The 274565-nt window shown below is 42.0% G+C and overlaps 1 protein-coding gene and 1 non-coding gene across 4 annotated transcripts; both read right to left on the reverse strand.

Annotated features, from left to right (window-relative positions):
• Positions 1–20663: 20663 nt before the first annotated feature.
• MPPED2 (metallophosphoesterase domain containing 2) lies at positions 20664–231579 on the reverse strand. 3 transcript variants are annotated; one of them, XM_027979587.2, is made up of 7 exons: positions 231262–231579; positions 225331–225579; positions 175961–176142; positions 124661–124886; positions 30525–30640; positions 26118–26231; positions 20664–22054 (listed from the first exon to the last, which is right to left on the reverse strand). In XM_027979587.2, the coding sequence occupies exons 2-7, from the start codon at positions 225456–225458 to the stop codon at positions 21936–21938; spliced, it is 885 nt and encodes a 294-aa protein (XP_027835388.1). In that variant the 5' UTR covers positions 225459–225579; positions 231262–231579; the 3' UTR covers positions 20664–21935. The 3 variants fall into 3 exon arrangements, with proteins under 3 accessions (XP_027835388.1, XP_011951532.1, XP_042089240.1); XM_012096142.5 differs by lacking the exon at positions 231262–231579 and adding an exon at positions 229717–229844; XM_042233306.1 differs by lacking the exon at positions 231262–231579 and adding an exon at positions 229379–229454.
• TRNAG-UCC (transfer RNA glycine (anticodon UCC)) lies at positions 22680–22753 on the reverse strand. Its single transcript has one exon. It is a non-coding gene; the product is annotated as a tRNA-Gly (tRNA).
• Positions 231580–274565: the final 42986 nt, after the last annotated feature.

Raw genomic sequence — 274565 nt, forward strand, 5'->3', positions numbered from 1 at the left:
CAACTTTCTCCTCCGTAAAATGGGATGATTATTAAATCTTTTATGTTTAATCACGTGTGTGTATATGCGTTGTGTGTGGATTTAATGAGACCATGCCGTTTGTCTTCAATATCTGGCATATGTTGTCTTCAGTATTACATATTAGTTCTCATTATTTTCCAAAGACACAGAATTCAAAGGAAAGAGGGGTAGGTGTCTGGAACAAGTGTCTTAATATGTTTGTGGAATCTAAAAGAACAAAGAAAAAAATTCAACTTGTCCAGTTATCCTGACATTTAACACAGATTGGGAGGGAGTAGTAAGAAAGGGTCCATGTACTTAGATCAACCTGGGTTCTCATCCTGGTTCTGCCAGTTACTGTGTAATCTGGAGCAGAATACTTAGCTCTCTCAGTTTCCTCATCTGCAAAGTACATGTAATAATAGCATATACATTACATCATATACATCAAAGGGGGCGATGTGAGAATTAAGGTAAACTTACGTGAAACAACTAGCACATAATAGACGCTTGAAATACATTAGTTCTCGTCTGTCTCCTTTTTGAATTTATAATTCCTCACTTGAGTTCAAATAACAAATTCAACAATATCGGGGTTGGGGGCCACTGGTCTTTACAGGATGGAACTTGATTCAAACCATTTTTTTGTTTTATTTGGTTTTGGGGGTCTTTTGCCAGAAGCCACCAAAAGAAGCCTCCCCTCTCTTGAAACATCAAGTGCATTTTTGTCATTATGGACTGTTCTCACTCACTGCTCTGTCCCTTTAAGGAAAAGACCCTGAACAAGCTGCTCACCCCATTAATACTAAAGGCTGTGAGTTTTTCAGTTCTACTGAACTCTGCATGACCCTCGCAGACAATAATTGCTTTAACATAGGGTTAGGCAACAGCAACAAACTTGTCTAAAAATAAGCCAGGGCTTAAAATACAACTTAACCTGGGAGATTTAAGTAGGTAAAGAAGATGGCTTCTCTCCGGAATTGCTTCTTGATTAATCACCCCATCTGAGGCCGTTGGAAAAATGACAGTTTTCAAACAGGGCTTTAAATGTCTCCGCTCTACTTTTCCACACTGGCAGGAAGCCAGTTCCTGTAAGCCATTGGTTCTTAAAGGGGACGGGTTCCCCTGGATTTTCCTAAACTGCAGCCCAGGAAGATGGTCAGATAGTAATGGCCAGGCAGATGGGAGGGGATTCTCATGCTCCTCTCTTTTAGGTTTGCCCAACTTCAAGATAAACTAACTCAAGGAGTGGCCATTGAGTCTTGGAAGAGAAAAGAAGCAATGTTGAGGGCTATTTTCAGCTTTGCTCTGGGCACAGGCTTCAGTATGTCTACTAACTTCTTTCCAGCCACACTATCTACCATCTTGCCATCTCTACTGGGTTCGTGGCACTTTGTTGACTTAGACCTATTCTGCTCTCTGTCCCTCCTGCTGGCCTCTGTCAACCCTAGGGTTCTTCCCAGGCTCCACCTCTCTGAACATCTATGCCATGAGCTGGGAACCTTTAATTTGAAGCCAGTCTGGGGATCATCACCCATCTATGGTTGTTTCTCTTTCTCAGGTTAATTATGAATCATCCGGGCTGGAGTCTTGATTCTCCGCCATACTTGTCAAGTACCCATAGCATCACTGAAAGATACCAGTGGCCAGTCTCCTCTCCTCTGTCCTTGCTAATAGACAAACTGATTCCTGCTCTCACCACACACTGGAGAGAGTCTGTGATTTTCAGGTGACTTTGGCTTTATCACCTAGGCCTAAAGCATATTTAGGCCTGATGGGATTTTAGACAGGATTTCCATCTTGGCCTTAGGGAAGAGATTTTTCTTACCCAAGAGAGATTTCTTCTTGACCTCAAGCCAAATAAGCTCTGTGCAAGGATGGGTTGGCTTAGTCAATGTCACTTTGTGTTCCCCATCCAAACCCTAGGGTTCTGCACAGGATTCTCTGTGAAACTCCAGCTTAGTTTCAAGAAGAGTGGCTCTATTCTGATCAGTCTCGTGTGCTGGATTTGGGCTCTTCCTAAGATTATTCTCTTTGTCTGCAACATTCATCGCAAGATATTTGCACAGCGTGCTCCTCCTCTTCCTCTGTGGCTATGAATTGCTCTCCACCACCACCCTCTATCAAATAGCAACATTACCTTCCCCAATTTCCTATTCTCTTATAGTATTTATACCATCTGACATACCACATAGTTATAACTTATGGTGATTAACGCTCCCATGAATTTTTGTTATATTTAGTACTTCAGTTCCTGCACCTAAAACACTGTGGACACATAGGAAGTGCTCAAGAAACATTTTTCCAATAAATGAATAAATTATACTTACAAAAAGAGTCTTGGAGTTCCTGGATATTATGTCTTATTTATCATGTCAGATTAATTTCACAATGGACTCATTTTCCTTTTACTCTATTTAAAAAATAGTTAATTTGACAATTTTGGCATGTAGTTCTGAGTTTTAGCACATGTGTAGATGTGTGTAACAATCACAGTCACAAAACAATTCCATATTCCCCCCAAACTCCGTCCCACCCCATGCTGCTCCTTTGGAGTCACATATTCAGTTCAGTTCAGTTCAGTTCAGTCGCACAGTTGTGTCTGACTCTTTGCGACCCCATGAATTGCAGCACGCCAGGCCTCCCTGTCCATCACCATCTCCCGGAGTTTACACAGATTCATGTCCATCAAGTCAGTGATGCCATCCAGCCATCTCATCCTCGGTCATCCCCTTCTCCTCCTGTCCTCAATCCCTCCCAGGAGCAGAGTCTTTTCCAGTGAGTCAACTCTTCGCATGAGGTGGCCAAAGTACTGGAGTTTCAGCTTTAGCATCATTCCTTCCAAAGAAATCCCAGGGCTGATCTCCTTCAGAATGGACTGGTTGGATCTCCTTGGAGTCATGTATCACCTCCACCCTATTCCCTGGGAACCACTGATTGCTATAGTTTTGCCTTTTTGAGAATATCACATAAATGGACTCATATGGAACATAGCCTTTTGAGACTGTCTTCTTTCACTCAGCATAGCGCCCTTGACATTCATCCATGTTGTCATGGGTTTTATTAGGGCTTCCCAGGTAGCGCTGGTGGTAAAGAACCTGCCTGCCAATGCAGGGGACTTGAGACACAGGTTCGATCCCTAGGTGGGGGAAGATCCCCTGGAGAAGGAAATGGCAGCCCACCAGTATTCTTGCCTGGAGAATCCCATGGAGAGAGGAGCCTGGCAGGCTAGAGCCCGTAGCATCGCAGAGACAGACACAGCTGAAGCAACTTCATGTCATACGTCATGTTATATGTTTTAATGGTTTGTCCTTTTATTGCCAAGTGGTATCCCATTGTATGAATGCACCACAGTTTGCTTATTCATTCACCCACTGAAGGACATCTGAATTATTTCCAGATTTTGGTGCTTGTGAAAAGAGATGCGATCAATACTTTTGTACAGGTTTTTTTGGTATGTGTGAATCTAAGTTGTCATTGCTCTAGGGTAAATACCCAAGAGTGAGATTGTTAGGTCATATGGTAAATGTATGCTTAATTTCATAAGAAACTACCAACCTGTTTTCCAGATGGTGCTACTATTTTATAATCCTATCAGTAATGCATGAGATTTCTAGTTGTTCTGCATCCTCATTAACATGTGATACTATCAGATTTTCATTTTGTGCATTTCTTTAAGTCTCTCTAATAGGTATATAGTGGTATCTCTGCAGTTTTAATTTACAAGTAGAGGTCATCTCCTTTTCCTAGTGGCTAACAACGTTGAACATCTATTCTTGTGCTTATTGACCATCTGTATGTCCTTTTCGGTAAAGTGTCTATTCAAATCCTTTACCCATTTTTAATTTGATTGAATCTTAAGATTCTAATATATTCTAGCCATAGACATAATGTGATTTGCAAATATTTTCTCCCAGTGGCTTGTCTTTCCATTTTTCAAATAGTGTCTTTGACAGAGCTGAAGCTTTTAATTTGAAGTCCAACTTACCAATTTTTTTATGAGCTGTGATTTTGGTGTCATCTCTAAGAACTTTTTGATTCCAAGTTGTGCGTATTTTTTCCCATGCTTTCTCCTGAAAACCTTTCAGACTGATGTTGTACCATTAGATCAATAACCTATTTCAAGTTAATTTTTGTATAAGATATGTGGGTTTAGGTCTAAGTTTATTTATTTTTGCATATTAAGTCCAATTGTCCTAACACCATTTGATGAAAAGAACTGCCTCTCTTCATTGAATTGCCTTTGCACTTAAAAAAAAAAAAATTGGTTGTACTCATGTGGGTCTATTTTGGGGCTTCCCAGGCGGTGCTAGTGGTAAAGAGCCAGCCTGCCAATGTAGGAGAGGTAAGAAACACAGGTTTGATTCCTGGTCTGAAAGATCCTCTGAAGTAGGGGCATGGCAACCCACTCCAGTATTCTTGCCTGGAGAATCCCATGGACAAAGGAGCCAGGCAGTCCATAGCGTCACACACAGTCAGACACTACTGAAGCAACTTAGCATACACGAATGGTAATTGTCAATATCAAACAGAATGAGTCTTTCAATTTTGTTTTGGAATAATTTTCTAACCTCTGTCATCCTGTGCTAAAAAAGAAGGAGAAAATAAAAAGAAGAAACTTTTACGGAGCACTGTCCATGTCATATGCACTGGAACATGGGAATTTAATTTTTAAAACAATATATTCCAGGTAGATATTATTTTCCCATTTATGAAGATAAGAGAACTGAACCTCGGAGAATTTTAATAACATGCCCAAGGCCACAGAATTAACAGAGTCAAAGCTAGGACTTAACCCATGTCAGACCAACCCTCAAGCTCATGCCCTTTCTTCAACATTCAGGTGTGGAATATGCCTGAGAAGACCTTGGATGCTCTGCTGGTTTGAATTTTTAATATATCATTTATGTTAAAAAGAAAAACCCCTGTGGTTTTCCAAAAGTTGTTCTGTTCTCATGGTTGATATGCAAGCGTATTCTTACTTACAGTCTGAACAGAAGGTTTAGTTTGGCCTCTCAAAAAACAGTGCCCAGTTAATAATCTAAGAGTAGATTGTCACACTGGCTACAGGAAGATAAATAATCAAGGATTATAAGTCTTTAATTTAATATAACTTATTCTCATTAATTAAATGCCAATTACCTGCTTGTCTTTCCTGGGAACTGGCCTTTGCAATTAATCTTTCCAGAAACGTTGTACACACATGCTCACAGAGGTATTAATATCACTCAAGATTTACAGGCACTGGACTCTTTGGCTTAAACCATCCTCAAACACTCTACACTGTAACCACAGATAATCGTCATAAATTTCCTGATCTTTGACCCAACTGGTTCTTAAATTTCCATTCCCTAACGGGCTTGAGAAGTTCGTATTTATCATACCGAGACGCTTACTTCTAAGGATCAACGCGTTCCAGCAAGGCTCTGAATTTCAGACCTCTGACCCATCCTCCTACTTGGGGCTTTGGTTAGTCACAACAGATGAGAATCCCTGGGGACTAAGAGAGTACTCTGTCCTCTGACTCTCCTCTGCAAAATCATTCAGTCATGGACACTATGACCTTACAAAGTACCTGGAGCAACCTGATACCAAGGAAGCTTTTTGAATGCCCCACCTGCACTGCGGAGGAGGCAATGGTACCCCACTCCAGTACTCTTGCCTGGAAAATCCCATGGACAGAGGAGCCTGGTAGGCTGCAGTCCATGGGGTCGCTAAGAGTCAGACATGGCTGAGCGACTTCACTTTCACTTTTCACTTTTATGCATTGGAGAAGGAAATGGCAACTCATTCCAGTGTACTTGCCTGGAGAATCCCAGGGACAGGGGAGCCTGGTGGGCAGCCGTCTATGGGGTTGCACAGAGTCGGACACGACTGAAGCGACTTAGCAGTAGCAGCAGCAGCACCTGCATTGATCCAAGCATTCAGTGGCAGCATACATCTGCTGCTGAAAATACTCCCACTTCAACCTTTAGCAGCTAGCTGTGTGTAGCTGCAATTTTTTATTAAATTCTTTATCTTCTAGACTGCTTATTCCTTATGCTTGTACATAACCATATATTTTATAGGTGCTATAAATTTGTCTTGCAAGTGGTTGGTGGTTTGCTTGGCAGACCTGACCTGGAATATGTGCCTTCTAATTCCGTATTTCAGCTCAACAAGACAAGAAAGTGGAAACCATATTTATTGAAGGAAATCCCAGGTTTACTTGCAAGATCAAATTCACACCTTTCTAACATCTGATCAACTTCTGTTACTTTAATATTTTGGTTTAAGGGCCCAGAATAGAATTATCTTCATTTCAATCATTAGCTAAATGGTCTTTTTTGTTTACTTATTCTTTAAAATTACATTTAGAGAGTGTAAAAAACTGCAAGGGAGATAAGTCATGAAACAAGAATTAACATGTATTAATTTGGAAGTTCTAATCAAACAATTTGATAATGGTAGTGCATGTATGTCAGGCACCATGCTAAACTCTTTACATCCTTTTTCTCACTGCTCTCAATAATCCTGTGAGATGAATACTATTAGCCCTTGCATTTTAATGATGAGGGAACTGAGGTCCTGAGATTAAATCATTTGATTAAAATCTTACAGGTAGATGGTAGAATCCTGTTCTGAACCAGACCTTACTCCAAATCCACTGTTCCAACCTTGAAACTAAAAATGTGAGCTATTCACCATCTCAGATTCATCTTTTCAACCACACACTTTGTGAGGTAGCTTAACTATGTAACTAAATCAGTCTACTGGGAGTCTTTAATGTGGGCAGGGCTAAATAGCTTACAAGAGATGTTTCATAGCTTATCTTGATCAACTAATTCCTTGAGAATGGACAATTAATTCCTCCAGTTTGTAGGAAACAAAGGAAACAGGGCTTGGGATTTCTTAATAAGTCATTGTCCTTGCAGATAAACATGGTAATACTGATTCCTACCGGGTTTCCCTGGTGGTTCAGACAGTAAAGCGTCTGTCCGCAATGCAGGAGACCTGGGTTTGATCCCTGGGTTGGGAAATTCCCCTGGAGAAGGAAATGGCAGCCCACTCCAGTATTCTTGCCTGCAAAATCCCATGGACGGCAGAGCCTCGTAGGCTACCGTTCATGGGGTTGCAAAGAGTCGGACACGACTGAGCGACTTCACTTTCACTGATTCCTACCAGTACCTCAAGGGCTATGAATTATTGCAGTTTTTTTAGTAGCAAATATAGGTTTGTTTCAACTCACTTATATACTTTCAAGCAATGTCCATGGTCAGGTTGATGAGTTAAGATGACAGGGCTGAAATTGTTGGGGCTCTTGAATAAGAATGAACATCTATCCTCATAAACACACGGCTCTGACTTAAACTCAACCTGTTGCACTCACTACCCAAAGTGGGCTGCTCTAGGTCCTGCATAACCTTGGCTACTAATCAAGACGGACACATGACCTGGGGCAGACACACTGACTAGGAAGAAGCTGATTAGATGATTTTTTTTTTTTTTCACTAAGCATCAGATAGAAAATTCGGAGAAGGCAATGGCAACCCACTCCAGTACTCTTGCCTGGAAAATCCCATGGACAGAGGAGACTGGTGGGCTGCAGTCCATGGGGTCGCTAAGAATCATATACGACTGAGCGAATTCACTTTCACGCACTGGAGAAGGAAATGGCAACCCACTCCAGTGTTCTTGCCTGGGGAATCCCAGGGATGGCGGAGCCTGGTGGGTTGCCATCTATGGGGTCTCACAGAGTCGGACACAACTGAAGCGACTTAGCAGCAGGAGCAGCAGCAGATAGGAGATTCATGAACAACTGCTACTGAGGTTCCTGGAAATTCTTGGTTCATTTCTTCTTTAGGCTTACTAGTTTCTTGCCATTTATTATGTCTGTATCCTATAAGAAACTCTTGAGTGCATCAGAGTGAATTTTGGTTCCTTGCAATCAAAATCTGAACAACAGAGATGTTTTAAACTGTCTTTAATATCAGAAACAACTCTTTGGAAGTATAAATGGGTAAAGATCCATCAGCTAAAAAGCATAAAATGGTATGCATCAGACTTGAAAGAGTTAACTTGCCCACAAAGAACTAAGGAGTTGACTTCCTTCTCTTCAGGGGGGCCCAGATTAATTTTGGTGGGTTGTAAATGGTGTTTTTATTCAGGAGGCATGGGACATATGTGGTAAATGTGAGGATTGTCATATGTCTTATAAAGAGCTAATTGTTTGTGAAAGATGCTCTCTCTGTGGCACACACAAATCTGATGTTCACTGGCTGCTGGCTCTTCTATAACAATTTCATTAAACCATCAACCCTTACACCAGAACAAAATGGGACAGAGCAGAGACTGTCTTCTTTGACCTTGGCAGAATCTGGAAACATTAAAAAAGGATCAAATACTCTTTTCTTTTTTTAATAAACAACTTTATGAAGACCTAATCACCCAGCATACTAAACTGAAGCACAGAACTTATGTCAACCATTTTCTCATTAACACTGTTGCTAATTTTTCATACTGTATCCAATTTTCTCCATGTCTCAGACTAACCACTTGCTCTAATTTATTAGCTTAAGAATTGCTGAATTTCATAGGTAAGAAAAAATTATATGTTTCTCCTTTCTTCAAGAATTAGACTCCCATCCTGGGGAACTAAAATTCTTCACTCAAGGAATCAGTTTTTTTCCATCCTTTAAATTGGTATTTTATCAAATCTCTGGCCTGTGGAATGTTGGCAAGCATTCCCCAGAGTAGAATGTAATGTACTGTTTCGTGTCTTTGTAAAAGTCATTTTGCATTTATCTTCAGAATTATTTTATCATTTTATGAGCAGTTTAACATATTTACTCATGTGTAAATGGACAATGGGCGAAGATTAGAGAGGCTTCATTTCCAGTGAAGACCTCAACAGAGTCTCAAACAAAAAATGGTTGCACTACCAGTTAGAGATTATAAATTGTGGATATCACATTATGACCATAATCTCTAACTTGCAGATATTGCTTTTAAACAGAACAGACAAAATTTCTACAAAAAATGAATATATATTAAACAGGTATGTATTTTTAAACAGATGTATCTATCTTGGTATCTATATCTACATACCTATCTATCTACAATATATCAGCCTGAAAAATGGAGTCATAGAACTCAGTACTGTACTGAATAAATATTTAGAGTCTTGAGTTTGTAATTTTTTCTGAATTACCTGGGAAATCCCATGGACAGAGGAGCCTGGTGGGCTACAGTCCATGGGGGAGCAATGAGTCAGATACGACTTAGCAACTAAACCACCACCAGAGAAAGTTGTAGAGAAGTTTTTTGGCTGACTTACCTGGAATAAAAGGGAGACACCCTAAAACTGTAGGAAAATTCAGAAATCCCCCAAAGCTTTCAAGTAGTCCTAGCCCACGAGAGAGATATTCTATTCCTCATTACTTGGGTATCCATTTCAACCTCACTTTGCAGACGTCAATGTTAATATTAGCCAGAGAAGTTCTAAATCCTTGAAGAAGAAAGAGTGCACTCATTGGCCTGTTTTAAGATGTATCATCCAAACAACAAAAGTTTAAAAGACTGAAAACTATAATTTCCTAGATTTAACATTAGCCAGACCGCTGCAGCTTACACACATGCACTCCTAACCACATGGTCCAAAGGTCAATTACTTCGTATTTATTTCTTTCTCCAATAAAACATGTTTGTGGCATCCGGTCCCATCACTTCATGGGAAATAGATGGGAAACAGTGGAAACAGTGTCAGACTTTATTTTTTTGGGCTCCAAAATCACTGCAGATGGTGACTGCAGCCATGAAATTAAAAGACGCTTACTCCTTGGAAGAAAAGTTACAACCAACCTAGATAGTATATTCAAAAGCAGAGACATTACTTTGCCGACTAAGGTCCGTCTAGTCAAGGCTATGGTTTTTCCTGTGGTCATGTATGGATGTGAGAGTTGGACTGTGAAGAAGGCTGAGCACTGAAGAATTGATGCTTTTGAACTGTGGTGTTGGAGAAGACTCTTGAGAGTCCCTTGGACTGCAAGGAGATCCAACCAGTCCATTCTGAAGGAGATCAACCCTGGGATTTCTTTGGAAGGAATGATGCTAAAGTTGAAGCTCCAGTACTTTGGCCACCTCATGCGAAGAGTTGACTCACTGAAAAAGACTCTGATGCTGGGAGGGATTGGGGGCAGGAGGAGAAGGGGACGACCGAGGATGAGATGGCTGGATGGCATCACGGACTCGATGGACGTGAGTCTGAGTGAACTCCGGGAGATGGTGATGGACAGGGAGGCCTGGCGTGCTGCGATTCATGCAGTCGCAAAGAGTTGGACACGACTGAGCGACTGAACTGAACTGTCATCAAACACTAATGAATGAATGTACTGGTACCTTTTCCTCTTTATAGACATCATGGCTAAAAAATAAAAGTGATGAAATAAGTCATGGTCTGCAAAAATCACAATAGAAAATGGTGACTGCGTGTTGCTGCTACTGCTACTGCTGCTAAGTCGCTTCAGTTGGGTCCAACTCTGTGCGACCCCATAGACGGCAGCCCACCAGGCTCCCCCGTCCCTGGGATTCTCCAGGCAAGAACACTGGAGTGGGTTGCCATTTCCTTCTCTAATGCATGAGAGTGAAAAGTGAAAGTGAAGTCACTCAGTCGTGTCAGACTCTTAGTGACCTCGTGGACTGCAGCCCACCAGGCTCCTCTGTCCATGGGATTTTCCAGGCGAAGAGTACTGGAGTGGGGTGCCATTGCGTGTGACAGTGTGTTGAAGAAAAGGGAATGGCACCACTGATTTGATGCAGGTCACTTGGAGAAAAACTCATTTGCTCATTTGCTCTGATGCAGGTTAGACCACTGTGGTTAAGGCTTCAGCTGGAGCCTCTCTTTGGCCCAATTCTACGCTCAATATTACGCTAAATATGGTGCCTGATGAAGAGTGGCCACATGAGATAATATTAGGGACCTGGTGCCTTGCTACAGAGGTACAGATTTGCATCTCTGCCCTCCATCTAACATCCCCCAAGTGCACGTTACTGGCCACTAACACCCAAAAAGTTATCTACTGGGTATGCCACTTCCAAACCTCCTTCCTCAAATGAGGTCTAAAACAGAATCTTTTTGACTTTAGGTAAGGAGTAGAAACATTTTCTAACAAACTGAAAGAACGATACAAAGATTCAACTAAAGAGTGACACTTACAATCTTACAAAACTTTCAGAGGAAAAGGAACTACATAAAAGGAAAAAAACTGCCAACAAAAGTCTCCCTGAAGAATGCCTCTTAGTAACAATTACTTGGGGGACTATGAAAGGAGAATGCCTCTACTGAATTGCTTTTAACATTGGTAGAAAGAGGTTGGTGATGAAGGGCTTCTTTAAATAGCTTTGAGAATGCTGAGTTTTAAAAACAGTAGGTGATGTCCTTAGCATCCCAGCCAAGCTATTCACTGCAAATACCACCAAACAACCACAGCACAACTGGTATGGATATAAATATTGATATCAATAAATCAGATACTGCTGAATCTACAAGTAGAGCTGGAAGAGCCTGCATCTTGTCACTTCACTGGGCCAACCTAGACGGCATATTGAAAAGCAGAGACGTTACTTTGCCAACAAAGATCCGTCTAGTCAAGGCTATGGTTGTTCCTGTGGTCATGTATGGATGTGAGAGTTGGACTGTGAAGAAAGCTGAGCGCCAAAGAATTGATACCTTTGAACTGTGGTGTTGGAGAAGACTCTTGAGAGTCCCTTGGATTGCAAGGAGATCCAACCAGTCCATTCTGAAGGAGATCAGCCCTGGGATTTCTTTGGAGGGAATGATGCTAAAGCTGAAGCTCCAATACTTTGGCCACCTCATGGGAAGAGTTGACTCATTGGAAAAGACTCTGATGCTGGGAGGGATTGGGGGCAGAAGGAGAAGGGGACGACTGAGGATGAGATGGCTGGATGGCATCACGGACTCGACGGATGTGAGTCTGAGTGAACTCCAGGAGTTGGTGATGGACAGGGAGGCCTGGAGTGCTGCGATTCATGCAGTCGCAAAGAGTTGGACACGACTGAGCGACTGAATGGCCTGAACTGAACTGACTGGAGATACATAATTTATTTCGTGGGAAGAATCTTCGTTAAAAGTAACATTCTCAATCCTGAACACATGTACATCCATGATGGATTCATGTTGATGTATGGCAAAACCAATACAATATTGTAAAGTTAAAAAAAAAAAAGTAACATTGTCACAAAACAGCCTTCCATGTTCCATTGTGTTGACTGTGTTGGAAAAACCCATCGTATGGACTGTGATGGCGGGGGCAGTAGAGAGGTCCAGCTCTCCCTGTCTCCTTACAAAAGCCAGCAGACTTCGTATGAATGCAACAACCAGATGTCCTAACATTAGAGAAGATAAATCTGTCAATTCAGTTTAAAGAAAGTGAGCAAAAGACATATACAAGTCACACCTATTAGTCTCAGAAATCCAAAAGTTGATTTGAGTTTTGGACCTAGACCTCTTGCTTTCTCTCCTTATTCTCCTTTCTTCACCCCTACTTCACCTTTTTATTGAATACATTTCTCAGCATAATTTCTGAACTCAAGCATATTGTATTGCTATTTCTGGATGCTGTACCCGGAGACTTCATTTTTCTTTGGGAAGATGATCTATTTAATACAAATGCAAGAGAAATACAATCCCAATTGTATTCTGACTTTTCCTAGAACATACAGCTTTTGCTTATAAGATGTGAAACCAACACATTGCTCCCATTACAATCAGTGGTCTTATGATTAGTTCCAGATTTTTTATTTTGGTTATTCATCCCTTTAGAAAACAATGTGAGGGAATTCTTATCCTTCTGTACACCTTATTTCAATTCCACTTGTATCCAGAATTATAGCCAGTCAAGGAAAAGGGTTAATTTGCTACATACATGATGTAGTATTGTTGATGTACAGTCTCTATCTTTCCCCTCCTTTAATACAGAAACATAGTGTGATGATTAGCACTATTGCTGTAAAATTGATTCCAACATTTTCTCAGGTGAAAGAAACCCTCCAAGTTATATTTTTCAACTTTTTGAGGTAAGAAGGTAAACGTGCTATTTCAAATCTTGCCACAAGTTATTAGCACTGCAGACAGGAGTACTGTGTTCAACATTCCAGGATCTCTGTACTCTAAGATACCAATCAGACAAAAGCTTTGCAATGTCTGAGTCAGTACCAAGTCAGATTTTGAGAATGCCATTCTCTGCCTTCTCTCAAAGAAACTTTAGCAGATAAAAATGATCTTTTGTTAAAAAAATTAATTAATCGATGTATAGTTGCATACATTACTAGGTTTCAGGTGTACAATACAGTGATTGGACATTTAAATACACTGAAGTCTAGTAAGCATCTCTCACCAAACAAAATTGTCATAGTATTATTGACTATATTCCTTATCTGCATATTACATCCCAATGACTTATATTGGAAGTTTGTACCTCTTAATCCGCTTTCTGTATTCCACCTAGCCCCTCACTCCTCTCCCCTCTGGCAACCGCCAATTTGCTCTCTGTAAGTCCGTTTCTGTAATGTCTACTCATTTGCTTTTTAGATTCCACATGTAAGTGAAATCACATAGCATTTGACTTTTTCTGACTTATTTCACTTAGCATAATAGCCCCTAGGCCCCTCTATATTGTTACAAATGGCAATATTTCATTCTTTATGGCTGAGTAATGTTCCACTGTGTGTATATGTGTATCGCATCTTTTTTATCCACTCATCTATCAATGGACATCTAGAGTACTCCCATATTTTGGCTATAGTAAATAATGCTTGCCATGAACATGGAGGTGTAGGTATACTTTCAGATTTTTCTTCAAGTAAATGCCAAGAGGTAGAATTGGTAGCTTGTATAGTGGTTCTATTTTTTACTCTTTTGAGGAACCTCCCTACTGTTTTACATAATGGCCAAACCAATTTATATTCCCACCAACAGTGTACAAGAGTTCTTATTTCTCCCCATCCTGCTCAACACTTGCTTCTTGTTGTCTGTTTGATGATAACCATTCTGATAGAGGCGAGGTGATATCTCACTGTGGTTTTGATTTGCCTTTCCCCAGTGATAAATGATGTTGAGCATCTTTTCATGTGTCTGTTGGCAATTTGTATGTCTTCTTTGGACAAATGTCTATTCAGATTTAATAAGAATTATCTTGATGTTCCTGTTTTTCTCCCATTTCTGCATCAATGATGTGCAAAACTCTGAAGGGTCAAGGGCCAGACTGTCTCCAGCCTGGGGAGCGAAGTTCAAGGACGTGGGACAAATTAAAAGAAGGAAGGGAAGTGTATTCATGCATGTCATACCCTTTCTCTTCCTGGTGAATATGAGTTCAAGAGAGGTCATGGGGGAACCTCATTACATGTTCAAATGTCCTTACACAGCATCAAAGGCCAAGTCCTAGTTTCCACCCCCCATAACCCAGCCCTAAATGGTCACACTCACAGGAATGCGAGCTCTTATATCTGAGAGTTAAAAACCACAATAGACCCCTGGATCAGCTCCCCAGGAAACACTGGTCAGGAGGATATCAGTGCAGTCCAGGCCAAAGTCACCTTTCAATACAAGTTCAGAGCAGCATAAAGAAACATGTGCTAGGGCAGTGTTTCTCCAGGGAGCTATTTCAGATTCCATATAAAAGTAACTTGTGGCCTTGGATAAATCATTCCTTTCACTTATGTGCTGAACGGGAGAAAACAAGTCAACAACTGATGCATGCAAAGGCACTTGGAGGTGATGGATGAAGACATTATGGTGCATTTTGTCAATGGCATGCCATTAGAGAAAACCATCTCATAGAGTAAATTAAGAAAACAAACCAGCTATGCGACACATTTGGAATTGCCACTGGTCAGACTGGTTTTTCTCCTCCAGGAATGAAGCTGCATGGGATTGACATTATCACTCAGACTCCCTTTCCTGGGGTAGCTGTCTGTGCTTGTCTGGAGCTTAAACCCCGGTGAGCACTTCCCCAGAATGATGGCCACTCATATAACTGGAGAAAACTGTGCATCACAGACTCTGATTTTTTTTTTTATTACTGTCTTGAACTATTATTTAAATCTCTTATTGCTGTTTAACTTCATGCGTCAATATCTTTTTTTCTTTTTTGGGACCAAAATTACTTTTCATGGCAAGAACTAGGTCTTACAAAAGAAGCTTTTTGGTATATCACTGGGCTTACGGTGTCCAGTAAATATTTATTGATCCGATGTGTGATTAACTTCTATCTTACTTGCAGACCTGGCTATTTTCTGCCAAACAATTTATTAAGAAAGCATGTCTTTGGCTCTAGATGCTGGGAATGCAGAGACAGATCTTGTCCCTGATTTCAGGAAGCTCACAGGCAGACAAGCAGTGATCAGAATGTCCTACAGGTTGAAGTGTGTGTGTGGGGTGAGGGGGTGGCTATGATGGTATCAAGGGTGGGGGTGTTCTGGGTAAGGATAAGGAAACTCAGAAAAGTTTCCAGGAAATATGAGGATTAAGTTGTTGCTACTGAAGCACTATTGCCAGTATGTGCAAGGGCATGTTGGTGAGCTCAAGCATGGAGCATTTGGGTTCCAAGTCATTTGCTATTTCTGGAGCTCCTACTGAAAAGCTCGGCCTTGGATTTCCAAGGTCATCCACTAAGGTCGGGGCAGAAACAGGCTGTGAAATCACAGCCCTTTCCCTTGGTAAGTGGGCTCTGAGAGCATTCAGATGCACCTCATGGTAACTGTGGCTTCATAAAAATCAAAGCTGATTGATGGGCACAGGCTCTCCGCTCTGTATGTTTAGTCTACTCGTGCTTTTAGTACCACTGTGGCCATGCTTCCTAATGGAAATGCATTTTTCTCTCTCACCATTACCCAGATATAGATGCTCTCGGATATGAAAGACCTTTTACCTCAAGATTTTTGTCTTGTAAGGCATCCCTAATTCAGGAAGGAAATAAGAAGGGGTCGAGAAGAACCTACCACAAATGTTTTGTCAGGTAGCTCAGAGAGGGGGAGAGAGAGACAGGAATTTAAAGAGCTTGATTTACGGGTGGCTGGGCTTTGCAGCTCCTTTAACCTGACTCAAGTCCAGCTCAAGGAATTCACTTTCTCATGTAAAGGGCTCTAACAGAGAAAAACAAGCTACATGTTTCTTTCTGCATTTGTAAGAAAGTATGATGGCTGGCAGAATAAAGTCTTCCATTTTAAAATAATAGCTCACTGGGCCCAGGATCCTATGATGTTATTATCAGCTCTGACAAGTCCACTGTCAGAGTTGGTAGGAAGCATTCCCATTACACAGGTGTGGAGCCTGAGGCTGAGGTGTCATTGGCTACCCAGATGGCCAATGACAGAGCTGGGATGTGGAAACAACCATGTCTGGTGCCAAAGTTGGGGGCTCTGACCCCTACCCAGTGTCTTCCAGACTGGATATGCGCATGCGTGTCAAAATGCATGATGGAGAGCAGTCCAAGTTCAGAGGGAGCAAAGGCAGAAACAGGCATGCATCTCTTCCAGTAGAAGGAACTGGCTGCCCATCGGAGAAAGTGTAGGTGGACAAGTTGAAGGGAAAAAAGTGAACACTCATGGGAACACTTGGGGGTCAGATTCTGAGACTTTTTCAAGTAATCTGGTTTAATAAGCCCCATAGAGGCAACTTGTTCTTGGCTACAAAATTACATTATGTCTGGCCAAACTCATCTCCCCATCTTCGATTATTCCTGAATGTCAAGTTGAGAGAGCTGTTTATGTTCAAAGTTAAGAGTCTGAATGTCAATGCAGGGCTATCTCTTTGAATCTGCTGTGTGAGCATGATGGTGCCACTGACTCTCTCTGAACTTCTCATGAGCTGCACAAGTGATTTTATATAGGCATCCAGAGAGGCTTCTCAGAGAGGCTTTTCAGTTATCATGCTTTTCTCTTCCATGGAAAGGAAGAACAGAAGTACATTGGTAGAGGTGACATTTTGCAAAGGAAAAGAAAATAGCTTTAAACTTCCGAGTCATACGTGCAGCAATCCTGCTTCTTCACTGCAGAGTAGGAGAAAAAACGTTTTGTGTTAAGAAGGTGACAGCCAGAAGTGGGCTTAGAGCCTTCTATGAAACCACTCATTCAGACTGTCCAGCCCAGGACCCCTCCCCACCTCGAATGACCTCCTGCCCCATGCCCAGCAGTATTTCTAAATGCCTCAGCTCAGAGCCGAATTCTCAAAATTCACTTAATCTCTGAATTCACTTTGGTTTAATAATTAAACAAAAAGTACCTTAAAATTTTTAGGCAATTGGGAATGGGAAGGCGTGAGAAGAGCATGAAAAGACACTGGAAAAGCAAAATACCATGTGGACGTTAACTCTATCAAAGCAGCACATTCTTGCTGGATGAGGGTTGGGGGAAGGGGGATTATTCTGGGCACAGCAAGTGTTTTATCTGCAATTGACAAGTCCCCAATCCTCCCAGCTTCTGTTTCTCCCTACTTAAGACCTGGGTCACAGTATTTATTTACTTAAGTGATGGAGATGAAGGCAGGCTTAACGCTGGCCACCTGTCAGAACAACAGTGACCTGCCTCTTAAGGGGATTTTGGCATCCCCCAGCATCTTTATAAGACAAAAGGAGCTGGGGAGAAAATGTAGAGAAAAAATTCACTAATTGAGCTTGAAAAAAGATGGTGAGATGAAATGTAAAGACCCAAAGGGCAAGAGAGGCTAAGATCCATGGGTGCCGTTTAATGCGACTTGAAAGAATACAGCCCCCTTCCTGCTCTGAGATTAGATGGGATTTTGCAAACTAAGATATCCAAACTGAAAAATCAGTCTCCCTGATCTGCCTCTAGCAAATGCCCTTGGCATTCTTCATGTTCTTTTTTTTAATTTATTTTTTAATTGGAGGAAAATTGCTTTGCAATGTTGTGATGGTTTCTGCCATACAACAATGCAAATCAGCCATAATTACACATATATCACCTCCCTTCCCTCCCCACACCCCAGCCCTGCAAATCATCAGAGTGCCTGCCTGGCCTCCCTGTGTTAAACAGCAACTTCTTACTGGCTATCTAGTTTACACATGGTGGTCTAGAATAATGGAAATAAAAACAAAGATAAACAAATGAGACTTAATGAAACCTAAAAGCTTTTGCACAGCAAAGGAAACAATAAACAAGATTAAAAGACAGCCCTCAGAATGGGAGGAAATAATTGCAAATGAAACAACTGACAAAAGATTACTCTCCAAAACATATAAGCAGCTCATACAGCTCAATGGGTAGAATACCTAAATGAACATTTCTCCAGAGAAGACATAGTCTTATAAAGAGGGATCATAAATGGTTTCCAATGACTGCAAACAGACACACTTTCTCAGAAAAAATGCTCTTGTAGGTGAGAAGTCGACGGCAGGTCCTGTCTGGAGAATCTTAAGGCAGCACAGGAGACGGTGTTTATCAAGCATGTGTTACCACTTACTAAGATGCCAGGCAGTGATCTCCACATCATGTAATGTAGACCAACAATGTACAATGATGTCATCATCATCACCATCACCCCCATTTTACAGGAAGGGTGAGTACCCAGCCAAAGTTTGAGGGAGAGCCAGGCGCTGGGGAGCCAGGCGCTGGCTCTAAGCTCTGTGCTCTTCTGCACCACACTGCGCTAGGCTTCAAGTGGGAAGGACGTGGTTCAACTGGCTGCGGTCATAAAGCCCTGTGCAGTGTGCTTCAGCAGGCCCCTAGGTGAGGGACAAGAGAGTACCCCCAGACCCATCAGTCTTCTATCAGCTCTTGGACGGCATTCTCCTTTCTGTCCTAGAGGTAGGGTGATGAAAAGGGTATTGACTAGAGAGTCAAACAGACCTTCCATTTCTCTAGGGAATGAATTTAAAGCTTCCATTTTCCTAGGGAAAGTGATTTAACTTTTGGAGTCTCAGTTTCCTATCTAAAAAGTGGGGCTTAGGTAACCTCTCCCAGGATTCTGAGACCCTGATGCTGGGGAAGAAATTGAAGGCAAAAGAAGGGGTGGGGGTGGCGGCAGAGGATGAGATGGTTGGCTACCCTCACCAACTCAATGGACATGAATTTGAGCAAACTCCAGGATATAGTGAAGGACAGGGAAGCCTGGCGTGCTACAGTCCATGAGGTTGCAAAGAGTCAGACACGAGTTGGTAACTGAATAACAACAACAAAAACAAAATAGGAAACCGACTCAGCAGAGTGCCTGGTTACAGAAGGATAGAAAGTGCATGATGTCGAAGCTATTTCCGATGTTTCCTTGTTATAAGGCCCAGCGGAGAAAACGTCTGGCCTTGGGACAGTCATCCTGGACCCCTGGAGGCAGTTCACACATATGGAATGGTGAACCTGGACCGGCTGAAGGAAGCTCTGTCTGAGCCAGTCCACCCCGTAGATTAACAGACTGGGCTGCTTCCTGCCCCCACACAATGGAAAGCAATTTTAGTAAGTGCTTAGCTTAATTAGTGTCCAGACGTGCTCTCAAGGGCTGGGCACGCACACTTGTCATCGCGATCATCCACCTGTCTCTGGAGAGCCTGCTTTTCCAGAAGTCTGGCTGGGCCTAACTCCCTACACTGTAACCAGCTGAAATTCCCATTTGGTCCATGCTCAGTTCAGCACCCGGGGAATGAGTCTGAAGTCACCACCTCTTCTGCTGATGCAGTAGGTCAAGGAAGTATGGTTTACCTCCATAGCACACCTCAGTTACTAAGGTCATGGACCACTTCTGGCTCTGGGTGGCCACCTAAGACTCTTCATGAGTATTAACAATATGACTCTGAGCCAGAATTCTGGCCTAAGACATTCTCTGTAATTTGCTGGTACTGAAATCAAAGAATTCCTTTTGTGGATTATACCAAAGGATGCCTCATGGGTAGGAAAGGAGGAAGATGTGTTAGAATGCTGCAATCCAACAGGCACTGGAATGCAGACGTACGGGGCATATTGCAGATTCAAGATCACGCTGCTTTTCTTTAATGGCTCTTCCAGAGAAAATTAAAAGAGCGTAACATGGTTTCCCCACCTGGCCCCTGCTGCCTCCTGACTGCTACAATACTCTAGTGGTGCGCCTGCTCAATCTCTAAGTCATGTCTGACTCTTTTGCAACTCCATGGACTATAGCCTGCCAGGCTCCTCTGTCCATGGAATTTCCCAGGCAAGAATACTGGAGTGGGTTGCCATTTCCTCTTCCAGGGATTCTAGTGGTGGACTTTATTTATTAAAAAAAAAAAGTGAGGGGGGGGGATGGTGACTGCTCCTGGGGACGAAAGGGATCATGAAGGGGTTACTCCGTTACCCACCGGTTTGTCTTCTCATTCCCACACACATGTCCACAACAGTCCCTCTTCTGCACAGTCCCTCTGTTCCTACAGACATTACAATCGCTAAAGATGAAATCCTCACCCTCTGAAATCTACAGCAAGATAGATGACAGCATGATGGAAAGAGTACACTGAGTGCCTGATCGATCTACCTGCCAGCCCGTGAATGGAAGGTAATAAAAATTTATTAAAAATTAGAAAAAAAAGTCACTTATTCTAATTCCTCTGAAAGGGAGTAGTACTAATGTGGCATATGAATAAATCCCTCTTGCCCCAGGACTAAACTACCATCCTCCCACCAGCCAACCCTCCAAACAGCACAGATTTAAAAATCTTGCAATTTTATTTGCATATAAAGGCCGCTAGATATAGAATATCACGATAAATTTAAAGAAACAACTGCTTTCCTAAATTTCATTAACAAGATAACATAAAATAGAATAAAGCTCAACAGCATTTACAATGGGGAAACAGAAATGACTATTAGCGACAATATTTTGTGCTAGCGAAGATTGCATCGACACACAGTGCAAAATGGGGGGGTGGGGAGGGAGAAGGACGTAAGAAGACAGTTCAGGGTATTTAAATATAAAGGACAACTAAGCCTCATTTTAGTTAGCTTCCATTGCATCCATTTAAATCTATACACGCCTGCGAGTGTACCTAGATTTAACTCAAGCTCTTTAAGACCTTGAGTTCCGAGAACATGCGTCAGCTCCTTCGGACTTCTGATGCTCCGCGATCAAGCACCCCTTTACAGTTGTACTGTCCTTGGCAATATTAAACTCCTAACTTAGTCATAATACACGAAAAATATTTATATATATAAACCCATATTGAAAAGGAGTCTGCACGCTCGTTTTTTTTTTAAACTGCATGAAATACCTGCTCTTGACAGATTCCATTTCCATATTTTTAAAGCTAAAATAATTTAAAAGAAACAAACAAACGATGAGACCTTGTATAACCACAATATGGATCTCACTAGCTAAGCCATCCTCTAAACAAGAGTTGTTTTTTTCCCTTGACACAGCTTGCTTTATAGTGAGAGTGTGAAGGGAAGTCTTTTCCACGCCTACTTTTGTTGCAAAGATTGCTCTAAATCTGGGCCACGTCTGCAAAAAAGAAGCATTCCCAAGAAAAACAACAACAACAACAAACATCATAAAAATAAAATACTTCAAACAATACTCTTAAACTGTTGTGCAAATCTGGGTAGTTTTTAAAACACTGCCTACCTGCTTTATTTTTTTCTTTTTTCCAGCTTAAAGCATATTAAAATAAGACTTTTGTCACCTTTTCAAAAGAAAGCTTGGCTGTCCTTTGGCGAACACTAACAATTTACAATGGCGTGGCCTTTGAGAAAACAGAAGTCATTTTACAAATGCACAATGCTCTTTTGATTCCAAATGGATGCCCCATTTTAAAAAAAAGAGGAAGAAGAAGCATAACCTCTAGCATCATTTGTGTTCCAGCAATTTACAAAAAGAACTCACAGGATCTGGAAATAAACAAGGAAGAGAATGTAAGTTTATAATTAGAAAAATGGCAGTTTTTTTAGACCTTCCCTCACATTCCAATTGGGTGTCTGGAGCTTCAGGAACCCTGTGGGTTTGGAAGGTCAAATATAATTGGAGGGTTGGTCGGTTGAAAGCTGACTGTACACGTTGAGGCATTGATGTACGTTGTGTAACCGTCGGTCATAATGCCGTAACCTGTGGAGAGAGAGTGTCACACTTACTGTGAAATATACAAATGATAGTGACTCAGTGCAGGACTATCAGATAAGGAAAACAAAAAAGTCTTTGCCAGTGGGCAGTGAGAGGAAATTCAGTGGAGCCCCCTCTGGATGTTACAGCTTTCAGAAGCTGCCTCCCGATTTTATTTTCTTTAAAGGGGGAATCCTCTATTTCAAAGAAAAGTGATTCCTTTTAATTTATTTCAACACTCGATTTGTAGAGGAGAGGCTGTGATTTCTTTACTAGTGAGAATAGAGAAAAAACATTTTTTCCCTCTTTTTTCAAATATGATTTTCATTTCAAAGCCCTGTATTAACTATTGAGTTTCAGGGAAGAAGATGAGCAACATAAACTCCTCAAGGGCAAACACATCCTTCACTCAACCCCAAATGGGCTTCAAGACAGGTGAGACTCACATAGGGTATTGCACTGGGAGTTGACAGACACGAATACCTAGCTTCCTTATTTATAAAATAAGCTCTAAACTGCCCCCAGTGAGAGTTAACAGTAAGTTATCTTTTCAAAATTAATTAATTTCTTTGGCTCCACTGGGTCTTAGTTGCAGCATACAGGATCTTTGGTTGTGGCATGTGGGATCTAGTTCCCTGACCAGGAATCAAACCTGGGCCCCCTGAATTGGAAGTGCTGGAATCCTAGCCACTAGACCATCAGGGAAATTCCAACACTAACTGATCTTACTGTCAACTATAAATTGGTGCTTGCCAAGGGCATTTGCCATCTGCCTCTGTGGAGACGGAATCCTGTGTTGCTGTAGCTGTTGACTTTCGACATGCCCTGAAGGCAGGTCAGGATGGAGAGTGAGGCACTCTGTGCTCCAGGGAAACTGGTGGAACAGGTCTTTAGATAGTGAAGGTATTTTCAGGAACTGATTTCATGACCCCAATCCTCTGTTGTTCAGTCGCTCAGTCGTGTCTGACTCTCTGTGAACCATGGACTGCAGCACTCCAGGCTTCCCTGCCCTTCACCATCTCTGGGAGTTTGCTCAAACTCATGTTCATCGAGTTGGTGATGCCATCCAACCATCTCATCCTCTGTCTTCCCCTTCTCCTCCCACCTTCAATCTTTCCCAGCATCAGGGTCTTTTCTAATGGGTCAGCTCTTCACATCAGGTGGCCAAAGTATTGGAGCTTTAGCATCAGTCCTTCCAATGAATATTCAGGACTGATTTCCTTTAGGATGGACTGGTTGGATCTCCTTGCAGTCCAAGGGACTCTCAAAAGAGTCTTCTCCAACAGCACAATTTCAAAGCATCAATTCTTCAGTGCTCAGCCTTCTTTATGGTCCATCTCTCACATCTGTACATGATTACTGGAAAACCCATAGCTTTGACTATATGGACCCCAACCCTTGCATCTCTTCATATCTAGAAAAGCACTAAATCCCTTCATGGTGACATCAGCTCCTCATGACTAGCAGAAAAGCTTTTATAAAGTAAATGCTTGATTGCACTGAATGCCCCCTTCAGGAAAATCTTACATATTGACATTCCGCTACTACCTCTTTGGAACAGTTTCTCAGTTATCTGAGGTGCTGTCTCCCAGGCTGCAGTTCTCATTTTGCCCCCAATAAAACTTAACTCAAAACTCTCACGTTGTGCATCTTTTTAGTCAACATTTTCTTACTTGAATTGTGTGACTTTGATGCTGAGTTCCATTTTATTCAAAAGAATCAGTAATAATCAAATATCTGGGGTCTTCCTGGGTAGCTCAGCAGTGAAGAATCTGCCTGCAATGCAGGAGACTTGGGTTCAACTTCTGGGTCAGGAATATCCCCTGGAGAAGGAAATGGTAACCCTCTCCAGTATTCTTGCCTGGAAAATCCTATGGACAAAGGAGGCTGGTGGGCTACCGCCCTTTGGGTCACAAAGAGTCAGACACAACTTAGGAACTAAACGAGAAACAATCAAATGTCCAAGTGGTCTGGAGAGATACCATATAGAACACTGCTTCCTACACTTCCTACACCACGGGACACTGGCTCAAGTGAAAACACTTCCCATAGGTGGTATACATCTCCCGTGACCTATGAGAAGAAAGCTAAGCAAGTTTCTCTGGGCCTTTGGTCCGTATATTCGTATCTCTTACAAATTTCAACATGTTGAAATTTTTAGCACGTTTGCAGATTCGCACATGTCCCTGGATACCTTATATTTTGTCTTACAGCCTCTGTAATTAAGTTTGTAATTCTATGTCGGTATCAGGTTCTTATGGCACAAAAGACTACATCTATGAAAAAAGAAATTTATCAGGACTTATACAAGTAACTGATAAGGCTTTTTTTCCCCCCTTCCATTTGCTAAAATTTCTCTAAATAAGCCTGTGGAGAGCTTAATGAGGGTCAATGGAAAAAATCTCTTAAGAAAAGAAAAGAAGCATTTAAAATGTGCACTGTTTCGTTCTGGGGTCATAAAGTCTTGTTATCTCTCTCCATCAGGAGGCTGGTATTTGCCCTCTCTTTGCCCTCTTTAGCTGTCTTAAACGAATAAAAGCGAGACAAGTTTATTTGAATATGATCTCCTTCCTTTTAAGCACGTTTATTATTTGGGGACTTCAGTGGAATTCCCCAATTGTCTGGCTACTTTAAAGCTAATTAATGATTTTTTTTAAAAAGGATAAAATGCAAACTTATAGGCGAGGATGCAGAAATTCACAACTGCTCCCCAGAAATGCTATTTAGACATGATCTTCCATCCTTCTACTCCCAGCCTGTATCAGGCCTTAGAGAAGTGCCCTCCTTTCCAAAGAGTGTGGCTCAAAGTCAGGGCAGGATGATATCCGCTCTCAGGGAGCTGGCCCCCTGCTCTCCATCCACACAGCTCGTGCCTGCACTCGGAGCAAGCTGGATTTTCTCTGGCCCCAGTAGGATGATTTTCAATATGCTGTTTATTACCCACCTAGCCAGGAAGCCACTGGATTGAGGACTTTGCAAAGCAAACTTTGGTTTTTTGCAGTGCCAGGCCTAAACTCCTCACCTGCGGGTTCATAAATAACTCAGAGTAATAGCCATAAGCAAGTGAATATGGAGGCTGCCCACATACACACACTCATTGCACACAAACATATGTAACCAGGAGATGATGGTGCAACCACAAAACCTAAGGTCTGTCTGTCCCAAGGCTCAGGGACCCCCGGTTTGAAAAAGTGACAAGAGGCAAAATCTAGGGCCTCCAGCGAGGCTTTCAGATTCTGTGAACTTGACTTCACAGCTTACCCTGAAAGGCAGAAAATAGCAACTTGACCAGTTCCCATCTAGGGGAGATTTAATTATGCTGTTTAACCTCAGGCCCAACTAAAAGCACTCATGATTTCTGAGAAGTCTGAAATGGTTTTCTGAGCTTAGTAAGGAAAAGCCTACCTACAAATGTGTAGGTTCCACCACTTCAGTTCTGTATCTTTCATTGCATTTGCAAAGTTATTAATATTTTTTGGAGAAAGTCTTGTCTTGGGTATATTCCATATGAATTATAATATTTATAGGTAGGAAGAGGCCAAGAACATTATTTAGTCTAAAATCCAGGCCATTTCTTCTAATGGTCTTAAAGAGAAAATCTGTCCTTCTATCAGTGCTGCTCTGGAATAGTGGTTATCAAACACTCTTCATCAGAGCCCTGAGATTCCAGAAGTCATCCGGGGTTAGCGATGGGTTTCCCAAAAGGTAGACCAGATTTGGTTTCTTCCTCTTTATGGAGGAGGGCATGGCAAGCCACTCCAGTGTTGCCTGAGAACCCCGATAGACAGAGGAGACTGGTGGGCTACAGTCTATGGAGTCGCAAAGAGTTGGACACGACTGAGTGACTGAGCACACACGTTCTGCTTAAAAGAGAGCAGTTCTCCACAAAATACTTCTCAGCTTTATATCCAAGTGTTTCTCATAACATTTCATCTCATTGAAAGCACTCCACAGGTAAAGAGTTTGGCAACCACCACTCCAGTTATTCCCGGTAACTAAGGTCTCTGTTGTGGAATGAGATCATGGATAATGACTCATAATGTTGTGAACCCCTTTCTTCTGGTCTTACCTTCATGGATTCCACCAAACACATGGAGTTTGGGCCGGACTCGCCTCTGGACTGTGTTTAAAAGCTCCACGCAGCCCACTCTCTGAAGCTCCTTTGGAACCCAGTCTCGAAAACCTAAGGGTAAAATGCAATCAATACTCTTAATTTTCTGTCTTCAGGTAAGGTTTCATTTAGACTTTCAGGAAGCCATAACTCACAGAAGGTTTATTACATTATCTGTAATCCTAGCCTCCCCATTAAAGCTTACAATGGCTTTTAAGGAACTTTTCACTCGTCACTTTGTCTTCTTTAGGATCTTGAAAAATTTTTTTTTTTTGGTTTCCATTTTTTTTCCTTCTGTTAATTAACATTTTTTTTTTCCCCTCCCTGTGAGGGATTTGATTTATTCAGCCATGGGCTTCAAATCTTCTTCATGGGCCCAATGACATTTATTCCCGGCAGTCCCATACTCTCTCTTTTTCTCTCAATTCAGTTGCTTTCTTTTTTAAATTATAGCTCTCTTAGAGCAGTCTACTTCCAAGATGTAGACTTTAAAGAAGAAGGGCTAGGAGGGACTTCCTATAAACTGGCCACAAGATAGCTTGTTCTCTTTATTTTAATTTTCATTTTTTATCTTTGGCAGCACAGTGTGGCGTGTGGAATCTTAAGAGTTCCCCAACCAGGGATTGAACCCATGCCCTCTTGCAGTGGAAGTACAGAGTCCTAACCACTGGACCGCCAGGGAAGTCCCTGTTCACTTTAAACACGTCAACCCTTAACCCTTGGTGGTTCCTGATGACCCAGGCTTGGGAATGCCAAGCTTTTCCTCTGGTCTCCTCTCTAGCAATGGGGCAACTGATAACCCAGGCTTGGGAATGCCAAGCTTTTCCTCTGGTCTCCTCTCTAGCAACGGGGCAACTGATGACCCAGGCTTAGGAATGCCGAGCTTTCCCTCTGGTCTCTCTAGCAACGGGGCAACCATGGCGACCCTGTGGTGGCGTGCAGTAAGCTGGGGCTGATGGACTGCCTTCACGGAAAAGCCACTTAGTTCTATGCCTAATGCAGAAAATCCATGAAAACTGACATCAATTATAGCAAAAGTCAGCTATCTGAATGATTATGGCCCAGAATGGAATCCAATCGCCTCAGCGGGGTGGGGTGTTACGAAAGCAGACAGGCCAAAAGGCTAAGTCATAATCAGTGGGAACACACACCATTGCTCCATTAGGTGATTTCTACCACTCAGAACTGATCAGGCAGAAAGGGAGAGGCCAGCTCACTCCACTTTGTTTGGCAAAACAGTAGAAATGGAGTTTTAACATCTCTATAAAGACATGCTGACTGGGGAATGGACAGAGAATATGGAAAAGCGTGGACTACAAGCAAGGGGCCCTATAAAAAATTCAATCAGAGATTTCAAAACTTTGCTAATTAGAGGAAAAACCTAAACCCACAGTGAGTGGCATATTCCCTCATGGATTTTTTTTTTTTTTTTTTTTTGAAGAGGGAAAACATCTCAAAAGTGTCTCCCTCGTATCATAATAATGAAGTCCCATGTGCCATGGTTCCTTTCTTAACAGGAAAAGATTCAAGGCCAATCCCCACATTCACCTCCTACCTCCTAGTCCAGAATGTTCACAAGAATTCCCAGTTAACTATACTGATTAATGTTCAGCTTTACCTAATGAAAACTTTGCCTGACTTTTTATTAATAGAGCTTCTCTGATAGCTCAGTTGATAAAGAATCTGCCTCCAATGCAGGAGACCCGGTTCAATTTCTGGGTTGGGAAGATCCCCCTGGAAGAGGGAAAGGCTACTCCCTCTAGTATTCTGGCCTGGGGAATTCCATGGACTGTATAGTCCATGGGGTCGCAAAGAGTCAGACACGACTGAGCAACTTTTACTTTCACTAACATTTTGGAACTCTCTGATGTAGATCTTACCCTGCTACATGCCCAGCCGCTCTCTAGGTTACCCCAACTTTACTACAAAGAGAGGGATGGCAGCCTCTTTATTAAGAGTTCCCGGATGGGGGTGGGATGAATTGGGAGGTTAGGATTAACATATATACACTACTGACACTATGTCTAAGATAGATAACTAAGGAGAACCTGCGGTATAGCACAGGAAATGCTACTCAGTGCTCTGTAAGGAAATCTTCCCCAAAAGAGATAGATGTATACGTGTAGCTAATTCACTTTGTTGCACAGAAGAAACCAATACAATATTGTAAAGCAACTATACGCCAATAAAATTAATTAAAAAAAAAAGAGTTCCTGGAATGTATGAATTCTTTGGAGGCCAGAATTCAGACTGACTGCCACTTGCTTTTGTACCAAAGCTAATGACTTTGTTAACAACAAATCAATTGTTCTGTTCAAAGTTATTTTCCAAATAATACTTCAGGCAGGTAAACATTTCTATGCTGAGGATGCCCAAGTCCCTGACAGTAAACAGCCTTAAGAGGATCAAGCCCAGACCTAACTAGGTAACTCAGGGAAAGGATGGAGTTGGCTAGGATTTGGTCTCTGCAGTGTCTCTCTACTGAACTCATGCTGAGCAGAATACTTAGCCAACAATTTAATGACTTAGTCTCCAATGATTGTAAAACAGGGAAATTAATTACTTATGACTTGATAAAGGTTACTGATAAGTATAACTGTGTAACGTATGGAGGAGGTGGGGGTAGGGTAGGGAAAAAGCACAGGGATGGAGATTCTGAAGCTTTGAAAAGTCGGGAAGTGCTGATCTTGTGCAAATCTGTATAAATTCCATGTCTGCAACAGAACTGGCTCCTTGTCTTGTTTTCCCTTCACTCCTCTTTATGAAAATGTGCCACCGTGGCTCATGCCCTGGTCCTCCCTTCCGCTGTTTCTTAGGGCAGGAAGGCAGCACTAAGTGGTGTGGGTGGGGAGGGGGTAACATCTATGAAGATTAAATTCACATTAGGGGATGTGCATTAGGTATCTTTCATTTTTCAGGTTGACAGAGGAGCGAAGTGACATGGACAGCAACCCCAAACAGGGAAAAAATGAGAAAAATCTTTTTGCATTGTTTTCCCCCTCTCTCCAAACCAAGAGGATCAAGAAAACTTTCCTAGCACTGAACATTTAACAATTTAAGACGACAGATTTCATGTTTCTGGTTTTGAATACAATTTTTTTTTTTTTAAAAGGAAACTCTCCTACTATAAAGGAAACATCTGGATTGTCTGAGAATACCTTCGTTTGACAAGGATGTGCCAGCATAATAGACACTCAGTAGGTGGGAGGATCAGGTTGGTGGTCCTGTTTGGAAAGGGGCTTCCCAGGTGGCTCAGCAGTAAAGAATCTGCCTGCCAAGCAGGAGATGTGGGTTCAATTTCTGGGCCAGGAAGATCCCCTGGAGAAGGAAATGGCAACCCACTCCAATATTCTTGCCTGAGGAATCCCAGGGGCAGAGGGGCCTGGTTGGCTATAGTCCATGGGGTGGAGAAAGAGTCAGACACAATTTAGCGACTAAACAACAACAACAACAACCTGTTTGAAAAATATTCTGTGGCTAAACCGAACCACTAACAAGCACATGAATCATTAGAAGATAATTATATAAACTGAATAATCATCTTCTGGCCCACAGTCTGGATAACTGAAGGTAGCTGTGGTGCACATTGGCAATCTAAAGCGGGATGCAGCTTCACTGTTATCTGTAAGATCCAGCATCTTTAAGTAAGGTTCAACACACTGTGCCGTGCCTAGTCGCTCAGTCATGTCCAACTCGTTGTGACCCCATGGACTGTAGCTCACCAGGCTCCTCTGTCCATGGGGATTCTCCAGGCAAGAATACTGCAGTGGGGTGCCATGCCCTCCTCCAGGAGATCCAGGCTCGAGCCCAGGTCTCCCGCATTACAGGCAATTTTTTTTTTTCCATCTGAGCCCTTACTTAACACTTCAGCTTAAAAAAAGAGAGAGAAAAAAGATTCTTTTCCTGTATAATTAGCTCAGTGTTAAACTTTTAAAGATCTCCTAGGTTCCACTATTACATGGAAAAGGAAAATGAGTTACTCTGAATGAAAGATTTCCATCATTTCATTACCATTCAAAAGCCCTGTGATTGGGAGGTCCCCACCCCACCCCTTCACTCCAAAGTGAATACAGTTCTTAAAATAAATGATCAAGCTCAAAGGACTGTGGTGCTTTATGCTCATTTGATTTTTTCCTGAGTTGACTAAATCAAAAAATTTAATTTCAAGAACACCTGTAAGCCCAGCAGAACTGCTGAGTTTAATTATCATACTGGGTTTCTTTAAAGACATTGACTTTTCTTTTTTCGATCACTTTTTTTTTTTTTTTTTTTTGAGGAAAATGATTATGTCCCTGAAGCATTAGTCATTATGCTTGGGAAAAAAAGGCATCACAGATAACGAAAGGACACCTTTGCTTCACTTACCTAGAGGAGGTCCGTGTGTCATGAGTATGTCAATGCCCTCGGGGATGAGGTTCCACTTGTCCAGCAGAGACTGACCTCTGGGCAGGTTAAAGCCCCATCCATTAAACCACGGGGTCCTTTGGGGGAGACAATGTACATGGTATCAGGCCAGCAGAGCCACATGTCCGCTCTATACTATTTCTCTCTCACACATTCATTCCCCTACGGTTTGCATTGCTCTCTTTCCTCTTTCTGATGGTTGGCCCTGGCAGCAGGATGCTTTTTTGTTGACTGCTTCAAAACCGGCGCATCTGAAAGCCAGTGTGGAGCCTATGAATGTTCAACTAGAAAGGGGCACAAGAGCCTTTCCAGTGGAGACTTTCCCAGCAGACCTCTATCAAAATCTTAACAATGCTTTGTCTTTCCCCAAATTTCAGTGCTTCCAAAAGATGCCCAACCCAGATCTGAAGCCTGTCCACTTTTGCTGCAGTGCTTAGGGCTAAGAAATTTCACCAATCTCCCTTCTTTCTCACCATCACTATGGAAGGGCTTCACCAGAAAGATTCTTACTGAAATTCTTGGAGAAACAGACAAGCGCTCTGAAGGCAGAAACCTGTGCACTTATGAGATGTTTTGAACATCTTAGACTGAGAATGCTGCAAAGAGCTGGGAGGTGGGGGTCTCTGAAAGGTGAGAAGGGACACAGGGAACAAAAACTCAATGTGGAATTTTCCCCCATCAGCAAAAGGAAGACTTCTGGGGACATACTTGGTCACTCTGGAATCCATTCTCCTGACACCAAATGCATGCATTCCACCTTCTCAGGGATGTCTGCTCTAGGAATGAGTTTCTGAGATTGATGCTCTACATTGAAATAATGGTGTCTTTGTCCATCCAATGAGGATTTTTAACTGGAGCTGAAAATGTCTCTATCATTTATAACAATGGGAGAATGATCATTTTTCTTCTATAAGTACTACAGGCTAAATCACATCAGCACCAAACAGTGCCCAGTGCTGTCTTGTTCCCAAATATCTAGATGTAACCATTATTTTTCAAAACTAATTCTCTTTTGTGCTGCAGGAAAATTCTAATTTACTAGGGTATACACATCAAAGACAAGTTGGTCAGTTTCCTGGCTAAGCCCAACTTTTCCCTTCAGCTTAAGCTGACCCGTCCATGCCCACTGAGAGAGGTAACCCTGTGTACAAGGGCACCTGGTTTGTCACAGCTAATACAATGGGGGCATGACTATTTAAAGCCAGTCATGGGTTAGACTAATCAGTGACTCTCAAGACTCTGCACTCAGAAACACTTAACCATCATTCTTTTGGGGGTGGGCGTGCATAGTCAAGGGGCTTCCCAGGTAGCGCTAGTGATAAAGAACCTGCCTGCCCAGGAGACATAAGAGTTATGGGTTCGATCCCTGGGTCCAGAAGATCCCCTGGAGGAGGGCATGGCAATCCACTCCAGTATTCTTGTCTGGAGAATCCCATGGACAGAGGAGCCTGGTGGGCTACAGTCCACAGAGTCACAAAGAGTTGGACATGACTGAAGTGACTCAACACACACACGTGCAAGGTCAAGGCCAGAGGTGAAAGGATGGCACCTGGCAGCCTGGTGAAGATCCACCTTATAGGTGAGAACCACACCTGAGGTGGCTGAGAGTACGTTTCAGAGATAACAGACTGTGTGGCCTCAGCTAGAAAAAGAGAAACCAAGGAAATATCTGACTTGGTTCCTAACCAAGGCCCTAAGCCATCCTCAGAAAACGTACTTGTAATAATGATAGCTATACAATAACAATCATCATTATTAAAGCTATTATTTAGTGAGTGTTCACTCCATGTCAAGGTACCACTCTAAGTACTTTATTTGTATTAACACATTCAAAGCTCACAGCATGCTCAGGAGATAGGTGCTCTTATTAAGCATATTTTACAGATGAGAAAACGGAGGTACACGGTGGTCAGGTAAACACAGGCAATGAACTAGACAAAAACCCAAGCAGTCTGATTCCAAAACCAAGCCTCTTAATCACCATGCAATTCTCCTTCTCATATACAATCTGGATTAACTTACTTCTTGCCGTGAGTAAGCCTCCCTCTGCATTCTTTCAAGTTTGAGTGTCTTATTGCTTGAAGTCAAATGAGCTCTGAACCAGAATAGTACATCAACTGCATGGTTCTGAAATCCAGCCATAAAATGCTGAAGTACACAGGGATGCTTTCTGCCTATGAAAGTCATCCTCAGGATTTTGTTGGAGCTGTCTAAAGAGAGGGCTTCCCTGGGTGGCTCGGTGGTAAAGGACCCACCGGCCAAGGCAGGAGACGGGGCTTCGATTCCTCGGTCGGGGAGATCCCTTGAAGAAGGAAATGTCTCCTACGTTGGGAGGCAGGTTCTTCCTTCTCATTTGTAAAAAGTGGATTGCCATTTTCTTCTCCAGTAACTCATTCTTGCCTTGGACAAGAATGGACAATTGTCCATGGACAATCCCATGGACAGAGGAGCCTGGCGAGCTACAGTCCATGGGGTCACAAAAAGTCAGACACGACTTACTGACTAAACAACAACCTAAAGACAAGTCGTGGTTTCATCTCTGGGATCCTAACTTGAGGAAGTATGGAAGCCTAGTATTGCCCGGGAGCTATTTCACACCGTGCAGACAGTTTGTGCTTGAAAAAAAACCACCACAAAGAATGGCAAGCCAAGAAGCGAGTGCCTTGATGATCTTGTTGGCACAGGAAACCACACTTTTCTTCCAAGTATATAAGGCACCAAAATCCTTTTCTTATTAGTCTGAGTTAGATCCTGTTTCTTGCAACTAAAATAGTTCTAATATATGCAGCTATTGTGTTTAGCATGGTGGTTTAGTCATTAGTGTGAATTGCTCAGTCGTGGCCAACTCTTTGTTGGACTGTAGTCCAGACCCCGTGGACTGTAGCCCTCCAGGCTCCTCTGTCCATGGGATCTCCCAGGCAAGAATACTGGAGTGGATTGCCATTTCCTTCTCCAGGGGATCTTCTTGACCCAAGATCGAACCCAGGTCTCCTGCACTGCAGGTGGATTCTTTACCGATTGGGCTATCAGAGAAGCCGTATAAATGACCAAAGTATCTGTGATTGGCAATCATTATCCACACACCAAGATATCCATGTCCTAATCCCTGGAGCCTATACATATATTACTTTTCATGACAAAGGGGGATTAAAAGTCTGCCAGCGGAGTTCAGGACCTAACCTTAAACTATGGAGATGATCCTGGATTACCTAGGTAGGTCAGTGAAAGCACAAGGTCCTTAAAAGTGAAGAAGGCAGGCAAATGAGATTAAAGTGATGCAGTGTAAGAAACAATCAACTGGCTGTGGCTGGCTTTGAAGAGGAAGGAAGGGGAACACAAACTAGGGAATGTGGCCAGTGTCAAGAAGCTGGAGAAGGTAAGGAGAGAAAACAAAGGCTCTCACAGAGACTCCAGAAAGGAATACAGCCCTGTTGACACCTGGATTCAGCCCAGTGTGACCGCTGTCAGATTTCTGACCAACAGATTCAGAGGTAATAAATATGTGTTGGCTTAGATAAGTGGATAAAGAAGACGCGGTATACATATACAATGAATACTACTCAGCCATGAAAAAAAGTAAATGTTTCACATTTGCAGTAACATGGATGGACTTGGAGGGTTTTATGCCACGTGAAATAAGTCAGACATAGAAAGACAAATACTGTATGATACCACTTAAATGTGGAATCTAACAAATATAACAAACTAGAGAATGGAACAACAAAAAGAAGCAGATTCACCAGATATAGAGAACAAGTTAGTGGTTACCAGAGGGAGGGGGAGGAAGGGGGTGCAATACCGAGGGAGGGGAGCAGGAGGTACAAACTGTTAGGTGCAAAATAAGCTACAAGGATGTATTGGACAATGTGGGGAATATGGCCAATATTTTATAATAACTATAAATGGAGTATAACCTTTAAAAATTGTGACTATATTGTATACCTGTAACAAATGATACTGTACAACTATACTGCAGTTTAAAATATATTAAAAATAAATATATGTTGTTTATGCTACTAAATTTGTGATGATCTGTTACAGCAGCAAAAGAAAACTAACAGAATATCAAACTGTCTGGTTATAAAATCTAGGGACTAAATAGGGACTTCCTTGGTGGTCCAGTGGCTAAGACTCTGTGCTCCCAATGCGGGAGGGGGGTTCGATCCCTGGTCAGGGAACTAGATTCCATTGGCTGCAACTAAGACCCAGCACAGCTAAATAAATAAATGAACAAATAAAATATACTTGAAAAAAATCCAGGGATTATAAGCGGCCTGAGACTTACCTGGTACACAGTGTACATCCAATCAACAGTCCTTCCACAACCACACTGTCTGTGACCCTTCCAGACCTCAATGAGCCAACCTTGCTCTCTCTCGACTTTTAGGACTACCCTGTCTTCAGGATCTTCAATGTTTTCATTAGAGTCTAAAACAGAGCTTTGCCAGTTTGGGATGCCCATCTTTCCCCTTTATTATACAATAATGACCCGCTTCCCAGATTTGTTTTAAAAGTAAAAAGAGAGAGAGAAAAAAGGCAAGTTCAGAAGCCAGTGAAGACTTAGTGCGCATTCTGGCATGAGAGAGAGGAAAATAAGCAAAAACATCTGTTTTCCTAGATTTTGAAAACAAGCTTCTGGGCTGATGGGTCCTGTCTGAATGGTGAATAAAGAAGGGTTTGAAAGAGTCCCAAGCACACCCAAGTCGTTGGTACAATGGGGGGCTCTGATTTCACTGCCGGAGTCTGTCCGAGGGCAGTCAGCCCCTGAACCCCCAGGGTATCCCAGCGGCTTCCAGAGTCAAAGGAATGGGACACTCTTTCCAGTTTTTCCTCATAGAATTTTCTCTTAGAAACCCCAGCCGTATTCCCCCAGGAAATGCTCAGTTTTACAAGGGCTCTGTAAAAGATTAAGACAGGCCCATGGTCTAGAGATACCTTAAATTTTATTTGGTTAATGTTAAGCCTATGACAAAATCCAGATGGTTCCAAGTTAAGGGTAAACTTTGAAAATGTTTGGCTTTTCTTTTGATTCAAATCTATATGTGCACAAGAGCAAGAGAGAGGTTAAGTTATATGAAAATGAACATTTATCAAGTCCCTGATATGCTTGCTTCCCTGATTGGCTCAGACAGTAAAGAATCTGTCTGCACTGTGGAAAACCCAGGTTCGATCCCTGGGTGGGGAAGATCCCCTTAAGAAGGGCATGGCAACCCACTCCAGTATTCTTGCCTGAAGAATCCCTGGGACAGAGAAGCCTGGCGGGCTACAGTCCATGGGGTCGCAGAAAGTTGGACACAACTGAATGAACATAAAGAAATATGCTTTCCGTAGGGGTCTGGTTTTACATGACTAGTATATTTATTAATAATTTCTTATAGCAGTCCTTGATACTGGTATCAACAATCCTTGATATCGAAAAAAATAACCCTTGATAATCCTTAGGTATTATCAGCTCTGTTTTTAGATAAAAAGCCTGATGATCAGTGATACCCAGTTATTTATTCATGTTCCCAGGGTTGGCAAGAGGCAGAACCAAGATTTTAACCCAGATCTGCTGGCTTCAAAGCCTGTGTTCTTTCTGTGCACAATGCAGAACTGAAACCTTGCAGCCCAGTTTTCATTTTGGCTTTCACATATATAAACAAGGCTGATCAATACAGTCTCTGAGGCTGTGCATTGCGTAACTGCAGAGGGCTCCATGGCACTGTGATGGAGGTGGCTCTTAGTGAAAATTCAGTGTGACTTCAACAATGCTGGATGCTTTCTGTTCTTCTGGATCCTCCAGATCAGGCCTTTTCCATAAGACAGTGACCAATAAGTGGGAAAAGCAGCCCAGTGATGAGCTCTAGAATTATCCCAGCATGGTACAATAAATGGGACATGTAGAAGTGGGAGACCTGTGTGCTCATTCGCATTCTGGAATCAGTTCACCAAGGCACAAGACCTTTAGATAGGAGAAAGGACCTCAGCGGGCCAGTTTCTTCATCTGAGCAAAGAATGAGAGGGTGGATGCCATTACCGGAGTTCAGGACTGCTTTTGGACTTCCCTGGTGGCTCAGATGGTAAAAGAATCTGCCTGCAATGCAGGAGACCTGGGTTCAATCCCTGGGTTGGGAAGATTCCCCCAGAGAAGGGCATGGCTACCCACTCCAGTATTGCTTTTAGGCTGCAGAAACGTTATGCAGAGGCCCCAGACCCAAAGCAGGTACAGGCAGGGGTGTTCTTGCTGGGGAGGAAGGGGCTCCAAACCTGCTCACTCCCTCAGCCCCCTCCTCCTTTCTGACCTACGCTTCTGAACACAGCTGGCAAAACCTGGCATTTGATGATCTTTCTGTGATCTAAAAACCACCAAATTCTATCACTCTCTGCAGCCTATCTATGCTCTGAGTAAATGCTGCAAATTGCTCTCAATGAATTACCTAAATTGCCTGTAAGGGACCAAGTCCAGTGTGGGAGAAATAGCCGCACAGAGTGGAGACTGACCGTGTCAGCATCAATGAATAATGTTTTACCCAGTTGAGTTTCAACCTGAAACACGAAACCCCAGGACTAAGCCCATCAGGGGTTCACTGGAAAATGTGTGCACAGCCAATCTCCAGTGGCCCACAATGAGTTTTGTTTTGTAGCAATGGGGAGGCAAGCGGGGGAAGAAGGAGGAGGAGGAGGGAAAAATCCACAGGAACAACGTCTACTGCCTTGGCCAAGGACTTAATAATTAGCTGTGACTAACAAATGCCACATGGGAACCGACTTGTAAGAAAATGTCCCACAAAGCACCCCACTGCCAAGGGCCAATCCGAGCCCGCGACTGCCCCTCCTAGACAGGGATCAGAAAATCCTGGAAGGAAGGGGAGGACTTCAGCTGCCTGAAGCCAGTGGACTGAAGACTCAGATGGATGGATGCTGGAGATGCTGTCAAGGCACCCTCCCCCTTGTTCTCAGAATTACAGGCACTTGGCCTCTCTGGGCTGAGAGTCCAGGGGCAGGTGCTATGGGAGTTCACAGAGGCAGAACTTGTTCCGAACAATGTCAATACAAAACAGGTTTGTTCTCTGGAAGCAGGCTAAGATGAAATCGCTGCAAAGGTCATGTGTGTTTGCCATACACAATCCTGTGGGGCGGGCGGAAGGGAGCTGCTGGAGCATAAATCCCAGGTTTGGACAGGTGAATGGCCCTTCACTCCCCCACCAACTTCAGTGGGGGATGGGCACACCCCAGCAAAGCAGGATTTGGAAACGAACAGTTAGTACTTGTTCAGTTCAGATGGGCTACTCAGGTTTACAGCCCTAGTGTTGGGCAGTGCCAACAATTCCTCAAGGGCCATGGGACTAGGGTAGGTGCATCAGCAAGTTTTAGGATTCTTAATGAGGACAGTTGCCTGGGTGCCCCCTGCAGAGATTAGGGCTGGAAGCATAGGTGGGATCTGCTGGGATTCTGCACGAAAGCTGTAAAGGGGAAAAGTGCAAGCTCAGGGAACACCCGGATTTAATTAAGAGCTGGAGGGTTGGCTGTGCCACTTAAAACTACAAGAACCTGGGGGTTTTGTAAAAGTTAGCCATTCTTGTTTTGAAGGCAGTAGGTACAATACACATTCAAGTCCCAGGTCTGTTCACTGGCTGGCTTCTCTGCCTCTTAGTTTCCTCAACTTTCAAAATGAAACAGAATATCTGCCTAAGTAGATAAAGTGAGACGATGTAATATATGTAAAACTTTTGGCAGAGAACTGCCAGAGAATATTAATGCGTAGCTTCTAATTTATATATGCTATATACCGACAGTGTGTGAGATGTATATATACACATGTGCACACACATAATTGCTCACGTTATTTTCTTCTCTCTAGAATCTCCCAAGCTACGGCTCATCAAACCCTAGACCCCCTGCACCAGACTCTGGAAAAGTCCCCAGTGCACAGGCAAGCATTACTAGATGGCTAGATAGTGCCTGATTTCCTCTGGCTGATTACTTATTAAAAGGCACTTCCTCAGCTCACTTCTGAGTGGAAGTTTTTCAGAAAGGCACTCCCTTGCTTGCTGGCTGGCTCAGTCTTGCAGAGACAATCCTGTGGAATGTGAGAGCACAGGGCAAAACGGTTAGTCAAGGCTGCTTAGCCGGCAAGTACAGGTGGCTAGATTTTGACAGGATTTTAAATTGGGGAAGTTCAAGGAAGGGGGTTGCTCTGGGTCCCTGGAATATTTATAATAAGGGGGCTCAGAGAGGTTCCGTGGAGGAACTGACACGCTACTAATTAAAGCCATCACTACCACCTGGCACCTCTGTGAAGCAAAACTCAGGAACCAGGAGCCAGTTTCCACATTGCCTTTCTTTTCTAAATGGTGGAGCTTCAGAATCGCAACCTCCTCCACACCGGGCACTCGCGGCTACCATCGGCCCCTCTGACTACACACCACATCAGGTCCGAGAGAAGCTAATTTAACCACCGCTGGTTAAAATCACACCGCACTTCACAGCGCCTTTCACATGCCATGAAGCTGTCATGATAATTCTTGATCTCTGGCTCACCTGACAGCTTAGCCCTCCCTTGACTGCAAAGCTTCCCGTCAGTTAGAAACAGCAGTTTCCCTGGCCCCAGATGTGTCATCCTGAATATCCAGATGAAAGGCAGACACCTGCCCCGCTCCCCTCCTTGCTTCCTTTTCTCTCCGCAGCTCTGGAGTTTGTTTAAGAAGCCAGCCCTCTCCCTCCCCAAGTCCCTCCACTTGGCAGCCTGGAAGTTACTCTCCCATGCAATTAAAAAGCTGTCTTGCATTAGCCCATGGAAGGTCGTGCAGCAAAGGGACGCAAGCGGTAACTGACATCGCTAGAAGAGAGCCGCAAAGCTGAATTTCGGGGGGAGACTGACACCCCTGCGCAGCTGCTTGGAAAGCCTGCCTTACCCAAACCACGGGCTCAGCTGCCTCCAAAGGGCAGGGCTGGCCTCTCTCACACCAGCTGTCTAATCCCATCACTTCACTATGGCCTGGTGGCTTCACCTTTCGTTATGAGGTCCTTGGGATGAAAAGAGATACTGTGTTGATAAAGGGCAGGCCTGGATGAATAACATGGTTGGTTGCCATGGACAGGACAGGAGCAAGTCACACCCAAGGCAGTCACCTGAGGCCCATGAGCTACAAGTAGAGGTTTTGTAATCCCAGGCAGCACACACCTCTGTCTTGACAAACAGGCTGACAGTGTCCTCTTTCTGTAAATAATAAGGAGCAAGTATCAGAACTAAGCCTTTGCTACCATGTTCCTCTCTTGATGGAAAGGACATGATGTAAGCAGAGTTTGCTTTAGGAGCCAAGGGGAAAAAAAAAAACCCACTCTGACCTGTTTTTGAACTTGGTGTGCCCTGAATTATTAAAAATAATGTTACAGCATCTGCCTGGCCCTCCGAAGCATACCTGCTTTTAATCTTCAAAACAAGTTCACAGCAGGAAGAGAAAGATTTTCAATCGGTTTCCTTCCCATTGGGCTGTGACGGAGACTGTTCCCATCCATCAAGGAAAGAATCTGACAGGGGAAAGGAAAGACCGTGGCAGGACTTCTGTCTTGGTGGGTAGGTGAGGCGGCCTTGGGGTTATGCCCTGATGCTTCCAGACATGGCTCTTGGTTTTGTTGACGAAGAAATCAGAGGACCAGGTACCAGGGAGCCTGACCAGGAGGGGCCTTGATCTGAGCACCCCCAATGTGACCTGTATTAATTGACATCTAATCCCCAGCAGGAAGAATTCCTCAAAGAGGGGCATCACGGCTGAGTTTGAAAGAAAAAGGAGGCTCAATGGATAGAGAGAAGTAGCAAAAAGAAAGGCAGGGTTCATTTTCTCCAGTTAAGTTTTATCGTAGTAAAATAAAAATATATAGCATAAAATTTAATATTCTAGCCATTTTTGAGTGTCTAATTCAGTGGCATTACGTACATCCACAATGTCGTACAACCATCACCACTGTCCATCTCCTGAGCTTTTTCACATCCCTGATAGCAGATGTGACCCACTGACAATAGCTTCCTGTCTCTCCTCTCCCCCAGCCCCTGACAGCCATCATTCTACTTTCTGTCTCCACAAATCTGACCACTTCAGGTGCCCCAGGTAAGTGGAATCTTACTGTATTTGTCCTTGTGGGTCTTGCTTATTTTGCTTAGCATCATATGCTCAAGATTCATCCAGGCTGAAGCATGTGTCAGAAATTCATTTCTTTTTAGGGCTGAAAAAATTCCACTGTATGGGTAGACAGCATTCTTTTTTTTTTTTTCCTAATCTAAGGTTTCTGAAAGTCCAGGATGTGCCAGGCACTAAGCTTGGCCATAAGGCATCAAGGATGACAACTCTGAGTTCCTTTCTGCAGTAAGTGCACAGACACTGGGCTAAAAGCTCAGAGGATGGGATCGGTATGGTCCTTCTGGGGTATTTAATCATTCAGCAGACATGACCTGGATGCCTATAGTGAGCCAGGTTCTGGCAAGGTCATTGCTGGGAATACAAAACTAAACACAGTTTCCAGGATAAACCCATGGCTCGCCATTTCATAAGTAAAGTTGCCCTGGACTAGAAGTCTTTAAATGCTGATCTTCTTTCCTAAGTAACCTAATTTCTGAAGAACAGGGGGGAACACCAAAATGATCTGAGGATGAATCCAGCAATTTCAAGGGCAGACTGGACAGGAGGGGACCTGGGGCAGAGCAAGCAGGACTTTGGGGAGAGGTGTCTCCTTCCACGTCCACCCCTTAGGAAGACTCCGGGGCTTATACCAGAAACACGAAACAGAACCACATCCTACTGGAGAACGAGCCTGGCAGGGCAGCGTGTGTCACACGCCTGGCTGGCTCTAAAGCACAGAACAAACAGGACAGGGGAGGAGGTGGGAAGACTGCCAGGTACTCAGCCAAGTGTGCAGACAGCACCTGCCCCCACCCCACTATCCTGCAGACATGTCACAGACACCTAGTGGGAAGGGAGTCTTTATCTAGCTTAGGTTTCCCCCAAAGAGTAAGAAAACGAGGAAAGGTGGCTTTGGGGTTAGCTGGATATGATTGTGTTACATAATGAACTCTTAAGAATTGATATTAACAGATAGGGATGGACTGATAAAATCTCTGCTCCCAAATAGAGGATAAAACAGTATTTTATTGTGTTTTGTTTAGAACATGTCTGTGTTGAGTGTGTTTTGTCACATATACATTTTGCTTTTGCTGGTTTCTTTTTATATAATTTTATATTTGAGGGCACCAGGGGGAGGACTGCATTGGTAAGAAAGCCTGACCCTAAGAAAGAGGCCCAAGGAGAGTAAATGATCAGAGGGCCAAAACCCATTAGGCAGCCACTTGTTAAACATAACAAGGAAGATTGGAAGTTCAATGACATCTTTGGCCTAGTTCATCACTGCATCCCTAGCACCTGGCACAGAGCAGAAACTTAAGTTATTTGTCAGCTGAACTGAGCTAAGAATGAGTGTTCATGAGGTGTTTGTAACATCATGAGAAAATGTGCAGTCCCTGATGGTCAGTGGAAAAGCCAATTTACAGATCAGGATGAATCCAAGGACATAAAAAAATGCTTAGAAAAAAGAAACAGATCAACTTGCTAAATGGTAATCTCAAAGGCTACAGATGAATCAAGAATGATTTTCCCCCCTTCTATTTGTCTATTATTCTTTACTTTTTCTATACTGAATATCATTAGGGGGGAAAATTTTTTTTATCCAGTGTGAAATGACTACAGGCTTCCTCGGTGGCTCAGCTGGTAAGGAATCTGCCTGCAATGTAGGAGATGCGGGTTCAATCCCTGGGTCAAAAAGATCCCCTGGAGAAGGAAATGGCAGCCCACTTCAGTATTCTTGCCTGGGAAATCCATGGACAGAGGAGCCTGGCGGGCTACAATCCATGGGGTCACAAAGTGTTGGATACAATTTAGTGACTAGACCTAAAACGTCCATATAGTCGAATGCAAGTTGAGCATGGATGGAAAGATTTGGAGGATCCGTAATCTACTTGGACTACAAAGCAGTTTCTTCCAGAGGGTGAAGAAACTGATGGATTTAGGGGACTTGTGCTCAGGAAGCTGGCACAGGGCTTGCTTTCTTTTTCTCCCTTCCTCATTGCCACTTGTAGGGATGGAAAGGTGTCTTGAGCAGCAGTCTTTTTAAATTACTCAAGTAATTTAATACATATTTACTGCTCCTTGGAAGAAAAGCTATGGCCAGTCTCCTTGGAAGAAAAGCTATGATCAACCTAGACAACATTTTAAAAAGCAGAGACATTACTTTGCTGACAAAAGTCCATCTATCAAAGCTATGGTTTTTCTAGTAGTTGTGTATGGATGTGAGAGTTGGACTATAAAGAAAGCTGAGCACCGAAGAACTGATGCTTTTGAACTATGGTGTTGAAGAAGACTCTTAAGAGTCCCTTGGACTGCAAGGAGATCCAACCAGCCAATCCTAAAGGAAATCAGTTGGAAGGACTGATGCTGAAACTAAAGCTCCAAAACTTTGGCCACCTGATGTGAAGAACTGCTTCACTGGAAAAGACCCTGGGAAAGATTGAAGGCAGGAGGAGAAGGGGACAATAGAGGATGAGATGGTCGGAGGGCATCACTAACTTAATGGACATGAGTTTGAGCAAACTCCAGGAACTGGTGATGGACAGGGAAGTCTGGTGTGCTGCAGTTCACGGGGTCGCAAAGAGTTGAACACGGCTGAGTGACTGAACTGAACTGAATTTAATACACATTTACTGAGCATCTGCTACATACCAGGTGCCAGTCTGCTGGGGGTGGTTCAACTTATAGAGGGATTTTAGTCTGACTGTAGGGCTTCCCTGGCAGCACTAGTGGTAAAGAACCCTCCTGCCAATGCAGGAGATGAGGATTCAGTCCTTGCCTGGATGGGGAAGATCCCCTGGAGGAGCGCATGGCAATCCACTTATCCCTGCCTGGAGAATCCCATGGACAGAGGAGCCTGGTGGGCTACAGTCCATAGGGTTGCAAAGAGTCAGACCCAACTGAAGCGACTTGAGCGTGCATTCACACATGTAGGTAACGTTACATATAACTGCATACACTCTACTCATTACAAATCATTCTCGCATTTATTAGTTCACAACAACCCCGAGTGGTGGGCCAGGTATTAATTTTAGAGAAAATGGTGTACAGAAACAGGAATTTTAGCAACTTGCCAAGGTCACCTATAGCTTGAGGTGGCAAGCACACAATTCTATAGTCCGAAGATTTGAAGTTTACTGTGTGATCTCGGAGTTCTCATCTCTACAGCAGAGATGACAGGACCAACCACGCAGGTTTGCTGTGAGCACTGACGCATCCTACATGTAATGCATTCAGCAGCGTGTCTGCCCTATATTAAGAATTCAATGTTGGCTCTTACCATTATTATGAAAGCTAATACCATTATAAATATTGATATCACCAACCCTTTGGTATTTGCTTCCTAATTTACCTTCTTTGTACCCCCACAAAGTGTATCTCTCTCTCCATTTCTCAGATTTAGACTATAGGTACCAAGGAAATAAGTAGATCTATTGTAAAGCGATGAGTGACCATCTGAGTCCAGGTGAACCAGCTTTAGATAACGAACGGCAAGGCACTGACTTGGTGTCTGAAGACCTGGGCCCTAGTCTGGGCTCCTCCAACTTACTTGCTACAAAACCTTGAGCAAGAAACCTATTGGATCTCCTGTTTCCATAACTGCAAGGGGGATAACGACTTTGATGAAACTTGCAAGCTTGTCACACAAATGCCTACATAAATGAGTTGCAACTACATAAAAAGTGCCTTCTGATGAAGTGCCTTGGAATTCCCATGTCACTGGCTGTCCGTGTTGCCTGCTCATGCTGTTTGAATGGCTCAGAGGAACCAGAGTAAGTGACAAGTAGGTCAGATGTAAGTTAAAGTGCTGGCCTCCATTTATCTACCATTTTGGCTCTAAATGACTGGTTTCAATCCAGACCGATTTAGTAAAGTGAGAAAACTGTGACCGCAAACTGGCAGGACACACAATCAGAGGAATGAGTGAGAAGCTTAAGCTGCCCCTTCAATGCAGAGGTTAAAGCGAGTAGACAGACCCGGTGTCTCTGTCACTGTGCGCCAGCCAACCATATATTATTAATTGGGCTCAGCAAGCATTATCCAGCACCTTCCACTGCAAGGCTCTGGCAAGGCCTCCAGGGATCTACATACAATGCAAGACCAACCCAACCTGCCATCTGGTTGGGATAACGAGATAGTCACAGGCAAGACTGTCCTCCCATCTCTGCCCATTAAAATTCTACTGAGCCCTTAAGGCTCAACTCGTATTTTCCCTAAGAAGCTTGCCCTGATCCCCTCGGCACTTTCTTTAATCGTCATTTGGGGAATTTCTCGCACTCTGCATTATCCCTTGCTTGTGTGTGTATGTGTGTGTGTTAACTTATTTCCTACTTCCAATAAGCAGGTGAATCCAATTTGTGCCATGAAGGTCTCTGTATTCCCCAATGGGTTGTCCTATTTATACTGGGAACCCCAAGATCTAGCACTGTACCTGGTATATGACAGATGTCAGGAAAATATTCATAATAATGAAAAAAGCAAAAGGAGTTTAGAATAAGGGCCCAAGGGAGTAATCCAAGTAATATGTGTGTCTGGAGGTTAGACTGGGGCAAGACAGATGAAGGTCTGGGTTTTTGAAAAACAAAGGCCATTTAAAAATACTGGGTTATAAATCTTACAGATCTGTGCTGCCAAATATGCTAGCTACTACGTGGCTACTAAACACTGGAAATGTGGGTCGTCTGAATCGAGCTGTACCCTCAATGTGAAACACGCTGCATTTTGGATTCTTCACATAAAAAAAGAATGGAGAAATATCATAATTTTTACATTGGTTACATGTTAAATGATAACATTTTGGATGTACTGGGCTAAATAAAATATATTATTTAAATGGATTTAATTTTTATTTACTTTCTAGTGAAGCTACCAGCAATTTTAAAATTACACATGTGGTTCATGCTATATTTATATTGGGCCATGCTATATTTGTACTGGACAGTGCTACCACAAGCCACACAAATGTTTACACTATGATTCAGTAATCCCTATTTACGGATTCTATCCTAATAAAATAACCTAAAAGCAAGTATACATGCTATGCACAAAGTTTTTCACTGCAGTGTTACTTGTAAGAGCAAAATATTGGAAGCAAGTATATTCAAAACTCCGTAAAAAAATAATAGTTAAGAAAACCAAACAATGGTGTATGAAAATATAACAGGTGAGATGGCCTTCTGAAGGAGCTCATAAGATTTCCTGGGATGAGCAATGACTGGGGAAAAATGGGAAGAAAAAAAAAGCAAGCTACTCTTTTGGTTGGAATGGTATGGATTTTTTACTTGAGTTCCCAAGCTTTCTTGGATTTTTTTTACCATAAGAAAACAGAAAGCAGATGAGCCTCTGGTCCTGGACAGGTATACACTGCTGGCTTAAAGAGGAACGGGGTGTCTAGAGTTAGACCCATGTCTGCACCACCTCCTGCTGCTCCCTCTCTGAGTTTGCCCGTCTGTAGAATGGAGACAATGATTGTATCTACCTCATCAGTACATGGCTAAGAAATTTAAATAAAATAATCCACTAAAGTTCTTCACAGGATGCCTTATCCACAATAAGCACTAAATGAAAAGCTGCTGCTGCTGCTAAGTCACTTCAGTCGTGTCCGACCCTGTGCGACCGCATAGATGGCAGCCCGCCAGGCTCCCCCATCCCTGGGATTCTCCAGGCAAGAACACTGGAGTGGGTTGTTGCCATTTCCTTCTCCAATGCATGAAAGTGAAAAGTGAAAGGGAAGTCGCTCAATCATGTCCGACTCGACTCTTCACGACCCATGGACTGCAGCCCACCAGGCTCCTCCATCCATGGGATTTTCCAGGCAAGAATACTGGAGTGGGGTGCCATCGCCTTCAGACACGACAGCAACTATACAACAAGTGCGGACTTGGCTATTTTTACTGTAAAGGTTATAGGAATAGTATGACCTAGTTGATCGGCATAGCAAAATAGAAGGATGGAGCCTGCATGCTCATAACACTATCCTGGCTGTGTTAGTTCACTTATTTTCAGTTTTTAGAATCTTTTATAGCTGTTGAATTTACTCAGCCAAGGTTTCACCTTCTTTTTTACTTTTAATGCCTTGAAGGATGATGAGATTGTAAATGTTCTATATAATGTGATAGTGAAATAACTTAAACAGAAAAGTATTTAGGTCTGCTGTCTCTCACTCAGCAGCATAACTCTTAAAAAAGCCAAGCTTACTCTCATTTCAAATTCCAGTTTTTCTCCCCAGTATATTATTCGTTCCGCTCCAATTTATTTAGAATACTAAACACTATTAATCTCCAGGTGACCTTCTATTAGTCAGAAACAAAACCAGGTCAATTGCTTTGTTGTTTCTCAAAGAATTGCTGAGGAAGTCAACAAATCTAGAAAAAGAAACATTTTATTTTTTTGATACTCAGTCCTGTTCTTTCTCTAATAAGAGACTAAGCAAGTTTGCCTGAAAACAGACTCTGTTTTATAAATAGAACATTGTTCAAGGTTTTCTAGAGGTGTCTGCTAAAAATAAAGAGGGCTACAATTTATTTCTTTATAGCTTTCAAAACAAAACACAAAAGCCTGAGCTTAACTAAATGTGTTATATTTCTATTTTGAAAAGGCATCTTTATGTTAGCCAGACCTGATTTCTGGAAATGAAATTCCCCAGAAATTAGATTTCCTATGTTTATACAAGGTGTGGCTATGTAAAGTAATGACACCAAAGTGATTTTTATTTTCAGACACCATGGTGTTTTGTTTTAAACACCTGCCCCAGAATGAACACAACTGAATGTTGTTCTTCCACCCTATAAAGTACTCACAATTCCTCTTTGAAAATCGCTCCCTTTGAGGGGTACAATGATGATTTCAAAATATGAATTCTAGGTTATCTGCTCATAAACCTACAGCATTACTCTGAAGCTGAACCCACTGGTCCCCGGATTGTGAAGGGACTCTGTTCCAAACTGTCTCTAGGTTGCCTGGCTGGAACTGAAGGGTCATGTTGTGGAAACAGGGCCACGTTCCCAGGGAAGACCCCAGCAGCCCAGCTAATTCATGACTGACAGACAATGACAAAGCTAATGCTAAGAGCTCCATCAACAATTAGAACAATGTGAACTTGGGGAAAAGCCCACTTTTCAGCTCTGGACGCTATAGGGACCCATTTCTCACAGCCTGGGGTGGGGATGGGGGCTCTCCCATTTCCAGTTCAGTGGTGACTCTGGGGCCAGGGGCAGAGACTGTGAGTTGGACAGAAGTGAACTGAGATTTCCTGATGTAACTTTCCAGGGCAGTATTTACTATACTAAGTCCAAGAGAGCTGATCCACTGAGAGCATTTGAGAGTGTTCTGGATCACAAAGGGCTCTAGAGATAAGCAAGTCTGAGAAATGCTACTTGCGTTTCCCCTCCACTTGGGGGCAATTGCATGAATGCTGCCATAGTAAAAGCTCTGAGAAAGCCAAGTGGAAGATAAATGTTTACCCTTATATCACTGAACATGTTCCAAACATGTTCCAAACAGGCCCCTGTGAATCTTGTCTCACTTTTCTTCTATGATGCCTATACATAATGTGTTAGTCACTCAGTCGTGCCCAACTCTTTGTGACCCCATGGACTGGGGCCTGCCAGGCTTCTCCATCCACGGAATTTTCCAGGCAAGAAAACTACAGTAGGTTGCCATTTCCTTCTCCAGGGATCTTCCTAACAGCTAACATTTATTTAAAGCTTATGATGTGGAAGGTACTGTTCTAAGCACTTCACATGCATGAGCTCACTTAATGCCCACACGTGCAGCCTTCTGAAGCAGATGCTAAGATTAACCTTATTTTATGGATGTGGAAACTGAGGCAGAGAGAGGTGACAGATTCCCAAAGGCACACAGAGACCCGTGTTTCATGACCATGCCTAGTCAACCCTAGAGACCAATCTCCTTGAAAGCCTTCTTTAGGAAACACTGTCCAAGGGGCAGCTCCAGGCTCCCTCAGATGACCCGTCAGCCCTTTCCTTCCTTACATTAGTTTCTCACTCACATGTCCCAGCTTTGGAGTTTTTAAAAAGCAGGATTTGGACATTTTCTAAGGGTTCCAAGTTTCCCTCTACAAGTTTGCAATGGAAACAAAGTTTAACAATCTTTATCCACAAAAGAGATCCAGGCTTCAGAGGAAATCAGGTTTACTTTATCCTGGTGTATTAGCCTCCCACTGCTGCTAAAACAAATTACCACAAACTTAAAACAACATGCGTTTATTATCTCACAGTACTGAAAGTCTGAAGTCCAAAATCATTCTCCTTTGACTCAAATAAAGCTATTGGCAGGGCTTGCAGCTTTTTCTGCAAGCGCTTAGGGAGAATCCATTTCTTGGCGTTTTCCTGCTTCTAAAGGCCACCACATTGTTTGGTTCCTAGCCCTGTATCACTCCGACCTCTGCTTCTGTGACCACATCTCTCCCTCTGACCTTCCTGTTTCTCTTTTGTGAGGACCCCTGTTATGACACTGAGCCCACCGAGATAATCCAGGATAATCTCCCCAGCTCATTGCCATTGGTATCATCGCAGCTACAAAATCAATTTTGCTATTGTAAGGTGACATTCACCAGTGTTGAAGATTAGGACGTGGACATCTTTGGGGGCCCCTTAATCTGCCTACAACACTGCACTGAACTGCTGGGGAGCTGCAGAGGAAAACGGGGACCTGGAGTTGCCAGGAGGGAGGAGATGGGGAGTCCTTCGGGGCCCTGAGTTCCTGCTGTAGGAGAAGGGGGAAGGGACAAGGTCATGGGGTCTTTCCCTTCCTCACTTATCCCATTCACCATCATTAGCTTGGCTATCAATGGTCCCTGAACAGCAGAGGGGAGATGAAAAAGGAAGGCAGAGCTGTGCATCCTTAAAGACGTTGGGATTTTTATTTTACTTTTTTACATTTTATCTTATTTTGTTTATTACTATTATTTTATTCTGGCTGTACTGGGTCTTCCGTGGGGCACACAGGCTTCTCCTGTTGGGGAGCTTGGGCTCTAGAGCACGTGGGCTCCGCAGCTGCAGCACGTGGACTTCTCTCATTGTGGCGTGTCGGCCCAGCTGCCCTGCAGCATGTGGGATCCCAGTTCCCCAAACAGGGATCGAACCCACATCTCCTGCATTGGAAGGTGGATTCATAACTGCTGGACCACCAGGGAGTCCCAACATCGAGATTTTTTAAATTGAAATCAGTATTTACATAATATGACAAGTACAGGCATATTTTTGGTTCTGCTGAAGCACAACACTTTAAAAATCTTCCTGGCTGTCAGAGTGCATAACACCATCTACCTTCAATGGTACTAGGGACAATTAAATAAATCAGTACCTATGCTGTGCCTGAACCAGTGCCTGGCACACAGAAACTCTCAGTGAAGTGTAACCATTCAATTTGGTGGTTGTTATTCCAGTACCAAAACAATTGCATAGTCACCTACCAGATGCTTTCAATACATGCCTCCTTGGAGCCTCACAGTCACCCTATGAGCCACGACACTCTTTTTTCTGTTTTATAGACAATCAGATGAGGCGAGGTCTACAGTGTTTAAATCACTCCACAGGGTCGCACATCTGACTGGCAGTCAGGACCCCAACTCTGCCTCCAGAGTCCACAGTTACAACATTTTCACTTCTCTCCAACTCTGTGGCTCCTATTCCTCTGGGGCCCACAGAGCATTTCACAACCACGACTTAAATCAGAGTGAACAGAGCTTCCAAGTGAGTTCCTAAGGGGCTCTTGTTTGAAGGCTTCCCGAGTACCTCCTTGTGGGGGCCAGTGTCTCAGAGAGTTAGGGAACCAGAACTGGTGTTCACACACACTTTCCCGAGGTCACTTCACTCTCTGATAATACACCATCCCCTGTGTGAAATGGCCCCAGCCTCTACTTGGCCAAACCCCTTCTTCTCAAAGTCTTTTAAAAAACAGTATAAAAGTGGTGCTGACTTTTTCAACATCTGGAAACTTTCAAGCATTAGAGTTTTGCTGTGCGTGTGTGCCAAGTTGCTTCAGTAGTGTCCGATTCTGTGCGACCTTTAAGGACTGCAGCACCCCCCGGCTCCTCTGTTCATGAAATTCTCCGGGCAAGAACACTGGAGTGGGTTGCCATGTCCTCCTCCAGGGGGTCTTCCCGAATCAGGGATTGAACCTGTGTCTTTAATGTCTCCTGCACTGGCAGGCGGGTTCTTTACCACTAGTACCATCTGGGAAGCCCAGAGTTTTGCTGACTGTCCCTAAAACAGAAAGCTTTGAGCCAGGAGCGGCAGTGTCAGCCAGTCACGGCAGCTCCACATGTGGACGAATACCCAGGATACACACACAGATGCTGGCTAAGCATACCACATGGCGAAAGAGAGAAAAATGTCTTTCCCCAAACCATCACAACCAGGAAGGACAGGACATTCTTGAGCCCAGGAGCTGTGACTCCCACTGGCCAGCAGAGCCTGCCTGCCCATCATTCCAATCTCTCCCCTACACTTGAGTTTCAGTTTTGTGCAAGAGATGTAACTTGGGGTTTGAATTTCCAGCTCTGCCTTTACAGAAACGGTCAAAGTCCCCGTGTTAAATGACGTGGGATCCAGAGGCAGCAGAGTGGGTATCTGGTCTCAAGCCAGCCTGTCAGTTGGCTTCCCTGGTGGCTCAGCAGGTGAAGAACCTGCCTGCTGATGCAGGAGATGTGGGGTCAATCCCTCGGTCAGGAACATCCCCTGGAGAAGGAAATGGCAACCCATTCTAGTATTCTTACCTGGAAAATCCCTTGGACAGAGGAGCCTGGTGGGCTACAGTCAATGGGGTCACAAAAGAGACAGACACGATTTAGTGACTAACAACAACAGCCTGTCTTAAACTTCAAGAAGCAGGACAGAGGAGCTCAGGAAAGCACTTTCAGTTCAGCACTGCAAAAAAAACCTCTCCAGGCAGGAACCAAGAGACCTGGGTCTTAAACCTGCCTCTGAATGATAAACAGTCGTGTCACCTGACGTCTGTGGCTAAACCCTTGTAAGCAGTTGTTCCTTCAACAGTGGGTAGAGGGTTGAGGTTCCACATGCTATGATTTGCACTATCTAACAATGTGATCTGCTAACCTGTGAGCACAGAGCCTGGTATATCAATCACCTAATTTTCTTTAGCGTCTGTCTCACTCTCTCAGCTGTCAGCTCTATGAAAGGAGGCACTGTTTGTTTGTTTTGATGCACTGGGTCTTCATTGACATGCACGGGCTTTTTCTTTTTTCTAGTTGCGGGATGTGGGCTTCTCTTGTTGTGGAGCATGGGTTTAGTTGCCCCACAGTATCTGGGATCTTAGTTCCCCAACCAGACATCAAACCTGTGGTCCCCCTCATTAGAAGGCAGACTCTTTATCACCAGACCACTAGGGAAGTCCTTAATCTTTGCTGTATTTCCAACAGTGCTCATCCCTTATAAGATACTTGAGAAATATTTATGGAATGCAAGAACAAAGGAACATGGTGTTGTGCAGCAGCGTGTCATGCACACTTAAGGGTGCATGAGAATATTGCAAGGCCCCTTTAAAATTCAGGAGGTCTGCAGTGGGCCTTGAGAGCGTGCATCTTCCAACAAGGTCCCAGGTGCTGCTGGTGATACAGATCTTGAGACCCTCTGGTGTCATGGTCAAGAGCTAGCTTCCGGGGCAGACTTTCTTCATTTTAATCCTGGCCATTTACTTCTTCCATCTCTCTGAACATCAGCTTCCTCACTTATGAAAATGCAGATCCCAACAAAAACCTACCTCACAAGATTCCTGTGTGTAGAATACTTCCAACAGGACCTGGTATTTCAAAAACCTTGTGTTTGCTATTATTACCAGGAGATTTTTCTCTCCTGCTTTGATGTTTTTAGCCTGTGTTTATATCAGTTGTTCCAACAACAAAAGGAGGATGTACAATTTGCAGAGCCTGGCTCTTACCTCAATAGTTATTCTGCATTGGACTGGGGACCAGTTTTCCCCCATGAAGATCTATATGGATTTGGACCTATGCTGAGTAATGGATAATTTCTCACTTAATACATCAATAGACCTTTAGACGTTTAAAGTGAGCACCTATATTTCCCAAATTAGGCCAACATCCAGTTACAGTGATAAGTCTTCTGCCTAAAGAGTGTGGCCACAAGGGTCCAATGGTCAAGGCCATGATGGATTCTGACGGATATCACCTTATTGAGACCACCTGGGCTGGCTGTGGGACGTGAAGAGAGCTTCCTCTATTGAAGCTGAAGGAAAACAGCAGTGAAACAAATTAAAACAACAATCAGATTTAAGCGGCTTCTATCAGGAAATTAACTTTAATGGATATTGTCATCACCAGGCCTACCTCAGAGTTGCTGGGCTCACCGTGTCATGATGCAATTAAAAAAAAAAAAAAAGGCCTAAATGCTGAGTTACCCATCCACAACTCAGGATGGATCTTGTCTTTACTATTTTATGTTTGCTTTAATATGCTCCTTTCCCTGTTTGTTCAAGCTTTTCTATGATTCTATTATACTGATTACACACCTTTGCAAATGACTGCACATCTTACCTGAGATGGAAGCTCAAATTAAGACCAAGAGATGGAATTTTTGTTTGCCACTTTCTCTTAAGTGAGACCTGAAAAACCCTTTTTTCTCCACCACAGTCCAACCCTAGAATCATGAGGGTGCTTGGAAGGGGCTGCTCTGTTTCCAACTAAGTCTTCTCTTTTTAGAAGAATAAGAACCTGCCCTGTGATCTGGGCTATGTGATCTGGGGCTCTTCTCCACGAAGACTCACTCACATTCTAGACTGAGTCCAGTCTCCAGCCTTCCTCCAGCCAGCAGGCCTCTGAACAGCCTTCCCTCTTTATTCAAAATACCTCTGGATTCGGCACTGGAATTTAGGCCTGGGGTTCAGCTGTCGTCTTCACTTGCTATTCAAGATCAAGAGATCAAGAGCAGAACAAGGGAGGCAGTTGGAGGGCATCTGACCTCATGGGAGAATTTCTGACTTAACAAAACGGGCCTCCGGGGTCAAGGAGCAGGAATGTGACGGAGCTGACAGGGCTGGCCACCCAGCCCATCCAACAGCAGTACAGGATGGGAGCAGGGGCTCGAGAGCCACACGACTGGGTGCGAGACTCGGTTCCCTATTCGTGAGCTGGGTGAACTCTGACACACCCCCCCTCACGCCTCAGTGTCTCCATCAGTAAAAGCAGAATGATAGTGCTTCTGCCTAAGGAATCTGAGTGCAAACATGTAAATCCCAAACTTCCCCTTCCCCTCGTCCTTCCTACCTGGCAACTGTAAGTTCATTTTCTAAGTCTGTGAGTCTGTTTCTGTTTTGTAAGTAAGTGCATTTGTATCATTTCAGAGTCCACATCTAAGGGATGTCATACACTGTGGACACGCACACACAGCTATATTTAAAATGGATAACTAACAAGGTTCTGCTGTATAGCACAAGGAATCGCGCTCAATGTTACAGGGCAGCCTGGACGGGTGAGGAGTTTGGGGGAGAATGGATACATGGACATGTATGGCTGAGTCCCTTTGATGTTCACCCTAAACTGTCACAACATTGTTAATAGGCTATATTTCAACACAAAATAAAGGTTTTTTTTAAAATAAATAAATAAACTCCTTGCCCTCATTAAGATCAATCCACTGGGATGACTCTCCCTTTTTTGTTCACGAGCATTTGTCATTCAATGTAGTCTCAAAGCAAAAAAAAAAAAAAAAAGTAAACTAGAATGCTGCCTGACACACATTGTGAGTTGTTCATTAAATGAATAAAATCTATTGAGCCCTGCTATATGTCGCAGATGGCCAAGAAATGGCTCTTATTCTTAAGGAGTTCATGGTCTCTTAAAGGAGACAGACTTGGGAAGAAGTAAGTGGTGCAAGGCAGAGGAACCAGAGATCATATTGCCAACATCTGCTGGATCATGGAAAAAGCAAGAGAGTTCCAGAAAAACATCTATTTCTGCTTTATTGACTATCCCAAAGCCTTTGACTGTGTGGATCACAATAAACTGTGGACAATTCTGAAAGAGATGGGAATACCAGACCACCTGACCTGCCTCTTGAGAAACCTATATGCAGTCCAGGAAGCAACAGTTAGAATTGGACATGGAACAACAGACTGGTTCCAAACAGGAAAAGGAGTATGTCAAGGCTGTGTATTGTCACCCTGCTTATTTAACTTCTATGCAGAGTACATCATGAGAAATGCTGGGCTGGATGAAGCACAAGCTGGAACCAAGATTGCCGGGAGAAATATCAATAACCTCAGATATGCAGATGACACCACCCTTACCGCAGAAAGTGAAGAGGAACTAAAGAGCCTCTTGATGAAAGTGAAAGAGGAGAGTGAAAAAGTTGGCCTAAAGCTCAACATTCAGAAAACTAAGATCATGGCATCCGGTCCCATTACTTCATGGGAAATAGATGAGGAAACGGTGGAAACAGTGTCAGACTTTATTTTTTTGGGCTCCAAAATCACTGCAGATGGTCACTGCAGCCATGAAATTAAAAGATGCTTACTCCTTGGAAGGAAAGTTATGACCAACCTAGATAGCATATTAAAAAGCAGAGACATTACTTTGCAAACAAAAGTCCGTCTAGTAAAAGCTATGGTTTTTCCAGTGGTCGTGTATGGATGTAAGACTTGGACTGTGAAGAAAGCTGAGGGCCAAAGAATTGATGCTTTTGAACTGTGGTGTTGGAGAAGACTCTTGAGAGTCCCTTGGACAACAAGGAGATCCAACCAGTCCATTCTAAAGGAGATCAGTCCTGGGTGTTCATCGGAAGGACTGATGCTAAAGCTGAAACTCCAGTACTTTGGCCACCTCATGTGAAGAGTTGACTCATTGGAAAAGACCCTGATGCTGGGAGGGATTGGGGGCAGGAGGAGAAGGGGACGACCAAGGATGAGATGGCTGGATGGCATCACCGACTCGACGGACATGAGACTGAGTGAACTCCGGGAGTTGGTGATGGACGGGGAGGCCTGGCATGCTGCGATTCATGGGGTCGTAAGAGTCTGACACGACTGAGCGACTGAACTGAACTGAACTGAAGTGATGCAAGTGTGTGTGGAGTGATGCACTCCAGCTGGAGGATAAATACAACTTCCTTTTATTAAGCACCTATTAGGTGCTTTCTACATCTGTCCTCTCTTTAATCCTTATAAGAGTTCTGCAAAAGGTAGGAATTCCAGTATCAAATTACTTATGAAGATGCGACTTAAGGAGAAGTTTAAGTCACTGATCTACTAGTTACAACCAAGTGGCTGAGCTAAGATTTGGATTCAGAGCTGCCTGACTTCAAAGTTCATGCTCTTTCTCCTGACAAGATAAAGGCGTGAGATGCTAGGAAATTATGTGCCACGTGCCCTGCATCCCGGGAGAACCAGGTGGAGCCAGAAGGTAGGAGACCGTTGTTGTTTTTTTTCAACCTATACATAACTGTATGACTCTGGAGCAATTACCATTTTCCCTTGTGCACCAGCTTCTCCAGGTGTTATAGTGCTCACCTGTGATCTACCTGCACTGCCAGGTAGAGTTAGTGTGAGATCAACAGCAGTAAGCAGGGCAGCCCTGAGAAGCATCTGGGATGCTAGAGAAAAGTCGGATGCTCCAGCTCTAAACCTCAGAGCACAACTGCCTTGGTGGTGTGCTCTATCACCCTGTCTTTCTTGAGCTGCTACTGTGCAGTCCTACCTCCTGACCCAGGCGGAAAGCTTCCTAAGGGCAGGCACAGCATCTTCCCCTTTTCTCGCAACCCTACAGTATTATGACTGCTTTTAGAGAGGGGCTTCCCAGGTGGCTCAGTGGGAAAGAAGCTGCCTGTCAATGCGGGAGATCGGTTTGATCCCTGGGTTGGGAAGATCCCCTGGAGAAGGGAATGGCTACCCATCAATATTCTCGCCTGGGAACTCCCATGGACATAGAAGCCTGGTGGGGTACAGTCTATGGAGTTGCAAGAGAGTCAGATGTGCCTTAGCGACTACACAAGACACAGAGAAGGAACACACTAACCAGTTGTTCAGTAACAGAATTCCAGTGAGGGAGAAAGATTTAAGTAAAAAATGACAAAACGTGTCCGAGAAATAACAGAAGGATAAGAAGTTAGGTAGAACAACTCAAGTGGCCTAAAACAAACTGGGCAAGGACTATTTCCTGATTCAGAAATATCCTGGGTTCAGATAAACTCAGGTTAGGCCCTTGTACTTCCAGATTCAGAGAAGAACAAACTCTCTAACCCTCTAAAGGCTTGCCAATCACTAATTATATGGCAATTATTCTATTTTGGGCTCTTGCTAATGAGATCTGGGAAGTGTATTAATTACCCAAAATTATGGAAATAATTTCAAACTTGACTCTAGGGCTAGTTTTACTCCACTTAGGAAGAGAAATATAAATGAATGTACACGGGGTTATTTTTTATTAAGAAATAGTCTGAATTTGTTGAAACTCTAAGCTCCTATTGTAGACTTCGGTTTACAATCCTGGTTAGCATCCTGATACGCTGATATCTGAAGTTTCAGTCACATTTGCAGGGTCACTATTATTAGTACATTCAATAGACTATAATTTCTAGAAGAAGGCTATCTCTTTCAACGGTGGTGTCCTAGAAATCCCAGTCACTGCTCAAGGAGAAGAGGTGAGTATGTGGGGCCTAGGACATAGTGGGTTTTCCCAGGAGGCTCACTGGTAAAGAATCTGCCTGCAGTGCAAGAGACGCAAGAGACGTGGGTTCTATGCTTGAGTTCGGAAGGTCCTCTGGAGGAGCGCATGGCAACTCACTCCAGTATTCTTGCCTGGGAATCCCACGGACAGAGGAGCCAGGCAGGCTACAGTCCATGGGGGTCACAAAGAATTGAACACGACTAAGCAACTGACACACTCACACATAGGACATAGTATAGCAGCAACAGGAGAGAAGAGGAAATGGTAAGCTTATTATTTAATGCATGCTTTTCCTTGTGAACTGCCTGCTATAGCCAAGTAAAAGGAATTCCCTCAGATAGCGTGTGTGTGCTCAGCCGCTTCGATTCATGTCCGACTGAAAGGAATATGCCTTTGTAATTCAGGACCAGTTTTTGTGATGTCATAAGGAGAGGAGTTTAGCATGGAAGGTAAGAGCAAAACTCTCAATCCCACTTATCAACTATTTAACTGCCTTAAGCAAGTTACTTAGCTTCTCTCCTCCTCAGTGTTCTCAGGTATAAATCAAGGTTTTAATTGTATCACCCCTCAGGGTTAATTGGAAGCAAGATACGTAAAGCCCTTGGCAGACTCTAAACCATGATCAGTAGACTCTGGTCTACTGGCCAAATCTCACATGGTGACTGTTTTTGTACACAGTTTCACATGCACACACCCATACCTATTGCTTATTGTCTGCGGTTGCTTCACGCTGCAGTGACAGATTTAAGGACACACAGCAGAGTACTTAGCAGCAGCAGCAGCAGAGTACTCTTGCCTGGAAAATCCCATGGATGGAGGAGCCTGGTGAGCTACAGTCCATGGGGTCGCACAGAGTCGGACACAACTGAAGGACTTCACTTTCACTTTTCACTTTCATGCATTGGAGAAGGCAATGGGCAACCCACTCCAGTGTTCTTGCCTGGAGAATCCCAGGGACGGGGGAGCCTGGTGGGCTGCCGTCTATGGGGTCGCACAGAGTCGGACACGACTGAAGTGACTTAGCAGCAGCAGCAGTAGCAGCAGAGCCCATATAGTCCACAAAGTCTAAGATATTTTATTATATAAGCCCTTAATTTTCCCTACCTTGTTCTAGATTCTAGAGCACTGGGTGAATAATGATTCAGAGAACAGAAGACCGGGTACCTGTTACAGCATTTCACAGATAAGAGACAAAAAACTTTCTGACTTAAGATAGTGAAGCCAGGAAGTGTCGGGCCCACACGAGGCCCCAACCATCTGCCTGCAAGCCCGCTGTCTTCCCATTACATTCTACTGACATGTTCATTAGAACATGATAAACCGTCAAGGCTGAGCCCTGCCATTGAGTTCTGTGTGAGGGACACCCACTTGTAAGCCCCGCCAGCTTGGAGTCATCACAAGGATGCATCCAGAGGATGCTAAGAGATCCCACAACAGCCCTGCTTTTCCAAAGTGGGTTCTGTGGAATGACAACAGGTCTTGGGTTAAAGCAAGGTACCATAGTCAAGCACATTTGTGAAAGGCTGAGTGAAACTAAAGAAGTTTCAGGACTTGGAACTGCAGGACTTAAGAGCCCTCATTGTATCAGCACACACTGGGGTGCTCCAAGAGGACACAGCAAGAAGCACTTCCCAAGTGAATCCCTCTTCTCCCTCTTCCTCCCATGAGTCAGCCAGCAGGACTGCTGGTTTTCAGCACATTCTCTGGGAAATACTGTTTTTTTTTATTTGGCCTCAGAGATATTGTTTCCCTGTTTCTAAGGAAGGACTCTACCTCCTCATACCCAGATGACATATTTTTTAATTAATTAAAAGAAATTAAAACCAAGAAATTAAAACCAAGGAAATGCCCTTTTAGTTACAGCTGAAGCATTTACTGACCAAATAGTTCCCAGGAGTTATTACTAGAAACACATGCTTTCCAATGCTGCTGAGAAAAGATTTAAGTAGCAGTTTATGCTCCTTCTAATCTTCCTAGACTTTCATAATTCTGGGTTGACCATGAGACAATCCAGATCATCTGTTCCATGTGGAAAATCAGAAATGGAACAAGTGAGAGATCGTATTTTTATATGACATTTGCCACAATCCCTCTCTATGAGACCAATCTCTTTGAGAAACATCTGTAATGTATGAAGTACTTACAATTGACTACAATCTTGCAGTAATAGCTTAATTATGCCTCCGAAAAAATATGCCCCCCTCCTTCCAGGAGCCTGGCAACAGATCTGTGATTCTGCGGTTCAATCTCATATTTCTCTCCCATTTTTGTCCTTTAATTTGTCCTTTAAGTCAATCCCAACTATGAAAGTGGGAAAAATTTCTAAAGCTTTTGTCCTCAAATGCTGTTCCAATGCTATGGCCTGCATTGTTTTTGTCCCCTTTCTTCTTTCGTCCCTTTTCATTTTTTTTGTATGTTTCCCCGTTCCTGAGCCCCAATGGGAACATGGCAGTCATCAGACAGTCGTCAGAACCCCATCCTCGAGCTAGGCTAGGCTGCCCTCCTATTCTCAGCACAGCACTCTGCAACACTCATCACGCTTAAATTGCTTCATTATTAGAGTCTAAGTCCCAAGAGGCAGACTCTATTTATCTCTGTATCATCACCATCTAGTCTAGTGCCTGGCACCTAGATGCTAAACAAGTATTTCTGCTGATCTCTGGCTCATTGGAATAAGTCATTGGAATAAGTCATTCCAAGATAGCAGGAAGGGAGCATTTCATATACATTCAAGGTTATCTAGTTTGAGTAGAAATATAACAATTGTCAAAGTTTATGGTTTTTCCAGTAGTCATGTTCGGATGTGAGAGTTGGACCATAAAGAAGGCTGAATGCCAAAGAATTTATGCTTTTGAATTGAACTGTGGTGCTTAAGAAGACTCTTGAGGGTCCCTCGGACAGCAAGGAGATCAAACCAGTCAATCCTAAAGGAAATCGACCCTGAATATTCATTGGAAGGATTGATGCTGAAGCTGAAGCTCCAGTATTTTGGCCCCCAGATATGAAAAGCTAACTCACTGGAAAAGACCCTGATGCTGGGAAAGATTGAAGGCAAAAGGAGAAGGAGGTGGCAGAGGATGAGATGGTTAGATAGCATCATCGACTCAATGGACATGAACCTGAGCAGACTTTGGGAGACAGTGAAGGACAGGGGAAGGACAGTGAAGGACAGCTGCAGGCCATGCGGTGACAAGAGTCAGATAGGACTTAAGAGACTGAACAGCAATGACAAGAGTTGTTGGGAAGCTGTGGAAGAAAGTGGGAAGAGTCTGAAGAGGAGACCAACCATCAAGCATGGCAGCTTAAGAAAATCCTGGCATTTTGGAAGAGGAGAAAAACAGAAGAGTCGCCTCTAGACAGAAACACTTCAGGGGTGTTTTAGAGAAAAAAAGGAACAGGGCCCAACTAATTAAGATGTATGATGTGGGAACTTATTCAAATGAAGTCATGGCTGTCTTCATAAGAGTCTGTGATAGGAAAAGAGCCTACAAAATCGACAGAGAAACACGGGCTAATGGCACGCTACGTCAGCATGGCTGGGAGAGGGGAAGGGACATCTGTGAATGCGACCAATTTCATGGTCTGATAAGGGAACCAGATATGAAAATATTTTATTTTTACTTATTTATTTTTCTTGCTGTGCCATATGGCTTGTAGGATGTTAATTCCCAGACCAGGAATGGATCTCAGGACCCCTGCAGTGGAAGCTCTGAGTCCTAACCACTGGACCACCGGGGAAAGTCCCTGAAAATATTTTAAAACAATGTGAAAAGTGTTGGCATCCATTCAGTACTTCACACATTCAGACACACAACAATGAGTGAAGTCACATTACTTCACTCATTCAGTCACTCTACACTCGTGCAGAGGCTGAAATGACCACTTCCACTGGGAGACTCTCAAAGTCACGTGCAAGGGGATAATTCAGCAGACTATCCATTGGGGCTTTTCTTTTTAAAAAAAGAATATTTTTGAAATAATATTACATTTTTTTAAAAAAATATTACATTAAACTTGGATTCCAATCTGCTTTGGATGCATCACAGGAGAAATTTCTCAGTTGCAGTATTAATATATCCCTTTGCTCACGGACACACAGACTCCTGAAACCAGTCCTCCACACCTGCTTTCCCATCCACTCTGCTGGGGATCTAGCAGGAAATAATATATTTTGAAAAAGTCATAAAACAGAAATGGCGTTTCTGATGAGAAGACAGTAAAAACAGTTAGCACTAGTGAGAGCTTCCTCTGGGTCAGGCACTAGGTAGAGTGCTTTACAAGCCAGAGCTTACGATTACGACTTTCCAGTATCCGTATTGTCTCTGCTTCCAGCCAAGATATCTGAGACTGAGCAACGTTAAATAACCCGTCCAAGGTCACGTGGCCTGTGTGGGAGTCAAGCCCTGGTCTGCCTGACTTCAGGGTCCGGGTCCTGTCTCAGTGAGCTCCTCTCACATTGTGGGAGGAGGGGAGGGCAGGAGGGAGAAGAGGCAGAAGGTGGGGAGGGAAAGAGAGAAGCTGGAGGAGAGACAGAATGAAAGGAGACAGGCAAGAGAGAGAGGGCAAGCATTTCCTGGAGATGGCAGCAGAGAGTGGAAGGGACCCAGACTTGTGGCCAGAGAGATGTGAGTTCCAATCTTGCCTCTACAGAATGGATTTAGGGAAGAGGTAATGGCTTCCCAGGTGATTCAGTGGGAAAGAATCCTCCTGCCAATTCAGGAGACTCAAGATACACGGGTTTGACCCCTGGGTGGTGAAGATCCCCCAAAGAAGGGAATGGCTACCCACTCCAATATTCTTGCCTGGAGAATCCCATGGTCAGAGGAAACTACCAGGCTACAGTTCATGGGGTAGCAAAGAATTGGATAGGAGTGAGCGTGCGTGCACATGCACACACACACACACACACACACACACACACACACACACACACACACACACAATGCTTTGCATGTAGTCAGGGGTAATAAACAGTAAGATCCCTTCTTGGGGGTCTTTTGTCTCAAGAGAATGATCAGTAACTAGCTGGATGGAATTCTGTCTGCTTGAAAACACTACGAATCACTGACGCTTCTCACCAGCAGGCAGCCTGTCTCACTATAATCAACAGGCAACTCTAGTCTTCAGCAGGAATGAGCCCTCCTTATGCTTCTCCCTTGCGCCCAGGTGCTCGGCTCTCAATCTACATTTGCTACGTGGATGAATGCAGACTACGAAGGGCCACGAGATGTTCTGGAAGAAGCACTTCTTTGAAAGCCAAATACACGTCTGCTTGTCTTCTTGCCATCTCTTGAGAGTTAAAGCAAAAACAATTATTTGTAAAGGAAATTGATTAAAGCTGTTGGTGGTTGTTGTTTAGCTAAGTCCTGTCTGACTATTTTGTTACCCAGTGGACTGTAGCCTTCCAGGCTCCTCTGTCCATGGGATTTCCCAGGCAAGAGTACTGGAGTGGGTTGCCATTTCCTTCTCCAGGGGATCTTCCCGACCCAGGGATGGAACATGCGTCTCTCGTATTGGCAGGTAGATTCTTTACCACTGAGTCACCAGAGAAGCCCTAAGGTTTTGGTAATGAGTTAAAAAAACAAGTAACCAGGCCAAATGGCTGGGAAAGCCAAAAAGAAACCAAACAGGGTGTAATCGTAGTGTGAGATGGAAATTCTGTCCTCGAAGCACAGAAAAGTAGAATGTACGAAATTGAGAGAGGCAACCGATGAGAGGCCTGATTTGCATTCCACCTGCATTCCAACCTAATGAAAATAAAGCCATGTGCTGGGGCAGGGCTGTCACTTTCAATTGCTCCAAATTGTTTTGCTTGTCTCACAAAGTGCTTCAAACATATCAAATGCACTTGCCTTTCTGAAGAAGTAGTCCATACCAAGACTGGAAATTAATAGTGGTTTCTGAATTACTCTCAAACACACAACACGCCATCTTTTTTTTTTTTTTAAGACGGAACACATTTTTCCAAGATGACCTAACTTCCACGATGGCTAAATCTGTTTAAAATAAACATTCCAGATAAACATTCCAAATAAACTCACCTCAGGGTTGACAGAAGAAATAAAATACACATTTACTGTGATCCTAAATAATGCTACAAGTTAAGATTTAGCAAGAATAAACAAAGTAACTCACTTTAAAAAAAAATATGTTGTAATCTTGCCCCATTCCACTTTCCCCTTTGTTTTGATTTTTTCCCACTTGTTTAATTTATCTTAGTTAAAAAATGCTTAAATTATTCGGTAATGCACCAAACCATTAAACAATCTCAGATGCACTCATGACAACATTATGTTCTTAAAACTTCATAACTGTGTATGACATTGAACCAGACCCTGGACCACCTTAATTAAATTTCAGCATGTACTCTGACTGATTTGTCAGGATCTCTGGGAGTTAGTTGATCATCCACATTGGAATGAAAGAACAGCAGTTTCTCGACGGCAACCATGTAATTTCTTTTTTTTTTTTCTTCTCTCTGGAAATTGTGAAATTAAGTTTAGGGGAGACAAAACAGTCCCTTTATAAAGCTTTTGTCTTTACTGTTCCCCTGACAATACCTAGTCTAGGTGTTCAGTCATTGCCTGAACGACCCAAAACAAAGAGAAAACATATAGAGCCAAAGCCAGGCTGGCCTCATTAAAATATCCAGCAGGGAAGTCAGCAGCCGAGGAAGTGCCCTGGGTGTGTAAGGCTGGCATATAGGAGTACCGCTCAATCCCTGCATACTGTGTGTTTGTCTGTGTGTGTGTGTCTGTGTGTTAGTCCCTCAGCTGTGTCCAACTCTTTGAGACCCCATGGAGCGTACCCTGCCAGGCTCCTCTGTCCATGGAATTCTCCAGGCAAGAATACTGGAGTGGGTAGCCATTCCCTTCTCCAGGGGATCATCCCAATACAGGGATCAAACCCAGGTCTCCTGCACTTCAGGCAGGTTCGTTACCACCTGAGCCACCAAGAAGGCCGTTACCATAGACAGGAAATAAGGCTCACAGGGCTGACATCACCTGTTAGAAGGTCTTTCACAAATACATGGGCCTAGATCCCACACTTTCTGACTCCTAGCCAAAAATCTTTCCATTCCACTACTGAACTAGGGATCAGGAGACCTGGGACCGGAGTTCCAGTCCAGTCTGCCACTGATTAATGGAAACTTTTTTTTATTGTGATAAAATGCACATAACATAAAATTTGCCATTTTAACCAGTTTTAAGAGAACAGTTTGGTGACATGAAGTACATTCGTATTGCTGTACAACCTTCACCACCTTCCACTTTCTGAACGTTTTTATCTTCCCAGCTAGAAGTCTGTACCCATCAATTAGCAGCTTCCCATGCCCCCTCCCTCATCCCCTGGCAATCACCATTCTACTTTTTGTTTCTATGAATTTGAGTACTGCTGCTGCTAAGTCACTTCAGTCGTGTCCGACTCTGTGTGACCCCGTAGACGGCAGCCCACCATGCTCCCCAGTCCCTGGGACGCTCCAGGCAAGAACACTGGAGTGGGCTGCCATTTCCCTCCCCAATGCATGAAAGTGAAAAGTGAAAGTGAAGTTGCTCAGTCGTGCCCGACTCTTAGTGACCCCATGGACTGCAGCCTACCAGGCTCCTCTGTCCATGGGATTATCCAGGCAAGAGTACTGGAGTGGGGTGCCATTGCCTTCTCTGTTGAGTACTCTAGGTACATCTAAATAGAATTACAGAATCTTAGTCCTTTTGTGTCTGGCTTATTCCACTGGCATTATCTTTCCAAGGTTTACCTATGCTGTGGCAGATGTCAGAATGTCCTTCCTTTTCAATGTCCTTCCATTTATGTATATACGTTGGGCTTCCCCTTGGCTCAGATGGTAAAGTGTCTGCCTGCAATGCAGGAGACCCAGGCTCGATCCCTGGGTCGGGAAGATCCCCTGGAGAAGGAAACGGCAACCCACTCCACTACTCTTGCCTGCAAAATTCCATGGATGGAGAAGCCTGGTGGGTTACAGTCCATGGAGTCTCGAAGAGTCTGGCACGACTGAGACTTCACTTTCACTTTCTGTTCATCCATTCATCTGTCGTTAGACATCCTCCTCCTTTTGGTTAGTGTGAACAATGCCGCTATGATCATGGATGTACAGATATCTGTTTGAATTCGTGTAACCTTTAATCCAGCAACCTCTCCCCTTCTTACAGTCAACATTATCATTCCTAAAAAGATGGTATAATGATACATACTTTCTTGAGTTCCCCATTTGCTACTAGTACAATCATGTCTCCATGGAACCATCCAGTATTTCACTAAACTGGTTTCGGAGAGCTGTTAACCCAGCCCAAATTTAGACTGCCACAGAATGAATAGCTTGGTAAAGTCAAAGGTGGGAAGTTCCTTCCTGGCCCTGGGAATGCCAACTGTGTACAGAAAAGTGAAGGTGCTAGAGGATACTGTAAGTTCCCTCCCCTACTCTCTGCTCCTAGCCTTTCACCCACGAGAAATCTATCCGGTGCAGACTCAATTCAGTTCACTTGACAACCGCTTACTGAGCATCCAGCAAGCACCAAGCTTGGTGCTAGGTATTCACTGGCTGGATCTCAGCATCAATTAAACTATTTTTGTTCGGAAGACAATGTAATGGAAATACATGTTTTTAAAAGTGCTAGCTGTCACAAGTTGTGACTTTAAAGGAATAAATTAACTCACTGCAAAGGAACGGAAAAACAGTCTAAGTGTGCAGAAGAAATAAACACACTTCTGTCTCCTTTGTCCCTCTTTGGGGCCTCCTGCAGCCTCCACACTTGGCCGGGTTGTTCCACTCCTCCTTGCAGGCAGGATTTAAAACATCTATGGAGCCTGCTGGGCAGAGCAGTTAAGAGAGTCCCGCGTACATTTCAATCTGGCTAATGGCTTCACAAGCCATTCCATCACTAAAGAAGTGCCTACCACCACAGGAGCATCCCTCCAAGTCGACCTCCCTCCACACTCCCCTGATGGAAAACAAGCAGCCCAATTTACTTGCCAAGACTGGCAGAGCTCTCCACCCCCGACCCTAGATACTAAGTTTTGGTCTAAAATGACTTTTTCTGTCCAAGTTACTGATTTCCTTGAAAACACCAAGTTATAATGAAAACGTGGACATTTGGCTCAAGCGCTCTTCTGTAACGGTTCTGCAAAGCAAAGCCACAACAAACTTTTGTGTTTTCTAGCAGGGAGGGAGGGACTGAGGCAGAGAAAAGCTATTGAAAGCAAAAGGTCATTTTATTTGATAGCATTTGAGAAACTTTAGATTTTGTACTCTGCATCCCGGGTTGCATCAACAATGGGTCATTCTAGTCAAGCAGGTTGAAATTGTTCAGGTGGGGTCTTCCTGCCCCAGAGCACTGGGCATGAAGTCTCATCTCTAAGTGACGGCCCAGTGGACCAGAAGCTACCCTCTTAGGCTGTTACCTGCCATGGAATCTCAAACAAGTTCGGAACTTCTGACAGTCTGATTTGATAAAAATCCCAAAGCCACAGTAGCCCATTATGTGGGCAAACTATTCATTTTACATTCACCTCCTTGTCGTGTTAGTGCAGAGGTCATCCAAAGAGGAGGCCTAATTAATCAAACTGTCAGAGGCAATGAGGAGGAGCATGTTAATAGGACTTGTATTTCACCCAGGAAAGCGGCGGCCTGACAGGGACCAGAAAATATGGCCTTGGTGTTGCTGTTTATTAGCAATGCTGAGATCAGTGGTAATAGGAGCCAAGCAGTGTGTGGTTGATAAAGTGCGAGGTGTCAAGCAGCAGCAGCAAGTCGAAATTAGACTGACAAGAGCCAGCACTCAGCGGATATTGATAGCTGATAAATAGGAAGCCTGGTGCAGAGGGGCATATCAAAGAGGGTGGCAGAGCAAAGAGGGGTCTGCAGTTAGGCAGGGGCCAGGGAGAAAAGGCAGAGTGTAGATTCTGTCTTTTGCTGACAGCTGAAAGGGCTGGCCTGAAAATGAGTCTTTTTTTTTTTTTTTTTTAATTGAAGTACAGTTGATTGACAATATTAGTTTCAGGTATATAGCACAGGTGATTCAGTATTTGCAGACTGTACTCTATTATATATTACTGCTAGACAATGGTTACAATTCCCTGTGTGATACAGTATATTCTTGTTGCTTGTCTATACATAGTAATTTGTCCCTCCCCATCTCGCTCTTGCCTTTGATAACCACAACTTCATTTTCTTTATCTATGAGTCTGTTTCCGTTTTGCATATACATTCACTTGTATTATTTTTTAGATTCCACATATAAGTGATACATATTATTTGCCTTTCTCTAATTTCACTAAGCATATTCTCTATGTCCATCCACATTGCTGCAAATGGTAGAATTTCATTCTTTTTTATGACTGAGTTGTATTCCCTCATATATATGAAGGAATATATATACACATACATATATACACATATATATCACATACACACACATAGGGCTTCCCTGGTCGCTCAGCCAGTAAAGAATCCACCTGCAGGGCAGGAGACCCTGGTTCAATTCCTGGGTCGGGAAGTTTCCCTAGAGAAGGGATAGGTTACCCACTCCAGTATCCATTCCATTCTTGGGCTTCCCTGGTGGCTCAGATTGTAAAGAATCTGCCTGCAATGCGGGAGGCCTGGGTCCAATCCCTGGGTTAGGAAGATCCCTTGGAGAAGGGCTTGACAACTCACTCCAGTATTCTTGCCTGGAGAGTCCCCATGGACAGAGGAACCTGTTGGGCTACAGTTCACGGGGTCGCAAAGAGTCGGACACAACTGAACAACTAAAAGCACATACACACACATACTCAAAATGAATCCTTATTTCATTCAATCAGTATTTATCCACAGACTGGTTGCACCAGTCCTGGGCTGGGTGCTGTGATGCCAAGATGCACAAGCTATTGCCTCTACCTGCCGGGCTTACTGTTTTGGAAAGCAGATTCCCTTAAGAAACTGATGAAAGCGACAGACCTTGGAAAGAGAAAATTCACATTTACATCAAAGACATGGAATTAACATACAATTGCAGGGGTTTTAAAGAACTGAAGTCCATTCAGGGGCATTTTTAGAGGGGAGTTCCATCTTAAGAGTTTCCTGTCTGCTGTCACCATCTACTACTGAAGGGTTATTTGAAAATATATTTATATTCAGACTTTTGGCTGCATTGGGTCTTCACTGCTGCGCTCAGGCTTTCTCTAGTTGCAGCGAGTGGGGCCTACTTTTTGGTTGAACGGTACGGGCTTCTTTCTGCAGTGGCTTCTCTCGTTGCAGACCATGGCTGTAGGGCAATCAGCCTTCAGGAGCTGCAACTTAGGGGCTCAGGGGTTGTGGCACACGGGCTGTGTTGCACCTCCCCAGCCCAGGGATCGAACCTCTGTCCCCTGCATTAGTAGGTGGATTTTAACCACTGGATCATCAGGAAAGTCCCCGAGGGGGTATTTTTTTCAGAGGCAAATGAGCATCATTCAGTGGGAAGAAGGAGACACACCACAGGGCACCATTTTCATAACAGGATTTCTATCAGAAAAAGACAATTATCTTCACACCATTCACACTGAACCCCATCTTATTTTCTGCAGCATCACCTCTGTTACTGAAGAATAGCCACAATGTTCAGAGGCATTAGCCAGCAAAGGAATCAACAGCTCCTGGAGCAAGTGGAACCTCTGAGACTTGAGGGCACAGCAGTTGCACTCGAGCAGTTTCATAAGCCTGGCACAGATGCCAGACCCCCATGGGGCAGCCCCATTCTTGACCTCCGGGCAGGGCTTGCTGCTGGTTTAGTCACTAAGTCGTATTCAAGCCTTTGCGACCCCACAGACTGTAGCCCACCAGGCTCCTCTGTCCATGGAATTTCCCAAGCAAGAACACAGGTGTGGGCTGCCATTTCCTTCTCCAGGGAATTTTCCTGACCCAGGGATCGAACCCACTTCTCCTGCTTGGCAGGCAGATTCTTTACCACTGAGCCACCTGAAGGCCTCCGATGGTTTCCTGGGCTCCAGATGATCACAATGTGCCCAAAAGGTTTACAGCTCTATCGCATTGATTCTTACAACAGCTTTCAGGGAAGCTACTTCTAGGTGTCCAATTTAATGTATGACTAGAACATGGATTAAATCATTTTAGACAACTTTCATCAATACGGAAGAAATGCAAAGGGTTAATTCTTGGTTTTCGCATGTATTTTCCTGATTTTTAACTTCCCTCTCTATGCTTCTTTGTCAGCACTTATCTAATTCAGCAATGGACAGAGACTTCCCTGATGGTCCAGTGGTTAAGAGTCTGTGCTCCCAGTGGAGCAGGCCTGGATTCGATCCCTGGTCAGGAGACTAAATCCCTGCATGCTGCAACTAAGACCCGGCACAGACAAAAAAAGAAAGAAAGAAGACTGAATGTATTTGTTTTAACTTATCTGTTTTCTTGCTTGTTCTTTAGTCTCCCATACTAGATTTTAAGGTCACCACAGTAGGTTCTTTGATCTATTTTATGCCTAATATATGTCCATTGCCAAACACAGAGCCTGGTAGGTGCTCAATAAATGTTTGCAAAATGAATGAATGGATGCGTATGTCCCTAAGCTCAACTGAAAATGAAATCAGAGTATCATGAGTCTTACATTTCTACTCTGCTTGAATATGAACTCATTCCCTTACTTCAAAATATTCATTGGACATCTAATATTGCCAGCCCTTATCAGAACCTAGGGATTCAGTTACCAAGAGAGACTTGACATGGCCTGTACAAAGCTTCACGGTATCACTCCTTGTCTAGAACAGAATAAATAATAAATATAATGATTGGCATATGGGGTCTCGGAGAGTCGGACAATTCTTGGTGACTGAACAACAAAAACAACTGGAAGTATATCAGTAATGTGGTGATGTGCTTAGTTGCTCAGTTGGGTCTGACTTTTTGTGACTGTATCCTGCCAGGCCCCTCTGTCAGGGGATTCTCCAGGCAAGAATACTGCAGTGGTTTGCCAATTCCTCCTCCAGGAAATCTTCCCAACCCAGGGATCGAACCCAGGTCTCCTGCATTGCAGGCAGATTTTTTTACCAGCTAAGCTACCAGGGAAGCCCATATTAGTAATAACAGGTGTTAAATTGTTCCTATATTTCAGATTACACAAAGTAATTTGCATATATTATCTCATGAGTGCTCATATCTATGGCATAAATGAAATGCTGTTGATGGTCCCATAATACAGATGAAGATCTGAGCTCTGAAAGGATGAAGTAAGTAGCCAATGGTCAGCAAGGGGCAAATGGGGAACCTGGGGTTTGACACCAGCAAGACCTGACTCCAAAGCCTGGATTCCTAGGATCAGCAAAACAGGGTCACCCCCAGGTACTTTTAAAACACCCAGGAAACAGACACAGAAAAATATTACCTCCATACGTGAATTTCCTCTCTTGTTCTACATCCAGGTTTTACAGCCAAGAGTTTAATGGCAATGTCTTAATGGGGTTTTTCAGTTTGCAAAGAACATCGACATAAAACTACACACTCTCCTCTCAGAGAAACTCTGCAGGAGGGGAGAGCATGCCTTTTTGACCAGAAGAGGTAACAGGCGCAGGGAAGGTCTGGCTCAGGGTCACACAGCTGGTAAGAGGCAGAGAAGAGGCTCTCTGGTCCCCAGTATTATTTTATTTTCTTCATGTAAAGGATTTGGAAACCATCCTTAGCTTCTAAATTGTGATCGCTGGAAAGCAATCTGGGTGGCAGGCACAGGATCAGGAGACAGGAGAGCAAGCAGCAGCTTGGTGTGATGCAGGAGCCACGTGAGCTCTTCATTCCAGCCTCACCACTGATGGGCTATGGGGTCTGAATGAACTCCTTCCCCTTTCTGGGCTCCGCTTCTTCCCAGCAAGACGAGGATGGGGACCCTGATGACAGGGACCTGTAGGCTGCTTTCCAGCTCTGACACATAGGAAGCCATACCTCACCCCTTGTTTCTTTCTCCTTTTTGGCTTCCCTTCTTCATCTTCAGCTGCTTTTGTAACACCTGGGAATTGCATGTGACAAAGGGTGGGGCCTCAGGACTAAGGACCTTGGCTGTCAGGTCTTAGAAACACAGTGGCCACTGCTGAGCTGTCCCTCGGGCAGAGTATAAGCAGGGGCTCAGGGAGGCAGTGGTCTTCGTCCCCAGGCAGCGGCTGTTATGATTCCTCATACCTCATGTCTCATATTAAAACTGAACTGAATTAGGGACTTTGCTACTAAGGAATCTACTTTAGGGTGAGAAATTTATAGTCTATTTAGATTCTTATCAGGGGACTTCCCCAGTGGTGCAGTGATTAAGATTCTACCTGTCAATGAAGAGGGTGCAGGTTTGATCCCTGGCTGGGGAACGAGGATTCCACATATCACTGGGTGCAGCCAAAAATAAATACATAAACAAACAAAAAATAGAACCTTATTAGAAACCTCCCACTACTCCATGGGCGATGTCATTTTAATGTTGTACGCTCAGAAGTGTCCGCATCTTTGTGACCCTGTGGACTGTAGCCTGCCAGGCTCCTCTGTCCATGGAATTTTTCAGCAAGAGTACTGGAGTGGGTTGCCATTTCCTCTCCAGTTTTAATGTTCAGTTCAGTTCAGTTCAGTCGCTCAGTCATGTCCGACTCTTTGCGACCCCATGAATCGCAGCACGTCAAGCCTCCCTGTCCATCACCAACTCCCAGAGTTCACTCAGACTCACGTCCATCCAGTCAGTGATGCCATCCAGCCACCTCATCCTCTGTCGTTCCCTTCTCCTCCTGCCCTCAATCCCTCCCAGCATCAGAGTTTTTTCAAATGAGTCAACTCTTCGCATGAGGTGGCCAAAGTACTGGACTTTCAGCTTTAGCATCAGTCCTTCCAATGAACACCCAGGGCTGATCTTCTTTAGGATGGACTGGTTGGATCTCCTTGCAGTCCAAGGGACTCTCAAGAGTCTTCTCCAACACCACACTTCAAAAGCATCAGTTCTTTGGTGCTCAGCTTTCTTCACAGTCCAGCTCCCACATCCATACATGACTACTGGAAAAACCATAGCCTTGACTAGACGGACCTTAGTCGGCAAAGTAATGTCTTTGCTTTTCAATATGCTGTCTAGGTTGGTCATAACTTTTCTTCCAAGGAATAAGTGTCTTTTAATTTCATGGCTACAGTCACCATCTGCAGTGATTTTGGAGCCCCCCAAAATATACTCTCTCACTGTTTCCACTGTTTCCCCATCTATTTCCCATGAAGTGACGGGACCAGATGCCATGATCTTAGTTTTCTGAATGTTGAGCTTTAAGCCAACTTTTTCACTCTCCTCTTTCACTTTCATCAAGAGGCTTTTAGTTCCTCTTCACTTTCTGCGGTAAGGGTGGTGTCATCTGCATATCTGAGGTTATTGATATTTCTCCCGGCAATCTTGATTCCAGCTTGTGCTTCTTCCAGCCCAGCGTTTCTCATGATGTACTCTGCATAGAAGTTAAAGAAGCAGGGTGACAATATACAGCCTTGACGTACTCCTTTTCCTATTAGGAACCAGTCTGTTGTTGCATGTCCGGTTCTAACTGTTGCTTCCTGGCCTGCACACAGGCTTCTCAAGAGGCAGGTCAGGTGGGCTGGTGTCCCGTCTCTCTCAGAAGCCTATCACCACAAACGTCGATTCAACTTTTACCGTTTTTATGTGTCCTCCTGTAATGTTACAGGAAGTTTCCCAAGAACACAGCTGGTTTGGCAGTGGGCTTCATTATCACAGAATTTAATGGATGGGGGTGGGATTTTGTTTTTTGTTTTTGTTTCTTCCAATTTCCCTGACTGACAGCCCACAGGGAGGGATCCAGTTGGGGACTCGGAGGCAGGAGGCCTGTGCCCCAGTTCCTGCTTTCCCTGTAACTCAGTGCAATCATGGGCAAGTCATTTAACCTTGATTTCTTAAATTGAGGATAGAATCACACCAATTAAGCCTGCCTCAAAGGAATGCAAAAGCAGAAGGGGGCCTCGAGCCAGTTCCCATTTTCTGTTCTTCTTGTTCTGCCCTTTCTGTACGTTCACGCTGCCTAAAATCACCACCACTGATCACTACAGCAGAAAAGCAGAGTCAAGAGTATTTCAGTTCTCTGCTTAAAATCCTTTACAAGCTTTTCATTATCTAAGAATAAACCTCAGATCCGTGAGCTCCCACATAGAATCCTCGCCTGCATCCACTTCTCTCTCTCACCTCAGTCTCCTTGATTCTTCTATCTTCTGTTCCAGGGATCCTTCCTCTCTAGCACTGCCAAGTGGCCGTGGCTGGGTCATCCTCCAAGATCTGGCTTAAACCCAACCCCTTCTTTGGGCCCGTAAACCTGCCCCGGCCCATCCTCAGCACGACCCCCTTCTTTCTCCTCTGCTCCTACAGCCCTCTGTGAGGAACTTCATTTAGGCAGTTTCTGCGGATTTGTAATTAATGGTGCTTCTGTGTTCCCTTCCTTTCACTTTATCAGTGTTTCTTTTGTGGTCCTCGCATCAGGATTACCTGGGGTGCTCCTTAGAAATGAAGGTTTCTGGGTCCCACTCAAACTCAACGAATCACACCTTTGGAGGCGGGTAGGTTTTGGGTTCGATGAAGTCTGAGAATCACTGGGCTAGTGCATGAGCTCTCAAGAGGCAGGCAAGACGCTCGATTCTCTGTGCGTCTCCAGAGCTCAGCACAGTACCTGGCACCTAGCACTCAATCAACATTTGTGAGTGAACAAATCACTTATGCCCTTAGGATATAGGCAAGTGCAGTTCTTGTCCTGAGGGTTTGTCATGAAGACGTTTTGCCTTGAGATGTCTCTAGAAACACATTCTGTTGAGCAGTGGGGCTATAAAAACCACTGTTAGGATGAAAGAGATCAGATAGACTGCCATGTTTCTTTGCTAACACTGTTCCACATGGCTCTGCAAAAATGACAGTGGGAGCTTAAAACAAAATCTGGGAGAGAAGGACTTTGGGCTGGGGGAGCTGCTGCAGATGGCAGCCTTGCAAAGGAGGCCCTCCTGGTTAAGGATGCCCAGCACGCACTGGCCGTTGTCCAAGTGTGACTCCCTGGTGGAGTCGGCACCAGGATGGATTGGCGTTCCCTGCAAGGATGCTCAATCAGTTCAGTTATGTGCTGTGGGCACTGAGAGGAAACAAACCCCTCTGAGCTTTTTTTTCTGCCCAGAAACAAATAAATTAAAAAATAGAAAACAAATTGATAGATGTTTATGCATGCTGCTAAGTCACTTCAGTCATGTCTGACTCTTTGTGACCCTGCCAGGCTCCTCTGTCCATGGGAATCTCCAGGCAAGAATACCGGAGTGGGTTGCCATGCTCTCCTCCCGGGGATCTTCCTGACCTGGGGATTAAACCGGCATCTCTTATGTCTCCTGCTTTGCCAGGCAGGTTCTGTACCACTAGTGCCACCTGGGAAGCCTCATAGATGTTTATATATATATTTATATTTCATATAAATAGAGGCAAGATAAATATAGAAGGGTAAAAACGATGTGCAGCCTAAATGTAGGCGCTTGTGAGGTTATGTTCTACTAAAGTAGAAGCAATTCCCTAGGACAATGTCTTCACTGAAAAGAGAATTTAGGGCTTCCTGGTGGCTCAGTGGTAAAGAGTCTACCTGCCAATGCAGGAGACGCGGGTTCAATTCCCTAATCTGGGAGAATCTTGCATGCCAAGGGGCAGCTAGGCCCATGGGCCACGGCTACTGAGCCTGTGCTCTAGAGCCCGCTGGCAGCAACTGCAGAAGCCCTCGTCCTCTAGGGCCTGTGCTCTGCAACAAGAGAAGCCACCGCAACGAGATTCGAGCCCACTGCAATAAAGGGTAGCCCCCGCTCACCACAATGAAAGAAAGCTTGTAAAGCAAAGAAGATCCAGCACAGTCAGAAACAAAATAAAGAAATTAAAAGTATACATATAAAAAAAGAACTACAAATGAAAAAAAGAGAGAGAGAGAGATTTAGGGTCCAAGCCCAAAGGGGTGCGCCGTCAGGTCCAGCTACAGGCTCCAGCGTAGAAAGCTCCATGCCTGGAAGGCATTCCAGGCCCAGACAGATACTGGGACCTGCAGAGGTGGAGGACCTGCTTCTATTACCCACTGTCCCTCGGCATCCTTTCATTTAGCCTTCCTGAAAACCCATCTCTTTGAATTGAGGCTTTGCAGGGGCCCTCGCAAAATGAAGATGGAGACCACTTTATTTTATTTTGAGACAATCAAATCTCTCTCCCATAGGGCAATTTCGAGACTGGCTGTTTTTGTAAATAGTGCACTGCAGCCCCACCAGTAACACCACGCCCTGCACACCTGCTTCCGGCTGTGTGGCGACGTACTCACTGAATTTGTTTTCCTCAGGCATTAGGAAAATAACTGAGTTTCCCTTCCCATGGGGAAAATTGAGTGCACCAAAATTTCTGGTCATTTTCTACAGTTTGCTCTGTGATTTCAAAATGGCACAGTTCATTGTACATGGATAAAACCAAGCAAAGGCAACGGTTTCTTCGCTCCTGAGCTTCGCCACTTGGCTCATAGGAGCAGATGCCCTCCTGCTACGTCTAACTTGATTACTCCCTTCAAAGGCTGCCAGGAGTCTCAGACCTGGTCTCTGTGAGGCTGGCTTTGCCCTCCCCAAGGAGGGACCAAGACAGCGTCTGAATGGCATTTGCGTGGAGCTGGTGTCCAAAAGGGAACTTCCGGTGCCTCGGGGCTGCTGTGGGACACAGAGGAGGTCAGGGAAGTGTCATTTCTTTCCCAAAGAGGTCATCCCAGATCTTGTCTCTGTGCCACACACCTTTGTTTCATGCATTCCTTTGAGCAAGCAACAACTTCTTCAAAAGACTCCTTTAAAAAAAGGAAGGGGCTCCTTTTCACCTTGGCAAGGAGACTATTGTTGCTCGAAAACGAAAGGAATCTGCACCTTCATCCCATGACATTGCTAGAGGAACCTTATTTACAGTAAGACAAAAACCCGGTCCATTCTTATAGCCTCATTAAATCTAAGCCTCATTTAACTAGTAGGACATTTTTACAATGGGTTTACTGGCGCACCGTGATAAATGGCTGTCTAACATTCTTCAACAATAGCCGGGTTTCAGCCATAACCACTATGTGTATAAACACAGCATCAGTTTAACAATGCACAGTGCTGAATAGCAGGAAGTGAAGGCAAAGATTTTCCCCAAGCGCTTTTTGTATGTGTTGGGGGCTTAAAAAAAAAAAAGAAAAAGAAAAAGTCACTAGAGGGAAATTTATAATTTTTTTTACAAGTTTAATGTTTCTGCTAAGGAGAGTAAAGATGACCTTTGAAATTCATGACCTAGTTTAAAAAAATTTTCCTGAAATTTGATAATTTGATCCCTGAAAGATAAAAAGAGTAGGCAATAGACTCAGAATGACCCTATTCTTCTTTTTCAAAAATTCTATATCTGAAAAATGAATAGAATGGCTTGTTGATATACACAGCTCACCCTTCTAGAAACTGAAGTCTCGCTTGCTTATTTGAGATTATGAGTTAGGTTGCTGGGCAAATTAAAACCACCACAATATTGTAAAGTAATTAGCCTCCAATTAAAATAAATAAATAATTTTTTTAATTAAAAAAAAGAGAAACTAGTGCCAAGCCAGATTCTAAAGCAATATTTAAAAAAATCAGAAAGTCTATAAACTCTGGATTTTTTTCTCTGAGATAGAGCATCTAATCACCACATTCATATTCAAGACTGTGAAGGCCTCCTCCAGATACCTGAGGGGGCCAAAAGGTGGAGAAGCAGAAGTTTTCCTAACCTAGGGGAGAAAAAACTCAAATACATTCGACACATTTAGAACCCAACCGGGTTTTCACTGGATTCTGATTTAATTTCACACCAAGTGCTATTGCATAACTGGACAGAGCAAAGCCTCTAGTATTTACACTGGAGACCAAGGTCTGACACTCTGTCTAAATGAAATTTCCCAGATGTCCCAAGCAGTTTTTACCTTGTTTCCACTCTAGCAGTTTGAAATGTCACTATCTATTGCTGGAGTGACAGGTGAGCAAAAGCCAAACCTGGCTTAGCCGGAGCTCAGAGCAAAGAGGCCTAGGAAGCAGCTTAAGATCCTCCGCCCCACTCCCCTCGCGGCCTCCATGAATGTTCTGTCCCACCAAGCAGCTCTGCCAAAGGGGACTCAGAGCTTTGACAGCAACCCTCTCTAAAGGCCAATTAATTAGGAGAGACTATGAACAAGTATTATTGAAAACAAAGGACATGATCTCTGTCTCTTTTCCTCTTTGTGCTTTAAGAACAAAAGGCTGCCCGTCCGAGTGAGTTTTGGCAATAACTCTAATTTTATTATGAGAATATACATTTAAAACAGAACACTCGTTTTCCATAAAACTAGGTCTCACAGTGTTACAAAAATGAAAACGCTAAGGGAATATCCTAAGATTACTCCATTGTCTTGTTTTCTCCCCCCTTCTTCTTTTTAATACCAAAAGGCAGCTTTCACAACCTACACCTTCCTCCCCATATGGGATGGGAGGTAATCGGAAGGCAGGGCTGTGTGCTTCATCAACAGTGTAAGTCAAGGAAGCATCGTTGTTCCCTCCAGGAAGTCGTCCCTCTGCAGATCAGCCTGGCTTAGCATGATGGGATATGGGAGACCCCCACTCACAAAGGTAAAGATCCTTCACCTGGACAGTCCTGCCCAGATCACAACAGTCTTTGGGCATAACCAGAACTCATTAACCTGTCAGCCATTCAGTCCTCTGAGACTGACTTTCTGATGCTCTAACCACGAAGCTCAATAACTCCGCATTAGAGTTTTCCCACTCTAATGCAGACAGGATGCTGACCTGGGTAATGTTTCATCCTGAACTCAAAGCCTCTGTGTCTTACTTTTGAAGTCGAACATAATGTCTAAAATTTGAAAACTCTCTCCAGGCATGACTTGAGTTGTCCTTTATAAATATTGTTTCTGCAGAGAAAACCTGTACTAGGATGAGTGATGGGGTGGGGGGGATCCTGTAGCAGTTCCTTTAGTTTTTGCTGTCATCCCCAATAATGAGGGGCAAATCAAGAATCTGGGGGAAAATTCACCTGGAAAGGAGACAACACTTAAGGAAAACACCGAATCTCCTTTGACTATCTGAGGAATTGATGTGCGCACTGAGACATAGACAAACATGGATTCGATCGAAGGAGAACATAGAGCTTTGCCTGATTAGTGACCCTTAGGTGAGGGGAACAGAGGGGCTGCAGTGCAAGGGGAAGGGGGACCAGCACGCAACCAGCAAAATCAATCCTGACCATACACAGCGTAACAGGTGGCCTGGCCACACCTTCATACTACGTGGGTGATCAAGCTGATAGCGGATGAATTCATTCATTCTCATTCTTAAGTCTCTCTCCTGTGTTAAGAACTGTTTAAAGGTGCTGGATGGTTACCTAAACATTAACGAATGTTGCAATCCAGAAATTCTGTCATCCTAAAAATCAAATGAAAAGAGGAATGAAAAGAAATGGCTAGCTTCCTATTTTTTAGCTCCCCTTTTCTCCATAGGGACAATGTATCTACACGGGGCCTTGACAATTGCTTAAACAGTGCCACAACAGCCTCATATTTAAGACTATTTACACCAGCACCGTCTTTCCAGGAAGGTTTGTTGTTTAGTCACTAAGTCGTGTTGGACACTGTTGCGACCCCATAGACTGTAGCCCATTCGGCTCCTCTTGTCCATGGGATTCTCCAGGCAAGAATACTGGAGTGAGTTGCCATTTACTTCTCTTCAAATACTCTGTGAGCACTAATTATTCAGGCAACCACACAACTAGCAGCATGAACAAAAACTGTTTAGACTGACAAACATATGGCAATAGGAGTTAACTCGCACTTGAAAAAACAGTGATCTATACTCCTGTTAAAAATTAATACTTCAAAAAAAATCAATACTTTAGTGAGAGGAATAAGTGGTAGGAAAAAATTCCTGGTGGGGTCAGACTTTCCAGTCTCTGCTTGGTAAATTTTATTCTCTTTAACGAGAAGGAGCTCCCTCAGAAGGTTCCAGTCTTTCTGGATACTTTCTGGATTTCATAGATACTTTCATCAGTATCTATGGAATAAACCACCATGTTCTGGGAAGACTCATCCAGCTCTGCTGCTTGGACCCATTCTGAAGAGATGTTGAGAACGGGAAAAGGGGGTGGGGGTGAAAGGAGAGAGAGGTTTTTTGCTCCGGTCTGGGACAGGGTTCTCATAGAGGCGGGATCCTTAACGACGACATAAATTGATAATGTGCTTGCATGCATGCTCAGTCGCTTCAGGTGTGTCCGACTCTTTGCAACCCATGGACTGTACCCCACCAGGCTCCTCTGTCCACGGATTTTCCAGGCAAGGGTGCAGGAGTAGGGTGACACGGCCTCCTCTAGGGGATCTTCCCAACCCAGGGAGCGAAGCTGTGTGTCTTATGTCTCCTGCATTGGCAGCTGGGCTCTTTGCCACCGTTGCCATCTGGGAAGTCCCAAACCCATACGACAAAGAAGTTTCTCACTCATATAGTGGTTTGACATTTTGACCTTCTAGGTTTTCAGAATGGTCCTTTCTTTTCCAATTGCTAAAAAGTGACATCCTGTTTAAGTTACCTGAGAAGCTTAAAATGACCCCTTGGCATTTGCAAATTGTTGATGTGTGCCCCAGATTTATAAAGTGATACCAAAAGGCTTCCCTGGCGCCGCAGATGGTAAAGAGTCTGCTTGCAGTGCAGGAGACCTGGGTTCGATCCGTGGGTTGGGAAGATCCCCTGGAAAAGGAAATGGCAACCTACTCTAGTATTCTGGCCTGGGAAACCCCATGGAGAGAGAGGCCTGGCAGGCCACAGTCCATAGGGTTGCAAAGAGTCAGACACAACTGAGCAACTAACCCATACAATGATACCAAAAGGTAAATAAAGGTCCATGAGAGAAAGCTAGCATTTACTCAGCGCCCATTAAATTCCAGCAATCTTTACATAGGTGGTTGCATTTAATCTGCAAATCAGTTATTTCATAACATTTACATTGAGGAGGCTCAGGGAGGTTAAGTGATCTGCTTAGGATCCCACAGTTAGTAAGTAACTGAGCCAGGGTTCAGATACAATTCTAAGTCTCTTTCCCATGAACCAGAGGCTTCAATAAACTGTTCAGTCTATGCTGTCCTCGCAAGTCATCTGGGTTTACTTGTGGACTGCCATAGTCCTATTTGGGTGTTCATTTATACATGAATCTCCCCAGAATCTAGGTTCTCAGGATGAATATATGATTTAAAGACACATGCACCCCAATGTCCATAGTTCATAGCAGCATTATTTATAATAGCCCAGATATGGAAGAGAAATAAATGCCCATCACCAGATAAATAGATAAAGAAGATGTGTGTACACACACACTATGGGATGCTGCTGCTGCCGCTGCTAAGTCGCTTCTGTCGTGTCCGACTCTGTGCGACCCCAGAGACAGTAGCCCACCAGGCTCCCCCGTCCCTGGGATTCTCCAGGCAAGAACACTGGAGTGGGTTGCCATTGCCTTCTCCAATGCATGAAAGTGAAAAGTCAAAGTGAAGTCGCTCAGTCGTGTCCGACTCAGCGACCTCATGGACTGCAGCCCACCAGGCTCCTCCGTCCATGGGATTTTCCAGGCAAGAGTACTGGAGTGGGGTGCCATTGCCTTCTCCGATGGGATACTACCCAGCCATAAAAAAAGAATGAAATTTTGCAACTTGAAACAACATGGATGGACTTGGAGGGAAAGACAAGTACTGTATGATATCACTTACATGTGGAATTTTAAAAATAAAACCATTCCAGGTTTGAAGCATGAGACAGAGGGCTTGGGGCTGGTGCACTGGGATGACCCAGAGGGATGGAATGGGGAGGGAGGTTGGGGAGGAGGGGTTCAGGATGAGGAACACATGTACGCCCATGGAGGATTCATGTCAATGTATGGCAAAACCACTACAATATTGTAATTAGCCTCCAGTTAAAAGAAGTAAATTTATATTAAAAAATAAATAAAAATAAAACTAGTGAATATAAAAAAACTAGTGAATATAACAAAAAAGTAACAGACTCACAAATATAGAGAACAAAAAAGTGGCTACTAGTGGGAAGAAAGATGAAGGGAGGGACAAGATAGAAGTGTGGGATTAAAAGCTACAAACGATTATGTATAAAATAAATAAGCCACAAGGATATAGTGGACAATTCAGGGAATATAGCCAATATTTTAAAATAACTCTAATTGGAGTATAACCCTTAAAAACTGTGAATCACTATGTTGCATACCTATAACTTATATAACACTGTACATCAACTGTACTTCAATTTAAAAGAAATGACACTAATGAACCAATCTGCATTCAGTTCCTCCTAGCCAAATGTCCAGGGCAAACTCTGATGAGGCAGCACCTAATATAATACATGTGAGGTGTTCCTGGAGCATAAGAAACAGAGCCTTTCCTGTAACACACCATTCATGTCACAGTGTCTCAGTGGGACAAGCCCTGCGATCGGGCTCTGGCTCCTCCAAAGCAGCACCTCCCATCTGCTTCTCAGTCTGTTTTCTCTGGTGCTAAATGAGCGATTAAGATTAGATGATCTCAGAGTTCCTTTCCAGTTCCATGCATGAGAAAATGTTATGCGGTTGAGAGAGAAAAAGTGAAAAAATAAAATGTGAGTGGAACCATAACATGCTGCTGCTGCTGCTGCTGCTAAGTCGCTTCAGTCGTGTTCGACTCTGTGCGACCCCATAGACAGCAGCCCACCTGGCTCCGCCATCCCTGGGATTCTCCAGGCAAGACCACTGGAGTGGGTCCATAACATATTAGGAACCATAAAATGTTAGTGATGGAAAGGAACTCAGAGATCAGTTAGAGATCAAGCAATATTTTCATTTTACAAGAAGAGAGTAAGGGCCAAAGGGACAGGTGACACCCAAAATTACCAGGACTAGAAAGTGAACCATGTATTTAATGTGGGTTCCCTGAGTCATAGCCGCAACCCTTCTGCTATGACACAGAGGAAGACAAGTGTGAAATGAAACATCTAACAGGAAGAGATTTTTTAAAAGTCAATAAAAGGCACAATTATCCATATCCCAATCAATCCAGAGCCCTGAGTTAACTGAACTTTAATTTATTTTGTCCTCTCTTCCTGGTGGCTCAGACGGTAAAGAATCTGCCTGTAATGCAGGAGATCCAGGTTTGATCCCTGGGCTGGGAAGATCCCCTGGAGGAGGAAATGGCAACCCACCCCAGTATTCTTGTCTGAGAAATCCCATGATCAGAAGAGCCTGGCGGGCTACAGTCCATGGGGTTGGAAAGAATTGGACAGGACTGAGCTACTAACACTCTCACAGGACAAAAATATATCCCAATCGGGAGTCGGTTCATAAGGAGAAGTTCGAGGAATAAATACACAGCCAACTCGAATAACTGTGTAAGTGCAAAGCCAGTTGTTCTCACATTTTCGGAGGCATAAAAATCACCCTGGGGGCTAAAGTGCAGATTTCCGTCCCACTGTCAAAGGTTCTGATTCAAGTCTAGGCAAGACCTAGCCACTGGATTAAGAAGAAACCAAGGTCAAGGCTGAGACCTGTATTCAGGAACCATGTGTTCTGAGCCTAGATGAGTGGGACCAATAAAATTCTGTTGATTATGGTCACCTGGAAACACTAGATGACCCTGACTTAAAATTCCTAGGGCAATTTCCAAAAGGTACTGAAATAAAAGAGCCTTTTTGCTTAATCCTGAGAAATCTAAACATACCCAACCACACTCAGATACGACTGAGTGACTGAGCTCACACACACATACAACCACTCTATCACAGATGCCTATTTATCAGGGAACTGTTACTTTCTGTGCCCAGTGTCAGCACTTTCATAAATAAACCCAATCACCTAATGTGGGACTTTTATGGGACAGGGGAATATCTGGTTTGAAACAGAGTCGCTATGACAACTCTAATTTGATAATAAGAAAATCCACAAACATCCCTGCAGAGAAAACAGAACCTAAACCATGGCTTTGGAAAGGCTGCATCTCTTGAGGTTTTTCTGCAATTGGAAACGTTCACATCTTCCTAAGAAAGGAGCCGTTGTAGCGCCGGGAGGTCACGTCATAAGACGAGGCCTTGACAAGAAGATCATAAAATATTCAGTAAAGCAGCTCAGATCCACAAAGTTTCACACAGAAGCTCTTTCTCCGGGTCATATTATTCCAAGATGTACTGCAAGCTAACAGTTACATGAAATGTGAAGTAATGTTCTCCTGCTCCCTCACCACCTCCATCCCCAAACACAAACCTGCCAGATGTGTGGCTGGTTAGGTTGGACTGAATATATACCGGTGTCAAATGTGTCTCTCTTTTTGGAAATCCTGAGCAGAACATGCACATTGTGACAATTAGTTTTGCCCAAGGGCGGAAACTGCTTTCAGAAGGCGACGGACACTCTCTACTTCCAGAAATGAAAGGACATGGTTTGAACCATATGGAGGCAAACAGCAGCAAGGAAGTCAGGCTGGGGTCTGTTTCACCTTGTAGTCCACATGGACACTTGGCTAGAGAGAGGACACCGCGGGCTTGGTCCTTATGGAGGCGCATAGGGCACCTTGTATCTGACACACACAAGACCAGGGGCACCCTAAAATGAAGGAGCACTGGACACATGAGAGTTTCACACTCTGTTTACAGCATTTCTGTTTAAATCTAGAGGCTCTAGAGGTATTCTTTGTGAAAGCTGGCTTTGCTTCTCTGCATTTATTATGCCATAGTTTTAACATTCTATTCTGTGCTTTTTTTTTTTTTTTAATACACCTCTGCTTCCCTTGGCCATAATATAAATGTGGAGTCCAATTCCCATTCCCATGCCCATTCCCAAATGGAGAAAACCTTTACTAATGAGAATCAGTTGTGTACAGATACCACATTTTTGGGGGGTAGGGAGCGTGGGACTTGGGCGTGCTAAAAAGAACCTGGAAATTGCTAGCAGCAATGTAAAACAGTGCAGCTACCATGGAAATGATATTTTTCCCCTCAAAAAAATTACACACAAAATTATCATAAAGAGTCCAGAAATTCCACTTCTGGCTATATACCCCAAAGGAATGAAAGCAGGGACTCAGAAATCTGTACACCCATGCTCTTAGCAACATGATCACTAGTCAATAGGTAGAAGCAACCTAAGTGTCCATCAATGGATGAATAAACAAAATGAGGTATAAACATAAAACAAAATATTATTCAGCCTTAACAAGGAAGGACATTCTGATACATGCTACAAGAGGATGAAACCTGAACACAGTATGTTAAGTGAAATACGGCAGACACAAGAGGACACATACTATTTGATTCCCACTTACATGTGGTACCTAGATAGTCAAGCTGATGGAGACAGAAAGTAGAACTCTGCCGGGGATGGGGGGAGGGAGAAATGGGAGTTAATTATTTAATGGCTATAGAGTTTCCATTTGAAATAATAAAAAAGTTCTGGAGGTGGTGGTGGTGATGGTTATGTAACAATATGAATGTACTTAATGCCACCAAACTGTACATTAAAATGGTTTAAATGGTAAATTATGTCATGTATACTAACATAATAATAATAAAAATACCCAAAATGCTCTGATAGGAAAAAACGTGATGTTGCACCCGTAATACCACTGAATGGGACTCAACACTTCATTTGAGCCACAGCAAAGTCTAGTGCCAAGGGGAAAGGATGCTCTACCTTCTGTAAATCATATTCCAGTATCAGTATCCTGAGAAGAAGCCCCCGTGATTGTCAGGCTTGCTATGGGATAAAGAAATGGAGGCACATGACCCAAGGGCTTCCCAGGTGGCTCAGTGGTAAAGAATCCGCCTGCCAGGACAGGACACGCAAGAGACTCGGGTTTGATCCCTGAGTCAGGAAGATCCCCTGAAGTAGGAAATGGTAAGCTGCTCGAGTATTCTGGCCTGGAAAATTCCATCGACAGGGAAGCCTGGTGGGCTACAGTTCATGGGGCTGCAGAGAGTCAGACATGACTGACCATGCACAAATGACTGATGACCGGGTAGTGCAAAGTCTGGCACCACGAGGCAGGGATGGGATAAAAAGGACCTTAAAAATGAGAAAACATGCTTTGAGAGTTGATCACAATGGCTAAATCTTTATGAGGAGTAAACATTCTTTTGGCCCTCACATATGTAAGTGAAAATCATCTCGACAACTTAATCTCTACAACTTTTTTCCTAGGTCTTATTTCAGAGTCTGAAGGTAAGCATCAGACATCTCCTATAACAAACAGGAACTCTGCTGTGTTTCAAGGGATGATCCTGTGTAAACATTCAGGCAGAGATGCCGGGCATTCACTGTCCGGCATAAACGCATCTGATGAACTTACCAACTGTAATTCAAAAAGTTTATGTGTTCCCTTCAGGTATTGCTAGACCCAGAAGTCTGGAAGTGGGGAAGTTAGGGGAGGCTGGGAGAAATACTGCGGATACCAACAAAGTGATTTGCAATAAAGAACTCAGAGAGCTCCACCCTGAATCTGGGCATGGTTTTGAGAACATAAAACTCCAAGTTCACAGGCAACACCTGTTCTTCATTACCCCCCTTTCCAGGGTAAAGATATGCCTGTACCAGGGAATAATCACAGATATAAACATTCCATTAACTTAACAAGAAATCAAAAACAGCAAAAAGCAGAATGCAAACAAGAAAAACTACAAGCATCAACCACCAGCATGAACTCACTTATGTTATTCTTTGGCAAATCTGGAAAGAGGAAAAAAAATCACCCACAACCTACAGATTCAACCTGGGCATGAAGGAATAACAAGACTTCAATGTATGCTCTGCATAAAAATCACGGCATAAATAATGCAAATTTTTTTTTAATGTAAAGATACAAAGAATCTTTTAAAAGTATGCTCACAAATATTTTTTAAAAGGAAGAGGGAAGTTGCTCTCTTTTAAGTATAATTTTAAACAATGACTTCCTTCATTTAACACTGAAAAAAAAAATCCTGTTTCTATTTCTGGCCCTCAATCTATTTTCTTGGACTAGATCTCCAAGAGAAGTTTACTAACGTCCAAGGACTTGCAAACAAGGAATCCAATAATATCCCATTCCCATCCACTCTAATGTCCATATAACTGATTAAATAAAAAGCCACTGTAGTATGTTTAATTGATGGAAACTGAAATAAATAGATGTATTTATTACCCACATGGCAAAAAGTATGGAAAAGGGTACAGCTCCTATCATCTGGCATTTATTTGATGAATGGAAAGTTTAATAAGAAATCTAAAAAGGCACATATGAAGAGATTTTAAATCTGGAAAAAAAAAAGAATCATACAAAAGGGAACTGGTTAGAGGAAAGAGTTTTAACTGTTGCAGGAAAGAAAGAAGGAATTTCTTCAAGAGCTTGTGGTTTGGAAAAAAGGAAATACAATAGTTAAGAAAAAAATAAGTGACTTTGGCATTGAATTTGTCCATTTTTATTCAAATGATAAACTTAGAGAAGAGGTTAAAAAAAATCCTAACATCTTTTTTTTTTTTTTTTTTGGTACAGGTTTATGTCACTAAGAAATGTTTCTCTGCTATCTATTCAGGCCAATTTTGAAATGTCAGTTCCAGTACACTACTGAGAACCACTGAAAGAAATAAACACCAAAGAACTGTAATTATGTAAAGGAAAGGAGCTTCAAAGGGGAGCTGTCCACTTCCCGCCCCCAGTAAGCAGCTTCAAGTGGACATCTGTTAATTGCTTTCCCATGTTCCTTCTTCCGCTCCTCTTTCCCACAGCCCCAGCTTCCACCTGAGCATCCAGGGTAAGCTGATTCCTCTTCAGGCCCAGTGGGACAGAGCTTGCAGCTTAGGCTAAGGATGGAGTGCCTTTCATCACTCTGGCCCTGGTGATTGGGCTTATGGACCCAAGTCAGCCAGCAGGATCAGCTTCTGGATTTTACCAAGTCTGTCTTCCCTATATGCTGTCTCTTTTCCCTTCAGTCTCACAAAGCCACTGGCAGCTGATCTGAACACCGAAGAGACAGTATGCCTGAGAACAGAGCCAACCTAGGAAATGGAAAGAGAGACAGTGCGGCAGTCACATGTCTAGCATCAGGTTGAAACCTCCTCTAACGCCATTATGCAGGTCAGGAAGCAACAGTTAGAACCGGACATGCAACAACAGACTGGTTCCAAATAGGAAAAGGAGTACGTCAAGGCTGTATATTGTCACCCTGCTTCTTTAACTTCTATGCAAAGTACATCATGAGAAACGCTGGGCTGGAAGAAGCACAAGCTGGAATCAAGATTGCCGGGAGAAATATCAATAACCTCAGATATGCAGATGACACCACCCTTATGGCAGAAAGTGAAGAACTAAAGAGCCTCTTGATGAAAGTGAAAGTGGAGAGTGAAAAAACTGGCTTAAAGCTCAACATTCAGAAAACTAAGATCATGGCATCCAGTCCCATCACATCATGGGAAATAGAAGAGAAAACAGTGGAAACAGTGTCAGACTTTATTTTTCTGGGCTCCAAAATCACTGCAGATGGTGACTGCAGCCATGAAATTGAAAGACGCCCACTCCTTGGAAGAAAAGTTATGACCAACCTAGACAGCATATTGAAAAGCAGATATATTACTTTGCCAACAAATGTCCATCTAGTCAAGGCTATGGTTTTTCCAGTAGTCATGTATGGATGTGAGAATTGGACTGTGAAGAAAGCTGAGCACCAAAGAATTGATGCTTTTGAACTGTGGTGTTGGAGAAGACTCTTGAGAGTCCCCTGAACTGCAAGAAGATCCAACCAGATCTTCTTGGAGAAGATCTCCTCCATTCTGAAGGAGATCAGCCCTGGGATTTCTTCGGAGGGAATGATGCTGAAGCTGAAACTCCAGTACTTTGGCCACCTCATGCAAAGAGTTGACTCACTGGAAAAGACTGATGCTGGGAGGGATTGGAGGCAGGAGAAGAAGGGGACGACAGAGGATGAGATGGCTGGATGGCATCACTGACTCAATGGATGTGAGTCTGAGTGAACTCCGGGAGATGGTGATGGACAGGGAGGCCTGGCGTGCTGCAATTCATGGGGTCACAAAGAGTTGGACATGACTGAGCGACTGAACTGAGCTGAACTGAACTGAAGGCCATGATTCCCTGGTGGCTCAGACGGTAAAGCATCTGCCTGCAATGCGGGAAACCCAGGTTTGATCCCTGGGTTGGGAAGATCCCCTGGAGAAGGAAATTGCAACCCACTCCAGTACTCTTGCCTAGAAAATTCCATGGATGGAGGAGCCTGGTGGGCTACAGTCCATGGGGTTGCAAAGAGTTGGACACAACTGAGCGATTTCATTTCTTCAAAGCCACATCTGGGCTGGTAAAGAATATGCCCTCAATGGATTTGATCCGGGGGTTGGGAAGATCCCTTGGAGAGGAAATGGCAACCCATTCCAGTATCTTACCTGGAGAATTCCATGGACAGAGGAGCCTCGAGGGCTACAGTCCATGGGGTCGCAAAAGAGTCAGACACGACTTAGTGACTAAATGACAACAACAACAACATCATCAAAGCCTCATGTACTTTGAATTTTTAAAAAATGTAAGCCAATTTGGCTTGCAACATTAAAATCCTCACTGATACACTGCTATGCCTAAACTGTTATAATATATACTTCAATATAATAAAACATCATTCACACATACCCCATGCTGGTGAATTTTTAAAAAATATAAGTCAGGGAAGGGCTAGGTTGAAATTTACCCACGCAATGTCTAAAGAGACAAGATTCAAAGAGAACATTTAAATTAGTAGACTATAAGCTGATATACGGTAAGCATTCAGTAAAAATTTGATTAGTTAGATTGATAAGTTCAGGCTATCTTAACAAGTATGCAAATAATCATGACAAATAAATGAAATGAGATAAACATATATTGGCCTCTTTGACTTGATCTTTAATCACAAAAGGCCAGAAGTAACCAGACTTTTGGATCTCATAAATGTGTACAATTTCAAGGAATGTTTAAGGTACTAATAAGTTGTTAATTTTTATTCTAGCATGAAAGGATGTGCGTGCATGCTCAGTCATGTCTGATTCTTTGCAATCCATGGATGGTAGCCTGTTAGGCTCCTCTAAGTGAGTAAGTAAGTGTAAGTCAAGTCGCTCAGTCGTGTCCGACTCTGCGACCCAATGGACTGTAGCCTACCAGACTCCTCTGTCCATGGGATTTTCCAGGCACTACTACTGGAGTGGATTGCCATTTCCTTCTCCAGCGGATCTTCCTGACCCAGGGATCGAACCCGGGTCTCCCGCATTGTAGACAGACGCTTTACCGTCTGAGCCACCACTCTGCCCATGGGATTTTCCAGGCAAGAAGACTGGAGAGGGTAACCATTTCCTCCTCTAGGGGATTTTCCTGACCTAGGGATCGAACCCATGTCTCTTGCATCTCCTGCATGGGCAAGCAGATTCTTAACCAGTGTCACCTGGGAAGCCAGCATGAAAAAAATACTAAAGCACAAACATGGACACACACAAACACACACCACACTTGACTGTCATCTACTGTGTTTCATTAAAAAACAAACTTAAAATGTAGGATGAACATCATTTCAGGATAAAGAACAGTCCTTCTCAAGAAAAGCTGATAACATACAGTGAAACACGACACACACAAACACTCCGGCTTTCTCAAGGTCATAACAACTCCAGGAAAGTCTACTTCAGTTCTTCCATACATGTGACTCGAATTAACCATTTTGAAACTTCGGCTTTTCACTAATTCAGACTATTCTTTCTAAACTGTCTGAAAAAACAGCACTTTCTGAGTCTCTTCTATGCCACTGGGTGGAAACCTGTTAATCTGAGACTATTTTGCCTATGAGGAAAGTCTCTGATCAGGTTTAGAGAAAAACACACGAATATTCAAAGCTGTTTCCTGTTGCTCACCTTCAATGTACTTTTATGATTTAATAATTTTATAAAATTACAATCCTATAGTTTATGTTTACGTTTCTATCATGCATGCGTGCTGAGTTACCTCTTTGCGACCCCATGGGCTGTAGCCTGCCAGGCTCCTCTGTCCATGGGATTCTCCAGGAAAGAAAACTGGAGTGGGCTGCCATGCCCTTCTTCAGGGGATCTTCCCAACCCAGGGATCGAACCCATCTCTTCCGTCTCCGGCTTTGGCAGGCGGGTTCTTTACTACTAGCGCCACCTTCTATCGGGAGGATGCAAAAATTTAGGTACGTGCTCAAGGGAGTTAACTTCTCCCTGGTGGCTCAGGTGGTAAAGCATCTGCCCACAATGAGGGAGATCCGGGTTTGATCCCTGGGTTGGGAAGATCCCTGGAGAAGGAAATGGCAACCCACTCCAGTACTCTTGCCTGGAAAATCTCATGGACGGAGGATCCTGGGAGGCTACAGTCCATGGGGTCGCAAAGAGTTGGACACGACTGAGCGACTTCACTTTTTCAAGGAAGTTATTGGGTTGGGGAGCCTACAGGAACACCTCTGAGGCATCTTGATACCTCACAGACTCTCTGATACCATCCCACTCAGCTAAGCACTAAGTGACGCTAGTCAGCAGACTGAATCTGATTCCTATTTCTGCTACTCACTAGCTCTATGACCTTAGGCAAGTCACCTGTGGGTCTTGGCTCTGGAGTTTGTACAGTGATGGGTAATGTATCTTTCTCACCAGGTTGTAAAGATGAAATAAAATGTTCAGCACCATGTCTGGCACATGGAAAGTTTTCGGTCAAACAGAAAGAGTGATATTCTGCAAATTAAAGGATATCAAATGTTTCAAGCTGCCACTGCACTTATAGTTCACGTAGGTGTGCTAAGTAGGTGAAGCTGGAATATGAAAGCAATTGGAAAAAGTGAAGGGACCTATGGCATGGACCTCAGAAGACCTTAAACTTTTTGGTTATTTGCTTAAGCAAAATGCCGTACCTGGAAAACAACACATTTGGGGTCCAAATGTAGCCCTAATTCCTAGTTTCGGATCTTTGGCGGGTAGAATCTGGCAAGATAGTGAAGAGGAGAATGTTTTAGTGAATGGAACGTCTTAGAAAGCTACACCTAAATTTGTAGTAACTTCCCTTTAACACATCAGTCTGTTTTATTCCTGTGCACAACACTTAACAGTCTCTGATATTCTTCTCTTACATTATTTCTATTTTGATCTGCCAGTTTCTTGCTAGAATGAAAGTTCTATGAGACCACAGGAATTATTCCTGAGCCCAGCAGAAGATGGTGTTCTATCAATATTTGTTGAATGACTAAAGGAAAGTTATGATTTGATCCGGCAGATTGCTACACAGAATCATTACTTTCAGATTAGGAATTTTGGTTTCTGAAATCTAACAGATTTATCTTCCCCTCTGAATAAGGACTCCACAAAGTGATCAATGCACAGTAGCCAGGTAATTCAATAATGGGGTGAATATTAATATGGAGAGTTTGTTTCAAAGCTGCTTAAGAGGAACTTGGATTTGGCAACTGTAGAATGCAACTGCCCTCCCACTGAGCTGGATTGACGAAAAGAGAGGGTACTGTTGCCAGTGGTCAGGCCCACCCCAACAACCTAGGCCGTAATGGCTCACCCAGCAGAAGCTGCGCCTCTGGCAAAGGAATCTGGAATCCCAGCTGGCAGCAGTTGGTCCACCCTGTGACCCAGAGCAAGGGCAGGAGCAGGGCAAGGGCAGAGAATGGATCTGATGCAAAGAACAAAACGATCAGCATGACCTGTGAGTTGTAATACCAAAGGGGCGATGACCTGCGTGGATCTAACCAGACGTCAGGCACTGAACTGGTTCTGTTATCTGCCCCCACTTTAAAGGCTTTTGCAAACTGAACACAAACAGTACTTTTGGGGCCTCAAACCTACTAAAGTTTTGGATTAAACCACATTTGAAAGAGAGAATTATTAAGACCACATCTTTCTGATTCTCCTGAGCAAACTGGTAAGACTGGGAGGCCATGTTTAATACTATAGCCATCTGAAATACTTCTGAGTCTCTGAGTTGAAAGAGACAGAAAGAAAAAGAAATATTATAACAGATACTTTCAGCATATACATATTTCAAATATTTTACCTTTACACATGACAGAATAGTTAACAGAAATATTTAATCTCTGTTTGGTTTTCGTCTGTCTTTCTCTCCCTTATTCCAAGAAGGCCTTTGTGTTGCTTTGCCTAAGGGGTGTTTGTATATCACCGGTTTAAGTGGAAGTTGCCAGAAACAGCCCTTACCCCCACCCTTCCTGGCTTTTGTTTTCACTGAGGGCTTGAGGCTAGGTCAACACCCTGGGGAGGGAAGCCTGGTCAGTGCCCTTGGGTTGGGGTGCAGAGAGAGAGAGAGAGAGAGAGACAGAGAGAGAGAGGGAGGGAGGGAGAGAGGGAGAGAGAGAGAGAGGGAGAGAGAGAAAGAGAGCGCGCGTGCGCGTGTGTGTGTGTGCCTGCCTCTGTGTGTGTGTGTGTGTGTGTGCCTGCCTCTGTGTGTGTGTGTGTATGTGTGTGTGCCTGCCTCTGTGTGTGTGTGTGCCTGCCTCTGTGTGTGTGATGTATGTGTGTGTGCCTGCCTCTGTGTGTGTGTGCCTGCCTCTGCGTGTGTGTGTGTATGTGTGTGTGCCTGCCTCTGTGTGTGTGTGTGTGCCTGCCTCTGTGTGTGTGATGTATGTGTGTGTGCCTGCCTCTGTGTGTGTGATGTATGTGTGTGTGCCTGCCTCTGTGTGTGTGTGTGTGTATGTGTGTGTGCCTGCCTGTGTGTGTGTGTGTATGTGTGTGTGCCTGCCTGTGTGTGTGTGTGTGTACGCCTGCCTGTGTGTGTGTGTATGCCTGCCTGTGTGTGTGTGCCTGTGTGTGTGTGCCTGCCTGTGTGTGCCTGTGTGTGCACCTGCCTGTGTGTGCCTGTGTGTGTGTCTGTGTGTCTGTGTGTGTGTCTGTGTGTGTCTGTGTGTGTGTCTGTGTGTGTGTGCCTGTGTGTGTGTCTGTGTGTGTGCACGCCTGTGTGTGTCTGCGTGTGTCTGTGTCTGTGTGTGTGTGGCTGTGTGTGTGTGTGGCTGTGTGTGTCTGTGTGTGTCTGTGTGTGTGTGTGTGTGAAGGTTTATCAGCAGGTTGGGGAGAGAGCTTCTCTACATGAAATGGGAGGCCTGTGTGGAGCAGTGGGGACTCAGCTGGAATTCTTGCCAAGGGGGCATGGTGGGTGGGGGAGTGACCAGCCCTCAGCAGCAACCACTGTGTGAGGTCCCTCGGGAGGCCAAACCATGCCCTCACCCCCAGCTTGGGCAGAGATCCCCCAGCCTGAGTCAGGGAAAACACAATCATCACCTGCTTTCAAGGGACCATGCAATGCCACCAAAGAACTGAAGTCCAGAGGGCTCCCTCCGAAAGTCTCATTCTTCTCTCCAAGGCCCCTGGTTGGGAGTGAGGGCAAAGGGAGCCTCAGTCATGAGCAAGATCTAATTTCTCCAACTCTAATTCTAATTTACTCCAACTCTAAAAACAAGCAAACAGATAAGCTGATGTGAAATTTCTTGCATCTGTGTATCCTAGTGGAATAACATTCACACCTGCTACACATGTTTAAATGTTTAAAAACTCAAGTTGTTGGTGCAGAGTTATTGCTCACGCCTTGGGCTTTCATCAGCACATGCAGCTGTGGAACTGCCGGGTGTGAGAAGGGGTGGGCTCTGTTCAGAATCTTACCTCGGAGATGGACTTGCTGACAGTCCAGCAGAACCACAGTAAGATGGCAAGGGTGTCCCGGAGACTAAGTGAGAAAGGACCGACCCCATAACCTCTCCAGAGAAGAGGACACAAGTGAAAGATGCTGTCTATTACAACAGGGTTTCCCAAGCTTCACTCCTCATGTACTCGAGTCGTGATTCATTCACCACATCTGTGTACCACCTGAACTAATATTTACTAAATATTTCTCTGCATATGGCCTCAGTTTTAATACTTAAAGAAGTTTATCCTCACCGTAAACAATAACATCCATTTAATCACAAGTTTGGTGTACACACACACACACACACACACACACACACACTCTTTTCAATATGCATGCCATAAATACAACATTACTAAAGGACACACGTCCATCTGTGTACTGCCTGGGATGATGTCATGCTTCGTGTCGTGTTAAGCCGCTTCAGTCATGTCCGACTCTTTGAGACTCTATGGACGGTAGCCTGCCAGGCTCCTCTGTCCAGGGGATTCTCCAGGCAAGAATACAGAAGTGGGCTGCCACTGCCTCCTCCAGGGGATTTTCCTGACCTAGGGATTGAACCCACATCTCCTCTGTCTCCTCCACTGGCAGGCAGGCTCTTTAACACTAGCACCACCTGGGAAGCCCTCAGTGGCGTAACTTGGCCCACTTTGTAAGAGCTATGGTTGTTTGGGATATTCTGATCACATTTTTGTCTTCCCTTCAATCCCAGTCTCCCGACTTTCACATCTTTCTAATGATGAATGACTGAGAGAGAGAGAGAGAGAGAGGAAGGGAGGAAGGGAGGAACAAAGAGAGAGAGAGAGAGAGAAAGAAGGGGGACAGAAGGAGGAGGGAGAGGAAAGAAACGGAAAGAAAAAAAAAAGAGAGAGAAGTTAAAGATGCTCAGGCAAGAGATCCAAACTGAAACAGACCCGGAACCTCTCATTTGTGTATGTGTGTGTGAACGAGGCATGCACACCAGGAAGTCTGTTTATCAAAAACACAGTTGCCCCGCGAAGGGCCAATGTTATCCTGAACAATTACACAATGCTGGTCCCGAGCACAAACCTGGAAATAGGAAGCATTTATGCTCTAATCCTCCCGAGTCTTCCCCTGTAGCTCCCCTGGCCACTGGCTCTTGGCCTCTTCAGAGGCTCCCTGCTGGCTGTACGGCCAGTCTTGCCTCCACCCTTCCCTTCTTACCTCTCTTATCAGCTCAGGAAGAAATTTCTGCAAAACTCTTCCTCTGGTCACTGATATCTCTGGGAACCAAATCCATTAAGATATTTTTGATCCTTACTCATGCTATTTTGAATGTCTGGTGCACAGGAAGGAACCGATAAAAATAGAATTACAATGCCCTTACCGCCAAAGTAGCAAAGGGGCTGATGAAGATTGATGTCTGAATAAACATACAATAGCAGGCTCTCCAACTTTAATAGCCTTTGATGGAAGCAGAAAAGGAGTGCGTTTTCCCTGGCTGTGTGTGTTGTATATTTCTGTCCCCTGACTATGTATTTTTTTTTTCCTTAAAATATGGTCTTTTTTTAAATATTAAAAGCTCCCTGGTGGCTCAGAAGGTAAAGAATCTTCCTGAGATGCAGGAGACCTGGGTTCAATCCCTGGGTTGGGAAGATCCCCTGGAGAAGGGAATGGCTACTCATTCCAGTATTCTTGCCTGGAGTATCGCCTTGGACAGACAAGCCTGGTGCACTTCAGTCCATGAAGTCAAAGAGTCCGGACACGACTGAGCCATTTCTTTAGTTCAGTTCCTTAGAATAACAACAACATAATAATATACAATAATGGCTAATATTCTTTGAGCACTTACTAGATGACAAGCATGGTTCTAGGAAGTTTACACGTACCGACTCATCCAATCTGCACAACAAATAACCGAATAGGGATGCAGTTCCTCTTTTCTTTGTTTTTAGTATTTACTTGTTTTAGGCTTCCTCAGGTCTTAGCTGTGGCACATGGGTTCTGTACTTTGTGGCACTCAGGCTCTCTACATGTGGTGTGTGGGCTTAGTTGCCCCTTGGCATGAGGGATCTTAGTTCCTGGAAAAGTGAAAGTGAGTCACACAGTCGTGTCCAACTCTGTGGTTCCATGCACTGCAGCCTGTCCCGCTCCTCTGTGCCAAGGAATTCTCCAGGCAAGAGTTCTGCGGTGGGCTGCCATTTCCTTCTCCAGGGGATCATCCTGACCCTGGGATCGAACCTGGGTCTCTTGCATTGCAGGCAGATTCTTTACCAACTGAGCCACTGGGGAAGCTACCAGTTCCCGGACCAGGGGTTAAAGCCATGTCCCCTGCATTTGAAGGCAGATGCTTCACCGCTGAACCACCAAGGAAGTCCCTGCATGGTTACTTTTACTCCTTTTTTCATAGACAAGGAAACTTAGAATTAGAGATGTAAAGATAGCATAGCGGAGAAATCCAAGTCTGGCCCTGCTTCTCCAAATATCATGTATATCTCCTTGAAAGCTCCATAAGCATCGCTTCTTCCCAGCCTCCTGTGTGAGAAGATCTAAGATGCAGGTTGCTATGAGTACTAAAGGAGAGATGTGTACAGTCCTTCAGATTCTGCTGGCCACAGAGTAAGCCCTCAAAAGCAAAGCATAATCACCATCATCACCATCATTCCTTCTTTCATATCCTCCACTGATTATGAAGATAACCATTTATCTCTCTCTCTAAATATAATATTAATCAAGTAAATTTCAATGCAAAGAGCATGATCTAACCCCTATACTCTCTCCAAGAAAATGAGCTTCCTGGTCATGGTGCCCTGGAAAGCATCCAGAGAACTCCACAGGAAGTGCCTTGAGCCCATCAAGAACCATGTCCCTTAACCAGCAGCGTTCGAAGTATGGTTGGCAGTCATTTCAACTCAAAGAGTCTTGCTTGCCTATGAGTGGGTATTCTTGTGCCTGTGATTGAATTCTTTCAGCTGTTCATTTAAACCAATCTATTTTTATTTTAGCATGCTTCTTTATGTAACTTGACTATTTAACTTCATTTAATATTTTCTTTTTCAGGTATAAGTAGAATGGTACAGCATGCAGTGGTCAGTGGGAAGACAGTGATTTGAACACAAAAGTTCTTGATGCAAACACAAGAAACTTCACAAAACATTCTCCCTTCATTTGTCTCCTACCGTACTGGTTCAGCTTGAACCTTCAAGCCAGCAAGTCCCCCGTGATCAGCAGCAGGCACCAGTTAAAAGCAGAGTGCTCACATCTTCAAATCATTCACAGCCTTATTTAAATCACCCATGCTCTGAGCTACTTGTATCCATGTTCCAAAAATCTCCCACTTCTCCCAGCTGAGGACCTGGGAGCTCATTTCTTGCACATCCACTTTGCTACTACTTTAGCCCAACACTGGGCACCCAACACCTGTTTTTAGTGGATGCTTCTCTCCTTGCTTCTTCTCCCACCTTATTTGCCTGGAGTCATCCTCAATATATTTCTGATCTCTAAGACGCCCCATGAATAAGCCTCCAAGAACAATGAAAGAAGAAAGCTTGCAGAATGTGCCAGTTATGAAAGCACCTGGCTATATTCGAGTCAAAAAATCCAACATCTCTCAAAATAAGACTCCTCGGAAAAAGACTCAGTTAATGTCAATGGTCTATTATCAGGTTTCTGGAATTATTTAATACTAGTTGGCAAGCCAAAATCTAATCTTCATTTCTCCCTTACTGTCGGTCCATCAGCCCTATATCTTTCAATACCATCTTCTCAACATGTCTGGAGTCTTGCTGTCCTTTTCATCCTTGCCCCTCACCCCAACCCCCAGACAATATCTGAAGAAGATTCTCTTCCCAAGCTTCTTCTTGGACAATTAACAACATTTCTGACTACTGTTCCTAGTCTCATTTCTTTTCTTGCTCACTTCATTTTCATTACACTGCTGTTAGAGTTCTTCCCAACAGAGTCAAATCATTCTCCCACTTTGAATTCATGGCTCACCAGAATCAGAAGATAAAGTCCAAACTCTTCCACCCGGCTCTTCTGGCCCTTTATGGCCTTCTTACCCCACCACACCCAGCATTCTCGCAACAGAATTATAATACTTCCAGATCCTAAATTCGGAATTGCTTCTATTCATTGTATGTGTGGCTCTTTCTGCCTGAAATATTCTCTTACAGATTCGTCTCAATCTTCCTGAAGGATTTCCTTACCCACCCCAAGCTCAATTGGGTGCTTATCATGTCTACCTCTAAAGGAATCTTAAAAAATTAGCTTGTGAAACTTGGCTGTTAAATGAGCAACTTGCCCTCTCTTTAGTAAGGGTCAGTATTTTTTTTCGTCCATTCTCATATTCCCAGTACCTAGCACTATGCCTTACACAGAGCAGGCAACTCAACAAATGTTAGCCAAGTTAATAAACAAAACCCAAGGCATCATAAAAGAAGTTTTACTACTGAGTACGGACTCTAGAAGGATCCTCTGAGAATATCCGTCTTCCTGAATTTGCTTTATTTCTCTCATGGACCCAGAATCCAAGGATCTCTAAAGGACAACGAATCAACTTAAAACACAGACTCAGAATAATCTCTAGAAACCTCCTGCAATCAAATCAACCTCATGCAAATCAAATAATCTCTAGAAACCTCAGGCAATCAAAAGTATTTTTCTTTTCAAGGATGGTAAAGTCAAGTGTGACTCTTGTTATTCCCGGATACAATGCACACTATTTGTGGACTGTTTGTGGATACTTACACGGACTGTGTTTAAGCTTCTCAGGTGAAGCATGAAAGCCAGAGGAAAGAACCCAAGGACAGTTCAGGATACTGTCAGCCAACAAGTTTTTAACTGGATGCTCACGGGGAGGCTTCATATTTCTGCTCCCAGTACATTCACACAATCTCCGAATCCTCCTCTTAGCACACCAAGCGCATTTTCCTAGTCTCTAACAGCCTGCTGCTGCTGCTAAGTCGCTTCAGTTGTGTCCAACTCTGTGCGACCCCCTGGACGGCAGCCCACCAGGCTCCCTCGTCCCTGGGATTCTCCAGGCAAGAACACTGGAGTGGGTTGCCATTGCCTTCTCCAATGCATGAAAGTGAAAAGTGAAAGTGAAGTCGCTCACTCATGTCCGACTCTTAGCAACCCCATGGACTGCAGCCTTCCAGGCTCCTCCGTCCATGGGATTTTCCAGGCAAGAGTACTGGAGTGGGTTGCCATTGCCTTCTCCATTCTAACAGCTTAAGTGAGTCATATTCAACCTAATTTGAATGCATCTATTTTTGTGCATTAAAGAGTCTAAGCTCCAGAAAGCAAGGGCCACAACACTTTCACTCATTATCACAGTTTCAGAGTCTGACTCAGTAAATACTTGTTCACTGACCCATTGGGATTCATTTCTTTGGGAATATGCATGTTCCTGTATGTTCTCCTAAACTTTCTAATTCTTACAGTGTCTTTACAAGATCACATCACACACAGGAACAAACTCTCCCTTTTTTATTTAAGAAAAGAAATACATTTTCACTTTCCAAAATTTTGGAAGGACACAAAGAAAATTTTAAAAGTCACAGACAATCCTACTAGCTGGAGACAGTCTTAATATTCTGCATAAACTTTTTTGGTCCTACCACTATGTTGGGATCATAATTTGACTTTTTGCATTAAACAATCTCATGAGAGAATTTTTTTTTTTCCAACGGAGGATTATGTCCCACTAGCAGGTCATGAAAATAATTTAGTAACCAGCATTTTAAAAATGAAATACATAATGAGATACTACTTCAAACCCATTTGGATAACTATTAGGTCAAAAAAAAGTATTAGCAAGAATGTGGAGAAACTAGGGGGACTTCCCTGGGGGTCCAGGGGTTAAGACTTTGTCTTCCAATGCTAGGGGTACAGGTTTGATCCCTGGTCAGGGAGCTAAGATTCCACATGCCTCGAGGCCAAATAACTAAAACATCATAAAACAGAAGCAATATTTTAACAAATTCAACGTGCTCAGTTGTGTTCAACTCTTTGCAATCCTATGGACTGTGGCCCACCAGGTTCCTCCGTCCATGGGATTCTCCAGGCAAGAATACTGGCGTGGATTGCCATTTCTTCCTTCAGAGGATCTTTCTGACCCAGGGATTGAACCCACATCTCCTGTGTCTCTTTCATTGGCAGGTGGATTCTTTACCACTGAGCCACCTTGGAAGTGCAACAAATTCAATAAAGACTTTAAAATGATAATAATAATAACGTGGAGAAACTGGAACCCTTGAGCATGGCTGATGGGAATATAAAATGCTGTAACCACCATGAACTGGTAAGGCAATTCCTCAAAATATTAAATATAGCATGATCCAGTAATCCCACTTCCGGCTGTATACCTCAAAGAAATGAAAGCAGGGACTTGAACGGGCATTTATACACTCAGGTTCACGGCAGCATTATGCAAAATAGCCCAAAGGGAAGTCACTCAGTTGTGTCCGATTCTTTGCGATCCCATGGACTGTAGCCTACCAGGTTCTTCCGTCCATGGGATTTTCCAGGCAAGAATACTGGAGTGGGTTGCCATTTCCTTCTGCAGAGGATGTTCCCAACCCAGGGATCGAACCTGGGTCTCCCACATTGCAGGCAGACACTTTACTGTCTGAGCCACCAAGGAAGCCCATACATAGCCAAAAGATGGAATCAACCCAAATGTCCTTTGACAGATGGAGAAATAAACAAAATGTGGCATATACGTACTGCTGCTGCAGCTAAGTCGCTTCAGTCGTGTCGACTCTGTGCGACCCCATAGACAGCAGCCCACTAGGCTCCTCTGTCCCTGGGATTCTCCAGGCAAGAATACTGGAGTGGGTTGCCATTTCCTTCTCCAATGCATGAAAGTGAAAAAGCTCAGTCGTGCCCAACTCTTAGCGACCCCATGGTCTGCAGCCTACCAGGCTCCTCTGTCCATGGGATTTTCCAGGCAAGAGTACTGGAGTGGGGTGCCATTGCCTTACAGTGGAATATTATTAAGCCTTAGAAAGGAAAAACTTTTGATACATGCAACAACGTACATAAAATTTGAATATGCTCAGTGAAATAAGCCAGTCACAGAATGAGAGAACTGTATATACATATGTAGGTATATTTCACTTATATTTATGATCCTTCTTGTACAAGGTACCTAGAATGGTCAAATCCATGGAGGGAGACAGGATGTAGAATGGTAGCTGCCAGATCTGGGAGAAGGGGAAAAGGGTATCAATGGTTAATAGATACAGGGTTCAATCGAGGAAGATGAAAATGTTCCAAAGATGAGCAGTAGTGATGACTGTACAACAATGTGAAGGCACAGAACGCTGCTAAACTGTGCAACTAAAAGTGGCTAAAATGGTAAACTGTATGTTATGTATATTTTGCCACAATTTAGACTATGAAATCAAACAAAGTAAAAAATACAAAAGTACGTCTTATATACAAAAGATAAGCAGGTTCTATGAACTTTTATTTTCAAGTAAAAGTTTGTGTATATTTAGTTTTGGTATAAACAGATTTTTTTATTGTGAGTTGTGGTCAAAACAGTTTAACACCACTGTTCCCCAAAATTATTTCTAATAACTACAGGACATTCTATCAAGGATATACTGCAATTTTTAAATCAGTTTCTGCTTTTAGACATTTAAGTCATTTCCTTCCTCCCTCCCTCCCTCTCTCTGCCCTTCTCTTATTTTTTCTTTTTTTTTGCTTATTCTCTGTGGACATTCTTAAACATACCTCTGTGTACACATCTCTATTTCACCTCAATATGCAATTATTTTTTTAGTTTGTTCTGTCATCATTTTTGTACCCTATAATCCAACTTCTAACCATAAACATGAAACCCCTCCTGCCAAAGCTCTCACCCTGCTATAGGAATTTCCTTAGTCTACTTCATGTACACAGGCCACCATTCAAAGCTCTCAAAAGAAAACTTCAAGGGCAAGAAGGAAGATGGGCAAATCCCTTCTTCCCTTCCTCACAGTGCCAGTGGCACTGTGATGCACAGCTTCTAAGATGCTCCCAATGATCCTGCTTCCTGGCATTCATGCCCATGCGTTATCTTTTCCCCCTTGGGTAAGGGAATGGCCTGGGCATAGTGATGTGCTTCATAACAGTACGGTAAACCGACAGGCTGTTCCTTCTGAGATTGGATCACCAAAAGACCCTGGCTTCCATCTTGCTGGCCCTGTCTTGCTCTCTTACTTGCTCCCTCTGATTCAAACCAAGCTGTGAGCTAACTCTGGAGAGGCCCACATGGCAAGGAATGGAAGAAGGCCACTGGCCAACAGTTAGCAAGAAACAACAAGAAACTGAGACTCTCAGTCCAACAGCTTGCAAGGAACTGAACCCTATCAACAACCACTAAAGTGATCTTGGAAGTGGATTCTACCCAAGTCCACTCTGGTAATGAGAACACAGCTCTGGACAACACTGTGATTATACAGTCTATAAACCCTTAGCCAGAAGACCCAACTAAGCTGTACCTCAATCCTCACCTATAGAAACTGTAAGAGATGTCTATTCTTTGAGCAACTGAATTCTGTGATATTTTTACACAGCTATAGATAACCACTACAGCTGCAAGATTACAATCTCAGATTGCCGAGCCTAATACTAATAAAGACATTTGCTATTTCAGTATTTTCAATTCAAATCATCGCCACCACCCACTGGTGAAAGTGTCTCTAGCAACTAGTACCAGAAGCAAAGATACTGGGATGAAAAAATGATCATGGTTCTTGAAAAAATAGGCTGCAAGATAAACAGGACAAGAAACGTTAAAAATTTTATCACGGGAAGATAATTCCTTTTCTTAACCACATCAGGTATCTTGTGTGTGTGTGTGTGTGTGTGTGTGTGTGTTTGGATGAGCGAACTATTATTTTGTCTGTGGAACATTTACTCCACCTTCTTCTGCAAAACCGCATGTTAAATTTTCCTGTAAAACTTACCTCGGTTTCATTGTTAATTCAAGTGGTGCAGGTGGGGCTCACCCCACCCCCTGCCTGCCTCAGAGTGTATGACTGTTGTTGTTGCTAAGTCGCTTCAGTTGTGTCCAGCTCTGTGCGACCCCATATGAGATGGCAGCCCACCAGGCTCCCCCGTCCCTGGGATTCTCCAGGCAAGAACACTGGAGTGGGTTGCCATTTCCCTCTCCAATGAATGAAAGTGAAAAGTGAAAGTGAAGTCGCTCAGTCGTGTGCGACCCTCAGCTACCCCATGGACTGCAGCCTTCCAGGCTCCTCCATCCATGGGATTTTCCAGGCAAGAGTACTGGAGTGGGGTGCCATTGCCTTCTCCAGAGTGTATGACTAGGCCAAGTCAGTTGGAGTGTTTCATCTTCCTTCCCACAATGACTGGTTTTAGGAAGGCCATGTAAATCAAGCTGAGATCATTAGACTGTCTCGATTGACTATAAAGCTGAAAGTGTCAGCAGCCATCACAAGGGGAGAGTCTGTTTACAGATGAAGTCAACACCTAAAGATCTAGCCAAGAAATAGAGATGGATTCCTATCATAATGCCTGGGCATCCGGATCAAACCATGCCTGATGTCATTATCCCCACAGACTTCTAAGTTACATGAGTCAACAGTTTTCTATTTTTGCTTGAGTTATTTTGAATAGATTTCTGTTACATGTACTCCAAAGAGTTTTAATGAATACCTTCCTCTTGCTTTGCTGCTCCAACATGAAAAAACAAATTAAAAAAACACCGTATAATTTGACCAAGAATGTTGTTGAAACAAATTGACCTTTCCCTGATTGTTAAAAGCAGCAATAGCCCTGGGATGTAAGTTACTGGTAAACTGGATTCTAGACAGGCCATTCTCTCATATTTAAGATGGACAGATAATGGAATCTAGAATTTGAGTTTTGTTTAAGACTTGAACTTTTTCCCATATGTCTGTTCTCTACTATGAAAGAAACGACATAAATATACCTCATTAATGCCTTCCTTTATTCCTCAAATATTTGTTTAAACATAGTAATAAATGTTGAATGAAGTAAGAAAGCTCCAGCAGACTATATTTAACCTAACGTCTTTTTACAGTCAACTGTATTTGGAAAAAATTTACAAACAAGTTTCATCCATTTAAAGTGCACAATTTTGTGGAATTTGTGATATGTATACATATTTGTGTTGATGAAACTTGGCCACAGTCACAACACCAAATCTCCATCACAACCCACCCCTTTGAATCTTCCTCACACCTTTGCAGTCTTCCCTTCCTTCTGTGCCCAGTGTAAGCAACTGATGATTTTTTGTCAAATCAGTTTGTGTTTTCTAGGATTTTATACAAATGGAACCAAACTTTACATACTATTTGGGGTCTGGCTTCTTTCATTCAGTATAACATTTTGAGATTTATCCATATTATTGCATGAATCATTCCTTTTTTGATGCTGAATAGTCTGAATCGGACACGACTGAAGCGATTTAGCAGCAGCAGCAGCAGCAGTAGTATTCTAATGCATGGCCATATCAAAACTGTTTATTCATTGGATGTATGGAAGACTTCCTGGGTTTTGTTATTGTTAATAAAGCTTCTATAAATGCTTGTGTACAAATCTTTATTTGAACACATATTTCCATTTGTTTGCATAAATATGTAGGAGCAGAAGGCTGTTATATGGTACATGTGGGTTAGCTTTTTAAGTAACTGCCAAAAGTTTTCCAAAGAGACTACCATTTTATATTAATTCTACAGTGCATAAGAACTCTATTTGTTGCTCTATACTTGAAACTCTCAGTATTAGAAACTTCAGTCACTCTACACAGTGTGTTGTTGTATCTCTGTGTGGTTTCAGTCCATATGTTCATCATGGTTAATGATGGTGAATATCCTTCTGTATGGAAAAGGTCAGTTTTCATTCCAATCCCAAAGAAAGGCAATGCCAAAGAATGCTCAAACTACCGCACAATTGCACTCATCTCACACGCTAGTAAAGTAATGCTCAAGATTCTGCAAGCGAGGCTTCAGCAGTACATGAACCGTGAACTTCCAGATGTTCAAGCTGGTTTTAGAAAAGGCAGAGGAACCAGAGATCAAATTGCCAACATCTGCTGGATCACCGAAAAACCAAGAGAGTTCCAGAAAATATCTATTTCTGTTTTATTGACTATGCCAAAGCCTTTGACTGTGTGGACCACAATAAACTGTGGGAAAATTCCTCAAGAGATGGGAATACCAGACCACCTGACCTGCCTCTTGAGAAACCTATATGCAGGTTAGGAAGCAACAGTTAGAACTGGACATACAACAACAGACTGGTTCCAAATAGGAAAAGGAGTGCGTCAAGGCTGTATATTGTCACCCTGCTTAGTTAACTTATACACAGAGTACATCTTGAGAAACGCTGGGCTGAAGGAAGCACAAGCTGGAATGGAGATTGCCGGGAGAAATATCAATAACCTCAGATATGCAGATGACACCACCCTTATGGCAGAAAGTGAAGAAGAACTAAAGAGCCTCTTGATGAAAGTGAAAGAGGAGAGTGAAAAAGTTGGCTTAAAGCTCAACATTCAGAAAACTAAGATCGTGGCATCCAGTCCCATCATTTCATGGCAGATAGATGGGGAAACAGTGGAAACAGTGGCTGACTTTATTTCTCTGGGCTCCGAAATCACTGCAGATGGTGATTGTAGCCATGAAATTAAAAGACGCTTACTCCTTGGAAGGAAAGTTATGACCAACCTAGACATCATATTAAAAAGCAGAGACATTGCTTTGCCAACAAAGGTCCGTCTAGTCAAGGCTATGGTTTTTCCAGTGGTCATGTATGGATGTGAGAGTTGGACTGTGAAGGCGGCTGAGCACCGAAGAATTGATGCTTTTGAACTGTGGTGTTGGAGAAGACTCTTGAGAGTCCCTTGGACCGCAAGGAGATCCAACCAGTCCATCCTAAAGGAGATCAGCCCTGGGTGTTCATTGGAAGGATTGATGTTGAAGCTGAAACTCCAATACTTTGGTCACCTGATGCGAAGAGCTGACTCATTTGGAAAGACTCTGATGCTGGGAAAGATTGAGGGCAGGAGGAGAAGGGGATGACAGAGGATGAGATGGTTGAATGGCATCACAGATTTAATGGACATGGGTTTGGGTGGACTCTGGGAGTTGGTGATGGACAGGGAGGCCTGGCGTGCTGAGGTTCATGGGGTTGCAAAGAGTCGGGCACGACTGAGTGACGTGACTGAACTGAATTGAACTGAACTGAACTGAATGGCCATTTGCATGTATCTCTTTATGAACAGTCAATTTAAACTTTTAACCATTTATTGTTTTTTTTTTTATTATTATTGAGTTATAGGAGTCCTTCAGATATTCTGAATAGAGATTTATATAATTGTGAGCTTCATAGACTGAGAATATGTCCAGATGGTGGACTGCCTTTTTTATTTTTGTAATGGTGTTTTTTAATCAAAGTTTTTACTTTTGATACAGTTCAATTTGTCATTTTTCACCTTTTAGGCTCATGCTTTTTATGTGTCCCAAGAAATCTTTGCTTATCACAATTTCTTCTAGAAGTTTTATAGAATTAGTTTTCCTATTTCAGTGTAATATCTATTTTGTATTTATTTTTGTATATGGAGTAAGGTATCAGTCAAAGTTTTCCATATGACATTTATTTTTCCAAGTACCAATGACTAACGTCTACTATTTCCGCTTTAAATTGCCTTGGCACTGTGTCAAACCTCATTTGACCATATACGTGTAAGTCTGTTTTCAGACTCTTTCTCTTTCATTGATTTACATGTCTATCTTTCATACCATAACATCATTATCACAGAGTTTTGGTTATTAAAAGATTTATAGTAAGTCCGAAAATTAGATAATGTTAAGTCCACCAACTTTTATTTTTTAATTTCTTTCAGCTATTCCAGATCTTTTTTTACTTTCAAAAAAATATTAGAATCAAACTTGTTTATTTCCAAAAATCATAAGCCAGCTGGTAGACTAAGTTTGCACCTATAGATCAATCTAGGGAGAACTGAACAGTCTACAAACATTGTATATCTTCACTTGTTTAAGTCTTCTTTAATCCTTTCAGAAATATTGTTTAACTATCAGTGGAAAGACACTCAGATCTTCTATTATTAATATATTTAGCCTTTGCACTTTATGGTTCTCATACTATTGTGTGTGTTCAGTTACATCTGACTCTTTGCGATTTTGTGGCCTATAGCCCGCCAGGCTCCTCTGTGCATGGGACTCTCTAGGCAAGATCATTGGAGTGGGTTACTATTTCCCTTCAGGGGATCATCCTGACCCAGGGATCAAACCTGAGTCTCCTGTGTCTCCTGAACTAGCAGGCAAATTCTTTATCACCGTGTTACCTGGGAAGCTCTGGTACTACTGTATTTTAAGTTTTTAAAAATTCATTTTCAATTTTATGTTGAGTACATAAATAAACAGTTGCTTTTTTTATATACTAGTCTTTTATTCTGTAACCTTGCTAAATTTACTTATTATTTCTTAATTCTTATAAATTGCTTACAATTTTGTTGTTTTGGAGATTCCTTCCGATTTTTTCTTCAAAATTAACAATCATGGCACATGCAAAAAAGAGAAAATTTTACTTTTTCCCTTACAATCTTCATTCTTTCTATTTCTTTTTTGTGCTTTATTATGCTGTTTAGGGCCTCCAAAAATTGGTGACTAGAACTATGAGTCCAGGAAGCCTTACATTTTCCTGATCTTAGTTTGAAAGCATTCAATGCTATACCATAAACTCTGATGCTAACTGTAGGTTGTGACCATGTATAAGATGATGAGGCTCCTTTCTACTCCTAACTGCTGAGTTTTTATGAATGAATGTTGAAATTATTCAAAAGCTTTTCCTGTATACATTTGCAAAGACAATATTCAAATTAATGTATGCGTGAGAAGAATGACGGAACAGTAACAGAGGTGAAAGCACGTAGACAAACACGAATTACTGTCATAGGCAGTTTTCTGTGTGGTGTGCATCAATGGACATTCACTAAGTTATTCATAAATGGATAAATAACACAATAATAATAAGGGATATGCAGAAACTCATGATAACAGTATGTCATGAACCAAGGACTTGGATACATTTAATTTTGTCCATCTAGAAACAAACCTTTACAGAGTCTTCATCCAGATCCTATGGGCTTCCCAGGTGGCTCAAGTGGTAAAGAATCTTCCTGCCAATACAGGTGACTCAAGAGACGCAGGTTCGACCCCTGGGTCAGGAAGATCCCCTGGAAGAAGAATCAGCAACCCACTCCAGTATTCTTGCCTGGAGAATCCCGTGAACAGAGGAGCCTGGTCCGCTACAGTCCATGGGGTCACAAAGAGTCAAGCACCACTGAGCGACTAACACTTTGCCCTTTTCTCCCCCCCAAACACATGGTTAATAGAGAGAAAACTCCCTAAATAATGTTGTCATTTTGAATGAGGAGGATAAAAACACAAAATCAGACGTGTGGATTGTGTCTCTGTTCACAATACATACAGGCTGTTTGACTGAGACAGGAAAAGTTTCTGTGGGTCAAGAAATAAGAGTGACTGAAGGTAAGAACATTTTTAAAACAAGAGAAAACTTCAGCTCACGTGCCTGAAAGCATATCCACATGTCAAGGGCCGTGGGACACTCTCCCAGGGGGCCTTAATAAGAAGCCTCTCTGGTTCTTAACCCAGGCTGAATGGAACACCAGGGAATATGCTGGAGGGAGGGGAGCCATTGGCCAAAGGGGTGGAAAAAGTGATGCAATCAGAGAGCTCCTGCCCATCACTAGTTTTATGACTCTCCTTAAAAAAGGAAGGAGAATTCAAACCACTTCAAAATAAGATCACTGGAGGAGACCTGGCTTGGAAGACTGGTTCTGATGAGACAGAAGTTTATAAGGATTTATTTTCCTGGTTGATAATCACAGTCCATGCCAAAGGACTACTCCACCTGACTACTGCTTTATAGCAAATATAGGGTAAATTTTAAACTTACACAGAATAATTTCTCTGGGAATTGGGAACAGCAGGCGGAGAATCTACAAACAAATGACGCTGAGAAATAAAGGTTCTCCTTCCCAACAACCTAAAGCTTGACAAATCATATCAATGTTTTACATCTCAGTATATTTAAAAGTTCGCAACAAACAGAAAGCTCTTCTCTACCTGCTAACTGGTTTGATTTGAAGAAGAGTGTACTCCCAAGGACAAACCTCTAAAGAAAAAAAAAAAACCATTAGATTTTCTTTTTTTTCCTTATTTGATGCCATTAATAATAAATAGTATGTATTTTCCTTACCCAATTCAAGGGGGGAAAAAAAAAACCCTTTTTGTTGCTTTTCATATAAAGACACATTTTAAAAGTTATGCCTATAAAGAGTCCATTAAAAAAAAAAGGACAGAGAAATATGCTAATTGCTCTAAAATTTAAAGCTCCAATCAAGTGAACACTCTCATGGGTGTGAGGACACAGGGCCTCTTCAGGGGAAGGTAATCGTAATTATGCAGCATGAGGCCCCAAGTTTATGTCAGTAGCAGATTCTGATAAGATAGACACCAAAGGAATCACGTCTGGACTGCTTCAATGGGAGGGTGTTGGTGTAGCGCTGGTATTTAGCTGTGATCTAGAGGCCAGCAAAGGTCAGTCTGGACAAAGCAGAGTCTAATGAAGCTGCTAGTGTCTGGGGTGAAAGAGCCACAAGGCCTTTCAAATTAGCAGCTGAATCCTGACACTCATTAGTGACTCTATATGTAGAGGCTGCAACTTAGTCCCAACCAGGGAAACAGCCTAGACACCCTGTATACACACGGAGGAAATAAAGTATACACAAAATAAAGAACTGGAACCGCTCAAATGTTTTCCCTTTTGCATTTTGACATTTTTCTTTTTCTTTTTTTTATATTAATGACAGAACTGCAGTGTGCTTACCTTCCAATTTGGCACTAAAATAATTACCACAGCGACTAAAATGAGACATCATTTTTTTTTAATCAAGGAAGCTCTAGTCAGAAATTGCTTCTGCTAAGTTCTGTACAAGACATAATATACTCTTGTTAACTAACAAAACCAATAAATCAAGCTGAAGCACTTATTAAAGTATCTTACAGCACTAAATTTATCACTGATGACAAATTTAATTTGGGACTCTGACAATTTTGCTCCTTGCATATACTTCAACAGCTTTCTTTATTATTATTTGCGCGGGGGGGGGGTGTTATTTCATAAGAAATTTTTAGAGATGTAAAAGATGACTTCCCATAGAAAATAGTGTTTGTGCCACAGTGTTGCTATCACTGGGAAAAGTTATACACTAAAATTCTTTTCTGCAATCCTAGCCTTCGCACACTAAAGTTAGCAGAATTTTTTAAATGGTGATAATGACCATTTTACGAAGCAATTTATAATCATCACTCAGCTCACCGATACTCGATCTCACACAGTCAGGTCAATGCTTGTCCCCTGATAATGAAGATAACAAAACTGAGACACAGAGTTTCCTCCTACCTAACAGGTAGGGGAATTTTAATCTGTGGCAACGTCTTTCAGTCAAAGGAAAATGGAAAGAAAAAAAGCAAAGAAACACACACAATTGTATTGGTCTGTTTATAATTATTCAATATTGTAGCTAAAATGACACTATTTCCACTTAAGCATCAAAATAAAATTACACTTCAAATACACATAAAATGACTGTCTGTAGGCAACCTTTGTTGGATACCAAACTTCTCGGCGATATAACATAAATAATGCTTTATTTTCTTTTCCAGTCTATTGCACTCTGCAGTGCATTCTACAACACACCCGGGCGACGCAAGTTATATTTTCCATAAACTTTTCTGCTTCCTGAAACACATCTCAATAATTCTACATTAGCATTTTCCTGTTGTCTTTTCCAAAGGTGTTTTCTCTCTTGACAATGCAATCGGTATATAAAAAACAAATTTCACCGCCTGGTCCCGTTTAAGGCAAACCGCGCAGCCTGAACCACAGCCTGACAAGGAGAACACATTAAGCTCTGGAACAAAAGCGTCCAAGTCGACCTGTTTTGCAGGCTGATTAATAGAAACAAGCTCCAAGGACTAATCACAAGTCGAGCCCTGTTTTGCAGATTAATAGAACAAAGACACAGGAGAGGAGGGGAGGGTACAGCACTGGAATACAAATAAGCAAAGGTAGGCACCAGGCTTCCTCTGACGGAAGTCGCATCCTGTACAGCCAGACCCACAGACCCACAGACCTAGATGACACTCGGGGATGAAGCAAAACGCGGCACCGAAGAGAGCGGGGCTCCACCAGTCACCCCAGCCCCAAATGAGGCATTTGGGCTCCACCTTCTGTGGGCTTGTCTGAGTTAAAAGAGGAAGGAAGAATTTTCAGCCGAATGAGGTACAGCTCTGATGCTTTCAGGGAGTCCTTCCACTCTTCAGCCAGGCACACAGAGCCTTTGCTGATGAACACAGACACACCCACCTTCCCATTTTTGCCAATGGCCTGTCACACAGGTCACCCCGGGAGTGCATGCATACGTGCAGGCCCACAATCACACAAGAACTAGATACACACCAGCGGCATGAAGTTAGAAAAAAATAAGAGAGTCAATGTCCAAATTACCCTGGCATACATTTTACAACTAGAGAATGTGGCCTTTTCTCCTGACTGTAAAAATAAAACCTACCCACTGTAAGAACATATGAAGTCTCAGGCAAGTAGAATGAAAGAAAAAATATTCGTAAGAGAAAACCAATGTTATACTTGCGGTTATTACCTTTCAGTCTTCCTTTTCTGTATATACATTTTCATGATGCTATTGATACACCTCTGTGTATTTTTAGCGGGCACATGGCTTTTGAAAAGCTTACTGCTAAATTTAAGAAGAAACACATACCATGAACCTCTTGATGTCTGATGCCAATTCTTGAATGAGAAAAACCAGGTGAGTGGGTGAATTTTTTTACTGCAATTGCAAAGCTTTCATCCACGTGCGTGTCTGGTTAACTGAAGACAGTTTACACAGCTTGAGAAACATAATCTTTAGGAATTGAGATGTCTGTTTTTTGTATGATTCCTAACCTTGATATTCTGCAGTATTTTCCTTTTACTTTTTTTTTTGTTTCTGTTCTTGTAGAAATCCAGAAAAACCAGTTTTTTGGTCTCATTCACAAGTAGAATACTTGAATCAATGGACAAAGAAAATGAATTTTCTCTGGCATATTCGTATTTTATTCTATTAATAATCCAATGATTTGGTTGATTTCGACAATCCACAAAGTAAAAACACACTTACAATGAAAATCATAAATATCAACAGTTACAAAACCTCAGAACTGACTTTAGAGAAGGCTTATGAGTTTACAAGCTAGACAAACTTCCAAAATTTCCAAAGAAATAATCCTGTTCCTTTCAGACTTTTCAGAACATAGTTCAAACTACAGAGGTAATTTCTAGAGCAAATAACCTTAAAAACCAATACCCCCCCTTAATATTAGGTTTTCCCTTTGCGAGCGGCACAGAACTGCACATGTGGTGTGTTTGAATGCAGGCAGACAGTCAATACCCTGAAAATTCCCTCACCTCTCCTGGGCCTGCCTCCGAAGCTGCTCTGTAAGCCAGCAAACCACACAGAATTTGCCTCCAGGAAAAGCTATTTAAAAGCACAAAGGTCAGGGCCAGCATTATACAAACACACTTAGGTCTCCTGTCTCTCTTATTCATTCTGCTGGAGCTACAGGTAAGTACTTCTTACAGAATTATGACATTTTTTTAAGGGAGAGACAGAATTGAGGTTAAAAAAAAAAAAAACTTAAGTCTTGGCTGTTTCGCTGTGAAAAACGGTAAGCATTAAAAAATGTTTAGTAACAAAAGCATCATAAACACAGCTTAAAATCCTCAATCTCAAGAGCTTCCTATGTATTAATTTATTTAAATAATGTAAAAACAAAACTCACAGATTGAATTTCTTAAACAAATGTCCTTTCCACAAATTTTCTCATCATAACACCCATAAAGAAAAAAGAAAAGTAGGGATTGGCTGATAATAGCCCAACAGCTTATTTCCAACTATTAAGAGTTTTACCTCCAACTATTTCTGCTTAGGTTTTAATCCAGCATCTTTTACTTTGTTTTGAAAAGATCAAAGCAAGACGGTTTTCTTCTACTGATTCTTGATTCAGAATATAGGCCCCAATTACAACTAGTGATTTAAGAAGCTGGCCATTTTTGGGTTTTTTTGGTCAGCTGATTTTTTTTGACAAAAACCTTTTATTTTCTACTGGCATGCATGCGTCTTCAGTCACTTCAGTCGTGTCCAATTCTTTGTGACCCTAGGGACTGTCAGGCTCCTCTGTTCATGGGATTCTCCAGGCAAGAATACTGGAGTGGGTTGCCATTTCCTTCTCCAGGGGATCTTCCCGACCCAGGGATTGAATCCATGTCTCCTGCATTGCAGGCAGATTCTTTACCAATGAGCCACCTGGGAAGTCCTTTATATCAGAGTATAGCTGATTAATAATGTGATAGTTTCAAGCAGGTAGCAAAGGACTCAGCCATACATATACATGTATCCATTCTCTTCCAAACTCTCCTGCCATTCAAGCTGGAGGGACTGGACTTTTAAAGCATTAAGACAATAAAAACTTTTTCCCCCTAGTTTCTGTCTTTGATAACCCTGTTTCTGGAGTCACAGTACTCCAAGCTACTTCTCATTGCTTATAAAGCCTTGTTTGGCATTGAAAGTCAGCACTCCTTACTGGATTCAGAGTTAGGACTGATTCGTCCCACCATTTCAATACATACAGCAGCTTGAAATGTAGTGAGAGAAATAGTCATCTAAGTTTATGAAGCCAGACAGGCATCAGAGGTATTTCTTTTTATGTGCCATCATTTTGTACATCATATGTAAAAGAAGCTGGTAACAAATTAGGGGAGAAAACGGAAAATCAGTCTGTCAGCTCTGATTTTTTTCCCCCTGTACACACTTAGCATTGGTTTTACTTAGTCTTCAATGCCGATTTACCGTAGGTTCTATGAAATTTTAGCACCACTTTAAAAAAAAATAGAGATCCATCCAAAATCCACCATTTCAGACATTAGGCTTTTATAAACCAGGTGCTTCTCTTCATTTATTTTTCATTTTTTTGTTGCAACTTTCATACTTAGACACTTTAGTCACAGTGATTATATTTACACTTTAACCAAGCGGATCTTTTCTAATACTCGTGCAAAACAGTCTTCCTGCATCTCCTCCTGAATTAAAGCAGGTTTGCAACTCATTTTTTCTGCTCTTTAAGGAATGCAGACACATTCTGCTAACCCAGAGGCTTTCAAAGTGTGCCACTAACTTCCTGTTTCAGGAACCCTCACGGAACATTGCATGTTCAATTTATAGTTCCCATCCAAGATCACCTTTATTTTTTCTGGGTGAAAACGCAGTACCCAATGTTACTCATACGTTTAAAATGACGCTCCATGTAAGTGACCTTAAAACACCCCATACGTCTTCATTTAACAGACATCTATTTACTCTTCCACATCCTTTGATCACATGCTGCCAATATATGGGTTCCTTTCCTAAATGGTTTCCACTTATCCAGATCATTAGCAACTTGTGCAAAAAATACTGTACAATGTTTGCTTTTAAAAATTCTCTCCCCTGCCCCACACACATACACATACAGGGTGACTCTTTTCCTAGACTAAGTTTCCTATTCACTTCATTTCTGTCCCTTTTTGCTTCTTCCCTTCTACTCTGGTATATCATAATAGAAAAGAAAGCTGACAAACAAAAGTAGCCATCACAAAACTACACAACTATCGATATTACCTCCCAGGGAAGAAAATCGTATTTATTGTGGATTTACTGAGTGCCAGGAACGTAACATACATAATCGAATTTTAATGCCATGAAACATACATGGAGTAGTGAAAAAAATAAAGGCTTTGGGGTTAGACTTCCAGTTCTGTTGTTAAGGAAATGATCTAAAGGCTGCGGCTTCTACACACTCCCCGCTTCTCCCATCAGTAGGTAGAACACAGCTGCAGCTGTTTAAGCCATGTCCAATCTGGGAGTCAGACCTTTCGGGGTGTATCTCCCTGATGGGGAGGTCCAGCTGGCAGTTTGCTAACCTGAAGAACTAACGGTTTAAGGGAAGAGGGGATCAACAAGAGGAACTCAGCCTAGGTTCAACAAACCCTTCACTGTCAGAGGGATGTCCCTGAACACAGCATCTTTTCCCCTGTCCCCCAACAAGCTCCCACAGGCTTACAGGTGACTCCTTGGGAGGCCACATGGCATGCCTGGATGGCCTTCTTACAGACACAGCCTAACAACTCGTGTCTCCGTTTTATCATGTAGATCTCAGTCTCTCCTTAAGTAAGTTGCTTCATCTCTGAGCCACAGTTTCATCTGTGAAATGGGATACGCAAAAGTTATGCAGAAGGCAGAGGGCCTCTCCCAGAACACAGCATGGCTTTGATTACCATGATTCTGTTGTGAAACAACTCTGGCAATGGGGCAGACGCATTAGAAAGGGCACCTGAGCAATGCTTAGTCATTAAGTCACGTCGGATTCTTTGTGACCCCATGGACTGTAGCCCGCCAGGCTCCTCTGTCCATGGGATTCTCTAGGCAAGAATATTGGAGTAGGTTGCCATGCCCTCCTCTATGGGATCTTCCTGACCCAGAGATCGAACCCGAGTCCCTATGTCTAACCTGCATTGGCAGGCGGGTTCTTTACCACTAGCGCCACCTGGGAGGCCCCTGTGCCTGGCAAAAAGGAAGAACTGGGTAGAAGGGGCAGCTTCCTAGCTGGACTCCAAAGCCCATTCACTCTCATCATCAGGAGGACTAAAGGAACCCACACAGTTACTTGGACTTACTCATGGGCACACCTGAATGGGGAAAGGTGTGCAGGAAGTGCAGGAAGGCAGAGCATGGAACCAGGCAAACATGCGTCACAAGTGTCAAAGGGACCCCAGTGGGCTCAGTGTCTGGTAATATCTGGAGAAATTTATGTTAAAATCCTTACAACTCAAAGGATTAAATAAGAAATACATGCTTGTAACATAGCTTGAAAATAAATGGTACAAAATCTATATGGCTTTAATTCAGCTCTAAGAATTCAGCCGTTGAGAACACAACCATCAAGAAATGTCATATGTTCAATAACTGGTTTCTAATGTCCAAAGGACATTCTAAAGGCCCACTTGGTTCAGCTTCTGGCCAAACTCACACTTTATGCTGGTTGCTTTTTACTACAGCTTAAAGAGATAGTCTCCAAAGCTAAAAGAAACTTCTGTAGCTACCCAGAGCATGGCGATAAGACAAATGAAGTAAAGAACTGACAACTGAGAGTTTAAAGATACTGTTGGAGCCTGTCTTTGAAAGTTCTCACTGCCTTCAAGGTCTGTCTCACCACTCCCCTTCCTCACCTTCATGAGACCATGCGCACCTGGAGAGATTTCATGCACTCTACTTTTTGAACATTCAGGAAGGATCTAGATGTGTCCATGAAGAGCTCATGGGCATAGGTTAGCCCTTTCTTTGGCTCCACTTTGTTCTACCATCTCTAATGGTCCTTGCCGATTCATGGCAATGCTTGCTCTTGTCTTATAAATATTCTCTTTTGCAACTGAGTGTCTCGTAAGTGTAGACCTACAGTCCGAGAGCCACATACACATCTCTAGCACCGCCACACTCATTCATTCATTTAGCAGAAACAGACTGAGCATCTACTGTGTGCCAGGCTCCAGGTAGGCAGGGAGGCCCCTGCCCTCACGGCACTTACAGCCACTGTATCATCTCCTATCCACCCCAACAACTCTGGGTTAAAAAGGAGCCTGTCAGTGTGACGTGAAAAAATGACAGAATGCCCAGTAGCCAGCGCCGGGGTCTCCATGTGGAAGTCCAAGTCTGCCTGGAGCAGAGTGCATGGGTCCACGCGACCCCGACTTCAGTGGGGACACTCGGCCAGCACTTTCTTCTTGGTGCATGTGCCCAGGGCTACCGTCTCTCACAGCAGCTCTTTGGCGAAGGACATGGAAGTTGTCCCCATGAAGCAGAAGGACCAGAGGAACTGGCCCACATCTTACGATACACTGAGGTATTCAGTTCAGTTCAGTTCACTTGCTCAGTCGTGTCCGACTCTTTGCGACCCCATGGACTGCAGCACACTAGGCCTCCCTGTCCATCACCAACTCCCAGAGTTTACTCAAACTCATGTCCATTGAGTCGGTGATGCCATCCAACTATCTCATCCTCTGTCATCCCCGTCTCCTTCTGCCTTCAATCTTTCCCAGCATCAGGGTCTTTTCTAATGAGTCAGCTCTTCGCATCAGGTGGCCAAAGTATTGGAATTTCAGCTTCAACATCAGTCCTTCGAATGAATATTCAGGACTGATTTCCTTTGGGATGGACTGCCATCTAGGTTCCCATTTTTTAAACCCTAGATTCTGCAGCATATCATGCAACAGAGGCTGGATCATTCTTTTCTTCTGTTCTCTCAACATTCCCATTGTCCCCCCTCAAACACCTCGGCACTGAAGCCTGAGAGCTCCTGGAAGGGCTGGCCTGGATTTCTGTGTGTCGTTTTTTACAACCAGACAGAACAGTCGAGACTTCCACGTGGCCACTTCCTGAGTTGCCTCAGGTCAAGGAGTAGAGTGACATCTACAGTTACTAGGATACTCTCCCTCAGCCTCGAGAGCTCCTCAAAGTAACACTGGATTCTAGTGCTGTGTGCATGTGTGTGCCTGTGTGTGTATGTGTTAGTCACTCAGTCGTGTCCAACTTTTTGCAGCCCATGCACTGTAGGCCCCAGGCGCCTCTATCCATGGGATTCTCCAGGCAAGAACACTACAGTGAGTTGCCATTCCCTTCTCCAGGGGATCTTCTTGACCCACGGATCAAACCCGAGTCTCTGGATTTGCTCTGTATTGCAGGCAGATTCTTTACTGCCAAAGCCACCAGGCAAGCCCTGATTCTAGTCCTGTCTCTTCCCAGACTAACTTTCGGCCCGTCACCTTCTCTGCCAAAAACTCAGTCTTGGTCTCCTTTGGCAAATGAAGGCAACACCATCATGACATACTCAGTTCAGTTCAGTTCAGTCGCTCAGTCGTGTCCGACTCTTTGCGACCCCATGAATCACAGCACGCCAGGCCTCCCTGTCCATCACAAACTCCCGGAGTTCACTCAGACTCACGTCCATCGAGTCCGTGATGCCATCCAGCCATCTTATCCTCTGTCGTTCCCTTCTCCTCCTGCCCCCAATCCCTTCCAGCATCAGGGTCTTTTCTAATGAGGCAACTCTTCACATGAGGTGGCCACAGTATTGGAGCTTCAGCTTTAGCATCATTCCTTCCAAAGGAATCCCAGGGTTGATCTCCTTCAGAATGGACTGGTTGGATCTCCTTGCAGTCCAAGGGACTCTCAAGAGTCTTCTCCAACACCACACTTCAAAAGCATCAGTTCTTCGGCACTCAGCTTTCTTCACAGTCCAACTCTCACATCCATACATGACCACTGGAAAAACCATAGCCTTGACTAGACAGACCTTTGTTAAGCAAAGTAATATCTCTGCTTTTCAATATGCTATCTAGGTTGGTCATAACTTTTCTTTCAAGGAGTAAGTGTCTTTTAATTTCATGGCTGCAGTCACCATCTGCAGTGATTTTGGAGCCCAAAAAATAAAGTCTGACTCCGTTTCCACTGTTTCCCCATCTATTTCCCATGAAGTGATGGGACCAGATGCCATGATCTTGGTTTTCTGAATGTTGAGCTTTAAGCCAACTTTTTCACTCTCCACTTTCACTTTCATCAAGAGGCTTTTTAGTTCCTCTTCACTTTCTGCGGTAAGGGTGGTATCATCTACATATCTGAGGTTATTGGTATTTCTCTCGGGAATCTTGATTCCAGCTTGCGCTTCTTCCAGCCCAGTGTTTCTCATGACATACTAGCACTTGCAAAAGCTGGCTATTGTTAATAATTACTAATATACACCCTTTGCATTTTAATTGTTTAAAATTTTAAAAATTTTAACTATTTAGAATTGTTTTGAAGCCCAAATGAACACATATGAAAGTTCCCTAAGTGAAATATACCATCCAAATATGTTTATCGTCGTTGGCTAATTGAGTTGGTCTCTCAGAATTTGCAGGTAAAAATTTAAATCATGCCCAATACCAATATTAAGCATAAATGATTGCCAAAGAACACATATATATCTCCTTCCACATTCGCTTATACAACCCATAAAAGCACATGACAGGTTTTAAAGGTTTGCACCCAGCGGGCAGAGAAGTACGAGTTGGATCCAACATCCCAAACTCCACACACACCAGCTTCTGCCATGGTATTTAGTGACATGGCCACTGATGGGAGGTAGGAAGCCAGGGGACTGGTGTTGCTTTCTCCTTTTCCAAATAAACAAGGCAGTTGTTAAACCAGAAGTGAATCTGATCCCGTGCAGCTTTAAGAGCAAGTCAGCTGGATTCTGAAGCAGGCGAAAATGTAAACAGAGCCTGAAACTCTAGAGCAGGGCAGACCCACCATAGGTTTCAGAATGGGAGAGTCCACGGGCCCGGGGCCAAAAAAAATGAAATGTTAGCCTGGGTCTTTAAACAGAATCATGTAGAAGCAGAGTGCATATTTGTTTAACACACATACACAGACCTTCTTCTGTGCCAAGACCTTCCTGAATCCTCCTGAATAAAAGCTGGAATCCTTGAGACGGTGGTACAGAAACAATATTGTTCCTACATTGCTGTTCTTTAGCGTCCATGGACTTTCCTCTTGAATGTAGAGATGTTTCTTTTCTTCTTTTTTTTTTTGGCCCAAGTTAATTACAAAGTATGACTATGAAAATAAAATAAATGAGCCCATTCCACTCATCCCCGTATCTGAATTCTATCATATGAGTTGCCCATTGGTTTTCTAATCCTCTCACTCAATATCTGCTCTTAATTTGTTCGCTATTGCCAGAACTTGAAGACTGTCAGCAAAATCCATGATGCATCACAAAACTTATAATTGGAAATAAAAACATCTGAAGCTCTTCTGACAGAGTAAAGTACCATGGTGCTGATCAGAACAAGGAAATGTGAGCAACCTTGTAGCTGTTTGTGTGCAAACACAATTATGTATAAATGCAGCAGAGAGTTGAATCAACACTTAACTCCCACTCTGAAAAACACTGAGAAAATTACATTTAAAGGCATGGACGAACTCAACATATTGATGATCCAAAATGAGGGGGAGAGAAGAAGGGAAAAAATACATCCTGCTCACACTTCCTTTGAAAACGCAGCTTGATGGGCTTTCTCTTGCTATTTCAACCATTTTAGAATTACGCTGCCTGGGACTCCATCTAATTTTCTGGCTGCAGAAGTTAAGGCACTTCCTCCACAGTTACTAAATCTGACAAATTACACCTGGGTCTACTCTAACATGAAAAAGTGAGCTCTTTGTTCCTGACCCTTGGGCAGCATAGAGATCAAATTCCTGGACATTGGAAAGCCCCACTCATTTTCATTAAAAGCCACGGGAGACCAGCTCTGCATTTCTGTTCAGAAGGGGAACAAGTTACACTGCCGAACAACACAACTGCCATGCTCAGGTCAGAGCAAGAGGGGCTTTTTACTCTTTGCAGCTTGGCTACTGATCCGTTTGTACCCAGATTTTTTTCTTTTCTTTTTTTTTTTATATATAAGCATCTTGGTAGCAAAAGAACAACTGAAATTTAAAAAAAAAAAAAAAGAAGAAGAAGAGGCTAGTCAATTTTTAAATACCAAGTGCCATGAGTGAATTTCTTGAAATCTGCTAGCACTAAAATGCTGGCTACAGATCCAGTCACCAAAAATACAAAGATGATTTCAAAATGCCACCTCTCCTCCATCCTGGCCAGACAAGCAGTGAGTGAGTGAGCACAGTGGCCGATACCTGACAGATTAGAATGTTCTCTCCTCTGATCAGCATTTGCAAAAGACATACAAGAGCTGAAAGTGATCATAAGAGATTAGGAAGCATCTCGGTGGCAATGAACAACATGAGGGATACAAGAAATCCACGAGCTTTGCTGAACGAGAGCAGAGTCCTGGGCAGATCTAACCACCAGGCCTCACAATACCCTCTCCTTCTGTCCCCCAGAGAGGGAGAGAAAAAGGTAATAGGAGAAATTAAGAATAGCTTTAACTGCACTGTTAGTCCTGTGACAATACATCACACCTGAGTCCTTTCTTTAAGACTCCTAGAAAAATGATGAGGTGAGGGAGTATATACACAGAAGCCACAGAATAGGGCAGAAGGCCTCCTGAGCTAGGTTCCCACAGCCCACCCTCCCACCTCCTCTCAGGAATAGTCAACTCTTGCCTTCCTTCCAAGGAAACATCTTTCTTCCAGGACAAGGAACCCCATTTACTTCTTCAGTGTAGGTCACTGGATTTTCCCAGACCCATCAAACCACAGCCAAACCCTCTTCCTTGCAGATTTAATAAGCACCACAGTGCACTCCAATTGCAAACACCCGCGAGGGCTCAGGATTGTTTTAAGCTATTTTCCACATACAAATTCCTCCTAAATTGTAAGTCAGGAGACATTGCGTTAATTCTCTCTGGTCTTTAGGAAGCTTTCAGTGGTGCTACAAGTTATAAACAGGGAATGAATGTGAGCTGATATACCTTGTTTAGAGCAAAACTGAGTCACAATTCACATTTTGTAAATGAGTTAATAGCTCTCTCCCTGGTCAGATGGCAATTACTTTTGAGAAATCTGTGACATGATGGAAATCCTTAGTATCAAGGTTCTCATTTTGATTTCTGTTTTTAAATTAAAACCAGTAACAATATCAGCAAATCAGAACTTAATATTTCCTCTGGAAAAGTCATTGGGAAAGCATGGAAATCAAACTTAAATCAATTCTAACTTACAAAACAGAAACAGACTCATAGACTTAGAGAATGAACTTATGGTTACCAGGGGGGAGGGAGAGTTAGGGAGTTTGGGATGGACATATTCACACTGCTACATTTAAAATGGATAACCAACAAGGTCTTAGTATATAGCAGATGAACTCTGCTCAATGTCACGTGCCAAACTGGACAGGAGGGTAGTTTGGGGGAGAAATATGTATAGTTGAATCCCTTTGCTGTCCAGGTAAAACTATCACAATATTGCTAATTGGCTATATTCTAACATAAAATAAAAAGTTAAAAAAATTCTTAAATCAGTTCACATTATTTTGGGGTTGGAATATATGATGGGTTACTAAGCAGGCATCCACCTACTTGTGAATCCCAGGGATGGAAAAATCCTTTTTGCTGACAGGATAAAAGTAGCAGCTCTGGTATAAATCCCCCCAAACTTGCTTCCAATCAAATTCTTAATAATGAAACAGGCTAAAAATTGTACAAAATATTAAAATAATCAAGCATGTCCACAAATACATGCTCTTTGAATATTCTAATTTGGGTGACTACCGAAGTGGGTGGCATCAGAGAGAAAGTGGGGCAGACCTCATTGCCCCTGTTTTACAGAGAAGCCGATGGATTTGTCACACAGTCACCAGAGACTGAACTAAGGCTAGACCCCAGCACATCTGACTCCCAGTGCAACAGTCTTTGCACAAAGGTGGACAAGGGTACAAAGGAGACTGGAAATACCAACCCCACTAGGCCAGTAACAGCTAGCTCTTATCAAGTGCTTATTCTCACGTCAGAAAGCCTTCTGCATGCTGCGGGTGCATTAACTCACTTACGACAATGATGAGAGAAAAGTAAAATTGCTATTTCCCACTTTAGAGATGAGAAAACAGAGGCATGGAGGTATTCAGGGAAAAGTTCAAGTCCAAAAGCTGAATAAGCGGTGCAAACGGGAAATCTTGTTGTCCCTGTACAGAAACACTGATGTAAGCATTCCTAAATCAACGTTCGGATTACAGCAGTTCTGGGAATATTAATTTTAACCAAAAAAGTCTTCAGCAAGATCCGAACTGAGTTGGACATGACTGAACGACTAACAGTCTTCCTGTATCCACTAATCAGTCCTTCTGGATACTAACTAGTAAAGCTAGAAAAAAAAAAAAATTACAGGAAATGTCTCAACTTTCTATTCTACAGAAGACAATCCAAACTGTTGAGTAGGGGTGTGTGTATGCTCAGTCCTGTCTGACTCTTTTGTGACCCCGTGGACTGTAGCCCACCAGGCCCCTCTGTCCATGGAATTTTCCAGGCAAGAATACTGGAGCGGAGTGCCATTTCCTACTCCAGGGGATCTTTCCCACTCAGGGATAGAACTTGTACGCCTTACGTCTCCTGCATTGGCAGGCAGATTCTTTACAACTGCGTCACCTAGGAAGCCCTGGGAAGTTGAGTGAGGTGGCCAATCTGAATTCACTCTGTCCTTTTCCAGCCTTATTCACAACTCCTAGGGCATGACCAGGATACTCTTCCAGGTTGCGTAAGTAAAGGTCAGTTTTTCTGCTCTATATACACATAGGGCTCTCAAAAAGTAAGAAAGCAAATTGATAAAAATCCAAGACTCCTCTACTATTGATTTTCTGGTCTCACACTCCCATTTTAAAGACGCAAAAACTGGCTCTAGAACCTAAGTGACTTGCTTAAATTCACATAAACACTTAGCAGCAGAGCTAAGTCCTGAAAAGTGGTAATTATTAATATTGCTCTAAGCAAACCACCAGACACTCTTCTCAATTCAGTGCAAACATCAGCCAATTTAATCCTCACCATAACCCTCTAAAGTAGGTATTATTTTCACTATCTTAGAGATGTAGAAACTGAGGTTTATCCTCTATGAGTTAACCTCTTCAAAACCAGACAACTGCCAGTTGACAAAGCCAAAATCAACATGCTTCCTTATCTGGTCCCAAAGAATATGCACCAGCTTCAACTTTTCTAGAGCTGAGAATTGCAGGACCAAGAATTGTAGAACTGAGCTCTTAACCTGTAACTTGCAAACTGTCTGGGGATTAGTCTTGCGTGTGTGTGTGTGTATATTAGTTGCTCAGTCCTGTCCGACTCTGTGACCTCACAGACTGTACCTCGCCAGGCTCCTCTGTCCCTGGGATTCTCCAGGCAAGGATACTGGAGTGGGTTGCCATTCCCTTCTCTAATCAGTCTTGCCTGGGGAGCTTTAAAAATACAGGTCACTGGGCTCCACCTCAAAAAGGAGAATCAGCATCTTGGGGGGGTGGTTATGGCTTCAAAATCTATATTTCTTCAGAGTTGATCAGGTGATTCTCATGTGCAGCAAGATTTGAGAAACTCTAAGCAAGATATTTCATGAGTGTTTCCAATGTAAAACACAAGGAGGAAATGAATCACCTAAGGCTGATGGAATGTTCAGAGTGGCTGAATCTGCGTGAAGGGTAACACAGTGACCTTCCCCCAAATTTTTCTGTGTCCCATCAACACACGTGCAGCCCCAGTCACACAAACAGACGCGAATCTACTGTACCAAAGCTCTGCCCCCATTGATCTCGCCCAAAGAACTCTGCATCACAACAAACAATTCGCAGCAGTGCCAAAATTCATGTTCTGTTGGAAATACAGCATAAAGGTTTCATTTCACCCTTGTTTTTTTGGTTTAAGACACTTAAGCTGGCACCATGCTTTCTCAGCATTGAGCTAAAAAAAAAGAGGGGAAGACTGTTAGAAGGAACACTTACCAAGGTGCACCATATATCCTGAATCCCTTCACTGTTACCTCCGAGTCTTGTAAGTAAATACTGTTCGTCAGGAGGGACTGAACGTTGTCAAAGTCCTCTGGTTTCAATTTGGACACAGAGGGGAAACGGTAGTAGTCCTGTTTAACAAGGTCTGCCATGAATTCCTTATCAAATGTCAGTTCATGATTCCCAGCAATTACTATTTTATATTCATATGGCAGGTTTCCTGAAATACGAAAAAAAAAAAGAGCACCAATTAGCACGTTCATTTCCCATCACGAAGTACAACAGCCATGACTGCGTGATTATCAGACAGTATCCCCAAATGAAACAGATCACACTCCTTTATATTTCCATGGGAACCAAAATTTATGACTACTCCTTTATGCTAACAAAAATGACAATAAACGGGAGACAGGAAGCCGCTCAGAAGCTTAAAAGCTACTAAGGAGACATTAAGTTTTCTAGTTCCATTTCCCTTTTCTGTTTGCTACAGTGTCACTGTGATAAATCCATACTGTGATCCATACTTTAGAATCATCCAGCAAAAATTACTTTAGTCATAAGCCTTAAAAAGGTCTAGATTTGGTTTTAATCCTTAAAAAATAAGCTGACCAACTGTTTGTAACAACTCCGTTCCCTGCTAGATTTTTAGTATCACCTCAGTACAAAAGACACAGCATACACATTTCACAATTTGCATAAATCAAAGGAAGCACACAGTACAATTTTGTATGGCAAGTTAAAGTTTACCTTTTGGCTTGTGAATAAAAAGATTAATAATGACCCCCTGATTAGAAGGCTAACTTTCCTCCCATTGGGATGGGAGAAGAAACTGTAAAGCTTAACCCCCTTTTAATATTTATGGTATGGAAATGTGAGTTCGCCAGTGTGTGCTTTTTATGCAAAAGTTTCCCGATCAAAATGAGATAATTCTGGGAAGAAGAATGAAAGCTATAAAGGAAAACCCAAACACCAGACTTCTGCATAGATTTATAATGTTTGAATAAAGTACAGATCATACATATTAATAACTCATCGTGATGCTATAAGAACCAAAATCCAAAGGGAGATAGTGCCCAGCAGCTGTCCCCATCCTGAAATTAATGCCCTTTTCTCTTCTTTGTCATTACGCATCCCTCAAGCCTCACCACTGGGCAGCTGCTCATTTTATTTTATTTCATTTTTATTTTTAAGGAGGAAAAGGGTGGGAAGACGGTGCCTATAATTCCAGCTTCCTGAGACTCCCGGGTCCAATGCAAAATTAATGTTTCCCGCTATTCCAGGAAGAATGAAAGCTACCACTAGCAGGAATTGGATATATTTGTTGTAAGAATTCATCCTTACCAGCAAGCCAGAGTCAATGAATCAATTAATGAAGCTTACAGTCTGAGACAGAATTATGTTTGGGGGGGAGGGCAAGTTTTTGTCATAGGTCCAGTTGGATTTCACCAATGCAAATTGTAAACAGTATTAAAATTGGATACACAGAACGTGGGCTAATGGGGAGACTTATGAGAGAGATGAAAACAGGCAGAAAATAATACTGCAGGAAGATAAAACTGAAAACATGGTGGCTAAGCATCAATGGATAGATATCCTTGACTACTGGCCCACAGAACTGTGTGACATGCCTTTGGCCTCAGTTATTCAAAGCGTTGTGGTGAAGAGCTCCAAAAAAATAGGAAGCCTCTCTCAAGGACATCCCTGATGGCCCCGTGGTTAAGAATCTGCTTGCCAATGCAGGAGACTTGGGTTCGATCCCTGGTCCATGAGGATTACACATGCAGCGGGGCAACTAAGCCTGCGTGCCACAACCACTGAAATCCGAACGCCCTAGAGCTTGTGCGCCACAATAAGAGAAGTCACCACAATGAGAAGCCCACCCACTGCAAACTGGAGAGTAGATTCCACTCACTACAACTAGAGGAAGCCCACGAACAGCAACGAAAACCCAGCACAGGCAATAAGTAAATAAACAGATTAAAAAAAGAACCTTCTCTTAAACACATGCAGAGCTTATAATCTGTACTAGCATTAAGGCAGTAAGATTGTGATGTATGTTGCAAGTTACCTGGATAAAATGATGATATTTTGCACAATTCCCTACACTTAAAATACAGATAAAAGATGTATTCAGGAGTCTGAAAATTCCCAGCACTGTACATGATAGAAATTTTTGAGACACTGCGGTACTTCAACATCATGGCTCTGTGACCCCACTGGCCCAATACTGCCTGCCCGGACCCACCCTCCTCCCAAGGCTAGAACAGTCTGATATGTTTTCCTGGACAGTAATCTGCTCCAAGGCAGGTGCTACCTGATTGAATCTTTGAGCAACTCTATTTGTACGAGTCATGCTTTAGCTGCCAGTTCTCCTTTAATGATTCATGATGATGGACTCACTGCAAACTCTGTCTTTATGCACCACTGCTCTTGCAAGAGGCCTTGGCTTCTTGCTTTTTCCATTTTAGAGCATTGCTTCAGGGATGGGATGGGTGAGACTGGGAAACAAGGCGACCTGAAGGAAGTACATTTCTCCCCTTCAGATCAGTGAAAGAAAAAAAACAAAACTGCTGCAAAGTAAATCTTTCTCAGGAAGACAGGCCTCTTCAGTATCTTTTAAATCACATTTTGGAGACTCAGCATAAGGAAGTAGCCACCAAAATGAACAGCCGTGGAAATCGTCATGATATTTACACACTGCCAACAAACTCATCTCTTTCTGAGAATCCAATAGTAGTTTCCAACTTCCATCCTCTGTTACCTATGTTATGAGATTGTCTGACATGCTTTCTTTTTTGCTGAACTGACCTTTCATCTGTAATCTGCCAACCTTTATGTTTTATATGAAAAGTGTAAGCAAGGCAGCTGACAAATCTCCTGTTACTTGATGGCATTTTCGTTGTGTTTTGTTTTTTTTTTTTTTCCCAGACTAGATTAATTTGGAAGGCTCTGCAGTCAAGCTCCAACCTTCTTGGTATTCAAATAGCATGATTTTAAAATTGTCAGACAAAGAGGTGCCTGCCTTTATCCATTTTATTCAGATCAGGTCATCGAAGTTGACCTGATCTGAATAAAAAACCAAGGCCATATGCAGATATTCTAATGTGGGAAAAGCCTTGCTTTGAATGACCTAAAGAATTCTACCAACTAACCAGTTCTATCCTCCCAAGACATGGTATATGTTTTACCAGTAAGATACGAGATGATTTTAGGTGAAATAGAGATGAATTTCTGACAGAATGTAAAGTAGCTTTGTATGTTCTAAAAATGCACATTTGAAAAAAATATGCCAACACAAGTAAATGATATATGGCTTCATTTTTCTACTATCTTTTCTATTTTCATTTTTCTATTTTTGTATATAAAATAGGAGATGGTTTAAAGAAAACTACTGAGCAAATAATCATATAGATAATTCAAAGATTTGGCAAAGCAATGACTACCAAATGAATGAAATTTGGGCAACTAGTCCATCTATAAGTTTAGTTAAGAGCTACAGATAATAAGTAAGACAAGTTCCTGGAGGCAGCAATTAAGTCTTATTCAAAACTGTGTTTCCTACTGTATCTGTATTACCTCACTATATCATATAAATAGATGCTTACTTAAAAACTAAAGGATAGCTGAAGTAAGCTAGGTCGTTGCTGCTACTCCACGATTCTAATTATCCTACACGCTTGCCACTGTCTATTCCCTAAGCAGCCGTCACAAAACTTTTCCAGGTTCCAGGCTCCAGCCTCCATTTGACTCCCCACTTAGCTTACAATACACATCCTCTTGGAGAAGGCAATGGCACCTCACTCCAGTATTCTTGCCTGGAAAATCCTATCCTCTAGCCCCAAGATGGAGAAGGCAATGGCAACCTACTCCAGTACTCTTGCCTGGAAAATCCCATGGATGGAGGAGCCTGGTAGGCTGCAGTCCATGGGGTCTCTAAGAGTCGGACACGACTGAGTGACTTCACTTTCACTTTTCACTTTCATGCATTGGAGAAGGCAATGGCAACCCACTCCAGTGTTCTTGCCTGGAGAATCCCAGGGACAGGGAAGCCTGGTGGGCTGTCATCTACAGGGTCGTACAGAGTTGGACACGACTGAAGCAACTTAGCAGCAGCAGCAGCAGCAGCCCCAAGATAGGCTCTCTTTATTTCCCAATTGCTCCTTTACATCTTCTAATCTTTTTAATAATTGGCCTCAATGCTTTTCTTGTTACTGGCCCTTTAATTTTTCAGATATCTCTCTATACTATTTTGGATGTCTTTATTATATTTCTCCCACTTTAGTAAGTTGATGTTTACTCACCCCAAGAAGATAAAAACAAGAAGCTCTTCACACACCCACACCCCCCCCACACACACATCTCAAATGCAATCTTAAACCATCCCTGGAATTATTTCCTCTTTGAGATGCATCTTCATTTTATTCCTAAACTTCTGGAAAGAGGCTTCCAGAAGTTTGCAGCTGGTAGGCCACATTCAGCTGAGAGATGTATTACCGTTGGTCCTCAACTGTTTTCTTAGTTGAACTAACATTTAGAAATCTGGAGGTATCGCACTAAAAATTCAGGGTTTCCGGCTTCTTTTGGAAGATCAAAAATCAGGCAACTCTGACCTCTAGTCTATTGCAGACCTCCTCACTCTCTGTTACTTCTCCCTCCTGGCCTACTTATCATGCTTGTGTACCCTCATGGGTTAACCTACTATTAGAATCAGCAACTTAAGACTTAAATGGCTATTCAGAATTTACCTGATGTTGGACTTCCCTGCTGGCCCAAAGGTTAAGCATCCACCTGCCAATGCAGGAGACATGGGTTTGATCCCTGGTCTGGGAAGATCCCACGAGCTGAGGAGCAACTAAGCCCAGGTGCCAAACTACTGAAGCCCCTGCACCTATAGCCCGTGCACCACAACGAAGAGAAGCCACCACTCACCGCAATGGAGAAAGTCTGTACGCAGCAACAGAGACCCAGAGCAGCCAAAAATAAATGAATACAACTTAAAAAACCAATGATTTAACCAACGCAACCTCCCTTTGTTTCTGTACTCAACCGAAAGCTTCCCTGAATGTCAATAATTACCTCCTAAAAACAAAAGCCGAGGTTTTTCCTTCATCATCTCCAAAGATCACACGGCAGTAACGTCTCTGTCTGATAAAGTATCTTTTCCCTAGATTAGTGATGCTGGACTCTGCCTTCTCCTCCTCCCTCTCCAAGGTATCCCTTCCTGTCTTCTTTCTCGGTTCCCTGTGCCTCTCATCTCATTCTCAGCTGACTTGCTACACTTCTGCTCTTTATCGTTACTTCTATGAATATTATTTAGTATTTTTTTTATTGCATGTGTCACATTTCTACTCTTTATGATTAAATTTTTAAGTCTTATTACAAATTAAACTGTGACGGCAGCATGGGTAAGAGTAGAGGCTCTGCAGGCTTCACCACCTATTAACTATATGACCTTGGACAGAGCTCTTACATCCTCTAAGGTGTCTTAGAAAAACAAGGACAATAATTGCACCCACCTCACAGGTTGCATTCAAGATAAAATGAGATAGAGCTTCTAAAGCACATGCATGGTGTGGAGTAAATAATCGGTGCACATTAATTATTATTTTATTCCATTTGTTTAGTTTTTCCCTTTGCATGTGACTTATCTCCTCCTAGTCGATCCTTGAAGGCATGGATTGTGGCTTGTGGTTCCCTGTTTGACCCAAACTAGTTCAATACCTTGGGCTTCCGAGGTGACTCAGTGGTAAAGAATTTGCTGCCAATGCTGGAGATGCAGGAGACATCGATTCCTGGGTCGGGAAGATTCCCAGGAGGAGGAAATGGCAACCCACCCCAGTATTCTTGCCTGAAAAAACCCCAGGGACAAAGGAGCCCAGTGGGCTACAGTCCATGGGGTCGCAAAGAATTGGACATGACTGAGCGACTGAGCACACACACAGTTCAGTACTTGCCAAATGGCAGGCATATAATAAGCAACAGTTTACCAAGTGAAGGAATGACTGAATCCCTTCAAGACTCACCAGGAGCTTCCTAAAAAGAATTCCAGGAATGGGCTTGTCATCTTGAGTCATGACAAAGTTTAAGCCAGTATCAGATTGTCCTCCAAGTTTAAGCCCTCTTGAATTGCAAGCTCAATTAAAAACAAACACACACAGTTGGGGGCCAACTCTAATACATCTGTGAGCTGAATTTGGCCTACCAGATGCAAGCTTCTGGAATCCTCTTTCCAGAATTTTAGAAGTGAAATGAAGAAGCATCTCCGATCCAGTCTAGCCAAATAATCTCCAACACACTGTTTTTAAACTGCAGTTTATTCAAATATAAATGGGGAGGGGATAATAATCACACTACCCTTAAGGTTTGATGCACATTACATAATCTACTGCATGTAAAGATGTGCAGTTTCTAACACTTCATCGTCTCTAAACAGGTACTGCTGCTGCTGCTGCTAAGTTGCTTCAGTCGTGTCCAACTCTGTGCAACCCCATAGACGGCAGCCCACCAGGCTCCCCCGTCCCTGGGATTCTCCAGGCAAGAACACTGGAGTGGGTTGCCATTTCCTTCTCCAATGCATGAAAGTGAAAAGTCAAAGTGAAGTCGCTCAGTCATGTCCGACTCTTAGCGACCCCATGGACTGCAGCCTACCAGGCTGCTTGTCCATGGGATTTTCCAGGCAAGAGTACTGGAGTGGGGTGCCATCACCTTCTCCACTAAACAGGTATTAGCTGTGCTCAAATAATTATTATAATGATTGCCCTTCCTAGTTGCCAATCAAGAAAATACTAGTTTGTCCACAAATTGGATCACCCTCTGGTCACATTGCACAATGTCACTATCTTCAAAGATGAGCAGCTGAGGATGAAAAGGAAAACTCTGACTTTCCAAAGGCTGAAACTGACATGGTGCAATGTGCCCTCCAAGTTAACAAAAGTATCACTGGGGTCATTAAGATGTCTGAATCTGGAGGTGATGGTGGGTGGACACAGGAGACTTTCAGCTTGTACACACTGCGAACCTAGCTGCCTCCGTCAAGATGTTTCTAACCCTGAAAATGTATGCCCTTAACACATCACTTATTTTTCCCTTCAATGATCCAGTTACCCATCTCTTCTAACATTTACTGACTGCCCCAAAATATGCCAGGATCAGTCCCTCATTAACAAATGAATAGTATAACCTGTGACAGGTAACAGCTTAGATTCTATTTGTCAAGAGTGACTACTAGACAATCTCTTTAACAAGTGGTGCTGGGAAAACTGGTCAACCACTTGTAAAAGAATGAAACTAGATCACTTTCTAACACCACACACAAAAATAAACTCAAAATGGATTAAAGATCTAAATGTAAGATCAGAAACTATAAAACTCCTAGAGGAGAACATAGGCAAAACACTCTCAGACATAAATCACAGCAGGATCCTCTATGATCCACCTCCCAGAATTCTGGAAATAAAAGCAAAAATAAACAAATGGGATCTAATTAAAATTAAAAGCTTCTGCACAACAAAGGAAAATATAAGCAAGGTGAAAAGACAGCCTTCTGAATGGGAGAAAATAACAGCAAATGAAGCAACTGACAAACAACTAATCTCAAAAATATACAAGCAACTTATGCAGCTCAATTCCAGAAAAATAAACGACCCAATCAAAAAATGGGCCAAAGAACTAAATAGACATTTCTCCAAAGAAGACATAAGGATGGCTAACAAACACATGAAAAGATGCTCAACATCACTCATTATTAGAGAAATGCAAATCAAAACCACAATGAGGTACCACTTCACACCAGTCAGAATGGCTGTGATCCAAAAATCTGCAAGCAATAAATGCTGGAGAGGGTGTGGAGAAAAGGGAACCCTCCTACACTGTTGGTGGGAATGCAAACTAGTACAGCCACTATGGAGAACAGTGTGGAGATTCCTTAAAAATTGCAAATAGAACTACCTTATGACCCAGCAATCCCACTGCTGGGCATACACACCGAGGAAACCAGAACTGAAAGAGACACATGTACCCCAATGTTCATCGCAGCACTGTTTATAATAGCCAGGACATGGAAACAACCTAGATGTCCATCAGCAGATGAATGGATAAGAAAGCTGTGGTACATATACACAATGGAGTATTACTCAGCCGTAAAAAAGAATTCATTTGAATCAGTTCTGATGAGATGGATGAAACTGGAGCCGATTATACAGAGTGAAGTAAGCCAGAAAGAAAAACACCAATACAGTATACTAACACATATATATGGAATTTAGAAAGATGGCAATGACAAGCCTGTATGCAAGACAGGAAAAAAGACACAGATGTGTATAACGGACTTTTGGACTCAGAGGGAGAGGGAGAGGGTGGGATGATTTGGGAGAATGGCATTCTAACATGTATACTATCATGTAAGAATTGAATCGCCAGTCTATGTCTGACGCAGGATACAGCATGCTTGGGGCTGGTGCATGGGGATGACCCACAGAGAAGTTATGGGGAGGGAGGTGGGAGGGGGGTTCATGTTTGGGAACGCATGTAAGAATTAAAGATTTTAAAATTAAAAAAAAAAGAGTGACTACTCATTTGGAATATCTTTAATATATATTTTTAATAAAAATTTTATTGGAGTATAGTTGATTTACAATTTTGTGTTAGTTTCAGGTGTATAGCAAAGAGATTCAGTGTTACACATATATTCATTCTTTTTCAGATTCTTTACACATATAGGTTATTATAGAATAGTGAGTAGAGATCCCTGTGCAATGCAGTAGGTCCTGGTAGGTTACCTATTTTATATGTAGCAGTGTGGGTATGTTAATCCCAGCCTCCTAATTTATCCCTCTTGCAATATTTCCTCTTTGGTAACCACAAGTTTGTTTTCAAAATCTATGAATCTGTTAACACATACATGTGGAATCTAGAAAAGGGGTACCTGTGATCTATTTGCAAAGCAGAAGTAGAGACACAGACATAGAGATTAAACATACGGACACCAAGAGGGAAGAGGGGGTGGGATGACTTGGGAGACTGGGATTGACATATACACACTATTGATACTATGTATAAAATAGATAACTAATGAGTACCTACTATGAACTCTACTCAGTACTCTGTGGTGACCTAAATGGGAAGAAAATCCAAAAAAAAAAGAAGCTATATATGTATACATATTCATTTTGCTCTACAGTAGAAATACAACATTGTAAAGCAACTATACTCCGATAAAAATTAATTTTAAAAAATGAGAAAACAAAAACAAAAAAAATGAATGTCCATTGACAAAGGAATGGAAACAGAAGATATGGTTCATATATACAATGGAATTTTACTCAGCCTTAAAAAGAACAAAATAATGCCTAACACCTTTCATTGAATCAGACAGGGTACTTACTCTTCTATGAGTGTATGGAGAGGAACAGAAAAACTAAGATCTTCAGCTGTACATATGTCTGGCAAAGCTGCAACAACCTTAAAGCAGACACACAGTAGATTGTGTCAAGGTCAGCCTCCCTTCCTTCCCAAACTCTGGATATTTAATGTGTCACTGAAAGTGGCTCCCATGAATCACAGCACAAGAGCCTAGAAGCATCCTCCGGGTGGAGCAGGGCAACTTGAGGAAACAGACAAGGGCGGGAGGAAGGGGACTGCTGTTGTGTCCGCCACGCACTGCTACTTTCCTTTATGATTTAGTAAAAGATTTGATTTGAAGGAAGTTATCTCTGGCTTGGCTTCCCAGGTGGCTCAGCGGTAAAGAATTATCCTGCCAAGCAGGAGATCTAAGAGACGTGGGTTCAATCCCTGGGCTGGGAAGATCCCCCGGAAAAGGAAATGGCAACCCACTCCAGTATTCTTGCCTGGAGAATCCTACAGACAGAGGAGTCTGGCAGGCTACAGTCTACAGGGTCACAAAAGAGTCAGACATGACTTAGCAACTAAACAACAACATCCCTGGCTTAAAAACATTAAAAAGAAAAATCACAGATCTATCCAATTCCATTTTACTAATGAAGAAAGTGAGTACCAGAGAGGTGCTGTCACTTCCTAAGCGAAGTTCACAGGTCAAGCTGGTTCAAACGTGGGACAAAAAAGCTCTTTGGTTCTCCTGCTAGTATTCTATCAGGTGAGACCAAATTTTTAACTGCTTCTTGGGGTTTGGCTCAAGACCTATTTCTTACATGACTCCTCTTCATCCCACTCCTCCATCTATAGTGCTCTTTTCTCTAGCTCTGGGCAGCTATGATCCTTATGTTTGCATCATGAAATAGAACTCTCCATTCTACATGACTCTGCCTATGTCATGGATTTCTCCTCCAGGGGACATGAAGCCACGTCAGCCTCACACTATGAGCACACACACTGGCTCGATTCAGGCGTTTCCCAAATGCTACTGTAGCTGTGGGCGTAATTTCTTATCTACTAGCCCCCTGAAGAATTTGGGAGCCTACCCAAGGAAAGGAAGGTCACAGACTTGAGAAGGGGAAAGAAACTCCTCTGGCCCATCTTCATGCAGGGTCCCAGAATTTAAAAACTTGTAGGCTGTATCATGAGAAATAAGAGGAGACTCTGACAGGAGAACAGAAGTTCAAAGTAATAAACCAAAACGTCTACAGGGACCAGAGAAGTAAAACACAAAGTGAGCTGAATTGGCTAGAAGTTATGGAGAGTGGTGAAGACTAGGGCAGCCGTGCATCAGTATTTTAAAATAAACATATATAAGGACTTCCCTGGTGGTCCAGTGGTTAAAAATCTGCCTTCCAATGCAAGGGATGTGAAATTGATCCCTGGTCCAGGAACTAAGATCCCACATGCTGTGGAACAACTAAGCCCCAAAGCCCCAACTACAGAGCCCATGGACGCCGAAGCTGCGCGCGGCAACTACTGAGAAGCCCGCACGCTACACAGAGATCCCCTGTGCTGCAACTAAGATCCGACGCAGCCAAAAATAAATATTTTAAAAGTTAAAAAATAAAATAAATACAAATAAGCACTACTTTGGCCAAACAAGGTTCCTTGCTAGCTTGCACCCCAACCAATAAAAAAATTAATGTCCCTCAATCACACAACTGCAAGTTCTTTTTTTTTAAATCATTATAGAATGTGTTCCTCTTGAAAACTCAAGTTCCAGTCAGATCAAAATGCAAAGTTAATTCCAGAATATTCTGTTTTCTTGAGAATCTGCCTCCACCTACTAGGAGTTGGCCCCTGCCTCAAACACTTCATTCTTCATCAATGGGAAGTATGGGGAAGAGAGACAACCAATACGGCCATCAGGTTGTGACTTACACCAAATACCACTTTCCTCATGCCCCATTTTTTTCAGGGATTGCCTACTTATTTCGGCTAAAAACACAGGGGGGAAATAAAACCCAAAGTACAATGGTAGTTCTTTGTGAAGGAGAGCACCCCAAGGCACCCCTGGCTAAAAGAAAACCTATTTATATAAAGGTGACAATAATTTCAAAATCTCCAATCTCTATGCCCACTTTCCTCAGTACTCCTAAATTCCAGACTTTGAAAATATATGAGGAAACCACAATGAAAATATATGAGGAAACCAAAAATGTTTCTGGCCTAACACTCACATTGAATAAAGCTCTCTACATTACAAGAAGCAAACAAGACTGAGATAGCAAGTCAGAAGAATCTATAATAGCTCCCAGATGCCCAGGAAAATACAACTCACAAGGCACAACCTTCAGGCTTACTTTCCTTTGACAATGTGCAAGGAAGAAAAGAAAACTAACTTTCTGAGATTAAAAAGAATAAAACAGATATGTGGTCATGTTATCACTACTACAGTCCTATCATCATGGGAGTGTTTCCACACAAAAGAGGTATCTTGCAATTCAATCACATTGCGGAAACCTCTGGTCTGCGTGGGGCACTGCAGATGTTCCCTAACGCTAATGCTATAAAGGGACCTTGTTATACCCCCAAGGTGGATAAAAAAGGCATTTTTTTCCATTTAAAATTATTATTATATTTTTAATATCATGACTCCAGCAGAAAGGGAAATGTTCAAACTCTTGAAGGTTCTTTATTCCACTGAGGACTAAATAAGAATAACTTTGGCCTGAAAACTGGTCAAGCAGAAAATTTTGCAGGAGGATGGGAGGAAACAAAAATAATACCAATGGCTATTAGGATGTAACAACTATGAGGCTGTGAGAAGGACTAAGGTGATGCGTCATTTAAATCCCTTCCTTGTTTGGGAGTTTGGGCTTAGCAGATGCAAACTATTATACAGCAAATAGATAAACAACAAAGTCCTACAATTCAGCATGGGTGACTGTATTCAATATCTTGTGATAAACTCTAATGGAAAAGAATATGAAAAGGAATATATATTTATATGAAAGTGAAAGTGTTAGTCGCTCAGTCATGTCTGGCTCTTTGTGAGTCCATGGACTGTAGCCTCCCAGGCTTCTCTGTCCATGGGATTTACCAGGCAAGAAAGAATACCGGAGTAGATTGCTATTCTCTTTCCAGGCTTCCCTGGTGGCTCAGTTGGTAAAGAACTCACCTGCAATGCGGGAAACCCGGGTTTGATCCCTGGAGAAGAGAACGGCTACCCACTCCAGTATTCTGGGCTGGAGAATCCCATGGACTATCCATGGGATCGCAAAGAGTTGGACATGACTGAGCAACTTTCATTTCACTTCACTTCACTTCTGACCCAGGAATGGAATCTGGGTCTCCTAAGGTTGCAGGCAGATTCTTTACTGTCTGAGCCACCAGGGAAGCAAGCCATGCATCCTGCTGCTGCTGCTGCTAAGTTGCTTCAGTTGTGTCCGACTCTGTGCGACCCCATAGATGGCAGCCCACCAGGCTCCACCGCCCCTGGGATTCTCCAGGCAAGAACACTGGAGTGGGTTGCCATTTCCTTCTCCAGTGTATGAAAGTGAAAAGTAAAAGTGAAGTCGCTCAGTCGTGTCTGACCCTCAGCAACCCCATGGACTGCAGCCTAGGATTTTCCAGGCAAGAACACTGGAGTGGGTTGCCATTTCCTTCGTCAGTGCATTAAAGTGAAAAGTGAAAGTGAAGTCGCTCAGTCATGGCTGCTTCTTTGCAACCCCATGGACTGCAGCCTACCAGGCTCCTCCGTCCATGGGATTTTCCAGGCAAGAGTACTGGAGTGGGGTGCCATTGCCTTCTCTGGCCATGCATGCTAAGTTGCTTCAATTGTGTCCAACTCTTTGTGACCCTATGGACCATAGCCTGCTAGGCTCCTCTGCCCATGGGATTCTCCAGGCAAGAATACTGGAACGGGTTTCCAGGCCCTCCTCCAGGGGATCTTCCCAACCCAGGGATGGAACCTGCATCTCTTATGTCTCCTGCATTGGCAGGTGGGTTCTTTACCACTAACACCACCTGGGAAACCCCGTGTGTGTGTGTATGTATACATACAGACGGTGTGCTAAGTCCCTTCAGTTATGTCTGACTCTGTGTGGCCTTATGGACTGCAGCCCGCCAGGCTCCTCTGTCCATGGAATTCTCCAGGCAAGAATACTTGAGCAGTTAGCCATTCCCTTCTCCAGGAGATCTTCCCGACCCACGGATTGAACTTGGGTCTTCCACATTGCAGGCAGATTCTTTACCATCTGAGCCACCTGGGAAGCCATATATATATATATACATATTCCACTGAGGACTAAATAAGAATAACTTTGGCTTGAAAACTGGTCAGTTATATATACATATATATATATATATAACAGTTATATATACATATATATATATAACAGTTACATATATACACATACACACATATGTGTATATATACATATATATGCTTGAATATATATAACATATATAAATAACTGAATCATTATGCTGAACAGCAGAAATTAATACAACATTATAAATCAACTATATTGCAGTAAATTAAAATTCCTTCCTAGGTGACTACCAAGGACTGATAGCACAGGAAGGCTGGGTCTAGCCTGAAGACAGGAACAGGGCTCTGAAGCTAGAAGTGGGCACAACCCATCTTTTCCTGCTGTGTTCCCAGCACCTAGAAAAATGCTTGGCACTTAGTCAGTGCCCACCGTCTATTCCTTAAACAAATGAACAGGCCTCCAGCACTCCCTCTCAGCTCCACGGTTTGCACTCACTTGCCTGGGTTGCAAAGCCACCAGAAACATTCAATCAGGGCAAGCTCCGTCTCTGACCTCAGTCTGTCCCCCGTCAGGCTCCATTAATTTTCACAAGTCCTGACAGCTCTAACGTTAATACTCACACTTGCTGATGGAGCCACACAGCAGGTTCAGACTGCTACCTTCTCCTCTGAAACTCATGCATTAGGGTTTCTTCCATGCTTGCAATGGGAAACCAAGTCTAAGAAATATTAAACACAGAAAACTATATTACAATAATGTTAAGGCTGAGCCGGAAACCCAGGAGAAAGTAAGGAATGCTGAGGGAATGCTCAGTGGTTGGCTGCAGGACTTAGGGCTAGCCTAAGAAGCCACAGTTGAAACACTCCCTCCTCTTCTTCGGCCTCCTCCGTAAAAAGAACCACGAAGCAACAGGAGATGTTATAAGCCTTAATCTACACAAAGGAGACAAAAGTCCATCCCTCATCCAGGAAAGAAGACCCCGCTCTGGACCCAAGTGGTTGCCAGTATATAGCACTGATGGCAGGTAATATAGCTAGTAAGAAGTGTAAAGCACAAGAAACAGGCCATTAGTACCCATAATTATTAGGCACCTGAAAACATCTCAGAGATTTGACCTTAGAAGCAGCAACTTGTTTCCATGCATTCCTGTCTCAACCATAACCTTACTTTAACATAGCTTTCTGTGACGTACACACACACACACAGACACACATACATTTCATTACCATAGGTAGTAAAAATGAATGACAACATCCTCCTTGTTTCCCAACTGAGTATCTCTAAGTTGCCACCTAGATCAACACAGCACATTCTACATGTGAAGCCGTGGTGGGAACTGTCCAAGGAAGCATGGCTCCAATTATACTTGACTATCCATCTGACTGGATCACTGGAACCATGGGCAGTCTCTTCATTGTTTATTTTGTCCAACCTCTATCTTACAAATGACAGGCTTAGCTTGTTGAGATAGACTGATATGCCAGACAACAAGTTTGATTTGAAACAAGTCTCCTAAAGGCAAACAACTTCCTCAAGTTTCAGAAAACTGGATCCAAATCAGAATTTCACTGGACAGTCCCAAGAAGAAGTGGTGATGGTATTCTCAAGTCTCATCTCCATCAGCTGTGCATATATTTTTATCACTGGAGCATACTGGTATGTAGAAGTAATGGCTTGAAGGGCTTTGGAGTCAGACAGATTTGAGACTGAGTTTCTGTCACTTATTATCTGTGAAACTCAAAGCATGCAATTTAATGTTTATACTACTCATCAGAAAAAATAATGGAAACTACACAACCTATATTATGGAGTGGACCTGGAGACTGAGTGAGACTGGTAACGAACCTAGCATAAAACCGACACATAAAGAACAGTTATGATTATCATTATTTTTATCCTGTCTTTGTTCTGCACTGTAACTTCATTGGGATAAGGGGTTAATCTCTTACTCTTACCACCTTGAAAGTGCATTCAATGAATATCTTTTATAAACTAATCTGTAATAAATTAGCAGTGCTGACTGACAAAGTCTATGGTGAGCTGAAAAACAGTATATTGGGGTTTGATTCCCATAAAACTGTTAAGAAAACCAACTAAGAAAAAAGGTGCTCCATCCTGCAGTGATTATAAAATAAGTGGTAATTATTCTCCTGAATAATTAGAGGACCAAATACAAATCCTATGTGCCTGCCTTTTAAACCATTAAGTACGATGAAAAATCAAATTAAATAGAAATAATGCTAGCATAAAGGCCATCTTCTTTAAAAGATAACTGTTTTAGAGCTTTTCAGATTCCCTCTGCACTACCCCACAAACAGTAATAAAAAAATCTTTCTGTAATAACTATTATTATTTTCGCATGCTGAAACAACGCTTGGGCAAGATGAAATGCAGAATCTCAGTGTGCAGTGATTCCAAGCGGCTGGTCCACAGAAGCCAGAACAGAGGGCTGACAGTGGAAATAAAATCTCTGCTTTAACAGCGCCACTGGGGCTAGATGAAAATGGTCTAGAACTTGATTAAAACTAAATTGAAAAAGAACATATTTGGCTAATATTACATTAGACTAAAATATAGAAATAAACCTTAATACTCTTGAAATCTAATAAGAAAGAACCATCTCAATTTCCAAACTTTCAAAAGCATCTTCTTTAAATGCATCACAGATCAATTTACATGGTACTTTTGCCAATAAGCAAAACCAAATCACAGGTTCCAATCGGCTTATATTGGAAAGTGTGAGAGCAAATGCTAGAAAATGCAATTACTGCAAACAAACTCCATTTTCTCCCCTCTGAAGGGAATTTCAGAGAATATTTTATGGCCATCAAATAATATTTCTAAAGGCATCAATTCACAATTCTATTTTCTTTTCAGAGTGCCCACTTGCTATACAATCTAATCCACTCAATGGAATATTGAGAAATTTAGAAGAGTCTACAAAAAAAGATATTACCTTGCACATACATCCTATGTCAATTTTAACAATTTGCACTCTGGACAGGAAGCCGCACAGAGCAAAATTTAAGATCCAATAGAATTGACTTTTCCCATTTTATAATTCAAAATTTTAATGAAGCCTACCAAGGGTGAAAATTTAAAAGAAATCTCTCAGGGAAGGTTATTTTGATCAATAGTGACAGTGATGAGATGGAAAGAATGGAGGTCACATTCATTCCCTCTTCCATTTTTGCTTCCTCCCCGCCCCTCAACTGGTAAAATTTTCTACTAATAAAAACCCCAGATAATCAGAAGCTACAAAGAAGACTTCCTGGGCAGTGTGAAATCATGACGTCTCCTACTGATAAGGTTTTAGTTTCACTGAAACGTTAGCTCCAACAGTCTCTGACCTCTTGGTGGGAACAGCCCTGTGGACTAATTTCGCCAAGCTTCCCCACTGGGATGAAGCACTATGGAGTAAGTAGTATGGATTCTCAGGAAGAAAAGATTTCTGGAAAGTCCATCATGGCCGCTGGGGCCCAAGGTTCCAAGGAGTGGAAGTGGAGGTCTATTTCACATTCTGCATTTATATTCTTTACCCATATGTGACGGTCTGTCCCTCAGCCCTAAAATTCATGTAGTGAAATCCCCAGTGTGATGGTATTTGGAGGGGTAACCTCTGGAAAGTGATTAATGATCATGAGAGTGGGGGTGGAACCCCATTAAAAGGATTAGCACCCTCATAAAAGAGAAGCCACAGAGCTCCCTTGCTGCTTTCATCATGTGAAGACACAGAAAGGGGCATCGTACATGAGCCACAAAGAGGGGCCTCGCCAGGACTCAACCATGTGGGGCCTTTGATTCTGGACTGGCCAGCCTCCCAAACTGGGAGAGGGTTTCTGTTGTGTATAAGCCACTCAGTCCGTGGTATTTTGTTATAGCAGACTGAAGGGACTGAGATATTATAGCTTACTAGTTTATAGAGACCTAGAAAAGAGCCTCTTGTGAAGGTGGAAGAGGAGACTGAAAAAGTTGGCTTAAAGCTCAACATTCAAAAAACAAAGATCATGACATCCAGTCCCATCATTTCATGGCAAATAGATGGGGAAACAATGGAAACAGGGACAGACTTTATTTTGGGGGGCTCCAAAATCACTGCAGATGGTGACTGCAGCCATGAAATTGAAAGATGTTTGCTCCTTGGACGAAAAGCCATGACAAACCTAGACAGCATATTAAAAAGCAGAGACATTGCTTTGCCAACAATGGTCTGCATAGTCAAAGCTATGGTTTTTCCGGTACTGATGTACTGGAAATGAAATGAGACCTAGACAATAAAAAAGGCCGAGTGTCGAATACTTTATGCCTTCAAACTTCAGTGCTGGAGAAGACTCTTGAGAATCCCTTAAACTGCAAGGAGATCAAACCAGTCAATCCTAAAAGAAATCAACCCTCGATATTCATTGGAAGGACTGATGCTGAAGCTCCAATACTTTGGCTCCAATACTCTGATGTGAAGAGCACATCCATCGGAAAAGACCCTGATGCTGGGAAAGACTGACGGCCGGAGGAGAAGGGGACAATGACAGAGGATGAGATGTTTGGATGGTATCACCAACTCAGTGGACATGAGTTTAAGCAAACTCCAGGAGATAGTGAAGGGCAGGGAAGCCTGGCGTGCTGCAGCCCCTGGGGTTGCAGAGTCGGACACGACTGAGTGGCTGAACAACTGAACAACAACAAGAGATCTAGTCCTCAGCATCTTAAAAATACAGGTCAAGAGACAAGTTTGCGTTGTGTCTTCCTAAATCTGTTTTCTCATAAGGAGTATACTTAAAACATAAGGTATTCTTAAAGCACTCCTTTAAGTAATTCAATTAAATATTTCAAGGAATCCAGACGATCAGACCACAGTTGGAGAGCATACTCTGTCTGTTGAACACTGTTAGAAGCAAAACAGTGAAATGGGGGGAGAAAAGCACAGGTGGTCTTGTTCTATGAGAGTCCCTATTACTGAACATTTGAAGTCAAGCGAATACATACTTCTTTAGCCTTAAAGTGTTAATATAAAAATACATGTCCATTTTTGTTCCTTATCACACACATCCATGCCTTCTGACAAGGTGTGGATTTCCACTACCTTTTGGTTTGCTTCTTTTATAGCTGATTTGTGTTCCCCTAAAATTCATGTGAAGCCCTCTCCCACCTTAAGTATGTGACTGAAGATAGAGCCTTTAAAGAAGTTAATTAAAACAAGACCATATCGGACTGCCCTGGCGGTTCACTGGTTAAGCATCTGCACTTCCACTACAGGGAGCACAGGTTCGATCCCTGGTCAGGGAACTAAGATCCCACATGCTGTAGAGTGCAGCCAAAAGACAAACAAAACCATAACAGCCCCAAATGGGCACACTTCAAATGTCTATTAACGGGAGATACATAAACAAACTGGTATCTCCATACTACTGAATAGTATTCTGCAATTAAACTAAACTAAAAAAACAAACAAACAAACAAAAAAAAAACGAGACCATAGGATGGGCCCTAGCCCAATCTGACTGATGTCCTTATAAGAAAAAAACATGGACACGGAGACAGGCACCAGGAATGTGTATGCACAGAGGAAAACAGCTACCTGAAAGTCAAGGAGAGAAGTCTCAGGAGAATTTAAACCCACAGACACCTTGATCTCAGACACCTAGGCTTCTGACTGTGAGATAAAAAATTTCTGTTGTTTAAGCCACTCAGTCGGTGGTATTTTGTTGACAGCCCTAACAAACTTACATGTCTTCTTAGAAGGCTTAATCCATCCTATACACTTAAAGGCTAAGCTGATCTTATTAGAATAGAAAACTGATCATATACATTCCTCCTCATATACATTTAGAAACTCACCCACCTTAAAATTCCCCTAGACTCCCAACTATTCCCTGCAGACAAAAAAGCTAAACTTCTTATGTGATGTGTCCAACCCTTCATGATCTGGCGCCCACTGGCCACCCTTCCAACTCATATTTTGGGCTCTGAGCTTGCCAAGTACTTGCAGTTCACAGAATGAAGAGTCTGTCTACAGGGCTCTCTTTCCTACTTGACTATGGACTTCAGCAAGGTAAGACTATTTCTATTCCTCTTTGCATTCCCAGCAGGCTTCAGTAATTATTAATCAACTGAATGAATGAGTGAAGAAATAATTTTATCCTGGTCAAGAATAACGTGACTATGAGTAGCTAGTATCTCAGTTTTGGATTCCAGATGACTTTCAGGTGTAACAAATTCTGTTTTTATTTTATCCCTAAGATACTACCAGTTATATCCATCACAAGATACATTATTCATTTGTCACTGAGAAACCAAATCTGGGCTTAAAAATTCATTATAAGGGGACTTTTTGTTGGGGAGGCAGATGGAAACAGACTGATCGGCACACAGTAAAGATTCAAATTTGTTGAATGAGTAAGCAAATAAGAGGATAAATGAATGAATGAATGCACTATATACTTCACACAAATAATGTTTCAATTTAAAAGAGAAAGGAATTACTACTGTTGCACAATTAACACTATACATTTAAAGATTTTCCAGCCTTTGTTCCCAGGTCTAGGGTGCTCAGAGAAGATATAGAGAAGTTAAAGCAATAGCCATTTATTACTTGAGGAGGGCGCCTGTATTTCTTCCTCCCTGTATCCCTTCATGTGAACATCTTCACTCCTAGGCTTTGTAGGCGAATCACTGCTGTTTTGACAGCTGGCTTTGCAAAGGCCACTCTTTATGAATGAGTCTACTGACCAAGCCAAACAGGACATGTGTGTGCATCTTCTCAGGCCCCCAAGTCACAGGGTCAGATGAAAGAATCCAGGCTAACATACTTGTAGGGCCAGATTTTTCCTTTTGCTTCCAACAGAACATCAAGAGGCAGCAGGGTGATCCTGACCTTTTATCCCACTGAGATTCCAACCTAGTCAAGTCTTCCGAGATCAGTCATTCCTTCCATCGGACAAGAAACTAAGACCCAGCAAGGCTAAATGACTCAGGTCACCCAGTGAGTTCCTGCAAGGTGAAACTCCTGATTTTGCAGACCAAGCCTCTCTTCCTCCACCACATCATACAGTGACCGAGTCAGAGTTTTTGACTCAGAGAGATCACTTCAATTAGGAAATTAAGGTTCAAAAAATGGAGAGACTTCTCTGAAGGCTGTGTCTTCAATCATGAATCCTGATTAAATCAATCTGCTACTTCTGCAGGTACCAACCGGTAACCCTCCTGGGCACATGGCTACTAAGTTCTTCGTATCTCACAGACACTCAGGACTGCTCAGTTAATTGTTGGGATATTCTTTTCTGCTCTTTTCTAAACTTCTGCTGTTATAGTTTAAGATCATTTTGTTTCATTCGACCTATGGAAGGAGTCTGTTTAGCCACCTTAACTGTGAGCTTAAATCCGAGAGCAACTAAATAGAAATGACAGCTCTGAATCCAACCACAATCCTTCCAAACTTTCCTTCAGTCTCTGACACTATTTCTGAAGCATCTTTAATGAAGCCCAACAGTAAAGATCTGCCATGGAAGATCAGCATATACCATGAGAAAACCATAACTGAAAAAAGACACATGTACCCCAACGTTCATCACAGCACTAATAACAATAGCCAGTATGTGGGAGCAACCTAGATGTCCATCAACAGATGAATGGGTAAAGAAGATGTGCTACATACATATATATAAGATGGACAGCTGGTGGGAAGTTGCTGGGCAGCATGGGGACCCCAGTCTGGCACTTGGTGATGACCTAGAGGGATGGGATACGGGGAGGGGAGGGAGGCTAGGGAGGGAAGGGATGTATATATAATTATGGCTGATTCATGTTGTTCTATGGGAGAAACCAACACATTTCAAAATTTTTTTTAATAAAACAAAATTTTAAAAAATCTTCCAAGAGGGCAACATCATTTGTATTTTTTTCCCTTCAATAGTTAAGGAGGTATATTTGTTGACTCTCAGTCAATTCAGCACCCTTTTTTCATATCAAACACCAAAGTGGTTTCTCAAAGCTCTGAACAAAAGATTTTCTAGATTGATATTTTTATAACACATAAGCTCATCTCAACCATGGTATTTCATGTCTGCCTATCTCTGAAATACTAACATTTTCCATCAGGATTACTCTCTTCAGAGTAGGAGGTAAAAGCAGTATCATTGATCTTAAATGTTGAAGATGGCAGTCAAATTTTTGTTTGAAAAAAGCCTACTTTTTAAAAAATGAATTCTTTTGGAATGTTTGCGCCAGAAACTGGAGATGAGATACACTATCAGGGAAAGACATTTTTGCAGGGTCTAACATAATTCCCCTTTTTGTACTGTTTATGCAGTTCTCACAACAAGAATACCAGAGTGGTTTGCCATTCCCCTCTCCAGTGGACTGAAGATCAAACCAGTCAATCCTAAAGGAAATCAACCCTGAATATTCACTGGAAGGACAGATGCTAAAGATGAAGCTCCAATACTTTGGCCACCTGATGCAAAGAGCAGATTCACTGGAAAAAAACCAGGATGCTGGGAAAGATTGAGGGCAGGAAGAGAAGGGGGCAACAGAGGATGGGATGGTTGGATGCCATCACCAACTCAATGGACATGAAATTTGACAAACTCCGGGAGACGGTGAAGGCCAGGGAAGCCTGGCATGCTGCAGTCCATGGGCTCACAAAGAGTCGGACTCAACTTAGCAACTGAAAAACAACATAATTCTCCACAACTGAGGACTCCAACTACTTCTATTCAAGCCCATTCAAAGATTATAGAGTTGATTCCTTACTAGGAAGGTCTGGCCAGATTTCAATTCTTTGGGTTCATCTCCTTTCACTTTTTAACTCCAGCATGGCATTTCACTTTAAATGCCACATTCTCAGATTCACCCACTTTGTGGTTTCCTTTTTCTTTTGGCTCATTTCAAAGCTCTTGCAAAGTCGGGTCACAGCCTAATTTCCTAATCCAGCAGCCCCTGGGGAAAGAAACCCTATTAGATCCCATTAAATCTCATTAGATACCTGATCCTCTCAAAGTGAGGATGAGATCAGATAATGAAATAGGGTCCCGCATGCCCATGAGTGATCAGTCTTTCCACAACTTTCAACAACTATGCCCTGGGGTCCTAGGATATGACAGCCACTGTGCTTGACATAGTGATACACAAAACAGAAAACATCTCCATCCTTATAGAGCTTATACCCAGCTGGGAGCAACAGACAATTAAGCAGTAAGTACTCACTAACATAACTAAGATTACGGTAAGTGCCAGAAAGGGAATTAGTAAGTTCTATGAAAGAGTAACAGAGGAAATCTACTGAGGTATGGCAGTTTTCAAGGATGGTGTCTTTGAGGCAGATAGTGGACATTTTCAGTCTGCCCTGCCTTTTATCAATAATAAGATACATAAGAAATAGACTTTCCTGGGACTTCCCAGAGGGTCCCATGGCTAAGACTCTAAGCTCCCAATCATAGGGGGGCCAGGTTCAACCCCTGATCAGGGAACTGGATCCCACATACCTCAACAAAGAGTTCCCATGCTGCGACTAAAGGTCCCATATGTTGCAATGAAGACTGAAGATCCCTCGCGCCACGACTAAGACCCAGCACAGTCAAATGAATAAATAGATATTAAAAAGAAAAAAAGAAATAGACTTGCCTGATCCTGTCTACCAGAAGGTAAGGAAGTAGGAAGCACATTTACACGAGAGTGCACACACACACACACACACACGCACATATCAGAGATGCTTAGAACAGTATATCAAGCACACCATTCCTTCAGGTTCTCAATTTTCATGCAAACACCCATCTCCTTTTGTCAATTAGCTGAAAATTAACTAAAGAATATTTTTAAACCTACTCTTGTGATCAAAAATATTTCCACAATGTGTTTATTCAACCTCCTGCCCTGGGAAGACAAGTCCACTAAGGGCCTGACGCTGAAGCAGGCATGCAGGAGGTAAAAAAATCACCAGATCGAGCTGAAAGTGTACACACCCTGAAGTAATGCTGCTGTCTAGGCATGGTGGGGAGCAGTTCAACTAAGCTGATGTTTCTGCTTATTTTCTTAGGCTTTCTCTTTGTCTCTTCAGAATCCTTACTATCACAGGGAATTGGGTTCTGGGTGGTTGAAGGTAAGCATGATGGCTTAACTGAGGGGCTGTCCAGCAGGTGGTGAGAGGCCGTCCTGAGGACTGTGCTGACCTGCGGGAGGGGACGACTAGGGCTGCCTCTGCTCCCCGCCGCTGCCGCGGCCATTCTACTCGGCCACCACTGACTTGTCCTGATCTGTTCGTGCAACCTCAGACCTGCAAGGCCTTAACAGGATTTCTCTCAGGCCCCCAAAGATGCCGTGCACACAAGGATTTACAGCAAGTTGTACCAGCCTGTGTCCTGGGCCAGAAGCAGATTGCTCCTGTTTGTTTGTGTGGTGGGGCAAGGGGAGTGAAGGGAAAACTTTGTTCAAAGACGTTTATAAGGGACTTCTTTGGTGGTCTAGTGGTTAAGAATCCATCTGCCAATACAGGAGACACGGGTTCTCTCTCTGATCCAGGAAGATCTCACATCCCTCAGGACAACTAAGCCCATGAGCCACAACTACTGAGCCTGTGCTTTAGAGCCTGGGAACTGCAACTACTGCAGCCCACGTGCTAAGAGCCCATGCTCTGCAGCAACAGAAGTCGCTGCAATGAGAAGTGCACGCATCACAATTCGAGGAGAGCTCCCTCTCAGCACAACTATAGAAAAGCCCTCCCGGCAACGGCCCAGTATGGCCAAAGATAAGTAAGTCTTTTTAAAAAAAAGTTTATAAAGAAGTGTGATTAAAGAAAAAGAGTCAAAATGCATCTGCTGTGGCTGAAGAAAGCTTGAAGGTGGGGTGAGAGGGAGAGTTCTGCACCACCCTGGTCATCCACGGCTAGCCCTTCACTGCCCTAGAAGTCAGACTGTGCAAATCCTTTAATTATTACAAGGTCTGAGATAGTCACTCTAGGCCAGTGGCTCCCAAACCTGTCTGATGTCCTGAATTATGTAGGGAGTTTTTCAAAAAATCAGATTTCAGGTTTCCTCCTGGGAGAGTCTGATTCTCTACGTCTGAGTGGGCAATGTACTTGAGGAAAAATATTCTTTTTTTCTCACATTCACTTCTTCTCTGCATCTTCCAGCAAATAGGTAAGATCTCAGTTGACAACCTAAGAGATAATGGAGGCTTCTTGTCCTAATTTCGTTCTCATCCAAGGCAGAGGGAGTCCTTAGTCTACCCATGGCTCAGGCTAATTCACCTATAAAAGGAACTGACAGGCTTCCAGAGGCAGAGGGAGTCCTTAGTCTACCCATGGCTCAGGCTAATTCACCTATAAAAGGAATTGGCAGGCTTCCCAGGTGGCATTACTGGCAAAGAATTCACCTGCCAATACAAGAGATAGATGAAAGAGATGCCGGTTCAACCTCTGAGTCAGAAAGATCCCCTGGAGAAGGAAATGGCAACCCACTCCAGTATTCTTACCTGAAAAATCCCATGGACAGAGGATCCTGGGGGAACTACAATCCACAGGATCTCAAAGAGTGGACATGACCAAGCCCACTAAAGGGGCTGGGCTCAAAACCACCAGAACTGAACAATAATATCATTTATTTGTTTCTTTTTGTTTTTGTTCTTGCCTCCTCTTTCGTTGGTGCCTCTGCCAGGCCCTGCTGCTATGCAGCTCTCCTTTACTGAGGATTTAGCAGGCATCCTTGTCACCCTATATTAGTGGGTTCAGGTTCTAACCAAATGTCTTTTCATCTCTTGATGACCAATCAATGGCGACAACTAACTCATCTGGATTATTAAAAGGATGCTTCCTATGCTATTGTTAGGAATCTTGGCATGCCAAGTTTACACGGGTAAGAGAGAAAGATTAAGTTACTCTGAAAAGCCAGCCATCAAACATAGTACACAATTATGAGTGGAGCCTCACAAAGTTTTGGAATCTGACTATATGACAGGAATCTTCCTTCTGAACATCATTTCTACTGGAAAGGGGCACAGATGACTAGAAGTCAATCATCCTGTTTATCATATGGGGCCTGGAAGCTGATGGGAAGGGCAAGAGATGAAACAGAAGAAAGAAAAGAGAAAAAAAATCAAAGGAAAAGAGAAAAGTAAAACACTTCACAATAAAAAAAAAGGAAACAGGTGATAGGCATGTTATTTTAAGTGTTATGCAAAGCTGTCTCAGTCATCAGCCAAACCATCCACAATGGCTACCTTCTGAATTACAAAAAGTCACACAGACAAAATAAACTCTATTCGAGGAAAACAGAAGGTGACCTCTCCAAGTGCCATCCAAAGATCCTTCTTTATTTGACTCATAAAGCAGACACTTTTGATGATCTATTCAAATCTTCACCCTAGCTTTCCACAATAGCAGAGCATCCAATTTCGTTCATATATTCATTCCCCTCAACTACCCTTCTCCAAAGCCACATGCTCAAGAAAGGCAGGCCTATTCTTAGAGGACCCAGGCAAGCGGACCTTGATTAATCATTATTTCTATTTTCCTTGCCAGTGATTGGTTGAAACAGGTGTATGTCACCCAGTCCTAGTTAGTGAGACAAGAGGGGCAATCTGCTGATGAACTGCTGGGAAATGGTCGCCACCTGTACAAAGAGACAATGCAAAAAAGGAATAGCCTTCTTTTTCCTCTGAACATCGTCATGACGTTATGCCTTCATCCTATGCCTGCAACTTCAACAGTCACTCACCAAACTTAGCAGCAAGCCTAATAACATAAGAGAAGTAGAGAAAGGAAGATTAAAAGAATTCATGAACTATCAGATCCTGAAAATATTTTACTCCCAGCCTTCTTGCTATATGAGATTAACAAACCCCTTGTTGTTTAAGCTATTCTGTTTCTTGCAGCCAAAAGCCTCCCAATTCAACTCACTATGAATAATGTTTTTCACAAACAATACTATTTATATGCCTTCCATCTCTTCTAAGAACAGTCTAGTAAGAGATCCTGATTCATGATTTGCTGCCTCTGGCAAGGTTACTCAGAACCCCTACAAACAAAATCAAATGATGATGACCATTATGAGGCTTAGAACAAAGCACATACCCTCTATTGGGTACTGCTCTAAAAAACTTTATACATTAACCTACTTAATACTTACAGCAACCATATGAAATGAGAGCTATTATCCCCTTTTACAGATGAGGTAACTGAATGCAACAGAGATCACGATAGAAAAGAATGGCCTATTGTTAAGGGTGATGATAGCCTGCGGAATACAGCCCTGAACTTGACCATGAAACACTATCATAAGCAAGAATGATATAATAAGCAAGCCACTGGAGTGGCTGAAGAGCCACAGAAGAGTTCATTAAGTCAGGTTATTCACGGGGCTTCCCTGGTGGTCCAGTGGTTAAGACTCCACATTCCCAATGCAGGGGGCACAGGTTCGATCCCTGGTCAGGGAACTAAGATCCCACTCGCCGAAAGGCGTGGCCAAGAAAAAAAAAAGACTGCAGTCATTCAGACTCACCAGTAGAGAATCTGATTCCATAGGTCTGAACTAGATTCCAGGAATCTAAATTTGTATCTACCTACCTGGGACATTCTGATAAGCAGTTTTAGGAGACAGGGAGCCAGAGAAAAGTGAGCTGCCCAAGATTCGGGAGACATAATAGGATATACTGAGTTAATCTAACTCCTTTACAGATACGTATGCAAAAAGCTAAAAAATTAACTCCCATTCAGTTCAGTTCAGTCGCTCAGTCGTGTCCGACACTTTGTGACCCCATGAATCGCAGCATGCCAGGCCTCCCTGTCCATCACCATCTCCCGGAGTTCACTCAGACTCATGTCCATCGAGTCCATGATGCCATCCAGCCATCTCATCCTGGGTCATCCCCTTCTCCTCCTGCCCCCAATGTCTCCCAGCACCAGAGTCTTTTCCAATGAGTCAACTCTTCGCATGAGGTGTCCAAAGTACTGGAGCTTCAGCTTTAGCATCATTCCTTCCAAAGAAATCCCAGGGTTGATCTCCTTCAGAATGAACTGGTTGGATCTCCTTGCAGTCCAAGGGACTCTCAAGAGTCTTCTCCAACACCACACTTCAAACGAATCAATTCTTCGGTGCTCAGCCTTCTTCACAGTCCAACTCTCACATCCATACATGACCACTGGAAAAACCATAGCCTTGACTAGATGGACCTTAGTCGGCAAAGTAATGTCTCTGCTTTTCAATATACTATCTAGGTTGGTCATAACTTTTCTTCCAAGGAGTAAGCGTCTTTTAATTTCATGGCTGCAGTCACCATCTGCAGTGATTTTGGAGCCCAAAAAATAAAGTCTGACACTGTTTCCACTGTTTCCCCATCTATTTCCCATGACGTGATGGGACCAGTTGCCATGATCTTCGTTTTCTGAATGTTGAGCTTTAAGCCAACTTTTTCACTCTCCTCTTTCACTTTCATCAAGAGGCTTTTTAGCTCTTCACTTTCTGCCATAAGGGTGGTGTCATCTGCATATCTGAGGTTATTGATATTTCTACCAGCAATCTTGATTCCAGCTTGTGTTTCTTTCAGTCCAGCGTTTCTCATGATGTACTCTGCATATAAGTTAAATAAGCAGGATGACAATATACAGCCTTGATGCATTCCTTTTCCTATCTGGAACCAGTCTGTTGTTCCATGTCCAGTTCTAACTGTTGCTTCCTGACCTGTATACAGATTTCTCAAGAGGCAGGTTAGGTGGTCTGGTATTCCCATCTCTTTCAGAATTTTCCACATTCTTTATAGATTAAAATCATAAGCCAAAGTTAATTTACTTCCTAAATCCTACAGGATACAAACAGTCTTCTGTGTTTTGTCTTCCTGATTGCCTGATTCACATACTAGCCCCAGCTCGCTCCCAAATATGCCAAGAACCTCTTGCAACAGTCATGGAACTGCCCACAGTGTGAAATAAAGTTAAAAAAATCCCATCAAGCGAAGTCACAGTCATTTCAGGGACTTTCTAATAGACATACTTGAAAGTTTGGATTGGTCAGAGTTAAAATTAAGCAGGCATATATTTTCACTGTGGCAATTTTCTGTCTACCACGATCAGAGAGCATGAATTTGATGAAAGATGAATGACTCTGAGCCAGGATCTGAAAACACATGGTATGTGGGTAACCATCTTCCCATCCTATGAAACGGAACAGACATTGCTAATTGAACACCACGTCTGAGTCTGAATGTGACATGAAGATCCTTCTCAACAAAATGCTTCAGGGCGGAAACTCCCTAAGAACATGGATACAAATTAAGATCTTTTATAGCTAGAAGAAAACAAGATGTGAAAATATTACATGTTGATTTCCCATATACCCTTCTGGCGCATCCAAGTCTCATTATTATCATAGCTCCTCGTTTCTTGTTGGATAAATGTTTGCTGAATTTAATTTAGTTTTTTCCTACTTCTTCAGCCAACAGATTTAGCATTTCTCTAACACAAATATTAAACTCAGCAGAGCCCATGAAGCACTGGAACCAAAATTAGCGAGTCACCAAGACTGGAACAAGAAGCAGGAGGCATGGCTTAGGAAGCTGCCCATTTTTCTTGTAATAAAGAAAATAAAGACAGTAATTCTAAGAACATTTATTAACCCCTCAGGATGGGTAACTGCCATCAGATGTGGGTCCGTCAGTCTTGCATTAACATAAGCAACTGCATCTTGGTTTTCAGTGGCACAGGAATGCCTATGATACTGCAGATTAAGTGCTAACGCTGGAGTTTTGAGAACCAAGCCCTGCGTCCAGCAAATGCTTTTAAAAGAATTTCACCCTCAATGTTTGCTTGCCCAGAAGAAATTCATTTTATGTTTAAAAAAGAGCAGGAAAGAAAACAAGGAGGCATTCAATGGAGCAAGCATTTTCTTAACTCATTTTAAGATAATCTTTTGCATTCACCAACAATTTCTCCAATGGGTGGAACCACAGTAAGAGACTCTGTATGGTTCGGCTTATGTTCCACTCTACAATATGTTGGTGTACGAACTAAAATAATGGAATAGCGATAAAACAAAAAAAAAAGAAGAGAAAGGCTGTATAATAGTCAGGACACGCCGACCAATTTTAAATTGAATTACACAGCCTGCTAATCTTTATGATGGGATAAAATTTCTTTCAACATTATGCATTATACTAAAATTTGTGGCACTTCCCCCTCCCCACTGCTTGAGCTAAGGGCCCCCCACACATACCTCCTCAATGATAAAGCGTCTCTTCAACCCCAAAAGCATTGTTCCTGCTGACTGCAAAGGCAAGGCATGGCTTGCGCTAGATTTCATTTTTATAGCTATTGTTAGTTGGTATACATCTATATTTCACACCAGAATATATACAAACAATATTACGAACACCAGGCCTATTTTCCTAATACCACAAGCACATATTAAAAAAAAAAAGATGGATTCCAATGTACACAGGTGGTGGAAGAGATTTTTAAAACCAACACTATCGAGAAGCTTTGTTAAATTTTTAAAAAGGACACGCAGAACCCTGCACACTGCATATTTGATACAGCAAGCACACTTCAGAAACTCTGACCCATCCAAGCCTAGAAGTAGAACTAACCCTTTTGAAGGCTGAGGCTGCCTGTGTGGCTGAGTTCTTGATCACTTGCTACGCTCCTCTCTCACTCTGTAGGTGATGGAGCAGGGTGCTTATGTGAGGAGAAAGAGCATGTTCTATAATCATGGACAACTTCAGATGTCACCTGCTCTAATGCCGACAAAGAAAACTAAGACAGGGCGACAAGAATTGCCTTAACAGGTTTCTTGATCCTCCTTCTTCCTGTCATGGGAAACGAGTTTCCAAACCGACCTTATTAAAACCACATATAAAGTACCTCTAGGAGACGTGCAAGCATGCTTGCATGCTCAGTCGTGTCTGACTCTTTTCGACCCCATGGACTGTAGCCCACTCTGTCCATGGGATTTTCTAGGATACCTGACTCTCATTAAAACTCTAGCTCTTTCCAGACACCCCAGAATATGCAATCTTACTCTGGCATGCATCTGATTTATGTATAATAAATAAAATGAAAGACACACCCAGATACACTGACATGTGAACATATGTGTGCTCCTTATCACTGAGCTGTATCTGTGACTTTCTTTTTTACAACACTTGCAAGGCAGGCAAAGAGACCATACATAAGAATAAAAACCTGCAACTGAGAGCTACTGAACAAGCATACAGCAAATTATGAGCCCATGAACAACTAGGAGAAACCGCAAGTAGTTTGTTTTAGATCTTTCTAGAAATCCTAGACTCTTCTAACTGACACTTCCTGGTCCCTGAAAGACCTACATTGGCTGCTGCCCACAGCCATTGACTGATGACAGCCACAGTTATTCCTGGTGACCCCTGCCACTTCTGCTCCCCCAAACAGCATCTCACAGCCACATGCCTTTATCCCCAAATTAGTTTATGTACTTTTTACCATAATTACCTAATGCCATTGTATATTCTTTAAAATGAATAAATATGACCTTTAAAAGAATGGCATTCTAACATGTATACTATCATGTAAGAATTGAATCGCCAGTCTATGTCTGACGCAGGATACAGCATGCTTGGGGCTGGTGCATGGGGATGACCCACAGAGATGTTATGGGGAGGGGAGGTGGGAGGGGGGGTTCATGTTTGGGAACGCATGTAAGAATTAAAGATTTTAAAATTAAAAAAATAAAAAACTAATAAAATGTAAAAAATAAAAAATAAACTAATTTTAAAAATAAATAAATAAATAAAAGACTGTACAATTTGTCATCGCATAAAGAGCAAGTGACACCAGTCTAAAAAGTGAGGGAGGGGCTTCCCTGGCAGTCCAGTGGTAAAGATTCCAGGCTTCCACTGCAGGGGGTGTGGGTTTGATCCCTGCTTGGGGAACAAAGATCCTGCATGCCACACAGGGCAGCCAAAAAAATATACAAATAAAGTAAAAAAAAAAAAAAAATTTAAGTGAGACAAAAAGAATCCTAATAATCCAGAAGTACTCTGCACCCAGACTGTCTTGCAAGCAAGTTTTCATTCTTACTCACCAATAAATAAAATGGAAACATAATAAATATGACACATTTTAGATAAAGGTGATAAATTGTATGTGTGATTTACCCAAGGAAGATGGTGCTGATCTTGAATCACCATATTCGTATTCAAAGAAAAGATTTTGGACACGGTGATTAGAGATCAGAAGACTGGACAAAACGTGAACATCTGTATGTTTAAGTAAAAATAAAGGTATTTACCTCCATGCTTATCACCACTATAGTTTCCTGCTTTAGCTGACATTTTGATTAATTGCACACTTTCTATTCTCCATCAGACTAGACAACAGGGCTTTAGCTAGAGTAGAAACTGTACTTGTAAACAGCTGTGAAGGTGGGAATGACACCCTTCCCCACCAGTAACCCTCACGTGGCCTCTGCAAGGAACAAAACATCCAGACCTATATCTGTACTACAGAAGGCATACATGTATTTTGGTTTCTACTTATTTTTATAGGAGAATCATAACCTTCCTCATTTTCACAGCTCTACATATTCAAGTTTAAAGATCCATTTGTCCACTCATATATAAATCATTTTTAGGCTTTGTGTTACACCGATTTGTAAATCCAGGTCTTCTGCAAAGGAAGGATTCATAAAATGAAGCATATGAATCTATGCAAATATCAGCTTGGTTTCCTAAATCCCCAAGAAACTCACCAAGTACAGCCTATTCACCTAGTATTATTCCTCATGGATGTGAGAGTTGGACTATAAAGAAGGCTGAGTGCCAAAGAACTGATTCTTTCAAACTGTATTGCTGGAGAAAACTCTTGAGAGTCCCTTGGACTGCAAGGAGATCAAACTAGTCAATCTTAAAGGAAATCAACTTTGAATATTTATTGGAAGAACTGATGCTGAAGCTGAAGATCCAATGCTTGGGCTACCTGATATGAAGAGCTGACTCACTGGAAAAGACCCTGATGCTGGGAAATATTGAGGGCAACAGAAGAAGGAGCCTACAGAGGATGAGAATGGTTGGGTAGCATCACTGACTCAATGGACATAAGTTTGAGCAAACTCCGGGAGACAGATAGTGAAGGACAAGAAAGCCTGGCGTGCTGCAGTCCATGGGGCCTCAAAGAGTCGGACATGACTTAGTGACTAAACAACAACACACACTAGTCCAATCACTAGGACTACCACCACCATCATCATCACTAAGACTGTTATACAGACTTTACAATCTCAAAAGTAAATGATAAAGGAAAATAAATGCATAGGGCTTTGATACAGGCAGGCACTGAATCACAAAGGACTGTGTCATGTGAAATAATTCAGTCTATAAGGAAAGAACTAACAGTCTCATTCTCAATATTTTCAGAGAAATCAAAGCTTGGAAGTTGTATACTTTATACCAGATGTCTGTCTTCACAGGCAAGTCTAGTCTCCTCAAAATAAAAAGTTTACCTTCCAACCTTATTTTCAAACAAAGGAAAAATACAAAGTAGAGAATAAGTGAGATTCACATCAATGGCAGAAAGAAGGGAGACAATACAGTTTAATGCACTTTATCCTGAAATGAGAAGAAAAAAATGTGTTTCTTTCCTGCTCTTGAAATTTCAACAGAATTTTAAAAACACCAGGAAAAAAAAAGTTTATTTCAGTTTCATAATATACACAACACTTGCTGTGATAAAATCTAAATCTGGCAGATCAATAATGCATGTTACAGTTAGCTGCTTAATTATTCATTTTGGATGTAACCAAATAGGTTTTAAAACAAATGTGGAAAGAGCTAGAAAGGACAGGTAGTGCAATCAAAAAGAAAAGTTTCTCCCAAATGTAATTCTTATCTGAAGGATCATAAAAGTCTCCTCCAGTTTTCAAAATTAGCAAGAGATATATTTATTAAGAACTTTATATTTTTTACAATTACATGTGTTTTATGAACCACTACAAATGCTAAAATCAAATGCCTTAAATCCTCCATTTCAAAATACTGTCCATAAAAATGCATATATTATGTTATAAAAAGTCACAAAATGACAAACAGAAGTAAATTCGAGTCTAAAAACATTAAGCAAAGATAGGTAATAAAGGTGAAAAAAGCAAACAAAGAAAACCTTCATCAGGGAGCAAGTCAAAATAGAAGACTAACTGAAGGCTGCTGTATGTGGCTGCCAAGGTTGTTGACTGTAAAAAAGCAGCAGCCACGGGGGTGAGTGGGAGCTCTAAGCTCTTCAACAAGCATGTACCTACTGGGTTCAGGAGTTACTTCTTCACACTTTATGCAAAAACACTTTATGGCAAGCAGTAGTCCTAATCAGGAATAACATATTGGAAATTTTGAAAAAAGTTTTAAATGAAAATGCAAACTACTCCCACTTTCTTCTCCAAGTAATAAAGTAGAAAAACAACCAGAAGAATAAATAAAAACAAAACCAGTTGTTCGGATCTGAGTTTCAAAATGAATCCTACCCCCTTTTAGGCTAAATGATGAATATTACTCATCAATCATCTTTGTAGGAACCTTTCCACTGACGGCTCTGAATTGCGCCTTCCAGTTTCTCCCAGGACTAACTTAGCTATGCCAGAAACACACAGAGAACCTGAGTGCGGAAACTTCCAGTACCATCAGCCAGGTTATCAAAGCTCTTTTGAGCTCACTCTGTCACAGTCTAGCCAGCAGCCCAAGAGCCTTCCATCAAACAAGTCTAATCGACTGGACATTTATTAAGGATCTCACTAATTTTTAAAATTAAGATAGCAGGTAGCATCTCTTGGAGCAAAAAAAAAAAAAAAAAAACCACAAAAACTGTTAGATAACTCTCTAAGGTAAATATATTTTCCAGTCTTTGATAGTATAGTGTGAAAACCAGAAATGAAAGAAAGGTAAAATCACTCAGCTCCCCACTGCCATGAATCTCTAGGATCCTGGGGGGCCACCCTTAACCAATGCATGGAAGAAAGCAGCACTCAGCACAGATGCTGCCTCTTAGAATTTGGAGATCTGTGTTATGGTAGGTGCAGCATCTGTAGCTGAGATCAAGAAGAATTTCTTTGTCATTTGCAGCTACAAGGGGCGGACCTAGAGACTGTCATACTGAATGAAGTAAGTCAGACAGAAAAAAAAGAAATATCATATGATATCCCTTAAATGTGGAATCTAAAAAGAAATCATACAAATGAACTTATACAAAACAGAAACAGGCTCACAGACTTAGAGAAGGAACTTACAGTTACCGGGGGGGAAGGATAGAGGGAATGGATAGTTAGGGAGATTGGAATGGACATGTACACTCTGCTATACTTAAAAATGGATGAACAACAAGGCCCTACTATAGCACTAGGAATCCTGCTCAGTGTTATAAGGCAAACTGGATGGGAGGGGAGTTAGGCAGAGAATGGATACACGAATATGTCTGGCTGAGTCACCTGAAACTATCACGATATTGTTAATCAGCTATGCCCCAATACAAAATAAAAAGTTAAAAACATAAAAAAAGAGTCTCCTCTTTGTACATTTGCTCAGAGGATCAAATGAAATAAATGTGCTCACAAAATACCTGCAGTGCATGGCATCTTGTTAGTTAATATACAACTCTTCTTATTATATTAGTTAGAAATGTAGGCATAGACAGACTAATTTTACAGGGTCAAATTTCCTTTATAACCTCCTCACTCCTTTAGGGTAAGAAAGTGAGAAACAGTATTTTGATTTAGTCTGATTTGGCCTGGTTTTTACTAACTGCAAGGGATGATTCTGGATTGGATCCTCGAATGGGGAAAAAAAAAATGCTATAAAGGACATTGCTAGGACAATTGACAAAATCTGAAGAAAAAAAAAAGTCTGAGAGTAAATAATAGAGTTGTATCAATTTACATATGATTTGGAAAACTGCAGCGGCTTATTATAAATGAATAGTCATGTTTTCAGGGAAGTCACTGAAATATATTTAAGGGGCCTGATGTCTGTAGCACACTCAAATGCTTCAGAAAAAGGCAGATATAGAAAGAATGATAAAGCAGATGAGGCAAAACACTAACAATTGGGTGATCTGGGTGGAGGGTATATGGGAATTCATTGTATTATTCTTGCAACTTTTCTGAAAGAAAGTGAAAGTTGCTCAGTTGTGTCCAACTCTTTAAATCCCCATGGACTATACATACAGTCCATGGAATTCTCCAGGCCAGAATACTGGAGTGGGTAGCTGTTCCCTTCTCCAGGGGATCTTCCCAACCCAGGGATCGAACCCAAGTCTCCAGCATTGCAGGCGGATTCCTTACCAGCTGAGCCATCAGGGAAGCAATGTTTCTGAAATTTCATTCAAAATAAGAAGCATATAAATATTCATTGAAAAAATGATTAAGCAACTGGGGCTACCCACTGGTGTGAGAAGTGCTGTCTACACCATAATAGCCCTTCTGGTGCTTCACCTTGGACTCCATTCCACCTTCCACTCCCTAGGCTATCGGCCTGCCCCACGTGAAGCAGTAACTTAACTGAATTATGTGGACAATGCTATAATTATGTCCTCTTCTCTCTTCCTTGCATGACTCAAAGTGAGCATGTGTAGGGTGAGCTAACGATTTGCTGTGTTCTCTCTGATGAGTACTATATTATTTGCATCATAATATTTTCATTTCTTCCTCCTGCACAGAATGCCACACTGACAGCAAGGTCAGCTAAGTTACTATAAGGGATTTTTAATGAAAACAATTATAAATTTAAAATAACTGTGTTTAAAGCATTTAACAGTCACTAGGGTCAAGTGATTACAGCAGTTACAAGACCCATGGGACATGTTCACACCAAAACAAAGTGAATAAATTACCTCAGCTGGCGCATGTAATCACTAAGTGACCACAGGGGTCAGGCAGAGTGAAACCCTGAAGACTCTCACACAAAACCAATAATGAAAATTTATCCGTCAAAGGGGGAGACGGAGGATGTCAGGAATTAGTGAGTCGAGTGATAGACTAAAAGCAGAACTGACTCTCCCTGCAGCTTTAGGGCCACGAAAATGACAGTCAAAAACCCAGGGGACAGCTGGAGAAAAGATTCCAGGGAACAATATGCAGACGGGCTGGGAGGAGGTGAGAAAGCTGAAATGGAAATGATCCACGCAGTCTCAGTAAGTTCAAACCCAGGGTTACTCTGGGACAAGGGTGACTATCTTCACCCAGAAACCTGTGGTGGGGTCTAGAAACAAGGCATCTGGAGCTTTCCGATATAAGAATGTGATGCAATGTGATGTTAAAAATAAAATGATCATCTCTAACATTTACAGGGCACTTGACATCTTCTGAGGATGTTCCTCAAACATCACCCTCACATCTCAATTTCTCCTTGTTGGAGAAAAGTGGTGGCTGGACACCAGGGAAGCAACGCATTTTGTCCATGAAAGTCCAACTAGGAAGTGAAGAAACCACACCTTTTACTGAAGAGTCCTTATTTGCCAAAGACGCCTCTGGAAAAATGCTCTTGGGAGACTCACAATCAAAAGAGGAGATAAGGGATTTCCCTGGTGGTCCAGTGGTTAACAATCCACCTTGTGATTCAGGTTCGATCCCTGGTCAGGGGGGCTAAGATCCCACATGCTCTGGAGCAATTAAGCACGCACCATAGCTAGAGAGCCCGCCTGCTGCAACTACTGACGCTGCACGCCACAACCAGAGAGTGTACACTGCAACAAAAGATCCTGCATGCCTCAACTAAGACACGACAAAGTCAAATAAGTAAATAAATTATATATATATATATAATTTTTTTTTTAAAGAGGATTGCAGCAGCGCTAGAGTAACGCGTGCTAACAGAATGAACACCATACAGAGCAGAGGCAAGGAAGACAACCAATTGGAAAGCCAGGGCCAGTTTCATAACAGAGGTAACCTTTGAATCAGGGCTTAAAGAATGAATAAAGAATTCACAGAAGAAAGGCCACAAGATTGGCAGGCAGGGGAGTGGGACCCACAGGAGCAAATATTGAGTTATTTAGCAAAACTGTGCTGAATGCTTACTATGCACACGGCCCCGGGCTTGCGTCCTCATCACTGGCAAGGACCAGACAGGCACACTCTCGCGCTCACAGCGCCTGCTCTCCTTCCACCACCCAGCCACGCAGCGCACCTGTGCTCAGCAGCTCCTGTGTGTTAGGCACTCTTATGCATATAGAAGATACAACTGTGGTAAATGGGGCAAGCCCATATGCTCACGGAGCTCTCATTCAGTGGAGGAAGACAATGATAAACAAGAAGACACAGAATAAGAAAAAATAAGATCTCACCAAGGAGGTGGCATTTGAGCAGAGACTGACAGATCCAGGAAATGGATAAGGTGGGAACGCCTTTGGACCAGAATGTTTGCTGTGGCTGGAGGACAAGCAAAGGAGAAAAGATATGACGTATGCCCAAAGGGCTAGAGAGAGAGTGGAGAGACACATGTTGGAGAGGGAAGCTGGGCAGATAGACTGGACCAGCTCACGAACAGTCTTCAATGTCATGACAAACTTTATTCCATCAGTTAATGGTTCCTAAAATGCATTCCAGAAAATATTAGTCTGATGGGATAATTCATGGGAAAAGGGTCCCGTGCCTCCACTGTATCTATAAAAATGGTGATAACAGCATGGACCCACCAGGATGTTGTGAGGATTATATGGGTTAATTTTTACAGAGGGTCAAGCAAATATGAGTACTCAGAAAGTGTTATTAAACTATTCCAGGAAAACGAATGGTAGGGTGAGCCTAGGCAGTTTCTTTAGATACAACAGATACTCAATAAAGTAAACTGACAAAACATAGTCATATTTAGATAGAGGCGGTTTAGGTACCTGGATAAATGGTCATGAGAATCAGAAGGAGAATTCAGGAGAATGAGCAGTATTTGGAGAAGATAGAAATTCAGTTTGAGATGTACTGGTTTTGAGGAATCTTATGTACCTTCTACCTTCTGTGGCAAAATGCCTAGTCTCCAGTTAGGTGCAAGTACCGGGAGAGAGATTAAGAGAGAATCATGACTCCAATCCACAAATAAAACCTTAAAGAATAAGTATAATCCCCCAGGTTCTGATATGTAGAAATAGTGTACTATGAGAAATGGCATCACACGCAGGCAGAAGATAAAGCCCCTAGTCCTGTGAAAAATCAGGTAAGATGTTTAAACTTCCTGAGTTCTAGCTGCCTAATTTATAAAATCAGGGAACTAATACTGACGCTTAAAGGCTGGATGCTGAATGCAGCAACATTGCTCTCATTCCTTTCTGCATTTTCGGCATCTTTCGCAAAGCAGGACCTGGTCCAGAGTAATGCTTGAGTGAGTGAAGTCGCTCAGTCGTGTCCAACTCTTTGCGACCCTGTGGACTGTAGCCCACCAGGCTCCTCTGTCCATGGGATTCTCCAGGCAAGAATACTGGAGCGGGTTGCCATTTCCTTCTCCAGGGGATCTTCCTGACCCAGGGATCGAACCCAGGTCTCCTGCATTGCAGGCAGACGCTTTAACCTCTGAGCCACCAGCTTAGCTCACAGGTAAATAATCTTTTGAGGAGGAAATCCCTTCACACTCTGGGATATAAGGATCCTGGCTCCAGGATTTAGGATTATAACATTTAGGGACTCCAATCTTCCCTCTTGGGCCAGATGGTTTGGAAAAGTCGAGGACATTTTTATTTCCAAAGAGCTCATTTTTAATAGTGGTACAATTTTCAGACAGAAAAATGTGAAAAGATTCCCCCTTTTCAGTAAAGTGTCTATCTGGCTGTTAAAGTAATGATTATATACGTCTTGGCCATGTATATTTCTCTTGAGGCAATGGGGACATTTCAGCAAAGGAGGAAGCAAAAAGCTTTAGAATTGAAGGTTGAAAGAGTGGGGACAACGTCCAGGGACTTTAGTTCTTGTCTCAGCTCTTGGATTGGCTCACGGTATGACCCCAGTCTGCCCTTCTACTTTCTGGATCTCCATCCATCCATCAGCAAGACAGGGAAAATACTGTCTGCCCATACCAACTTCCCTGGACCATTATAAGCATTAATGATCTAATACACTCAAAGGTACTTTGAGTCCTCTGGAGGAAAGGTGTCATATAAATTAGAGACAGTATAATTAATGTAATTTAAGAAAATAGCTGGCCATAACAAAGAGGATTAGGTTCACACGGATCACAAACGACCCAGTCTTTGTGTCCTGAGGTCACTGACAATCCTTTCTAATGCAACAAAACCCAATCTTACTTATTTGAACATATGTAACTGTTTGGTGTTTCTTTTATTTAATTCTATATCAAACTGAACTATACTTGAATGTTAATTTTGTCTTTATTGGGAAAATGTATTTATGAGTTAAATCATGAAGTAATTAACTTTAGGATAAGAGACTCTTCAATAGAAAGCAGGAGAAGTAAATAGTAAGCATGAATCAACTGTTATTTGGATTAAGTAGATACTCATTCTATACTATTACGAAAACAGGATGTCTATATCCACCTGATAGACTATTTAGATAATGTGCAGACACTTTTATTCTAGAATCTCATACGAAGGAAAAAACCTTAGATAAATTACTTAGAAAGAGAAGCTATGAATAAATTTAAATAGAGAGAGAAACTATCAAATACACTATGACTCTAACATGATAAGTGGGAAAACCAAACTATGAATCGAAAGTTGAAGAGTATCAGCATGTGAGATACTGTTTCTGTGAACAAACTAAAGATTAAGAACCTTCTTTGGTATTAAATCTAACCAGTAAGAATCATGGAATTCTAGGCTCTAAGGAACTCTCTCACACACTCTCCTCTATAAATCATGGGAAAAGTCATCTTGTTTGCCCTCTCTTAAAGCCTCTTACCTTGACCTCATTATTAGAGATGACTATTAAGTGGTCATAAAGTTATATCACTATAAACATTTCAATGAGGCTCCCCTGCTCAAGTTGTTCCTGAAATTTTCTTCTGGGAATTCCTAGGTGCTTTACTGGAAAGCAACTGCCATTGTGTCACGTCACTGTTCTGTTCTTACTTTTTATAAAGTGTAATTGATATATATCCATTTCAGCTGTACAACATAATATATTCAATATTTGTATACACTGCAAAATGATCCCCTCAGTAAGCCTAGCTTCAGTCAGTTCAGTTCAGTCACTCAGTCGTGTCTGACTCTGCGATCCCATGAACCACAGCACGCCAGGCCTCCCTGCATCGAGTCGGTGATGCAATCCAGCCATCTCATTCTCTGTTGTCCCCTTCTCCTCCTGCGCCCAATCCGTCCCAGCATCAGGGTTTTTTCCAATGAGTCAACTCTTCGCATGAGATGGCCAAAGTATTAGAGTTAATATCTTAACTATACATAATTACAAATTTTTTCCATGTGATGAGAATTTTTAAGAACTACTCTTATAGCAGCTTTCAAATATGTAGTACTATACTGGGATATGACTATAATATATACTACTACACTTACACTATAGCATATTTTTCATTAACTATAGTCACCATGCTGTTCGTTACAAACCCATGACTTTTTTATTTCATTGCCATTATGTCGTATCATTGCTTTTTATTCAAAATGGCACATTTCAACTTGCCCACTTCACAAACTCCAGTTCCAAATAATTTTGTACTGCTGAAAAAAAAAAAAAGTAAAAACAGAAGCCTTAAAATGTGCAAACCATGCCTGGAAAGCATTATGTGTAAGAGTTTAAAAAAGAAATTAAAACCTGCCATCAATAACCTGGTTAAAGCTTAGTGTGCTGGAGTTCCTAAGACAGGAGCTAGTGGGCAGAAATGACTTTCAGAAGAAGAGATGGTGACACTGGGGCACGGGGTAGGGGAGACAGTGGATCAGATTCAAGGAGGCAGACAAGGGGGAGATAATGGGAGCCTGAAGAGCGGGACAGGGTACGGGGAGGCCTGGCTCCCTCAGGGTGTGGTTCAAAAGCTAATTAGAGTCCAGGGAGATATCTATGTGTGCTGGGTGTGGGGTGCTTGGAAAGGAGAGAGGGCCAGGTTCCTGGGGTCCAGACAGGCCATGCTGCTCACCCTTCTCTATACTCCACCGGCAGAATGGGCCACCTGCCAGAGGTCCCCGTGGCACAAGAGAATGTAAGGCTACTCTTCCTGAAGTTTTGGCATCCTGAGGAACAAAAGAAATTCACCAGCAGGACAGAAAGGTGGAGTCATGGCAGCTTGGGTAGTAGGTAATATTTACTGACCATTCACTACCTGTACACTTTGGGCACCTGTTATCAGGTACCCTATTTAACCTCTCTGCAGCCCTTTTAAGTTAGATACACTAAGCATTCATAAATCTCCTTTTACAGATGAATAAATTGAAGATCACAAAATTAACAAGATTAAAACCAGGCAGATTTAAACACAGGCAGAGTAGATCTGGCACTCATACTCTTAGCCTGACAGCATACTATCTTTCCACACATCAGCACACACACGTGCATTTATACACCACACGACAGGATGCACACCAGCTGTTAATAGCAGTTATCTTGATTTTTTTTTCTGTACAATTATTTGTATCTTCTCACAATGAATATGTAAGCTTTCACAATTAAAAAAAGAGTTGATAGTCATTTTTTAAAAGCCCGTAAAGGGTTAGAATTTTCTCCCACTGAGGATATTCAAAAATACGTGACACAAACTCTCCAATACTACTGAAAGCATTAGAAAGAAATTACAATCTTTACAGAGGGAAATGTGACAATATGTACTAAACCCTTTTAAAAAACACATCATTTGAAACAATTCTACTTATAGGAAGCTATCTTCTAAATTAAGGATGTTTGCAAAGAGAGAGCAAGAAAGATGTCTATCACACCAGTGCAGGTAATAATAAAAAATGAAAACACTGTAGGTGGCCAGTACTAATTTTTGTTGTTCTTTCGCTAAGTCCTGTCCGACTGTTTGCGACCTCATGGACTGTGGCACTCTGTCCTTCACTATGTCTCAGAGTTTGCTCAAAAGTCCGGTAGTAAAGATCTGGATAAATGAGCCCTAGTGCATCCATACACTTGGGCTTCCCGGGTGGCTCAGCAGTAAAGAATCAGCCTGGAATGCAGAAGACTCGAATTCAGTCTCTGGGTTGGGAAGATCCCCTGGAAGAGGAGATGGCAACTTACTCCAGTATTCTTGCCTGAAGAATCCCATATACAGAGGAGCCTAGTGGGCTACTGTGCACAGGGTCACAAAAGAGTCAAACTCAGCGACTAACACCAGTAACAGCACCCATAGCTATAAATACTGTGCTGTATTTTTTTTTTTTAAGTTACAGGACAATATGCATAGCTCTATTACCTTTTCAAAATATTCCTTATACAGAGATGGTGGCAAGGTCAGATGACCCTGCCGTGCTCCTCTTCTTCTTTCCCATCGGCTCCCTTCCCTCCAAGGTTCCAGCTCGTCTGTGGCAGTACCAACTCCATTCTCACCTGGTACTCCTTCTTGTGAAGCCTGGCTTTCCATCCTGTCCCTAACCTCTTCCCCTAAACCCATGTCCTTCTGGATTTACTCAGTTGCCCTTCTTGGTTAAGACAAGATGAAATTAAACAGGGGCCCTAGAGGGAGTTTGTTGAGGGGGCGGCGGGGGGGGGACCCTCCAATAACCATCATCCTTTCATGAAAGTCTAAAGGAACAAGAAGAACAGTTTTCAGCCAGTATCACAGGATGAATAAGAAACTAAATGAAAATAGTCCTACCAGGACCCAGAACCCTAGAAACCCACTTTAAGAAATTAGTGGTGTAGCCACTAACTACAGAGCAAGGGCCAGGTGTCTCAGCACCATGAGCTGCATACCTTCAGAAACGGGCTGCTGAGAAATGGTTACTGGGTGTGTAGAGACTGACTATTATAGCAGCAGAGCACGTGGATGAGGATAGTTAAAATAAAATCAACAAAGTGCGAGAAGGAAAAAGAACCAAAATATTTCTTAAATAAAAACCCTTAAAGAGTAAAGACTTGCTGCTATTGAGGACATTCAAAATAGAAAAAAAAAAATCTCAAATGCTACACATCAAATAGTAATGACTCCAGAGACAGGATTACATGGAGAAATGCGTAGTTTCTATTTTGCACATGTCAAAAACTTTAATTTCTGTAATGTATGTGTATCTTATTTATACTGCAAGTATTCTTTTTTGGGAAAAAGTATTTTAGCCACATTTATTGATGTGGAAAGTTGTTCATGAAATATTGTTAAGATGAAAAACAGCTTACAACAGTCTAAGGTCTCTAATTTGGTAAAAAGTGCTCACACGTGTACGTGCTCATATGTATCCATAGAAAACGTTCTAAAGAGAGTTACCCTATTCTATTCAATAGAGAACATTCTATAAAAATGTTAACAGTGGTTATCTCTGGCTACGGGTTTATCTTGTTTCACTATCTCTATTTTCTAAGTTATCAGGAATGAACATGTACTACATGCATTGTAATAATAAAATAAATAGCCCAGACTGTGAAAGCTTTTCTCAAAGACCAGCTCCAAAACTTCGGGCCAATAGCAAGATCACTGGAAGAGGGACACAGTCTCTCAGTACGACTATTCTGAAAGGGGCAAAATCAATTTTAGTGTCTAGGATCTGGGATGCTTGCCACAGTCACACTCAGTTATAATTGTGCCTGATACGGTGCTCCTACAAATATGGAGAGCCTCCTTCGTGAGAGTCTCCTTAGGAGCCTCTTCATTTCTTCTTTTAGGCCTGGAGAAATGGAAACTCTGAACTCTTAAACGACAACTGAGGCAGGAGAAAATTAAAAATTATAAGTTCATGGTACTAATGCTGTGTTAAAAGAGATTCGGAGTGACTAGGTTGCTGTATCAGAGAAGGCAATGGCACCCCACTCCAGTACTTTTGCCTGGAAAATCCCATGGATGGAGGAGCCTGGAAGGCTGCGGTCCATGGGGTCGCTAAGAGTCCAACACGACTGAGCGACTTCACTTTTACTTTTCACTTCCATGCATTGGAGAAGGAAATGGCAACCCACCCCAGTGTTCTTGCCTGGAGAATCCCAGGGATGGGGGAGTCTGGCGGGCTGCTGTCTATGGGGTTGCACAGAGTTGGACATGACTGAAGCGACAGCAGCAGCAGATTGTTGTATATAAACTTTTAGCTAAAAGAACAGACCACCCAAGAACCCTGTCTTTCTAATTTTAATTGAGGAAACAGAACAACTACCATAAACCCCTTTTAAATATTTCTGCTCAAAGTCTCGTTGAATCACTAACAGCAGCCAACTGGGCACATATCTTGAGAACAAAAAGGAAAAGGAAGGGCATAGCATTTTACATACAGTACAATATAATTTTAAAGTTTCAGCCAAAAGTGCAAAAACACACACACAAAAAGCCCTGTCCCTTATGGTCATTCAAAAATCACTCAGTGTGAATGGGCTGTGTGCACTGACTGTTCCAGGCTCTACTCAGAACTGGTGCAGAAGGAGCACTCACTGGGCATGCTCTGCTGTCTTGCTAGGGACAGACAAGGAAACAGTGACATAACAGCCATGGGAAGGGCTGCACAGAGGCCTGACCCAGTGTTAAGGGAAAGAGAACCCATCCTAAAGGAGGAAGGAGGTCTCCTGGTCATTCCAGGAAACGGAAACAGGGCTTACAACAGGAAAGCCACGTGGAAGGACATGTGCATTTGGGGTGTGGGAAGAAAGTCAGCATGGGTGCAACTGGAAGGTGGAAATACAAAGGTGGGTGTGCAACCAAATGATGAGATCTCCATTTGTGTAGCCTCCAAGGGCAAAGATGCATATTCAAGAAGAAGGCTATCACAAATATTCCAAAAATGAGAGGGCACGAGGAATGAAATTGAGCGATCTGTAAAGAACATCAAAGCGGAACAGGTCAGAACACCATAGGGGCAAAGTGAAGGAGGACCATACACAACCCATTGCCTCACAAAAGGTGTCTTTAGGCATTTCAGTGGTTCAGAATTTACTAGCAATAAAAACAATAACATTTTAACTGGCAGTTAATCTATAGTTGGCAAGTTTATTTTTAAACCCTGTCTGTAAATGAGATGCATTTTTGCCAAGATAAAAAAGAAAATGCCATCACGGTTGAGTGGCTTAGGACCCCAGTTCAGCACACCAATGCCTATTCATTCATAACATCCCTGGAGCATATCTGAGCTATCACATGAATGGGGCTATAAAAATTCTTTAGGAAAGACCTATCTGCACCTTGTCCCCACAACTCTGACATATGAGCAATGCCGTAGAGCCATCTTGGGGTCTGAGTCTACATATGCGTGAGCGTGTATGTTTAGAGACCCCCTGGAGCCTGCCAGGCTCCTCTGTCCATGGGATTTCCCAGGCAAGAATACTGGAGGGGGTTGCTATTTCCTCCTTCAGGGGATCTTCCCAACCCGGGGATGGAACCAGCGTCTCCTGTGGCTCCTGCTCTGGCAGGTGGATTCTTTATCACTGAGCCACCTGGGAAGCCCTATGCTTAGACAGGTAGTTAATTTTAAAAAAACAATTTTATCCAGAATATGGTCCCTCCCAGCAGGAATCCCAAGCTCAAGGTTGGGAATAGAGAAAGCCAGAACACAGGTGGCAAGTGGAGTCTGATAGACTAAAACTCAAACTCTCAGGTCACCTCTTAGTTACGTGATCTTAGGTAAGTTACCTTCTCCAAGGCTCAGTTTTCCTCCCAGGTAATAAACAAGCTAATAATATCTTCCTCACAAGTCACAGAAGCTATCTCACAAGTTATTTTGAGGACTGCATAAAATGATACATGTTAATCAGGGGTGGGGAAAAAGGTACAGTGTCTAGCCCACGCCACCCACAATGTATCACTAGTTCAACCCTCTCCCGGTCCAAGTCCCAGTTTCAATGAGACCGTTAATTATCTGAGTGACCTTGAGTAGTACATATAATCTCTCTGGCCTCAGTTTCCCCTTCCATCAAATGAGGAGGCGGGACCTCCAAGTCCTCTTACAGTTTCAACGTTCCATCCCGCTAGTGTCACTGTTAAGAGGGAGGCCTGTCCTCAGCCTTTATTCTTATGCTTCCTCAGGCTCCCTCTTCACTCTAAATTCCTCTTAAACCTATGGAACATTATGCAAGTTAATAAATTCAGTTTCTAGTTTAAAAAAAAGTAAGGTGCAGTCCTTTCTGCATGCTTAAGTTGCTCATTCATGTCTGACCCTTTGCAACCCTTTGGGCTGTAGCCCGCAAGGCTCTTCTGTCCTGGATTTCCCAGGCAAGACTATGGGAGCAGGTTGCCATTTCCTCCTCTGGATCTTCCCAACCCAGGGATCAAACCCGTGTGACCTGTGTCTCCTAAACTAGCAGGTGGATTCAGTCCTTTCTAGTTTCTGCCTAATGGATTCTATGCCTCTGGCTCTGCTGTCTCCCTCTACATTATCTGTTTAATAGGCCAGGAGCTGTGTTAAGAAGGTTGCTGTTTGTTGTTTTAGTCACTAAGCCATGTCCAACTCTTTGCTACCTCATGGACTGTAGCCCACCAGGCTCTTCAGTCCATGGGATTTTCCAGGCAAAAGTACTGAAGTGGGGTGCCATTGCCTTCTCCAGGGGATCTTCCCGACACCGGGATCAAACACACTGTCTCCTGCATTGCAGGCAGATTCTTTACTGCTGAGCCATCACAGAAGCCATGTTAAGAATGGCACAAGATTTAGCACAGAATATATTCTCATAGCAACCATGGGGTGTATTATTATCATGCCCATTTTACAAATGAGAAAATCAAGGCTCAGGAATTTAAGCAACAAAGGCAGGGAATTCAACACAGGCTCTTATTACAGGCTACACTACCTTTCCAACCTTTGGCTGTACCTAGTTTGGGTCCTATCGTCTTATGACCCTGTGCTGTGCCTGCTTATCTCATAAATTACTTTGTATTAATAACTTTGTGTATTCCTCTTGCCAGGTGGCGTATATACATATTAATCAGGGACCCATCATCTCTGAACCGACAGAGAACTCGTGATGTGATTCTCAGCCCCTGCAACTGGTAGGTCAGGGTGAGATTCAAGATGCTGCTGCTGCTGCTGCTAAGTCGCTTCAGTTGTGTCTGACTCTGTGTGACCCCATAGATGGCAGCCCACCAGGCTCTGCCGTCCCTGGGATTCTCCAGGCAAGAACACTGGAGTGGGTTGCCATTTCCTTCTCCAATGCATGAAAGTGAAAAGTGAAAGTGAAGTCGCTCAGTCGTGTCCAACTCTTAGCGACCCCATGGACTACAGCCTACCAGGCTCCTCTGTCCATGGGATTTTCCAGGCAAGAGTACTGGAGTGGGGTGCCATTGCCTAGGCGGAGCTTAAATACATTTTTCAAGTAACAGCATAACTCAAGTCTCCATGAAGATGCTGGAACATTTTAGTTCAAGCTCAAGTCTGCAAGCTTTCTAGGTGCCATAAGCCCACTGGTAAATCACAGGACGGAAAGAAAAGGGCTCAGACAACACCAGGTTTACTGACTGGGTGAACTTGGGTGCATGTCTTAGACTCTCGGAGTTTCTTTTCCGCTGAAGGATCCTGGGCAAAATTAGCCCAACTGAACTCCAGATTCTTCATCTGTAAAATGGGGATAACATTAGCAACTTTCGAAGGTTGGGACAAATAGAAGGCGTGCCTGGTCTGAAGCAGAAATAGCCTTTTGGGAAACTAAAGGAGCCTAGGGGATGGTCAGTTGCTGCCAAGAATCAGCGTAGTCTAGACCCAAGTAGAAAGATGGAAATCAGCGAGAGGTTCCCTGGACTCAAAGCGCTGGACAAGTCTGTATGGACTCATGCCAGTGAGGGTTGGATGACCTATTATAGCTAAAGCCCTAGACTGATCTGACCACTGACTCCACTGTTAGGCCACCTGGCAGCTGTTGCTAGAAACACTTTTTTCAGGTAAGAGGTTTCCAACTGAGCCAAGTGGTAGCATGTAATCATATACTAACTCTCACCTTTGGAGCACCCTGAGTTTGCCAGGGTAACTGAACTATTCTGGGCTGCCCCTATGGGATTCCCAACTTCTCTTCCCTTATACTTCGGTGGGGGTATTCCTTCAGCCTCACATTCTGCATCCCCTTCTGAGACCCCTTCCTCTTGTGTCAGGCCATCAGAAGGGAAATGGGTGAGAAGGAACTGATCTTGCCGTTGGACCTCAGCATTTATTTCTTTACTATTTTATTTCCTCGGTTGTGGCACTTTTCCATCTAAGAAGTACATTCCTTTATAAAATCTCCCCGTGTTTACTTCCATTCCACTAAATAATTTCTCTGACCTCTTCTTATTTTTACCCTTTAAATATCTGTTGATGGTTCATTCACCACATTCCCCATTCAATTATTAATGGCCCACAAAACTTCCAAGCTGCAATCATTTACTGATTAATCTGCACAACAAACCAGAAAGACAGGTAGTATTAATCCTTCGTTCTGCAGAGGGAAACCAAGGGGAAAAGCGAGGTTAACTCAGTTGCCCAAGGTCAGCGGCTAAACAAGATTATACCCAGGATCCATCCTGTCTTGTATTTCTTCCCACAGGCTTTCTCTTTCCTTACAAATCAACATTGTCAATGCAGCAAGATCACTTCTGTGTTGATTCAGTTGTCACAGAACAGCTTGAAACTGTCAAACTCAACCCCAAATAATTCTGTCTGTGAATAGTTCGTAAATATAAGTTGCTAAAAGAAAGAGGTAATAGTACTCGAAAGCAAACTTGACAGATGTGAAAGAAGAGGGAAAAGAATGGGATTACAGGCCCAGTTGTGTCCGACTCTTTGTGACCCCATGGACTGTAAACTGCCAGGCTCCTCCGTCCATAGGATTCTCCAGGCAAGAATACTGGACCCAAAAAATAAAAAAAAGAATACTGGACCCAGGGATTGAACCCAGGTCTCCCACCTTGCAGGCAAATGCTTTAACCTCTGAGCCACCAGGGAAGCCCCAGAAGAAAGAGGTAATAGTACTGGAAAGCAACCTTGACAGATGCGAAAGAGGAGTGAAAAGAATGGGATTACAGGCCCAGCTGTGCCATAGGCTAGTCTGCCACGAGTCACTTTACTTCTCTGCATCAGAGTCACTTGTAAAAATGGGATTATGCCGAATGATGTTTAAGATATCTTGCTATTTTAAGTGAGATGACTGAGTACCTACTGAAACAGTACAAAATATAAAGCTCCAATATCCAAGATTGTGGTAAAATCGGTGTATTCAGGATACAGCGACCATCCCCTTGGGAAGCAATATGTCAATATACAATAAGAATCGTAAATAATTCCACATCCTTTGACTCAGTAATTTCATTCATACTGTAGTTTGCCCTAAGAAATAAATCAATGGAAACAAAAAGACATATACAAATTAAAATGCACATTTCAGTGCTAGCTTCAGAGGAAAAATTGTTATCAATTTGAAAGTTCATTTTTAGAGGGCTGTCCTATTAAATAAAAACACAGAACAATACAAATGTCATATTGCTATCAAAAAGGATAAATATGAAAATTATGCAAAATCATGTAATATCAATACTATCAAATGAAAATAAACAATAGTAAAAGAGCAAATATGTATCCTGATGTCAACTCTATAAAAGATGGATAAAGTGCAAATCACAAGAAAACTCAAAATAGTTATTAGTTTATTATTTTCTAAATATTTTAACTGTTTTTAATGAATACTGTTTTCCATCAACACATACACCTTATCATTTAATCAATTACTTAAAAATTTCCCAAGCCCTGCTTTAGTTCAATGGAAAATGAATTTTCAAGTTTCTGTCTAAATCTCCTAAGTAATTTTGGTTGGCTGACACATTATTCATGACATTATTCTTGTGGAGTGATTTCTGCCTTTTCTGTAATTCTTCAGTGTCTTTAGAGATTCTAAAATCTCACTGTAATTTCTTAATGTCTTTAGAGATTCTAAAATCTCACTGTAATTCCTTAGTGTCTTTAGAGATTCTAAAATCTCAGAATCCTGGCACTTCTTTCCCTCACCTAAGAGGATTCTTACAAAGATTTGTCATCTAATCTTGCTGTGAATAACCCCGTGATTCCCTTGTAATGCTAATATTTGGTAACTGCCTAACCCAGGAGTCAGCATTTTTCCAGTAACCCTGACCTGATGGGTGCCCCTACAGTAACCACAAAGTTGCCATTACCTTTTTCACAGTAGTGTGTAGGGTGATTTCACAGTCCAGAGTTTTGGAGCTTTACAGTAGGATATCTTATCTTTTTCAGGGGTCTAGGACACCCTTCTGGTTCACTTGGGAAAGCTGCCCCCCAAGCATTCCTGTGCTAAGACCTTCCCTTTAAATAAGGGCTCTGACATCCTCCTCATTCTTTAGAAATGTTCTCTTACTATCTGGGAAAGATTGCAGAGCCAATGAATTAAATATACGATTCTAGGTCTCACGTGTGCCAACGAGTGCCCTCGTTAAAACAGAATGAGTGAGATGAGATCGGTTTCAAAGCTTTCCATCCCTTTGCCCCAGAGCTGCCGAGGCCAGGCGCTGAAAAGATGCAGAGTAAAATTAAATATCTAAAAATTCATCTTTAATTAACACAACTGGATTAAAGCTAGACACCACCGCATATCATACGAGAAATGGCTGAGCTGGCTTCCAAGTGCTCTAATTCAATTAGGGCACAGTGAGTGACACTCGGGCGGGAAAGGTTAATTGGGGGCGCCGGAACGCAATCATTCCTTACCTAACCAGTCATTAAACTTCTTAACCTCTGAGGGCAGTCCCAGCTCGGTGAAATCGCCTGTGTGGAGAAGGATGTCCCCATAAGGCATCTGGATACCATCTGTTCTGGAGTGTGTGTCTGAGATGCAGACAAACCGCGTGTGGCCCGCTGGTTTTGGAGTGTCATATGGGATGGGGTCGACCCTGAAGTAGACATAACAGATCCCATAACAGTTAAATATATTAGAACCCTCGTAATCGTCATCACACATACATATTGACTGTTATCCGTGAACGCACCCAGACAAACCGATGCAAAGAGAGAAGGGCCCATTATAACAAGGAACCCCTTGGGGGTGCAAAAGAGACAGCATCACCCGTCTACAAATCCACTGGGCAAATTCAAAAAGTCTTACTTACCTGGTAGGAAAATTAAAAGGCCAGACTATCTTACACGTAGAGTCAGAAGTAACCCAGGCAACTGAGAGAGTGATTAATGGTGAAGTTTAGGGATATTGAACCCCAACTGGGGAAGCAAAATGATACTATTTTCTCTCTCTTCATGCTCCAATTGATCCCACTACTCATTAGGAAATGGATAACTAATTTATTCCTCCTTAAACATGCATAACTTTAGCAAAGAACTAATTTATGGAGAACATTCTACACATGCTCTGCCAACCGAAATATTAAGAGACACAGTAGATGGTAACCACTTCTAGGCAATTTCCTTTCTAGAACCATTCAATACCTCTACCACGTTTTCAAGCAGAGACTCACAAATCAAATTGTGGGGAGGGAAGGTGATGCCAAAGTAAAAGGACTTTTAAATAAAACACTGGGTTTTCCAAGAACTTTGTCCAGCTGCTTCTCTACCACCTCCTGAGGCCCCAGTTACACCTTAGGTTACCTAGAATGTTCACATGCCTTGGGCAGAGTCTATTCAGTACAAATATAGTAAGCCTTTTAATGGGTGTGTACAGATCTACATATGCATTAATATATGTACAGTTTTAGAGACCTAAGCACTGTGAAATTACACTCGGGCATGAGAATCAAAAGGCAAAATGATCCACCCGAAGCAAAGAAAATGAAACAGAACATTCTCATTTAATTGAGTGTAACAAAGTGTGCTAAATAAACTTGGTAAAGCAATTCAAATCTGACTCTTCAAGCATACAGTTTTAATTATTTAAAGGGTTTATAGCAGAGTTAAGGATGCTTTAACTATATTAACTCTACACTGACAGCTTCCTGTAATTTCTCTGTAGGAATGTACACTTACTTTGGATTATGGGTGAAAAGAAGCAGCTATCAAAGCAAAGAGAAGGTCACAAGAGAAGCAAACATGCGATGTGGAGATGAGAGCGTAAAATGTTAAATAAGGAACAATATTTCATATCACCACCCCACCCTGGGTTATTAGCATGCAGCAGAGAACACAGGCAAAGCTCAACACAAGATTCTCTGTACCAGTTGCCTCCAAGGCTTTGTTTAATTTTTTGTTCCTTTCCGCACTTTTGTAAAAAGAAATAATCTGTTTTCACGATGGCAATGTTGGTGAGGGAAACAAAGGCAGTCAGTATACAACCTGCGGAGTCCTGCATTTCCTTAATGGTTAGTCTTTTAATTTTATTTTATCTTTGTCAGAGAAGAAGGAAGGAAGAAGAAAGGAGAACTGGAAGAAGACAAAAAGGATACAGGGACTGTGAACTGGTGAATACAGTGGGGCTCACTGAAAACCCAAAAAGAAAGTTTAACTTCTGCAAAAAAAAAATTATATACATATATCTATATACACATACACCTGATTTTTTCCTGTAAAGGTTAGAAATTAACAATGCTGTCATCATGAAGAAAATTCACTAATCCACTGAGATCTCATGAGCAACCTAGAAACCCTTCTGATAGTATCTAATGTTGATTTTTTTAATATATATTAAAATGTTTGTCTTTCTTTCCATTACTAAGACTGTAATTACATTGTCTTAGTGGTTCTAAATTGTATCAGTTGACATTGCCTGTTTTCTAAAAGTAGTCTTCCCAGACAATGAAGGACTGTTTCCTGCCATAGCAGACTGTGTCATCCTCTGGAAGTGACACTTAATACTCTATTCCTACACCCAAAGTTAAGATGCTTGCTAGAAAGGGGCTGTGCACATCTATGCTGAAACCATCAACATCTGAAAGAAAATTCATCAACCACTGGACTTTAAATTCATTATTTATATATCTTTATTTTCCAGTTCTGTTCTCATCCTAATGGTCAAGTACAGACACAGCCCCATTTCTTCCTTTCTGTAACTCAGTTAAGCTATGGGCACAACCAGTGCATCAAAATCCTTTAAGAAGGCGGTCCCCAACCTCTTTGGCACTAGGGACAAGGTGTGTGGAAGACAATTTTTCCATTGATTGGCAGAGGGGGAATAGGGATGGTGTGGGGATGATTCAAGCACATTAATTTAATGTCCACTGTATTTCTATTATTATTTCATCAGCTCCACCTCAGATCATTGGGCATTCGATTCCAGAGGTTGGAGACCCCAGCTTTAAGAGTCTACACGAATTTATCAGAGGGACATCAGAGTCATCATTTTCAATTTATAAAACAGAAAGGAGCACTGACATAAATCCTTCCCTGTGAACAGGCCCCTGTGCTACGAACCTATTCGGTTTAGAGAAGTAAATCACCACTCAGTACATGTTGTGTTTCTTAGCTCTGTGCTGGACAATCATTTTCTATGACTATTAAAACATCAGTCAATTTCTGAGTGGTTTCAAGTCTTCCCCACTCTCGCTCCTCCTCCAGAGAAACACTCAAAGGTCCAACAGAATTAACGGTGAAATAAAGGGCAAGAAATAAAAAAAAATAGAAGAAATAGGAAGAAGAGAGAAAAATGAGTCCTCTCAGCTTTGAGCTGAAATAAAATGATGAATCAGAGGGACACAGGACGACTGAGAAGGTGTATCCGTCACCACCACCAACTTGATGTCATCCAAGGAAAACAATTAGCAGACACTGGGAAAGACATGGAGGACTGATTCCAGGAAGAGGACTGTGGAAGTCCAAAGCCAGGGGTGGGGGTGGGTTATGAACATGCAAAAACATGATTTACATACATCCCCTGACCCAGAGGCACTGATGTCCTTTGCTATCCATCAGAGGACAAGAAAATAAGACAGCATAGCCTGTCAGAGCCACACTGCAGGATAACAGGACAAGTATCACCTAGGGGTCACAGGAAAGAAGGCATCTCCACCCAAAGACATTCAGAGTTGGAAATAAGATGCCTAGTAGAGTAGGCAAGTTGCAGCAGATATAATTAAAGTTGAGACAACCCTAGGGAAACGACCATTTCCAAATTGAGCATGTGGTAAACACTTTGAAAAGGCAAGACAGCCAAACATTTTCCTGTAAAAGCGTGTTTAAGGGAGACCCTGACAGCTTTCAGAAGATCTACCTGTTCACATTGTGGGAAGACCCTCCCGCTGCCTGTTCCCCCTTCCTTAACAACCTTACTGCTTACTGTTCATGCTGTTGACTTCTCACATGACCTAACATTTCCCCTAAGGCATCATGTCAAATATCCTAGCAAGTGAGTCTCTTACCAAGGCAATCTAACCCCCAGAGCCAGATTCAAATAGCAGAGTGAGATTTGCACGTACATCTGAGTACACCCAGGGGAAAATAAGATGACATGGGAAGATGAGAAGAAAACACTGCATCATAAAATCCCAGAGCTGGACAAAACCTTAGGCGGCATCGGGTTCAGTGCTTTATATGAAGCTTGAACCTCCTCTATCCCTTTCCTGGCTAGCTGACATAAATTTTCTCTCCAAGTTTTCCAGAGAAGGAAAGCCCCGCCCCTGCATCCCCCTTCTCTCCACCAGACAATTCTGGTTACTTGCTCTACTTGCTAGAAAGTTTCCAATCCAGAAACTCTAAGAAAGCTGAGCAGAGTCCAAAGGGACTTGGCCAGGAGCCTGAAGACTGAGCAACAGCTTGGCTGAGTTACTCATTTTGGGCAAGATATTCCACTCTTTCCATCTTGATTTTCTCATCTATAAAATGGGAATAACACTGCCTAATCTCTGCTGTTTTTGTTTAGTCACTCAGTCATGTCTGACTCTTTGCAACCCCGTGGACAGCATCACACCAGACTTCCCTGTCCATCACTATCTCCCAGAGTTTGCTCAGACTCATGTCCATTGAGTCAGTGATGCCATCCAACCATCTTATCCTGTCGTCCCCTTCTCCTCTTGCCTTCTATCTTTCCCAGCATTAGGGTCTGTTCCAATGAGCTGGCTTTTCACATCAGGTGGCCAAAGGATTGGAACTTCAGCTTCAGCATCAGTCTTTCCAATGAACATTCAGGGTTGACTTCCTTCAGGATTGACTAGTTTGATCTCCTTGCTGTCCAAGGGACTCTCAAGTCTTTTCCAGCACCAATAGTTCCAAGGCATCCGGTCTTCAGCACTCAGCCTTCTTTATGGTCCAGTTCTCACATCCATATATAGCTACTGGAAAAACCATGGCTTTGACTATATGGACCTTTGCTGGCAAAGTAATATCTCTGCTTTTTAATATACTGTTTAGGTTTGTCATAGCTTTTCTTCCAAGGAGCAAGCGTCTTTTAATTTCATGGCTGTAATCACCATATGCAGTGATTTTGGAGCCCAAGAAAATAAAGTCTGTCACTGTTTCCACTGTTTCTCCATCTATTTGCCTTGAAGTGATGGAATCAGATGCCATGATCTTTGTTTTTTGAATGTTAAATTTTAAGCCAGCTTTTTCACTGCCTAATCTACTCTATCACTATAAGGAAATAAATTGTCAAGTACTGGATCTGACACGCAGCACATGCTCTGAAATTGAAGATCCTGAATGATGTAAGGTGGGGTGGGAGGGGGGTCATGTTTGGCTATAAAGCCAGACTATCTGGCTATGAATCTCACTTCACTTTTATTAACAGTGTGACACCAAGCAACATGTTCATTCCTATGTCTTGGTTTCCTTACCAATAAAATGAATATAAAAATAGTTCCTAACTCATAAGATTGCCAAGAGGATGACAAAGAATACTGTACTCAAAGCACTTAGAACAGTGCCTGACACGCAGCAGACTATCAATGTTAGGTTTTAACTCAGTAGTAATATTTTTACTACTACTACTAGTAACAGTAGTTAAGTTTTTCTGACCTCCATGTCTCCTTCCATTATAAGGAGATAATAACAGCTAGCACACAGCTTTATTCAATGAAAGCTGATTACACACACGACGGCCAGCACAGCACTGGGCACATAATCCTCAGTCAATAAAAACATTCATTTCTTGGGACTTCCCTGGTGATCCAGTGGTTAAGATTCCATCTTCCAAGGCAAGGGACACACCAGGGTTCTATCCCTGGTCAGGTCAGCTAAGGTCCCACACGCCACACGACTAATAAACCCACATGCCAGAATCACTGAGCCCACTCTCTTGTGCTGCGACTAGAGAGAAGCCTGTGAGCCCACGTGCCACAACAAAGATCCTGCATGCTATAACTAAGATCTGATGCAGATGAAAATAAAAATACTTTTTTAAAATTAAAACCATGCATTTCCTTCCTGTCACTTCTTTCTTAATCCTAGTTCTGCACTCAAACAGCAGAGAAGAAGAATTCAGTCCCCTTTCCATTGTAAAGTTCTTCAAATATCTGAGGACATGCATTATAACCCCCTGAAATCGTCTCTAACCTACTTGATTGGCCACGCGGTCCACAACTTTTTCTTTTGTGATAGGATGTCCAGTGCCCTCGGCATCCTGATGATCTGGATACAATCCAATTGGATAGAAAGCCTCTATCCATAGTGTCAGAACTCATGGGCCATATGGATTCATGGGGGGGTTCCCTGATGGCTCAGACACCACCTTCAATGCAAGAGACCCAGGTTCGATCCCTGGGTCGGAAAGATCCCCAGGAGAAGGGAATGGCTGTCCACCCCAGTATTCTTGCCTGGAGAATCCCATGGACAGAGGAGCCTGGCGGGCTACAGTCCACGCAGTCACAAAAAGTTGGACACAACTGAGCAACTAACACAAGCACATATGGATTCATGGGCCCGTGAGCTGTTTATCCAAGATAAACGCTAGTACAGGCGCTGGAGAACCACCAAAGCTGGACACCCTGGAGGAGTTTCCTAGGGGAAGCCTGAGCTATCATCTTGAGCTTTCCAATTAAGTCTCCAGGTTTTGTGCCAAGCCTCAAATCTTGTTCTTGAAGCTTGACTGTCAAATGTTTATATATCCCATTGCCTACTCAAACAAATAAACCATTCTCATTCACTCCATCCTGACCCATTAGAGTTTTTTTGATTTTTTTTTACCATAAAACACTAATATGATAATATTATTGCTTCCACTCTGGAAAGCTCTATTGGTCATATCTGTTATTTTTTCAATAGCAAATGTATACACTGTTGCAAGCCCTATTGACAGGTCTTCAGAAGAGCTGTAAATATGTGGTTTGTCATGACAGGAATTTCTTCTTTAGGCCAAATGAGAAGTAAAAGCCTTATGTACACATTTAGATTATAATTCACTGTCAAACAAGACTAAAACTCTTAACAAAGCATTTTAACAGGATTCCAATGTATTTATCATCTCCCATTCCACTTGAAAACTATGATGCTGTGCTTATGCATCCCAGTGACTTTAACAAGTTTTCAAATGTAATATTAAAGCTCTGAAAATTCAGCTGATGCAAGAGTTAAAGTTAGGTTTGTGATGTTACACCATCCACCCTAGACATAAGAATTCAGTCCACTTTCCAATAGATTGTTTGATAAAGATATGCAAAACCCTCTAGCAAAACAATGAATAAATAAATACCAGGCTTAAGTTAGTACAGTAACAGAATTTTTCAACTGGAAGGGCTTCAGAGATGATCTAATCCTGTGTTTCGATTCTCTGAATATCGGCTTCATGGTTTTGCCTTTTTTGTATGCTATTACTTAATTTTTGTTAAGCATCTTACATTTTTTACACAATTTTGTTTAGTTTTGCCCTAAACAGTTTCATCTATGTAGGCATGAAGTGGATATGGTGATTGTACTTCTCAACTAACATTAAAAAAAATACACATGTGTAACAATTTTTAAGATTTGTCCAGTCTAAAGAACTAGAACTCAAGTTTTCTAACTTCTGATTCACTTCTCTTTTTACCTAACTTTGGAAGCTAAAAATATGCTTGGACTTGGAGAATAAAAGATGTTAAAAATAATAAAATGACATCAAAGCAAACCACCTAAAATCTTGGAATCATTAATATCTAGAGACTGCTCAAAATTATTGGAGTTCACTGTCAAAAATACCCAAGTCTTAGTGCACTGATGCCTCTATTTTTATGACTGCTATCCAACTGAATGGAGTCTCTTCAAACCGCAAGAAAATGCACATCAGAGTTCATTAGAAAAATAAGCAATACAGAATTTAATTTTTTGAGTACTAGTTAAGATAAAGTCCCTGATGCTGGGAAAGACTGAGGGCAGAAGAAGAAGAGGGCATCAGAGCATGTGATGGCCGGATGGCATCACCAACACAATGGACATGAACCTGGATAACCTTTGGGACATGGTGATGGAGAGCGGCCTGACGTGCTGCAGTCCATGGGGTTGCAGAGAGTCGGACCCGACTGCGTGACTGAACAACAACAAAAAATAAAGAGTGCTTCTCATTCTCGGAGACATCAAGTCACAAGTGCAAACTGATTGTGAATGTTTCCAAACACAGGTGGCATTAGAGGGGCCACTTTAGCAGACAGACAAGCCTCATTAAAAATAGCTCTGGCTGTGAAGTCAGGGCCTTCCTGCACCCCCACTACATTGGTCATCAGTTAGTTACATGATCCTGGGCAAGTCACTGCCCTTCTTCTAACCTCTGTTCTTCAAGTGTGAAAAGAGAGGCAGGACCAAATTCTCAAATGATTACCTGCCTGGTTTCTCCACCACCAGAAATCCGCGCAAGACCTTAGAAACAAGTCAGTCTCATAAGCAGCTTAAAACATGCTCTTTCTCTTTGCAATTGTATTTTCTGCTTTCCAGACAATGCAAAAGTAAATGCAGTCCAGATCCTTCCAAACATAATCAGAATTAGCCAGACTTCACATACAAAGAGAAGTGAAATTGCAATTTAGGACCACAGATGGAGCTCCCAGGTCTTTCTAGTGTAAAACAGAGCAAAGAAACCAGAATCTCAGTTACCACAATTAAACAAAAATTAAACGATGTGGGATTTAACTAGTTGCTTCAAAAATGGGCTGTTCTCCATCTTCTAAAACTCTGAGCTGATGAAACTCTCCCAGTTTAGCCTTTGTGTCCCAGAACAGTAATGGTGCTGAAACATAGTGAGGACGCGTAACACAGCCAAATGTTTAAATATACTCACATTTGTACCAAGGGCACTGCTTTCCTCTAACTGCTGAACTGCTGTATCAACACTGTTCTACCACCAACTAATTATAGCTAACAAAAGCCCACTGCACAGAGTGTGTCTCGTGTTTCATCTATTTTTTTCCTAGTACAGAAGTACAGTGCTGACGTCCAATGAATACTAAGTGGTCATAATTTAATTCTTCAAGCACTGCATGTGATAGGAATTTCCGGTCCTTCTGCTGGGTCCACTGGGGTGTTTCAGTGCCCATCAGGCTAGCTACTGTGGTAGCCACTGAAGCCGCTCCAATGGCAAACGGTTGGGTCATAAATATCCCACTGGAGATGTGTTGTCCAGGGTTAAATGTTTCCTGCTCTTTTAACAACAAGGTTTGTTAGCTTACACTTCTGGGTACTGGCCTTGCCTTTGAAAAAAGAAGGCATATGACACTGAACTGAGTACCTGTCACTCCACACAGTCAACAGGATTTCTTAAACACCCACCTGCATGCCAGAAGTCATGGTAAGCTCTAGGAAGACAAGGAAGCAGCCTACAAGGGTTCGGGAGTTGACCTGTCAGTTCCTTACAGGCATACCTCAGAGCTATTGTGGGTTCAATTCCAGACCGCCACAATAAAGTGACCAACACAAGAATTTTTTGGTTTCTCAGTGCATATACAAGTCATATTTACACTATACTATAGTCTATTAAGTGTGCAACAGCATTATATCTTTAAAAAAAAAAACCAAGGTGCATGCTTTAAAAAATTACTGCTAAAAAATAACTATCACCTGAGCAGTCAGCAAGCTGCAAACTTTTTGCTGGTGGAGGGTCTTGCCTTGCTGTCGGTGGTGGCTGACTGACCAGGGTGGCGGCTGCTGAAGGTTGGGGTGGCTGTGGTAATTGTTTAAAAGAAGATAACAAGAAAGTCTGCCACATCAACTAATTCCTCCTTTCACAAATAATTTCTCTGCAGTATGCAGTGCCACTTGATAGCATTTCATTCACAGAACTTCATTCAAAACTGGCACCAGTCCTCTCAAATCCTGCTTCTTCTTTAATCAGGTAAGTTTACTTAATATTCTAAATCCTTTGCTGTCATTTCAACAGTCTTCACAGCATCTTTACCAGGAGTAGATTCCATCTCACTTCCTTTGCTCATCCATAAGAAGCAACTCTTCATCTGTTAAAGTTTTATCATGAGATTACAACAATTCAGCCACATCTTCAGGAATCACTTCTAATTCTAGTTCTCTTGGTATTTCCGCATTTGCAGTTACTTCCTCCACTTCAGTCTTTGACTCCTCTCAAAGTCATCCAGGAAGGCTGGAATCAACTTCCAAACTCTTGTTAGTGCTGATATTCTGACCTCTTCTCAAGAATCACCAGTGTTCTTAATGGGACCTAGAACAGTGACTCCTTCACTGTTTGATAACAGAAGGTTTTCAATTTACTTTGCCCAGATGCATGAGAGGAATCATTATCTATAGCAGCTACAGACATAAGAAATATTTCTTAAATTATAAACCTGAAAGTCAAAATGACTCCTTGTTCCAACAACTACAGAATGGATGTTGTGTTGGTGTGGCATGCATGCATGCTCGGTCGTGTCCAGTGCTTTGTGACCCCATGGACTGTAGCCCACCAGGCTCCTCTGTCCATGGGATTTTCCAGGCAAGAATACTGGGGTGGGTTGTCATTCCCTTCTCCAGGGGATCTTCCCAATCCAGGGGTCAAACCTGTATTGGCAGGTGGATTCTTTACCACTGAGCCATCTGGGAAGCCCCCAACACCACCTTGTTGAGCATCTCCATCAGAGCTCTTGGCTGATTACATGCACTGTCTGTGAGCAGTCATATCCTGAAAAGAATATTTTTCTTTTTTTTCCTGAACAGTAGGTCTCAGTAGTTGGCTTAAAATATTCAGTAAACCATGGTGTAAACAGATTTGTTGTCATCCCAGCATCACTGTGCCATTTACAGAGCACAGGCAGAGTTGATTAAGTATAATCCTTGGGAGTCCTTGTTGATTTCCCTGGTGGCTCAGACGGTAAAGCGTCTGTCTACAATGCGGGAGACCCGGGTTCGATCCCTGAGTTGGGAAGGTCCCCTGAAGAAAGAAATGGCAATCCACTCCAGGACTATATTGCCTGGAAAATCCCGTGGACAGAGAAGCCTGGTAGGCTACAACAGGCTCCCAAAGAGTTGGACACAACTGAGCGACTTCACTTTCACTTTCACTTTGGGAATCCTAAATTCCCAAAGGAATTTTTGGAATGCTAAAGGAGCACAGGCTTCAACTTAAAGTCACCAACTGGATTAGCCCGTAACAAGATAGTCAGCCTGTCCTTGGAAGCTTTGAAGCCAGGCACTGACTTCTCTCTAGCTATATAAGTCCTAGATGGCACCTTCTCCCAACATATGGCTTTTGGTCTGCATTGAAAAACAGCTATTTAATGCAGTGGTCCCCTTTTTGACCTTTTTGACACCAGGGACTAGTTTCCTGGAAGATGATTTTTCCATGGACCAGTAGGGGGATGGTTTCAGGGTGATTCAAGTGCATTACATTTATTGTGCACTTTATTTCCATTATTATTATATCAGCTCCACCTCACATCATCAGGCATTAGATCCTGGCAGCTGGGGACCCCTGGTTTAGTGTTGCCATCTTCATTAATTATCTTGGCTAGATCTTCTGGACAACGTAAAGCAGCTTCTACATCAGCACTTGCTGCTTCACCTTGCATTTCTGATGTGTTGGAGACAGCTTCTTTCCTTAAGCCTCACGATCCAGCTGTTAGCGTCAAACATTTCTTCTGCAGCTTTCTCAGCTCTCAGCTCTCTCAGTTTTGACAGAATTGAAGAGAGTTAGGCTTTTGTTCCAGAGAAGGCAATGGCAACCCACTCTAGTACTCTTGCCTGGCAAATCCCATGCACGGAGGACCCTGGTAGGCTGCAGTCCATGGGGTCGCTAGGAGTTGGACATGACTGAGAGACTTCACTTTCACTTTTTACTTTCATGCATTGGAGAAGGAAATGGCAACCCACTCCAGTGTTCTTGCCTGGAGAATACCAGTGGGATTCTGGGCATCTCCATCTCCTGGTGGGTTATCGTCTCTGGGGTCGCACAGAGTTGGACACGACTGAAGCAACTTAGCAGCAGCAGCAGGCTTTTGTTATACATCAGGCTCTGGCTTAGGGGAATGTTGTGACTGGTTGGATCCTCTCTCCAGACCATTCAAAACTTTCTCCATATCAGCAATAAGGCTGTCTCACTTTCTTATCATTCATGCGTTCAGTGGAGTAGCACTTTCAATTTTCCTCAAGAACTTTTCCTTTACATTCATAACTTGGCTAAGTATTTGGTGCAAGAGACCTAGTTTTCAGTCTATCTTGGCTTTTGGCATGCCTTCCTCACTAAGCTTAATCATTTCTACTTTTCTTTGATTTCAAGTGAGAGCTGTGCAACTCTTCCTTGGACACTTAGAGGCTACTGTAGGCTTATTAATTATCCTAATTTCAATATTTTGTGTGTGTCTTAGGGAATAGGGAAAGGAAACAGAAGGAGAGAGAGCAGGAAACAGCTGGTCAGTGGAGCAGTCAGAAATACACAAAACATGGCCTGGTTTGTGGCACCCAATGCCCTGTAACAATTACAACAGTTACATCAAAGATCACTGATCACAAATCACCATGGTAAGTATAATAATAATGAAAAACGTTGAAATATTGTAAGAATTGCCAAAATGCGACACAGTGACACAAAGTCACCAAATGCTGCTGGAAAAGTAGTACCAAAAGATTTGTTCAACATAGGCACTGCCACAAACCATCCATTTGTAAAAGACAAACAAAATGCAGCATCTGTAAGCACAATAAAATAAAGCACAATAAATCTAGGTATGTCTGCATTCAACAAATGTACGATTTCTGTTCAGTCACTGAGCTCCTTCCCAGACATTTATTAAGCACCTTCTACGGACCAGATTGCGCTAGGTGCTGGGGAGACAGGTAAAGCCAAGCCCCAGAAGGTTTCTGTGGTGTATAAACAAGTGATTTATTAAACAACTTGTGAACAGCTAGAATTAAGGACCTGCGTGGTGGTTGTTGCCGCAAATAATCAAGGATGTGTGGGGTACTGTGGGATAAAGGAGAAAATGCCTGGCACTGCTTGCAGGTTAGCAAGGACAGGGAACATTACAATGGACACAGGACACCAGGGGGTGTGTCAATTCCATTTCAAATGCAGGGGACAAAGGAGCTCAGGCTCAGAAAGAAGAGGCATGAGAGTGGCCTGAAGCTGGAATCTGAATTGGAATTTAAACAAGCACAGAACTTGGAAAGTCAGGCAAAAAAAAAAGGAGCTATCCAGGCAACAGTGGACACTGCAAGGAAGCACATCACTTATTTAGGGACTTGTGAGTGAAGAGGCAATGCCAGAGCAGAGTCACTGTGTCAGAGAGCAGTAGAAGGTTCGAAAGGCTGGTGGGACTGGGGACCACACCAAGGAGAGCCAGACTGTAGGGCCTGAACCAGTCCTGGAGGCTGTGGAAACCCACCCCCTCCACCACACTCACTGAAAGGTGCAAGGGGCCGCAAAGAAAGCTGGCTTTAAGGAAAACTGACGTGGCCACTGCAGGATGTGAGGGATGGGAAGGTGCTGGGGGTACCAAAGAAAAGGAGGCTGACTCAAAATTACCTGCTAAAAAAATCTAGGCATATGTTTGATAAAGCCACACCCAGTAAAAACAGAAAGTAGAGGATAAGAAGGAAAGGCAGTAGAAACCTGATGGTATTATAAATAGAAACTGTCAATGATCATTGGAGAAGTAGTCAAAAATGAACTACGACATCCTACATGACTGTAGTTCCTGTAGCTCCATCTGGTCCCCACTTTTATCACTGATCTGATGCTACAGACAGAGTGTCTGTGTCCTCCCCTGAAATTCATACGTTGAAGCCCTAATATGATTGCATTTGAAGGTGCAGTCTCGGGGAGGTAATTAGGTCAAGAGGAAGGAACCCTTATGAACTTAGTGAGTGGCCTTATAAAAAGACACAAGAAAGATGACCTTGACAGAGCAAGAAAGCACCCATCGATGGGATCTCACCAGGAACTAAACTGGCTGGCAGCTTAATCATGGATTTCCCAGGCTCTGTAATCATAAGAAATACATATTTGCTGTTTAAGCCACTCAGTCTGTAGTACTTGTGATAGCAACTCAAGCTGACTAAGACATCTGGATGAAATCTGGATACCGACATAGAATTTTTCGGCTGAAAATAATGACAGTCATGATGGGGAGTAACAGCAACCGTTTTCATTCTGAAGCCAGGTGCTATGTGATGCCCTTCATCTGAACAGCTTTCATTTAATCCCTACAGCAGGTAGGCCCCATATTTCTCCCATTTTACAAATGAGGAACCTGAGACTCAGATTAAGCAAAGGCACAAGGCCAGTAGGTGACTCTACCCCAAGATGACCATCCAGAGTCTGCTCTGTCATCTGACAGGTTTACAACCTCCTCTTACACAGCTTTCCTGGTGGCTCAGATGGTAAAAAATCTGCCAGCAATGCAGGAGACCCAGGTTCAGAAAGATCCCCTGGAGAAGGGAATGGCAACCCACTCCAGTATTCTTGCCTGGAAAATTCCATGGACAGAGGAGCCTGATAGGTTACAGTCCATGGGGTCGCACAGAGTCTGACACGATTGAGCAACTAACACTTGCACAGCACACTCAGACGTTAGGGCAGATTCTGTCCAAAAATGGGGCATACAGTTTTTTAAATCAATAATTACAATGACCAACTTCAAAAATAAAATGCGGGTGATTTTCAAACACTGGGTGCACCTGAAAACCATGTCTTCATCTGGCCCAGTCCAGGGGAAAGAACGTTAGGAGACATAAAAAACACAACCATTTACTTTTTTAAATGTTGGGGCAGATATTCATGAAGAGCGTTGGGTCTAATGGATAAAAAGGAATTTTTTTTTTTTTTGGTATTAAAACTCTGCCAAAGGAAACTGAATTCTCCTTCTCCATTTTTCAATTCATCAAAGTCAAGTTTTCTAAGGCTCAATGTCTCACAAGAAGCTGTTAACAGAATTTGTTGTTTAGTTAATTGTGCTTATCAGAAGTGTTCAGTTCAGTCACTGAGTCAGGTCTGACTCTGCGATCCCATGGACTGCAGCACGCCAGGCTTCCCTGTCCATCACCAATTCCCAGGGCTTGCTCAAACTCATGTCCATCAAATCAGTGATGCCATTCAACCATCTCATCCTCTGTCATCCCCTTCTCCTCCTGCCTTCAATCTTTCCCAGCATCAGGGTCTTTTCCATTGAGTCAGTTCTTTGCATCAGGTGGCCAAAGTATTGGCCCTTCAGCTTCAGCATCAGTCCTTCCAATGAATATTCAGGACTGATTTCCTTTAGGATTGACTAGTTTGTGTAGGTAACTTCATATTTGCATGGCTAAAGGGCCTTTTTAAAAGTGTGTGGCCAAAAGTTGAATTTTAACAGTCCACAATAAGGGAGCAACAGAGAATGAGATGGTTGGATGGCATCACCAACGCAATGCACATGACTCTGAGCAAATTCCAGGAGACAGTGAAGGACAGGGAAGCCTGGCATGCTGCAGTCCATGGTGTCACAAGGAGTATGACATGACTTAGTGACTAAACAACAACAAAATTTTTTTCCAACTTTGAGCTAACTTTATTGACTTACTTTCAAAAATCAGTTGTCCCTAAGTCAGAAAGACCATTTTATATATGCATGAACATCACGTAAGTCCATTACGAGACAAATGCTTATTCTTAAGACCACATAATATGATTAATTAAAATCAGAATTTGCTAAATCATGCCGGACTCTTTTGAAACTCCATGAACTTTAGCCCGCCAGGCTCCTCGGTATATGGGATTATCCTGGCAAGAATACTGGAGTGGGCTACCATTTCCTTCTCCAACTTAATATGATATCAACATTTAAAGAATGAATCCAATACAATAATTTTCAGACTCAGCATATCTCACTCTGGAGACTGTTTCATGACAGTAAGAAAACCATTTTACCCTACATTTCTAACTTTTGATGAACTAGCTGGTCCACTTCTACTGTAAAAATTATTGAGTTGGCCCAAAAGTTCATTCAGGTTTTTCTGTACCATCTTACCAAAAAACCCAAATGAATTCTTTTGGCCAAACCAATACATAGTTCCTACGTAATGGCAGAATCCACAGAGGACTACTTTCCTCTCTGGAAGTGAGCACTTACTACCTCGGTAGAGTATTTCATAGTTTACATTTCCCCAAGGGTATCTCAGGGTTGGTGTATTCAAGGTACAGACTACCTGGTGGGCAACTTGCCCACGATCGCCCAGCTAGTACATAGTTGAGAAACATTCAAATCTAGGTCTGACTGCATATCCAATAGTCTGTTTACCAAGACTAGTAACAAAGGGAAATACCCTCTCCCATGTCAACTTCTGATTAACATTGGCTAAACTCAATATTATAAACACTAAGATCATCCAGTCCCATCACTTTATGCAAATAGAAGGGGGAAAAGTGAAAGCAATGACAGACTTTATTTTGAGGGGGCTCCAAAGTCACTGCGGACGGTGACTGCAGCCATGAAATTAAAAGACACTTGCTCCTTGAATGGAAAGCTAAGACAAACCTGGACAGCAAATTAGAAAGCAGAGATATCCCTTTGTCAACAAAGGTTTGTATAGTCAAAGCTATGGTTTTTCCAGTAGTTATGTAGGGATGTGAGAGCTGGACAATAAAAAAGGCTGAGCATCAAAGAATTGATGCCTTCAAACTGTGGTGCTGGAGAAGACTCTTCAGAGTCCCTTGGACAGCAAGGAGAGTCAACCAATTAATCCTAAAGGAAATCAACTATGAATATTCATTGGAAGGGCTGACACTGAAGCCCAAGCTCCAGTACTTTGGCCTGTTGGTGTGAAGAGACAACTCACTAGAAAGCCCCTGATGCTGGGAAAGACTAAAGGCAAAAGGAGAAGGGGGCGGCAGAGGATGAGATGGTTAGATAGCATCGTAGACTCAGTGGACACGAATCTGAGCAAATTCTAGGAGACAGTGGGAGACAGTGGAAGACAGAGGAGCCTGGTGGGCTGCAGTCCATGGGTCGCAAAGAGTCAGACACAACTGAGCACTGAGCAACCACAACCACAACCACCACCAACCTCTCCAGGTTTCCCTGTTGAGTGACACTGGCAAGTCTACCAATAGGTGTGACTAGCAATTAGTCCTCCACCCCAAGTTTTTGAATTAGCCATTTAAATCATTTGGTCCAGGATTAGTAAGATATAGCCCAAAGACAAAATCTAACCCAGTGCATGTTTTTAGAAAGTTTTACTGGAACACAACTGCATTGTCTGTTTAAATATTGTTAAGGTTGCTTTTGAGTTACAACAGCAGAGTTTCATAGTTGTGACAAACACCATATGGCCTGCAAAGCTTGAAATATTTACTGTCTGGACCTCAGGAGGAAAGTCTGTCCACTCCTGATTTTGTTACTCAACATTTATTAAGAGACAACCATGTGTTAGATACTTTATTACTAGAAATAATACCTGAAATTTATAGTAGAAATTTAGTATCTACTATGTGCCAGGGACCTTTCCTGTATTATTACATTTGATTCCCTCAAGATCCTTCTGTACAGGACGGGTGTGCGTATGTACACACGTCTGCCATGCATGTGAGCCTTTTTGTATTCTTTCCAAATTTTACTTAAGGTCACATAGTAAGCTTGGGACTTTGGACTCAGAGCTGGTCTAAACCACAAGTTTCTGCCCTTTACTATATGAACTGTTTCTAAGGGAAAAATTTAAGACTGGAGTGAGCATCCTTTTAATGGAATGATAACGCCTCCAGGCATTATCTGATCCCATGGGGATACAGGCCTTAGTCTGTGGGCTATTATACAACTTTGTAACTTGTAGGTAAGTGAAAGCAATGCAAATAAGATTTATAAACACAAATAACTTCTGTCCAGTGGAGGTTCAATTGACTCCCCCTCCAGTTTTGCATCCATTTGTGAATGAATTTCCTTCAACATTCTTTTATTCTACATAAATTCATGGTCCTCCTAAGAACCTGTCATAACAGGTTTTTATTTTTGTTCTCTTGTTAATGAGTTATATAAAATTTTTAACAAGTGTTCACTTTATATCTATGAGCCAGAATTTTTAAGAATTATTCTTTTATAAGAGTTGCCATTTTTACCATCTTGAACTTCACATTTTTGCTTGGGAGGGTATGCGTACCAAACCATCAACGTCACCATAAATCACATATATCTATGCAGGTCAGAAAGTAGGGAAAATAAAGTGATTAAGAGCTCACTGCAGGGGTCATTTATGTCACTTAGGGCATCAACAGGGTCTGAGTTGAGGCCACAGCTCTGTCTCTGCCTAGCTTTGAGACCATGAACAAACCACTAAATTTCTAGAAGCCTCAGGTACCTCATCTGTAAACTGGGGATGATAATAGTAATTACCTTCTAAAGTTGATACAAAGAGTAAGTAATTGTTGCTTATAAAGGGACGGGGCTTCCCAGGTGGCGCTAGTGGTAAAAAAAAAAAAAAAAAACCCCGCCTGCCAATGCAAGAGGCTTAAGAGACACGGGTTCGGTCTCTGGGTCGGGAAGATTGCCTGGAGGAGGACATGGCAACCCACTCCAGTATTCTTCCTGGAGAATGCCATGGACAGAGGAGCCTACAGTCTGGAGCGTCTCACAGAGTCAGACACGACTGAGTGACTGAGCAAATGGTGCATATTAAGTGCTCATTAAGTGCTAGCAATCATTACTGTGATTCTTCCAAGAAAAAGATTGATGAAAGGAATTAATTCCATTTTGGGGATGGGAAGGTCTTCACAAAGTGGATATATTTTATTTGGGTCTTGAAGGGGCAGGAGCTCACCAAGCAGAGAGCTAGAGTAATGTCATTCAACACAAAAGGAACAGGATTTTAAAAAGAGAGAAGTAAGAAGGTGAGGAAGGGCCAGTTTATAGGAAGGTTATTCCCTGGTGGACATAGTGTTTATAAGGTGACCTAAATTTTCCTAAAGTGTTAAAGCTTGTACCTCTCTACTTCACAGTGGTGTGAGACTGCTAAGTCAGGTCAGAACACATTATTCAGATTCACAAAACGCAGACAACAAATCACCATGACTACAGTTATGACACTCACCCAGCCCAGGTACCCAACCGGAACAAGTGGTTGCATTATTTTAAACTTTATAAAAACAACAAATGGTACTAGCCAAGAATGACTGAGCCCAAAGTACAGCTCACATTTTATAGAGACCAAACTTCCTACATGGAGAAGGCGATGGCACCCCACTCCAGTACTCTTGCCTGGAGAGTCCCATGGGACGGAGGAGCCTGGTGGGCTACATACAGTTCATGGGGTCGCGAAGAGTCGGACACGACTGAGCGACTTCACTGTCACTTTTCACTCTCATGCACTGGAGAAGGAAATGGCAACCCACTCCAGTATTCTTGCCTGGAGAATCCCAGGGACAGAGGAGTCTGATGGGCTGCTGTCTATGGGGTCGCACAGAGTCGGACATGACTGAAGTGACTTAGCAGCAGCAGCAAACTTCCTGCCATGTACTTTAACAGTGAGCTTACATTCAGTGCAAACACACAAACACACACACACACGATCTCCTAAACACCCACAGAAATAACACACAAATCTTTTTACACCCTAGTCCTTACCTTGGCCAGATCCAATTCCTTTCAGCACCTGGTTATGTGTCATTTCTACATTCTTTTATTGGTCTCATGATAGTTCACATGTAAAATCACCCTGTTCTATTTCAAACCAGTGACTTTCTTGGAAACTTTGGGTAGGGGAATAAACTTCAGCTAATTCTCAGGTCCCTATCAACATTTGCAAAATGTTTGCTAGAAAGTCAGCATCCACCTTGATTGCATAAGTCTGTTTGTGCTTCTTCATGCTGCATATATCAATTCGAATGCTAAACTGCAGAGGGCTGTTCTCTGAAGTGCATTCCACAAAACTGCTTACTGTAGTGCCCGGCCAGTCGTCTAAGACTCAGGCGTGCTAGGATCTTTTTGCTAGAGCAATGATGGATAAGATGAAAAGGAGGTTAGGCTACTTTAGTTTTCTGGCAAGATAACTTCCTCAAAAAGTCTTCGCCTTTTCAGAAAAAAAGAGAGAGAATAAAATCTTAAAAGTACTGCCTGTGCCCTACTATCAGTTACCCTCCGCCCCCAATCTCTGGAGGTTGGGCTGTGTGATTGTTTCAAGCTCTCTTCCTTCTGAAGAGGAGACCACGTGGCCACTGCCATCCATAAAGGCTGAAGCAAGTGTACTTAGCTAAAGGGCATTGCAATAATTTTTCTCATCCACGTGAGAAAGTTAGCCTTGAAAATTCTCTGGCTCACTGCCTGTTTTTAAATCATCAGTTAGGGAGGGGTGGCCAAGGGGGCATGTTAAGTTCTAGCCAGTCCCCTCCTCATTCCCATATCAATTGCTCCTGAAAATAACAATAACAACAATAATAATTAAAAGATGGTAGTCCCACTCAAGCCTTCGATTTGCTTTCGAGGAAGTGCCAAAGACTTTGATATTTTAATAGGCAGTGCCTCCAAATGCCCACGGTAGGAAAGCGGTCTTGGCTGACAGATTAAACTTGATTAATGTTGGAGCTGGCACTATTCTGTGAAGACAATGTGATTCCTGCTGGAATCTAGGGCGGGTGGTGGCCTGAGAAAGTCACTGGAAGCATTTCTAACCCCCAACTACAAAACAGCTTCTGCTTCCGAAGAAATTACTGTGTTTTTTCCCACCCAACAGTAAAAATTATGAACCCATTTCATTCAGTGCAGCGGGACTGGAATATAATCTCTCCTTGTCCTGTAGCAAGTATTTAAGACTATCAAAGAGAAATCTAAATGTTTGCTATAGAACCTGTGGACAGGCAGGGATGTAAGAATAGCCAGGAATTTTGATATGGGTTTGGCAAAGCAAAACTTCTCTTGAGCGCTGCTGGCAATTTAGCACAGACAATTTTTATATAGTGCTCTGAAGTATGGACAAGCTTACACACATCCACACTTGATGCTTCCACACCTTGCCCAGCTGAATAAATGGACTCTTGTTCTTCTTGGACATTTCCCTTGAGAGCGCACTCTCAAGGGAAAAGAGTAAACCTTGGCCAGGCCTGACAGAGGGTTCCCTAGGAACCAAAGGCAGAGCCCTCACCTAGGAAAATATGCAATCTTCCCACAAGGTCCAGTTTGGGGCTGGCTTTTTCTTGATAAGAGGTCACAAGACAGGCAAATCTCTGAATAGTGCTGCAGGGTTTCTAGGTGAAAGCTTTTTTTTTTTTTTTTTTCCTCCTCAGGAGATTGAGTATTACCCACTCAACTTGTTCTCTGCAAACTGGACTCCTCTGGGAAGTTCCAGTTACAATCTAAACTTAAGTCTATGACTTTGCCCCGTCTGATCTGCTTACAAGTTCCTTCCTCTTTGACTCGTATGCTGGTACAACCCTTCAGACTTTTTCAAAAAGCTGCTTCATATATAATCTGATTTCATCCTCACCTTGTAGGTAAAAAAGACAGTGCTGTTTTTGCCAGTGGAGCCTCAGATCCAGACGGGTTGAGTGACTTGCTCAGGTCAATGTTAGCATCAGAACTGGATCCGCATTCCATGAACAGGAACAAAATTATTGCAACTCCCAGGAACAAAAACATTGACTTCCATCAATGAAGTTGTTTGCCAAGCATCAGGCACTGTGCCAGAATTTTATAAACTTTCCCTCGTCTATTCCTTGCAAGAACCCTATAAGGTGGGTACCATTAATCCCATGATCTTTCCAGGTGGCAGGAGTGGTAAAGAACCTGTCAGCCAATGCAGGACACATGAGAGACTCAGGATCCATCTCTGGATCACAAAGAGCCCCCGGAGGAGGGCATGGCAAATCACTCCAACATTCTTGCCTGGAAACTCCAAGGATAGAGAAGCCTGGTGGGTTACAGTCCATAGGCTCGCAAAGAGCTGGACACAACTGAAATGACTTTAGCACAAGTGCATTCAGCCCATTCTACAGATGAGAATTACTGAGTTGATGAGGTTAAATAATCTCCCCAAGGTCAGAGATGCCATAAATGGTGAAGCTTCAATGACAAGGGAAGTCTGTCTGACTCCTGGCCTGCTGCTGCTAAGTCACTTCAGTCGTATCCGACTGTGTTCAACCCCATAGACGCAGCCCACCAGGCTCCCCTGTCCCTGGGGTTTTCCAGGCAAGAACACTGGAGTGGGTTAACATTTCCTCTCCAATGCATGAACGTGAAAAGTGAAAGTCAAGTCGCTCAGTCGTGTCCGACTCTTAGCGACCTCATGGACTGTGGCCCACCAGGCTCCTCCATCCATAGGATTTTCCAGGCAAGAGTACTGGAATGGGGTGCCATTGCCTTCTCCGGACTCCTGGCCTAGACACTATTATATTGCCTCCTAGTTCAATACTTTTTTCTCCATAAATCCAATGTTAAATTGAAGAAATACAAGTTTTTTTCCAGATCTGAGGAGTTCAAATACTAGGTACTACGTTTAATACCTAATAAACTTCTGAAATTCAAGTTTTATCCGCTCTGATACTGCCCAACGAAAATACTCTAAAAACCATAAAGTGCTATCTTTGATCAGGTGTTTTGACCAGTCCAAATATCATTCACATCCATCTCAGTTCATTTAAAAGAAAAACAAATGGTTTCATATAAATTCCTGCATGAAATTTACTAGAATCCCTCAGAATACTTTATGAGCATAATAAGTTCTCAAAACAGAATGGATTCAAATCACAAATTTACAAGTGGACACTCTCTGAACCTCATACTTCAGTTTTCACATTAGGGGTAAAAATATTTACCCTACAGGGATGTTGTGAGGAAATAGTAAGAACACACTGGGGACAGTGTAAAGAAGCAATAATGATCACAATTAATTTTGTTTTGGGGCTTCCCAGATGGCGCTAGTGGGTAAAGAACCTGCCTGCCAATGCAGGAGACACGGGTTCGATTCCTGGGTCAGAAAGACCCCCTGGAGGAGGGCATGGCAACCCACTCCAGTATTCTTGTCTGGAGAACCCCCACAGACAGAGAAGCCTGGCAGGCTACAATCCACAGGGTCGCACAGGGTTGGACACGACTGAAGCGACTCAGCACATACAGTATTGTTTTATTATTTCTGTCTCTCCAAAATTTCTCAGAATTGCCCAAATTTCACTAGGATGACAAAAATCTGATAGTCTTCTTAATGAATTATTCCCACATTCTCTTCTAAACAGACAATAAAGCAGCTTATACAAGAAAGACCATACCTTCGTGATTCAAAATTCAACCCTCTCTTAAATGATTATCCACCTGACAGTATTAGAATTGCCAAGTCTTCTAGGTCACCCCAGTACTAGTGTCAAATAGGTGATATTATACACAAAAATAACGTGTTAACTCAGTCAAATAAGAGTCCCTGAGACAGAAGTCACCAGACTCACCAAGGGTAATAAGCAAATTTCCCTGACCCAGAAAGGTAAATTTCCCCCCAATATGAGAAATTAGTATTCTGCCGTAAAAAAAAAAGAAAAAAAAAACCTTTTTCCTCCTAACTAGAGAATATATGCTTACTAAAATTACGAATAACTAACATTAATAAAATTAAGAACAGGCATATAAAAAGCAAAGAAGAGGAACCCAACCTCAGCTCCATAAGAAGAGCTACTGGTAACATTCTGGTCTCTTTCCATTTCGTCTTTTCACTATACATTTTTAAAATGTAATTGGGATCATTCTGCATTCAAAATGTTATATTTCAGGGATTTTTTGGCTCCATTTAAATCATTACAATGTCAGCATTTTCAATGCTACTGCAGACTCTTTATAAACGTTTTCACTGGCTGCAGGATATTTCATGGGTTAGTTTTGTCATAATTTTCTTAGCCATTTCCCATTGCTGAACTCCCCCAAAAGGCTTTTAAGCTGTCAAGCCCAGACAAGATTTCTAGACACACAGCCCTAACACTGGGGCTGTCTGTGATCGTGAACTGGGCCATCTGGGGCACTTGCTATATAACTTCATGCCATAAGTGAGAAACACTGTGGGTCCTGCTCTTCAAATGCCAACAGATCAGGAGTTTAGTGATGTGCGAACCCCACATGCCAATAGTTCTGGGCAAAAATTACAGTAACTCCTCTAAGAAAAATAAAATCATATTTTGGACGGTCCCAGCCACCCATGGTGAGCCCAGGAATGAGCACAAACATCTTCCACCTGTGCAGTGCGTGCTCCAATGAAAACACAGGGCACAGATGTATCTCCTTTCCTCTTCTTCCCCTACACAGTTTATTTCCAAAACTCAGTTCCATCACCACTCCACACCATTTGCTGCCAACTGCACCATCAAACCTACTTTATAAAGTAAACTACCAAGTAGAACTTGTTTGGAGTCACAGAATGTCACACCAAAGTCAGAAAACGATAATCAGGGCTCACTCACTCCCTCCATGCTCACCCACGAACATCACCTTAAGGTCCAAAACCAATGACATTAAAATTCAGTTTCATGGCTTTCAAATTTGGGAAGGATGGTGTGGTCTCAAAAAAACAACTTGTGAGTTACATTTGCATCTCCAGCAGTTAAAAAACACATTATTTTTTTATGAAGCAAATAAAGTTTGAGCAAAGGGAAGACAGCATTTCTTTCTGCAGACGGACTTCCAGGCACAGCAGCCAGAATTTTGAAAATCGTCATTGTCAGCTGTTAAAAACAAGATTGAGACACAGGAAGTTGAAAGTCAGGATGGCCTCATGGAAAAGAATGGGCTTTGTCATCAGAGCTGGGTTTAAATTCTAATTCAGGCCTCATGAAGAAGGGACCCCTCCACAGCCACTTCAGAGGGTTCTCAGAGTGTTAAATATGGTATCTACAATTCCAAGGACCATCTCTGACACAAGGGCAGGTCTGTTTTACATTTTGCAGTTGTTAAGTCGTGTCCGACTCTACGACCCTATGAACTGTAGCCTGCCAGGCTCCTCTGTCCATGGGATTTCTCAGGCAAGAATACTAGAGTGTGTTGTCATTTCCTTCTCCAGGGAATCTTCCTGACCCAAGGATCAAACCTATGTCTCCTGCATGGCGGGTGGATTCTTTACCATGGAGCCACCAGGGAAGCCAGGATTTCAGTATATTAACAGGAAGATTCAAGGGGAAGCTGTCAGGTAGTCAGGTTACACTGACCATTTCATGACTGTAAATAATCAGAAACATAAATCAAAGACCTAGAGATTAAGAAATGGAGTACTGCTCTATTTTTTTTAACTTTATGAGACAAACTAAGAACTAAAGAGAAAATGCACACTCTTCCCAGATGTCTTGGGATACCTTAACCAACACACAGGGTCCTCCAGGCACTTTGTGAATTTCCTAACTGCCCAGCAAGATTCCCTACTCCCAGGCCAGTTCTCTACCCAGAGATACAGCAGCTGCATGCCCACCACTCAGCTTGGTCCCAGGCCAGGTTCCTGGGCTGACTCTGACCAACTCTGACCATAGATGGCATCCAAAAAATTCTAGTCCGTTCCTCAAGCAGCTCAGGGGTAAGCCACTTGGGCATCTCCCTCTGCTTTGCCTTCCACTTCAGTCTAGTAAATGGGCTTCTGCCTCCTTCCTGCCTTAAGCATGTATGCTAACCCGCTTCAGTTGTTTGACTCTTTGCAACCCTATGGACTGTAGCCCGCCAGGCTCCTCTATCCATGGGGTTCTCCATGCAAGAGTACTGGAGGGGGTTGTCATAACCCCCTCCAGGGAATCTTCCCAACCCAGGAACTGAACCTGTGTCTCTTACGTCTCCTGCTTTGGCAGGCGAGTTCTTTACCCCTGGGCTACCTGGGAAGCCCAAGCCTCTTATAACCTACCACAATTCCATGGCATGCAAGCCAATCGCCCTCACTCTGTTCCTTTAAGGTTGGGCTCCTATTTTAAAAGCTGAAAGATTTATATGATCTGAAGAGAAACCAGGATATAAGGCTCTGATTTTAGAATTTCTTCCCCCAAACTCAACAGTATTTACTAGAGGTCTCCCACCAGCTGCCACACCTTTGGGGCCAGACAATCCCTCCCATTTGCCTTCCCTTAAGCCTCCTCTCCCTGACATGACTGCACTAGTACACAGTTCCTCACAGTCTCAGACCTTCTCATTCTTTCCAGACCTGCAGCTCACACCAACCCCAAGGCGTCCCCAGGACTCCACAGCAATGCTGGACTGAAATATCTAGCTTTCTCCACCACCCTTCTAGATGCCACTGTGTACAACAGCGGAATCAGCATCACCTATGCAACTCATCTCCAAGGACAAACCGTTCTCACTACAATGCAAATACCTTTATTTCACATTGGGAGTATCTCCTTCCTTGCTATAGGAGTGACCCAAGTTCAGGTCCTCTGAATTGTTCATTCAGCCTTAACTCCAGTCACTTGGGAGCCCTGGCACTCCAAACACCAGCTCAATACTGTCACTCTCTTTTTTGTGACATCAAAACATGAACAGATTCACAGATGTTTCAGCAGTTAGGGAGACTTACCCCACGTCTTACAGATAAGAAACTGAGGCTGGAGAGACCTGTCCAGTATCAAAGTTTGAGTCAGCAGCTATTCCGAAACTGGAGGCTCACTCAGGCTGCTGATGTATTCTTAGATGAGTATATCTAAGAACCAGTGAAAGAAATAAATCTTGACACACTTCTCTGGAATCTGAAACGCTTCTTTCCAGTCAGTACAAAGCCCAGTCTCCACATCTCTTATTTCTTACTTCCGTATCAGCGTGTTCTTTGAGGAAGTTTGTCTTCCAAAGGCTTCTAAATGTACTTTTCACAGTGGAGAAAAGTCTTTTCCTTCTTAAATATTTATGCTCAGCTTTGAGTGTTGAGCTGGATGGGTTAACAGTCTTGAGCATTCCTTCTGGAATTCCATGACTTGTGAGTATAATATTTCAATCTGTACCCCTCTCTTGCATTATCTTCCAATCCACGTGGCATCTGAGTACAAAATCCAGGAATACAGAGAATTCTGAGTAACATCAGCCTGAAGTCTCAGAATACTCGAAATGCCAGGATCCTTGGTGACCATCTGCTCTAACCAGCATTAGTTCCATTTTACAGATGCGGGCACTGAACCCCACAGTGCTTGAGTCTCAGTCCAATACGATTTTCTCCATGGATCCTGAAATAATGAATTCCTCCATATCTGCGTTTCTATCTGAGAGAATAAGTCATCCTAGGTCATGTTTCTCTACAGAGCCTCAATCAATGGAACTATTCCAAAAATATGTTTCTGGATCTGGATTGTATTTATTTCATGCTTCTTCATGACTTCAGTATCACATGGTTTTATCATGAGATTTGATTTAGAAATGAAAACAGTCAAAATCCAAATCTTTAATCCATGGGTCTGTAACTGTCTCTGAGACAGATAGCCTGATGCACAGACAGGTAAACATGTTTCACTGACCAACTGTGAAACCCAGGTCATCCTGGGTGGCTTCTTTCAGCCTTGGCTTTCTTATCTGCAAAATGGGAATACCACCTACTTCTGAGGGTTATAGTATGAATTAAATAAAACAATGTATTAAGGCAGTTACCGCTTTACTGGGTACACAATAAGCACCCAAAAGATGGTAGCCATTTTATCATTATTGTTACTATCTCTGAGGATGTTGTCTTGTTCTGTCTGATTTGCTCATTCTAACTCGTCTCCTTGGTCTAACTTAGGCCGTCTATGCTGAAGTCCAGAAGATCCAAGATGCCTTGAAGAAGCGGGGCAAGGGGTCCCCCAAAGAAATGTTTAACCACGGAAAATAAGACAACAAATTGAGGAAAAGGCCATCAAATGGAAAATAATCAAAATAATGAGGGTTAGTTTCATACTCAGCTGCTGCTGCTGCTAAGTCACTTCAGTCATGTCATACTCTGCGGCTATGACAAATTTTGTATCAAGGCCAATACAAATCATCAGTGGGCAATACACTGAACTACTTTCCCTCATAATAAATTTATGAGATTATCATTTCTTTCTATTTGCTGAATGGTCCCAGACTCAGAGTCTGCTTGCCTGGAACACAGGATGAATTCAATAAATATTTTAATTAGTGTATGAATAAAAGAATGACCATGACAAATAAGCAAGTACATATCAAAACTCGAGACAGCTGTATTCGCCATTCTATTTATAAGGTTAAGTGGGTTTTAGAATATTTCTGTCTTAACTAGAGGTACCAGTCCAAACTTTTGGTTGGAGATAATGTATAATTTTGTATAATCCAAATAGAAGAATTCAAATACATTTTGGGAAATTTATATATATTTTCACGTATTTGTGACTCCTGATAGCTTGAAGCAGCTATTATGTCAAGACAAATTATTAGCTTTCACAATTGTATAATAAGCAGAGCTATAATTCATGTTCATTTGGAAGGGTTCTCCCCTAGTTATTATGAGATTTAACATACATTTATAGCCAGCTAATCTATTATGATTGTTAGTTTCCTTTGAAAAAAATGACTATTTGTTAAGTAACCAATCAGTAAACATCTCCAGTTAGCCATCTTGGTGACCTAAACAGAACGTGCAATTATTTCAGCCTGTAAGCTGATGGATCATTCATATAGGATCATTTGGATCAACTTTCCAGCAGACAGTCCATTACTTTTGCAGACAAGTATAAAGCTGCTATGAAAATGAAAGTGAAAGTCGCTCAGTTGTGTCCGACTCTTTGCGACCCCATGGGCTATGCAATTCATGTAATTCTCCAGACCAGAATACTGGAGTGGGTAGCCTTTCCCTTCTCCAAGGGATCTGCTCAACCAAGGGATCAAACCCAGGTGTCCTGCATTGCAGGCGATTCTTTAGCAGCTGAGCCACCATGGAAGCCCCAAGGTTGCTGTAGTACTATGTATATAATATGAACTCTTCACAGCAACCAGAGAAGACATTTAGCCTGGTAAGTCTAAAGTACCCTGCAGCAAGACTGAGAAAGTCAAAGGTGAAAACTCACTGATGAGTTTTATTCCTTGGGCACCTCAGGGGCTTCACTAGGAAGGTATGAGGGGTATGTGTGAAGATGATTTCTGTAATCCGAAAACAACTCCTTCCTTATACACCCATGAACTGGCTCCAAAAACCACCCCTAAAGAAAGTTTCAGAACCATACTCAGTAATGTAAGTATTGCAGAAATAGATGAAAATGAATACACATACACAAGTATATATGTACGTATGCATTTTATTATTGTATTTATTCTGGCAAATTTACGAAAAAGAAAACCCTGAATCAGCAGTTTATAAAATACTTGAAGCCCAATAGTCTCTCTCTGGCTAGATTTTGGAGTAATTCTTTATCCCCCTCTTTCCTCCAAAGCTGGAGTTAAGCTATTTCCAGGTAAGAGTTGTCTTGGTTTTAAGAATTTTGTGAATTGCTTTTCCCTCTTTTTCCTCTTTCTTTTGTTTCTGTCCTTATTTCTTCCCTCCCTCCTTGTTTCCTTTTTTTTTTTTCCTCCCTAGCTGGGAACACACCAAAATTTCAAGAGAAAAAACCTGAAAGTGTAAAAATGCTTTACAGTCACAACCAATTCTTTTCAAAATAGTTAGCCAATCTAGTCCTCCTCATTTGGACAATTACGGCCAAAAGAAGGATCTAGTTTCAAAGTGCAGCTGCTCATTTGAAGTGGGGTAGGAATGTTTAATTTTTTCAATGAGAAAATGGTGATGAATGGAAGAGAAAATAATGATGTCTTTAAAGCTAGACTAAAAATATATATATATTTTAACTCAAGAAGGTCATCAATTTGGAAATATTATCCAGAGAATTATCAAATCACAGAAAGGAGCTTTCAGGAAATCTTAAGTGACTACAAATGGAAAGTATGCCTTGGAGACCAGTTTAAATAGAAGTCACTGTAGTCACATATACTCTCAGCCCTGCAATATTCAGCTGCAGAAGAATCCTAGGGAGGCCACTGGGATCCCAATGTTTACAATTATCTTCTTTGTAAACCACACAGCACTAGTAACAAAGGTCTCTACATTTTTTATTAATAAAAGTTTATCACAGATTATGATACTTAAATTCTTACTCCATCAGAATGTTGTTTTGCAGACTAAAACAAATCATCTTTAAAACTACACCCAATACTGATCACACAAGCATGTTCCCGTTGTGAGAATTCATTTAGTCAAACACAGTTAACTTGGATTCTTCTCTGTACGTGTGTTATGCTTCAATTAAAAATTTACTAATTAAAAAGAAGTTATACTCAATCTCCTTCCACATGAAATGTTTTTCCTAAGTACATTAAAAAAATAATGGGAATACAAAACTGCACATCTCCGACAAGGTCTTACTGTTAAAACAAAAACAAAACTGTCAGCTATGTTAGAATGTTAGTTTTCCTTTTGGATTTAGTGTTCTTAAGTCATCTCTTTGGATAGGAAAAACGCACCCTCTGATATTTACATGTCCTATTCATCACGTTTAATTCTTCCATTTTTTCCTGCAAATAGCGATCCAAGTAACTGAAGGTCATTGTTGGTCATTCAGCACTTTCATTTTGTTGGTCTACCACTATAACTGGTACCCTTTCTCGTTTTGAAAGCAGTTTTCACATTTACCAAAGGGCATACCCACCCTATAGCTGCTTACTGCCTTGTGGGGTTTTATCAATAATGTAGTTAACAAACAGAGCCTTTGTGGATAACCACACCATGTTCCAGGTTTTCTAAGAATGTATACCCTTCCCTCGATTTCCACCTTAAACATTTATGAATTAAGAAAACCTCAGTGGAAGGGGGAGGTGATCTGTAAAACAGGGCATTCTCATTTGCCACTGAACTTACTGACTTTTGAAGTCAGTGATTATTACTGTTGTGTTAAATCCTTTATTTTCAAGGAAATAAGCAGGAGAATCTCAAAATGACTTTTAAGTTATCTGCCTTCCAGATATCCTGAGCCAATTAAGATGCGTATTTTATAACGGTCATTAAAAAATGGTGACTAACTGAAGCTTTTGTTTTTATTTTATGCAAACTGTTTTCTGTCGTTAACTGCCTGAAAAGCTTTAGATTGCACTATACCTCCAACCCACAGTGACTGGCATTCTCTTAGTAAGCAAAAGTTGTCTCAAATGACAGAAAGTGATTAGCCATCACTTGCTGCATGACGTGAATGGTCTTAAAACTCCCATTTACCCCCTACTGAACCAATATCTTAAGCTCATTCTAGGGAAGGAGAACGAGCATTTCTCCCGCAACTAACCTAAGTGAAAATATGAGCCCTAACTCTGTAGAATGCAACAAATTTGGTCACAAAGGAAAATGAAAGCATGCACCCTAATACCAACTCAAGACACTTTAGTTGGAGAAAAACAGCCTGCATCCCATAACATTTTATGATACCAAATGAGATGCAGGCAATGTAATTTCACTTATGTGATTCACTTACAAGCAATGCAAATGCAATCTTGCTGATTACATTTGAAACAAAAGACTGAATCTGCTTATTTATAGAGCAGAGCCATAGTCATGCAAAATCATGCCACCCTGCACCCGGGGCGGAACCAAAAGAAAACAATCTGGCTGAAGACCTTTTCATCTCCACAGAAAGAAAAATGATGTTAACCATGAACTCTGGGTTGACCCAATATGCTTAATAATGTGGCATCTTGGTGCCCTCAATTGAAAACAAGGTCAACTGTTAGCTGAGGTGTTCATCTCAACATGCAAACAATGTCCAACCTTTTGTTTTTCAGATGGTCATAAGAAATGTTCTGAAAATGCTTTCATCTGTGTGTAATTTTAAACCTTCATTTATCCGTGGCTATGTGTGCACACACTTACACACACATTTGTATAAAGATATATAATTTCTACAGGCAGCTATAGACTGCTATAACTAATATATTCACTAGCTGGACCCCTCACAAGGCCTATTTTATGAGCTTCTTGGTCTAGTAAGTTGAGGTCTTGAACATTCGGGAACTACTAATTTTAACCACCCCAAAATAGAGCTTTTATTAGATAATTTTCCTGTTACGAAGTTCAAAAGTTAGAACTGAATGCAAAAGCTGCTGCCAAATGCCATCTCTGAACTTCCCAGAAAAGCAACAGAGCTGGAAGAATTCTGCTTTTCTGTGCTGCTCCGATTTTAAAGATCGAACAGGTACTTCGGGCTCAGCACCAGCAATTGAGCCAAGGCCCAGCTGCCAGCCACAGCATCCGCATCCGAGGCATTTGGCTAGAGTCTGGCTGATAGCTAAATCTGTGGCACCCTAGGCAGAGAGGACCATCGCCAAAGCAGACCTGGGCCTGGCTGCAGCTGAAACATAAAGAAGTTTAATAGGAAACCTCACACCTGTCACAGAGCTTTTTTCCAAGAGGGAAACTGCATATGGCTGGAAACGCTCCTTGCAGAGTGACTTGTGGCTATAGGGTTTCTCAATCTTAATGAAGAAGACACACTTCAACGGTCTCCTAAGTGAGGCCAAAACACTGTTTACAGCTCACAGAAGCAATTTTCTGGGTAGTAATACCACTTCTTTTCGGTCAGAGAGATTATTTCCATATAGCAACCTTTGAGAAGTTCTCAAAAATGGAGGTGTCTTTGAAGATAGCCTTCACATTCAACACGTCGGGTCCCAAAACTGTACTCAAATGAAACTTAGGAAAATGTGTTGAAGCATCCAACCTTCTGTCTTCATGTCCACAAGTGGAAAAGACCTAGAAGCGTATAGGTTTGCTCATTTCCACACAGCACAAGCAGTGGGCCAGAAACCATTTCACTTGTTTGGAATGTGAGCCACTATCCAAGCACACGGCATATGGCCGCACGCTTCTCCATTCCCACATCCCAGCAAAAATGCAACTGCTGTCCAATACGCATAGTCTCTTGAGTAGGAAATGGCAGTGGTTTCTGGAGCTCTGAGGTCCAGAAAAATGCTGCCAGATTTTAGAGGAACCCAGGGGCACATGGGTGGTAAGAACAGGAGATATTATGAAATGAAAGCAAAATGTGATCCTCTAGGGCAGAAAACAGCTGCTCCTGTTTCACTTAAACTTTTTTCCATCATGGGATGCCTCCTACAGGGAGCCTTCCTTCTTTCATGTTTGGGAAAAGGATCAGACCTGAAGACATTTCGGACTCACCTGGGATATGCCTACAGTGGAAAATCAGGAAATAAAATTGAAAAGCAAATGTAATGGAGTTTACAGTAAGGACAGATGACATCATAAATACATACTGAAGACTGTTTACTGATTGGTCAAAGATGTATTTAATTACTGAGCCCACGAGTGCTACAGAGGATTCAAGATCAGCCAGCATCAGCCCTACCCTTACAAAACTTCCAGTCTAAGAAGTACAGCGCTGGTTATCTGTGACTCCCCATTACACTTGCAAATGGAAATTCCCAAATGAAGGTAACTGGTGCTGGACCATTGGTGGATGTAAGTCACATGACAATGTACAAGGCTGATCTTTTGATCTTTGTGTCCCATGCTGCTGCTTTTTTTTTTTTTTTAGGTTTTTTTTTTTTTTTTTTTAATGTGGACCACTTTTAAAGTCTTTACTGATGTTTTACAATTTGGCTTCTGCTCTATGTTTAGTTTTTGGCCCCAGGGGGATCTTAGCTCTCTGACCAGGGATCCAACCCACACTCCCTGCATTAGAAGGTGAATCTTAACCACTGGACTACCAGGGAAGTCCCTGTGCTAGGCTTCTTATTCTGAGAAACCACTGGGGAAAGGAGACCATTACAGACACTGTCTTTTACCTTGAGAGGAAAAATGCCTCTGGTTATATCTTAAGCTCCCCCCAAGATACCATGAATCTTTCCCTTGCATTATGTGAACCAGAAAGATACACATCTACTCAGAATTTTGTATTTCTAATGGCTTCTCCCAGTTGACACCGTTGAATGAAATAGCAATCATTTCCTGCCTTCGCCTGCCCTCAGCCCTAATGTGTGCATGTCCACTCGAGCACAGACGTGCTTATGAACTCAGTCTCTGGGTGTGCTGTGCCTCGTGTCTTATCCCCACCTGCACTGGAAGGCCTTCTACCTCCGACACTAGTGACGACAACACTAATATGAACCAACGCTTTGATAGGACTGTGTCCCAGGCAGTGTTCTAGGTACTATACAAAAATCAACAGATTCAACCCTCATGACAGGTCTACGAGGTAGGTACTAAATTTTTTCCCTCATCTATAAACAAGAACATGGAGGGAGGAGGTGAGTACCTTGCCCTAAATCATACAGCTAATAAAAGACAAAGACACACGCTGGCCATCCGGTTCTAGACTCCATGTTCTTAAACACTATTTATCCCTACCTTCTTGTCCAGTGAAGCTCGGGAATACATTCTAGACCCTTGGGCATTTATTCCAAAACTCCTTTCCAAAAGCTTTGTTTGTTAAACTCAACTCCATTCTCTTAATTTTCCGAGCATTCACAGATATTTTACAAAATCTAACCAAGAGCCCAAAAGAAGGAGAAATGTAGAAACAAAGGCACCCAATTATATGAGCATTGAATGCATTCATCGCCCCCTAATCTGACTCCAGATGTGAACAAGGAAAATACATAAATCTGAGTAGACTGGTAGTTCATATAAACAATTCAGAGTCTTATCATGCCTCTCCGAACTGACTCCAATTCATCAAAAATGTAGGAGCAGGTTATATATGACACCCTCCATTAACTGAAACACACCCATAAATTTCCAAAAGGTAGGACTCAGCACCAAAAAATATCTATGTATGGGTGGAGGAATCCCCACGTCTATTCGGAGCTCCATGCAGTTTGTGTCTCCTCCGTGCAGTCTGGCATCATGCATAATGCAAGACCGCAACTGCTAACAGCAGGCGCGCACCAGATAATTTACACTTGTTTTTATGGACACGAGGAACTGATCTTTGAAGCCGTCCCTAATGAGATTCCGCTTGGCCCTAACAGCATCCTGAGAGAGTGTTCCGGTTTTCTACTTGGCATCCGGTGCATATTTATAATGCAGAATACAAGCTCATTTAAATTGCACATGTGGATTTTGGTGTCTTCCCTATGTTAAAGAGAGTTTTTCATATAATGAGGAACACCGACTCCTCAGTTACCAATCTATACTTTCCCCAAACAGTGTCTCTGCTAATCGCTCCAGGTACTTATCAAAGAGGCAGGTCCATCCAAGGTTTCGACCTGCAGGGCCAAACACTGCGTCAACTCCAGCCCAGCTCAGCAGTCTAGCCCCGAAACTCAATTAGGTCCTCAGCCAAAGGAGATGCCAGAAAGCCTAATTATACAACACCTTTCTCAGTAGACGGAGTAAGAAGACAGTCAGGGAGAAAACCTAAAGCCCCAAATTAACCTAAATTAACAACTTCCTGCCCCAAAGTGCTTGCCATGCAAATCTCTCTTATTATCTCCCCTCTTTTACCATCTGCCCCTTGCAAGCCCCTTGCAAGACTCGTCCTTAAGCTTCGAACTCTTTAGTAGCATTTATTTTTTGTCACTTAATTTTTAAGAGGTTTATAGCTAAATCACCAATAATTAGAAATCCATCAAATACTTATTTTAAATTTCATTTGTTTTACCTTTAAAGGAAAAACTTTACACTTTCAATCAGTACCTAACACCAGTGTTGTTATAATGTTGTTACCTGTATTAAATCCAAATTACAGGTTTCTGTGAAAACAGTCATGTGGTAAGATATAGAAGACCTTATTATTTTAAAAAAATTGAAGTTGTTAAGAAAACAAGGATGCAGAATAAAACTGGTTCACTTTATGCAAAATGTGTTATTCCCACAATAAAGATGACCCGTTTTCATGGTCTTCATTTTAGATAAACTCCACATATTAGGGACAGCTGTCAGTCAGAGTCCTGATATGTGCATATGTGCGTGCGTGCTCAGTCGTGTCGGACTCTGCGACCCCGTGGACTGCAGCTTGCCAGGCTCCTCTGTCCACGGGATTTTCCAGGCAAGAAAACTGGAGTGGATTGCCATTTCCTCCTCCAGGGAATCTTCTCGGCCTAGGGATCGAACCCATGTCTCTTGCATCTCCTGCATTTGCAGACGAATTCTTTACCACTGAGCCAATCTCATGCTTCTACTCAATAATAGTTGATGCCAAACAGGATCGATAAATAAACACTTTGCAAGGAGTTAAGACAGCATACTTTCTAACACCTCCGTTTTTAAGGTTGAGAACGACACAGGAAACCCAAAACTTTAGGGTCAAGATGAAAGTGAAACTGGTATTCTTCCTATGTTAGAAATGAGAGTCTACTACTGTCAAAGTAAAAGTCAACTGGAGGCAGGATAGATGATAGCATTAGTGTAGGAGTATCAGAAATACTCACTCTGAGCTTCATCCAGCTCCATCCTGAAAAAAACACGGGAGACTCATGTTACCCTTTTTAAAGGCACGTACAGAGTCAAGTCTATATACATGCTCTCAAAATGAATGAATGATTCCAAGGGAGCACACACTTCCTAGGGAAGTACACAGTAAGAGAATACGGAATTCTTGCAAATTCAATAGTCACTCATTCCTTCCACAGGTATTTGAAGAGTGTCTAGAACGTGCTAGCACTTGACAGGCGCTGCAGGTACAGAAAGGCAACAAAGTAAAATGCAAAAAGTCACTGCCTTCAGAGAAAGTAAAGCCTAGTTGCAAAACAGACACTTCACAAACACTCAGAAAAAAACATGGATAAAAAGTGTGACCAAAGAAAAGCATTACTCATAGGAGGTGCTCTGAGTCCATACATACAAAGAATTCACGGAGTCCAGAGAAAGGGGTAGGGGCTCCCCTGAAACAGTGACAAACGTGGAAGGAGGAAAATAAAGCATATTTAGGGAGGAGGCCCGTCAGCATCAGTCTGAGCCTCAAAGTTGGGGGCCTGCTGCTCTCCCACACCTCTCAATACTTCTCCACTTGGAAAAATAAAAAATTCAGGAGGCATGCCTAGGAAGCTGGATTTACAATGTATCTTCTCTTCAATGTCAGCCCAGAATCCAGAAGGAACTGAAGACCTTGGGAAAAACTGGTGGACAGATCACCAAAGCTGGCACTAAGTGCTGCCAAATGTCTGGCTGGCACAAATACACGGGCTAAATTGGCCATAAAAACCTCACTGTAGTCTTGCTCCTCTCAAAGGAAATCATTTTGCCATCCACAGTGAGGCTTACCCAGAGGCCAGTCTTGGGGGGAGGCCTTGAATTTTGAGCTTAACTCAATTGCACGGTTTAGGGCAAGAGTTTCATGTTTCAGATGTGCAGTCAGGTAATCCGATCCCATCAGAGTTTTAATGGCTTCTAAAGAATCCAAAGTGTTAAATCCTTTTCCCAGCCTCCCCCAGAGCGGTCTGATGGTGCTTTTTTTTTCAACCTCCATTCCTCTCCATCCAGTCTTTCACTCTCATACCCAAACTTTCTAAATCTGAAACACCAAGTTAATATTCATTTCTTCTGATTGTAATCAGTGTTCTAAAACGGTGCACCTACCATACATACTCCCTTTAAAAAAACACTAAGAGAGAAAATAAAACAAATAAAGGAAGTGGAATATGTAGAAAGAGGGTTTTATTTCAGGGGCAACACCATTATCAGGAGACCTTCCTTCTAAGCCTGGGAAGAACACTTTCTGGTTCTGCAGAAACCAAAGGCAGCAGACCCAAGCCAATTCCTCACCTCCAGGAAAACGCACATCACCAAGAGCTACAGTGTTCATTAAGGCTGTGTCCCTGGCTATCAGCAGGTTAACAAAGACTAAGTCCCTATCTCCCAGTGTGGGAATCCCTTGGGAGACAGCGCCTACCCTAAATGCTTTAAAAGTGCTGAGACAAACAAAAACTTCTCAGCAAGAATAGAAGACACACCCAGCTTCACCGCAACCAAAAAACTGATGGTGAGGATGAGCCACGTGGCACCATTAAAACCCTGCTGAAGTTCAAGTGTTGACGCTGTCGGTACAATCCTGGTAAACAGCAGTATTAATAACAACAGTTACCAGGCACTGAGCATTGGGACACGGTGCTAAGTGCCTTATTCTGTACTAAGCATCATCTAATATAACCTCCACCATTACCTATGGGCACATATATTATGATCACCACAGTAAAGATGAGATTCTAGGAGCAGAGTCTGTAAGTGAACACACACAAAGGGCACCTGGGTAGACAGCCAGGATTATGGACATACTTTTGGGGAACTTCTTAAATGATAGCAGTTTTTATATCTTTAAATGCGCCTAGATTTCTGCTTAGCAACAACCACTCCACTCCCAAATTCTCCTCTCCAAAATACACTCATGCATTCTTTCGTCTCCTGTTCTGCTGACTGCTTTGTTAAGTCCAGCGGTGAGTCCAGCAGCCCGTGGTAGAGCACCTCTCAAAGCAGCGCTGTTTGTTTATAAGGTGACACAGCCCTCCCTGCAGAGTCTGGGGGCGTGACTAAAATCTACTAATGGCCAGAAAGCTCATTTCAGTTCTACACTTGACAAAATAAACACCTCATAAAGGCAGGTAAGCAGAAGCTACTTTCCACTTTGGACTGCTCTGTCTTAATAACCTTTGAAAGCAAGAAATCCACTGTGGGGAACAGGCTCTCGCACAGAACGCAACACACAATTATGGTACAAAGAGACTGAAATAAAAGCACAACTCCCTATGTAAAGTTTTTTTTTTTTCTTTTTCCCAAAAGGGGTTACCTTTCACCAATACAGGCCATTCCTAAATTGCAAAGGTTCTTTTGCTGCAAATCCTGGCCACATTAGCAAGAACAAACCCAGCCGGCGTGAAAAACCTGGGCATTTGAATTCCGTGAAACCAGTTCCCAAAAGGGCTGATTTTTTCCCCCTTCTTTTGTCCACAGAAAATGAAGCTCCACTTACACGTTGGGAGGAAATATTTCAAAACATTCCCTTTTTTCTCAAAGTGCAGAATTTATGGTAACAGATAATTAACAACAAATGACAAACAATGTGAGCAGTAAAGGTCCCAGTTTGGTTGCCAAGATGATGGTATCGAATTCCAAGATAAACAGTGGAGCGTGCCGGCTGCCATTAACGTGGTGGAGGGGTCGAGATGGAGAGATGCAAAACAGGCCAGCCATCCAGCACGGAGGGACAGGGACACGGGGGCCAACCACCTCCCACGCGGTTACTATTTCCCTTCTGAATTCTCAAGAGCCTCAGCAGACGAGAGGGTGGTACTAGACTCACTCTTCTGTAAGGAAAAGGACACCTACCTCTGCTTTTCTATTTCACATGGAGGGGGAGGAGATTCTTCTTTGAACTGCACTATGAAGAATTAGGAATTAATATCCTTCAGTAGTTAATACCTCCTTCCTAGTCTGTCAGTTCTTCCCAAAGACTTCCCCCCTCCTCACTCTTCTTTTCTCTAAGCTGGTGGAGACAAAATAGGTTTCAGGGCATCCAGCTGTGCCCAAAATGCGAGGGTCAGGAACAAAGTGAAAACAAGTTAACTGTGCAAGTCAGAACCGGAGAACAGCACATGGTAAGTCTCCTAGAGAGGGCAGACCTTGGGTAGCGGACAGTTCAGATATTTTTACATTTCTCAAAAACCAGTTCATGGTTCACTATTTCTCAAATGGATTTTTTTTTTTTAAATATTGAAACACAAACCTAAACTTCTGAGTTACCCTAAAAAGTCTAACAAATTGTTCCGTCTCAGGGATCAACACAGGTCAGTGTATCAAAAATTTCTATTCTGATCCTTTCAAATGCTGGATTCATTGGTATGTAGAGTTGGCATGCATACTCCAAAAAGCCAAGGTGAAATCTGTCTTATCTCCCTGCTGACTGATGTTCAGGGATGTGCTGACATACTCCTGGCGTTCAAGTCAAGCCCAAGGCCAGGGACATCATAACTGCAAGAAAGAGTTAGAATCTAATAATATACCTGCCAGGCCCTCCCTCTCCTTTCCTCTCTCTTCTTTACGTATACCACTACTTTCCCTCTTCTCCATAAAGCGTGTATCTCCTCATTATATTTCCTCCACACCCTAGCAGGACCAAAGTACAAAAGTTGGTACTTTTAAAAAAATGGAATATTAAATATAAGGCAAAACTAAGAGCAATGAGTATCTGTGATTATTAAAAAATATCTGTGATTATTAAAAAATGCCTCATACAGTCTGACAGGCTTCTCTGAAGTCTTAAGGCAAAGCAAAATGAAACAAAAGGGGGAAATTTTTCCAAAACTCAGGACCAAAATAGAGCTGGTAGAAGGTCTATGTCATAGCAAAAGGCTAACTCAGGAAATTAGAGAAACATGCTGAGGCTGCTTAGCTGGTGGGAGACTTCACCTTTTTTTTTCTTAATTTCAGTTTTAAGTCTTTGGGCAAAACACATTTTAAACTAAGTATACAATATGTAAACGGTTTGAAACTTGGTCTGTGGCCCTAATACCTAAAACTAAATACCACAAGTAAACCGCTTTTCTTAGCCAATCAGCAGAAATGCCAAAATAGTCCACCGAAAGATGAGAAAAGATATTTTTCTTCCAATTGGAGAATTATCAAATCTTTTCGCTGGAAGGTTTCAGAGACTGTCTATTCAGAGAAATAAATGGATTTGAGTAGAGTTCATGTTATGGTGGTAGGGCACCATAATCTTTTAAGGAAACCACTGCCGACATATGAACCTCAAGAAGGGTTTAATTCTCACATGAAATTTTAAAGTTCAATACTAACAAGTTCTGAAAATGTACCTCTGCTCTATTAAATGGTGCTAGTGTTTTTCTGTTTTGTTTTTTTTCAACTAGTGTCAAGAGCTTTGCTATTTAATATAAAAACATATGAAAATTTAAACCAACTAGAGGAGTTTATATTTTTGATGTGTGGTAAAGGGAAAAAAAATTAAAAGCCTGCAAAACAACACATTTTCTTATTTGCATACATTTTGCCCTTTTACAGGGACAAACTGAAGAAAAAAAAATCCTCAAAGCAAAATAAAAGAAAAATATGCAGACCCAAATACTGCAAAGGCCAATAAATTCAACAGTCTCCTCACTGCAAAGTTAGTGTTTCTACACAGACAAAGCCTTTAAGTGTACTTTTTACATTAAAAAAAAAGGCAGACTAACATGGTGGTCTGGAAAATCGTGGCAATTTTGTCCACGATTTGATATTGAAATAATAGCCTAATTACGCCAGGATAGCTACTGAAACATCCAGTTTCCAGGATGCTAGGTAAGTCTAAAAGGGAAGGAGACATGGGAAGGAGAGAGCGAAGAAAACACTGAAGAAGATGAAAAACAAGCTGATGCACACATTCCGAGACTCGGTGAGTTTTTTCTCCTTTCTGGAAATAGTTCAGAACTACCTAGAGCTTGTTATAGGAGAGGTGGCAGATTTAATTATTAGCTTTGTTTTCATATCTTAAAATCTACATCTTCACAGGCTCTAAATCTTAGAACTGAAATTAAGTATGTTTCAAATACAGACTCCCTATTATAGTACTCCTTTCCTGGTTAGCTAGTCTTGTCATTTCTGTCTATTTTTATCAAAACATCTCCCTGAAAGAAATGTTTTTTAAAAATTGTACTCAGATCAGGAGATAAATTTAATCCATAAGGAAAGGTGATTAACAATTGCCCTGTTTCAGGATATGCCAATCCACTGACTGTAGCCACACTTCGTATGAATCTTTTCTCTCTGTAAAAGTAGGTAACCGTTTCAGGATTTGAAATCCAGGCATACCATAGTAGAAAGAATCGGCTTTGTCAAAATTCTTTACCCTCCCAGACAGTCAAGGAACCAAAAACAAATAAAACTACTCAGTTGTGCAACATACAGCTAAATTTCTAAGAACAAATCCATATGGGACAAAAAAAGAGTCTAATTTTAGGTTGCCTTTTAAAAGCAAAAGAAATCAACGGAATAGGAAAAAAAGTCAGTTCTAAAATGAAGCCTAAACTGTCATGGACCACGAGACCAGTACCCTCAGGGAGCATAACAGGAAAAAGAACTTATTTTTTAAAAGAAATGAGAGAGGAAAAGAAAAAACACCCTGTGTTTGTACATGAGCACAAACCAAAAAGGCCATTCAGCATCTCCAAGATGAATTTCAGATTGAAAACATTAACAAAAATTATGGCCATGCTAATGTGCAGGCCAGTGATAAATTTGTAATGAGAATGAGAAAGCAGCTTACCAAGAGAAAAATGTTTAGATTTTTTTTTTTTCACACAGCTAATGCAACCCAGCTCTTCGACAAAGAATGTATTTCTACCTTGTGGGTACTGTGCAATTTTACAGAGCCCCAGACAATCACTCATTCACTGATACTCCTCTTCCTCCCTGTGCGACGTGGGGGGTCACTGGTCTTCTCCTCCAATGTTACCCCATGATGTCTCACTATGTAGTCTTTCCCTACAGAATATCACTAATGATGAGGGATTTGTGTTCTTTATTTCAAACAGACTAAAGGAAAGAGAAGAAAAGAGGAAACCCTAGGCGGCCAGGGTAGGAAGGAATGATGTTGAAGTGCATCCAGTGCAATGGCTGGTGAGGAACTTGAAATTCAAAGATGCTCAACTTGCTCAGGATCACAGACCTAATTAGTGACCAAGACAGGACCAGAATCCAGGTTCCCTGAAATACTGTCAAGTCATCTGCGAGAGCAAGCTCTTTATTTTCCGATACTGTACACTTTTCTGGCTTCCAAGAATGACCTTGACGGCATTTCTTAAATAGATCTCCCTCCAGTTACAGAACTAAGAAGTCAGCAGCATCTGTGGCCTCACATCTTCACATACATGAGCAAGCTGAATGATACCAAACCAAGGAACAGCCTTTGGTCTCTACCTGGATTACAACATAGAACAGAAGAAGGTACCACCCAAGGAAGCTGGGCCCGAAGAAAGCAGATTTACAGGAGAGTGAGCCTTCAATGTGAATCTTGCTAACTAAAAGCAGAAGGGACTGCAGACAAATCACATTCTTTAACTAAATGTTTTTTATCATAAAAGCATTATACAGTTCTTATAAAATAGACAAAAGTTTATAAAATAAAAAGTGTTAAGATCTTTACCTATCATTCCCCCCCAAAATTTATTTGTAAATTTATTCTCTACAGAATCCCCAATAATGTTGATATTTATCTTTTTATACATTTTGAGATTTTTTTTTTAACCAAATGGCATCATTCTCTAACACTCTTCTGTAACCTTCTTCTTACATCTGAGGATAACTATTGTGTATAGTCGCTCAGTTGTGTCTGATTCTTTGTGACTCCATGGACTGTAGCTTACCAGGCTATTTTGTCCATGGGATTTTTCAGGCAAGAATACTGGAGTGGGTTGGCATTTCCTACTTCAGGGGAATCTTCCTGACCCGGGGATCAAACTTGTGTCCCAAGCATCTCTTACATTGGCAGGTGGATTCTTTACTACTCTGCCACCTTGGAAGTGCCAAGGATAACTAATATAGACCTCAAAGAAATATTTATTTCCTACCACTTAAGAATAAAACTTCAGATTAGACAAAATCTTGTAAGAATTTGGCGTGGGATGATCACCTAGATACCCTAAAAGCTTCAGACCATTTTTGATTAGCAATGCCCAAGCAAACACTGACAGACACTCTAAAATGCAACAAAGCAACAAGGACAAGTTGGACTTGTCAAGTTTCACACAAGCAGTTCAGGAAAAAAAAGATTTTAACACTTCATGCTCACCTGCTAATGGACAAGACCAGAAGTATGATCACAGCATTTATTTACCAATGCTATCTTCAGGGCACTATGTCATATACATCATCTCAAGTAACGTTTACAACCATCTTAGAGAGTCATTGAACCCATTTTACAGATGAGAAGATGGAAGTTCAGTAATCCAGCCCATCATCACCTAGCCAAGCCAGCAACTAGTGAGATCAGCCTTCAGATAGAGATCTCTGACTTCACAACACATTATCAGCAACTGTGCGAACACTGTCCTCATTTCCTAGCTCAAGCAAGCTATGCCGTTTGTACTCAGTCCTGGTTAAATCCAGTTAACTCTTAAGGCTTCTGTTATAACCACTAAGGTCCATCTAGTAAAAGCTATGGTTTTTCCAGCAGTCATGTATGGATGTGAGAGTTGGACTACAAAGACAGGTGAGTGCCGAAGAACTGGTGCTTTTGAACTGTGGTGTTGCAGAAGACTCTTGAGAGTCCCTTGGACTGCAAGGAGATCCAACCAGTCCATCCTAAAGGAGATCAGTCCTGAGTGTTTACTGGACGGACTGATGCTAAAACTGAAGCTCCAATACTTTGGCCACCTGATGTGAGGAAATCAGGAAAAGACCCCGATGCTGGGAAAGACTGAAGGCAGGAGAAGAAGGGGATGACAGAGGATGAGATGGTTGGATAGCATCACTGACTTGGTGGACACGAGTTTGAGCAAGTTCCAGGAGTTGGTGATGGACAGGGAAGCCTGGCGTGCTGCAGTCTGGTCCGTGGGGTTGCAAAGAGTCAGTCACGACTGAGCAACTGAACTGACTGACTGACTGACTTAATGCTTCTGTTTTAACCACAGCCGTAGGTAGAGAGCCTAAGATACGGTTAGGGCTATGAAGACTGGAGACTAGCACAAGTGAATCCAAGCCACTATGATTCTACAGGGAAAAATTAGGTGACAACACTCAGCTCTCCAGATTCCTTGTCCCCTTGGGGCTGACAAACCCATGAATAACTCGAGGTAGGTGAGACATCCCAACAGGCACGAAGTCAGGGCACAGAGAAAGACAAATACTATACATTTTCACTTACAGGTGGCCTCTAAAACATAAAAGGGAAAATACAGTAAAACAGAAACACAGACAGAGAGAACAGACTGCTGGTGAGAGGCAGAGGGAGGGGCAAAAAAGGTGTGGGTGACTGAGAGGTGCAAACTATTAGGTATAAGATAGATAAACTACAAGAATGCAATATAATAACTTTATATGGAATATAAAGTATAAAATATAGAACTACTACTTTGTATATCTGAAACTAATATAATTTTGCAAGTCAACTATATTTCAAAAAAAATTTTTTTAATGGAAAATTTTTTAAAAAGGAGTCAGGGCACCTTCCAACACTGACAGCTAAAAATTACACCCAGCCAACTTTGCTGCTATGGGTTCCCCGATGGCTCAGCGGGTGAAGAATCTCCCTGCCATGCAGGAGATACAGGAGATGTGGGTTTGATCCCTGGACTGGGAAGATCTCCTGGAAAAGGAAATGGCAATTCACTCCAGTATTCTTGCCTGAAAAATGCCATGGACACAGGAGCCTGTCGGGCTACAGGCCAATGGGTCGCAGACATGACTGAGCGACTAAGCACAGGACAAGTTTGCAAGTAATGACTGCTTGAGGAAGACAGGACAAAACTTACCAGTGATTTTCTTATTTATTCATTTATCTATACTCCACTAATTTTCAAAATGAACTGAGACAGAATAAAAAAGTGCAGAATCAATAAAACAATCATCAATGAGAAGAGTTAACAATTATTGAGTACAGACTATATACTAAGCATTCCTCTAAAAACTTTACAAATAATAATGTTTTTAACCTTCACAACAACCTTTGGAGATAGGTGCTACTTTTATCATCTATATTTTAGAGATGGGAAAAAAGAGAAGTTAATACATTTCTCCACAGTAGGTTATGCAGCTAGTAAGTCATGCAACCAGGTTTTAAACCCAACAATCTAATTCCACTGCTGACACAGACCACTATACTACACTGCCTTCTCAAAACAAATGTAAAAGAAAAAGAGTTAAGTAAGATTCCAGGGGTGTTGACAACTAAAGCCATAGACAAGAAAGTATAAAGTATCTAAAACTGAAAATAAAATTTAATTTGAGCTTCCTAGCAACCAGTCTTGAAAGAAAAAGGTGAGGCATTAACCTCAATAGGATAGCCAATCATCCTGGTTTGCAGGGGACTGAAGGGTCTCCCAGGAAGTTCGACTTTTGATGCAAAAACAGATATGGTTAGATACCGTACTAAAGATGTTTTACAGTACTTAATTAGGCCTCAGACAATGTAAAACATACAAAATCTTGTTGGTGTTTTAAGATCTACACTGATTCCTTGAGCACCTTCTCCCACCCTCACTGAAAATACTAAATAAGTTTCATCATTAAAAATACTAAATAGCATTCTGCTTGGGGAAGATGACAGGGCTATAGAAAAATGAACCCCTGTTAATTGCTGGTTTTCAACCATCACATCTATCATATCTTTAAGAATCTGGATAAGAGGGGCTTACAAATTCTGGGTTCAATTCTGCCCTGCCAACTTCAGCTGTGCTTTAATTTTCTTTCCCAGGGTCATATGGGATTGCTTTCTTTAAAAAAAAGAAAAAAAGAAAAAAAACTTCCCTACATCACAGGCAGAGATGCAGACCAGTGATTCCTAGAAGGCTTGGTGACAACCTGTTCAGAACTCCCAAGTGGAACCAAACCAGGACCATGTGGTAAACCCTTAATGCCAGTTGAAATGACAGCTTTGAAATCAATGATGAGGTTATGAAGATGGGAACTGGGTCTTATGTGTGTGTGTTCCCCTCACAGCACATCCAGCAAATAAATGTCCTAACTGCAATCTTAATCTTGGTATGTCAGAGCTGAAAGTGTTCATATCTATCATTTGGTACAAATGTTTACATTTACTGAGAGAGAAGAGAAAGTAAATTGTCCAAGATGGGTCACAAAGCTAAGGTGTGACAAACTAATTAAATGGGAAGTGAACTATTTCTTAACTAAGTTAACTAAACCTCAACTAGGTTTCCTGAAAAAAGGTCACTTAAAGGACCAGCACTGTAACTCCAATCCAGGTGATCTGTCATGGGTCTCCATAGATGTCAGTTTTAAGTGCAAAAGGAAAGCCAATGTTTTAAGAAACTCATGCAAAATAAATGAGCAACTATTCAAGAAGAAAAGACAAAATACCTTTAGGGAGAGGAGTAGAGATCTTTTGTCTTTTAACCATGACATGTTAAAAATTTTAGAAAAACTGAAGAAATTTTAGACTAAATATTTTATAGGTATTTTCCAGCCAATTTAGGTTTCTATTTAGACTCTGGGCAATCTTTTTAGATATAACATGATCATATTTAACAAAAAAACCTGAATGCCCAGTATGGGCCGATCACTGTGCTAGGGGACCAAGCGTGGAAAAGAAAGGTCAAGGAAAAGGTTATAACGTATACATTCCTTCAAACAACACTGAGTATTAAGACTGGTCAGAGAGATCCCAATGAAAATCTCCAAATCTCAATCACAATTTTTCAACACAATGCACAATCAAGTCCATGGATCGATCAAGTGATCAATCAATATTTCTAAACACCTGTCACCTGCTCAATCCTTGCCTTGAAAAAAAAAAAAAGAATGATACAGGACTTCCCTGCTGGTCTAGTGACTAAGACTCCGTGCTCCCAATGCACGGGTCTGGTTCGATCCCCGGTCAGGGAACTAGATTCCACATGCCACAGTGCCACAACTAAAGATCCTACGTGCCTCGATGAAGACTGAGGAGCCCACATGCCACAACTAAGACCCAGCACAGCAAATATATAAACAAATGTTAAAAACTTTTTTAATAAAACAAACCTGTCCCAGTATTTTTAAAAAAGAAATGAATGATATAGTTTGAGAGAGACGGTAGGGAGAACAGGGGTAAGAGAGAAAAAGAGAAGAATAAAAATGGAGGTGGTCTGGTTGGAGGAAAATATCAAGTGATGAGACATGTCATGTCGGTGGAGGTGGGAGGTGGATGAGCATAGTCCCTCTGGACTGGGGAAGAGAGAAGAGGTTTCCTAGATGCAGAGGGCCAAGAATGGACTCAGCAGAGCTGAAATGTGAACGTCTAAGCTGTGAGAAACAGTGAAGGCAATGGCACCAGGACAGACAGGCCCACGGGGTGCCAGCAGGCATGGCTGGAACAAAAGGTGCACGTGGGAAGCCCTCCACCTGCACCTTCTGTTCACGGGTGATGAAGGTGCAAAGGGCAGCTGGAGTTAACCGTGGAAGAACTACTACTCCCTGGGAGAAGTCTGCCAAGAGGGCTACACAGCTGTCCAGGCCGCCACTGCAAACTCCACTTTTCAAGCCTTGTTTTCATAAAAGGTATAATTTGATCCTTCAAATTTTTCATGGCTGGATCATGTACATCAGTTCTAAGGTTACATGATTTTTAAAATATCATTGTGCATTCACAGTTCACCAGTGGAATCTTAGGGCTACAAACAAGCAAAGACTAAGCTGAGATTCCCTGTCAGTCGTTTCCCAAAGAATCTGGGGCAAAACATACTTTCTTTTGCCTGGAAGGAAACAAAAATCCACAAAGTGCTGTGCCATTCTTTAATAGAAATGTTACACCAGCAAAGCAGAGCTCAAGGACTCCTAAGTCCAGTTTGCACACATTCTATAACATATTTGAAGGAAAAGCAATTATTAGAAGCAGAAGAATAAAAGGAATATTTGAAATGAACACACAGTTACTGTTCAGAAAAGCCATTTTAACAAAGAAGTCTTTCCCTTAAAAACTTTTCCTTAAAACCAAGTTAGGAAACCTTCATTAGGATGAACATATCCTGATTTAAAGAGAGCATAAAAATCTTAGAAATAGTTTAGTATTAACCATTTGCAAGGATTTCTCTATTTCTTTTTTTCTTTTTTTGCAGAAATCCTATCATAGATAATTGAGTAGCTCTACAGAATATGCAAACTTGCAAAGCAACATCCTAGTACTTATGACAATATCCAGGCAGTCAAGGGAAAGATCTTTATGTTTGGTTAGTGTTTGTAAATTTGAGGAGAGGGGTTGCATGTATCTGTGTGTGTGTCTGTGTTGGTGGTGGGAGGGAGATGGACTTCCTGGGTTTTTTTTTTAATGCCGAAATAAAACAATCACTTTTTAAAAAAGAGCTTGTGACTTGGACATGCCCCGAGTTCAGTTTTGCCAGGAATGGCAAAATCAGTCAACAGATCCCTAACCTCCTTTCTCTCTTGACTATACAATGCTTTTCAAAGGGGTTTAGTCCTACCATGAAAGACTCATGTTAGACATTGGAAGGGTCTAATAGAGAATGAGCACCAGGCCTTGAATAAACAAGGGAGATGGTGACCTTTTGACCCTTCTGCTGAAAGCCCAGCACATCCTGTAGCAGAGGAACAGAAAAAAAGCTGGTGTGCACCCAGGTGCTGCAAAATCCTTGCCTCTGGATTTCTCCCACACTTTGTTCCTCAAACAATTTAAACCGAGACAGGGCTTAAAAAGTATTAGGGAGTGAGGGAAAAGTACAATTCCTGGAACCCACTGTCCCACTGTCCCTTAATCCTTTGTTCCCCATATTGTTCAAATCCAGCAGCATGCTGCACACGTTCTATGAGCAACAGGCAAGACAACAGATTTAGCAGTGGCTGGACACTTAGTCCCAATTAGGCCTATTTCCCAGCTGAACGTAAAGGGCTGGTGGGGTGAGTTATGGGGGGGAAAAAAACTACAGAAATTTTAAGGACATTTCATCAGGGAAGCAAGCAATGCAAGGTAAATGCAAACTGAACTAGGGATCAGGGGAATCTGCCAAAATTAGCTGTGTGACATTAGGTGAATATCTGAACCTCTCTGTTGTCAGCCACAAAATGCAGGCAACCCCATGAGGGCTCTAAAGATCTAACAGCAAATTATGGTCGACTGTACATACTCTGGAAAGGTGCAGCATTACCCAGACACGGAGGATTCCTCTGAGCCGTACTTGGAACCACAGATAACCCATCTGTTTGGTGAAGCATATATCTTTTATTCTCCAAGTCATTAGCGACTTTCTAATACCCTGATGGCTAATTTTTTTAAGTTCACAAGTGATACTTACATATGTACATGTGGCGGCTGGAACCTGCTCTGGTTGATGTTGTAGTGCGTGAATGCCTGGGTGGGATTGGAGCTGTACTCATCCACCGTGATGGTAACTTTGCCTTGAGAAGGAATCCCATGTGCCATCCTTCCTCTCTATAGGCATGAGCAATTCACAACTTTCCAGAGCGAAGGATGGAAGTGGGCATGGTGTGTTTCAGCCAACCTCTGAACCCAAGGATCTACTCATCAATACTGCTCTGCGTTTCTGGAAAAAAACAAAACAAACAAAAAAAATGAGGACAAAGAAAAAGAGGATGTTCTAAACAATGTCAGATGTGACACCTGGATGTGAAACTGGCTCAGGAAAAATCTTAATCTGTGTGGTCGCTTCGTGGACAAAACCTTTCCCAACTCTCCATCCAGCACGTACTTCAGAATGGACATGACACTCCAAATGACACGGCTGGCTGCTAGCAAACCATTTCAATGGTGTTCAAACTAAGATTTCCTCTTTAATTATAATTATGCCACTTAACGTGAATTACGGAAGGGCACATCCACAGTTGCCATGGTGTCTAACTATAAATGGTTGGAGCTCGAAGTGGAGAGTCTTCCAAACCTTCCCTGCTAATTGGAATGTTTGGTCTGTACAAAGTTGGTGTCACAGAATAATTTGAAACCTCGGTGCTTAGCACAGCCATAAAACACAATGTCAAATGTAAATTTAAAATGCTGTGTTCATCACAGATACCTGTGTGTAACTATGATGTACACATAATATATGCACACATCACATATAATTTTTCAGTGGTTCCAAAATACATAGGCACTAAAAGCATGGTATACATATGGATTCCACTCCAGCCAAGAACTTTATGTTAACCCAAATCCTTCTTGCTACATGTAACGTAGTTTCTTAAAACCATCCAGTTACTCAAGGGAAAGGTGAACACATCCAGGCTTGGATCACCATTTTGGATGCATTCATTACCAGCCTCTTAAAGACCAGAAGGAGCAGTAAAGAAGGGTGGCCATTGAATCTACCGCTTCACTCCTGCTTGCAAGTCGCTTAGTCATGTCTGACTATTTGTACCCATACGGACTATACAGTCCATGGCATTCTCCAGGCCAAAATACTGGAGTGGCTAGCCTTTCCCTTCTCCAGGGGATCTTCCCAACCCAGGGATCAAACCCAGGTCTCCTGAATCATAGGCAGATTCTTTACCAGCTGAGCTACAAGGGAACCCCTCACTCCTGCTTGGTGCTGCAATAATTCTCAGTAGCTGGTTTCATCCTTTAAAATCTTTTTCAGCTCATTTTGATTATTTGTATAAAAGACACTATATTATTTCTTGCGCTGGGTTCAGAAATGAGGATGTTTATTTTTATAGCAGTGCGCAAAGACTGAGCAGAGCCCATCACTGCCTCTAAGCTGTTGCAATTGATCAGGGAAGTTTTAAAGAAAGGGACAGCATGCTCCTTGGATACCCTTGGGTTAACCCACACTCTCTAACTTTAAGCGCTCTGCATTACAATACTTTCACCATGTGCACCATTAAGTTCTGGGAATCTTAGATGCTATCTCAAATAAAAATATTTAGAATAATAAGATTAGATTTAAATTTGGCATGAAACACCTTAAATATCAAGCAAAAGGCAGATGGCTTGCCATAGGCCATTTATTTTATTATTTTACAACCCAGGGCTTGTGTAGTCCTCCATATGCTAGCTGAGTGAAGAAATTCCACAGCCTTCTACTCAAATCATTGCCTTCTTCATATTAGCAAAGCAAGCTAAATAACACCCACCTTGCCTATGTTCGTAACACACAATGGGGCTGCCAAGACATGAATTCCTCCTGCTCTGGCATTTTAAACAAAGTGTCATTTTGGGTTCTCTTTCTTCTTCCTGACTTCATGGGAGGTATGAGTCCTCTAAGCACTGGCTGACAGACAACCAGGCCAGTAGGATTAACGAAATTAAAATCTTTGCCTGCTTCTCTGATGTAAGATATCTATAAGAACTGCTTACAAATCATAATGTAGCAGTTTTCATACCAAGTTTGCAGCTGTTTCCTTAATTTCCCCCACAATTATATTTTACTGTTATTTTGCATAACAGTAAAACACAACACCTGCTTCAAATTGCAGTCCTGTTCTAAGTACTGTAATTCTCTTTTGAGACACAAAGTACCGAGACACGAATGAAGCGCAAAACTGCATAATTGCGACATGCTGAAAAGTAAATACAAATGAAAACATCTTCCTGTTATAGAAATGACTGTCATTAAAAAGAATGTTAGCCATCAAAGCACAGAGGGGGAAAAATACACATTTTCAGACTGGAGAACTTAGTGTTTGCATAAATTAGAGAGTGGTGTAAAAATTACATGGCAATTCTTACGTTCCTGCCATCAATGTCCATTGTGTGAAATACAGAACATTAAGAAGCAAAGGAAATAAAATTCATGTCTAGACCACTGTGACCTCTCTGTAACAATCTCTGCACCCGGAGCCAGAAACAGTTTAAATGTTCCTGGAGTAAACTCACTAATTAAACTCAGCAAAATGGCCTAGAAATGAAAGATACATACCTATTATGTAAATATCTAGGTAATGACCTACAGTAGTTAGCATTAGACCCTCCCATTTGAAGTCCAGAAAAGAACTTAGAAGGTGATCAATTTGCACTCTTATATGGTCCACTATATCCTACAGTCAACATGGGATTGCCTTTTCTATCAAGTGAGATCTGTGCCTCTTTGCACCTTTGCTCCAGTAAGACAAATAGAACATCTTTTCATCAGCAAGCACAGGCCCCTGTAACTCAAAAGGGTAAACGGGTGGCTGGCACCTCATTTGAATTCATCTTTACCATGTTCTCTTTCAAATGTTTTATCGAAACAGTGCACCTGCAGCGTCTATCTTCTTTAATCTGGAGTCCTTTGAAGAAAATGTCAGACTGAGGCAGAGAGCTTCAAAACTTTCACAGGAACCTTTACAGACAAGTCAAGAAAAAGCTTATTTTTTAAAAATGCTATGTTCACCTCCATTCACATCACAGGATAATCATATCTCAAGAATATGAAACACCAACACATGGGAAAAGCATTTTTTTTTTATTGTAAACTCCCTCCTCTAATCTGAGAAACCTGGAAAAAGCTTGAAACAAGACAGAATGATACACTGCCTCAAACTACTAAGAATCTGCATCCCCTTGCTTCATACAGGCAGTAAAACCCTCCAAATGATAAGATTTTGGAGCACCTCATCCTCATCACACACATTATTTTTTATGTATAATATTTAAAGAAAGCAGTACTCTTTTTTAAATTTCCATTTTTACACTTCAATACATATGCTTTACAAAACAAAGGAACCCAGTGCTAAATGCCAGCAATCCTAAAGAAAAATCTAAAAGGGACTGACATTACCAAACATTCATGTTAGTGCTACTTTGATTTTCTCTTAAAAAAAAAAAAATCATGTGAGCATATTTTGCATTTCCTAGACAGCAATCACTTCTCCTGTGCCTTAAGCTGTGCAACTTCCAATATTCTTTTTTTAGGAATCTAGTGGGAAATCCTTTTAAAGTCTGCTGGCAATGAAAGGATTAAAAGCTGAGGAATTAAATAACTGTCTCCACCTCCTAGACACCAGAAGTCCAATTTACCAAAAGTTTCAAAGCAACAACTCATGACCTCTCTACCCGAACACCGCACGGCACAGCCTATGAGAAAGAAGCCCGTGATTTCCTCGTTTAAACAAGGATGCTCATTTTATTCACTAGCCCCTAAGAAGATCGTCCGACCAACCTCCTGGCCGGACTTTGGAACTCGCCCGCTCCAACTCCGCCAAATTTCGCTCTCTCCTCCCTCTGCCGCACAGATCGAGTGCTTTCTCAACTTACGCCCTTACTCTTTTATTTCCATGTTACTCATCCCTGTATCCCGGAGCGATGCCCAGAAGCCTTCCGGGCGGTTTCTCCGCCAAGATTTTTAGACGGATGCACAAAGTGCCACTTGCCCTCTGTCCACAGAGCGCCCTCCCTCCCAACGCACTTACACCTGAACTTGTCTCCAGCACTTCGGACACCCGGCTGGCACATTCTTTGGGAAAGAAAGGGCAGGACTTTTCTCACGCGCCTCTGGCAACGCGTGGAGTCTATATATGGTGGGGCGGGGGGTGCGGAATTCTCTACTTTGGATTGGTGTGTTTGTTTTAAATCTACGGTGGGCAGTTGTGGGGGGGGGGTCAGCAACCACACACGCACACACGCGCGCGCACACACACACACACACACACTCATTCACTCTCGCGCGCGCGCCCTGCCCTCCCGGCTCACGGCCGGCTTGTCCGGGCTACAGCTCCCCCTTCTTTCCTGGAGCACCAGCTCGCCTTACTCGCTCAGTCCCTCGTTGCCACCGCCGTCGTCTCCGCCGCGGCCGGCACTGTTGGCGCTGGTGCTCGCGGCCCCAGGCTCCGCTGGGCGCTAGTCCTTCTTTCTCTACCGCTTCCCCAGCCCCGAACTGATTGATGACCACCGGCGGCCAATGGCTCTGACACCGCGCCATCCTCGCTCGAGCATCACAGCCCCACGCCCCCGACGTCAGCCTCCAGGGCGCGTTGGCATCCCCGAATCCTGAGAGCCGAACCCGCGCCCGGGGCCGCCGGCGCCTCCCTGCTCTCTGCCCCGGAGCTGCCGGGCTGCATCCTTGGAGCGGCAGAGAAAGAAAGGGAGGGATCCAGCGAACGTTCGAAGGGGGTGTGGAGGCCACGGATTTCCACCCCCCTCTTTGGAAATCTTTTCTTTAACTTAGTTTTGTTTTGTTTTCCCCACGCTGACCTGTTTGTGTGTGTTTGCAGCATCTCAATTACACATTTTTCAAGACCTGCATTTGCACTTAATTTGGGGTGTCCTGGGGAGGGGTGTGGTATAAATCCGCCCACTGGGGCATCCTTAATTTCTTTCCTTGCTGGTGGATTCTAATACCCTCCCCAATCTCCGGGAAAAATGCCCCCTTCCTAGGCCGCAAAACCTCGGAATTCAAAGGTTTTGCAAAGACAACCCTGTTACATGTAAATAGCAAAGAAACTCCTGCCTCCCGAGGGAAGGAATCGAGCGACAACGGTTACTTTTTCTGGCCGTTCGTCCCCTACCGCCCAGCCCCGGTCGCTGGCCCGCTCTGCAGGCTGCGATAGCGGAGACTGGAGGCGGCGGGGGAGATCCAGGTTGGAGCGCTGGGAGAGGGTGAGAAACGGCCCCGCGCGAGAGCGGCGCGCGCGCAGGCGGCCCGGGGGCGGCCGCGGAGCGCAGACCCAGCACAAAGCTGCGCGGCGCCTTCCCGGCCGCCGCACCTCGCTCCGGCCGCCGCTGGCGCCCAGGGCTCGGGCCAACACAATGCACCCGGGCCTAGGCCCGGGCGGCTCGAACACAGAACCCCGGGACTTTCTAGTAAACAGCTCGCCGTGCCCTCGTCCCCACCCCCATCCCCGCCGCCCGGCTTTCGCCGCTGCCCCTCGCCTACACCCCCTCCTCCGCTGCTAAAAGAGCCCGGCGGAGGAGGGAGCGGCGAGGTGGGGACCCCGGGAGGTCGGGGGCCGAGGACGGGGGCAAGGGGGAGGGGAGAAGGGCAGAGGGGCGAGATGGGGAGTGGGAGGGAGACAGCTCCTAAAGAAGAATTCGCTTTCGCTCCGGGGGTTGAAAAAAAACCCTCCTCGGGTTCCGAATTGCCCGGAAAGCGCCGACTCGAGCGACTGTCAGGGGCACCGGGGCAGCCGCGGTCCGCAGCCTCCAAGCCCCTCGCACGCGCCTCTGACAAGGCACCTCTCACCCGGGCTCCGCTTTGTGTGTGCATTTTTTTCCCTTCCTCTCGCGCGCGGCACCGGGCGCCCGGCCGCCTCCTCCCCCTCCCCCGCCCTCCGCCTCCCTTCCCGGGGCGGATTACCTTTCCCGGGCTGCGCTCCGGGTCCCGGGGATGCCTTCAGCGCCCGACGAGCAAGCGATCCATCGCGGAGCAGCCGGAGCCGGCGGGAGGCGCGCGGGGGGCGCGCGGGGGCGGCGAGGGGCGCGGGCGGGCCAGAACCTTCGACCCCGAAGGTCCCGCCGCGGGCTGGGGCGGGGGGCCGGGGGCGCGGCGCGAGAGGGAGGCAGGGGGCGGGGGGAGAAAGGACCCGAGCAGCCTCGATCTGGGAAGAGAGCGAGCGTGGGGGCGAGGAGAGGGAGCGAGGGCGCGGCGAGCCGGAGGGAACGAGAGCGGTGCAGTGACAGGGACTGCCACTGGGGTCAAAGGAGCAGAGCTCCAGGAAGCAGGGCGGCCGAGGCGCCGCTCCGTGCGCGCTCCCCGGCGGGACCCCGCGCCCTCGCGCGCCCCTGCTGCAGCCCCGGCCCGCTGGAGCCCCCACTGGCGCCCCGAGGCCCCGGGGTTGCGAGAGGAGGCGGGAGCTAAGGGCGAGGCCGGTAGCCTGCTGGTGCTCCCGGGTCAAGCAGGCGGCAGGAAGCTGAGCTGCAAGTTCATCATCAAGAGTGTGATCAGCGTAAAAATGATAGGAGACAGGAGGGGGGCTACGGAGCCCCAGGAAAATAAAGGGAGTTTTCCCTCCAAATGGGCGTCTTCTGCAAAGGGAACACCCAGGGCCCAGGCCCCCCCACCCATCGACCTGCCAGGCGCGGTCTGGAGTCCTGGCACAGCTCCAGGGCGCAGAGCTTGCCTGGGGGCGAGGAGAGCGGCTCGGGCACTGCGCCGAAACCGGGGAGGCCGACCCTGGGTCTCCTCCCGTCTCAGAGCTTAGACTTTAATGGGGGTAAAGCTATGCACCTTTTTCTGCACACACAGACACACACACGCATGCACACACACCTCTTTCTTTCTGCAGTGTTGTTCCTGAGAAAGAAAAGGCCAACCCAGCTGACAATTTCTTTCACCTCCAGGTTCAATTTAGGGAGGTGAGGAGAGGCAAAGAGTCTAAGTGTTAACATTTTGGTCTTTGGGGCACATTTCCCCCGAAGGATAAGCAGTTCAAAAACATAGTAAAAATCCGTTTGCCCCTTTTTCCCCCTGCTGCTTTGGATTATGGAAGAAAAGATTTTCAGAATTGTATGCATACAACGTAAGAAAAGGAAAAGTCGCTGAGATGCTGGAAGACAGAGGACAAGGAAGAGAAGGCTTTTAGAAAACTTGCTTGATGGCATTGACTGTGAAAGACAGGTGACACTGTGATGTTATGCCATTGTCAGAGTTGAAGGATTTGGATGCCAACCAGCTTTAATTCCTTCCCAGGAGTCAGACTCAAAAATCTAGGTATTCTCCAAAGGGAAATCCAGTGGATGTGTGTGAGAGGGTGAAGTGTGCTAGGTATACTATGTGACAACGGACTAGACATCCTGGCTGAAATTATATCCCCTAAAACTGAAAAGGAGACATTGCAACCTGGTCTGTGGCCTCTGTGTGGAGACTAATTGGTTTCCAGGGTCAGGAGAGGAAGGGAGAGAGGCTGGTAGAAGCCCCTATAAAAAAGATCAAACGGAATTCACTTGAAAACATATCCCTTTTACAATGGACTTTCCTGGCACTTGAAGTAAGCTATGTCTTATGCCCGAGCTGAAATGAAGGGGAGAAGGTCTTGCTAATGTATTTATTTTGTTGTACTGTATGTCCAGAGTGTCCGTCCTTGTCAAATGTGCTGGGAACCATAGGACAGTCACTTTCCTTGCCCAGCATAAACCACAGCAAGGAGCACTGGTGTAAAAGAACATCAAAGATGGGCAGGGGGATGGACCTTTTATATTTTGTTTTTGATTTCCAGTCCAGCAGCAAACATTGACTGGAGTCATGTTTTTGAAGAAATGCTTGATTTTCTTTTCTTTATTCTGTGAGTTAGCAGTATACTCCTTATCTAAATGGTTAAAATTTTTCAACTGATTTTGACTAATTTAAATCTGCACCAGCCAAATCATTTCTGTGGTTTCCTTCCTTTAAAAAAAAAAAACAACTTGATAGTTAATCAAAACAACAAAACTAGTTTGTATGTGATCCCGGATCTAAATAATGTACACACAAAACATAATAACCTGGTCTACTTTAGTGGCACATTTTATAGGACACTTAATGATATTTTAAAAAATCAAGTCAGTGATCTTTGCAAAGTTGATGAAGAATTATTATTTGAGTGGGGAGAAATTGAGGCAAATAGCTTAAAATTGTAACATGTAGTATAGGAAGAAGTCCACCTTTCTGTGTCTCTGCTAATCAGTTACCTACTGAGAGTGACCAACCTATATTAGGATTATGAATTTTTATTTCCATTTGTCTACCAAAATAAAAAGCTGGGGAAGTATACATGAATTTAAACAATAAATTAAGAACAAAAGAAACTCACTTTTCAAATAATTCTCATCCCATGTATTTGAACATACTGCATTTTGTGAAATCATATTCTTTACCAATATAGCTACCTACACTAAAAGCTTGTTTTAAAATGATTGGATGCAAACTATGGCTGTCCCTTGACATCAGCTTTGAAACATCAAACCTCATTATACCAAATTTTAAATGTTATATTCTGGGAGTTGTGGATTTTTTTTTTCTTTTTAAGGTAAGTAAGCCTATAAGATCCATTTTTGTTGTTGTTGTTAAATTCAATTTTTATTGCTTCTGATGGAAAACGAAGGATGAAAGTCAAATGCCAAGTTTATGCTTGCCTCTATGCAAATATTACAAATTTTTTCCTTTAATGGAATGTAAATCTGTACTCTTTCTCCAGTGATTTCATTGAAGGAACTGGCAAATACACTTCCCAATAGCCTGCTGTGGTGTTTTTTAAAATGTCATTTCAGAATGCATTCAGGGAAGAAAATGAGAGGCAGAAGCATGGGAGAACCTTACATGGAAGCCTGGAAAGTGAATACTACTTCCTTGGAAATGTCAGTACTTTATTTGGAGTTGCCTTTCATTCCCCCTATAAGAACAGCTTTCCAGTACTTCAGGGATACTTGCGTATAACTTAAAACTTAATTCCACCCTGTGGCTCCTCTTCAGAAAAAAATCAACTATTTTACCTCTTTTCTTCTTTAAGTTGGTTGCATTTTAATCATTTTCCAACAAAACTTAAGATATATATGATCAGAAATCAGTGACTGTTAATAGAACTATTATGACACAATTAGAAAATTGAGCCAACTAACACCTTTATTTTATTCTAAATTCCTATGGTTTTTACTTTTTTAAAATTTGTTTTAAATGTTTTCATTGTAACCCTCTCAAACTGGAGAATGATGCCCTCTATTCCTTTCTGATTTTCATTCTTTTGTGCTAAGCACATAGTATTAATAGAAACTTGGAAATATTTGTTAAACAACCTTATGAGTCAATAAATGAGAAAATGAATAAGAGAATTCATGAGTGGTTGAAGCAACTACACAATGAAGGAAAATCCATATCATATTTGTAGGAATGGAAATGACATCCTGAGACCAGTGTGGAGGATAAGAGCTAAGGATTTCCTATGGAGTTCAAAGAGTACAATTAAAGGGGTTTGTTAACATCTTCAGAAACATGAAATAGTACTTAAGACTCTCTCATAAGTTGATTTTCTCATGGAGAAGCTGATGATTTTTATGTATCTCATCCATTTAAAGGCAGCCTTCTTTGTAAATATAGCAGGATGTACAAATAAAGAATTTGTATCTTAAAATTTACATATTTAATATACCAAGATATAGTCTCAGAAGAAAGCGATCTGCTTAACCTGATTCTTTGATAGATCCTTATTGAAGTGGGCAAAATAAATATATAAATAATGGCTTTTGTCCTTTTTATTTAAAATTTCCTTTTGGTTAACCAATAAAAATGTGTGTGACTAAGAAAGATTCGAGAAACACTAGAAGTGGTGAAATTTTGTATCATAAAATAAATTTTATAAGCATTACCTTAGAAAGACTAAATCTGAACCATCTTTGCCAGCAGCTTAAGTAATAAACATGGAGGAAGTGAAAATCTTAAAATTTTGCAAAGCACTCACTAATTCTTACCATATTTACTAAGCACATAGTATTAAAACTGTATTTATTCATTTATTTTTGCTGAGAAGGAAAATTACATTATATGTTGCTTACTCAAAATATTGATATATCTTAAACTAACTTGTCAAATTGAATTATTAAACTTGAAACCCCCCACAAATCAAATGAATATTATTTATGTGATAATAACTTTAATAATTTCAAAAAAGTCTGAGCAAGATACTGAGCATATGCTGGTATGTTTTCCATCCTAACAAACTTGCATGATCTCTGTTGTCAGTTAGTGTTTGCTGGGTCCTTCCTATATCATGATCCCAATTCTGGAAATGTGGGATGGAATTTAGTGGCACTTGAGATAGGCTTGTCATGGTGGAAGATGAGCAATCTCATTGAAGTAAAAGCCAAAGTAATCTCTTTTGAAAGATGGGCAGTGTAGAAGACCCATAATAACCTGATTAAAGAAAATGTATGTGGGGGGGTTTCAAGTTTAATAATTCAATTTGACAAGCTAGTTTAAGATATATCAATATTTTGAGTAAGCAACATATAATGTAATTTTCCTTCTCAGCAAAAATAAATGAATAAATACAGTTTTAAAAAATTGACTTTGAGAGACCAGCAGACTCTAAACTCCTTTTCTTTCAGTATTATTAATGTTTTGGTTCGATTATTTATCAAATATTTTATAGGCTGTGCTCTGTGACAGGCAGAGTACTCAAAACCATGTTGATGATCTTATGGTACAAACAAGTGAAAGTTTTCTCCCACACTATGAAGTATGTAATCTAATGAGCCTGATGAGAGACTGGCTTTAAATAATCACACAAGTGAAAATTGTATCTAAGAAAAGGAGAGGCAACAGGTACCAATAAAACTTAAAGTAGGGGTACTTTTCCTCCTCAGAGTGAGGAAAGGAATGCAAGGATGTCATAGAAAAGAGAAGCAGTCTGGCAGGTTACTGAGTTCAAAAGGGATCTGTACACAGCTCTGTAGGCAGAAGCCTGAACTAAAGGGCCAAGTTAAAAACATTTGAAGGTCATAGCTAAGGCTCTGTTGACGATGTTTGACTTTATTCTGAGGGCTCCTGGAAGCTGTTTAAGGATCTTAAGTAGAAAGGCTAACATGATTTGATTTATGTTTTGCAAAGGCCACTCTTGCCCCAGCCTGGAGAATGGATCTTAGGGGGCTAGGGTCAATTTTGGGAGGTCATTTGTAAGCTCTAACAATCATTAGGTTGAAGATGATGGTAACCTCCAGCAAAACAGTTTGGAGGAGGTAAGGCATGAAGAGATGTGAATAGATTTAAGAGATTTGAATACACTTCATGTAATAAAAACAAAGTTTTGTTGCTGTTTAGCCTCTAAGTCATGTCTGACTCTTTTACGACCCTATGGACTTATAGCCCTCCAGGCTCCTCTGTCCATGAGATTTTTCAGTGGGTTGGGTTCAATGGAGTGGGTTGCCATTTCCTTCTCTAGGGGATCTTCCTAACTCAGGGATCAACCCTCATCTGCATTGGCAAGCAGATGCTTTACCAGTGAGCTACCAGGGAAGCCCCAGAACAGAGATTACGAATCTTGAAATACTGTCTGAAGGCACAGTAGTACCCAGCCAGAGAGGCTGAGAGCTATACTTACCTGATGACTTCTTTTATTAAATCCTTCATTCCCCTCACAGGTCAGGCTTCTTCTGTCTCCAAGCCACCTTCATTCTATTCTCTACATCCTTTGGGGATCCCATCTTGTCATGAAGAACTTCAGTATTAAATACTAGCATAAAATGTCACTAATCTTTTTTTCAAACACAGATTCTAAAACATCATCCCTCCTTCAGTGTCCCACACCTATTTTTGGTCCACATATGGACTTTGTCTTGTTTTGTATGAAATATAAATGCAAGAGGTAAGTATATTTCTGCTTTTTTGCAGATGCTACATCAATTCCACGTCTGTCCTCATTGGAACTAGTTCATTTCTATTCAATATTCCAAACAATATTCTAAGTGATTCTTAAAATATGGCTGTGTTTTAAGTGAAATCTTCAAAGAAGCAGATATCCTTTCAAAGGAAATACAAGTAAGAATATTGCTCTTTTGGTACAGGATTATTCCATGTGGACCCAAGCAGTCTTCACCAACACATTGTGAAGGTATTCTAGTTGGTGGGTTCCTGATTGTTGCAAGCTAAGTCATTAGCAAGTCAGACTGCCAAGAAAGCAGGCAATGAAAATATATACACACATTTAAGGACATTCATAATGGCAAGCATGTTTTCTAAATTTGCCCCTTTCTTGGCATTTCTACATTTTGAAAGTTCCATCAGTTTTTTCTTCTGTCCTCATGATTCCCCATAGTGATCATTTGTAAACAAAGCAAAATCTGTACACAAGAAAACAGAAGAATAGCCAAGATCTTCAGGACATGATTCTACCAGATACTAAAATAAAAAGAAGGCTTACAGGAGGGCAGTTTTTAAAAAAATCATAGCACTATAATCATGCTCACTACAGAAGGAACTATGAAAAGATTATTTCTTTCCTCTTCAATATTTTTTCTTTTTCTATTTATTATTTTGTGAAAACAGGAAATACAGACAAGCAAAAAAAATTTTAAATAACTATAATTTTATCATTTAGAATTGTTCACTGTTGACTTTTGGCTATATAGTTTTAAGTCAAATGTATTTTCCCAAAAATGAAGTAAAATTGGAAATGTAGTTAAGTGTATATTGTAGTAGTTGAGGGCAAAGCAAGACTGGAATCCCATCTCTGCCTTTCACTACCTGTGTGACCCTGGGTAAGTTGCTTAAACCCTCCGTGCCTTGGGTTTCCTCATTTATAAAAAGGAGATATTAATAGTATCTACTTTATAGAGCTGTTACAAAGATTAAATGAGTTAGTTTTTTAAGAAAACTAACTTTAAAAATGCATTATATATATCAAGTAATTATTGTACAGTATTCTAATCCATTTCTAAATCTTTTTAATACAAAATTAATATAAGCCATTGTAAATAAATTAAAGACTAAAGTACATTAGGAAATAAAAGTTCCCCTTTCTTCCTCATGTCCTATTACCTATATAACTTGTTCTTTCAACTAAATAGATAACTGTGAATATTTCCCCATGTCATTAAACATTGTTCTGTGGCTCTGTAGACTAGAACTTTCATTAAAAGAAGTGTTATGCATTCTATAAGTTTAGAATACCAACAGTTCATACTCCTTTTCAGGACACTGCACACATATTATAATCATGTGCACATACTAAGTCGCTTCAGTCTTGCCTGACTCTTTTCAACCCTATGAGCCATAGACTGCCAGGCTCCTCTGTCCACGGGGTTCTCCAGGTAAGAATACTGGAGTGGGTCGCCTTGCCCTCCTCCAGAGGATCTTCCCAACCCAGGGATCGAACCTGTGTCTCTTATGTCTCCTGCATTGGCAGGCAGGTTCTTTACCACTAGCACCATCTGGGAAGCCCCATTGTGATCATAGACATTAAAAGATATAGGATTCGGTAATCTTAAAACATTTTAAGAAAATCTTTCTGATACTCACATTTGTAGGAATGATTGATCTTTGAAAGATCAAAAGATTTACATTTACTGTATTGTCATATTATTAATAAAAAATAATTTTTGAGGCAAAGGCAATATTATAAAAAACAATTTAGGGATTTTACATTTTGCTAGCTGCAATCAGTTTTGGTTATTTATGTTGTTTAAATTCATAAGCAAAACAAGCCGATCATTTGTTGAGAATGATGACTAATTGATATTTAACTTTACCACCAATTGTTGATATAACACTTATTTGCATACTTCGGAGCTGTCTAGAATATATAATAAGCCCTAATCTGTAGCATTCATTTGACAACAGGAGGTTCAAAATATGATGACAATAACTTGGGAAAGTTGTAGAACTTAAGGGAAGGAGGATCTCAGAATCCTTTGGAGCTTGGCAGATCTTTGGCAAATTGTACAACTGCTGCGTTTCCACCAGCTGGGAACTGAAGTGTATGAAAATGTATATGGACAGTGTTTATCTTATTATTAGATTTGCACATCAAAATTAAATAGTCTATGATGATCCTCGACCTTTCCCATATGCATAAGCTAATTTAGTTAAAGAAATATGAGTGTGTTTGGGTGTCAAGGGGTTTGCCTGGTGGAGTATAAGATTTTCATTTTAGAAAAGGCTGTGCTAAGAGAAAAACGTGTCCTACAGCAGCTATTATCTGGTATCCAAATTTGCTGTTAGCTAACTGGTCCTTGCATATCTTTGAGCCATATGGAAATTGATGATGAAAATGTCTAGTGTAACTAGAAATATAATTTGATGAAAACTGAAGCAGTGAACTGTGAGAAACTGTTAAAACCAGTGTCATCAAACAGTACTTCAAAAATAATGAAACAGAACTACTAGCCTTTTTTGAGTAATATTGAGTAAAAATGAGAAAAGCACATGGTATGTAGAAAAAGTTTAAATATATGAGGTAATGCTCTTTTTAATTACTGTTATTACAAAGGCCACTCCAAAAGTCTACGCCCAGACTCCTTTCCATTTATCTCTAAGTAGACAATGACATCACGTCTCCTCTAAATTATTCAGACTCCGGGGACGGATTTGGCTCATTCAACAGGGAATGCCATGTTTGGTGTTGGCACGGTACTGAAAGCCTCGCTCCACATCATCCCCAAACTGAAAAGCACATTTGATGCTGGCCAAATGATTAAAAAAAAAAAATTCCCTCTAGACTTAAAGCACGCAGAAAATCATGAAGAACAAAAATAGAACTGCACCATAAGGTATAATCATAAAACGTCATAGAAGGAGGAAACTTAAAAGGCGAAAAAAACGCGGCAGTCATCTGAAGGCTAGCAGTTCGTGAAGTCATTAGAAGTCATTCCATACGGACTGAGTTTGAGGAAAAGTCAGAGGTTGCTTTGTTCTTGACTCTGAGTGAAATCAAAACCTACCCAGACTCTATACAAAGGCAACTGCCGTCTGCCTTTTCCTTGCTTGGTATCTGCCACTAAACACACATAAATGACTTATGTTCAGAAAACTCTATGATTCTGTTCATATTAATCCATGTCTCAGGCTGGCCAAATGCCTAAGGACAATCAAAGAAGAGGGTAGAAGGCTGTCTTTTCAAACAGGCTAGAAAATTTGTACCGAAAGATCACAGGGCGACAGAGACAGCTGGAAAAATTGGAGCTCAGGCTCTGATTTTTGTGCCAGTGTTACACCTAATGCAAAGGGAATGCAGATGATAGATAGAGAGTTATGTATGTCCTTTAGTTCTTTGGCACTGTGCTTAAACAAGGGTAAAAACATAGCATTTTAAAAGGAACCTCACACTAACATAGCACAAAAAATCCTAACTGCTGCACAGAATTAATACATTAGAATCCAGCAACAACTTGCTAATAATATTAGATGAACATACACAATGAATAAAGTGACTCCAAAATTAGTCGATAGAAAGGTGTTTCTCTACTAACCCTTAATAATCATTTCTTTGGGAAAATAGTGCTAACAAGTGTTTTTACACACATAGGATTTTCTGCAAGGTGGCTTAAAGTGCTGGGGCCACAGAGGTTTTCAAATCAAAGGTTTTAGCCCATTTGTACTTTTGAAAGGAATGTTTATGATTTTTCTTGAGGTTTAGCCATGATTTTATTCATAATGGAGAATTTAAAAAAACAAGGTATTAGAGGTAATTCTCTGTTTGAACAAACCTTTTCACTTAAGATGCTGGTCAATATAATTCTCTTCAGATGAGGTGTATCATCCAAAACCAAAATGCTATGTGGAAAATGGAGATCACTGTTAAGTTGTATTGAGATGTGTTGGGAGTCTCTGGGGTCCATACTGATGCTGGCTATATTTTCAGACCCCAGCGCCCTATGGCCTTTGACAGGCATGAAGAAAAGCCAGACCAAACAGTTCTCATAATGCAGCCGGTGGTCACAAAGAACAGCCCAGGGAGACGTCTGTCACTGAAAGAGCGGCCTCTGGAAGAGAACCAAAGAGGAAAAGAGGTGGAAGTGGAATGTGTGTGTGTGTGTGTGTGTGTGTGTGTGTGTGTGTGTGTGTGTGTGTGTGTGTGAGACAGAGAGAGATGGATGGATTAAGACTAGATGAAAATATAATATTTGAACACTAAAAGGTAAAACCTAAACCCTGAAAAAAATTGCAGTAGCTGAAATCACAGGCATATATTTTTCTCTTCTATCTCCAAGAACTTCATTAATAAAAGAGTTTGAAAGTATAGGTGGTCAATCACACAATTACATAAAAAAAACTTCTAGACCCTTTAGGCATCTTAGGGAAATTGACTAATAAGTTCCAGAAGGAGGGATGGAATATTCCTAGAAACAACATGCTTATTCTCTTACTGCTTTATTTATTTTAACATTTTCACCTTTAGTAAAGCAGCATCAGAGTCTACACATTAATTATATCATTAGTTATTTTTCTAACTTGCTTTTCTGACATTTATGTGCTCTTATGTTAAAATTTTTTTCAGAATACCATTTTGATGACCGACTGATAATATTTAATGGCACATGTATTGTTATTTCATATGTGTACGCATGCCCTGAAGCTTTTTTATAAAAAGGATTAAATGTTTGAAACACATATATACATAAACTCATGCACCCCTAGCATGTAAATTCTTCAAACAAGCCTGGTTAAGATAAAATCGTAAGATAATATGTAGCTAGGCTTCTATCCTGCCATTCTCTCACTACTTTTTTCCCCCCTGGTTTTCCAAATAAACAACAGGCCCTAAGGGCTCTTTGAACTCACTAGAGTGTTTAGTGCCAACAATCACTGGTTCATGTAGCTTATCTTTTCCTGGTATTTCTATGTGATTTAATATTCCAGCTTGGCCAAGGGAATGAAAATTCTGGGTCTGTTTCTGGAAGCATTGCACTTCCCATTGCCATCTGTGATAAACCAAATAACCTTTCTCTGCCTCAGCTATTTTCTTATAATTGTGTCTGTTTTGCAGCAATGGAGGGAAGCCTGATAAAATAGTTGAAATCATTCATCAGTGAAACAAAGCTGGCTTCTGAGTCATGCAGGTGTGTCTAGTAATTAATTAATGAACAAGTACCAACCTTTGGATGGTGATATTAATTAAATATCCAACATTAAAGTGGCATTTAATTGCCCAGAGATTAATAAAACAGATCCTTACTCTATTAGACTGGGATCCTTTAGTAAGTAATAGAATCTGACCCTGGTTAAGATCAGCAACAGGGAGTTTATTGAAAAGTAACAGGATTACATCAATCCAAAGGCTCAGGGTGATGAGTTAAATTTTCTGAAAATTATTGCACTAATATATATTCTTTGAAAAGTCTTTGAAAAGACCCTGATGCTGGGAAAAATTGAAGGTGGGAGGAGAAGTGGATGACAGAGGATGAGATGGTTGGATGGCATCACTGACTCAATGGACAGGAGTAAACTCCGGCAGTTGGTGATGAACAGGGAGGCCTGGCGTGCTGCAGTCCATGGGATCACAAAGAGTCAGACGCAACTGCGTGACTGAACTGAACTGAATATATATTCTATCCCATTCTTCTTACAATGTGATGTTTGGTACTCTTGAGTGGTGGTGGTGGTGGTTTACTTGCTAAGTTGTGTCTGACTCTTGCAATCCCATGGACTGTAGCTTGTTAGGCTCCTTTGTTCATGGGATTCTCTAGTCAAGAATACTGGAGTGGGTTGCCAGGGGATCTTCCTGACCCAAGAGTCAAACCAATGTCTCCTGCATTGCAGGCAGATTCTTTACCAGCTGAGCTATGAGGGAAGCCAGCTCACGAGAGGATCTGAGTTCTTTCCCCTTGAATGTGGATGGACTGTCGCATTGCTTCAATCAAGAACGCGGCAGTTGTGATACCGCATGACTTCTGAGGCTAGGTCGGCTTCTCTGTGGATCATTGGTTCCTGAACTGCCACATGAGAAGTCTGGCCTCCCTAAAGTTACCACATATGGGAAGATTATAAGACATGCCCAAAGAGTCCCGCCTGTTCTGGTCCCCAGCTGGTTGGTCTTCTCTGACCAGATGCCGGACATGTGAGCACACCTTCAAGCCCTGCCTTTAAGCCACCCCAGATAAAAATGAGTAGAGGAGAAACAAGCTCTCCCTGCTGAGTCCTGCCTGAGTGCAGAGTCTTGAGCAAAATGATGTTATTGTCTTTGTTGTTGTTTTAAACCACCTGGGGATGGATTGTAACACTTGGTCAGGAAGCAGGAATCAAGAAAAGAATATGAAAAGAGCTAGGAACCAGGAACTAGAGAAATATCTTGCAGCATAAATAGTGTGGTTGTGGTTCTGCCACTGGGATGACTCAGCCCCAAAGTCTCTTCAATCCTGTATCACTTGTTCAAGAGTCAAAGTGCTAGAGAGTACAGCCACAGACCAAGCTGAGGCCATTAAGTCCACCTCCTGTCTGCATCTGAGTGATTCAGGAAAGATTTGGCACAAGGAGCCTCTAACAGCTGCTGTGACTCCCCAGGAGAAAGGCAGGCACTTGGATATATCATCCCCACCAAGACTATGGCTGGAGGGGAAAGAAGTTCTCCAAAAAGAAGTGGGATGTTTTTCAGAAGGACTCATGGAGACAGAAGGTAAAAAGACAACAAATGCACTCAGACCACATTTCATTCTACTTAAATAAACAAGTTTCTAGGTTATAGTATTGCAGAATACAAATTAATAGCAAGGAAAATGTATGCCTTGTCTGCTAATGGTTTTACTGAATGAAGTCACTGAAACAATCTTCAAGATAAAATAGTTGCTTGGATGTTCGATATTAGCCTCCTTCCTTTCCTCCCTTGTTCCTTCCATTCTTCTTCCATTCCTCCTTTCCTCCTTTCCTTCCTTCCTTCCTTCCTTCCTCCCCCCTTCCCTTCCTTCCTTTCTCTCTCTTTCATTCTTTCATAATCTTCAATAGTTTAGTATCTAGCACATTGAGTGCTGAAGAACTGATGCTTTCAAACTGTAGTGCTAGAGAAGATTCTTGAGAGTGCCTTGGACAGCAAGGAGATCAAACCAGCCAATCCTAAAAGAAATCAGTCCCGAATATTCATTGGAAGGACTGATGCTGAAGCTGAAGCTCCAATACTTTGGCCACCTGATGCAAAGAGTTGTCTCTTTGGCAAAGACCCTGATGCTGCAGAAGATTGGAGGCAGGAGGTGAAAGAGATGACAGAGGATGAGATGGTTGGATGGTATCACCAACTCAATGGACATGCATTTGAGCACTCTGGGAGATGGTGAAGGACAGGGAAGCCTGGCATGCTGCAGTCCATGGGGCTACAAAGAGTTGAACAAGACTGAGCGACTGAACAGCAGCAACATTTATCACTCAGTCTACAAAATATTCACAAACATAAGACAAGAGCCTGCATAGTGTGAAAATACTCAAAGCTGCCCTAAAGGGTTTTGGAACTGGATGGAGAAATAAACAAATGCTAAATAAATAAAATGAGGCTTCCCAGGTGGCACTAGTGGTAAAGAATCTACCTGCAATGCAGGAGACTCGGGTTCAATCCCTGGATGGGGAAGATCCTCTGGAGCAGGAAATGTCACCCCACTCCAGCATTCTTGCCTGGAAAATTTCATGGGCAAAGGAGCCTAGTGGGCTACAGTCCATGGGACCACAAACAATTGAACACGACTGAGATGAGCACAAGCAAATAAAATAGTAAAAAAAAAAAAAAAAAAAAAGCAGCAGCTCCATTGTTTCTCAAATTGTGGTCCTTTACCACTTACATTTAATCTGTATCAAATGTGAGTCTCAACACATGCACTCACCCACCCACCCTCCCACTCACACACACACACCCACACACAAATTGCCTCAATCATTTTCAGTCAAGTAAGCTGCTCAATTTCTTGAAAATAGTACGATTCACTGATTGTTCGACTGGATCAGATGTTTATTTGACTGAATTGAAAGGCCATTGATCTAGTGGCCCCATGATAGAAAAATACAAAGGATAATTTTCCCTTCCTGTCATGATTCATTCAAGTTTTAATTTGTTTTAGTTATTTAACGGGAGACCTTGTCCCCTTTTAAATGATAGTGCAAGCAGTGGGAAAAAACTATTTTTCATCACTGAGATTTCTCTTAAGACTTTAAACAGGAGAAATAAAGTCATACTTTAAGTCAGGATGCCTTCTTCACTGTAGAAGACTCATGATTTTCACAAGAATTTAAATCAGATTGCATATATTTAGACACAATATATACTCAAATAATATATCATTAACAAGGCTTTTATTACCTTTTCCTTTAACATGCAAATAATAGTTTTGGAAATACAACAAAATGAAGAGTTCAAGCCAAGCTTGGGAGTCTTATGTTGTTTCAAATTTCATGGTGAAACTTGTTAAAAAAGAGAGACAGAGAGAGAAATATAGGTACCTCAGAAAGAGAGAATTCCAAAATTCAAGTTTGAGGTTTAAGTGATCCTTTTTCTCCTTATTTATTCATTTATTTTTACTACTGCTGTCCTTTTAAAGCTTGATGTGGCCAATGAAATCTGGTGAAATAAAGGAAGTGGCTTGAGGGGCTTCCCTTGTCCAGTGGTTAAGAATCTGCCTTGCAATGCAGGGGACATGCGTTCGATCCCTAGTTAGGGAACAAAGATCCCACATGCCAGAGCAACTAATCTGAGCGCTGCAAATACTGAGTCTAGGAGCTCTGGAGCCATGGGAAACAGTTAAGACCTGCCATAGCCAAAAAGACAAAGATTTTTTAAAAAGAAAGTGGCTTTAGTGTGGAAAAGCAGGATAAAATTGAAAAGACCAGCATCACTGTAAGTCTCTCCCTGTTGTTCTTTCACTGTTCGGTGAAAGTGAGATTCTCAGCCTCAGCACTATCGATGTGCAGTCTGGAAAGTTCTTTTTTCAGGAGCTGACCTATATACTGTAGCATGTTTAATGTATGCCTGGCTTCTACCCACTAGACGCAAGGAACACTTTGATCTGTTTTTAAATTGTGGTAAAATATAGGTACATAATATTTACCATTTTAATCATTTTTTAAGTGTGCAATTCAGTGGCATTAAATACATTCAGTTTTGTGCAACCACTAGCATTCAGTTCCAGAAATTTTTCGTGTTCCCAGGTGGACTCTTCATTCCTGTCGAACAGTAACTTGCCTTTCCCACCACCCCCAACCAACCCCTGCTAACCTGCATCCTATTTTCTATATCTGTGAATTTGACTATTCATGATACCTCATATAAATGGAATCATACAATATTTGTCCTTTTGTGACTAGCCGGTTTTACTGTTGTAATGTCTTTAACATTTATCCATGTTGTAGCATCTCAATATTTCCTTCCTTTTTTAAGGTTGAATAATATTCCATTGTATGGATGTACTACATGTTGTGTATTAATTCATCTGTCAGTTGGACTTGGGTTGGTTCTACTTTTTGACTATTATGAATTATACTGCTATATATGATACTATATATGATCTATACTATATATGTATATTATATATGTGTGTATACGTATACTCTGTATATAGTATATGATCTATACTATATATGATGATATATATATATATGAATGAAACTATATATGAATGATATGAGTCCTTTGGACTGCAAGGAGATCCAACTGCTACTGCTACTGTGAAGTCACTTCAGTCGTGTCCGACGAGATCCAGCTAGTCAATCCTAAAGGAAATCAGTCCTGAATATTCATTGGAAGAACTGATGCTGAAGCTGAAACTCCAATATTTGGCCACCTGATTCATTTGAAAAGACCCTGATGCTGGGAAAGATTGAAGGTGGGGGGAGAAGGGGATGACAGAGGATGGGATGGTTGGATGGCATCACTGACTCGATGGACATGAGTTTGAGTAAACCTCAGGAGTTGGTGATGGACACGGAAGCCTGGTGTGCTGCAGTCCATGGGGTCGCAAAGGGTCGGACATGAGGGACTGAACTGACTGATACTGCTATGAACGTGGGTATACAAATATCTGTCTGAGTTTCTGCTTTTAATTCTTTTGAGCATATGGACAGAAGTGGAATCGCTGAGTCAAATGTCTCCAGATATTGTTAACATCCGTGGGGGTGGTAGGGGATGCAAAATCACTCCCAATTAAGGACTGCTTATCTAAAGGAGCAAACTTCTTTGAACAATTGTATTTCCACCAAGTTGATTCATGAACTTCTAGGTTGAGAAGGGACATTAGAAGCCATCTGGTTGAATAAGTGGTCTCTACTTCATCCCTAAGACTTGTATTTTACCATGAGCAGTGCTTGGCCCATAAAGCCAAGAGTAAGTCAATCACCCATAAGGCCAGCTTGAATTCTCCCTATCATTTCTTCTCTCCTTAATACCTTTTAGTTCACTGGATCCTTCCCATCATGTCTTGTTTATTCATGCCTCCTATATGTCCAGCCTTCTAGTCACTAGCAAACTTAATAGAGTAATCTATAAAACTTTGACTTCCATTTATTCTTTAATCAATTAACATCTGAAACTTCTTTGAATGCAATCACCTAATTGCTAAATTCAATCATATTTTCTCTTTATCTCTTGACATAGTCATAGCAATATCCAGTTTCATCTGGCCTAACTCTCCAGGGGGTCGTTTATTGAACAGATAATACACTTACTATGCATCAATGGAGAAGAAGCTGGCAACCCACTCCAGTATTCTGGCCTGGAGAATCCCATAGACAGAGGAGCCTGGCAGAGTATAGTCCATGGGGTTGAAAGAGTCAAACATGACTTAGTAACTAAAGCACCACTATGCATCAATGTGTGGTAAAGAATTTTACTGGCTTTTGTCTCTGGTTCCTGGAAATAACCTCTAAGCAGTTGGAATTTGCCAAAAGACAAGTGTATCTTTGTTATTCATGATGCACCCCTCAGATCACACTTGAAAGTTTATGCTAATGAGGAAGCTCATGGTGTTTATGACATCTTATGTTAATGAGATGAGTCAGGAGGGGCCTCAAAGACCAACCAAATGATTAGATTTTAGGGCTTTGAGCCTCAAAACTGATATATGCCTGACATCTGAGGAGAGGGATGGGACTGGAGATTGAGTTACCAACTCAAAGGCAATGATTCAACCAACTCTGCCTACGTAATGAAACCCTAATAAAATCTCTGGATACTGAAGTTCAGGTGAGCTTCTATGTCTGGCAAGCATTCTGTGTTCTGGCACACACTTGTGTGCCCAGAAGGTATCTTGCACTTAAAGCCTCACATTTGAGGCCTTCTTAGACATCATCCTCTGTGCTTCTCCTTTTGGCTGCCTCTGATTTACATCCTTTTGCTATAATAAAACTATAATCATTAACTAGAGAGAGTTGTTCTAATGAATTATCCAACCTGAGAGGGTGAGGGGAAATTTTGAATTTGCAGCCAGCTGGTCAGAAGTTAATGTGGCCTGAGGACTCCTGAATTTGTGAATGGTGTCTGAAGGGAAGGCAGTCTTGTGGAGTACTCTGCCCTTAATCTGGGAAGTTTGGCTTAACTCTAGGTAGTTGGTGTCTTTACAGTCACCCTGAGGAAATCTGCAGTACCATGGTGAACAAAACATTGATCCCTAGCCTCATGGAGCGTAGAGTATAGACAGACAGAGAGACAAAAAATATATAACAGGAAAAACCAAACATATAAACTTTTCTGGGAGGATGTCTTTGCTGGTCCAGAGGCTAAGACTCTGAGCTCTAATCCAAGGGGTCTGGGGGTGATCCCTGGTCAGGAAACTAGATACAGAATGCCACAACTAAAGACCTCACATTCCTCAACTAAAAATCTTGCATACCGCAAGGAAGATTCCGTGTGCCATAACTAAGACCCAGCACAGCCAAAGAAAGAAAGAATAAGAGAAATTCCTCTGGGTACGAATGAGTTAAATTTCCAAAGACTGTATAAGTCTATTTGTTTGTACGTCCAAAATGATGCCATAAAAGTGGTGAAAATGTGCACATCAATTAATGCTAGGTTTCATTTTGTTTTCATCATAATGTTATACCACTAATTAGTAGTTTTCATCATTCATTGGACAAAATGAGATTAATAATGCTCATAAAACATCTCAAAATTACACACAAACATAGCAAGCTCGAGAGAACTAAGATAAATGAAAACAAGATGACTAAGATTAAAATGACTGTACATGACCACTTCTGTCTTCAGTCATTGGTAAACAGAATTAACTTGGCTTTGCTCCAGGGTAAAACTTTGTTTATACACACATTTATGAGTTTCTTAAGCTGAACTTCGCAAAGGAAGGATAGACGTACATACATAGAAATAGATAAGTAAATGGCCATTTGAATGTCTACCAACCTAGATAGCATATTAAAAAGCAGAGACATTACTTTGCCAGCAAAGGTCCGTCTAGTCAAGGCTACAGTTTTTCCAGTGGTCATGTATGGATGTGAGAGTTGGACCATAAAGAAAGCTGAGTGCTGAAGAATTGATGCTTTTGAACTGTGGTGTTGGAGAAGACTCTTGAGAGTCCCTTGGACTATAAGGTGATCAAACCTATCAATACTAAAGGAAATCAATCCTGAATATTCAATGGAAAGACTGATGCTGAAGCTGAAGCTCGAATACTTTGACTACCTGATATGAAGAATTGACTCATTGGAAAAGACCTTGATGCTGGGAAAGATTGAAGGCAGGGGTCGACAGAGGATGAGACGTTTGGATGGCATCACTGACTCGATGGATGGACATGAGTTTGAACAAGTTCTGGGAGATGGTGATGGACAGAGAAGCCTGGTGTGCTGCAATCCATGGGGTTGCAAAATCGGACTGGACTGAGGGACTGAACTGAACTGAAGTGGCCCATTTAGATTGAAGTTTAGGGAAGGCTTCTCAGTGCCCTGAAGGTTAATAAAAATTAGTCAAGACAAGTGGGGAGAGTACCATTGAAGAGAGAAAGTTTAACAGGAACAAAGATCCTGAGATAAGAAAGAGCTTGGCACCTTGGTGGCAAAAGTTAGTCTATGTAGGGAGTGTGTGTGTGAGGGGGAGTAGGGGTGAGAAGGCAATTAGGTGCAGGAATCTGCCTCAGCAAGATGGCACCAAGGCTCAGTTATCAGAGGGTGGTGATGGTTGAAGATGTATTTGGGTAAATAACTTGGCTAATACTGGGAAGCATGCCAAAATAGTCACTCTGCTGGGATGTGAGCTTCCTGGGGACTGTGGGTCTGTGGCGTGTATGTGTTTGCTTACTTGCCTGCCTGTATGAATGACTTAGAGCTCTAATAATCTGGGGTTAATAACAGGGAGACATCTGGCATGATTTTAATCAGGAGTTGTATGAATACTTTCTATGAATTATTTTGGTTAATATGAACAGTAGTTATGATATAACCCCATGTCCAAGGAGCAGCAGATGCATGGGCGCAGGAGGGCGGAGAGGAGCTACTCCACGCAAAGGTCAGGAGGGGCGGCCATGAGAAGATACCCCTTGTCCAAGGTAAGGAGCAGCGGCTGTGCTTTGCTGGAGCAGCCATGAAGAGATACCCCACGTCCAAGGTAAGAGAAACCCAAGTAAAACGATAGGTGTTGCGAGAGGGCATCAGAGGGCTGACACACTGAAACCATAATCACAGAAAACTAGCCAATCTGATCGCACGGACCACAGCCTTGTCTAACTCAATGAAACTAACAGCCTTGTCTAACTCAATGCTGTGTGGGGCCACCCAAGATGGAAGGTTCATGGTAGAGAGGTCTGACAGAATGTGGTCCACTGGAAAAGGGAATGGCAAACCACTTCAGCATTCTTGCCTTGAGAACCCCATGAACAGTATGAAAAGGCAAAAAGGTAGGACACTGAAAGATGAACTCCCCAGGTCGGTAGGTGCCCAACATGCTACTAGAGATCAGTGGAGAAATAGCTCCAGAAAGAATGAAGGGATGGAGACAAAGCAAAAACAACACCCAGTTGTGGATGGGCCTGGTGATAGAAGCAAGATTCAATGTTGTAAAGAGTAATATTGAATAGGAACCTGGAATGTCAGGTCCATGAATCAAGGCAAATTGGAAGTGGTCAAACAGGAGATGGCAAGAGTGAATGTCAACATTCTAGGAATCACTGAACTAAAATGGACTGGAATGGGTAAATTTAACTCAGATAACCATTATATCTACTACTGCGGGCAAGAATCCCTTAGAAGGAATGGAGTAGCCATCATGGTCAACAAAAGAGTGCAAAATGCAGTACTTGGATGCAGTCTCAAAAACAACAAAATGATCTCTGTTCGTTTCCAATGCAAACCATTAAATATCAAGGTAATCCAAGCCTATGCCCCAACCAGTAATGCTGAAGAAGCTGAACTTGAATGGTTCTATGAAGACCTACAAGACCTTTTAGAACTAACACCCAAAAAGATGTCCTTTTCATTATAGGGGACTAGAATGCAAAAGTAGGAAGTCAAGAAACCCCTGGGGTAACAGGCAAATTTGGCCTTGGAGTACGGAATGAAGCAGGGCAAAAGCTAATAGAGTTTTGCCAAAAGAATGCACTGGTCATAGCAAACACCCTCTTCCAACAACACAAGAGAAGACCGTACACATGGACATCACCGGATGGTCAACACCAAAATCAGACTGATTATATCCTTTGCAGCCAAAGATGTAGAAGCTCTATATAGCCAGCAAAAACCAGAAGCTGACTGTGGCTCAGATCATGAACTCCTTATTGCCAAATTCAGACTTAAATTGAAGAAAGTAGGGAAAACCACTAGACTGTTCAGGTATGACCTAAATCAAATCCTTCTGATTATACAGTGGAAATGAGAAATAGATTTAAGGGCCTAGATCTGATAGACAGAGTGCCTGATGAACTATGGACTGAGGTTTGTGACATTGTACAGGAGAGAGGGATCAAGACCATCCCCATGGAAAAGAAATGCAAAAGAAAAAAATGGCTGTCTGAGGAGGCCTTACAAACAGCTGTGAAAAGAAGAGAAGCAAAAAGCAAAGAGAAAAGGAAAGATATACCCATGTGAATGCAGAGTTCCAAACAATAGCAAGGAGAGATAAGAAAGCCTTCCTCAGTGATCAATGCAAAGAAATAGAGGAAAACAACAGAATGGGAAAGACTAGAGATCTCTTCAAGAAAATTAGAGATACCAAGGGAATATTTCATGCAAAGATGGGCTCAATAAAGGACAGAAATGGTATGGACCTAACAGAAGCAGATATTAAGAAGAGGTGGCAAGAATACACAGAAGAACTGTACAAAAAAGAGCTTCATGACCCAGATAATCATGATGATGTGATCACTCACCTAGAGCCAGACATCCTGGAATGTGAAGTCAAGTGGGCCTTAGGAAGCATCAATACAATCAAAGCTAGTGGAGGTGATGGAATTCCAGTTGAGCTCTTTCAAATCCTGAAAGATGATGCTGTGAAAGGGCTGCACTCAATATGCCAGCACATTTGGAAAACTCAGCAGTGGCCACAGGACTGGAAAAGGTCAGTTTTCATTCCAATCCCAAAGAAAGGCAATGCCAAAGAATGGTCAAGCTACCACACAATTGCACTCATCTCACATGCTAGTAAAGTAATGCTCAAAATTCTCCAAGCCAGGCTTCAGCAGTACGTGAACTGTGAACTTCCAGATGTTCAAGCTGGTTTTAGAAAAGGCAGAGGAACCAGAGATCAAATTGCCAACATCCGATGAATCATGGAAAAAGCAAGAGAGTTCCAGAAAAACATCTATTTCTGCTTTATTGACTATGTCAAAGCCTTGACTGTGTGGATCACAATAAACTGGACAATTCTGACAGAGATGGGAATACCAGACCATCTGACTTGTCTCTTGAGAAACCTATATGCAGGTCAGGAAGCAACAGTTAGAACTGGACATGGAACAACAGATTGGTTCCAAATAGGAAAAGGAGTACGTCAAGGCTGTACATTGTCACCCTGCTTATTTAACTTATGTGCAGAGTACATCATGAGAAACGCTGGGCTGGAAGAAGCACAAGCTGGAATCAAGATTGTCAGGAGAAATATCAATAACCTCAGATATGCAGATGACACCACCCTTATGGCTGAAAGTGAAGAGGAGCTAAAAGCCTCTTGATGAAAGTGAAAGAGGAGAGTGAAAAAGTTGGCTTAAAGCTCAACATTCATAAAACTAAGATCATGGCATCTGGTCCTATCACTTCATGGAAAATAGATGGAGAAACAGTGGAAACAGTGTCAGACTTTATTTTTGGGGGCTCCAGAATCACTGCAGATGGTGACTGCAGCCATGAAATTAAAAGGTGCTTACTCCTTGGAAGGAAAGTGATGACCAACCTAGATAGCATATTCAAAAGCAGAGACATTACTTTGCCAACAAAGGTCCGTCCAGTCAAGGCTATGGTTTTTCCAGTGGTCATGTATGGATGTGAGATTTGGACTGTGAAGAAAGCTGAGCGCTGAAGAATTGATGCTTTTGAACTGTGGTTTTGGAAAAGACTCTTGAGATACCCTGGACTGCAAGGAGATCCAACCAGTCCATCCTAAAGGAGATCAGTCCTGGGTGTTCATCGGAAGGACTGATGCTGAAGCTGAAACTCCAATACTGGCCACCTCATGCAAAGAGCTGACTCGTTGGAAAAGACCTTGATGCTGGGAGGGATTGGGGGCATGAAGAGAAGGGGACGACAGAGGATGAGATGGTTAGGTGGCATCACCTACTCGATGGACATTAATTTGAGTGAACTCTGGGAGTTGGCGATGGACAGGGAGGCCTGGTGTGCTGTGATTCATGGGGTCAGAATGAGTCCGACACAACTGAGCGACTCAAGTGAACTGACTGATGAATTTATTTTAACTAAAAGAAAGGAATACAGTTGAATGGTTAGACTGGGATTTGAACTCAAGCAGTGTGACTCTGGAGCCCTCTCAGCTAATATGGTTCTGAAAACCACACCTATGTCAGGGTTGTACTATAATGGGAGGTACTTTCTCTTCCCCACTCATGGGGAACACGTTGTGAAAACGGAAAGTCTGTAGTAGGATTTCCACACATTCAGCCTCCTGTTAACAGTTTCTGTGACTTATTCTCACAACTGACCCAGAGCCAGACATCCAGATTTGGGCCTAGTGAAGTAGAAGCTGACATATGAGACCTCAGAGGATTAGAAATATATTGGGGGACTGAGTTTCTTGGGAAAACTGGCCTTTGTTAAGTCAAGTGAAAAGGATTTGCCTGATGAAGGGATTTTGGTATATTCATGCAATGGGGATTAAATTTCAACTCACGGCTGATAAAGGCTGGAATATTCTGGTTCTTTGAAGTTATCCTGCTCATCATTGCTCTTCATTTCCATAATGATATTAGCAAGGCCACTCCCATCCTGACCCTTCTGGGCACAAGTTGAAGCCACTCCTCAGAACTGATTTCACTTCCTCTCAGTTTGTATTAATCTAGCATCAAAACTCCAAATTGAGCCTTCTCAAACTTACTGAAGTCTATTTCCTAAAGTTCTTCAAAGTGTTCCTATAGTGCTAATCATGCTGATAGTCTTATTGTCCCCAATACTACTTGTGACCTCTCACTCTAGTGAACATTTAGCCAAAATAGTCTTACCCATTTTGTTCCATGTTGAAAGCCCATTTCCACATCCTTCCATGATGCTATTCCATGAAAGTCACTTCCTTTCTGAATTACCCATTGTCTGTGTGATAGTTTTTGCACATGGTTGTATTTGTTCTTTATTATATGCTGCTTTGAGTTTCCCTAAATGTTTGGTGCAGAGTTCTTACACAGTCTCCTGGTTGGGTACAGAGAAGGTTTTAGGAGGTTTTACAGATGTAGCACTGAATAGTATCATATCACATTGTGAGAGATGTATTCCTTCTTTGACTATTTTTCAATAATTTGGATGAGGATAGGTAAAAGTATCTTTTTTTGAACTAGTCTTTGTTTGCTGCTGCTTCTGCTAAGTCACTTCAGTCGTGTCTGATTCTGTGGGACCCCATAGACAGCAGCCCACCACATAGACAGGCTCCCCTATCGCTGGGATGCTCCAGGCAAGAACACTGGAGTGGGTTGCCATTTCCTTCTCCAAAGTCTCTGTTTAATACCTATATAAAACATATTCCTCCTTACATAGAAATGAAAATCTCTTAGAATTTGAATAGACTATGACAAAATGTTTTGCTGTTTTGTATTTCTCCCAACAGATATAAATACAGGCAAGTAATAGAGGTAAATCATTTACTTTAGTAACATAAAAATTTTGAAAAATATATTTAAATAAAAATGTAGGTAAATTTTAAAAAGTGAATAATACTAGTACAGTCTCTGTGTATATGTACAAAACTCATGAAGTGATACATGAATGCCTGAGGACTAGAAAACCCTGGTTTTATGACTATCAGTGCTGTGCCACCATGAAGCACATAATTCATCAAGGTAGGATTATTCTTAAGAAGAAAGAGTGGACAATGGGAAGAAAGTTTGTGTGGATATTGGGAAATCTTGGTTCTGACTTTGGCAATGAGGGCTTAAAAGGACAAGTTCGGGAGTCAGGTCACATAGATTTGAGTCCTGGTTCTCAATCCAATCCTGTATTAACTTAGATGATTAAGACTTGAAGGCAGTGCTGTCTAATAGAACTTTCTGGGATGTTGTTCATGTTCTATATAATCTAGTACAATAGCCACTCTTAAACATGTGAGAATTGGCCTGAGAAACATCTGTGGTACAGAATTTTAAATTTTGCTCAAATTCATTTAATTTGGACAGCAACCTGTAGCTTGTGGCTTCTTATTAGACTGTACAGCTCCAAGACTCAGCTGTTTCATCTATAAAATAAGCATCATGATCATATTTGCCTCAGAGGGTAGTTTGAGAATTAAATAAAATAATGCATATATGGTACTTAGTTTAGTATGTGGCACAGAAAAGAACTTAAAATATTAACAATATATTTAACTAGTTTTATCAGGAATTTGTTTCATGTCTCTGAAACTCAGTAGTTGCTTTTGAATATTAATTTAATGGTATCTAAGATCATCTGAGTACTACTGTATCCCGTTCAGGTCTGACACTAGACCCAAGTGTAGAATGCATAGTAAGAGCTCAATCAACAAGAGAATAGGAGAGCTTTTGTTGTTTGGAGTGGATTTTTTTTTTTTTTTAATCTCAATTTCAAATTTCTTGGAGCTGTGAAAGGTGAAATGTCTAAGGCAATAAAAGATTACAGGGTGACCAAAATAAAGTTAGAGTAAATTAAAAAGGTTAATATATGACAAAAGCATCCTAAATTGGATCCCAAAGCAAGTGTAAAGGCTTGTTGAATTGATTCTGTCATGTGTTAAAGTTTCTGATATTCTGGGATGATTGTATCAGATAGCTGCCTTCCTTTGAGAATAAAGAGTTGCCATTTATTGAGAGCTCATGGCCTGGCTAGGATCTCCCTGGTTATTAGTGTTTATTCCACATCAACCTTACATGACGTGCTGTTATCCTGTTGCAAAGTCAGGAAACTGAGCCTTGGGAAGATCAAATGAGTTGCCCAAGGTCACACAGCTAAAAATACATTCCAGTTCTACCTGGTTTAAAAGCTTGCTAGTTCTTTCCAATGTAGCACAATGCATTTCTGCAGGCACATCTAATGACGTTGCAATATCTGAGCTATGGCTTTTATACTTAACATTTCTTGGCAGTTCATCAGAATCAAGATCTAAGGATCTATGTGCTTTGCTTACAGTATCATACTCAGTCCTCTTCATCCAATCTTATGCAAGCCATTCTTACACCTGTTTTGTTGACAAGTCAACTGGGGCACAAAGGGGAAACAACTTATCCAAGGTCACCCAAGTACAACTAGGATTAGGCCCCACTTAGTGTGACACCTTGGAGAAGGCACTAGCAACCCACTCCAGTACTCTTGCCTGGAAAATCCCATGGACAGAGGAGCCTGGTAGGCTGCAGTCCATGGGGTCATGAAGAGTCGGACACGACTGAATGACTTCACTTTCACTTTTCACCTTCATGCACTGGAGAAGGAAATGGCAACCCACTCCAGTGTTCTTGCCTGGAGAATCCCAGGGACAGGAGCCTGGTGGGCTGCCGTCTATGGGGGCATACAGAGTCGGACACGACTGACATGACTTAGCAGCAGCAGTGTGACACTTGAATCCAGGCCAGTAGTGCTGCTGTGAGGCCACGCATAGGTCAGTACCAGACCCAGGGATTTCTCTAGGAGCTTCCTTATCATTGCTGTTCAGTCGCTCAGTCATGTCCAACTCTTTGCAACCCCATGGATGACAGCACACCGGGCTTCCCCGTCCTTCACTGTCTCCTAGAGCTTGCTCAAACTCATATCCATTGAATTGGTAATGCCATCCAACCATCTCATCCTCTGTTGTCCCCTTCTCCTCCCGCCTTCAATCTTTTCCAGCATCAGGGTCTTTTCTAATTAATCAGCTCTTCGCATTAGGCAACCAAAGTATTGGAGCTTCAGCTTCAGCATCAGTCCTTCCAATGAATATTCAGGACTAATTTCCTTTAGGATTGACTGGTTTGATCTCCTTGTAGTCAAAGGGACTCTCAAGAGTCTTCTTCAACACCACATCAATTGTTCGGTGCCCAGCTTTTTTCATAGTCCAACTCTCATATCCATAAACGACTAGTGGAAAAATCATAGCTTTGACTATACGAATCTTTGTTGGCAAAGCAACGTCTCTGCTTTTTAATATGCTGTCTAGGTTTGTCATAGCTTTTCTTCCAAGGAGCAAGTGTCTTTTAATTTTGTGGCTGCATTGATTTTGGAGCCCAAGATACTAAAGTCTCTCACTGTTTCCATTGTCTTCCCATCTATTTGCTGTGAAGTGACGGGACCAGATGCCATGATCTTTGTCTTTTGAATGTTGAGTTTTAAGCCAGCTTTTTCACTCTCCTCTTTCACTTTCATCAAGAGTCTCTTTATCCTTATCATACCCTGAGTCTTTTTGCTGCCTCCTTCCATAATACTTTTTTTCTTCATACCTCTCTTTCTCCAGTTGACTTTTTGGTTTGTTAAACTCTGATTCCTTTTCTCCTCTGCTTATTTTTACTATTGGGATACTTTATGTGATATTAGGAAGTGTGTAGATTTTCTGCCAGAAAAAGAAAACAAATTTCTATTGACTAAAATAGTGAACTTTCAGAGTAACTGGAATAGAAAAGTGTTGTGTGAATTCACTGAGTAAAGGAGACCAAATTTTAGTTCTTTCTTCATTTTGCTAGTATAGTTTTCAAGTATTAATCGAAAGAGCAGCTATGTTGTACAGAAGCTCCAATATTTTATTTTCTATTAAGAGAGTTTGGTTTAAAAAAAAAAAAGCTATATCACTTTCTGCTTCTAGAAAAACTGCAGTTCTCAGGGCTACAATATTTAAGGATATTAATGAGGAATATCCAAGGGAAACACTCATCATTTGAGGGGAAAATACATTTTCTATGTCAAGGAAAAGATATTCCTGTGTTGTAAGTGAGCCAAATTATGAGAATTATTCACAGACTTTTTTTTTTATTGCACTTACCAGAGCAGTTAGGATAATCTATGCTCTATTGCATCATGTGGTACGTTCAGGATTTGGCATTTAAGTATGATACATGCTTAATTGAAAATATCCACTTGTTGTAAGAGTAAGAGAATTCTGTGAGTGGTTTTTCACCTGTCAGAGGTTATCGGAAGCTGTAATTCAGGGGAAAAAATGAAAGGAAATGATGTAGGTAGCCCAACAGATTAATACTACTTGGTGAACTTTCCACCTCCTCAGTGGGGTTTGAGAGCCAAAGAAATTACACACTTTGATGATGATAATCTTGGGACTTCAAAGGCATTCACATAGTTTTTAGAATTTGTGCTGAATATGTGCAAAATATACAAAACTCTAGCTAACCTTAATCGAAAATTTCTTTCTTCCATTGCTGCCAGCCTGGACGTAATGGAGCAAAATAATAATAAGCTGGATGCTACACACAGAACTTTTATCATTTGTAAACTTATGTGAGTTTATGTGCCCACTTGGTTTGGGCACATGGTCTGAGGTTCTATAAACTGTTAAGCCTCCATGTTTTTGTTAAGCTATGAGCTTTCATTGGGGAGGAAATAATATATATAGGCAGTATAAATAATATTTTTATCTGATGTCATCATTAGAGAAAATGTACTGATTTTAACAGGATTAACTATATGACATTGTCAATATTTGACTGTTTTTGACCTAGTAAATGTCAATTTTGTATGGTTCAACCTAGTATTTTAAGATGTAAATAAACCACAGGCAAAGATGATATTTTTTGGATTCTAAGAATAACTAGAGTTACACTGGACTTTGTTCTACTTTATAGAAGCTATGGAGATTCAAACTTTTTTGTATTTTTGATGAGATGGACTGAAAAGTAAATGTAGTTGTCCCTTGGTATCCACAGTGGATTGGTTCCAGTACTCCCGTGGACACCAAAATCCATAGATCTCAAGTCCTTTACATCAGATGGCAGGGTAAAATTGGCCCTACATATCTGCAGATTCAGAACCTGTGGATACAGAGGGCTAACTGTAAAGTTTAGTATACTCTGACATTCTTAAATATTATATCACATTTGTTCAAACCACCAGACATTTCAAAACTATCAGACTCAAACAAACATAATAGATAAGGCACAGCATTTAGTTATTGGGTTGAGTGTTTTCTATGTCAACTTGAATAGGAATTAAATGGCAAAGAGGGAAATACAGTTTTCCTCCTAGGAAAATCTGTAGCCATACAAATGGTCCCTTGCTTATATAATAATAATTAGGGAAATTAAAACAAGAAGAAAAAGACCATTGTACTTTAGGAAATATTTAAGATCTTGACCCCTTGATTTGGAAAAATGGAATTCACTTTTTCATTTAAACCATAGTCAGACTTTTCCAAGAGTGAAAATAAAGTGACTCATTAAAATCATCACTACTAGAAATCAAAGGTCAGTTAGTTCCCAGAAAGAACAAGTAGCAAACTAGCAAAGTATTTCCCCCAATGTTTATTCTGAAGTATTTTAAACCTACAGAAAATTTGCAATATAGTACAATGATTATTCATATACTCACCAAAATTCATCAATTATTCTATTGTTACTATTTTATTCTCTCTCTCTTTCTCTTTCCCTCAATTTTTATATCTATTTTGACAGTCATAAATAAGCAAAGATATGTTTTAGAGTTATTTTCAAGGGTTATTTTTTAATGTTTTTCATGCGAGTGTGAATTTCTTCTTTTTTCCCAATTTAGCCAATGTGTTAAAGATTCATAGAGAGATTCTATCTCTGGAAAGTACCAAGTTATCTCAGGCATTTGTGCCTAATCCAACCCACTTCATTCCATAGAGTTCTAAAGTTCATCCCTTGGAGAAAGAGGAAGCCAGAATGGTAATTCTATCATTTACCCACAGGGCATGTGGGTGAGAAAGAGTATTCACTGGGGACCTTCAGCAACAAAACAAAGCTCCAACAAATCAATTTAAAGGGGAGAAGGGATTATATTACCTTCTTCCTATCAAGGCAGGATCTAACTTTCACAACAAAATCCTTTGGGGAATTTATGAGTTCTACTCCCTTGATCTTGTGCCTCTTCTGGAATAACCTGGTAACTGATCCCTGCCTCCAGCTTTTCCCTCCACTCTCTAACTCATCCTGCACACTGCTGCCAGTTCAGCCTTCTGGGAACTCTAACTTGATCATGTCATTCCTCTGGCCAGAAACTACCAACGCTGTCCATGCCCAACAGGACCAGTTTAAAACTTCTTAGTCTCAGATGGATATTTAGCTGGTATCAATCACCTGGTATGGCTGTATCAGTTTTTATTATTTTTATTTATTTTTAATAATGAGTTTTAAAATAATTTTATTTTATTTTATTTGTTTATTTTGGCTGTGCCTGTGCTTTCATTGCTGTGTGGGCTTCTCCCTAGCTGCAATGAGCCGAGCTACTCTCTAAGTTACAGTGCTTGGTGATCTTCTCATTCCCATGGCTTCTCTTTGTGCGGAGCGTGGGCTCTAGGGCTTGCGGGCTTCAGTAGTTCCCATTTCCAGGCTCTAGAACACAGACTCGTGGGTTATGGTTGTGGCACAGGAGCTTAGTTGCTCCGTGGCACGTGGGATCTTCCAGGATCAGGGATCAAACTCGTGTCTTCTGCATTGGCACGCTGATTCTTTACCGCGGAGCCACCAGGGAGGCCCTGTTTTCAGTTTTTAGTATATTAAAATACTTCCATTCTGGCTGTAAAGAGGAATACTGTATTGACTCTATAAAGACCTAATGACCTAGCATAGCATCAGCTATGACTGAGAGTAACGGGGCGTGGGAATGATGCTGGCGGGAAGATGAGTGGTCGATGGTGGTTGCTAAGGGGTTCAGTGGCAGTGGCCCGTGCAGCTCCTGTCAGCGCCAAACCAAGATATCATTTTTGTTTTAGGTCTTGCCTTCAGTCCATTAAAAATAAAGAAATAGATTTTTTAAATCTTCCAGTATCTCATTCTCAGCACTGTTACAGTCTAATCCAGCCCTCCATAAGCTCCACTTTCACATCAGTACATCATCCTCCATGGACCAGCCAGACTGACCTCAAGGCTTACATCAAAACATCCTCAAGCACTGCTGAAAACCCACAGTGGCTTCCTTGCACATCTTAGATGAGTATCCAACTTCCTGATCATGGTCTACAGTGCCATGTGGGCTTGAGCTCACCTTCTTTCAGTCTTCCCTCACTGTACTCACATTGGCCTAATTTTCATCCCTCAGTTATGCCAGACTTGTAGCCATTGCAGGATCTTCAGCATCTGCTCTTCTTTACGCTTGGAACAACCTTCACAATTCTTGCTTCATGACAGCCTTCTTCTCATAAGTCATGTCTTTATCCAAAGTAAAGCTTTTCTGGGCCAGTTTTGAAAACTCCTATCTGCCGTCCTGTAGTCACTCTCTATTTTTGTTATTCCATTTCTTTATTATATCACAGAATACTTTCAATCATCTTATATATCTCTTTCTCACACATTTATTTACTCTCATCCTCTTCTGGGGTTTAAGTTTCTGGAAAACAGCCTTCTCTGTCTCGTCAATGCTTTATCCCAGAACATGGAACAGTGTGTTGCTGAACATGTTTGTTGACTGACTATCTGATTGACAAAACACTGAGCGCCATGGCAGGCACATAGTGAGTACTCAATATCTGTTAGGTGTTTCATCACCAAAATTCTATTTAGTTGTATATCAGTTGGCCTCTCAATTTTTTGGCCCCATCTCTCTCACTTATTATGGAGAATTCCATGGACTATATAGTCCACAGGGTCACAAAGAATCAAACATGACTGAGCGACTTATACTTTTCTCTCACTTATATATACCAGAACCAGTAATATGCTTGACACTAAAGTGATTTTGTTAAATCTGTATTTTTACTACAATAAATAATAACCTATTCTAGATCTCAGACAGACTTCTTGGGGTAGCAATATCCTTTTCTTTCTCTTGATTCAGAATCGGATTTTTGCAAAGATTGGTTCTAAGTTTCTCAAGTTATGCATATTTCCTATAAAACAAGTGCCATAAACTGGCAGCCTGAGGGCTCCATATCGCACTTGAATGTGATTTGTTTTGCTCGGCAAACAAGTGTATTCAAGTTTTTTCAGTGTACATTGAAAAATCAAAAGAGTTCACAGTTTAACTTGGGAAAAAGAAATTATATTTTCAGCTTCTCTTGGAAAGAAAAGAAGGAGACGATCTGGATATAGTCAGCTCAATTTCACTAACAATTGCTCATTTCAACCTGTATATGAGCCGCAGGAGGCTAGTCTAGCCCTCACTGATCCTTTTTCATTGGTTACTTGCTTAGATCCCTGGAAGAATTTGACTTTGTGATTCTTATTGTAAAGAAAGTTTCCATAAGCAGAATCATTTTTTCTTCTACCTTGTTGAATGGAATTAGAATTTCCTTTGCTCATCTGATCCAGGGTCCTGGTTTCATTTGTTGGACTAAGAGTTACAGAAGGAAATTTGAGACAGGAAGCTGAGGACGGGGAGGACTGCAGATAGGAAGGGGCAGATTTTATGTAAGGGGCAAGATGCTTATACAACATTTTGGATCCTCTGTTTTCAAAAAGAATATACAATCATAAATTTTTAAAAATAGTTAAGCTCTTCTCCAGGGCACTAGAAGAGACAGGAGCAAGGGTGGGGTCCTGAGGTTTGAGAATCAATAGCTTCATTGTAAACAGTCCTCTGATTGGAGCAAGGAAGATGGGAAGCTCTATAAGCAGTCATTTAGACGTTAAACATCTGTGCTTACTGCAATATCAAACATGAAACTGAAGACCAGCTTGGTAAGTTGATAGAGGTTGAAGTGTGGGCTTTGTGCCAAAGCATACTTCTATTTTTTTTCCTATATTATCTACTTTGTTCTGGAGGTAATCCTCTTCTTGGAGGTAAGGATTCTTAGATCCCTTGCAGCCTGAGTTTCCCAGGCTCTCATGTCAGCTGGCTTTGCCTACTGGGAGCCACTGGATGGAGGTGGGTGGTGGGAGGAGGGGAGAAGCTAGGGAGCTTCTCCCTCCCTCTCTATCTGGATGGTACCTCCAGAAGCAGCTGTATCTCCCTGATGGTTCTAGCTTCCATGTGATAAATTCCTCATGGATCCTAATTCCAACAAGAGATTTCAGCCCCTTGGCTCTGTTTCTGAGCTCGCCAGCCCTTGTCTCTCCGGCAGAGGGTCATGGAGTGGACACTCCTGGTTGTTGTCAACTTCTGGGTTACTTCATTGTTCCCCCTTTGTCTTTTCAGCTCCTCTATCACCAGTGTAAAAAATTCCCCGCCTTGAAATCCTCTTGTTTGAAATCCTCAGAGGAGATTCTCTTTTTCTTTTGGAATCTGATTGATACTGGGACATTTCTGACTATTAATACACTGTGCTCATGCTTAATTCTATGATCCTAGTATTTTTCTTATAAACTCTGATTTTGAATATAAAATCTTTTATATTTTTATCACTATAGTCTTTACATCATAAAATGTATTAAGTATGCCTCATTGTTGTCAACTATTTTTTAAATAGAAGGAGATAAGAACAAGTGCTTAAAAACTCTCTGTATTTGATTTCCCTCCTTCGATGTTTTAACTGATGAAGGGAGAGACGATGATATGTACAATGCTAGATTCAAGTGCTGAACCATAAGTTTGTTCATATTTTTATTTAATACAGATTTCTTTAAACTCCTACATGTCAGGTACTCTGCAAAATTCTAGGGATGTAAGAAAAATGAATAATATTGTTACAAAGACTTCATAGTCTAGTAAAAATGACTACCAATTCATAGATAATTATAAAGCCTCATGATAAATATTATAATGGAGATACATTAGAGGCTTTTTGGGAACACAAGGCACAGCTCTCTAACCCAGGCCTACAGTATTTCAGTAAAAAGTTAATGGAACTTTCCTGGTGGTCCAGTGGCTAAGATTGCATGCTCCTAATGCAGGGGGCTGGGGTTCAATCCTCGGTCAGGGAACTAGATCCCACATGCCACAATTAAGAGCTCACATGCTGGAACTAAAGATCTTGCATGCTGCAACTAAGACCCAGTGTGGCCTAATAAATAAATAAATATATTTTTTTAAGTAAGAAGTTTATTTAAAAAGGTATCCCTTAAGCAAAAGCATGGAGGTATTTAAGAAACCAAAGGAATGAATAAGAAAAAAAAAATCTCAATTCACTTCCAAAATTTCTATCAGATATTTCACCTTAATGAAAATTTAGTAAACCCTGAATATCCCACATTGTTCCAAACATTAAGGAATTAAATAAATTCTTATGAAGTAGCTTACAACATACCCAAGGAAAAAGCAGAGAAAATGGCTATTCATTGAGGGTCTACATTCTACTTGACCTTTTTATCATAAACATTAATGATAATGATGTCATTAATCCTCACCAGAACTCTTTGAAATATTTTTTTTCCAATTTTCAGGCCAGGAAACTGAATGCCAGAGAAATAAAATAATAAATTTAAAGTCATATAGATCATAAGAAAAATCAAGACCAAAGCCTAAATCTATGGTCTAAAATACATACTATCTCCATTAATTTTATAAAAAGATATTCAGAAAAATTCTAAGAGTTTATTTTTATACCTTTTTGAGAAAATAAAAATTATGTATCACATTACATAGTTTAAAAATTAAAAGAACTCTATGAACTTACAATTTAAAAGCAACAACAATAACAACAAAGCTCCCAGCCATAGAAGAGCATCTGAAATGGAGAATTACATTCCCAAACACAGCAATTTGTATAAGCATTTTTCTAATGTTAATGTAGTATCATGCTTGGAAATAACAAAATGTACTGAGTATATATAAATTGCTGCATAACTCTAATTTAACCCACTTATTATGCCTCTAGCTTTGTGTTTTCAGAGTTTATATTGAGATTTTACTAGTTGATAATGCCTTAATGATGACACAGAATGAAGACAGAATGTTCTATGTCAGATAACTCGATAAAATATGTTGTTCAGTTGCCAAGGTGTGTTCGACTCTTCATGACCTCATGGACTGCAGTATGCCAGGCTTCCCTGTCCCTCACCATCTCCCAGAGTTTGCCCAAGTTCGTGTCCATTGAATGATACAATGTAGGATTAGCTTTGTATCAGATAATTCCCAAACACTGGTCTCAGATTCTAGAAAATTATCGCAATCAAACTAGGACTCATTCATCACTACTTCAGTATAGACCTATGCAGAGTATGTAAGTGGCATTGAAAGGCTCAGTTATCACTATTGGGTTTACTAAGGTATGCAAAATGTTGCAAGTGTCATTTCAGCTACCAGCTGGTTTCTGTGACACGAACCCAAAGTTTGGATCGTATGCTGCACTCAAACACCATTTATAACTTTCTTAAATTAGGGAAATTATTTCCGATGATACATATTTGCCATAGAAACTAATTTCTGAAACACAAACCTGTGTTATTTAATGCAAAGTGTTGACCTTGTTAGTTATGCTAGAACTCTGGCAGTACACAAGGTAGGCGCCAATGTACTTTTGAATATCTGATCGTCTTTTACTCATGGCCCCTGTGCTTCATTATCTTTGAATTATCTCTTATTGTACTGTGTTTGTTTTGTTTTATTTCATTTTGTTTTTGTCCAAGAATATAACCGGGTCCCTCTTATGATTCAAAACATTATTATTTCTTTTCTTTTGATTTGCTGGTGTCTTGAATGTATCATATGATCCAAACGTTGGATCTTAATCTATTGACTAAGTTTGGTGTATTGATGTCTCACTTATTTGTTAGCTGTTTAATTATCTTGAAAAGACTTTTTAAAAAGCCAGGTATTCCACCTTTATTAGTAGTCTTCAGTGATGATTTAAATGATCAAGTCTGCAATAACCAAAATCTGAAGTCTAGTTCCATCAATATTTCTCTAAACTGTATCTGGAATCCATCTGATTGCCTCCCTTTCACTGCTCTCCATTTGAGTAAACACCATGATCTCTTACAGAGACTACTGATGAAAGAGGAACTTAATTTTCCTGTATTTTTGGTTGCCTCTTTGAACCTGACGTTTTTCAATCTCAGCACCATGTACATTTTAGGCCAGATGATTTTTTTGTTGTGAATTGTGGGAGCTGGGTGTGGAGGAGCTGTCCCATGCATAACAGGATGTTTGGCAGATGCTTGGTCTCTACCCTCTAGATGCTAGCAGCAGTCTCCCCTTCCCTCTTCAGTTATGACAACCAAAAATGTCTGCACACATCGCCAATTGTCCCTTCTGGACTAAATCACCCTCCAATGAGAACCACTGTTCTAATCTATTTATTATACAAAGTTTAACCTAAAAAGTATGTAAGTCATTAGCCCCCCGTCATTGAACGCCCTTTAGTGGGTCTAAGACAGTTATTCAAACTCCTTGTAAAGCCTTTCAAGACCTTACCTGCAAAGGCTGCTGTTTGTATTCCTAACCACATCTCATGCCAATTTTCTATTTAGACTTTATACTGTAACTGCATTGATCTTTGTCCTTCTCAAAACTCTTTATACCTGTAAGCCTTGACATGTGATGTTTCCTTTACCTAGAAGTCTTTTATTTTTGCTTTCCATCCTGTACATCTCAGCTTAATTGCCATTTCCTCAAATAGACATTTTGTTGAATGAATGAATGAAGCAATTTTAATTCTAGATTGGGTGCTTTCTCCGATGAACCACCTTATTCTATACCTTCTTAATAAAACAAGACAAGCCAAAGCAAAACAAACCCTAAACTATCCATCTACTCTTACCTTCCTTGCTGCTGCTGCTAAGTCACTTCAGTCGTGTCCGACTCTGCGCAACCCCATAGATGGCAAACCAAAGCAAATTATGATTTTCTCCAGGTATGCTGAGTCCCAGGAAACAAAGGGCTAGTAAACACCACTGACCAGTCCTCAGGAACTTTCTCTGCTCATCTTTTTTTCCTTAATACATTCCAGATTATTTCGTGATCCTATTATGTTTTACGACCAAACTAATAATTTCTGAGAGGACTAAAAACAAACCAAATTCTCCTTTGTTTCCTTTTGTATTTCCTCTCCCCTTTCTCCATATTCCTACAAACTGCAACTGTAAAGCACACAGTGAAATCATACAGATCATATTTCTCAAAGGGAATTATTCCAAATGTGTTTTACTTCATTTTTGAAAGAGAAATATTAATTCAACTCCAAATTTCTTCCTTTTGTGTTTAGGTTCAGGAGGATGTTAAGTGACAGGATTTCTATTTAGCCCATTATCTCAAGTTTCAGCATAATAATGCCTCAGCCTTAATGTAGAGGTTAGTTTAATTCTTCAAATCTCAGTTGAAAGAATTCTGGAGAACTCTATCCAAATCACTAGACATTTATATTAGCTAACTTCCTGATGGAGGATAAACAGTCTGCAGATGCTGGATATGAAAGGTAGGAAATAATGCCCATTCACAATATTTGTCTACTATGCCTGCTGCAACTAAGATTATAAAAGATAGAATGTTAATTTCAATAAAAGAGAGTTTGAATTGACAAGACTTATAGTAGAAAATATTGTGAAACAGTACACTGTCTTTTTGTATGTACAGTTTATCATCATTATTTATATCAGACTATGAGAAACAGATGTAAGATGTCTGGAGTTTTCTCTAGGGAGAAATAAGTAATACTAATGAAATACAGATTATGCTTGAACAGATAATCAAGAAATTAAAATTTATGACACTGAACAACTCTTGGCATGGGAATGATCTACTTGAAGCTTCAGAAGGCAATGTGTACCTGAGAAGAAATATCAGATACTCAGAAAGGAGAAAAGAGGTATTTGAACTGTACACTCCTGAAAAGTTAAGATGCAGCCTTGGGAAAATTCTGAAGTACAAATGAGTCCAATCCCCATTTTCTCATTACAAATAATATACACTGCTTTAATCAGGATGTAACTGGAAGAATGTTTGGAAACTTATGAAAGAGTAAGCTAAATTCTGCAAAGAAGAGAGCACATGACAAATAAATATTTTCTCTATTTTTTTCAAGGTAAGAAATAAAAATAAAATCTGATAGAAGAATGGGAGCCTGATGGAAAGGGAAAATGTTGGGCTGAAAAACAGGGGCTCTGGCTTCAAATATTCACCCTGGTTCTGTGACCTTGGATGAGTCATTTTCTTTCCCTGCCCTGCTCCCCAGATTAATGAAGTTTATTACTTAGGTTCACAGCAAAATTGAGCAGAAAACACAGAAAGTCCCCATATACCTCCTGTTTCTGCAGTGCACAACTTACCCACTATCAACATCCATACTAGAGCGCTACATTCATTATGATAAACGGACCCTCACACCTCATTATCACTCAACCTCCCTGATTTACACTGAGGTTAGCTCTTGATGTCATACATTCTATGGATTTTGAGAAACGCATAATGGTGTGTGTCCACCACTGTAGTAGAGCAAAGCTCAGTTCCACTGTACCCCACACCCTGTGTGTTCTGCCTCTGCATGCTTTCTTTCCTCCCACCTGCTGGCAACCACTCACCTTTTATCGTCTCCATAGTTTTGCCTTTTCCAGAAGGTCATACAGCTGGAATTATGCATTTAAGTTTCTTCCTTGTCTTTTCATGGCTTGGTAGCTCTTTTTTTCTTTAAGTTTCAAATAATGGTATATCATCTGGAAGGATGGATCTGAAGGATGAAGGACATCTTGATTGCTTCCAACTTTTGGCAGTTAGGAACAAAGCTGTTATAGACATCTATGTGCAGGTTTTCATGTGGACAGGTAAGTCTGGGTAAATACCTTTGGGTAAATACCAACGAGCTTGATTATTGGACTGAATGATTAACAACTGACCTAATTTTTTAATAAATAAAGGATTATTCAGACAGTTTATTTCTTCTGAGTGTGAATTTTTGCAGATTGTATCTTTCATGGAGGGAGTCTTGTGGGTACAGAATTGTTTCTAATATTTCTTTTTTATCATTTTAATATCCATAGATTCTGTATTAATGTTCTGTCTTTCATCCTGACAGTAGCAACTTGAGTCTTTTTCTAAGTAGGCTTGTCTAGAGGCTTATAAATTTTATTAATATTTTCAAAAAGCCAGCGTTTTGCTTTATTGTTTTCCATTTTTCAATTGATTTATGTTCTAATTTTTGTTATTTCTCTTTTTCTTTTACTTTGGATTTCTTTCCTTTTTTATCTAGTGTCCTATGATGAAAGGTTATTATTGATTTTAGATCTTTCTACCTTTCTTGTTTTTAATTTTTTTTCTTTCTACCTTTCTAATACAGAGGTTTAATGCTTTAAATGTCTGTTTAAACCTTGTATTCCACATAACCTTTAATAAGTTTTACTTCCCAAGAAAAACAAATGCAAAACAGAAAAATGACTGTCTGAGGAGGCCTTACAAATAGCTGTGAAAGGAAGGGAAGTGAAAAGCAAAGGAGAAAAGGAAAGATATATCCATTTGAATGCAGAGTTCCAAAGAATAGCAAGGAGAGATAAGAAAGCCTTCCTCAGCGATCAATGCAAATCATTAGAGAAAAACAGTAGAATGGGAAAGACTAGAGATCTCTTCAAGAAAATTAGAGATACCAAGGGAATATTTCATGCTAAGATGGGCTCAATAAAGGACAGAAGTGGTAGACCTAACAGAAGCAGAAGATATTAAGAAGAGGTGGCAAGAATACACAGAAGGACTGTACAAAAAAGAGCTTCATGACCCAGATAATCATGATGGTGTGATCACTCACCTAGAGCCAGACATCCTGGAATGTGAAGTCAAGTGGGCCTTAGGAATCATCACTATGAACAAAGCCAGCGGAGGTGATGGAATTCCAGTTGAGCTATTTCAAATCTTGAAAGATGACGCTGTGGAAGTGCTGCAGTCAATATGCCAGCAAATTTGGAAAACTCAACAGTGGCCACAGGACTGGAAAAGGTCAGTTTTCATTTCAATCTCAAAGAAAGGCAATGCCAAAGAATGGTCAAACTACCACACAATTGCACTCATCTCACATGCTAGTAAAGTAATGCTTAAAATTCTCTAAGCCAGGCTTCAACAATACGTGAACCACGAACTTTCACAAGTTCAAGCTGGTTTTAGAAAAGGAAGAGGAACTAGAGATTAAATTGCCAACATCCACTGGATCATCGAAAAAATAAGAGTTCCAGAAAAACATCTATTTCTGCTTTATTGACTATGCCAAAGTCTTTGACTGTGTGGATCACAATACACTGTGGAAAATTCTGAAAGAGATGGGAATACCAGACCACCTCACCTGCCTCTTGAGAAATCTGTATGCAGGTCAGGAAGCAACAGTTAGAACTGGACATGGACCAACAGACTGGTTCTAAATAGGGAAAGGAGTACGACAAGGCTGTATATTGTCACCCTGCTTATTTAACTTATATGCAGAGCACATCATGAGAAATGCTAGGCTGGAGGAAGCACAAGCTGGAATCAATATTGCCAAGAGAAATATCAATAACCTCAGATATGCAGATGACACCACCCTTATGGCAGAAAGTGAGGAAGAACTAAAGAGCCTCTTGTTGAAAGTGAAAGTAGAGAGTGAAAAAGTTGGCTTAAAGCTCAACATTCATAAAACTAAGATCATGGCATCTGGTCCCATCACTTCATGGAAAATAGATGGGGAAACAGTGGAAACAGTGTCAGACTTTATGTTTGGGGGCTCCAAAATCACTGCAGATGGTGACTGCAGGCATGAAATTAAAAGGTGCTTACTCCTTGGAAGAAAAGTTATGACCAACCTAGACAGCATATTCAAAAGCAGAGACATAAGGTCCATTCTAGTCAAGGCTATGGTTTTCCAGTGGTCATGTATGGATGTGAAAGTTGGACTATCAAGAAGGCTGAGCACTGAAGAACTGATGCTTTTGAACTGTGGTGTTGGAGAAGACACTTGAGAGTCCCTTGGACTGCAAGGAGATCCAACCAGTCCAACCTAAAGGAGATCAGTCCTGGGTATTCACTGGAGGGACTGATGTTGAAGCTGAAACTCCAGTACTTTGGCCACCCGATGAGAAGAGCTGACTCATTTGAAAAGACCCTTATGATGGGAAAGATTGAGGGCAGGAGGAGAAGCAGGGTGTGGTGGGGTGGTGATAGAGGATGAGATGGTTGGATGGCATCACTGACTCAATGGACATGGGTTTGGGTGGACTCTGGGAGTTGGTGATGGACAGGGAGGCCTGGTGTGCTGCAGTCCATGGGGTCACAGAGTCGGACACGACTGAGTGACTGAATTGAACTGAACTGAACTTTTCCATTTAATAAAAAATATATTTTTTTAAATTTTGTTGAGATTTCTTCTTTGACATGTGTGATTAGAAGTCTGTTATTTAATCTGCAAATACTTTGAAATTCTTCTGCTATCTTCCTGTTATTGACTTCTAGTCTGATTCCATTGCTGTCTAAGTGTATAAATTGCATGATTTCTCTTTCCTTTAAATTTGTTGAAATGTGTTTTCTGACCCAGAATGTGGTTTACCTTGTCAAATGTTCTGTGAGAGTTTGAGAAAAATCTGTATTCTGGTGTTACATAAAGTAGTTAGGAGTTATTAATTATATCCTGTTGATTGATGGAGCTGTTGAGTTTAATTATGTCCTTACTGATTTCTTCCTGTTGAATCTTTCCATTTCTAACAAAAGAAGGTTGAAGTCTCAGCTATATAACAGTGCATTCACCTATTTCTCTTTGTAGTTCTATCAATTTTTGCCTCATGTATTCTGATGTTCTGTTGTCAGGCACATACATATTAAGTGTTGTTATGTCTTCTTGGAATAATGACCTTTTCTATCAATATCTAATGTTTTTCTTTCCATGAAAATCGTCCTTGCTCTGAAGGTCTCTCTAGCTAAAATTGCTATAGTTACTCCTGCTTTCTTTTGACTGGTGGTCAGTTCAGTTCAGTCATTCAGTCATGTCCGACTCTTTGCGACCCCATGGACTACAGCACGCCAGGCTTCCCTGTCAATCACCACTCCCAGAGCTTGCTGAAATTCATGTCCATCAAGTCGGTGATGCCATCTAACCATCTCATCCTCTGTCATCTCCTTCTCCTGCCTTCAATCTTTCCCAGCATCAGGGTCTTTTCCAGTGAATCAGGTGGCTAAAATAATGGAGCCTCAGCTTCTGCATCAGTCCTTCCAACAAATATTCAGGACTGATTTCCTTAAGGATTGACTGGTTAGATCCCCTTGCAGTCCAGGGGACTCTCAAGAGCTTTCTCCAACACCACAGTTCAAAACCATCAGTTCTTCAGTGCTCAGCTTTCTTTATGGTCCAACTCTCATATCCAAACATGACCACTGGAAAAACCATGCTGCTGCTTCCAGCGTGTTCAACTCTGTGTGACCCCACAGATGGCAGCCCACCAGGCTCCCCTGTCCCTGGGATTCTCCAGGCAAGAACACTGGAGTGAGTTGCCATTTCCTTCTCCAATGCATGAAAGTGGAAAGTGAAAGTGAAGTCTCTCAATTGTGTCTGACTCCTAGCGACCCCATGGATTGCAGCCTACCAGGCTCCTCTGTCCATGGGATTTGCCAGGCAAGAGTACTGGAGTGGGTTGCCATTGCCTTCTCTGAAAAAGCTATGGAAAAACCATAGTTTCTACTATATGGACCTTTGTGGTATAGTGATTTGTTTGATTAGTGTTAGCATTGGTATATCTTTCTCAAACCATTTATTTTAATCTATATGTGTTTCTATGTTTAAAGAGAATTTTTATAGACAACATATATTTGGATATTTTTTAATCTACTCAGTTTAGTTCAGTTCAGCCGCTCAGTCGTGTCCGACTTTTTGCGACCCCATGAATTGCAGCACGCCAGGCCTCACTGTCCATCACCATCTCCCAGAGTTCACTCAGACTCATGTCCATCAAGTCCGTGATGCCATCCAGCCATCTCATCCTTGGTCGTCCCCTTCGTCTACTGCCCCCAATCCCTCCCAGCATCAGAGTCTTTTCCGATGAGTCAACTCTTCACATGAGGTGGCCAAAGTACTGGCGTTTCAGCTTCAGCATCATTCCCTCCAAAGAAATCCCAGGGTTGATCTCCTTCAGAATGGACTGGTTGGATCTCCTTGCAGTCCAAGGGACTCTCAAGAGTCTTCTCCAACACCACACTTCAAAAGCATCAATTCTTCAGCGCTCAGCCTTCTTCACAGTCCAACTCTTACATCCATACATGACCACAGGAAAAACCATAGCCTTGACTAGACGGAGCTTAGTCGGCAAAGTAATGTCCCTGCTTTTGAATATGCTATCTAGGTTGGTCATAACTTTTCTTCCAAGGAGTAAGCGTCTTTTAATTTCATCGCTGCAGTCACCATCTGTGGTGATTTTGGAACCCAAAAAAATAAAGTCTGACACTGTTTCTACTGTTTCCCGTCTATTTCCCATGAAGTGATGGGACTGGATGCCATGATCTTCGTCTTCTGAATGTTGAGCTTTAAGCCAACTTTTTCACTCTCCTCTTTCACTTTCATCAAGAGGCTTTTTAGCTCCTCTTCACTTTCTGCCATTAGGGTGGTGTCATCTGCATATCTGAGGTGATTGATATTTCTCTTGGCAATCTTGATTCCAGCTTGTGTTTCTTCCAGTCCAGCATTTCTCATGATGTACTCTGCTTATAAGTTAAATAAGCAGGGTGAC

This window comes from Ovis aries, chromosome 15, assembly GCF_016772045.2.
Source record: "Ovis aries strain OAR_USU_Benz2616 breed Rambouillet chromosome 15, ARS-UI_Ramb_v3.0, whole genome shotgun sequence".
Lineage (NCBI taxonomy): Eukaryota > Metazoa > Chordata > Mammalia > Artiodactyla > Bovidae > Ovis > Ovis aries.

What these genes read in the sequence shown, in the direction of transcription:
- MPPED2 (XM_027979587.2), bottom strand. Translation starts at nt 225,458, where the DNA reads ATGGCACATGGGATTCCTTCTCAAGGCAAAGTTACCATCACGGTGGAT. An exon ending in AGGATATATGGTGCACCTTG is followed by an intron (nt 30,641 to 124,660) that starts GTAAGTGTTCCT and finishes TCTCCCCCAAAG; the next exon opens with GACCCCGTGGTTTAATGGAT. An exon ending in GTTTGGTGGAATCCATGAAG is followed by an intron (nt 22,055 to 26,117) that starts GTAAGACCAGAA and finishes CTCTCTCCACAG; the next exon opens with GTTACGGCATTATGACCGAC.